At 44.6% G+C, this 212,404-nt stretch overlaps 1 protein-coding gene across 1 annotated transcript; it reads right to left on the bottom strand.

Moving 5' to 3' along the window:
- Window positions 1-222: 222 nt before the first annotated feature.
- PDGFRL (platelet derived growth factor receptor like) lies at window positions 223-182,125 on the bottom strand. The gene is made up of 6 exons (XM_075849624.1): window positions 181,942-182,125; window positions 126,110-126,401; window positions 53,147-53,298; window positions 28,185-28,478; window positions 26,855-26,994; window positions 223-920 (listed from the first exon to the last, which is right to left on the bottom strand). The coding sequence occupies exons 1-6, from the start codon at window positions 181,994-181,996 to the stop codon at window positions 732-734; spliced, it is 1,122 nt and encodes a 373-aa protein (XP_075705739.1). The 5' UTR covers window positions 181,997-182,125; the 3' UTR covers window positions 223-731.
- Window positions 182,126-212,404: the final 30,279 nt, after the last annotated feature.

The following is a 212,404-nucleotide window of genomic DNA, read 5'->3' as shown; positions in this document are numbered from 1 at the left end:
CAAAATGCACACGCTCGTGTGAATCCGGCCTTATGGAAATAAAAGTGCTCCCATGGATATGCCATAAATGTCATGGGAATACCCAAGGTTCCGCATTACGCACACATTAATACATTACTGCAGTTTGTGGGTGAAATTATTTTTCTGACTGATATATAATTGATGATTTATTTAAAGCTAAATATAACTATAATGAAAAATAATAAGTATTTATTTGCTTTTAATATGATACACGGTTAAATAGAATACTATACATAATGTATTTGTCTGAATACAAATAAATTTATATGATTTTGATTACTGTAAAAAGATCGTGGGTTTAGGACTTCTACCCCAGAGTACAAGCTTGAGGTATCTTATCAGACCAACATGTCCCACATCTGGCAGGCTGCGTGACATCTTAAGCACACATGGGCTGCTGCAGAGAAATGGAAATGATCATGCCGGTAATATGCTATTGTGAAATCTGTTCGGGGCTTCGAGGAATCTTGTAAGCTTTGCCTTTAAAGAGCTTGTACAGGATTAGAAAAAAATGGGAGCTTTCTTTTAAAAACAGCACCACGTCTGTCCATGGTTGTGCGTGGTATTGCAGCTCAACTCCATTGAAGTAAAAGGGACCTATATGCAATAAAACACACAACCTGTGGTGTGTTTTTGGAGGAAAGTTGCCATGTTTTCCCTAATCGCGGACAACCCCTTTAAGGTATTCTTGTCTGGAATGGAAGGCCCATTTAATATCTGTCCACTCTGGTAGCAAGTGTTGTCTGTCCTCGGAGATTCTGTGCTTTACAAATATAGTAGCCAGCGTCAATTGTTTCAAAGTCTTCTACAGTGATAATGCTGTTTGAGGATCTTGTGGTGTGTCCAATGCCGCGGTTCACCAGTCTCCAGGAGTCTTGAATATTCACAGGCCGTTCATACTGTTTTAAAAACATATATGAATAGTAAGCGTTAATTTTAGAATTATAGCAAGGGCAGAACAATATCTGAATGTAACAGCACAGGATTATTGGAAAAATATTTTTTCTAAACAACTTCTAAGGGTATGTTCACACGTCTTAACAAATTACGTGTGAAATTACGCAGCTGTTTTCAGGCGAAAACATCTCCTGAATTTCAGACGTTTTGGCAAGTACTCGCGTTTTTCGTGGCGTTCATTATGGACGTAATTGGAGCTGTTTTTCAGTGGAGTCAATGAAAAACGGCTCCAAAACGTCCAAAGAAGTGTCCTGGACTTCTTTGACGTGGGCGTCTTTTTATGCACCATCTTTTGACAGCGATGCGTAAAATTACACCTCGTCTGAACAGAACATCGTAAGACCCATTGCAAGCAATGGGCAGATGTTTGCAGACGTAATGGAGCCGTCTTTTCAGGTGTAATTTGAGGCGTAAACCGCCCGAATTACATCTAAAAATAGGCCGTGTGAACATACCCTCAGGGTATGTTCACACGCTTAACAAGAAAAGTCTGAAAATACGGAGCTGTTTTCAAGGGAAAACAGCCCCTGATTTTCAGATGTTTTTTGAGCAACCCGCGTTTTTCACTGCGTTTTCGCTGCGTGTATTTTACGGCCGTTTTTGGAGCTGTTTTCAATAGAGTCTATGAAAAACGGCTCCAAAAACATCCCAAGAATTGTCCTGCACTTCTTCTGAGGAGCCGTCATTTTACGCGCCGTCTTTTGACAGCGATGCGTAAAATTACACCTCGTGGGAACAGAACATTGTAAAACCCATTGAAAGCAATGGGCAGATGTTTGTAGGCATATTAGGGGCGTTTTTTCAGGCGTAATTTGAGGCGTTAAACGCCCGAATTACGTCTCAAAGTAGGCCGTGTGAACATACCCTCTCCATGAGAATGTGTTTTTAGCTGAGCACTGTGGTGCAGGACTCATATGATGGCTCATTAAGGAATGCTTATAATCAATAGGTTAAATATTTATGTTGCTTTCATAGCACCAACATATTTGGCAGCGCTGTACAGAAGTTGTCATCACACCGTCTCCATATCTCAAATAGGGCTCAGAATCTACACCCATTATGTATGTTTTCCAATCTCTTTATACCACTGACACGGTTGTGTATTACTATGTTTCCAGATGGCCCATCACTCAACATCCAGTGAAGTCATGTAGACCTCACAACGCATCTAAATGTGCGGCCATCAGGATGTTATTTTGCATGTGTTCATGTCATATTTCACATTTCAGTGTGCCTGTCACTATTCTTTTCACAAAAATGCTCATTGTAAAATATTAAAGAAATTTGTGAGTCTCGACCTGTGTTATATGATGGTGTGGGTTTCACGCTCTCCTTGATGCCTAATATACCACCTAGCCAGAGCAGGACGGGGGGAGCAGAATGGTCATGGAAGTAGAAAGCACGGCTGTGGAACAAGTGCAACTGAGACTACTTTATTATGGGGGCATTGGGCCATATAATAATATTCGCTGCAGTGTGTTCTTCCTGGACACACATACCTGTCCCTGGTCCATTAATAGATCAGCAAATTCTTGCTCCGCAAAAACGTACATCCCATATTGCAGTGGTTCGTGACCCCCTGGCTGAGTGCCTTGTCATAGGAGCCTTGAATTATGACCATATGTACTGGCTACAATATGACATCCACAATATTACAGCCAAACCCTATACTAAGAACAGTGCAAATTAGAGAGGTATAATAGCAATGTGTCAAATTTCAAACTGAAATATTTATGTTTGAAATGTCATGTTGTGTTTCTCCACATTTGATGCTATTTTGTTTTGCATTATTTTTGACGTGAATGTGGCTCCTGAGTCCTGACCATCACAAAGTTGAATAAGGCTGACCAGGCATAAAAGGTTGGGAACCTCTGCCATACTTTGGCCACTTGTATATGATCTATATATGATATAAACATATTTGAACAGTGAGAATGGTCTTGTGTAATTATATTGTACATTATACCTCTGTACCACTCACTTGTATAATTGCAGTTGTCTCATGTTGCATAGGAGCCTGTGGCCCTCCAAACAGAGTGGCCAAGTCGCACATGTAACCTGATTGTGGTGAACTAAACATTGTGTCATTTTCTGTATTGGAAGTATTTTTATTGTTGATTTCTATTGCACTGCTTGCTGTTGATTTCCGCTCTTGGTAGTGGAGGGAGTCTGGATATTAATATTAATGCATAGAAGAGTGCACATACTTTTATTTCGAAAAACAAACAAAACTACATAGAAACATTCGGGTATATATTTAACCTCTTCCCGCATCTTGACGTAACTGCACCTCCATGTGAGCAGTAACATCGCGCACCTACACCTGCAGTTACTTCTGCACTCTGAGGGTATGTTCACACGGCCTATTTACGGGCGTAATTCGGGCGTTTTTGCCCCGAATTACGTCCGAAAATAGCGCCTCAATAGCGCTGACAAACATCTGCCCATTGAAAGCAATGGGCAGACGTTTGTCTGTTCACACGAGGCGTAATTTACGCGCCGCTGTCAAAAGACGGCGCGTAAATAGACGCCCGCGTCAAAGAAGTCACCTGTCACTTCTTTGGCCGTAATTGGAGCCGTTATTCATTGACTCCAATGAATAGCAGCGCCAATTACGCCCGTAATTGACATGGCGTTCAAGCGCCTGCACATGCCGTTACGGCTGATATTACCGGGATGTTTTCAGGCTGAAACAACCCCGTAATTTCAGCCGTTACGGACGCCCTCGTGTGAACATACCCTGAATGTTAAAGAGACTCTGTCACCACATTATAAGTGTCCTATCTCCTACATAAGGAGATGAGCGCTGTAATGTAGGTGACAGTAATTCTTTTTATTTAAAAAACTATCTTTTGTCACAACGTTAGGAGCGATTTTGGTTTATGCTAATGAGCTTTCTTAATGCCCAAGTGGGCGTACTTTTACTTTCGACCAAGTGGGCGTTGTACAGAGGAGTGCATGACGCTGACCAATCGGCATCATGCACTCCTCTCCATTCATTTACACTGCACTAGCGATATAGTTATATCACTATGTGCAGCCTCATACACAAGCCCTAACATTACTACAGTGTCCTGATAATGAATACACATGAAATCCAGCCTGGACGTCATGTGTACTCAGAATCCTGACACTTCTGACTCTTTTTTTGTGAGATTCCGGCAAGTGAAACCAAATCTCGTTTAGCTCCGTGATCTCGCGAGATTTGGTTTCACTTGCTGGAATCTCACAAAAAAAGAGTCAGAAGTGTCAGGATTCTGAGTACACATGACGTCCAGGCTGGATTTCATGTGTATTCATTATCAGGACACTGTAGTAATGTTAGGGTTTGTGTATGAGGCTGCACATAGTGATATATCTATATCGCTAGTGCAGTGTAAATGAATGGAGAGGAGTGCATGATGCCGATTGGTCAGCGTCATGCACTCCTCTGTACAGCCTCGTCAAAAGAAGTGCATTTCACTTCCTGGGACGTTTTTGGGGCCGTTTTTCATTGACTCCATTGAAAAACAGCTCCAATACTGGCCGTAAAATACGCAGCGAAAAACGCGAGTTGCTACAAAAACGTCTGAAAATTAGGAGCTGTTTTCGCCTGAAAACAGCTCCGTATTTTCAGACGTTTTTAGTCACTGCGTGTGAACATACCCTTAATCAGACAGCATCTGTTAGTCATTGTCTTTTAGTCAGTGTAAGTTAGTCAGTTTTAGTGTCATAAAAAAAAAATATTACTGTACCTTAGTATCGCAGGAGGGTTAGCGTTCAGGTTACACCTGCACCTGAACCTAATTGGTTGCCCCCAACCTCCTAAACCCCCCCCCCCAACCCAAGTACAGACAGCAGGGCTGTCAGAAATATAATTTTTCCAGCTCTTCTTTTCTGACAGTCTTGTTGAAAAAATTGTTGAGCAGATAAATCTTTGTGCTCATCAACGTATTACTGCCAACCCCGGTTAATTTTATGCCAGGCCATACAGGTGGCATTCCACCAATGCAGCAGAAATGCTGCAATACTGGGGATTGGTCCTGAATATGGGCCTAACTAAGTAGCTATGAGTGAGGGCCTATTGGTCCTCTGATGTGCTCTACCGCTGCCGCTTTTACTGCACTACAATGCCCAGGGCTCGTTTTGAAGCAATTCAAAAATTCCTCCACTACAACGATAATTCCCAGTGCCCCCCATTCAGGATGACGCCAATTTTGACCGACTCTTTAATATTAGACCCCTTATTTCTTATTTGGCCCAAACATTTTCCTCTTCATATGCCCCAAGAAGAGAAATTGCCATTGACGAGTCCCTGGTGCATTTCACAGGGAGGGTGAAATTTAGTCAGTATTTCCCCAACAAGCGTGCCAGCTATGGCATCAAAATGTATAAGTTGTGTCGGAGTCGGGCTACACACATACTTTTAAAATTCATGAGGGAAGGGACAGTCACATTGAGCCCCCAAATTGTCCCCTGCCCTGACCACAACTGGGAAGATTATGTGGGACCTCCTCCTACCACTGTTTGATCAGGGGTACTACCTGTACCTTGACAACTTGTACACAAGTGTACCCCTTCAAGTGCCTGTGGCATGTGGGACAGTCCGCAAAAATCAAAGGCACCTTCCAAAGACCCTTCTGCGCTAAACCCTGTAGCTTGAGGAGAGCTGCGCGCTCCATAGCGAAGGGGTCCTTTTTAAAAAAAAAAAATTCATGGACAAGAAGGATGTTTAATGCTGACATCCATACATGATGCCACCTGTTCCCTTGTCCCTGTGCGTGGTGCAACATAAACCACCACGTCATGGCCTGTGTGCATATCCAGGGTGTATAATAAATTTATCGGTGGATCTACCTGACCAGGGGATCGAGCCATACAATGTCATGCGGAAATCGAAAATTTGGCACAAAATACTGGCGGTGTACTTCATTCAAACGGCATTGTACAACTCCTTTGTTATCTACAGGAGCACTGGTCATGAGTAGAAAGTAATAAAATCAATTTTCTGTGGTAATGTGGTAGAGAAAGGAGAAAGTTCTACCTCTGGATAGATCCAGCGCAGCACTTTCCTGGTGAAGTGCTGCCCACAGAGACAAAACTCTCTGCCAGAAGACGCATAAGAAAAGACACCACATACAAGTGTAAGGGTATGTTCACACGCTAGCTTGCTTTTACGTCTGAAAAGACAGACTGTTTTCAGGAGAAAACAGCTGCCTCGTTTCAGACGTAAATGCTCCTCCTCGCATTTTGCGAGGCTTCTCTGACAGCCGTAAATTTTGAGCTGTGCTTCATTGAGTTCAATGAAGAACGGCTCAAATTACGTCTGAAAGAAGTGTCCTGCACTTCTTTTGCCGAGGCTGTATTTTTACGCGTCGTCGTTTGACAGCTGTCAAACGACGACGCGTAAATGACAGCTTGTCTGCACAGTACGTCGGCAAACCCATTCAGATGAATGGGCAGATGTTTGCCGACGTATTGTAGCCCTATTTTCAGACGTAAAACGAGGCATAATACGCCTCGTTTACGTCTGAAAATAGGTCGTGTGAACCCAGCCTCACACCTGTCCCTCCCACCCCGGACTGTATATGAAGGAGTCCTTCCAGATATATCACATCTCTCTGGAGTACTACATTTTATTTTCATCCGTCCCTTTCATTTACAATTACCATCACTTTAATTTACCATAACCTTTTCACCATTTAAAAATGTAACATTCCCCATAACAAAACTAAAAATACCCATTATACCCCTAGATGAATACCTAGGATTTATAATAAGGTGTAGTATCTGCACAATTTTTTAGGATTATGCAAACATGACATGTGCCCAAAAATCATCCAAGTAAAATAAGTCCTCAAAATCCTTGTGGTGTTCCAATATTTTCAGGCCCTGCCATATGTCCAGCAACAGCGGATTAGGGCCAATTTAGGGATATTTCTAAACTCAGTACAAATAGCACAATAAATGTTGAGGTGCTTTTCTTTACTTGCATGCTCTGTGTCTGAACAATCTGTCCTATAATTGAGGCATTTGTGAACATTTTTTAAATGTTATTTTTACGCAAGATTTCCACAAGATTCTGCAAAAAAAACCTATGATTAATACCCGTTAGATTCATTCTTTGAGAGGTGTAGTTTTCACAATGAGGTCATTTCTGGGGCTATTCTATCATTCTGGGGGCTCACCGTCTCTTCAAAGATCAACTGGGGCTGTTGAACCAATGATGTAAAACTCGGGCCCTGAAAGTCTAAGGGCATGTTCAGACGTGGCAGAATTTTTCCGCTGCAAATGTTGGTGCAGATTTGGGGCATTTACACAAAGAATCTGCACCAACATTTGCATATTTGACAGGTAATTAAGACGTTGCGGATATCACAGTGGACTTGCCACAGATTTCAGTTTTTGCATTGCAAAGTCTGAAATACGCAGTGAAATTCCGCTTCTTCTCCGCAATGTAATGAGCATGCTGCAGAGGGAAAATTCTGCACCGCAGCCTAATTTCCGCACAGTTATTTTCTGCAACGTCTGAACTAAGTTTCCTAAAAATGTATAGAAAGAAATGTAAAAAACGGACTGTCTGCAGCGGAATTCAACAGCAATTCCGCCACGTCTGAACGTGGCCTAAGACTGCTCCTTCACTTCCAGGCACTGCCATGTGTCCAGACAACATATTTGGACCACTTTGGAGGTATCTCTGAACTCAGTACAAATAGCCCAATAAATGTTGAGGTTCTTTTCTTCACTGCTCTGTGTCTGAAAAATCTGTCCTATAAATGAAGCATTTTTTAAAAAAAATTAAATGTTATTTTTTACACCAGATTTCCACAAGATTCTTTAAAAAACTGTGGGGTCAAAAAAGTTAGCACACCCCTAGATAAATCTTTGAGGGGTGCAGTTTTCTAAATTGGGTCATTTCTGTTTGTTTGTTTTTTTTCATCATTTCAGCACCTCCAGTGTTGTTCCAAAGTGACTAGGTGATTAAAAATAGTTCCTACTAAATTTTAGAAAAATTACATAATTTTCTAAATTATTGTGATATACCCAAAAAGTTACAAAAATTGTTACAATTTGTGGTCAAAATGTAATAGATAAAGGGTAACACGAATTTAATAACATATTCATACAATATACTGCATATATATATGTTCCATATTGGAGTTAAAACTAGAAAAAAAAGATTTCTTTTTTTTACATTTTTCGCCATTCTTTGCGGTTTTTAATACATAAATGTAAACCGTTTTGACCTAAATTTTACATCAAAAGAAAGTACAATATGTGAAGAAAAAAACAATTTCAGAATTACTTAGATATGTAAAACCATTGGCGAGTTATTCTCAGATAAAGTGACACATACCAGATTTTAAAAATCTGGCTTCGTCCTAAAGCTCTAAAATGGCTCAGTCCTGAAGGAGTTAATAGTAATAAGACAAATACAGATTAAACTAAAGAAACACCGTGCATACAAACGTAGAGTTTGCTGAATGAAAATCTGTTCCTGGTAGCTCTGCTAACATCAGCTTCCTATTACACAGTTACCTGGGAACACTTTTGATAAATGTTCCTTTGTGCGAGTTCTGAGATCCTTTTTTTTTTTTTTTTTCGAAAATACATATTTGATTTGGCCATAAGCTGAAAAGAGATAACTCTCTCCTAGACTAATGGTTGCTGTTTTTTTTTTTATTTGAAGGTAAAATGCGCTTTAATGACCACAGACAACTTGCCAACCTAACAAAGGTGGTCCAAGTAAGGACAACAAGTGAACTGTCGAAAGGGTCATAAGTACCCAAGGCTCATTGATGCGTGTAGGAGGCGAATGTCAACCTGTCTGGTCCGATCTCACATGGTCTATATATTATATTTGTTACACTGGAAATAGATCATGTCTACTTTAAATACATAGCTCAGAATTTAGGCGTTGATCCCTTGAGGAAGGGTTGATTCCACAACAGTCTCACCTCCTTCTTTGCGGAACTTGACTGGGTCAGTACTACATGAGACTGGGTATGTACATTTTCCATAGTAATACATCTCCACAGTGGACTGTTCTGTGCCAAGTAGTGGACTGTGTAACTGGGCCAAATGGAGGTCTGGTGTATTTGACTATTCTTTTGAGAAGATCATTACAGTGCTAAAAAATAATTTTGCTCCTACCCCATCTGAAACGGTGAGGCGTTTCCATTATAATAAAAGGGATCAGCTTCCAGGTGAAAATATTGCGGCTTACATAGCTGAACTGCGCAGATTGTCAGAAAACTGCAATCTTAACAACGGTTTAGAGTCCCTATTAAGAAACAGACTTGAATGTGGTGTCAGAGATGAGGCGCTTCAGAGGAAATTACTAACCAAGCCAAACGTAACCTTCGCTATAGCTCAAGAGGAGGCACTGGCTTAGGAGGCGGCATTTTTTCATTCAAGAGAAATACAGACATTTGTGCCACTCTGGCTGTGCTGTTTTCATAAGTGATGATTATAAAACTGATCAGAGTGTGGAGAACCTTCAGAACACGGTGCAAAAAAGACTAAAAATAAAACCTAAAATAAATACGATCATAGCGATTTCCATTCTCTGGGTGTTAGTAGTAAGAAATCAATTTTCATTAGTTATGGCCTTCATTGGATGGTAAGTCTCATGGGTGTATTGTTTCTGCCTTTGAAAGGCATGGTGACCTTTGCGTTATTAAAGGTCATGCACAGTGTTTCTTTTGCTTTATGACACAGTAGTCTGGAATGTATACTGTATATAGGTGCTCTAATAGGATTCCCTGATAGCAGACCACATTCCAGAGAGGACTCAAATAAAAAGGTCTAATTCTATAAGCTTTTACTGACTCTAAAAAGTATTCACCCCCCCCCCCCTAGAATTGATCATATTGTATGGTGTAACAGCATTGATGTATAGTTGTGCCGTGTTCTTTGCCTTTTTTTAAGGATTAATCTCATTTTACTCTGACAAATACTTCTGAAATGTCATAGTGCTGGGTGGATTGTGGCTCTCTACTGTGCACACTGCCCCTCTAAGCCCGGACAATATTCCTCAGCTCTCCTGAGAAACAGTCATAGATAGTATAGTGCACTTGATGGGTGACATTTTTGCCAGAATAATGATTTATCATCGGTTGCATCTTCCATATGCAGGTGCATTTTCACCATTCGGCCATAACATTAAAGCCACTGACAGGTGAAGTGAATACCATTGATTATCTTGTTACAATGACACCTGTCAAGGGGTGGGATATATCAGGCAGAAAATGAGCAGTCAGTTCTTGGAGTTGGAAGCAGACAAAATGGGCAAGAGTAAGGATCTGAGCTACTTTGACAAGGGCAAAATTGTGATGGCTATAGGACTGGGTAGGAGCATCTCCAAAATGACAAATCTTGTGGGGTGTTCCCGGTATGCAGTGGTTAGGACCTACCAAATGTGGTCCAAGGAAGGAAAACCGGTAAACCGGCAGCAAGGTCATAGACACCCAAGACTCATTGATGCGCATGGAGGGCGTAGGATAGCCAATCTGGATCAATCCCACAGAAGAGTTACTGGAACACAAATTGCTGAAAAACCTAATGCTGGCTATAATAGAAAGGTGCCAGAACACAATGTGAGAGCTTAATTCTTGCAAGGCAAGCTGTAGTTTTCATCGATACCATTTTGGGGTATATGAGACTTTTTGATTACTTTTTATTTCATTTTTTTGAGAGCTAAGGTGACCAAAAAACAGCAATTTCAGTGTTTTATAAAAAAAAAATTCTATGGTGTTTACTGAGCGGGTTAAAAAACACTATATTTTGATAGTTCGGACCTTTACGGATGCGGCGATACCAATTTTTTGTTAACTTTAGGGGGAAAAATGGGAAAAGAGCGGTTTTTAATACTTTTTTAATAAAAACCGTTTAACTGTTTTTACTTGTCCCCCTAGGAGATTTGAACCAGAGATCACTTGCATGATATACTGCAATACTAATGTATTGCAGTATATCGTGATATGGACAGTCTCCTTCGAAGCCCTGCCAGATGCAGAGCTTCAAAGAAGTTCAAAGATGGCAGACTTGGGGGCCTTTATTAGCGCTGCCAGGCTGCCATAACAACCTTTGTAAACGAACGATCGCGCCGCGGTAGGGGGGGAATGCGATGACGTGTTTGATGGGGCGCCCCCCTGATTCTAAAGATTCTAACAATTCAGGGGCGCACCACCCCCCTGATTCTAACAATTTAAGGTGTTAAACAGGTGGAATGAAACGGAACTTTGATTCCGCCCGCTGGAGTGAGGTGTCGGCTCTATAACACAGCCGTCACCTGCCGAGTATGGAGCGCGCTTAGCCCGTGAGCGCGCTCCATACTTCCCCTTGGCGACAGCAACATAATAGTACGTGGCATATCACCAAGGGGTTAAAGGATCTGCTGCTAAAATCTTGGTGCCAGATACCACAGGGAATCTTCAGAGGTCTTGTGGAGCAGATGCCACTGTCATTTGATAGTTAAAGATGGAAAGTCTCACTGCACAAAATCTAGGTGTAGCCCTAGCCTAAGGGTGGTAAAATCCACAGCAGAAAATATCAGCTACATCTGAACTCAACCTTAGACGTCACGTAACTTGTCAGATGGCAAAGCTGCGGCAAAATCCGCATGTGTTCCTTGCGGATTTAGTTGCAGATTTTACCTTATGCATTGCAAAGTGTGAAATCTGTAGTGAAAATCTGCAAAAAACAAATGATGATGCAGACTTAAAAATCTGCTGCATGCCCTCAATTTTTCTACTGCTTGTGGACGGGCTTTGAAATCCTTATCCACATGTGTTGTACTTTAAATAGCTGCAGATTTTCAGTGTCGAATATCTGAAGCAATTCCGCAGCATCTGAACATTCCCTAAAGGTGGCCATACACATTAAATACATGTTGGCCAAACCTAACCTCAGGGAAAGAAGGATTGGGAATGTTATAATTAAACATGCCCGATCCTTTGTTATCGCGGGAGATAAGCAGCTGCCGGACGTGTCTGACAGTGACTTGTTCCCCTTTCTCCATTGAAAAAAGCATGCACGCTCGGTATGCATATTTATAGTGGAGTCAGGAGCAATAGCTGTTGGCCGATACCTATCTTAAGTGCAGGGGCGTTGCTAAAGGCTCATGGGCCCCGATGCAAAAATTCTTACTGGGCCCCCCCCCGCAAACTTCTCATGGCCGACGGTCCGCAGCTTTCAGCTGCATCGCTGGGTCTCCTAAGTGACCCAACAATGCAGCACTAGCAGCCGGGGCGTCACTAAGGCTGGGTTCACACACCCTATTTACGGACGTAATTCGGGCGTTTTAGCATTGAATTACGTCCGAAAATGCGGCTCAAAAGCGTTGGCAAACATCTGCCCATTCATTTGAATGGGTCTTACGATGTTCTGTGCCGACGGTCATTTTTTTTTACGCGCGGCTGTCAAAAGGCGGCGCGTAAAAAAGACGCCCGCGTCAAAGAAGTGCCTGTCACTTCTTCAGACGTAAATGGAGCCGTTTTCCATGGACTCCATAGAAAAACAGCTCCAATTACGTCCGTAATGGACGCAGCGAAAGACGCCTGCACATGCCATTACGGCTGAAATTACGGTGCTGTTTTCTCCTGAAAACAGCACCGTAATTTCAGCCGTAACAGACGCTGCCGTGTGAACATACCCTCAGGGCTTAAAATGTCAGGGAAATAGCCCCAATACATATGTGTCCGCCCAAACAAAAATGTGTATATGAGACAGCATAGCATATCTATAGCACTACGACCCTATAAACTATGGATAGGATTAGATACAGTGGCTCAGCAGACAGTATCACACATGATAGGATTAGATACAGTGGCTCAGAAGGCAGTATCACACATGATAGGATTAGATACAGTGGCCCAGCAGACAGTATCACACATGATAGGATTAGATACAGTGGCTCAGCAGACAGTACCACACATGATAGGACTAGATACAGTGGCTCAGCAGACAGTATCACACATGATAGGATTAGATACAGTGGCTCAGAAGGCAGTATCACACATGATAGGATTAGATACAGTGGCCCAGCAGACAGTATCACACATGATAGGATTAGATACAGTGGCTCAGCAGACAGTACCACACATGATAGGATTAGATACAGTGGCTCAGAAGGCAGTATCACACATGAAAGGATTAGGCTGGGTTCACACGACCAAGTTACGTCCGTAATGTACGGAACGTATTTCAGCCGGAAGACCCGGACCGAACACAGTGCAGGGAGCCGGCCTCCTAGCATCATAGTGATGTACGATGCTAGGAGTCCCTGCCTCTGCGTGGAACTACTGTCCCGTACTGTAATCATGATTACAGTACGGGACAGTTGTCCTGCAGCGAGGCAGGGACTCCTAGCATCGTACATCACTATGATGCTAGGAGCCCGGCCCCCTGCACTGTGTTCGGTCCGGGTCTTCCGGACGAAATACGTTCCGTACATTACGGACGTAACATGGTCGTGTGAACCCAGCCTTAGATACAGTGGCTCAGCAGACAGTATCACACATGATCGGATTAGATATAGGGCCCAGCAGACAGTATCACACAAGATACGATTAGATACAGGGCCCAGCAGACAGTATCACACATGATTGGATTAGATACACAGCTCAGCAGACAGTATCACACATGATAGGATTAGATACAGGGCCCAGCTCGCTGACATTGCGGCTCCAGCGCTCGACCCAGGATAGGTAAGAATAGTAATTTTGCTTCTTTATGTGTTACTGATTATTTTTGTGTGTTTGTGTTTTTTTTTACAGGTTCGATTGTTGGACTTCGGATTCGAGAACTTCAATGACGGCGTCTTTTTTATTCTCAATAAAATGGTTAATGAGGGTTGTGTTTTTTTATTTCAATAAAATATTTTTTCTATGTGCTTGTATCTTTTTAAACTTTATTATCACCGCCTTAGTAATGGCCGCTGGCTGATTGACAACCTCCGTTACTAAGGCGAGGCTTAATGTTAGCCGGTGCAGAGGCTACACTAACCCCCATTATTACCCCGGTACCCACCGCCACCAGGAGTACTGGGAAGAGCCGGGTACGAACCAGTACCCGAGCATCTGTAGTGACTGCCAGGCACCGGGGTGGCCGCAGGCTGGTAGTATTAGGCTGGGGAAGGCCAAAAACAGTGGCCCTTCCCACCCTTGTAATGCTGCCTGCTGCTGCTGTGTTGTATCTGGCTGGTTATGAAAATTGGGGGGGACCCCACATCATTCTTTCCAATTATTTTTTATTTTTATTTTTTTTAAATGACGTGGGGTCCCCCCCATTTTTCATAACCAGCCAGATACAATAAAGCAGCAGCAGCCTAGCATCACCAGGGTGGGAAGGGCCACTGTTTTTCGCCTTTCCCCTCCTGATAATACAAGCCTGCGGCCACCCCTACAGATGGTCAGGTACTGGATCGTACCCGGCTCTTCCCAGCACCCCTGGTGGCGGTGGGTACCGGGGTAATAAAGGGGGTTAGTGTTGGCCTCTGCATCGGCTAACACTAAGCCCCGCCTTAGCAATGGATGCTGTCAATCAGCCGGCGGCCATTACTAAGGCGGTAGTAATATAGTTTAAAAAAAACCACAAAGACATAGAAAAAATATTTTATTGAAATAAAAAAAAACCCACACAGCCCTCATTAACCATTTTATTGATAATTAAAAAAAAGCCGTCATCGAAGTAGTCCTGGAATCCGACGTAGTCCAACGACCGAACCTGTAAGAAAACACACAAAAAATGATTAGTAACACGTGTGTTAGGCTTAGATACAGGGCCCATGTGTGATACTGTCTGCTGGGCCCTGTATCTAAGCCAATCACATGGTAGGCTTAGATACATGGCCCATGTGTGATCCTGTCTGATGGGCCCTGTATATAAGCCTACCACAACGTAGGCTTAGATACAGGGTCCAGCAGACAGTAATCTTATACAGTATAAGATTACTGTGTGCTGGGGCCCTGTATCTAAACCTACAGTGTGGTAGGCTTATATACAGGGCCCATCAGACAGGATCACGCATGGGCCATGTATCTAAGCCTACCATGTGATTGGCTTAGATACAGGGCCCAGCAGACAGGATCACGCATGGGCCATGTATCTAAGCCTACCATGTGATTGGCTTAGATACAGGGCCCAGCAGACAGGATCACGCATTGGCCATGTATCTAAGCCTACAGTGTGGTAGGCTTATATACAGGGCCCAGCAGACAGGATCACACAATCTGTGATCCTGTCTCATGGGCCCCCTAAGCCTGCTACATCGTAGGCTTAGGTGTTGTACAGTCCCTAAACATTGATGGCCTATCCATAGGATAGGCCATCAATAGCTGATGTGTCGCCCGGGACCCGCAAATCAGCTGTTTTGAAGGGGCCGCAGCACTCGTACGAGAGCTGCTTCCCCTTCATTTCACTACTTGCTCACACTGTGAATCGCCGACACGGATTCACAGTGTGACCGGAATGAAGTGACAGGAATGAAGGGGAGCAGCTCTCGTACGAGTGCTGCGGCCCCTTCAAAACAGCTGATTGGCGGGTCCCGGGAGTCGGACCCCGCCAGTCAGGGCTAACCTTACCTTCCTCTTCGGCCGCGGCGGGAGTTCTGTCGTCTCGATGCTGTGCGCGGCGCATAGCGCTGTGACGTCAAGCGCAGCGCACAGCGCCTGACGTCAGGACCTCCGCTGCCATCCGGAACCAGGAAGGTAAGTAAAGTATGTTACTATAGTAACAGGGGCCCGCGGCCCGAGTTACTATAGTAACTTTTTATTGATGTGGTGCGGGGGGCCGTGGGCCCCCCTGGCTTCGGGGCCCGGTCGCAATTGCGACCGCTGCGACCCCTATAGCTACGCCAGTGCTTAAGTGTATGGCCACCTATAGACATTGTTTTTGCTGCAGTGCGAGGTAAGAAACGCAATATGACTTCAACATGTAAACACACAACCTCAGAATATAATCACATACAGTTGATTTTTTTGGCAGTTCACTGGAAATTGCAGTCACAGTTTTTAATACTCTAGGAACTGTGTCTAATAAAAAACTGCGAACACAATTGTGTAAAAAGTGCAACAAAAAGACTGAACGTAAATCTGCCCCGCCATTTTTTCTATATGTGACTATAATTTAAAACCAATTGACTGTTAAAGTGATTACTTTTTTTTAGCTACTCTGTGTTTCTGAAGTTTTCCTGTTTGCTTGCGATTGGAGCTTCATTGACATCAACAATAATTTTTCTTTATGAAGGCTACAAGTGACCCCAGACTTATACTAATTATATAGAAAAAAGGGGTAATTATAAAACCTTGGCAGCTTCTACATGCACAGAACATCTGCAGCAGCTGTAATATTATCTGTCTTACTCCCAAACGACAAGTGACTCATTTCCCTCTCATCATGGACCAGGAGTAATGCTTCCTGTCAGAGCATGGCTTCCTCCACATTCCCTGTCAGCCCTTATCATCTCAGTCATTGCCTAGTGTCTCCAGCAAGCACCATTGAGCTTTATACAAGCACGTCAATTCTACTTATATCATTCACTATAGTTAGTGAACAGATAAACAGATGCAGTAAGGCTCTGTGCACATTACATTTTTGGCCTACGTTTAATGATTACGGCGGGAAAAGCCTCCGCTATGTACGTTACACGTCGGCTGTGACGGATGGCTTTACAGTGGCAACAGTTACCATAGAGTTTTATGGTGTATGTTAAACGTATACAACATGAACTCTCATGACCCTGTTCATGGCATACAGTATACGTTAAATGGATACCATTACAGTCTAAGGGCAATGGATGCCACTATTAGGCAAACATTTAACACATACATCGCCAATAGACTATAATGGGATCCGTTTAATGTATACGTCATGAAAGGCTATTGGAAAGCTCATAACGTATATGTTAAACCTATACCTGTGACGTATGCCATACAGTGAAGGTGACTTTTTGGACAACTATGGACTTTGTCAAGCCCATGTGCTGGAATAAATAGACTATATTTTTAAAGAAACTCTGGTCTGGTGCTGGACTGTATTATGTCCTGGGGAATGGAGGAATCCAGAACCACATTGGACTGCTGATCCCACTAGATGGTGGTGAGGAATATCCCATACATTTCTGGTATGCCATACAGTGGCATATGTCACCCATGTTAAAAAATCTACAGGGTGGGCCATTTATATGGATACACCTAAATAAAATGGGAATGGTTGGTGATATTAACTTCCTGTTTGTGGCACATTAGTATATGGGAGGGGGGAAACTTTTCAAGCTGAGTGTTGACCACGGCGGCCATTTTGAAGTCGGCCATTTTGTATCCAACTTTAGTTTTTTCAATGGGAAGAGGGTCATGTGACACATCAAACTTATCGAGAATTTCACAAGAAAAGCAATGGTGTGCTTGGTTTTAACGTTACTTTATTCTTTCATGAGTTATTTACAAGTTTCTGACCACTTATAAAATGTGTTCAAAGTGCTGCCCATTGTGTTGGATTGTCAATGCAACCCTCTTCTCCCACTCTTCACACACTGATAGCAACACCGCAAAAGAAATGCCTCCCGATCTGACCCCCTTAGACTTCTATCTTTGGGGTCATCTGAAGGCAATTGTCTATGCTGTGAAGATACGAGATGTGCAGCAACTGAAACTACGGATACTGGAAGCCTGTGCTAGCATTTCTTCTGCGGTGTTGCTATCAGTGTGTGAAGAGTGGGAGAAGAGGGTTGCATTGACAATCCAACACAATGGGCAGCACTTTGAACACATTTTATAAGTGGTCAGAAACTTGTAAATAACTCATGAAAGAATAAAGTAACGTTAAAACCAAGCACACCATTGTTTTTCTTGTGAAATTCTCGATAAGTTTGATGTGTCACATGACCCTCTTCCCATTGAAAAAACTAAAGTTGGATACAAAATGGCCGACTTCAAAATGGCCGCCATGGTCAACACCCAGCTTGAAAAGTTTCCCCCCTCCCATATACTAAGGTGCCACAAACAGGAAGTTAATATCACCAACCATTCCCATTTTATTTAGGTGTATCCATATAAATGGCCCACCCTGTATATATATACCGTCCTGTATAACTTCTTTTGCGAGATCCCTACTACTCTAACCCATCCCAAAAAAAATAAAAAGTATACTGATGTATACCAGACGGAGATCAAAAGGTCACTCTTTTGGCCTCCCTCGGACTAATGAAGCCCTATGGACACCCTTAGCGTCTGCGTCAGAAACTTTTGCGGCGTTGGGAAGAAGCAAATAAATGTCAGATATATTAGCAGTAATGAATTTAAACTTCCTTTAATTCAGAAGTAATAGCATATTGAATGGTCATAGAAAAGTATGCAAAAACTAGCATAGAGGCCCTCCAGGAAGACAGATCAAAATCCAATATTAACCCCTTAAGGACGCAGCCTAGTTTTGGCCTTAAAGGGGTTGTCCGAGATTTTTTTTCCCAGTAAATTTAAACACAATTTGCACATACTTACAGTTGAATAATATACTTACCTGTGCAATCTTGCTTCTGTTCTCCGCTCTGGCTGTTCTTTTCTTCGGATCACATGACTTCTGACGTCACTTTTTCAGGCTCCTCCACTGTCGTGTCGTATCCCGATTACATGGTCTCGCCCCAGAGAGACCTCGGATGGGATACGTCACGTCACTGGTGACGTGTCGTTTCAGCGTGTGCTGGCTGATTACTGCCCGCCCAGTGACTCAGGTCAGGGGACAGGTCCACTCCCGTGCTGCAGCCTCCCAGCAGCTGCCTCTACTCTGTGCTCTGCCAAGAAGCAGAGAGGAAGCTCCGCCCACAGCCCGTCCTGACCTGTCAGCCAGGAGACATGGTGAGTGTCTGTGTGTGTGTAGTGTGTATACAGTGTGTGCCTCTGTCTTTGTATGTGTATATGTTACAGTGTGTGTGTCTCTGTCTGTCTGAGTCTCTGCATGTGTTTGTCTCTTACATTATCTGTTCTCAGGGAGTTATCAGTGTGTTATCTGTGGTGTTACATAGGACTGCAGGCAACATCTACCACATTATCTGTAATCAGAGAGTTATCACTGTTATCTGTGGTGTTACATAGGACTGCAGGTAACATTTACATTACAGGGGATCATGGGTATAGTGGGTTACAAGACAGGAAACAGACAGTAAGGGATTTAAACAAACAGCAAGGGATGTAAACAAACAGAAAGAGCAGCAGTGACGATGGAAATCAAACAGCAACTGGTTAGAAGTTTAATAGGGGGTATTAGGGAAGACAAACCAAGGCTGGGGGACACTTTTTAGAAAATTTTTTTTTCCTGGACAACCCCTTTAAGGCTCAGTGCCCATTTTTCAAATCTGACATGTCTCACTTTATGTGGTAATAACTCTGGAATGCTTATACCTATCCAAGCGATTCTGAGATTGTTTTCTCGTGAGACATTGGGCTTTATGTTAGTGGTAAAATTTGGTCTATATATTTAGTGTTTATTTGTGAAAAATAGCAAAATTTATAGAAAATGTGGAAAAAATAGAATTTTTCTGAATTTAAATGTATCTGTTTGTAAGACAGATGGTAATACCACAAAAAGTAGTTACTAGTTAACATTTACTATATGTCTACTATATGATGGCATAATTTTTTAAACATTCTTTTCTTTTTCTAGGATGTTACAAGGTTTACAACATAAGCAGCAATTTCTCATATTTTGAAGAAAATGTCAAAATCCTCTTTTTTTCAGGTATCAGTTCTGTTCTGAAGTGACTTTGAACGCCTTATATATTAGAAACCCCCATAACACCCCATTTTAAAAACTGCACCCCTCAAAGTATTCGGGACAGCATTTAGAAAGTTTCTTAACCCTTTTGGTGTTTTACAGGAATTAAAGCAAAGTGGAGGTGAAATTTGCAATTTATTTTTTTTTGCAGAAAATCAGTTTTTATTCATTTATTCATTTTTTTTCTGTAACACAGAAGATTTTACCAGAGAAATGTAATTCCATATTTATTGCCCAGATTCTGCAGTTTTTAGAAATATCCCATATGTGACCCTAGTGTGCTACTGGACTGAAGCACCGGCCTCAGAAGCAAAGGAGCACCTCGTGGATTTTGGGGCCCCCATTTTATTATAATATATTTTAGGCTCTATGTCAGGTTTGAAGAGGTCTTGTGGTGCCAAAACAGGGAAAACCCCCCCAAAAAGACACCATTTGGCAATCTACACCCCTCAAGGAATTTATCAAGGGGTATAGTGAACATTTTAACCCAGCAGGTTCTTTTGTTGAATTTAGTGGATTTAGGATGTAAAAATGAAAATTTTAATTTGCTCCAATAAAATGTAGAAATCTTCAATATTTACAAAGCATAAAGGAGAAAAAGCACCCCAACCTTTGAAAAGCAATTTCTCCCGATTACAGCAATACCCCATATGTGGTCATAAACTGCTGTTTGGACACACGGCAGAGCTCAGGATGTAACACCGGCGGCTGATGTCGCAGGCTCAGCTTCTGAGCCTGCGCCATCTTTCTTTTGCGACCGGAAGCCTTTTTAGTCCCTGCCTCCGGGCGGCACCAGCAGGCTTCCGTAATTGGCAGAGAGGAGGCCATTGTTAGGCCTCCGGTCTGCCTGAACAGCCACCGGAACCCAGCGATTTGTATTGCAGGGTTTTCGATCTGCTAGGAAACACCATAGATGCAGCGCTCGCTTTTGAACGCTGCATCTAAGGGGTTAATCAGCCGGATCAGAGGCTAACTCCGGTCCTGGCCATGCAGCTGGGTGTCAGGTGTAATATACACCTGACACCAGTGGCGGATTAAGAAGACCATGGGCCCTGGGCTGTTACCCGAACTTGGGCCCCCCTTCACCACCGCCACCCTGTAACTATTGCTAACACTACCCTTTTGCACAAGCATTAACAAATGGGTGTTATGATTCCCCTTTCACAGGGCTGTGTCCCTACATACTGACGTCTCAGATGCTAGTAGTTTTTTTTCCTCTTTTCTTCTCCATCCGGTCCAGAGCTCATGACGACTTCTTCTGGCCATGACCCATTTCTGCAGCCCTTAAATATAATATCACTGTAAAGTAAAGCACCACATACACAGTGCCCCCTGTAGATAGCACCAACCCCCCCTGTAGATAGCGCACCCCCCCCTGTAGATAGCGCCACCCCCCCTGTAGATAGTGCCACACACCTGTAGAAAGCGCCACAAACACAACACCCTGTAGAGAGCGTCACACAGCCCCCTATAGATAGCGCCACACAGTCCCCTATAGATAGAGCCACACAGCACACCCTTCCTTATATATAGTGCCACACAGCGCTCCCTTCCTTATATATAGTGCCACACAGCGCTCCCCCCCCTTGTATATAGTGCTAGACAGCGTCGCTACAGTGCCTGGGATGTCATTTTATCCAATATGACTGCTGCAGTCTGTGATTGGCTGCAGCGGTCACATGGGGTGAAACGTCATCCCAGGAGGCCGGCCCGGACCAAGAAACAGAATTCTGGGCAAGTATAAGATTTTTATTTTTTCTAAATTGTGTTTTTACATAACATCTGTTATTTGTTGCGGGTTTTACCTCCCTATTGAATTAAATGGGGAAAAGCCGAAACAAATAAGCAGCGTTTACGCAAATACAATTAACATGCTGCGGAATAAAAAACCGCACCGCAGGTCAATTTCTGAGCTTTTTTCCCCCCACTTATCATTTACGCAGCGTGTGGATGAGAATTGTTCACATCTAATCTACTCTGCTGCTACTGTATTAGGGCTTGTCCACACTTAACGGAATTGCTGCGTATTTTCCACCCGGAAAATACGCAGAATACAGTAGTGGCAGTGAGATTTACCAAATCTCATCCAGACGCTGCGTAAAATTTCCGACCAGACATTTTGTCCTGCGGTGCGTATTTCTCGTACTGCAGCATGTCAATTCCTGCTGCGGAAAGTGACTGAATTGCTGCGTTTTTTCAGGAGACGTCACCATCTTCCAACATTGAGAAAAACGCCGCAAAATACGCACCATTTTCTGCAGCAAAAATGCAGGAAATGGTGCTTTTTTTCTGCAGCGGAATTTCTGCTAGTTTCTGCGGAATTGCTGCAGAAATATAAATATATACACATACGCACACACACTATATATATATATATATATATATATATATATATATATATATATATATATATATATATATATATACACACACACTATATTCATACACACACACACACACACACACACACACACACACACACACACACACTATATATATATATACACACACACATACACACACTATATACATACATACATACATACAAATGTACACATCAGAGACACATGAGTATGCACATTATACACATATAAAGTACACATTGTAAACACATTATACACATATAAAGTACACATTGTAAACACACATGCACTTACCTTTTATGTAGGATATTTGTGAAGGGCGTTCAGCAGGTTGATGTGGTGGGATCCTTCACACAGAGTTTCTCCTGCTCACAGCACGACACAGAGCCCGCCGACAGTCTCCCCTCCCCCATGTCCCGACTGCTAGCAGCAGGAGGAGAGGTGTGTAGATCAGGGAAGGGGGGCTGGAGGGGGAGCTTCTAAAGCAGCACAGACCACGGCTGCTAAGTAGGAGCGAAGCTCCCCTCGCCTCATAACAGGTGCGGTACTTGGGCCCGGGCGGCCGCCCGAACCGCCCTAATGATGATCCGCCACTGCCGGACACCCGCTGGCGATGGTGCGGGCTCAGCTTCTGAACCCGCATCAGGAACACAGCGTATCAGTAAGTTGTATTGCGTTAAGTCCTTCACGACAACAACGTACTATTACATTGGATGTCGTTAAGGGGTTTTAAATAAAACATAATAGACCATACATTCCTAGGATTTACTCTGTATTCAATTAGACTAAGGGCACATTCAGACGTGGCGGAATTGCTGTCGGATTCCGCTGCAGACACTCCACAGTGGAAATCTGCAGCAGCCGTTTTTTAATTGGTTTCTATACATTTTTAGGTAAGACGTTGCGGAAAATAACAGTGCAGAATTTAGGCTGCGGTGCAGAATTTTCACACCGCAGGATGCAAATTATGTTGCGGAGAAGCAGCGTATTTTCACGCCAAGTCTGCTGTGATATCCGCAACGTCCGAGTTACCTGTCAAATATGAAAATGTTGCTGCAAATTCACAACGAATTTGCTGCGGGAAAAATTCTGCCATGTCTGAACATTCCCTAATAAAGACCTGGTTTGGCAAAGGATTATCACGGTTACAGCAAATATATGTTATTCTTTGTATAATAAAAAGTTATGCAATTTTCTATTATACTTTCTGCCTCAATTCCTCACAGTTTTTTAAATCTCTGCTTGCTGTTAATTAATAGGCACTCACATTGGGTACTTCCAGTGGATAAAAATCTGTCCTGGTTGTGTGAAGGACACACAGATGCAGAAATGATTAGTTACAGTAAGTTACCTGTACCTGTGTGTCCATCACATGACTATGGACAGATTTTGGTTTGTTTTTTTTAACCCCTGGGAATAGACAATGTAAACAGTTAAGAAATGATACAGAATGTCTATTAGAAAATTGTATAACTTTTAATTATACAAAAAAAATAACATTTACTTCATGAAACTAGAATATCCCATTGAAGGCTATGTCCACCTTCACAACCTTTTTTTTTCCATTATTTTATTTTTTAATGCTTAAATGCATCTTAAATGAAAAAGAAAGAAACTTTGCTAATAGTCTTGATTAATAAAATTTCTATTGTTTTGTGTCTACAGCTTCTATGCAGACCATGCATCTCCATGGTAACAAACTACAAACTAACCCTGTGTAGTCTAATTCTGCAATAGTTCTCTTTACCAACTGTCCCTTACTTCATGCTAACCAATTCTAATGCACATTAGAATGAAATAGGGGATAAATGGAAAGCAAATATGACCGCAGAATCAGACTACAGTTTGTTTGTAGTCTGTTACCATGGAAACGCATAGGTCTGCATAGGAGCTGTAGACAAAAAAACTGTAGGAATTTTTAATCAAGGTAATTTGCAAAGATACGTTTGGACAATAAAAAAAAAACACTAAATTATAGAGGGTAATTCTTAGATATGTAAATGAAGAGAAATAGAGAAACTGTTATAAAAAAAAAAAAACTCCATCAAGTTGTTATTGCTGGACTTTTAATATAATTTCTGTATTGCTCATCGTTTTTATGAGGAGAGCAGCTGAGCAGTTACGTCATATACCGCTCTTGGACTGACTGCTTAATGTCAGATATTGTGCTCTCTGGACTGAACTAGGAGTTATAATAAATTCTTCTCGCTGCCAATACTAACATTGTGAGTCGGATCTCACACATTCCCACCCCAGATTCTCATGTGTAGCAGGGACATAACTGTCTCTGTGTTTGACAGGAAGATGTGTTACAATGGGTTAGAAGACAATAAGTGGAAAGCATTGCCACGGATGACTGGAATCCTTTGGGTGTGTGCTATCATGAAATAGATATATTGTATTATAAAATTCTTGTCTATCTGCCATTGTACAACACTGCATATCTACTATAGTGCTTTGTAAATTGTTATAATGTGACATTCATATAGAACAGCAAATATGCCTTTCTGTGTGTACATTGTATGAGACTGACTACAATAAAAGATATTATACTACTGTATAGTGCCTGCAACACACAGAAGGGAGTGCAGAGCTACAAATTAACCAAGGTAAACGTTGGTGACCCCACATTAATATAGTAGATAACTGTATGAATAGGAATTTCTTAATATACTCTTGGTTATTTCCGTAACACCCATAGGAAAAAATGTAAATGTGCTTGGCCACCTCTCTATTAATTCTCCGCCGGGATGCTGAACATGGCGTTGGGTGTTTCCCTGATCTGGGGATAGATGGTGGTCCCTGAACTGGGACCTGCATCTATGAGACATTTATGGCATATACCATGGATTTGCCATAAACATGTCAGTTGTGAATACCCCTTTAACATGATATTCTTGAATTAAGAGAGTCAGAGGAAATAGCTGTCTGCCTAAACTGTAATAACACTGTGCTAAAACTGTCTAAGGAGTCTTAAGGTCCTCTTACACAACCTGTCCTGGGCCATGTAAACGAGCGCTGATCAACGAGACCGCTCGTTTATCGTTGAAAGGTTGCTCATTCATCTGCTGATTGCTTGTCTGTTTACAATTATCATCAACGAGCGTTCTATGAACGATCTGTTTGCCTGATAATTGGCCCGTGTAAAAGCGCCTTTAGGCTCCATTCATACGACAGTGTCGGCCGTTTTGGTCAACTTTTCTCGGCCGTTTTGCATCTGTTCCGTTTCCATTCCGGCCCGTGCCTCCGTTTTTAACGGATGATTTTGACCTGTTTTGCATCCGTTTTTTTCCCTGTCCATTTTAAAAACTGATACATTTAATTTGTAAATTTTTTGCCACACACTTCCCTCTGTAGATAATGCCACACACTGCCCACTGTAGATACTGCCACAGCCTTCCTGTAGGTAGTGCCACACAGCCCCCCTTGTAGGTAGTGCCACACAGCCCCCTATAAGTAGTGCCACACAGCCCCCTGTAAGTAGTGCCACACAGCCCCCTGTAGGTAATTCCACACAGCCCCCTGTAGGTAATGCCACACAGCCCCCTTTAGGTAATGCCACACAGCCCCCTCAAGGTAGCGCCACACAGCCCCCTCAAGGTAGCGCCACACAGCCCCATGCAGGTAATGCCACACAGCCCCCCTGTAGGTAATGCCACACAGACTCCTCTAGGTAGTGCCCCACAGCCCCCTTTAGGTAGTGCCATACAGCCCCCTGTAGGAAGTGCCACTCAGCCCCCTCTAGGTAGTGCCACACAGCCCCCAGTAGGTAATGACACGCAGCCCCCCCATAGGTAATGCCACACAGCCCCCTCTAGGTAGTGCCACACAGCCCCCATAGGTAATGCCACACAGCCCCCCATAGGTAATGCCACACAGCCACCTGTAGGTAGTTATACACAGCTGCCCCCACCATAGATGGCACCCCCTACCGTTCTGTAGATAGCGCCACCGTTCCAGGAGAAGTCCCTGAATTCAATGTCCATATATTGACATTGAAGTCAGGGACTTCTCCTGGAGTGGAAACACCGGCCACAGCACCAGGGATCCCGCTTCAGAAGTCCCTGACGTCACTGTGTCCATATATGGACAGTGAAGTCAGGGACTTCTCCTGGAGCGGAAACACCGGCCACAGTGCTGGGGATTCTGCTTTAGAAGTCCCTGATGTCACTGTGTCCATATGTGAACAGTGAAGTCAGGGACTTCTTGTGGAGCGGAATCCCCAATCCACGGCAACAGCGTTGCCGAAGCTGTGGCCGGGGATTGGGGATTCCACTCCTACAGGGAGAAAAACAATACCCTCCACCTCCTCCTCACATGCACTTCGCACTGAGGAGGAGGAGAGAGCGAGCGACGGAAGACACGACCGTCACTCGGAAAACACATTCCAGTGATGGCCAAATATTACCCGGCCCATAGACTTCTATGGGAGCCGGGCGGCCGGGACAAGGGCCGAAAATAGGGCATGTCCCATTTTTTGACGGCCGGGTTTCTATTGTTCCTACTGCGGTCGTGTGACGGCCGTTTTTTGAACGGCCGGGAAACCCTGTTGTGTGAATAGGGCCTTAGTTTATATTTATAAACAGATAAGACACAAAGAGTCTCCCATTCAGGTCCCTCATCTATTTGACCAGTGTCCTGCATGCGCATTATCTACTTTTAGCTCACACTAGCTGTATCCAAAATTTGTTCAATACCTCCAGTAATCTGGTCAAGATGCAAAATTCCAATCCATTAACATATGTCATTTGAATTTCATATCTTACTTGTTGTCCTGGGTAGATCCATGTAAATTCTACTTCCACATTTGGTTCCCCCAGAACTGTGCAGAAGATACTGAAGTCATCTCCACTTCGAACCTTGTTTGCTGAGGCTGTAATAGTTGCAGAGGGTGGACCGCTGGGAACTAAAGAAAACATATGAAGATATATCATGTAATACTCATCAGGCTTTAAAATATAACGTAATTGTTATAATATACTAAGAATCTATGTGCACGACCCTGCGTTAGCTGTATTGTCTTCTCTACTATTTTTCCAAGCTTATGTAGCCAGTGACTTGCCAAAAAATTAAACATCTACAGAAGTGGATAGTTAGGCCTCATGCACACGACCGTAGCCGTGTGCACGGCCGTGATTTTCGGGTCGGCCGGATGCGGACTGTCAGCCGTGAGCCGCCCGCAAATCGCGGGACATGCACATGGCCGCGGCCATTATTTTCAATGAGCCCGGACCACAGAACACGGCCATAATAAGACAGGTCCGTTCTTTCTGCGGTGCGGGCTCCCGGGCCATGCACGGACCGTAAAAACTACGGTCGTGTGCATGGCCCCATAGAAATGAATGGGGCCGCAATTCTCGCGTGGATTTTCGGGGGAATTGCGGCCGCAAAAACACGTTCGTGTGAATGGGGCCTTAGTCTTGTACCTTGAGATGCTATATAAGGTTGCTGCTTGTAAAAAAAAAAAAAAAAGGGCCCTTATATAGCCATATACATACGCATATCTATCAAAAAATAAAATCTTACTCTACCTGTAGCCAAAGTCCAGGAGCCCCTTCACTTGGTGACCACATTTTAACACGATAAATGATACAGGACTACATGCACCTATTAGTTCCACACATCTATTCCACTATGTTAATAATCGTAGTGGCATATCATAAACTTATTCCTGGTTCCCTCACATGCTCAACATGCATGTTATCTCAATGGAACAGGGAGGGCATAAGTGGCTGCTACACACTGCTTTTTTCTGGAGGAAATAAAATGTTCAGACAGGATATTTAAACCTATTAAAGCCTTGTTTCCTCTCATGTCAGGCCTTGACTTAAGATCTGCAAGGCCCCATAGTTGGTAGATTATGCCAACAGAACATAATCTACTAACAAAAAATTAATGGTTATGACCAATGTTTGAGTTGTAGTAGATAGAGACAATTTTCTAGTAAGCAGTAAATTTGTAATGCCCTGCTCATCACAGCAAATAATCCTACAAGAGGAGCAGCACTCCAAATAACACGTGACCCTGCCTAGCAACGTGAAACATAAGTGATAATATGGTTAAAGATATTAACTAAAGGGTTCATCTTACTGATACCTTCCACATAGAGCAGCTGGTATTTAATTGATATTTGTGGGGCTCCTCTGGCCTCTGCTCGGCAATATACCACTCCACTTTGGTTGAAACTGGGTTGTTGATAAATAAAACCTTTCTTTACATCATAGGTTATGTCTCTGCCATCAGCTTTGATTTCTTCAGCTGGAAACTCTCTGTGTAGAGTGACTTTAGCAGATGCAGTGGTCACTCGACATGGAATGACAGCTGGTTTATCTGGGTGCATGTAGACAATGTCAAAATAACTTGAAGATGGTATGAAGAGTTCTCCTTTATCTGCAAAAGGAAGAGATTTAATTTCAATGTTATTTAAAGAAGACCTCCAGTGGAAACAAACTTTCCATGTCTGCATTCCCCACCTGACTGTATACCACACTCTATACTTCTTTTTTGTATACTGTATTTACTTTTTGAACTGCTGCCGTGTCTGTGCTTTAAAAAGCCTCCATCTTGATTCTTACATTTCCCCAGCTTTCTCTTCCTCTCTGCTTTGCTATCAATCTCATGATGCTTCTGAAAAGCATCATATGACCAGCTAAAGACCCTACCATTTCTGCGTGCTGGGGGACACTGGGATTATCATTCTCTCTGTATTCTCCTAAATAAGCTGAGAAACCATATGTATACAGACAGGGAGGCTGCACTATATTCTTCTACATTATACCTGTGTGACAGGAACCTGTCTAACTATCAGTGGTAGCTGATGATAGAAGTTTCTGTCCCCCCCCCTGTGCAGAACTAGTGTGTTACAGAAACTGCTGAAGCCTGTGATGGGTGACACCTAGATCTCCATGGACTCAAGTAGCGAAAGCGTGTCACCGAACCTGATTCACACTGCTGCTAAGTAACCATCCCAGTCTGATATATAGAGATAGAAGCAGCAAGAAAACTAACAAGAGAGAGCAGTGGCGTAGCTATAGGGGTCAGGGCCGCCATCAGGAATTTCAGGGCCCATACAGCTACATTTTCTGGGCCCCCCTATTGTGGCACCGCCTGTTAACGGTACTCCGTCCAGCACTATATCATGCTACCCAGGGCCACCATCAGGGGGGTATTAGGGGTACTGATGTGAGGGGCCCGGCCAAACCGAATTGAAAGGGGGGCCCGGCAACTGCCGCGACTTGCCTTTGGTAGAAAAAAAACAGGCCCCTGCAATGGGGCCCGTTTTTTTCACCAAAAGAATGTCGTGAGCTGCGGGCCCCCCCTCTCGTCATGGGGACCATCAAACACCGCCCGCGCGACCGAATGCATGCACCCGCGACCGTCTGGAAGCGGGCACCGAATTTTGAGGCAGATTTTGACCTGCCCACACTATCTTGCCGCGTTTTTTTGCTGCGTTTTTTGCCTGCGGCGATTGAGGACAGCAGCCAAAAAACGCAGCGAAAAATGCATTTTCTGCCTCCCATTGATTTCGATGGGAGGTCAGAGGCGGAACAGCGGCAAGAAAGAACGTGCTGCCTTTTCTTTTTTCCGCGACTGGCTCCCGTTGATTTCAGATTAAATCAATGGGAGGCGGTTTTGGAAGTTGTTTGGTGCTGATTTTGACGCAGTGTCCGAGTCAATATCAAGGCCCAAAAACTCTGTGAACTGGGCCTTATTGTTAGGGCTTATTCAGACGAACGTGTAATACATCCGATTTTCACGCGCCTCGCACGGACCTATGTTACTCTATGGGGTCGTGCAGACTGTCAGTGATTTTCACGCAACGTGTGTCCGCTGCGTAAAACTCAGGACATGTCCTATATTTGTGCATTGTTCGCGCATCACGCACCCATTGAAGTCAATGGGTGCGTGAAAATCACGCCAAGAACATATATTCCGCAGCAGTATAAACTATGAATGAAAACAGAAAAGCACCACGTGCTTTTCTGTTTACAAACATACAAACAGAGTGTCATAATGAAGGCGGCTGCGCGAAAATCACGCAGCCACGCATCATACGCTGCTGACACACGGAGCTGTTATGGACCTTTTGCATGCGCAAAACGCCACGTTATTTGTGCGCGCAAAAAGGACACGCTTGTGTAAATCCGGCCTTAGGGTAGGAACACACTAGGCATGAACACTGCGGATTTTATGCAACACATTTTATTGCGGAAAATCCGCAGCGTATTACAGTCGCAGCAGAGTGGATGAGATTAGAACAAATCTCATCCACACGCTGCAAAAAAAAAAATAGGTCCGTGCGAGGCGCGTGAAAATCACGAGCGTTGCACGAATGTATTACACGTTCGTCTGAATAAGCCCTAACAATAAGGCCCAGTTCACAGTTTTTGGGCCTTGATATTGACTCGGACACTGCGTCAAAATCAGCACCAAACAACTTCAAAAACCGCCTCCCATTGATTTAATCTGAAATCAATGGGAGCCAGTCGCGGAAAAAAGAAAAAGCAGCATGTCCTTTCTTGCCGCTGTTCCGCCTCTGATCTCCCCTCGAAATCAATGGGAGGCAGAAAATGCATTTTTCGCTGCATTTTTTGTCTGCTGTCCTCAATCGGCGCGGGCAAAAAACGCAGCAAAAAAACGCAGCAAGATAGTGGGGGCAGGTCAAAATCTGCCTCAAAATTCGGTGCGCGCTTCCAGGCGGTCGCGGGTGTGCGTGCGGTCGTGGGTGCGTGCGGTCGCGGGTGCGCGCTCGCGAGTGCGTACGCGCGGGAGTTTGCGGGTCCGCGCGATCGGTCACGCGGGCGGTGTTTGACGGCCCCCATGACGAGAGGGGGGCCCGCAGCGCACGACATTCTTTTGGTGAAAAAAACGAGCCCCATTGCAGGGGCCTGTTTTTTTTCTATCAAAGGCAAGTCGCGGCAGTTGCCGGGCCCCCCTTTCAATTAGGTTTGGCCGGGCCATTCACATCAGTACCCCTAATACCCCCCTGATGGAGGCCCTGGGTAGCATTATATAGTGCTGGACGGAGTACCGTTAACAGGCGGTGCCACGGTAGGGGGGCCCAGAAAATTTAGCTGTATGGGGCCCTGAAATTCCTGATGGCGGCCCTGCATGGAATTGTTGTATTGTGAACTCCTATGGTTCAATGGAGATGAAATATTATCTTCTATATGCTCCCTCTAACCCCTTTGTTACGTCAAAGAAGTGCGCAAAGCACAGAAAACAACAACAGTGTAAGCACAGTGATTAACCCCTTAACGCAATATCACGTAACTGTACGTGATAAGGGTTAAGGGGAAGTATGGAGCGAGCTCACGGGCTGAGCTCACTCTAAGCACAGCGGGTGACGGCTGTTACACGCAGCCGACACCTTACTGCAACGGGTAGAATCAAAGTTCACTTCGATTCCGCCTGTTTAACACCTTAAATGCCGCCGTGAATCGCGACCGCGGCATTTTAAGTGTTAGAATCAGGTGGGCGAGCCCCCTCAAGCAAGCCATCACGCCCCCACGTGGCGCAATCGGCCGGTAACAACAGTTGTTATGGCAACCTGGGGGCCTAACAAAGGCCCCCAGGTCTGCCATCTTTGTACTCCTTTGAAGCTCCTGCAGGGCTTCAAAGGAGACCGTCAGAATCACGATATACTGCAATACATTAGTATTGCAGTATATCATGCAAGCAATCCAACGATCGCTGCTTCAAGTCTCCTAGGGGGACTAATAAAAAAAGTAAAAAACAGTTAAATGAAGTTTTTTTTATGTTGCAAAAAAAATAAAGTATTAAAAGTAAAAAAAAAAAACCCTTTTCACATTTGTTCCCTAAATCAATGTTAAAAAAAAAAGTGAGCGGTGTGGTTACGACGTCGGCCAGTGCAGACGTGCCTTGCAGGAGCTCTGGCAAGCTAAGCTTCCATCAGCTGCCATCCTCCCTCCTATTACCTTTGGAAGTGATTGCTCCTGCGTGGCTGTGTTGTCCACATTCTTGGGAATAGATCAATCCTGGTCCGGCACGAATCCGAGCACCCGGCGTGTTGCGGCTTAGCAAGGAGACCGGATCCCCGGCCTCGATTTTGGAGCGGCGGGCCAACCATTCCCGTTGAGACGGGCCCAGCTTCCGCAGGTAGTAGAGTCCAAGACGGAGGGGCTGCCACACCACTGTGCCCAGCTCCCACAACAGCTGTCACTCTCCGGAGAAAATTGGAGCTCCCGTGGTCTTGCGGCCTAGTCGGAGGACCGGATCCCCGGCCTCGATTTTGAGTCGGCAGCCGGCAGTTAGCTACTGAAACGGACACAGCCTTCGCTAGAGGTCGGTCCTCAGTTGGAGGGGATTACACTAATACACAGGCCTGCTGCTACAGACCTCAACATCCGCCAGGAGGCTTCTTCTGCTTCTGGGATCCTGGCTGCAGGGACATCACACCAGCCTCCCCGCCTCACCTTGGGGGTGAGACCTGTCTCCGATTCTACACATCTTGGGGTAAGTGCAACCGCCCCATCTACTCAGCTAGGTGAAACTGGTGAAATTGGTCAGGCTAAACACGGAGATCCTCCTACTACCCCCAAACAAAAGAAATCCCAACCTGACATGGATAAATTCCTGAAAAGTCCCTCGCCCCAATGATCTACACCTTCCACTAAAGGGACAATGGTGCCTGCTGAACACCGTGACACTTCAGACTCTGAAAGTTACGTAGAGGAAGAAGCGGCACCTGACCCAACTTCTATAATCTCCATTTCTACTAAAGGCTTGCAAAAGATTATTGAGAAAGCCCTACAACCTGTAATGCGGGAACTTGCCGATATTAAGCAAAGTCCAACACATTGGAGCTAGAGTTGAGCTACTTGAAGAAACCCAAACCGCTCTTCTCACTCACGGAGACGCGACTTCCTCGGCTCTTCGGGCATGTCAAACTCACCTGAATTCTATTCACACCTACCTGGAAGATCAGGACAACAGGGGGCGATGAAACAATCTGCGGATAAGGGAATGCTGGAAAACTTCCCTCCGCATGAGACCATGTCCATGACTAAGAAAATCCTGGATTTTGTCCTAAGTCCTGATTCGCCCCCAGACCTACAGATTGAAATAGCTCATAGGGCTCTCCGTCCGCAACCAAAAGAAGGTGAACCACCAAGAGATATTGTATGCAAGCTACCGTCCTTTCCTGTTAAAGAAGCGGTGCTCCGCAAGACACGGGATATGCCTGACCTTATATTTGAGGGACATAAACGGACTTTCAGGATATTTCCCCGACCACCCTATCCAAAAGACGGTCTCTAGGGGTCGTCATGGACTGACTCCGAACTCTAAAAATACCATACAAATTGCTTTTCCCTTTTGGACTATCCTACCATTTCCAAGGTCGATTGTTCATTGTTCGTTCACCGGAAGATCTAGAGAAAGCTTGCCATCCACTAGATCTCGACCACACTGCCATCCCATTTTGGCAACCTTACACGGATGTAGCCTCTCTTTCCACTCTGCCTAAGCCTGATGTCTGGTTGAACCCCAGACTCCGCCCGGCTAAGAAGAGACCGGCAAAAAAAATCATCCATGATAGACTTGCTGCCCTGTTTATGAATGTGTTTTATTCTCATCCATACTCTGTCTAAGGATATATTTGTATACGGATTTATTGTCTTGACCTTATTTTTTCAGGTGGTTTAAAATCTGTTCTCTACAACTGTTTGGCTACAATTGTCTTGAATTATAGTTGTCTGTGTGCCGGGATGACAAAAGTACACGGGTGCATATTCTTATACACTCGTTCACTCTTCTCCCCGCCGCCACGCCTCTCCGCCAGTCAGCTCTTAACTGACTAATACCGCACTGTGGATCAGTGCAAATATCTTTACCAAAACATTTTAAAACAATTTATTTGTTATTGTTATCTTTTCTCATCTTTTTTTCTTTCTTTATACTGGTGCATTTATGTTGCATATTCAGATTACGACATTGAATGTCAAGGGCTTCAACTCACCTACTAAGCGCTCCCAGGTCATTCACTCCCTTAAGATAATGGATTCGTCTATGCTGTTGCTGCAGGAAACCCACTTTTTGAAAGGTAAAGTTCCAAACCTTCCTACATCACTTTACACTACATGGTTCCATTCATGCAAGAGTCAGTATAGCTCTACGGTCTGACATCCCCTCTGAATTGGTCTCCCAGATTGCTGATGGCGCATGCCGCTTTCTTTTCATAAAAGGTAAAGTGGCAAACACCCTGACTACCATTGGGAACATCTACGCCCCAAACTCGTGTCAGATTCCTTGGCTATCTGACACTCTAGAAACGTTTTCTCAGTTCTCTGAGGGCGTAACGCTTTTGGGAGGGGACTTCAACATTGCCCTTGAGCCTCTTCTAGATTCCTCTATGGGAACCTCTGTTCACAGCTACTCAGGTCTGAGGAAAATCCGTAGACTTCTAACCTCGTTACGATTGATGAATGTGTGGAGATCCTTTTATCCCAATGCTAGGGACTATACCTTCTACTCCCACCCCCACCATTCTTACCAAAGTTTAGACTACCTATTCATTACTAATAGCCAACTCCCTCTATAGGCAACATTCTCATGTCTGACCATGCCCCTATGTCCTTATTCCTTAACATACACACTCTTTTGTCTAGGCAATATAACTGGAAACTTAATGAAACTCTCCTTTACTCTCCACGCAATAAGCAGCAAGTTGAGGCAGAGCTGAGATCCTACTTTGTTGAGAATGATACGCAGGATGTCTCCACCAGCACTATTTGGGAGGCTCATAAGCCAGTGATCAGAGGGGTCCTCATAAGCATAGGTTCGTTTATGAAGAGAGAGGAACAGGGAGATTGATCGCCTTCTTTCCCGAATATCTGACCTAGAAAACCAACATAAACGTTCCGCGGCTCAAGGGGTTCTCTCCTCGCTTATACTTTGCAGAGAAAGGCAAAAACTATGATTGAACTTGCGCACGGCAAAGGCATATACCTCTGCTACTCACAAACACTACATGCATGGTGACAGGGGGAGCAAACTCATGGCTTACTTAGCTAAAAAGAGACGACAGCAGAACTATATCCCCAAAATCCGGTCCCCTACTGGAGCTGTGCTTGAGGACGCAAGTGACATTGCAGAGTTTTGCTCCTACTATCAAACACTGTATGATCTACATCTTGGGGAGACGCCCAAGGAGCTTGCGGACAGAACTCTAATGATTGAATCTTTCCTAGATTCTCTCTCTCTCTTCGTACCGTAGCTAATACGCAAAAAAAACACTGCTAGAATCCCCTTTTACACATAAAGAAATCCGTGATGCGCTTTCCAGTATGCCCTCTAGTAAGTCCCCAGGTCCTGACGGTCTTCCAGCCTCATTTAATAAACAGTTTGGAGACGTCCTGCTGCCATTTTTCCTCAGAGTATGTAACTCTCTTAACGCTTCTCAACATTTTTCACCTTCAGCGCTCAAAGCACATATTTCGGTAATACCAAAAGAAGGTAAAGACCCTTCGCTATGAGGTAGTTATCGCTCCATATCACTTTTGAATGTAGATGTTAAATTATATGCCAAAATCATAGCTAATAGGATGCAATCCTTACTACCATTCCTGATTGACCCAGAGCAAACTGGTTTTGTTAAGGGTAGAGAAGGTAAACACAACACTACGCAAGTTCTCCATCCGATCCAATACACCAGGTCGAGAAAGATTCCTCTGGTTCTGTTATCTACTGATGCAGAGAACGCTTTTGACCGGGTGGACTGGACCTTTATGGTCAAGGTGCTTTCCCGTTTCGGCTTTCCACAACTCTTCATTCACAAAATCCTATCTCTGTACACTTCCCCACACGCGAAGGTTAGAGCAAATGGCCACCTGTCGCGGCCTTTCCAGATCAGGAATGGAACAAGACAGGGTTGTCCACTCTCTCCCCTCCTTTTTGTCCTCACAATTGAGACCTTGATCCAGAGTCTGCGTCAGCAGACACTTCTGACGGAGGTATCCATTGGTGACCGAGTGCATTCCACAGCGTCTTTTGCCGATGACTTGCTGATTTTCATCACTAACCCCTCTACAGCTCTACCCTGACTTCAGGAGATGTTTACCCATTTTGGTGACTTATCCAACTTCAAAATTAATTCTAGCAAGTACGAGGGCCTCTGTGTCTCCTGCACTCCGGCTCTGTTAACGTCTCTGAAACTCATCTCCCCTTCCTACTGTGTTCGGATAGTATAAAATACCTAGGAATTTATTTAACTCCCTCACCTGATCACTGGTATCAAAGCAATTACACACCCTTACTCTCCAATATTAAAAAAAACTATCTTGTCTTGGCAAATCCCATATATTTCATGGATTGGTAGATCCACCTTACTTAAGATGGTCATTCTCCCTAAACTCCTCTTTCTATTCCAAACTCCCGATTCCCCTCTCGAAGGCCTTTTTTGCTGCCATTAGACAACAGTTTTCTAAATACATTTGGAATAATACTAAACCTAGAATAGCATTTCACACCCTTGTCCGTCCTAAACGCTCAGGTGGGATAGGACTTCCGCATATTGAATCCTACTACCACTCCGTACAATTAGCCAGGATAACTGAGTGGTTTGATCATACTTCAAGTAGACTTGGGGTTCCCGTGGAGGAGGCCACCATAGGCATCTCCCTTACCTCCCTTCTGTGGCTTGACAAACCCAATGCAGCCCTATTTTTGTCTCGTAACTCTCTTACCTCTGCTTCCTATCAAACATGGACGAAAGGCGAGGGGATGAAACCTCTGCACCAAATTCTGTCTCCCCTGATAACGGTCTGAGACCTTGTGCAGTCGCAGACTGAGAGATTTCGAGATTGTTCTTCCCTTCCTAGAGCTGCTTCATGCAGCACGTACGATTTTATACTGACTAATGGGGCGGTTCCTACCCTCCCCGAATTGAGGTCTAAGCCTGGATTCTCGTCCATCAATTTTCTTTCTTACACTCACCTCAGGAGGTGTTACCTGGGAGCGCTAAGACAGGGACCACTAGACCGCCCGCCATCCTGGTTGGAAGAAAACCTCCTCCTTCGCAAACCACCTAAGAAGCTTATTACGCTATACTATAATAATCTCATTAAGATGAATTCATCAGTACAGCCCTCCTTTCTTAAATCTTGGGAGTTGGAACTTAATACTACTTTTTCTGACAAGGACACCAAGGATATTTTTCGAAACTCCCTTGGGACCTCTAGATGTATTAAATTACAAGAATCCTCATACAAACGGACCTCTAGGTGGTACAAGACGCCCTGGGTGTTGCATAAAATGTGTAATGAAATTTCCACAGACTGTTGGAGGTGTCATAAAGACCCGGGAAAATATCTACATTTGTGGTGGGATTGTGAGAAAATCTCCGCCTTTTGGATCCAGATACAAAATATCCTCAATACCATTACTCATTCCTCTATTTTTCTTTCCCCTCGAGTACTGTTCCTAAACCTGTGGCCAACATTTCCTAGGGGGCCCCCCAAGGAGCTATGGTTACAACTCTTTGCGGCCGCCAAATCTCTGATACCGTTGTATTGGAAGACCGAGGTTGTGCCACCAATAAGCCACTGGCTTAGGAAGGGAGCCCAGCTTGCAAGAATGGAGGAGCTCTCGCATCTTGAGTAGCACTCTCATGCCAAATACCAAAATATCTGGTTTGCGTCCTGTAAAAATGACTCCTTTCAACACCTTTGGTGTGCAGACCCTCCTATGTCTGATAATGTCGATTGATATTCTGTTTCCCTTCTAGTCTGGGACTAATTTCTAACAGACCCACAAGGCCTGATGTTCTTGGAGACCTCTCTCCTTGCGCCCTTCTCTACCCCTTCCCCCTTGACGTTTGGTGCCTGTGATGAGAACATACACCATGATGTTCATACTTTCTTCATGCTCTGTTTGTATTATTTGATTTTTCTATTAGTGAGATAACGCTTTGTACACACGAGTCTTCTTATTGTGAATTCTAACAATTACTTGTATATTGTGTTTACTGTGGCTGTTATGCATATTGTAAATCCAATATTGCCTCTCTGTAAAAGCTCAATAAAATGTTATTTAAAAAAATAGATTAAAAAAAATAAAAGTTAACATAACTGGTATCGCTGCATCCGTAAACGTCCAAACTATCACAATATAGAGTTCTTTAACCCACTCGGTGAATGCCGTAAAAAACTATATATAAAACACGCAAATTGCTGGTTTTTGTTCACCTTAGTGCTCCAAAAAAATTAAATAACAAGAGATCAAAAAGTCGCATATACCCTAAAATTGTGTCAATGAAACTACAGCTTGCCCCGCAAAATGAAAGCCCTGACATTGCTAAATTGATGGAAAAATGAAAAAGTTATCACTCTCTGAACATGGCGACACAAAAGATTTTTTTTATTAGGCAAATAGGTTTATTTTATAAACAATGCTAAAACATGAAACAAAACATATAAATTTGGTATCGCCGTAATCAAATCAACCTGTAGAATAAGGTCAATATGTAGTTTTTACCACCTGATGGATGCCGTAAAAACAAACTCCCCCTCAAAAAAAATTCAGCTTCCCAGTACATTATGCGGTACAATAAATGGTGCCATGAAAAATTACAATTTGTTCTGCAAAAAACAAGCCCTCATATGGCTATATAGACGAAAAAAAAAAAAAAAGTTAGAGCTTTTGGAAGGTGGAGAGGAAAGAACAAAAGTGAAAAATGGCTGAGAAGGGAAGGGGTTAAAGACACGCAGGGCTCAATGTGGTATAAGTTTCCTAAAATCAACAAAAGGCAAAAGTGTAAATACAATTAAAACCAAAAAGTAAGAGTGACCAGAGTATAACTGATCGAAAGTGAGGTCAGTGCCGATCAAAAGTTAGTATTGCTCTCAATGGTAACATGCACTGGCGTAACTATAGGGTTCGCAGCGGTCGCAATTGCGATCGGGCCCCGAAGCCAGGGAGGCCCACAGCCCCCCGCCCAACATCAATAAAAAGTTACTATAGTAACTCGGGCTGCGGGCCCCTGTTACTATAGTAACAGATTGTACTTACCTTCCTGGTTCCGGATCGCAACGGAGGTCCTGACGTCAAGCACTGTGCGCAGCGCATGAAGTCACAGCGCTATGCACCGCGCACAACATCGAGAGGACAGAACTTCCGCCGCGGCTGAAGAGGAAGGTAAGATTAGTTGCCCTGACTGGCGGGGTTCGACTCCCGGGACCCGCCAATCAGCTGTTTTGAAGGGGGCCGCAGCACTCGTACGAGAGCTGCAACCCCTTCATTCCGGTCACACTGTGAATCGGTGTCGGCGATTCACAGTGTGAGCGAGTGGTGAAATGAAGGGGAAGCAGCTCTCGTACGAGTGCTGCGGCCCCTTCAAAACAGCTGATTGGCGGGTCCCGGGAGACGGACCCCGACACATCAGCTATTGATGGCCTATCCTGAGGACAGGCCATCAATGTTTAGGGACTGCCCAACCCCTTTAAGCCTACGATTTAGCAGGCTTAGAGGGCCCATGAGACAGGATCACAGATTGTGTGATCCTATCTGCTGGGCCCCGTATCTAAGCCAATCACATGGTAGGCTTAGATACAGGGCCCATGTGTGATCCTGTCTGATGGGCCCTGTATATAAGCCTACCACACTGTAGGTTTAGATACAGGGCCCCAGCACACAGTAATCTTATACTGTATAAGATTACTGTCTGCTGGACCCTGTATCTAAGCCTACCTTGTGGTAGGCTTAGATACAGGGTCCCACAAACAGTATCACACATGGGCCCTGTATCTAAGCCTAACACGTGTTACTAATAATTTTTTTGTGTGTTTTCTTACAGGTTCGGTCGTTGGACTACGTCGGATTCCAGGACTACTTCGATGACGTTTTTTTTTTTTTTATTATCAATAAAATGGTTAATGAGGGTTGTGTGTTTTTTTTTTTATTTCAATAAAATATTTTTTCTATGTCTGTGTTTTTTTTTAAACTATATTACTACCGCCTTAGTAATGGCCGCCGGCTGATTGACAGCGTCCATTACTAAGGCGGGGCTTAGTGTTAGCCGCTGCAGAGGCTAACACTAACCCCCTTTATTACCCCGGTACCCACCGCCACCAGGGGTGCTGGGAAGAGCCGGGTACCATCCAGTACTTGACCATCTGTAGTGATGGTTGGCCACTGGGGTGGCCGCAGGCTGGTATTATCAGGAGGGGAAAGGCCAAAAACAGTGGCCTTTCCCACCCTGGTGATGCTAGGCTGCTGCTGCTTTATTGTATCTGGCTGGATAGGAAAAATGTGGGGGACCCCACGTCAGTTAAAAAAAATAAAATAAAAAATAATTGGAAAGAACGATGTCGGGTCTCCCCCCAATTTTCATAACCAGCCAGATACAACACAGCAGCAGCAGGCAGCATTACCAGGGTGGTAGGGGCCACTGTTTTGGCCTTCCCCAGCTTAATACTACCAGCCTGCGGCCACCCCGGTGCCTGCCCGTCAACGCAGATGGTCGGGTACTGGTTCGTACCCGGCCCTTCCCAGTACCCCTGGTGGCGGTGGGTACCGGGGTAATAATGGGGTTTGTGTTAGCCTCTGCACCAGCTAACACTAAGCCCCGCCTTAGTAATGGAGGTTGTCAATCAGCCAGCGGCCATTACTAAGGCGGTGATAATAAAGTTTAAAAAGATACAAGCACATAGAAAAAATATTTTATTGAAATAAAAAAACACAACCCTCATTAACCATTTTATTGAGAATAAAAAAACGGTGTCATTGAAGTCCTCGAATCCGAAGTCCAACAACCGAACCTATAAAAAAACACAAACACACAAAAATAATCCGTAACACATAAAGAAGCAAAATTATTATTCTTACCTTTCCTGGGTCCAGCGCTGGAGCCGCAATGTCAGCGAGCTGAGTCCTGTATCTAATACTATCATGTGTGATACTGTCTGCTGAGTCCTGTATCTAATCCGATCATGTGTGATACTGTCTGCTGGGCCCTATATCTAATCCAATCATGTGTGATACTGTCTGCTGAGCCACTGTATCTAATCCTATCATGTGTGATACTGTCTGCTAAACCACTGTATCTAATCCTATCATGTGTGATACTGTCTGCTGAGCCACTGTATCTAATCCTATCATGTGTGATACTGTCTGCTGGGCCACTGCATCTAATCCTATCATGTGTGATACTGTCTGCTCAGCCACTGTATCTTAATCCTATCCATAGTTTATAGGGTCGTAGTGCTATAGATAAGCTATGCTGTCTCCTATACACACATTTTTTTTTTGGGCGGACACATATGTATTGGGGCTATTTCCCCTGACATTTTAAGCCCTTAGTGACGCCCCCGGCTGCTAGTGCTGCATTGTTGGGTCACTTAGGAGACCCAGCGATGCAGCTGAAAGCTGCGGACCGTCGGCAATGAGAAGTGCCGGGGGGGGGGGGCCCAATAAGAACTTTTGCATTGGGGCCCATGAGCCTTTAGCTACGCCCCTGGTAACATGCAAAATAAAATAAGGGAGGAAGAGAGAAGGAAAAAGGGCAGAAAAAGTAATATGAAAAAAACACCTCTCATCGTCGGTCTAAACGTCGGTCTAAAACCGAAGGATCAGATGGTAAACTAAGAATAAAGAAACTACTATGACGTCATCAATATAGAACCCAAATTTTTTTCAAGTAATACATGAGGATCTTCTGACTTCAAAGTTTTGTCCTTTGTGACATTTTACAATTTACTGCCACAATAAATTGCAATCTCTTGAAATGAAGGTGCTTGAAGTCTTCCTGTATATCCTCAGGGAGATTTCCAGTTCAGATGTTTCCATTGGCATATCCTGCTTCGTTCGAGGTTCAGTGCTTGGGTCACTTTTCTATAAACACTCCTAATTTTGCATATTTAATGTAATGATGTCCAGCTCTGCCTGTCATCTTTAAACAATGCACTGGACTAATAGCTAATCCTAATTAAGGGAATTGCAATTTTACTATTTCTAGTCCAGTGAGGTTTTCTTCTCCCCGTTTTTGTGCACTTGTAGATTGTAGAGCTGATAGGTCTACCCCTAGCTTATAACTAGCAAAATAATATATGCTTTCTCTACCAATCAGTTAATTATGGGTATGTGCAAGGACCTCTGACATTACGTGTGTTTACTCAATAAATGTTTTTATCCAGTATAAGGCCCTGTTCACACAGTTTTTTTTTTTTTTACACGTTTTTTGACGCAGAAACCATGTTGGAAAACGCGCCAAAAACGGGTGAAAATGACTCCCATTGATTTCAATGGGAGGCAGAGGCGTTTTTTTACCCGCGAGCGGAAAAAACGTCTCGTGGGAGAAAGAAGCAACATGCTCTGTCTTCGGGCGTTTATGGGAGGCAGAGAAAGCGTATTTTGCATCATTTTTGCCCGTGGCGCTCAATGGCCGCAGGAGAAAAACGCAGCAAAAAACGCGGCAAACGGCGTGCGGGCAGATTAAAATCTGCCTCAATACTCTAGATGGAATTTTGAGGCAGAATTTTCTGCCTGCAAAAAAACTCTGTGTGAACAGGGCCTAATGTGTTCTAAAGCATAGAAGCATAAGTAAAAAAAACACAACAAAAACTGAAAACACAAACATACACGTAAGTACGATGTATAAACAGATTTCATATAAAGGAACATTTAGAGTCAGTTCACATGTTCAGGATTTAATGCGAATGAAATCCGCATCAAATCCACATATTAATCCACATTCAAAAAACCGCACTGTGCGTATTTCTTATGGTTATTTGATTTCTATTACGAAAATCCGCAATTAATACGTATTGAATCCGGCAGGGAATAGACATGCTGCAGATTTCTAATTTCTATCCGCATTTACAAATCCGCAATGCAAAAATACGCTGCATGGGGTTTGGGATTGTAAAATCCTGTCTTCTTGCATTGTACAGTAAAATTATGCAGATTTACGCTGCGTATTCCGCAACGCAAATCCGCATCAATTCCTGAATGTGTGAACTGGCACTTAAAGTGGTTCTCAGGATTTTTTTCATTGATAGCCTATACTTAGGCCATTAATGGTTCATCTGAGGTGATCCAACCTCTTGTACTGTCCACTTTATTGTTAGGCTCCATGCACACGACCATATTTTTTTATTAATTTCTATTGGCTACGGGCACATTTCCGTTTTTTTTGCGAATGGGTGTGCCGTAGAAATGATACGCAAATTATAGAACATGTCGTATTCTTGTCCGTAATTACGGCATGGACTCCCCATAGAAGTCTATGGGCGTTTCCGCAATTACGGACGGCTTTGGTATCCATAGCCGTCCGTAATTGTGGAGACGTTGCTATGCGACGCCAGGGGATTACCCTTGGGTACTACGGACCGTAAGGGTATGTGCACACAACAACGGCAAATACGTCTGAAATTACGGAGCTGTTTTCAGGAGAAAACAGATCCTGAATTTCAGACGTTTTTACAAGTGCACGCTTTTTTCGCGGAGTCTTTTACGGACGTTAATGGAGCTGGTTTTCATTGGAGTCAATGAAAAACGGCTCCAATTACGTCCCAAGAAGTGTCCTGTACTTCTTTGACGCGGCAGTAATTTTACACGCCGTCTTTTGACAGCGACGCGTAAAATGACAGCTCGTCTGCACAGAACATCGTAAGACCCATTGTAAGCAATGGGCAGATGTTTGCCGACGTATTGGAGCCGTCTTTTCAGGTGTAATTCGAGGCGTAAAACGCCTCCATTACGCCTGAAAAGAGGTCGTGTGCACATACCCTAATTGTGGACAGCGTGCCGTATATGCGGATGAGTTGCGGATGACTACAGATCCATATTTGCGGATAGTATATGTGGATGGATGATACGGTGGTGTGCATGGGGCCTTACATAGGCACATCGGCTCATGCATGCTTATAACTGGATGTTCCTTGCACTGCAGCGCGTCCTATTCCAGTTAGACCATAAGTACAGTGAAGGGGCTGTGGCACTATTTGTAGTTACAAGGGTGTAGCTTTTATTTATTTAATTTTGTTTTTTTGTAGAATAATTTTCAGATATAAATGTATTAGAAATTCTCCTCACAAATCTTTCTTATATCAGTATATCAGTATAACCCTAACAGGTTATTAATATTTTACTGAGAAGTGTAATGGAATTTTACCTACAGCATCATCTCATCTTCATGTCTGTCAGTGTCTGTGTGGTAGCATCGCTCAAATTGAATCTTCTATGTGTGTTGTCATGGATACATTATACAATGTCACGATCTGTGGGTATGTGGACCCACTGGGCCATACCACCGTAGTGGGATAGCAGCTGGCCAAACAGTGTACCAAGTAAAGTCTATAGTCCGAGCAAGGGTACCTGTGGTAGTACAGACAATAGCGATGGCAAGGCTCAGATGGGACATTGGCAGCAGACACCAGGCGTGGTGTAACACAACACGACTCCAAATCTATTAAGGCACAGGAACAAGGTAGCACGGGATACAGGTAGCAGGAATAGGAACACTGGGAACAGGAAAACACTAAGGACCATTTCAGGGGCGTAACTAGGAAAGACTGGGCCCCATAGCAAACTTTTGACTGGGGCCCCCCCTCTGCTGGGTATCACACAACCCCCCCTCCTTGTAGATAGTGCCTCCCTATAGATTCCACCACACAGCGCCCCCCTATAGATAGCACCATACACAGCCCCCTGTAGATGACGCCATACAGCCCCCCTGTAGATAACGCCATACAGACCCCCTCTGTAGATAACGCCATACAGCCCCCCCTGTAGATAACACCATACAGCCCCCTCTGTAGATAACACCATACAGCCCCCTCTATAGATAACACCATACAGAACCCCTCTGTAGATAACGCTATATAGCCCCCCCCCCAAAAAAAACGGCCTATAGTTTGTCCTACAAAAGACATGCATCCCCTATCCACAGGATAGGGGATACATGTGTGATCGCTGGCAGCGATAAGGAGAACGGGGGACCGAAAGTTCCCCGAAGTTCTCCATGACTAACCTCAGACTTCCGGCGTCTGCGCAGTTCAATAAAAATGAAAGGAGCGCTGGTCACGCATGCGCATAAGCGCGACCGGCGCTCCATTCATTTCTACGGAGCTGCCGACACAGACCCCGGAAGTCCGAGGTTTGTCATGGAGAACTTAGGGGGGACTTTCGGTCCCCTGTTCTCCTCATCGCTGGGCGTCCCAGCGATCCCACATGTATCCCCTATCCTGTGGATAGGGGATGCATGTCTTTTGTAGGAACAACCCCTTCAGTGGCGTCGCGCTGTAGCAGCCATAGCGGCTGCTAGCGGAGCCTGCGGCCATGGGAGGGGGCCGTGCCGGCGGGTGCCACGGGCCCCCTCATGCTGCAGGCCCTGTAGAAGTCACTACGGTTTACGTATAGGTTTGTACGGCGTAAAACTACAGCTCCCAGCATGGCCGGAACAATGGTAAGGATATGCTGGGAGATGCAGTTTCACAAAAAAAATCCTATCACCATCATCTCGCTGCAGATCATACAGTGACTACAATACTGATTAGAGGCAGAATAAACATTTACATTAAGTGACTCACTGGTGACGTCTCAGATTCTAGTTCTTTTCTTCTCCCTCCGGTTCAGACATCTATGATGGATTTCTCCCGGCCATGACCCATTTCTGCAGTTTTCCGTTTAGATGTCTTCAGCTTCTCATTTCTGCACCTATAAACAAAGTTAAAATTCTCAACACATCTAAATATAACTGTCACACACACACACACACACACACACACACACACACACACACACACACACACCGTGCCCCCTGTAGATAGTGACCTACATAGAAGCCCCTGTAGATAGTGCCCACATATGGACTCCAGAGCTGCAAGGCAATAGTGCTAACCACTGAGTCACCGTGCTGCCCTACATATAGCTTCCCCTATAGTTAGTGCTCCACGTATAGCCCACCTCTGTAGATAGTGTCTCACATATAGCTCCCCCTGTATATAGTGTCCCACATATAGCCCACCCCTTTAGACTGTGCACTACATATAGCCACCCTGTTGCTAGTGCCCCACAGGTAACCCACCCCTGTATATAGTGTCCCACACATAGCCCACCCCTATAGAAAGTACCCTAAAAAAAATAGCTCCCCTATAGATAGTGCTCTACATATAGCCCACCCCTGTATATAGTGCCCCACATATAGACCCCCCCTGTATATAGTGGCCCACATATAGACCCCCCTGTATATAATGGCCCACATATAGAGCCCCCTGTATATAATGGCCCACATATAGAGCCCCCTGTATATAATGGCCCACACCCCCACATATAGACCCCCCTGTATATAATGGCCCACATATAGACCCCCCTGTATATAATGGCCCACATATAGAGCCCCCTGTATATAATGGCCCACATATAGAGCCCCCTGTATATAATGGCCCACACCCCCACATATAGACCCCCCTGTAGCTACTGCCCCACATATAGACCCCCCTGTAGCTACTGCCCCACATATAGACCCCCTATATATAATAGCCCACATAAAGACGACCCCCCCTGTAGATAGACCCCCCCACTATAGATAATGCCATTCACATTTTTATGAGGGAAAAAAAAAAAAAATTGACATACTCACATGATCCCGTTCCCACACTGTTCACTGTCGATGCAGACATGCTCTCTTCTGAGCATGTCTGCAGGAGCTGAACGAGCATCCTCCAATGACGCTGATTGGCGGGGCAGAATGACTTGCCCCGCCAATCAGCACCTTCCAAGCATGGAAGCGGCGCGATGATGTCATCGCGCCGCTAGCCAATCAGTGTCATTGTAAGGCACTGGATGGTCAGGCACGGAACATGCCCGGCCATTCAGTGCTAATACATGTATTTGGCTGCCGCTAGCACTGGGGCCCCCTCCGGTGCTAGCGACACCTACAGGCATGAGAGGGCCTGTGTAAGGCTCGGCGTCGCAGGCCCCACAGTAGCGGCGCTACCGCTGTAGCAGCCATAACGGCTACTAGCGGCGCCACCGGGCATTTGGGTGGGCGTGTCGGCTGGTGGCACGGGCCCCCTCAAGCCCCGGGCCCCGTAGCAGCCGCTACTGCTGCTACCGCGGTAGTTACGCCACTGGACCATTTGATAGACTGACAAGGGAAAAAACAATAACGCTCAGGCAATGAGTAAAGGGGCAGGGCCCTTCTTATAGTCCAGGGTGATTAGACAATTCTAAACATGTGTGCGCGTTGGCCCTTTAAGGCCGGGACTGAGCTCGCACACGCACCCTGGTGGTCACTGCAGCCCAGGATGGCCGCATTGGCGTCTCCGGGAAGAAAGGCATCGGCAGGATGAGAGGAGTCTGCGGTCTGTGGCCCCGGACGTTACAGTATCCCTCTCTTATGCCCCCTCTTCTTGGGACCAGAACTAGAGAGGAACTTCTTAATGAGGATAGGAGCATTGATATTCTCCACTTGCTCCCAGGACCTCTCCTCTGGACCAAATCCCTTCCAATCCACTAGATAGAAGGTTCCTCCTCCTACTTTTTTGGTGTCCAGGATCTCCTTAACTTCAAATGTATCAGATGAACCGCCGTAGGTAACTGCAGAACCAGGAGACTTGGAGTAGCGGTTCAGGACCACAGGCTTCAGGAGGGAAACATGAAAGGAGTTGGGGATCTTGAGGGTAGGAGGCAGCCGAAGCTTGTAGGAGACAGGGTTGATCTGTTGCAGGATCTCGAAGGGTACGAGGAACCTGGGAGAAAACTTGTGTGACGGCACCTTCAGCCGGCTATCCCTAGAGGACAGCCAGACCTTGGTACCTAGAAGAAACTGAGGAGGCTTTCTTCTCCTTGTCACCGCCTTAGGCTATGTTCACACAGAGTATTTTGGGGGAGGAATATCTGCCTCAAAATTCCGTTTGGAACTTTGAGGCAGATTTTCCTCTCCCTGCACACCGATTTTCAGGAAGTCCCTGAATGCAGAGTCCGCTGTGGGCACCTGGGACGTAATTGACACTGGGAGAGGAATTAGGTTTTGGCGGTAAACTATGAAGAACGTTTGTGGCAGCAGTGGACTCGCTTGTGTGGTTGTTATAAGAGAGCACGGTCCAAGGAAGAAGCTGCACTCAGTCATCATGCTGCCTGGAGAAGAAGTGTCGTAGGTAGTTCTCCATGATCTGATTGATCCTCTCCACTTGACTATTGGACTGGCAGTGTTCGGATGAGGAAAAGTCCAACTTCACATCAAGGAGTTTACAGAGGGCTCTCCAGAACTTTGAGGTGAACTGAACCCCCGATCAGACACGATATGCAGAGGTAAGCCATGCAGGCAGAAGATGTGTTGCATGAAGAGGTTCGCCAGTAGAGAAGCAGAAGTTAGGCCGGTCAATTGAACTAAATGAACCATTTTCGAGATTTGGTCCACCACCACCGCCTGGAGGAGTTGGTCCTGTCATAATTGGCAGACTAGCATAGTATTAACCCCTACTTGCCCAATCACGTACAGTAACGTGATGGAAACTGGTGTCTTAATGCCTTTTCACGTTACTGTACGTGAAGGAGATGACGCTAGCTCAGGAGCTGAGACCGCACCATCACCGCCGGGTGACAGCTGTATGTTACAGCTGGCACCCTGAGATATCGGCCAGGACCGGAGCTAGCATCCCATCCAGCCGATTAACCCCTCAGATGCTGCGTTCAATAAAGATGGCAGCATGTGAGGAGTTTTTAGCTACCGGCACCCTAGCAACGTGATCGCTGGATTACCAGTGGCTGCAAAGGTGATCGGAGGCCTAATACTTACCTCCCGGTCTGTCAGCAACGGAAGCCTCCTATGCCCCGCTCGGCGGTGGGGCCTAAAAGGCTTCCGGTACCATCGGCAATATGGTGCCAGCTCAGCTTCCGGCTCAGAAGCTGAGCCGGCGTCATCAGCAGTGGGTGTCCGCTGTATGTTACAGCGGACACCCCGATCTATCGGCAGGAACCAGAGCTAGCTCCGATTCCTGCCATTAACCCCTTCGATGCAGCGATCCAATGCTATCGCTGCATCAAAGTGGTTTGTATCAAATCGGCAGCCTGCCATGCGACGGCAAGGCTGGCGACTGCTACTATGGCAACAGGAGCCCTGACAATGGCCTCTTGCCTGCCATTACAGAAGCTGATTAGGCCCCACCCAGAGGCGATGCCTGATCGGCTTGCTGTCAGTGAACAACTGACAGTTCCATTACATTGCACTACATAGGAGCAGACATAGGAGCAGGTGCAGACTGATTACCCACGGGCGTCGACACAGAAGCTGTGTCTGGCAGATCCTTTACACCTACATTAAAGATGTCCAATTCCAATTTCCGTCAGCTGGACCCCATCCGAATGGAACAAACCGGTTGCCCTGCCTTCCCACAGACGGTGATGCACCACCACACCCCCAAGGTGCCGTACAAAAGACGCCATCTCCTTGTTGACCTTGCCATGGGACCGACACAAGGCCGTAGGATCCCTGGCATACCGCCACACCAGCCGTCGTACCATCTCAGACCACACCAAACGAACTCCAGGTAGAAGGCCCAGCAGACGAACCACGTCTCTCTTCATGATCCCATTGTCCCAGATCGTTGCCTCCGACGTGCAACACCAAAATCTTCAGATGACCGACCATTCCTGCCATGCGCACAACTTTATTCACCGCGTTGTCCCAACGAAGGCCCCTCTATCCGAATCATCTCAAATCCAGTCTGTCCATTGGAAAACCAAGCCATGCCCTGTTCGTTCTCACTACGGCCCTCCGATGAGCCCAGTAGATATGAGTGACCCATGATTTGAGCCACAATCGGAGACGAGCCTGTAAACAAAAGCAAAGTCACCACCACCAGCAAGCACGCCCCCCAATCTCACAACACCCATCATCAAACCCCAGAGGCTCACACCCTGCTGGGTCGAACGTAACGCTTATAGGCTCCGGACTTCCATCTTCGCGTTTCACCCCACAAGCTCAAAACTCAGCCGGGAGGCTTCGGTCACAGCTCATACCCTAAACTAATGTGTGACAAATTCCCTAGCCTCACCACCCAAGTAACCAATACCCTTCCTGAGCACAGATAAAAATTGGTAACGAGAAAGGGGGGAACCATCCTCGTTAATGAACAACGGTCCCTGGGAACGAGACCCCCGGAACCGCATGAAGTGCCCAAAAGTGGACACAGGGCACACCAAGGTGTCAGAAATGGATGACAAAACCACCGCCTCCCCTTTTTGGAGTTGATCAGTTTTTCGACCCCCGTGACCATACGTGATGACTAATTCTAGACCCAGCCGAGCCCACGCACAAAAAAATCATCCAGGTAGTAAATGATGTTTTCAAATCCCAACGATTTCCAAACCACTCATTTCACAAAACTACTGAGAGCCTCAAAGTAGGAGCACGACAGAGAGCCGCCCATTGGAAGGCAGAGATCCACAAAATAAGCCCCGTCAAAGAAACATCCCAGAAGATGATGACTATCTGGGTGAATCGGGAGGAGGCGGACTCAATGTCGGCTTTAGCCAACAAGGCCCCCTGGCCGGCCTCCCGAACCAGATCAACAGTCCGATCAAAAGAGGCATACGACACCGAACACCGTTCCTTATCTATGTCATCATTGACCGATGACCCTCTAGGGAAGGAAAGATGAAAAGGATCATCCTGTACTTCCCAGGTTTTTTCTTAGGAACCACTCCCAAAGGGGACACCCTCAAATCCATCAAAGGAGGGCTCAAGAAAGGACCTGCCATCCTTGAACAGTAGCATTATAGAAGTGGTGATGTCAAGGTGTTGTGTGAGTGAGTAGGCAGCATCATGTCATGTTGGATTTACGTACGGCCCTCCATGTGTTCAAAAGGTGAACCCTAACAACCGAGGCATACAGAGATGTTAACCTCCAACACTGTTCACGGATCAGACTTCCTGTTTATGGATGACAAAGCTTTCCCATATAGAGCTGCTATAGTGGAGGAATACCTGAAAACAGAGGAAATCAGGTGCTTAGCGTAGCCAAACAATTTTCCTATTGGGCATGCAAGGACAACCTTTTGGCGAAATCAGCACCTTTTCGGAGGGTTTAGGATGGCATAAGTCCAAGAGTGGGACTCCATACCATAAGCACTGCTAGAGAATGTTGTGGTCAGTTTGCCAGTGCACTGTAATAAGTGTGCACCAGTAGAAATCAGTGGCACGGAGCAGAGTGTGCCTTGGTAAACTCTAGAGAGGTGTTTCTGTTCATTCGAAGCATAATAACTCAGTTTTTTTTTTTTGTTTTTTTTAACCCTCTTACAGTGTGATGTGTTTTTTTAGCATTAATGTACAGTATAGATAGAAGTTGATTTAGGAGAATGACTTCCTAGCAGCAAAGTGAATTTACTAGTAATTAGTAATTGCACGTGGCAGCATCTAATCTAATTTTACTAATGATTGTTGTGCAGTCACCGACAGTTTATGATCTAGCTTATCGCAAAACATGACTTCCGTCAAGTCAATAGGGCAGCATTGTCTTTAGGGCAGTATTGTCCACCTTATCTTTAAGGAACACCAGGGCTTGTAAATAGTATTTTATCAGAAAGCAATAATTGAAGTGTCATTCACAAGCCTCTTCCCTCTTCATATTTATTGTATAGTAAGTAAAGCTGGGTATCACATACTATATTATGATTATATACAATTGGACATAAGTGTTTTTACCACTTGATTTTTTGATAAAACTTATAATGGAACAATATGCATTCTATCAGAGTTTGACAATTTGAGATCATTGAGGATGGCCTAAAATGACTCACACATAATGATAGTCTTTTCTGACGATAGAAATGTTTAGCAGATGAATCTCTATCATGACAAGAGCACGTATTGTCACTACAGGTCATTCCCACAGAGATTTTATCAATGTGCTATAAAATTAGTGAGACCACACAAGGTGATATACTACCGATAAATATGGTTACTTAGAAAACTCTTATTTACATGACTGCAGGACTGCCATCAGGGCACTACAGGAGGTACTCTAGTCAGGGGACCCAGGCTAATGAATTAAAAAACAAAGGACCCGAACTCACCTTTGAGATGCCCACCAATGCCCCACCTGTCATTGCATGCGACTCGCATATTTAAACTTATACTAAATGAACGTGCTCCAGCTAGTAGGGCATAACATGAAGACATGTGGGCCATTATTTCACAGGTATGTATGATGTGGATCTGGTACTACAATATTATATTATTTCCTCCTCTATTCCTCCCACACAGGCCTTTAGATTTTGCCACTGTGCATGAGAAGGGGGATTAAATGATCTTTATAGCATAATATTGATCAAGTGACTGCCCCATTGAAACACCAAATGTACATAATGGATTACCAGGTGGAGGATGGGAGATGAAAGTTGTCCAGGGGCCCTAATCTTTTGACTGCATGGGACCCAGATTTTTTCAAATGGAGGCCCTGATTAACTATAGCTGAAGTTGTACAGTATTTCTCTGCTGTATCCTATTAGTCATACATATGAATGGAAAGTATGAATATATTTTCTTAGAGAAATGACTGCTTTGTTCTTTCTGCCAAAATCTGGTCAAGATTTTGGTAAAAAAAATTAAAAAAATTAGATGGAAGGGTATCTAAGGCAGGCCATACATGTGTGATGTATAGCCATATGGCCATACATATGTGACATAGAGCCTTACGAATATACATATAGTACTTATACACATATACAGATGTAGCTGTCTTTACCTTGACTTTTAACGCATTAAATAAACAGTGGCTAGATCGCTTATCTTGACTTTTTCAATGACTTTTCAATGGCTTTTGTTGTGGTGTATCAAGCAAGTTATTAGAGTCAAGTTAAAGATGGCTACATCCGTATAAATAACTATCGTTGGCTATTCTCAGCAACTACAGAGTATATGATTCTACAATAACAGCTTTGACATGCATAATGAAAGATGTATCAAAACTTACCTGATTTGTGTCAATGAGCCTTTCCAAATGCAGAAAACGTTAAATTTGAAATTATTCTATTTATTTTCAGTACTGACAATGATCAAACTCTTTTTAGTTAAACTGACCTGAGGCTTTTGTTACCTGTGAAAAAAATATACGTAGAGCCAGTCTTGGATTCGTCCTTTTTGCAGCCGCGGCTGTCACAGAGCTGGGCCCAGCAACTAAACTCCCCAGTGTCTGCTGCAGAGGAGTTTATCAGGATCAGCTGCCCATATCTGTCAAGTTGCTTTATGCTAGAGGGAACAAAGGACAGTTTTTAGTCTCATAATACAATTTCTCCATGTGATGTCTCATACTCAAGCTTCAACATCATGACCCCTAATATTTCTGCTTGGTAATTTTAAACCATAGAATCACTGTGTGCGCTTTTTTTTAACTGTAGTTAAAGGGGGTTTCTAGTCCCTAAAATTTGATGGCATATCGTCAGGATAAACCATCAATATGTGATCAGTCGGGGATCGACTCCCGGCACCCCCGCCGATCAGCTGTTTTGAATGGGCTGCGGCGCTTTACTTGCTCACTGCGAATCGTCTACATACTTGTACCGGCGGTTCACAGTATTACAGCCTTTTCCCATTCACTTTATTGTATATCCACAGGATATGCCATATATGTCTGATAGATGTGGGTCCTACCTCAGCGACCTGCAACTATTACGGGAACATGGGTGCCCGACCTCATCACTGCTTGGCAAAGCGGCCGCTGGCCGCGTTCAGACGGGGAATCAGTGGAGAAGTGGTCAAGTTTTAGGAAACAGATGAGCTCGTTGAGCTAACTCCCATAGAAGTTAAAGAGAGTTAGGGAAACAGCGTTGAACATCGAGCTACGCTGTTTCCGTAACTCCCCAAGTTACAGAAACAGTTTACTACGCTATTTCCTTAACCCCCATTCACTTCTATGAGAGTTACGGAAACAGTGGAGCTCAATGAGCTCAGCTGTTTCCTAAAACTCAACCACCTCTCCACAGCAGCCGCCTCATCAAGCAGTTACGGGGTTGGGCACCCCTGTTCGCAAGATAGATCCAGGTCCCAGCGGAAGGACCCACATCTATCAGACATTTATGGCATATCCTGTAGATATATCATGAATCTCTGTCGTGAGACAACCCCTCCAAGTCCCAGAAAATCTGTTTAACAAAAAGGTCTAAAGAAAAGTCCATGTTGCCCTACACTCCAACAGAGGTTGGGAATGGACTGTGAGTCAAACAGGTGCTTAGCCATTCACAGATTAGTAAGGGTGGTGTGAACCAGCACTAAAAGGGGCAGCAATGAATTCTAGAAGAAAATTTACAATTACAGTTACATCATATGCCTAATGTAAAACTGTTGAATCATTCCAGATATAACTCCCAGGCATTTTACAGAAATACCAGCCATACCTTATAGATTACTCATAGACCGACTTGTTGAGAAATGCTTTCCTGCTGAAAGTGCTAAAATGAATCATTATTTTTACAGAGAAATATTATTAGTTAAATGATAGCAAACAATTAGTGGAATATAAGGTACACAGTACATGTGGTTCAAGTATACATCAAATAGGGTGACACAATATGTAAAATAATATTATTTCTATCCGTTTCAGATTATTGGGGCAGGATGTTATACTGTAGAATGTATGCCCAATTTAGATACATATTCTATTGCTTGACTTTATAACAATTGACTGGACAGTCACTTTTTGGCATAACTCTACTTAAAGGGAATATATTTCCTATATGTTTTTTCTTACTAATTAAAATTCCATTTTCTGTACATGATTATGGGAGCAGCCATCTTGCCTGAGCTGCTGTTCACAGCATTTAGAGATATGCTTTATAGCAGCCACATGGCACAGAAAGCTGTAGACTGCAGATGTTCTTTGACTTCTATGGCAGAGTTTTCTAGGCATGCTCTGTGACCTGTGCAGAGGACATTGTGCAGGGAGGGGGAGGAGGTGAGCTGTGTCCATCATCTATTGTTAATGGTGGATCCTATGTTAACTTGAAAGAGGCATTACCTTTCATTGTAATCCTGCCTGTGATGATAATGAGAGACGTCATCTCTACAGAACAGGAAGTGTCAGCCTATTGTGAGGCTGATCCTTAGGATGCAGATACTGTTGAACACTATGGCAGAGCAAGGAGGTATTGCCCTGCTCTGCCATTTACTAGGCTACAGGCCACATTCGGCCAGCGGCCTATCAGGGGCAGGGACAGGATCCCTGTGCAGGCCAGTGTGATGACGTCACTGGATCACGCCGCCCTACACAAGGATCCTGTCGGCATTGTGGAGCAGCTCCGTTCGTCACGGGAACGGTGAGTACAATTTTTTTGTTTTATTTGTTTGGGGGCACTGTCTAAAAGGGGGAAGTGGGGGGCTGTATGGCACTATCTACAAGGGAGAGGTGGGGGTTGTATGGCACTATTTAAGAGGGAGAGGTGGGGGCACAGTCTACAAGGACAGTGGAGGGCCATATGGCACTATCTACAGGGGAGAGGTGGGGGCTGTATTTCACTATCTACAAGGGGGGGTTGGGGCACTGTATATAAGGGGGAGTTGGGGGGCTATGTCACTGTCTACAAGGGGGAGGTGGGGGAACAATCTACAAGGGAGAGGTCCTATCTACAAGGTGGGCTGCATAGCACTGTCTACAAGGGGGAGGGGGCACTATCTACAGGGTGCGCTTTGTGGCACTATCTACAAGGTGGGGTGTGACACTATCTACAGGGGGGCTGCATAGCACTGTCTACAAGGGGGGCTGTATGGCAGAATCTACAGGGGGGGCTGTATGGCACTATCTACAGGGGGGGCTGTATGGCACTATCTACAGGGGGGGGGCTGTATGGCACTATCTACAAGAGGGGGCTGTGTGTGGCACACAGGGGAGGGGAGGGTGGCCCAGTCAAAAGTTTTCTATGGGGCCCAGTCTTTCCTAGTTACACCCCTGAGTTTCATATACCCTATTAGGGAATGGAGAATGATTTCAAAGTGCGTCTCTCACTCTGGAGCCCCTGCCCTGTCCTACATTACATAGACAATCTATTGATGTGAACAGACACTATTAATGCTTAAAGAGGCTCTGTCACCAGATTTTGCAGCCCCTATCTGCTATTGCAGCAGATCGGCGCTGCAATGTAGATTACAGTAACGTTTTTATTTTTAAAAAACGAGCATTTTTGGCCAAGTTATGACCATTTTCGTATTTATGCAAATGAGGCTTGCAAAAGTCCAAGTGGGCGTGTTTAAAAGTAAAAGTCCAAGTGGGCGTGTATTGTGTGCGTACATCGGGGCGTGTTTACTACTTTTACTAGCTGGGCGTTGTGTATAGAAGTATCATCCACTTCTCTTCACAACGCCCAGCTTCTGGCAGTGCAGACACAGCCGTGTTCTCCAGAGATCACGCTGTGTCGTCACTCACAGGTCCTGCATCGTGTCAGACGAGCGAGGACACATCGGCACCAGAGGCTACAGATGATTCTGCAGCAGCATCGGCGTTTGCAGGTAAGTCGATGTAGCTACTTACCTACAAATGCTGATGCTGCTGCAGAATCAACTGTAGCCTCTGGTGCCGATGTGGCCGACACGATGCAGGACCTGTGAGTGACGTCACAGATCTGCACTGCCAGAAGCTGGGCGTTCTGAAGAGAAGTGGATGATACTTCTCATCAGAACGCCCAGCTAGTAAAAGAAGTAAAAACGCCCCGATGTACGCACATAATACACGCCCAGTTGTACTTTTACTGTAAACACGCCCAGTTGTACTTTTGCAAGCCTCATTTGCATAAATACGAAAATGGTCATAACTTGGCCAAAAATGCTCGTTTTTTAAAAATAAAAACGTTACTGTAATCTACATTGCAGCGCTGATCTGCTGCAATAGCAGATAGGGGTTGCAAAATCTGGTGACAGAGCCTCTTTAATTTCCACTTTGGTGGAGCTGCAGGGAACTTGAACACTTGTGGCCAGATTTCCCCACAGATTACATCTGTTTGCTGGGGGTCCAAAGAGGGGGAAACGGATTGATAAGTTTATTGTCAAGGGACGCCTTCTAACAAGCAGGGATTGTCCAAAATGGAGAATCTCTTTAACATAAAAACTAGAGTTAAACAATAGCTTATTTTCTGGTGATATATCCCCTACGAGTGGGACATTTTATTATATCACATTCTGTAGCATCTCATTAACAATGATTAATTATCAATCGTTAGCATCATTGCCGTAGAATATTACATTTATCAACAATGCTATCATAACGTATAATAAAAGAAATACATTTGTGCATCTGAAGTAATAAAATACACATTCTGTGCTGACCACTGCTGTGTTGTCTGTATTACATACAATATAAGAATTTGACTGTATTGTGTGCATTGATCTACCATTTTTTTTTAGCACACACATAGCAGCAGGGAGTTAGAAGACCAGTAAGTTGAATCCTTTTCCCCTACTACTTATTTACCGGAAACCAAAAAAACTGTTTCTTGGGATTGACACTATGCAATGTGGCAGACACTGTTGGATAAATATAAAGTGTGCAGCAACTTCATTGCACAATCTAAACCAATGGCAGGTCATTCTATATCACAAGGATTCAGGCTGCTACAGAGAGATAATACCTTCCCAACAAGTGTCGCCATGCATATCCAGTCTCTATGAACGAGCTTATATAAATAATTTTGTGGATTTGTTTAACTTGTTGGAAAATACATAGAGACCTCAAAAGAATGAACAAAGATCAAAATGTAATAGTAGGAATATTCCTCTTAGGCAGCGGCGTACACATACAACAGAGGCCCCTGTGCACAATAGTGTATGGGCCCCTATCTTTCTAACGGCTAATTTGATAAAAGGGGGTGTTAGCCATAGAGCACCTTCTTCACGGCTCTCAAGAATTTCCCTCACTAATCTACCTATCCACAAGTAATTGTGAGCCATTAATGGAAACCATTACAGTAGCAGTGGGCCGCCTTGCTAGCTGGGCTCCTGTTCATCTGCACAGGTTGCACATATTATATGTCCATCCCTGCTCTTTGATCATGTGAGGTATTGCTTAAAGGGAACCTGTGATCAGTTTTCATTACCCTATCACCGACCCCCTGTGCCACCCAGTGTGGAGGCTGCTGGCCGCAGATTGCAGGTCGAGGACTAGTGGAGTGAGAGTTACGCATGCGTGCAGTTCTCTCCATTCTGTTTCAATGGAAGTTACAGAAACAGTCGAGCGAGTGCTGCTCAGCTTTTTCCGTAACTTCCATACAACAGAATGGAGAAAGTCATGCGCTTGTGACCGATGAACCAGGCAAAATGGGGGTCAGGCGACCCCTGTTCTCAATATAGGGGCGGCATATGCAAATTAATCTCAAACTGTCTTTTTTTAGCGGGCAAGTGTCCTGCGATCTCGGTGACAACCACTCTATCTAGGCATTATTGTCATCTCTTTTGCCTCCTGTTCTATCCACAGTTTACAGCAAATAAATGTCAATCAAGCCTAGATGGGATTTGTTGCCGCCGAGATTGCAAAACCCTCCTTTCTGAAGATATGCCCAACGGGTGTTTGAAAGGTAAATTCCAAACAGCGCAGAAGTTGTTAAAATTACTTTTACTAAGGTAAATAACTTCTACTATACATAGATTTGTGCTGAAAAGTCTCTCTAGCCCCATATAAGGCTGGGTTCACACGACCTATTTTCAGACGTAAACGAGGCATATTATGCCTCGTTTTACGTCTGAAAATAGGTCTACAATACGTCGGCAAACATCTGCCCATTCATTTGAATGGGTTTGCCGACGTACTGTGCCGACGACTTGTCATTTACGCGTCGCCGTTTGACAGCTGTCAAACGACGATGCGTAAAATGACTGCCTCGGCAAAGAAGTGCAGGACACTTCTTTGCAACGTAATTTGAGCCGTTCTTCATTGAAGTCAATGAAGAGCAGCTCAAGATTTACGAGCGTCAAAGATGCCTCGCATAATGCGAGGAGGAGCTTTTACGTCTGAAAGGACGCAGCTGTTTTCTCCTGAAAACAGTCTGTCTTTTCAGACGTAAAAGCCTCTCATCGTGTGCACATACCCTCACGGTTATAGCAGTTTTCGGTCGTCAAAACTGATGACAGGTTTCCCTTAATAACTGATCCCCTCTTTTCTGAGCATAACGATCCCACAGTTTTCAATCTATTCAATCCTTATAGTTATGCAATGATTTATGTAAATGGTAATGATGTAGTTTAATGCTATTCAATATGGTTGTCAGGATCCACCTATAAGCCTTGGAGGGGTGCAGGCTGTCACAAGAGCCAAATTCTTCTTGGTAATTTAGTTCTTGGAATGACTAGACTGCTGTTTCTACCCTGAAAGAAGAGTAACGTTTGCTCAAGCACAATCTGTAATTGCAACCACACCTGTATAACATAGTCCACAAAGATCCTTTATTTATACAGTCTGATATCACCTGGCAAAGTAGCTAACTTATTCTGCTAAAATATTTCAGATGTTTACCTTATGGGACGTAACCTGTGATATGGGAATATAAATGAACCTTTATAATATAACCTGCGTAATGATTATATAGATATTGACAGACAACTATTCAAACAGTAAACTATTCATTGACTTCTATGGGAGAGCATGCTCTACATCACATGTACGGGGCAATGTGCAGGAAGGGGGAGGAGGGAGGTGCTGCTGAGCTGTCCCATCACTTATTGTTAATGGTAGAACCTATGTTATCTGCCTCCAGCTTTATAGTAGAAGTGTTACCTTTCATTGTAATGTTGCCTCTGATGGTAGTGACATCACGACTTGATATAAACAACCAGTTATTTTCTGATGATAGATTCTCTTTAAGTGTCACAAAGGCTGAATGCCAGACTTTTCAATGACTTTATCCTAGAACACTAATATAAATACATTGATAAATTTGCCCCTGTCCTTAGGAAATATTCCAACAAGTATCCCAATAGCAAAAAATATCAGACTCAGAAATGAAGGGGGAATCTTTCAATCAACAGTTATCTTTAGGCCCTGTTCACACAGAGTTTTTTGACACGTTTTTTGACATGGAAACCGTGTCTGAAAACGCGCCAAAAAGCAGCCGAAAATGCTTCCCATTGATTTAAAAAAGAAGAGAAATCAAGCGACATACCCTATCTTCGGGCGTTTACGTCTCTGACCTCCCACTGACATCAATGGGAGGCAGAGGAAGCGTATTTCGCTGCGTTTTTTCCCATCGGCACTCAATGGCCGTGGGCGAAAAATGCGGCAAACAACGTGCAGGCAGATCAAAATCTGCCCCAAAATTCCAAACGGAATTTTGAGGCAGAATTTTTTGCCTGCAAAAAACTCTGTGTGCACATACCCTTAAAGTGGACTTATAGGATCATAGTGCCCCCCACTCATATTTAAACTGTAAGGGCAAATGTTATTTTCAAAATAAAATAATTATTTTCAAAAACCCACACGTTACAGGCCTTCTGCTAGAAGAGCTACTGTGCCAGTGTTCCTGAGAAAACACTTCCTGTCACTGTATTCTGGCAGCTTAAAGGATATGTAAATCTTTTAACTAAATTTTATATATATATATATATATATATATATATATATATATATATATATATATATATATATATACACTACCGTTCAAAAGTTTAGGCTCACTCAGAAATTTCCTTATTTTTGAAAGAAAAGCAGTTTTTTTCAATGAAGATAACATTAAATTAATCAGAAATACACTCTACACATTGTTAATGTGCTAAATGACTATTCTAGCTACAAACATCTGGTTTTTAATGCAATATCTACATAGGTGTATAGAGGCCCATTTCCAGCAACCATCACTCCAGTATTCTAATGGTACATTGTATTTGCTAACTGTGTTACAAGGCTAATGGATGATTAGAAAACACTTGAAAACCCTTGTGCAATTATGTTAGCACCGCTGTAAACAGTTTTGCTGTTTAGAGGAGCTATAAAACTGACCTTCCTTTGAGCTAGTTGAGAATCTGGAGCATTACATTTGTGGGTTCGATTAAACTCACAAAATGGCTAGAAAAAGAGAGCTTTCATGTGAAACGCGACAGTCTATTCTTGTTCTTAGAAATGAAGGCTATTCCATGCGAGAAATTGCCAAGAAACTGAAGATTTCCTACAACGGTGTGTACTACTCCCTTCAGAGGACAGCACAAACAGGCTCTAACCAAAGTAGAAAGAGAAGCGGGAGGCCCCGCTGCACAACTGAGCAACAAGACAAGTACATTAGAGTCTCTAGTTTGAGAAATAGACGCCTCACAGGTCCTCAACTGGCAGCTTCATTAAATAGTACCCGCAAAACGCCAGTGTCAACGTCTACAGTGAAGAGGCGACTCCGGGATGCTGGCCTTCAGGGCAGAGTGGCAAAGAAAAAGCCATATCTAAGACTGGCTAATAAAAGGAAAATATTAATATGGGCAAAAGCACACAGACATTGGACAGAGGAAGATTGGAAAAAAGTGTTATGGACAGACGAATCGAAGTTTGAGGTGTTTGGATCACACAGAAGAACATTTGTGAGACGCAGAACAACTGAAAAGATGCTGGAAGAGTGCCTGACGCCATCTGTCAAGCATGGTGGAGGTAATGTGATGGTCTGGGGTTGCTTTGGTGCTTGTAAAGTGGGAGATTTGTACAAGGTAAAAGGGATTTTGAATAAGGAAGGCTATCACTTCATTTTGCAACCCCATGCCATACCCTGTGGACAGCGCTTGATTGGAGCCAATTTCATCCTACAACAGGACAATGACCCAAAGCACACCTCCAAATTATGCAAGAACTATTTAGGGAAGAAGCAGGCAGCTGGTATTCTATCTGTAATGGAGTGGCCAGCGCAGTCATCAGATCTCAACCCCATAGAGCTCTTGTGGGAGCAGCTTGACCGTATGGTACGCAAGAAGTGCCCATCAAGCCAATCCAACTTGTGGGAGGGGCTTCTGGAAGCATGGGGTGAAATTTCTCCCGATTACCTAAGCAAATTAACAGCTAGAATGCCAAAGGTCTGCAATGCTGTAATTGCTGCAAATGGAGCATTCTTTGACCAAAGCAAAGTTTGAAGGAGAAAATTATTATTTCAAATAAAAATCATTATTACTAACCTTGTCAATGTCTTGACTATATTTTCTAGTCATTTTGCAACTCATTTGATAAATATAAGTGTGAGTTTTCATGGAAAACACAAAATTGTCTGGGTGACCCCAAACTTTTGAACGGCAATGTGTGTATATACAGTGAAGGAAATAAGTATTTGATCCCTTGCTGATTTTGTAAGTTTGCCCACTGTCGAAGACATGAACAGTCTAGAATTTTTAGGCTAGGTTAATTTTACCAGTGAGAGATAGATTATATATATAAAAAAAAAAATGAAAATCACATAGTGAAAATTATATATATTTATTTGCATTGTGCACAGAGAAATAAGTATTTGATCCCCTACCAAGCATTAAGAGTTCAGCCTCCTCCAGACCAGTTACACGCTCCAAATCAACTTGGTGCCTGCATTAAAGACAGCTGTCTTAAATGGTCACCTGTATAAAAGACTCCTGTCCACAGACTCAATTAATCAGTCTGACTCTAACCTCTACAACATGGGCAAGACCAAAGAGCTTTCTAAGGATGTCAGGGACAAGATCATAGACCTGCACAAGGCTGGAATGGGCTACAAAATCATAAGTAAGACGCTGGGTGAGAAGGAGACAACTGTTGGTGCAATAGTAAGAAAATGGAAGACATACAAAATGACTGTCAATCGACATCGATCTGGGGCTCCATGCAAAATCTCACCTCGTGGGGTATCCTTGATCCTGAGGAAGGTGAGAGCTCAGCCGAAAACTACACGGGGGGAACTTGTTAATGATCTCAAGGCAGCTGGGACCACAGTCACCAAGAAAACCATTGGTAACACATTACGCCGTAATGGATTAAAATCCTGCAGTGTCCGCAAGGTCCCCCTGCTCAAGAAGGCACATGTACAGGCCCGTCTGAAGTTTGCAAATGAACATCTGGATGATTCTGAGAGTGATTGGGAGAAGGTGCTGTGGTCAGATGAGACTAAAATTGAGCTCTTTGGCATTAACTCAACTCGCCGTGTTTGGAGGAAGAGAAATGCTGCCTATGACCCAAAGAACACCGTCCCCACTGTCAAGCATGGAGATGGAAACATTATGTTTTGGCGGTGTTTCTCTGCTAAGGGCACAGGATTACTTCACCGCATCAATGGGAGAATGGATGGAGCCATGTACCGTCAAATCCTGAGTGACAACCTCCTTCCCTCCACCAGGACATTAAAAATGGCTCGTGGCTGGGTCTTCCAGCACGACAATGACCTGAAACATACAGCCAAGGCAACAAAGGAGTGGCTCAAAAAGAAGCACATTAAGGTCATGGAGTGGCCTAGCCAGTCTCCAGACCTTAATTCCATCGAAAACTTATGGAGGGAGCTGAAGATCCGAGTTGCCAAGCGACAGCTTCGAAATCTTAATGATTTACAGATGATCTGCAAAGAGGAGTGGGCCAAAATTCCATCTAACATGTGTGCAAACCTCATCATCAGCTACTAAAAACGTCTGACTGCTGTGCTTGCCAACAAGGGTTTTGCCACCAAGTATTAAGTCTTGTTTGCCAAAGGGATCAAATACTTATTTCTCTGTGCACAATGCAAATAAATATATATAATTTTGACTATGTGATTTTCATTTTTTTTTTTTTTATATAATCTATCTCTCACTGGTAAAATTGACCTAGCGTAAAAATTCTAGACTGTTCATGTCTTTGACAGTGGGCAAACTTACAAAATCAGCAAGGGATCAAATACTTATTTCCTTCACTATATATATATATATATATATATATATATATATATATATATATATATATATATATATATATATATATATATATATGTGTGTGTGTGTGTGTGTGTGTGTGTGTGTGTGTGTGTGAAGTAATGATCGCAGCACTCCAATAGGCTGATGACACAGTTACCCCTTTTAAATAGCACTGAATCTCCCCCTTGTAAATAGCTTCACATCCCCCCTTTTAAATAGCGCTGCACAGCTCCCCCTTGTAAATAGCTCCACCCAGCCCCCCTTGTGAATAGTGTTGCACAGCTGCCCCTTGTAAACAGCTCCACACAGCTGCCCCTTGTATATAGCTCCACAAAGCCCCCCTTGTAAATAGCGCTGCACGGCTCCCCCTTGTAAATAGCTCCACACAACTTCCCCTTGTAAATAGTGTTGCAAAGCTCCCCCTTCTAAATAGCTCCACACAGCCACCCTTGTAAATAGCTCCACACAGCTCCCCCTTGTAGATGGGGCCACACAGCCCCCCCCCCTTGTAGATGGGGCCACACAGCCCCCCCCTTGTAAATAGCGCTGCACAGCTCCCCCTTGTTAATAGCTCCACACAGCCCCCCTTGTAAATAGCGCTGCACCGTTCCCCCTTCTTAATAGCTCCACACAGCCCCCCTTGTAAATAGCGCCACACTGCAAAGTGCAAAACAGAGCAGAGAGCGGTAGTGGTAGCCTACCGCTACCACTCTCCACTCTGCCTGATGTGACTCACAGTGGAGCCGAGGTAGTCATGCTAAGGAGGTCTTCTGACTGGGGTTGGTGATGGCCCGGGAGTGGACCAATCCAGTCACCTGACCTGAGTCACCTGAACTCATGTCGCTGACATGAGGTCAGGTGACTGGTTTGGTCCACTCCTGCCACTGACCACACTTGGCAGCATATTTTCAGATTCCACTGTGAAGCGGAGTCTGAAAATATGCCAGGCTGCGGCCTATTACAAAATCATTGCCTGTGCAGTGTTCTAGGAGTAACTCACCAATCACAGCTCTGCTTGTAGCTTTCCCCCGCTAACCTAAGTAATGTTTTCTCTAATTAGGTGTTCACTTTCCCTTTTCTATTCCATCTGGCCCAGACCACTGTGACGACTTATTCCAGCCACGACTCATCTCTGCAGAATTTGACACACAGGAATGTTGGTTTCTCACTTTTCCAGCACCCTCCATGTCTATACACCATCCTCTAAACAAACTCGTAATCCACAGTGCCCCAAACATTAATAATGATCCCTTAGTGCTTGAAACAATAAAAGTGCCCAATCAGTAACCGTGCCCCCTTTGTGCCCCCTGTAGACACACACAGCCCCCCTTGTAGATAGCGCCACACCCCCCTTGTAGATAGCGCCACACCCCCCTTGTAAATAGTGCCACACAGCTCCCCCTTGTTAATAGCTCCACACAGCTCCCCCTTTTAAATAGCTCCACACAGCTCCCCATTGTAAATAGCTCCACAAAGCCCCCCTTGTAAATAGCGCTGCACAGCCCCCCTTCTAAATAGCTCTAGACTGCCCCCCTGTAAATAGTTCAACACAGCTCCCCTTGTAAATAACGCTGCACTGCTCCCCCTTGTAAATAGCTCCACACAGATCCCTCTAGTAAATAGCTTCACACAGCTCCCCCTTGTAAATAGCACTGCACAGCTCCCCCTTGTAAATAGCGCTGCACAGTCCCCCTTGTAAATAGCGCTGCACAGCCCCCCCTTGTAAATAGCGCTGCACAGCTCCCCCTTGTAAATAGCTCCCCAAAGCCCCCCTTTTAAATAGCACTGCACAGCTCCCCATTGTAAATAGCTCACCCAGCCGCCCTTGTGAATAGTGCTGCACAGCTCCCCCTTGTAAACAGCTCCACACAGCTGCCCGGTGTATATACACTACCGTTCAAAAGTTTGGGGTCACCCAGACAATTTTGTGTTTTCCATGAAAACTCACACTTATATTTATCAAATGAGGTGCAAAATGACTAGAAAATATAGTCAAGACATTGACAAGGTTAGAAATAATGATTTTTATTTGAAATAATAATTTTCTCCTTCAAACTTTGCTTTCGTCAAAGAATGCTCCATTTGCAGCAATTACAGCATTGCAGACCTTTGGCATTCTAGCTGTTAATTTGCTGAGGTAATCGGGAGAAATTTCACTCCATGCTTCCAGAAGGCCCTCCCACAAGTTGGATTGGCTTGATGGGCACTTCTTGCGTACCATACGGTCAAGCTGCTCCCACAACAGCTCTATGGGGTTGAGATCTGGTGACTGCGCTGGCCACTCCATTACAGATAGAATACCAGCTGCCTGCTTCTTCCCTAAATAGTTCTTGCATAATTTGGAGGTTTGCTTTGGGTCATTGTCCTGTTGTAGGATGTAATTGGCTCCAATCAAGCGCTGTCCACAGGGTATGGCATGGCATTGCAAAATGGAGTGATAGCCTTCCTTATTTAAAATCCCTTTTACAAATCTCCAACTTTACCAGCACCAAAGCAACCCCAGACCATCACATTACCTCCACCATGCTTGACAGATGGCATCAGGCACTCTTCCAGCATCTTTTCAGTTGTTCTGCGTCTCACAAATGTTCTTCTGTGTGATCCAAACACCTCAAACTTCGATTCGTCTGTCCATAACACTTTTTTCCAATCTTCCTCTGTCCAATGACTGTGTGCTTTTGCCCATATTAATCTTTTCCTTTTATTAGCCAGTCTCAGATATGGCTTTTTCTTTGCCACTCTGCCCTGAAGGCCAGCATCCCGGAGTTGCCTCTTCACTGTAGACGTTGACACTGGCGTTTTGCGGGTACTATTTAATGACGCTGCCAGTTGAGGACCTGTGAGGCGTCTATTTCTCAAACTAGAGACTCTAATGTACTTGTCTTGTTGCTCAGTTGTGCAGCGGGGGCTTCCACTTCTCTTTCTACTCTGGTTAGAGCCTGTTTGTGCTGTCCTCTGAAGGGAGTAGTACACACTGTTGTAGGAAATCTTCAGTTTCTTGGCAATTTCTCGCATGGAATAGCCTTCATTTCTAAGAACAAGAATAGACTGTTGAGTTTCACATGAAAGCTCTCTTTTTCTAGCCATTTTGAGAGTTTAATCGAACCCACAAATATAATGCTCCAGATTCTCAACTAGCTCAAAGGAAGGTCAGTTTTATAGCTTCTCTAAACAGCAAAACTGTTTACAGCGGTGCTAACATAATTGCACAAGGGTTTTCAAGTGTTTTCTAATCATCCATTAGCCTTCTAACACAGTTAGCAAACACAATGTACCATTAGAACACTGGAGTGATGGTTGCTGGAAATGGGCCTCTATACAACTATGTAGATATTGCATTAAAAACCAGACGTTTGTAGCTAGAATAGTCATTTAGCACATTAACAATGTATAGAGTGTATTTCTGATTAATTTAATGTTATCTTCATTGAAAAAAACTGTGCTTTTCTTTCAAAAATAAGGAAATTTCTAAGTGAGCCTAAACTTTTGAACGGTAGTGTAGCTCCACAAAGCCCCCCTTGTAAATATCGCTGCACAGCCCCCCTTCTAAATAGCTCTAGACTGCCCCCCTGTAAATAGTTCAACACAGCTCCCCTTGTAAATAACGCTGCACTGCTCCCCCTTGTAAATAGCTCCACACAGATCCCTCTAGTAAATAGCTTCACACAGCTCCCCCTTGTAAATAGCACTGCACAGCTCCCCCTTGTAAATTGCGCTGCACAGTTCCCCCCTTGTAAATAGCTCCACATAGCTCCCCTGTGTAAATAGCACCACACAACCACCCTTGTAAATAGCGTTGCACAGCTCCCCCTTGTAAATAGCTCCACACAGTTCCCCCCTTGTAAATAGCTCCACATAGCTCCCCTGTGTAAATAGCACCACACAACCACCCTTGTAAATAGCGTTGCACAGCACCCCCTTGTAAATAGCGTTGCACAGCTCCTCCTTGTAAATAGCTCCACACAGCCCCCCTTGTAAATAGCTCCACACAGCCCCCCTTGTAAATAGCTCCACACAACTTCCCCTTGTAAATAGCTCCATACAGCTCCCCTTGTAAATAGCTCCACACAACTTCCCCTTGTAAATAGCGTTGCACAGCTCCGCCTTGTAAATAGCTCCACACAGCCCCCCTTGTAAATAGCTCCACACAGCCCCCCTTGTAAATAGCTCCACACAGCTCCCCTTGTGGATAGGGCCACACTGCCCCCCCCTTGTAAATAGCGCTGCACAGCTCCCCTTGTTAATAGCTCCACACAGCCCCCCTTGTAAATAACGCTGCACAGCTCCCCCTTGTTAATAGCTCCACACAGCCCCCCTTGTAAATAGCTCCACACAGCCCCCCTTGTAAATAGCTCCACACAGCTCCCCTTGTGGATAGGGCCACACTGCCCCCCCCCTTGTAAATAGCGCTGCACAGCTCCCCTTGTTAATAGCTCCACACAGCCCCCCTTGTAAATAACGCTGCACAGCTCCCCCTTGTTAATAGCTCCACACAGCCCCCCTTGTAAATAGCGCCACACTGCAAAGTGCAAAACAGAGCGGAGAGCGGTAGTGGTAGCCTACCGCTACCACTCTCCACTCTGCCTAATGTGACTCATCGTGGAGCCGAGGTGGTCATGCTAAGGAGGTCCTCTTCTGACTGGGGTTGGTGACGGCCCGGGCGTGGACCAGTCCAGTCACCTGACCTGAGTCACCTGAACTCATGTCGCTGATATGAGGTCAGTTGACTGTTTGGTCCACTCCTGCCACACTTGGCAGCATATTTTCAGATTCCACTGTCAAGCGGAATCTGAAAATATGCCAGGTTGCGGCCTACTATTCCTTTACACTGCGCATGTACATTTTGGCGCATGCACAGTGCAAAGTTACGGGAGAATGCAGAAAAATTCCGGACGGTGGTTCTTTCTGCCGGATACTACAGACGGCAGAAAAAAAACACCCATTTTTGCGGACTGTGTAAATTTTTCGGACGGTTGGCAACCCTGCTTAGATGGATATTGCGTACAGGACCAGAGCTCACCGAAGCCGTCAGTCCCGCTGACCTGATGGATTTGGCTTTGACCGCAAAATAGAGCTTCTATGCATCCAGGATACATGGAAGAGGTATCTCAAAAAGTAAAACAAGATGTTAATAGAACCCAATTCAAAAGGTGTTCAAGATAAAATAAAACATTGTTTTTTTTTTTTTAAATGCTTTCAAAGGATTACATAGCCTTTACGTTTTGCACTATTTCAAGATATAATCTTGCTGCTAACGAATAGAAACTTTCTTGTTTACATTCCAAGGCTAAAGACCAGTAGACACTTAGCCCTATTTTCAGACAGCTGAGCATTTGTCACAATGTACCAGTTTTAATAGTAGCTATCAGTCCGGAGTTCAGCACAAGAGAAACATTTCTGGTGTTTCTGGCAGAGGACTGCTAAAACTGATGTAAGGTAGTTTGTCTCAAACTACAGCTATTTGAGCAGGACTTATGAAAGATATGCAGATAATTCAGAAAATTCCTGTTTAACCCTTGAGAGTAGATTTAACATTTTAATTTAATGATGATTCAATTGAGTGTGACATATGACTTCCCAGATAGGTAAAGCTCTTATCCACCATATTGTAAAGGCCCTTTTACATGGGCCAATTATCAGGGCTTCACAGAATGCTCATTTCCAAGAATTGGCCTGTGTAAACAGGGGAATGATCAGCAGATGACCGAGCAAACGCTCTATCATCTCCTGTTCGTATCGATTTAAAAAACTGAAATATTATCGTTGTCGGCAGCACATGACCCTGTGTAAACATGGAGACGCACTGCCGACATGATAATAATGTATGGGGACGAGCGATCGGAGTAACGACCACTCGTCCCCATCCATAGCTCCATTTGACAGGATCAAACCAGCGCCGATCAACAAGCTGTCTCATTGATCAGAGCTTGTTCCACCGGCCAAAATTGGTTGGCCGGTGTAATAACTATGTCACCCTTTCACAAGACACCGATCTGACAGATGTTTCCTAATTTTTTTCACTGTTTTACAAGCAATTAAAAATTGAATATTGCATATTACATAAACTTATTGTTTTATTTCTTTTGTTTGTACTTATTTTTCATAATAGTATTGGATGCTGCAGACAGCTTTCACTTACAACACACATGGAAGAATAATATACCAGCTCAAACTGTTCCAAATTTCATTATAGTTTTTGCCTTGTGACCTTAAGGGTATGTGCACAAGACCTATTTTCAGACGTAATTCAGGCGTTTTATGCCTCGAATTACGCCTGAAAAGACGGCTTCAATACGTCTGCAAACATCTGCCCATTGCTTGCAATGGGTTTTACGATGTTCTGTTCAGACGAGGTGTCATTTTACACGTCGCTGTCAAAAGACGGCGCGTAAAAATACGCCCGTGTCAAAGAAGTGCAGGACACTTCTTGGGACGTTTTTGGAGCCATTTTTCATTGACTCCATTGAAAAACAGATCCAATTACGGCCGTAATGGAGGCTGCGAAAACCGCGAGTACTTGCATGTGAACATACCCTCATAGCACAACAACATTTTCATGTAAATAAAACATGATATCAATGTCTTCAGCAAACGTTATAATTGATCTCAGTACGTTCTCATTAAATTAATTTCTGGTTATTACTGAAAAACAATAAACTATGTATATCCGTGGTATAATGGCCCAAAACTGTAAAACACTGCCACCTAGTGACCATTTGTGTAAGTGATCTTCACTTTCAACAGCCATTCAGATTATATTTAAAGGAGTTAAAAAAACAACCGCTGTCCATAAAGCCAATTAGGGCATATAGATATCATAATCCACTTGATAATCCCACTCTATTTGTCAGAGTGGAGAGCGGTTAAGAAAGCTCCTGTTCTGGAAGACTTGACCCGGTCATATATTTCATGGTCGCCCATTTAGCTGATTGCCACGGTGACTTCTTCTTTAAAAGGAGTCATCGTGTTGAAACAATCCCTTTAGTGAATCAACCCATTTGTAACATCTGCTTTAGACAATTCCTTTTATATGCTCTTGTATAACTGATGCAAATTTCAATTGATCTCCTGCAATGCTTTTGCAACTTGTGCCCCCACAATAACAGCCAGTTGCTTAGACTTCTGGGTTCAGCATCCCTGTGATCAGCTCGTTTCAGGGGGACCCACAATATGTCCAAACAACAGTTCTGGCATATTAGCTGAAAAATCAGCCCTTAGTAGACAACAACCCCCCCCCCCCTTAGTAGATAGTGCCACACACAAATCCCTGTAGATTGCGCCACACATAGCCCCCTGTAGATAGCGCCACAGCCCTCCCCCTTGTAAATAGTGCCATACAGTCCCCCGGTAGATAGTGCCACACAGCCCCCCTTTAGTGGTGCCACATCCCCTTGTATATAGTGCCACACAGCTCCCCATGTGTATAGTGCCACACAGCTCCCCCATGTGTATAGTGCCCCACAGTTCCCCCATGTGTATAGTGCCACACAGCTCCCCCTTGTGTATAGTACCACACAACTCCCCCTTGTGTATATTGCCACACAGCTCCACCTTGAGTATAGTGCCACACAGCCCCCCCCCCCCTTGTGTATAGTGCCACAAGGCAATGGCGCATCCAAGAAAGTTGTGTCAGCCAGGGAATGTCAATCAAACATAGAAAGTCGGGTTTGGAGGCAGGACTATGTGACTCTTCAGGATAGCGGCACCACCCTATGACCCTTTAATGAGTAATTAGCATATAGTGTGCGCTGTTTTAAAAGTGGATTTTAAAGATTTTGCTGAAGTTTGGAAATATTATCAGGTCATGTATTACTGCATGGTGGCGGTTCAAGGGATTAAAACTACCAGACAGGCTCCCATGAAATATACAATGAATTGAGAACAGCTCCATCTGCCCTGCAATTTTGTTGTTATAAAATATATTCTATATAATTACATTTCCAGAACCAAGCTCTGACATATACGGCTCCAGAACCAAGCTCAATACATATATACATCCCCAGAACTGAGTTCAGTACCTATATACAGCACCAGAACCAAGTTCAGTACATAAATACAGCACCAGAACTGAGCTCAGTACATATATACAGTACCACAACAAAGCTCAGTACATAGATACAGCACTAGAACCAAGCTCTGACATATATACAGCATCAGAACCAAGCTCATACATATATACATCCCCAGAACCAAGCTCAGTACATATACACAATACTAGAACCAACCTCAGTACATAAATACAGCACTAGAACCAAGCTCAGTACATATATACAATACCAGAAGAAAGATCAGTACATAAATACAGCACCAGAACCAAGCTCAGTGCATAAATACAGCACCAGAACCAAGATTAGTACATATATACAGAGCCAGAATAAAGCTCAGTACATATATACATCCCCAGAACCAAGCTCAGTATATATATACAGCACCAGAACCAAGCTCATACATGTATACAGCACCAGAACAAAGCTCAGTACTTAAATACAGAATCAGAACAAAGCTCAGTACATATATACATCCCCAGAACCAAGTTCAGTAAATATATACAACACCAGAAGAAATACAGCTCAATTTAGTGCAACCCCTGTCGTATAGGTTTGTATGGCATAAAACTACAGCACCCAGCATGGCCCGAACAATAGTAAGGACATGCTAGGAGATGCTGTTTCACAAAAAAAATCATACCACCCATCATCTCGCTGCAGATTATACAGCGACTACAGTGCTTATTAGAGGCAGAATAAACATTTACATTAAGTGACTCACTGGTGGCATCTCAGATTCCAGTTCTTTTCTTTTCCCTTCGGTCCAGAACTCTATGATGGATTTCTTCCGGCCACGACCCATTTCTGCAGTTTTCTGCTCAGATGTCTTCAGCTTTTCACTTTTAAAACATTTCTGCACCTATAAACGAAGTTAAAATTCTCAACACCTCTAAATATAATAAAGCGCTATACACTGCACCACTAACTATAATAGTGCCATACACTGTGTCCCTGATTATAATAGTACCATACACTGTGTCCCACACACACCGTGTCCCCTGTAGATAGTGCCCCCATTGCCCCCTGTAGATAGTGACCCCCCATATAGCCTCTGTAGATTGTGCCCTACATAGAAGCTCCTGTAGATAGTGCCCCACATACAGCCCTCTGTAGATAGTGCCCACATATGGACTCCAGAGCTGCAAGGCAATAGTACTAACCACTGAGCCACCATGCTGCCATACATATAGTTCCCCCTATAGATAGTTTTCCACATATAGCCCACCTCATTAGATAATGCCTCGCATATAGCCCACCCCTGTAGACAGTGCCCCACATATAGCCCATACCTGAAGATAGTGCCCTACAAATAGCTCCCCCTATAGATAGTGCTCCACATATAGCCCACCTCTGTAGATAATACCTCACATATAGCTCCTACTGTATATAGTGTCCCACATATAGCCCACCCCTGTAGACAATGCCCTACATATAGCCTTCCTGTAGCTAGTGCCCCACAGGTAACCCACCCCTGTATAAAGTGTCCCACATATAGCCCACCCCTATAGATAGTGGCCTACAAATAACTCCTCTATAGATAGTACTCTACATATAGCCCGCTGCTGTATATAGAGTCCCATATATAGCTCCCCTGTATATAGTGCCCCACATCACCACATATAGACCCCCCTGTAGATAGTGCCCCACATCCCCACATATAGACCCCTCTATAGATAGTGCCCCACATATAGATCCCCTGTAGATAGTGCCCCACATCCCCACATATAGACCCCCTGTATATAGTGCCCCACATATAGACCCCCCTGTAGATAGTGCCCCACATCCCCACATATAGACCCCCCTGTATATAGTGGCCCACATCCCCACATATAGACCCCCTGTATATAGTGCCCCACATCCCCACATATAGTCCCCCCCTGTAGATAGTGCCTCACATCCCCACATATCGACCCCCTGTATACAGTGCCCCACAGCCACACATATAGACTCCCCTGTAGATAATGCCACTCAGTTTTATTAGAAAAAAACAAAAACGTTACATATTCAAATGATCTCGTTCCCGCACCATTCGGTGGCAATACAGACCTGCTCTCTTCTGAGCAGGTCTGCTGGAGCTGAATGACGCGTCGTTCAAAGGCGCTGATTGGCAGAATGACTTGCCCCGTCAATCAGCGCCTTTCAAGCACGGAAGCGGCACGATGACGTCATTTTGCCCCGCTAATCAGCATCATTGTAAGGCGCTGAATGGTCGGGCACGGAACATACACGGCCATTCAGCGCTAATGCATGTATTTGTACCTGCGTGCTATAGACACAGGTACAATTACTGCAAAAGGGGGTGGCTGTCGCTAGCATCGGGGCCCCCTCCAGTGCTAGCGACGCCCCCGGGCATGAGGGGGCCCATGTCACCCGGCCGATAAATGTTAGAGGCTCGGCGGCGCGGGCTCCGTAGTAGCGACGCTACAGCTATAGCAGCCATAACGGCTGCTAGCGGCGCCACCGGACATGGGGGGGGCGTCGGCTAGCGGTCCCCAAGCCGTGGGCCCCATAGCAGCCGCTATGACTGCTACCACGGAAGATACGCCACTGCCCCCAGGCTGCCATGATGACCATCGGAACCGTGGCATTTAAGGGGTTAAACGGGAAAATCAAAGTGATCTTTGATTACTCCCGTTGCATTGAGGTTTTGGCTGTATTACATAGCCATCACCCTCTAAGTATGGATCGAGCTCAGCCCGTGAACCTGCTCCATACTTCCCCTTAACAGCTGTCATGCACATATACGTAACATGTCATTAATGGGCTAAATGTGTAAAGTAAGGGGGGAGGGGGTAGTACGGTCGGTGGGATGGCAAGGTAGGGGCCCAGCGTGAATAGTGAAATTAATTTACGCCAGTTTTCTAGTGTAAATTATGATAAAATTGTGGCCACACCCCTTTCCATGAGGCCATGTCCCCTTCCCATAAAATTGGCGAGGGTGGTGCAAAAAGGCCAAAAAACTGGGGAAGAAAGGTTGATAAATTCCCCATATTGACTTTTAGGCCACTTTCACAGCAAGTTTTTTTTCTCCACGCTTTTTGGGGGGAAAAAATAAATCAAAAAACATATCTTGTGGTGTTTTAGCCTGTTCATGCACAGGAAAGTAATAGTACATCACTACCTGGAGTGCATTCCCACTGGAATATATTTCTCTAGCTTCCAAAAGCTTTATGGAAAAACATAGGAGCAGATTTATTAATAATGTCAGGGGCCCCCCAGGCTATTGCCTGGGGGACACATGGTCGCACGGCCCCCCATAAGTTGTTAATAAAATATGTTTTTTGCTTGGTATGTTTTTCTCTCCCCCTTTCCCTCTTTTCTCCATTTGTTATTTTATATTAGAATGGTACTTACCATCGTGGTGTCCCCCGGGTAAGCTGTGCTGGTGGCACGAGCCGGTTTCCAGATGTTTCTGTCTCTGGGCAGTTTGGAGTTGGTCCCAGCTGATTGGACCTAGGTCAGCTGTGCAATTGCATGAGCAGGTTCCGGCAGATTCTATCTCCAGGCAGTTTTGTGGAAGGCCAGCTGATTGGTCATTGATAAAATCCTAAAGGCGGGAAAATTGGACATAAAAGGAGCAGTTCATCGTGGTCAAGCAGCCAGTTTTTGAAGATTGGACCGTCGCCCACCCTCCCGCCCTATTGTTCTTAAATTCCTTCACGTCACGTTGTTTGTTAGAGGGGTTTGTCACCCAGCTAATGCTGGGCGGACTTGGTTTTTATTGGTCAAAATATTTATATTTTATTATTTATTCGATTATTTATGGTTATTCTCTTCGAATTATTTTATCTTAGGTTACCCTTAATAAACACCGTGGCCATTTTTATCCAAAGAAACTGTTGTCATGTTTTATTTCATTCTGATTGAGTATTGTGGGGTTTGTGCTACCATGGCGCATGAAGTGGTGCTCAGATATCTCTCCCTAATGCAGTGTGCCCTAGATTCATCACCAGGGCACATACCCTGTTGATGAGTCTGGCATAGATGATAAATAATGCCAAGCCAAAAAAGGGACTCAATGCCACTCTGAAGCCTGTCTACTTTATCAAAACATTTGTATGGCGTTCTTCCTGAACACCATGGCGTGAAAGGAGCCTAATTTGTCAGTGTTGCAAGTTACAGAATGGTTTGTACCAAATTTATAAGTTTGTGCATCATTTTCACTCATTTGGCAACTGTTGATTTTTTCCTGAGATGGTGTAATGTGATGTTGTCGGCACACACAGCATGTTATGTCCTTTCCAGGAATTGTAAAATGAGAGAAAATTATGCACAAGCTTTATACTCAAGATCATATCTGTAAACTTACATGTCTGCTCCTTTTTAATGTGTCATTGGTCGGACAGGTGAAGATAACCATATAGTATGTTTATAGGTTTTTTCCTCAATACTGGAAAAGCTTTTATAGATATGTATCAACTGCAAATCCTATCCTTGCAATGTTATCAATGAAACACACATTCCAAATAACTAAAAAAAAAAAAAAAAGCTTTAATTTTTATTAATGCATAATTACTAAATACCCCATTATAAACATTTAAAAAGAGACACACAAAAAGTAATACCCATAAAATATGAGGCAGTGGGAAATCACAATAGCAATGTTACATTACAGCTATACACAATACAGGTATGTCAAACCCAAGGTCAAAATGAAGAACCAAATACATCATACATACATTAACAATACTAGTGTATCCAAATAATGAAAGCAGCTTCAAGTACTCGTCATACTGACCATTGGGTGACATATTACAACCAAACATAAGAAATCCCGCTGCCCCATTGTCCCGACGCTTGCTTCCCCCATTGGCTCCTCAGGGGGCAATGGGGAAACTGATAAAACAGCCTGTTTTTACACTTATTGGACCAATCGGGGAAAGGTCTGTCAAGTGGGCTCTTAATATTGGATATACTTTTCAAAACTCTCCCGTTTATTACTATGTAACGCATGTCACCGTTGGTTGCGCACACAGGATCCATGGTGTCCAGGAAGTCTTACTACTAATGTTATGCAACCCCCAAGACTGTGCCAGGTCCCTGCAAGCATCATGTCCCTCCTGATGTCCCCAAATGCAAATGAGCAAACTTTACATGCGTTTATATATACGTGGTACAACACTTTCTTCATGACCCTTTTCTAAACTATTGTTTAGAAAAAAGGAGCATGTGTATGTAACATTTTTTGTGCGACTAATGCTAATACTGTAATACTACAGCAAAACTATGCCTAAATAATACCACCACACAGTGCACACATAATACAGCCATATAGTGACTATATAATAGTGCCATAACTCGAGCACACACACGAATGACATACAATTCATAAATAACAGTGTAATAAAGTACAGAAACAATATCGTAATTTGTGCCATAAAGTTCACAACGTACTACCAGAAAGGAAGTTTAGAGTGCGGTGCTCAAGGTGGCATTATTGAAGGTTTCTATACTGCCCCTTTTGTCTATGCATATAATCCAGTCTTGCAGTTAAGGCACACTGTATATTACTCTGTTATTAACAACATAGCAAAATACCCCTTAATATTTGCCTGTATAGTAATAAATAGCAATATTTTTCTTGAGGCAGACCATGTGCAGAGTTTTAATATACACTCCTCAACTCTCAAATTGCAACACCAAGAAGGGCAAGCCGTAAGGTTATGCAAATCAAGAAAGTATCAGGTGTTGCTAAGATCTGAAAATGATCACATTTTGAAACTCCAATCTGTGCCACATGGGAGGAGCATAATAGCCAGAGAGCAAAAATTTTTTAGCCATACGAAACCTCAAAAATCAGATCAAGTGGTGTGCGATGCCTCCTGTCCGTCGGTGTGCCAGTTATTTCCACTTGTTGCAAACTGAGAGGGACAGAATCCTTGAACTGAGAGACCTTGGTTTATCACTCCGGCAGATCGCTACGCACCTATCCTGAGATGTCAGCACTGTTCAATGTTGTGTGTCCCGAAGGTTGGGAGAACAACAACGAACTGGAATGACAGTAAGAGGTGCGCGGAGGCAAACCTCTGCGCGGACGGATCGTCTGATTGGAAGAATGGAGCGTAGTGATCCATTCTGTACTGCAAGTGAAATTGGACGTCACATCCCAAGCCTAGGGTGGCAACCAGTGTTGACACAAACCATCAGAAGGCATTTGCATGACATTGCGCTATGAGCCAGAGCTCCAGCTATCATATGCTCAGCAAGACGACAATGAAGGCTGGAATAGAGGTCTATCCTCTTTAGCGATGAGTCTCGGTTTTGTCTCGGACACAATAATATCCAGAGATTGGTCTGGAGACCACGTGGGTAACGCCATGAAGAGGCCGTCACAAGGGAATGTCACACCAGTCCTACTCACTGGAATATGTTGTGAGGTGGCTGGATCCCTCTAGTCTTCATTTCAGGTACACTAACAGCTCCGCATTTAAAAAATATACAAGAAAAATTGGTCCGCACACCACTCATTCGAAGTAAAGACGCCACATTCCATAATTATTCGGTGCACGGGCAAGAGAGCTACGTCGAGAGTAGGTAGAAATCCAAGGAAAAAAGTTAGAGGTCCAGCACACGATATGATGTGAAAAAATACAAAACTGTTTATTTAAAGAGGCTCTGTCACCAGATTTTGCAACCCCTATCTCCTATTGCAGCAGATTGGCGCTGCAATGTAGATAAGAGTAACGTTTTTATTTTTAAAAAACGAGCATTTTTGGCCAAGTTATGACCATTTTTGTATTTATGCAAATGAGGCTTTCTAAAGTCCAACTGGGCGTGTTTAAAGTAGAAGTCCAACTGGGCGTGTATTGTGTGTTTACATCTGGGCGTGTATTATGTGTGTTACATCTGGGCGTGTTTACTTCTTTTACTAGCTGGGCGTTCTGACGAGAAGTATCATCCACTTCTCTTCAGAACGCCCAGCTTCTGGCAGTGCAGACACAGCGTGTTCTCGAGAGATCACGCTGTGACGTCACTCACTTCCTGCCCCAGGTCCTGCATCGTGTCGGACGAGCGAGGACACATCGGCACCAGAGGCTACAGTTGATTCTGCAGCAGCATCGGCGTTTGCAGGTAAGTCGATGTAGCTACTTACCTGCAAACGCTGATGCTGCTGCAGAATCAACTGTAGCCTCTGGTGCCGATGTGGCCGACACGATGCAGGACCTGGGGCAGGAAGTGAGTGACGTCACAGCGTGATCTCTCGAGAACACGCTGTGTGTCTGCACTGCCAGAAGCTGGGTGTTAACGAACAGAAGTGGATGATGCTGATTCGTCAGCATCATACACTCCCATTCCTAACGCCCAGCTAGTAAAAGAAGTAAAAACGCCGAGATGTACATACACAATACACGCCCAGTTGTACTTTTACTGTAAACACGCCCAGTTGTACTTTTGCAAGCCTCATTTGCATAAATACAAAAATGGTCATAACTTGGCCAAAAATGCTCGTTTTTTAAAAATAAAAACGTTACTGTAATCTACATTGCAGCGCCGATCTGCTGCAATAGCAGATAGGGGTTGCAAAAACTGGTGACAGAGCCTCTTTAAGTCAAAATTAAAACAGGAAATTAAAAAATCCCAGGCGAGAACGCCTACGCATTTCGAACTTTTCAGTTCTTAATCATAGCTACTTTCTGATGTATAGAGTCTGCTTTTATGGATCAGATATTGGGAAAAACAAGGAAATGGGAGTGCTTAGAATTAACCCCTTCAAGTTGATTGGCTATTGAGTACACAGTTTCTGTGCACATTTTTAGCAGCAAACTAAACAGAATCACAGAAAAGGAGACAAAGTATAATGCAAACAATTGAATAAACAGTATAAGTGAAGATTTCTATTATATTAGATGCATATGTACTCACCTCTTTAGATTAAAAGATACAAAAAATACAATCTATTTATCTTTCTCCTGGAAGGTTGTGTCTTTTCACAAATTAGTCCATTTATAAATCAGGTGCTGCCAAATCAAGCAATTAACCTTTTATGGTACACAAACTTATTATTAAATGGGAAATATCATTAAGCCTTTTTTGAAACCACGTTTAAGGTATCTATGTGAACTGGAATTATAGGGAAAGGGAAGTTCATTAGATGAACGAATGTAAAAAGCTATAGATGGTAATATTAATTTGATTCGTATCTATTTCCAATGAACTATAAGGCTAGGGAGTTGATTAACTTGTTTTTATATGGCAAGTGTGAATACAACCCTTTGGAAAGAAAGTTGTGACGGGCGTATAATCACCTAGGAAAGATATATTAAACAGAAAAATACCAAACCGTTTCTCCACACTGTCAAAACACATCCCTATATGTGAATAAAGCACAGAAGATCCAGAGACAAGTATACAAAGACATATATACATAGGAAAATATTTTACATGTATAGATGCCTCAATCCTATCCAGAGAATACATAACAGTTTACTGGAAATATAGGAATAAACTCAATACAAAATCAGTATAAAGTTATTTCATAGTATACATACACACTTATGTAAATATGTAGGATTTAGTATAAAGCCATCTCAAGATATGTATATAAACGCATGAATGCGTTTTAAGGTCAATATGACGATATTTTGAAATACAGAATTAATTTCAGAAGGCTCCAAAAAGAGAAGAAAATGATCCCCTATAGCAACTATTAACACAGAAATAGTTTCAACTAATTTAAGTTGAATTTGATATTAATAAATATACTATGAAAATATTATAAACGAAGTTCAAACAAATTTGAATCGAATTAGATGTTAATGAATATATTCTGAAAATATTGTAAACAAATTTCAATCAAATTTATACTATGGGATATATATTGGATCAGTTATATAATTTGGACTTTTAGAATATCTTCTGTCCATTTTAAACTGTTACATGTCACCTCACTACGTTGGTGGTATTGCAAAAATATATATTTAATATTTTATGACATTGTAAAGAAAATTGCACGTGAAGGAAATATAATTCCAATATAATTATTATCAATAGATATACATTAAGTCTGTTCTATAATTTCGGTTTAATCATTTTTTATTGTTTTTCAGAGGTAAATGAAAACAAGAATACAAGAATTTGTATCATCAATACAACTTGACAAGAACATTACAAAAGAAACATTACAGAACAAAAATACAGCAGTACAACAGTTTAAATCTTTTATCACAGACTTGCTTTACTAATAAATATATTTATTGCCAAAGGTAAAATGTGTATTTTCTTTTTATTCGTTGGAATTATACTTTAATACAAGAGGAATTTTCCGACCAGCACTTCCAGACTTCAGTGAACTTAGGATACGAAAAATTCCCATATGCTATGATCTTTTCAAATGTATAAGAGGTATTTATTAAAGTTATTAATTCTTCTAGGCTAGGTGAATCTGCATTTTTCCAATGTCTGGTTATTACCAATTTAGCCATGGCTAAGATTTTGCAATTCCGCAGGCACAATATCCATTCGGAGAAATAATAGAGCTAGGTGAGGGAGTTGTGGAATCCTACTATCAGTCAATGATTCCAACAGGTTAAATACTCCTTGCCAATAGTTTGTTATTCTAGGGCAATCCCATAGTATGTGTAGAAGTGTACTTTTATTATCACATCCTCTCCAGCATTTATCTAGTACATTCGGGAACATTATGTGTAACTTGTCAGGGGTGTAATACCATTGCAAGTTAGTCTTAATGGCGGCTTCCACCTGTGAGCTACACTGTAAGGAACTATGAATTAATTTATACGCTTTTTTCCATTCTGATTCGCTGAAGGTTATATCTAAAGATCTTTCCCATATTCTCATGTTACGAGTTTTGCAAAATTCTGTATTCACTCTCAATGTGTTTAGTACCCCTTTAAGCAATTTAGCAGATTTGTTCATCACAACAAACAGTGTAGGGTTGCACATTGGATGTATCTTCCGAATCGTAGCTAGAAAATGTCTAATCTGAAGATATTTAAAGAAGTCAGATTGTGGGAGACCAAAAGTATTTTTTAAATATTCAAAGGACTCAAGGCCCAGTCTGCCAAACAACTGCGAAACATTAGATAATCCTCCTATCTTCCAATTTATTAAATTTAGGTCTGGGATAGCTAGTTCTAGAATATCAATAGGGATATGTGCCTTTGGGAGAGGACAGCAGTCACCCGCGTTTTTATGAATATAAGACCAACAAGCCAAAGCCGCTTTAGTTAGAGGAGAAATATTAGAGGGTATATTCATATTCCAAAACTCCAGAAATAAAAGCGCTTTTAGATTGGAGGGGTAAACGTATGTCGTCTCTATCTGCACCCAATGATTCCTGAGGTCTTCCTTCCAACTTGGACTCAGAAGAGCTATCAGTGTGGATGCGTAGTAGTTGTAAATGTCCGGAATCCCCAGACCTCCTATACCTCTATCTCTGATTAGAGTATGTGATGATATACGAGGTTTGTTATATGCCCATATGTAATCCAACATGGCTTTCTGAATACCTTTGAAAAAACTCTTTGGGATCATAATTGGAACCGTCCTGAACAGGTATAAAAGTTTGGGTAATAGTAGCATTTTGAAAGCTGCAATTCTACCTATCCATGAGACTTCTACTTTGTGTAATCTGGTCATTTCTACTTGCAAACTTTGTAGGAGGGGTTCATAGTTGGCTTGGTATAGGGATTTGTGGGATGGTGTCAAAGAGATACCTAGGTATTTAATACAACGCTCCTGCCAGTCAAACGGGTGCTTAGTTTGGAGGAGATGTATTGTTGAGGTTGGGATGTTCAGTGGAAGAATCTGGGACTTCTGTGTGTTAAGTTTATATAGGGAGACCTGACCAAAATTACGAATGCATTCCATGACTGCTTCCAAAGAATCTTCCGGGGAGGATAACGAAAGGATAACGTCATCCGCGTAGAGAGAGATCGTGTGGGTTCTATTTCCTACCCGTATTCCATGAATATCAGGATGTGTTCTAAGTAGATGTGCCAGAGGTTCCATTGATAAAATAAACACCAGGGGGGAAAGAGGACAACCCTGTCTGGTGCCGTTTGATATGTGAAAGCTGTCCGAAAGGACTCCATTAGTGAATACTTTTGCCGAGGGGTTTGAATATAGTGCTCTAATAGCTGCAAGGATTCCTTCTTTAAACCCCATTTTCTCTAATGTGGCAAAGGCATATTTCCAATGGATGCGGTCGAATGCCTTTTCCGCATCAAGCGCTAGCATAACTGCAGGTGTGTGGTTTTGTTCAATAACATGTAATAATCCCAAGACTCTACGAGTGTTATCTGATCCCTGTCTTCCCTTTATGAACCCAACCTGGTCCTCACTTATGAGTAATGACAGTATGGGGGAAAGCCTCAGAGCCAGAATCTTGGCATATATTTTAATATCTACATTCAGTAGAGATATAGGGCGGAAGTTTTGGGGCGTATCCATGGATTTTCCTGGCTTTGGGATGGTGACGATTAACGCCGTTTGATTTTCTGCAGGAAAAGATCCTGAGTCCATAGCTGATTGGAAGAATCTACTCATAAAAGGAAGTAATATTTCCTTCATTGTTTTGAAGTACATATTAGTGAGGCCATCTGGGCCCGGGGACTTTCCCATTGGCATTGATTGTATTGCTGTTAATACTTCCTCATCCTCTATTGGGGAGTTTAGGGATTGCATCTGACTCTCAGAAAGCTGTGGTAGGTGTATATTACGGAGAAAGGACTGGATATCTTCTTCGGACGGGTGAGGTGAAAAAGGATCATTTTTCAAATTGTATAGGGATGAATAATATTCTTTGAATTGGTTTGCTATATCCATGGGGTGTATACGTTTCGCTTTTGTCTGAGGGTCTATTAGGAATGGAATCCTGGACTTCTGGTATTGTGATTTAAAGAGGCTCTGTCACCAGATTTTGCAACCCCTATCTGCTATTGCAGCAGATAGGCGCTGCAATGTAGATTACAGTAACGTTTTTATTTTTAAAAAACGAGCATTTTTGGCCAAGTTATGACCATTTTTGTAGTTATGCAAATGAGGCTTGCAAAAGTCCAAGTGGGTGTGTTTAAAAGTAAAAGTCCAAGTGGGTGTGTATTATGTGCGTACATCGGGGCGTTTTTAATACTTTCACTAGCTGGGCATTCTGATGAGAAGTATCATCCTCTTCTCTTCAGAACGCCCAGCTTCTGACAGTGCAGATCTGTGACGTCACTCACAGGTCCTGCATCGTGACGGCCACATCGGCACCAGAGGCTACAGTTGATTCTGCAGCAGCATCAGCGTTTGCAGGTAAGATCGACTTACCTGCAAACGCTGATGCTGCTGCAGAATCAACTGTAGCCTCTGGTGCCGATGTGGCCGTCACGATGCCAGGACCTGTGAGTGACGTCACAGATCTGCACTGTCAGAAGCTGGGCGTTCTGAAGAGAAGAGGATGATACTTCTCATCAGAATGCCCAGCTAGTGAAAGTATTAAAAACGCCCCGATGTACGCACATAATACACACCCACTTGGACTTTTACTTTTAAACACACCCACTTGGACTTTTGCAAGCCTCTTTTGCATAACTACAAAAATGGTCATAACTTGGCCAAAAATGCTTGTTTTTTAAAAATAAAAACGTTACTGTAATCTACATTGCAGCGCCTATCTGCTGCAATAGCAGATAGGGGTTGCAAAATCTGGTGACAGAGCCTCTTTAAGCCTAGATGCTAACAGTTTACCTGCTTTATTGTTCTGTGAGTAGTACCTAGCTTTTGTTTTTTGTAGGTTCTTTTCATATTCAGAGAGTAAGTTATATCTAAGTTGCTGTCTTAGGGTATTAAGGCTTTTCGCTTGTTGTGGAGTCGGTTTGGTTTTGTTCAGTGACTCCAATTTATGAATTTCGGATGTGATAGAGGAAATGGCTTCCATCCTTTGTTTTTTAACTTTATGGCCTAGTCGGATTAGAGTGCCTCTAATGAATGCTTTGTGGGCATTCCATAGTGTGAAGTCATTGATTTGAGGGGTATCATTGTTATGAAAGTACTCTCTGAGTTCTTTTGTTACTACTTGCTTATGATCTGAATGGGATAATAGAAAGGGGTTACATCTCCAAATATATGTTGGAGAACTCGTGTTTTTATCTGCCAATGTCAAAGTGATTGCTGCATGGTCTGACCATTTTATGACCTCAATATTTGTGCTCTTTGCATTAAAGAGCAATTCTTTCTCTATTACAAATAGATCAATGCGGGAGTAACTATTGTGGACTGAGGAATAATATGAGTAGTCTCTTTCTGTGCTGTGTTGTGCCCTCCATACATCATAAAGTTCATGTTGCCAAAGTAGGTCTCCCAGCTGTGATTTTGACTGTCTTATTGGGTTCGAAGTGTCTAAGGAAGTGTCTATTATAGAATTAAAGTCTCCGCACATAATTATTTTCCCCTGCCTGAATTTGTTTATAAGCCTAAATATTTTATGGAAGAAGCGACTTTGATGTCTATTGGGGGCATATACATTCACCAGGGTATACTTAACCCCTTCCCTCTTTGGGCACTTTTGACCTTCCTGACAGAGCCTCATTTTTCAAATCTGACATGTTTCACTTTATGTGGTAATAACTCCGCAATGCTTTTACCTATCCAAGTGAGTCTGGGATTGTTTTCTCGTGACACATTGGACTTTATGTTACTGGCAAAATTTGCCCGATACATTCAGTATTTAATTGTGAAAAACACCAAAATTTAGCGAAAAATTGCAAAAATGAGCATTTTTCTCAATTTAAATGTATCTGCTTGTAAGACAGGCAGTTATACCACACAAAAATTTTGCTAATTAACATCCCCCATATGTTTACTTTAGTTTAGCAGCATTTTTTGAACATCATTTTATTTTTCTAGGACGTTACAAGGCTTAGAACTTTAGCAGCAATTTCTCACATTTTCAAGAAAATTTCAAAATGCTATTTTTACAGGGGCCAGTTCAGTTGTGAAGTGGCTTTGAGGTCCTTAGATATTAGAAACCCCCAATAAGTCACCCCATTTTAAAAACTGCACCCCTCAAAGTATTCGAAACAGCATTTAGAAAGTTTCTTAACCCTTTAAACATTGCGCAGGAATTAAAGCAAAGTAGAGGTGATATTTACAAATTTCATTTTTTTTTGGAGAAATTCATTTTTAATCCCTTTTTTTTTGTAACACAGAAGGTGTTACCAGAGAAACGCAATTCAATATTTGTTGCCCAGGTTCTTCAGATTTAGGAAATATCCCACATGTGGCCCTGGTGTGCTTATGGACTGAAGCACAGGCCTCAGAAGTAAAGGAGCACCTAGTGGATTTTGGGGCCTCCTTTTTATTAGAATATATTTTAGGCACCATGTCACGTTTGAAGGGCTCTTGCGGTGCCAAAACAGTGGAAACCCCCACAAGTGGCACTATTTTGGAAACTACACCCCTTGAGGAAATTATCTAGGGGTATAGTGAGCATTTTGACCCCACAGGTTATTTGTAGAAATTTTTGGAAGTAGGCCGTGAAAATGAAAATCTACATTTTTTCAAAGAAAATGTAGGTTTAGCTTATTTTTTCTCAATTCCACGATGACTAAAAGAGAAAAAGCTCCACCAAATTTGTAAAGCAATTTCTCCCGAGTAAAACAATACCCCACATGTGTTCATAAACGGCTGTTTGGACACACAGCAGGGCTCAGAAGGGAAAGAGCGCCATTTGGCTTTTGGAGCTCAAATTTAGCAGGAATAGTTAGAAGAGGCCATGTCGCATATGCAAAGCCCCTGAGGGGCCAAAACAGTGGAAACCCCCCACAAGTGACCCCATTTTGGAAACTACACCCCTTGAGGAAATTATCTAGGGGTATAGTGAGCATTTTGACCCCACAGGTTATTTGTAGAAATTTTTGGAAGTAGGCCGTGAAAATGAAAATCTACATTTTTTCAAAGAAAATGTAGGTTTAGCTTATTTTTTCTCAATTCCACGATGACTAAAAGAGAAAAAGATCCACCAAATTTGTAAAGCAATTTCTCCCGAGTAAAACAATACCCAACATGTGGTCATAAACGGCTGTTTGGACACACAGCAGGGCTCAGAAGGGAAAGAGCGCCATTTGGCTTTTGGAGCTCAAATTTAGCAGGAATAGTTAGAAGAGGCCATGTCGCATATGCAAAGCCCCTGAGGGGCCAAAACAGTGGAAACCCCCCACAAGTGACCCCATTTTGGAAACTACACCCCTTGAGGAAATTATCTAGGGGAATAGTGAGCATTTTGACCCCACAGGTTATTTGTAGAAATTTTTGGAAGTAGGCCGTGAAAATGAAAATCTACATTTTTTCAAAGAAAATGTAGGTTTAGCTTATTTTTTCTCAATTCCACGATGACTAAAAGAGAAAAAGATCCACCAAATTTGTAAAGCAATTTCTCCCGAGTAAAACAATACCCCACATGTGTTCATAAATGGCTGTTTGGACACACAGCAGGGCTCAGAAGGGAAAGAGCGCCATTTGGCTTTTGGAGCTCAAATTTAGCAGGAATAGTTAGAAGAGGCCATGTCGCATATGCAAAGCCCCTGTGGGGCCAAAACAAAGGAAACCCCCCACAAGTGACCCCATTTTGGAAACTTCACCCCTTGAGGAAATTATCTAGGGGTATAGTGAGCATTTTGACACCACAGGTTATTTGTAGAAATTTTTGGAAGTAGGCCGTGAAAATGAAAATCTACATTTTTTCAAAGAAAATGTAGGTTTAGCTTATTTTTTCTCAATTCCACGATGACTAAAAGAGAAAAAGATCCACCAAATTTGTAAAGCAATTTCTCCCGAGTAAAACAATACCCCACATGTGTTCATAAACGGCTGTTTGGACACACAGCAGGGCTCAGAAGGGAAAGAGCGCCATTTGGCTTTTGGAGCTCAAATTTAGCAGGAATAGTTAGAAGAGGCCATGTCGCATATGCAAAGCCCCTGTGGGGCCAAAACAAAGGAAACCCCCCACAAGTGACCCCATTTTGGAAACTTCACCCCTTGAGGAAATTATCTAGGGGTATAGTGAGCATTTTGACCCCACAGATCTTTTGCAGAAACAATTGGAAATAGGTAGTGTACATGAAAATCTACATTTTTTCAAAGAAAATGTAGGTTTAGCTTATATTTTCTCATTTCTACGAGGACTAAAGGAGAAAAAGCTCCACCAAATTTGTAAAGCAATTTCTCCCGAGTAAAACAATACCCCACGTGTGGTCATAAACGGCTGTTTGGACACACAGCAGGGCTCAGAAGGGAAAGAGCGCCATTTGGCTTTTGGAGCTCAAATTTAGCAGGAATAGTTAGCAGAGGCCATGTCGCATATGCAAAGCCCCTGAGGGGCCAAAACAGTGGAAACCCCCCACAAGTGACCCCATTTTGGAAACTACACCCCTTGAGGAAATTATCTAGGGGTATAGTGAGCATTTTGACCCCACAGATCTTTTGCAGAAACAATTGGAAGTAGGCAGTGAACATGAAAATCTACATTTTTTCAATGAAAATGTAGGTTTAGCTAATTTTTTCTCATTTCCACGAGGACTAAAGGAGAAAAAGCTCCACAAAATTTGTAAAGCAATTTCTCCCGAGTAAAACAGTACCCCACATGTGGTCATAAACGGCTGTTTGGACACACGGCAGGGCTCAGAAGAGAAAGAGCGCCATTTGGAGCTCAAATTTGACAGGGATGGTTTTGGGAGGCCATGTCACATGTGCAAAGAACCTGAGGGGCCAAAACAGTGGAAACCCCCCACAAGTGACCCAATTTTGGAAACTGCACCCCTTGAGGAAATTATCTAGTGGTATAGTGAGCATTTTGAACCCACAGTTTTTTTGCAGAAAATTCTGGAAGTAGGCAGTGAAAATGAAAATCTACATTTTTTCAAAGAAAATGTAGGTTTAGCTAATTTTTTCTCATTTCCACGAGGACTAAAGGAGAAAAAGCTCCACAACATTTGTAAAGCAATTTCTCCCGAGTAAAACAGTACCCCACATGTGGTCATAAACAGCTGTTTGGACACACTGCAGGGCTCAGAAGCGCCATTTGACTTTTGGAACTAGGATTTAGCTGGATATGTGTGTGGACACAATGTTGCTTTTGGCATAATAAAAGGGGTTAATGAATTATGAAATTACTAATTATTGGATGTATGGTACTCTTTGAAGCAATCCTTGATACACAGGCCTGGCTTTTCGGGGCAGGTTTCACAGTGGAAAATAGTGTCTTTTCTTATTCCCCTTTTGGAACACACTCTGCACCTTTTTTGTGTCCTTCTCTTCTTCGAAATTTGGGGCACTTCATTGGGGAAATGTTGCCCTGGTACAATGCGTGGAGTATCGCTACCAGCAGATGTGCTTGGGCCCTCCCCTGCCTGGTTCCCAAATAGAAGTGCCTTGATCACCACCTCTTGGAAGTTAAGGAATGTCCCTGTCCGGCCTGCACATCGGGATAGTACGTAAGCATTATACATTGCCATCTGTACAATGTGCACGGCCAGCTTTTTGTACCATGTCTTTGTTTTCCGTAGGGCACTATAAGGCTTCAGTACTTGATCAGAGAGATCAACCCCGCCCATGTACTTATTGTAGCCCAGGATGCAATTTGGCTTCTGGGTCACTGTGGTGGTACCTCGTTCAGGGACAGGGGTGCTGCCGCTACCATCAATTGTGGTCAATATAAGGACATCCCTCTTGTCCTTATATTTGACGAACAGCATGTTCTCGCTGCATAGTTCCCTGCTCTCACCCCTTCTGAGGCTTTGGCTAAGCAGTGTTTTAGGGAGGCCTCTCTGATTTTTGCGCACAGTACCACATGCTACAGTACTTCTGGCAGAAAGGCACTTAAATAGTGGGATGCTGGTATAGAAGTTATCGACGTAAAGGTGATAACCCTTGTCCAGCAATGGGTGAATCAAATCCCACACTATTTTCCCACTAACTCCCAGGACGGGGGGGCATTCTGGGGGTTCAATAATAGAGTCCTTCCCTTCGTAAACCCTAAACCTGTGTGTATACCCAGATGTACTCTCACACATTTTGTACAATTTAATTCCATACCTTGCCCTCTTATTGGGCAGGTATTGGCGGAATTTAAGCCTCCCCTTAAAATGAACAAGGGACTCGTCTATGGAAATATATTTATCGGGGGTGTACACTTGTGAAAATTTGGTGGAGAAATGATCAATGAGTGGCCTGATTTTAAAAAGACGGTCAAATGTGGGGTCATTCTGGGGCGGGCACTGTGCATTATCATTATAATGCAAGAATTTTAAAATGGCTTCAAAGCGAGTCCGGATCATGGCCATGCGGTAAATTGGGGTGCTGTACAAAATATCCGCACTCCAGTATTGCCTAAGCTCTGGCTTCCTCACTAGTCCCATATGCAGCACAAGGCCCCAAAATGTCATCATCTCCGCTGCATCTACTGGGGTCCACCTAACAAATGATGAAGTGGGGTTTTGGGTTAAAAATTGTTGGGCGTACAGATTTGTCTGGGCCACCATTAAATTAACAAACTCCTCAGAGAAAAAGACCTTGAAAAAGTCCATTTCTGTGAGGCCTTCAGTCTCAAATTGAATTCCTGAGCTGCCTATAAAATCAGGAATTTGAGGCTCATAATTTTCGGGGAGTGGAGTCCACACGGGATCAATCATTGGGGTTGGCTCAGCTGCTCTCCTGGGTCGCCTTTGGGGGGGTTCCTCATCACTGGAGGAGGAAGAGGAGGAAACTAAAAGGAGTGGGGCATATTCTTCCTCTCCCTCGCTGGCCGACTCAGTGTCAGAGGCAATGATGGCGTATGCCTCCTCGACTGAATACATCCTTCTGGACGATTGAGACATTTTGATTTATTACAAGGGGTTGTGTGGTGTTTTTACACGTGTAATCAACTTTTATTTTTACACAGGGGGGGTGTGTATGTGTGGTGTTTTTACACGTGTATAGTGAACAGAAATTAGAAGATAAGAAAGAAGAGAAGAAAAGGAAAAAAAAAAAATAGAATTTACTGTACAATCTGTACAGTAAAAAAGCAACTGAACGTCCGTCAGTAACTGACGCTATCTATTACTAAAAAAAACCTGTAGTCTAACTAACTTGCTACAGCAAAACTAGGTTCTAAAAATTTACTGGACGAACGTCAGTAAAAAAGCAACTGAACGTCCGTCAGTAACTGACGCTATCTATTACTAAAAAAAACCTGTAGTCTAACTAACTTGCTACAGCAAAACTAGGTTCTAAAAATTTACTGGACGAACGTCAGTAAAAAAGCAACTGAACGTCCGTCAGTAACTGACGCTATCTATTACTAAAAAAAACCTGTAGTCTAACTAACTTGCTACAGCAAAACTAGGTTCTAAAAATTTACTGGACGAACGTCAGTAAAAAAGCAACTGAACGTCCGTCAGTAACTGACGCTATCTATTACTAAAAAAAACCTGTAGTCTAACTAACTTGCTACAGCAAAACTAGGTTCTAAAAATTTACTGGACGAACGTCAGTAAAAAAGCAACTGAACGTCCGTCAGTAACTGACGCTATCTATTACTAAAAAAAACCTGTAGTCTAACTAACTTGCTACAGCAAAACTAGGTTCTAAAAATTTACTGGACGAACGTCAGTAAAAAAGCAACTGAACGTCCGTCAGTAACTGACGCTATCTATTACTAAAAAAAACCTGTAGTCTAACTAACTTGCTACAGCAAAACTAGGTTCTAAAAATTTACTGGACGAACGTCAGTAAAAAAGCAACTGAACGTCCGTCAGTAACTGACGCTATCTATTACTAAAAAAAAACTGTAGTCTAACTAACTTGCTGCGCACACTATGGAAAGCTGCGGGTGAAAAAAAGACCTAAAAAAACCTGCGTAAAAAAATTACCACAGATGCTGATAACTAATCAGCAATCTGTAGCCGCAGGGTGCACACAGATAGATGGTGCAAATTTATAATTGGAAAAAAAGGCACAAAGAAAGAACCTGCGGAAAAAAAAAACCACGGATGCTGATCAGTGATGGCGGTCACTAATCAGCACTTCGTGGCCGCAGGGCGCACGCAGGGAGATGGTGCAAATTAGAAAAAAATAAATCCTGCCCCAAAGATTGAGCACAGATGCTGATCAGTGATGGTGGTCACTGATCAGCGCTCAGTGGGCACAGGACTCGGACAGGGAGGGGGTGGGGTGGGGTAGATTGGGACAGGGAGGGGGTGGATTGGGACAGGGACAGGCCCAAGGGCAGGGACAGGCCCAAGGACAGGGACAGGGCCAAAAAAATCTGTCTGATCACAAAAAAATAAAAATAAAGGTGATCAGACAGAAGCAGCAAAAGGGCTTTCTTATTTTTCACACAGTAGTGCAGGATGCACTACAAATTCCAGAAAATCCGCAGCAGACACTCTCTCAACTGCTCTGCACGCTGCCTCAAACTGGAATGGCGGCGTGCAGAGCAGTGTCGATGTACACAACACTGCCTGGTGCACTGATTGGTCGGTCGTTACAGACCGACCAATCAGATCGCTCCTAGAGGTGGCATCACTGCCACCTCCCTAGGTGACGTTGGTGGCGATGGGTGTTGTCTTAGACAGCACCAATCGCCACTGTCTAACTGTGCCCTGTGACTCCAGGGCGCAGTTTTAACAAAAATCCCTGCTATTGGCCGGTCAGAATTGACTGGCCAATAGCAGCGATCGCCGATGCGGGGGGGCCAAAACGGCACCCTGGGCGAGTAGTAGAGATGGCCTGCTGTCATGGACAGCAGCCATATTTACTTTGTCACGGTGCAATTAGCACCGATGACCGTTTCCCGTTGCGCCGTATATATACGGCGCTTTGCGGGAAGCACCTCCCGACAGCGCCGTATATATACGGCGCATGTCGGGAAGGGGTTAACATTATTAATTATGCAAGCCAATATAACAAATCTTCCTTGTGTATCAATGTGGTTGTGGATCATTTGGAACGACACCGTGTTCCTCACTGCAATCAATACCCCTCTGGATTTGCTATCAAAGTGTGACTGAAATATATGTGGAAAAGCTTGATGATGTATTCTAGACGCATCTTTAGCCAGAAGGTGCGTCTCCTGTATACAGAAAACATCACAAGCTAGCGATTGTGATTCTCTCCACATATGGGCCCTTTTATGAGGGCTATTCAGGCCATTAACATTCATAGAAGCTAACTTTAAAGCCATTTTGTAATATATAAAATATCAGATGACAGTTTTCTCACTTCAGACTCCTCTATATCTCTACTTATCCCCTCAGTATAGTAAATACTATTATACAAGCCTGTTTGCTGTTTTGTAGTCTTGTCGTACTTGCTGCTGAAACAAAAATAATATAAACACAGAACATACATAGTAGACAAAAGAAACTGTAGAACGCCGGGACAGATCTTGCTGTTCCGCTCTTTGGGGGGGAAGAAAAATTCAGTCAGCTTGAAGTCAAATCCCAATGGCCGCATTCTGCACCTATGTAGTTAGGCCTCCATATAGGTCAGTCAACGAACTTCTTTCTATCATATCCAACGTGGATAAATATAAAAGGCGTAAAGTGAAGAAGTGACCCTTCAACGTTTCTTTTGCTTGCGATGCGTAGCTTGCCGCCAGTCATCTTTCATTCTTGCAGGAGGGCGAGTAGGAGGTTGGTCTTGAAAAGTAACCTGAATGTTCCATGTTTTTAATATGGCCACCCCTTCATGTAGATTACGTATTATGTGGAGGGATCCATTACGATGAATCAACAGTCGAACCGGAAAGCCCCATCGGTATAAAATCTGCTTGTCTCGCAGAGCGCTTGTAATTGGAGCCAGTTGTCTTCTGAGCTGCAGTGTAGTCGCTGATAGATCTGCAAAGACGGCTATCTTATTGTATAAGGATGGTATCATATCTTTATTTTTGAGAGACGCCATCCACTGCTCCTTTATGTGATAGAAGTGGATGCGTGCTATCACATCACGCGGAGAGTCATCCGTCAGGTTGCCAGGCTTCGGAAGTCTGTGCACCCGGTCTATGATCACATCTCTTGGCGAGCACTTTGGTAACATGGCTTTAATAAAATCTTGAACATACATGCATAGGTCTTTAGAGCCAACATCTTCTGGGACCCCTCTTAATTTTATGTTGTTTCTACGGGATCTGTCCTCTAGGTCTGCCATTTTCGCTTTCATCTGCAATACTTCATCTTCTAGCTCATAGTGTGCATCAATTAGTTCGTTGTGTGAGGTAACAAACTCGCTTAACTTAGTCTCCGTATGATGTACTCTCTGTTCCACATCTTGCACTGCTACAGATAAGGGGTGAAGCATTTTAGCAAACCCGACCTGTAGAGAGGTACTCAGAGCTTGTAGCATTGCTTTCATAGCTATTTCAGTGACAGGGGTGTCTGAGGAGGGCAGGTCACCCAGTTCTACTCCCAATTCCACAACAGGGGGTTCATGTTGGTCTATAACCCCTACCTGGTCGCTGGTTTCATCTCTGGAGGACCTGCGTTGTCTCTGCCGTTCTGGGCTCTTTGAGCCTAACGATGTCTGCGAGGAGGATGCAGTGCCTGGGGCTGTATTTGTCTGCAGACTCCCACGTGTCTCTGCTGTAAATCTCCTGCTGCTTGCCGCGGTCTCCTCCTGTGATCTTATAGATGATGGACTCAATCCCGGTACCGAGGCACTTCTCCTGTGTTCACGTCCCTCCAGAGAAGGTTTTGTGGGTGACAGAGCTGCAGGCTCTGAGGTAAGAGATCCTCTCTGCGAGCGTGTCTCTCCGCCATCTTGTTTTTCCTCCACAAGGCGGGAGGGGTAGAAGTCGGTGAGCCGAGCTGGTCTCGTCACTGGTCTTTTCCTCCTCGGCATCCTGGATGGTACAGTGACCCGTGCTGCAGATGTCGGTAAGTGGCGGGTCTATTTCTGAGGCTTACGACGCTTATAAAGTGGAGATGGTGCCGGAGCTCGGTATTCACGCAGCCATTAGGATCAACAGCCAAGCCACGCCCCCCGTCTGTTCTATAATTTAAACCTTTGGGGAATCTTGTTTCCAGTTTAAGTATCCACATAGCTTCTCTATTTTGAAGAATTTTCTTCCAATCCCCCCCCTCTCTTTGGTTTATGGACTCTTTCTATAGGGAAAACTTTCATGGTTTTGGTATTACCATGGTGCACATCAACATTGTTTTGGATGGTAAATATCTGTTAAATGTTCTCTATATGTCTCTTTAATGGTCTTGTATTGCAACCTACATATTGTAACCTGCAACTTTCACATGATATAATATAGACAACATGTGTGGTATTACAGTTGTTGAACATTTTAATTCTATATTGTTGATCATTTACATAAGAATGGAAGAGATTGGTGTTATAAATCAGAGGGCAGAGGCCACATCGTAGACCTACACATTTATATGAACCAGAAATAGTAAGCCAATTTCTTTCTTTTTTCTTATTATTGACCCGGCTATTAAAGTTGCTAGGGGAAATCATCTTTCCTATAGACATGGGGTTCCTGGACACAAAACCACAGCCTGGCTCGAGCATTTTCCGCAACGAATCATCCCCAAAAAGAACAGGCAGATATTTTTTAACAATAGCAGTTATCTGATTGAAGTCAGTGCTATAATCTGTGGAAAATATTATTTTGTTTGATTCTTGTTTGTTTACTGTTTTCGGTGGATATAAATATTGTCCCCTAGTCTTGGTGTCCGCAATATTCCTAGCTCTATTTAATGTGCCAATAGAGTATCCTCTCGCCTGTAATCTTAAATTAATGTTAGTGCATTCTTGTAGATAATCTTTATGGTCTGTACAGATTCTTTTGGCCCTGATGTATTCTCCGATAGGTAGGTTTCTAGTAACATATTTAGGGTGAGAACTGGTAGCATGTAAAATTGAGTTGCCTGAAATGGGTTTTCTGCATAAACCATATGTAACAATAATCTTATGTATGTCACCAGTTAGTGTTAGGTCTAGAAATGGAATAGTTAAGGGATCTTTGAAAAAAGTGAAATTTTAATTTTCTGTATTGTTATTGATATGTCTGATAAATTGTGGTATAAGCGTTACAGGGCCTTGCCAGACGATGAGGATATCGTCAATGTAACGCCCATACCAGAGGATATTGGACATAAAAGGTTTAGAAGTTGTATATATGTATTGTTCCTCCCACCAAGCTACATATATGTTGGCCAACGATGGAGAGAATTTGGCCCCCATGGAGCAACCTCTGACCTGCAAAGAAAATTTGTTGTTAAATGAAAAATAATTATGTTTCAATAGGAAGTCCGTTGTCATCAAGATGAATTGCTTCAAGGAATCTTCGTAGTCAGAATAACTGTGAAAATGATGTTCCTGGGCAATCAGGGCTTTGTCAGGGGGAATAGAGGTATAGAGAGCTGTAATATCACACGTTAGCCAAGTGTAGTTTCGTTGCCATGGGAGATTGTCCATAATCTTCAGGACTGAAGTGCTATCTTTGATGTAACTTGGTGTCCTTTTAGCAAGCGGTTGTAGTTCATTATCCAACCATGCTCCCAATCATTCTAGGAGAGAGCCAATACCTGATACATTAGGTCTAAATGGTACATATGCATCTAATATAATAGAATGCTTCACTTATACTGTTTATTCAATTGTTTGCATTGTACTTTGTCTCCTTTTCTGTGATTCTGTTTAGTATGCTGCTAAAAATGTGCAAAGAAACTGTGTACCCAATAGCCAATCAACTTGAAGGGGTTAATTCTAAACAGCTCAGCATTACCAGGGCCGGCCTTAGGGGTGTGCAACCTGTGCCTTCGCACAGGGCGCATCACTCCAGTAGGTGGAAGGGGGCGCTGCGCTGGCTCCCTTCCCCTGCTTGTCTCAGAAGCGCCCGGGCCCGGCGACCCAACAGTCGCCTTTCTGCCCGGGCGCTTCCTCACTCAGTGCCGTTGCTACCGCTGTAACAGCCATAGCGGCTGCTAGCGGTGACACCGGGCATGAGGGCAGCGGTAGCGACGGCAGTATAGCAGAGCAGGGAGTATATCCTTGCTCTGCTATCTACTAGCACCACTGTAGCTCCCTGAAGGAGTGGAATCCCCATGTGGCCGGGGATTCTGCTCCTGGAGCGCTCCGCTTGATATCTGTCCATATATGGACAGTGACATCAGGGGAAACTCCTGAAACGGAATCCCCGTCCACAGTGTTGCCGACTCTGTGACCGGGGATTCCACTCCAGGAGAAGCCAATCACGTCACTGTCCATAAATTTTACTGTGAGTGGGGGGCTGATGGTCATTTTACTGTGAGTGGGGGGTTGATGGTAATTTTACTGTGAGTGGTGGGCTGATGGTCATTTTACTGTGAGTGGTGGGCTGATGGTCATTTTACTGTGAGTGGTGGGCTGATGGTCATTTTACTGTGAGTGGGGGCTGATGGTCTTCAAGTGGTTTCCACCTCTGACCTCCAATTGAAATTAATAGGAGGCAGAAAATACCTGCGGTGCCCGTTTGGAGCTTTTTTGGCTGCGTCTTTTGCATTAGCTTCAACAATTTAAGGAAAAACGCAAAAAAAAAAAAAAAGGTCAAACAACGCTGTCAATACAAAATCTGCTTCAAAGTTCCTGAAGGAAGTTTGAGGCAGATTTTTTTTGCCTAAGAAGATACGTGTGTGAACATACCCTACGAGTGTAGTACTTGTTTTTAGCCGTTTTCTGTCTTTCTCGAAACAATTTTTGGTAGGGGTGCCCTGAAGAAATTTTATTTTTCCAGTGCTGCCTCAAGTCCGAAAAGGCTGGGAAACTCTTTACTAGGCTACAGGAACACGTCGGCCTATGCTAGGATCCCCTCGTGGAGCAGCTCAGTTCGTCGTGGCAACGGGGCCTAGGTGACTACAATTTTTTTTGGGGGGGGCACTGTATAAAAGGGGGAGGTGGGGGACTGTATGGCACTGTCTACAAGGCGGAGGGGGTGGGGCTGTATGGCACGATCTACAGGTGGCACTATACTGTGTGGGGGCCTATAAGCGGACATTATACTGTGTAGGGGTACTACAGGGGACATAATACTGTGGGCACAATTAGAGGAAAAAATACTGTGTCCTTGAAGGGGTTGGAATATATTATATTATTAAATATTATTATTATACTGTATGGGGGCACTAAAGGGGCATTATCATTTTTTTATGGGGCATTTTTTTTTAATGATGGGGTGGGGCGCCGAAAGATAATTTCGCACGGGGCGCCATCTATCCTAAGGCCGGCCCTGAGCATTATATTGATTTGGTCGTGGAACCAGTGGTACGGCCATTTCTCCAAAGTGTCCCAGAAGCCATTTTTCAAGAGGACAACGCCACGCCGCATGTTTCTCCTGCTACAGTGCGCAACCTGTGGGTGTAAACGTACTACCATCGCCTGAAGCTTCTTTGGACTTGACTCCCATCGAGCACATCTGGAACGTCATTGGTTGACAATTGCAAAGGGAGCTGCCAGCAGCCAATCTTGATGATTTGCGTGCCCAAGTGCATTCAGCGTGGCATAACATTCCTGAGACAAGAATGAATAACCTCATTGATAGATTGCCAAGGCGTGTAAGTGCGTGTTTTTCTGCGCGTGGCACTCATACTCGATACTGAATAAATCAAGATGTTTGGAATATTTTGTTTCCATTTTTTTTCATCATTTGCAAATCATTAACATGTCTATTGATCCGGTGATTTCCCCAATTCCAAAACTTTTCCTTCTTGGTGTTGCAATTTTAATGTTGAGGAGTGTATAAGCTGCAGTGAAACAGTTCTATCTAGAGAGGATAAACTTGAGAATAGCAGAAACTGCATGCAAATTCCACAGGACCTGGTGAGGTGCCAGATACAGCTAAAAATAGTCCTGGAGCTGTGGATCTTCTGTGCTTTATACTGAAACTTTGGGCCTTACTGAAAGCCAGCTGCTTTGTTATTCCAGCTTTGCGGGTTTAATGCATTATCTTTGACCTGCATAAAATGTATAATTGATTCTAAAAGAACAATAGTAAAAATGTAGTAATAACAAAACAGGAATAACAGCAACAGTATAAGGGTCTGTTCACATTGCCGTTCGGGTTCTGTTCATCAGTTCCATTCAACCTTTCTGTCAGAGGAACCGCTGAAAGCAAACGGAAACCAACTGAAACGGAAGCATTACTATTTAAATCAATGGTAATGCAAACAGAAGCTATAGTTTCCGTTCGGCTTTTCATTCATCAGTTCCTCTGATAGAAAGGTTGAACGGAACCGATGAATGAAACCCGAAGTGTGACAAATGAAACCTGAACTGTCGTGATTAGACATTTAGGATAGGTTCACACTTTCGCGGCATGGTTTTTACGTTATAAACATGTGTTTCACCTGTAAAAACCGTGCGGCCAATAACCTTATTGCAAAACCGAGCATTTGGTTTTGACACTGTCACAACGTGCAAATACAGCCTAAGAAAGTCAGAAGATCTGTCACCAGATTTCATAATGCAAACAGCATACATTATTAAATGGATATCTTAGACCTGATGAGACTAGTGTACTAACTTTGAAAATCCGTGTAAGAATGGCTGTATAATCCTTTTTCAAAGTTTTCTTGCCTGATATTAAAATGAGCCTTTTATGAGAACAAGTCTAAGCATGATGTCATCTCAATCTCCAGTCACCTAGAGCTGACAAGCTATCATTGTGCCTTCCCCCCTGCATGATGCTTAAATCGCAAACATGCTCAGTACAAGCTGCAGTTTCCCTGACTCTGCAGTGAGTGGGCCTGTCTTCCAGCAGCAGTTTAAGTAAAAGCACGCAGCGTATCTGGCCTGTGCGCCGCAGGGAATTCCGGGCGAAAAAGCGCACCAAACTGTGGTGCAGTTTTTCAGCCGGCATGTTCGCTGCGGTAAACTGCAGCACTTAGCCAGCCTGCTAGCAGACCGGCCTCCTGGGATGATGTTTCATCCTAGGAGACCACTGCAGCCTGTGATTGGCTGCAGCGGCAGTCACATGGGATGAAGCGTCATCCCAGGAGGCCGACTCTCTGATATCATCCAGGCCGGCCTCCTGTGATTATGTTTCATTCCATGTAACCACCGCTACAGCCTGTGATTGGCTGCAGCGATCACATGGGTTGAGAATGTCATTCCAGGAGGCCGCGCTGGAGGGAGGAACACAAACATCTGGGTAAGTATGAGATTTTTTCTGAGTTGCGTTTATGGTGGCGGAATCGCTGCGAACCCGCCGCAAAAAACGCAACAACTGCTATTTGTTGTTGGATTTACCTCCCCATTGAATTCAATGTTGAAAACTCGCAACAGATAAGTAGCGTTTACGCAAATACAATTGACATGCTGCGGAATAAAATTCCGCACCGCAGGTCAATTTCTGAGCGTTTTTTCCGCTCAGTATTTACGCAGCATGTGGATGAGATTTGTTTTATCTCATCCACTTTGCTGCTATTGTATTTGCTGTCAATTTTCTGCAACGAATTCCGTTTCGGAAAAACCACAGTGTTTACGCAAATTGTGAACTGACTCTCAGTGTGGAATTACAGCTTCTAACTCCATCTGCCACTTTCCCTCACTGCAAAGCCAGGGAGACTGCAGCTTGTACAAAGCATGTGTGAGATTTCAGCAGGGACACTGATAGAAGGTTGTCCGCTCTAGGTGGGAGGACATTGACATTACATCATTTATACACTTGGTCTCATGCATATACTTGGTCTCATAAAATGCACATTTTAATATAAGTCAGGAAATCTTTGAAAATCTGTATAAGAATGGTTGCAAAATCCTTTCTCAAAGTTAGTACACCAGTCTTATCAGGTCTAAGATATTTGTTAGGCCTCATGCACATGACCGTAGCCATGTGCACGGCTGTGATTTCCGGGTCGGCCAGCCACGCAGTGACAGCCGCCAGCCGCCCGCAAATCGCGGGCTGTGCACATGGCCGCGGCCATTATTTTCAATGAGCCCGTTCTTTCTGCGGTCCGGGCTCCGTGGCCATGCACGGTCCGTGAAAACCACGGTCATGTGCATGGCCCCATAGGAAGGAATGGGGCCGCAATTCTCCCGTGGATTTTCGGGGGAATTGCGGCCGCAAAAGCACGTTCGTGTGCATGGGGCCTTAAATAATGTATGCACATTGTATTGTGAAATCTTGTGATTGATCCTCTTTAAAGCAAAGATACCTTTGGTGAACATACTGGGAAATGCATAAACAGCAATTATCTAAAGCTGGATTTACTTATAAAGGGGGGGTAAAAAGATGACAGCGGTGCCCTTTATTTATTTATGAATTATTTTCTGTTAATATAGTGCTAACATATTCTGCATCGCTGTACAGAAGTTGTCATCATGGGAGGAAACCCACCCAAGTATACCCTTGAGGAATACTTGCATTCCCGTGAAATAATTTTGAGGCATCTTTTCTTAGAACTGCTGCATTGTGCCAATCCTCCTGGGAATGTATGAATAAATTGACAACTTGGTGTTAGAATTTCCCTTGTCAAAGGCGAGTGTCCCTACCAGTCTGACACTGTCCAATGAGCACTGACAGTATCAGACTGTGTAGGGATGAAGATAAGTAAACTAATCTTGGACCATGCTCCAACTGGAATAACTGGCATCACTGTGATCCTGGATTCTTCTTGACATAGCAGCAATGATCGTACTCTGCAGTACTCATCCTGATATGCCAGTATTGCAGTTGCGCCATGTGCACAACCATAAAAGGTGAGCATAAAAGCTATTGTTTTTTGGTGTCAGCCAACACCACTTGTTTGAATATATTACACTATGAAGCCCCTCTGCTTGTAGGGCCACACCCTATTCGCAAAATAAATGGTAACTCCCATTGGTTAATTTATTCCTACATATTCAGGAGAAATAACAGAGGAACGGCATGATGTACAAATCTAAGAAGAGATGCTCAAATCCTTAAGTAGAAAAACCTGAATATCCTAAAATGTGATCAATGAATTATTAGATTTAGGGCTGATTCAGACGACCATGGCGTTTTTGCTCACGCAAAACACGCAGCGTTTTGCCTGCGCAAAAGCCACTTACCTGCTCCGTGAGGCAGCATCATATGATGCGCGGCTGCGTGCTTTTCGCGCAGCCGCCATCGTTATGACACGCCATTTGGATGTTTGTAACACGTGGTGCTTTTCTGTTTACATTCATTCTTTTGACAGCTGTTGCGCTAAACAGGCAGTTCGCACGGAAGTGCTTCCGTGCGACCTGCATGGTTTTCACGCACCCATTGACTTCAATGGGTGCGTGATGCGCGAAATACGCGGAGATATTGAACGTGGCCTGCACGGACGTAATTCACGGTCGTCTGAATCAGCCATTAGGAAGACACACAAGTTAAATTTATACAGATTTGATCAACCTGGTTAGAATATTCATTCCCATCTGGCACCTCCAACATTCTCACTAGTTGGCCTCTACCCCTGGGAGTCCCTCTTCCCTTCTTCTACACGTATTTTTTTCTTACATCCCCCCCCCCTCATTGTGCAGAGACACCCTGTGCATTGTTACCTTCTCCCTTAATAAATTGCTTATTAGGATTACTTTTAAACAACCACTGCCATGCTAGTGTGTTATTGCACTGATTCAAGGCATAGCAAGTTGTTGTTTTTTTACGTGTATGTTTTATTACCTTACAAAAAAAAAGTATTTACTTAGACACTCAGTAGAGATGCGCAAATTGAAATGGAAGAAATTTTTCAAAACCCACGATAGGCGAGAATGCCTTGAACTGGGGATCTCTGAGGCGGACATGCCACATTTCAGAACACTCAATCAATTACTAGAAGAAGGTCAGATAAATGTGGGTGATGGTCCCTTTACAGATTTGAGGCAGCCTTCTACCAGAAATGCCCCTATTAATGATAATACCCCAATGGATGTATTTCTGGAGGTAGTGGTGGACCAGCTCAGGAAAATTGATTCTTCTAATACCATCAAATTTAATACCTCTAGAGATGATATGGCAGGCTTACAGGCCCTTGAGCAGGATGACAGTATTGTCATTAAACCATCAGATAAGGGTGGCAATATTGTTGTGATGGATCGCAATCAGTACAGTGATATGTGCCACCGTATTCTGAGTGATACAGCATGCTATAGAATATTATTGAGTGATCCTATGCCGATTTTTGCAAACCTACTAAAAAGATTGGTAAATCAAGGCAGATCTCTCAATTTGGTGAGCACCAATGAACAACGCTTTATTTTGACCGATCATCCACAATATGCCACCTTTTACAGCCTGCCCAAGGTACACAAAGGCACATCTCCTCTCAAGGGTCGCCCCATTGTTTCTGGGGTTGATAACCTGACTCAGAATGCTAGTCTCTATATCGATCGGATCCTTAGTCCATTCGTACTGGCCCTCCCATTGTACGTTCGCGATACGATGGATGTACTTAGACGTCTAGAGGGCATCAAATGTGACCCTGGTGTACATCTGGCCTCACTGGATGTGGAGGCCCTCTACAGCTCTATACCCCACGCCACCGGATGTAGGGCTGTAGAGGATTTTTTGAAGGAAAGGGGAACACATTTCCAGGCTCACAACGAGTTTGTGGTTAGCCTCCTTCGTTTTGTTCTCGAGCAGAATTTCTTTCTGTTCGATGGCAAATTCTTCCACCAGCTAAGGGGGGTAGCAATGGGGACCCCCTGTGCACCCTCCTATGCCAATTTATATCTGGGCTGGTGGGAGAAGATGATTGTGTTTGGGGAGGAGATGGATCGATGGACATCTATGATCATCCTCTGGCTAAGATTTATTGATGACATCATGATTTTGTGGTCTGGAACTAAAGAGGAGTTCAGCGAATTTGTGAGCATCCTTAGGGTATGTTCACATGCTGAGCCAAAAACGTCTGAAAATACGGAGCTGTTTTCAAGGGAAAACAGCACCTGATTTTCAGACGTTTTTTGAGCAACTCACGTTTTTCGCTGCGTTTTTCGCGCCGTTTTCGCGGCGTTTTCGTGCCGTTTTTTCGGCCGTTTTTGGAGCTGTTTTCAATAGAGTCTATGAGAAAACGGCTCCAAAAACGTCCCAAGAAGTGTCCTGCACTTCAGTCTCCTTCGATGGGAGAGCTGGCATCCCGCACCTCTGAGAAAAGGCATAACCAAAGGTCAATACCTGAGGGCACGTAGGAATTGCTCCACTTCAAATTAGCTGCCTCGGACCTACAGAATAGATTTCGCCGGAGGGGTTATCCCCATGATATCCTTGGATCGGCCTATCGCAATGCATTCCATTGTAATAGGAGTGAACTCCTAAATCCCCAAAAACGCATGACTGATGACCAAATGCGAATTATATGCACGTATGATTCATCCAATCACGAAGTCATTAGAATCCTACAGACCTATTGGGGGATTCTGAGGACTGACCCAGATGTAGGGGACCTTGTAGGCGACAGACCATCTGTCGCCTACAGGAGGGGTAGAAACATTAGGGATCGTGTGGTTCATAGCCACATGCTATCTATTCGCCCTACAACATGGCTCACACATAACATTAAGGGCACATTTAGATGAGGGTCCTGCAAAGTTTGCGAATCCATTTCGTGTGGCAAGAATTTCAACAGCCATGCGACTGGTCGGACATATGAAAACAGATCCTTTATAAATTGCAAAACGAAGGGCATCGCCTACCTGATCTCGTGTGTCTGCGGACTGCAATATGTCGGCAAGACAATTAGAGAATTTAGGAGACGAATAAGGAACCATATAGGCGACATCCGTTGTAATATGGATACTTCGGTGGCCCGACACGTTTGGGAACAGCATGGTGGTAACACCCACGTCATCAAATTTCAGGGGATCGAGCACATAAGGCCATCTGCCAGGGGCGGCAATTGGGATAAGAGGATCTTACAAAAAGAGGCCCAATGGATTTTCCGCATGCATACCATGAAACCGGCGGGTCTCAATGAACAAATATCGTTCAATTGCTTCCTCTGAATCGGTCGCTGTGACTTTTGATTGGGTGAATCCCTACGGCTACACCGTGTATATTATCCCCATTTGCATCAATTGCCCATCTGTCACTTCAGCACATTTACCCTTATCTTCCGCCTCTCTCTTTGCGAGACCCTTCGCGGTGACCTGTACCGCTAGAGGACGCCGTTTGTGTGTCCCCCCTCGATTATACCTAGTGATTGGGCAAAAACCTCCCCCCCCTCACCCTGGTTTCCCCTGAGACACATACGGCGATCGAGTGTGCCGTTTTTATTGGTTCCAGGACCGCTGTGTCTCCCATTTACAGGATGGCACACGCGGCGATCGAGTATGCCATTGTTTTGGCTCGCGATCGCTGTGTTCCTGTCTTGGGTCCTCTCCCTAGCCACTTATCTCAGGTCAGTGGTACATGGCCGTCTTGTGATCCCTGGTTACTAGGGACGCTTTTGTGTTCCTCCCCCCTGTGGTGACAGCGAACGCCTGGGGGCCGGCCCTGATCGGGCCGCATCATGTGCGTGGCTCGCCATGGGTTGGCTGCCTGGCCGCCGCGTCACTCCGGGGAGGGAGGGGCCAGTACTACATATGTCCGGCATCTCACTCGGCTCGTGTTCGACCAGCTGACTAGTGTCGTGCACGAGCCGGGTGATTGTTATGAGACACGCAATAGGTGTCTCCCGGCCATACAATCAAATTTAGATGTGTTGAAATCACATCAGTGTGACCCCTGATGAAGCACTGTGACCAATAGCGGTGCAGAAACGCGTAGGGACACGTGTTAGTGGCACGGATTGACCAGGTGTTATATTATAATACAGATAGGGGGAATCGTTGTTTGGCAGCATTGGTGCTAACAACAGTACCATAACCGCTCCTCCTCTGTATGGTCTACCGTGCTTACGCCTTTACAGTACAATTGGCTATTTAGCCCTAATTTTAGTAAGGTTTTCTACAATAAAAATCTTATTTTAATCGTTCATTCAGGCAGTGATACAATTTAACCCATAAAGTGAACGGACACCTGTTACATATCAATGCAACAATCGTTGCTTAACGTCAAATTCTACAGTTCTATTTTTTCGCTCAACTTGTGACAAATATACTGAATCAAAAGTGCCTAGATCCTACCCAAGCTTCCTTAAAAAAGGGAAGTGGTTTTGAAGACCATCCGCACCATCACTGTAAACTATAGTAGCCCTGGTTTGAATCTTTGCCAAAGACCTCCAAATTATGAAAGGTACCAAGCATTTCAGAAAAGTTGTCTCACTTTTTTTTTAATCACATTTAGCACAATAACATCCAATGTGTAATGTTACTCACTTTATGATATATGTTCATATGTCATGCATATTTCTGTTGATATGACAGGTTATGCATTATTTTGCATTATTTTTCTGATTTAGACATTTCAATTAATTTAAAATAAAGAAACAAGACATTTTCATGCATGACCCCAAATGTTGAGGCTACGACTATAGACATATGTTGACTAAAAAAAAGCTTCTTGCACTTAAGGTACTTTTACGCCGGCCAATTTTTGCCGGTGCTCGTTTGTTCACAAGGAGCTAGTATGGGGTCCAGCAATCGTTACTCCATATTTCTATCGTGTCGGCAGCACGTCTCCCTGTTTACGTGCTGCCGACAACGATAATATTTTGAGCATTTAAAACGATATGATCAGCTGACGAACGTGCGTTTGCTCATTCACCGGCTTTTTGTTGCCCTGTTTACACAGGGTAATTATCGGGAACGAGTGTTCTGTGAATGCTCGTTTGCCCGATAATCGCCCAGTGTAAAAGGGCCTTAAGGCAGTCAAACAACACTGAAACAATCTGACTAAAGATGGATGATCTATTTATTATATTTCAAATTTGTTTCTAGACCTGTGGTATGTGTACCCCAGGGGGTAAACATCATATCTCTAGGTGAACTGTCCTCATGCTGTGCTTTTAATAGGTGCAGCACAGTATGACACTAGCCTTCAGGGGTACTTTGATGTAATTTATTTGAGTATGGGGTACTGGGTCTAGCAACTTTGAGAAACTCCAGTGTAGACTCAAGCATCACATTTCTACTGGAAAAAAAGCATGGAACTTTCCAATGTTACATTATTGTAATTACATATTATCTGACTATATTTGGAAAAAATGAACAAGAAGCTTTTTCATAGTTTTATATTCATATTGCGGCATACCCGTAACTAAGATTGAATTTATGTCACGTCTGTTAATGGATTTCCTCTTCACAAAAGACAGTGCGATATATAAATTGCATTTTTGGCTGACCAACCAGACTTTTGTGTTCCAAGAGACCAGAATATGCCTATCTCACAAATGACAACTTGACCCGACTTCCAGTTTGTTACCAAGATGCCAAAAAATCTCATTTGGATTTGTTTTATAATTGTGCAGTGAAGTATATCGTGAATAGATAGTCAGGTGGTGAATTTATCAAGTTAAATACTGCCTATGTAAATGAAAAGACAAATGACATTACAGGACATAGAATTCGTCAGTTGCACACAGTTTGGACTCTTCACAGTCTACACATTGTATTAATATTACACTATATACAATGCCAAACTATATGCACAATTCTCTCTGTGTTTAAGGATTTACAATTAAATTTTAAAATAGCCATATATTAGTAAATCAGAAGTTAGAGCAGTAGCCGGAGTTTGGTAATTATGTTTATTTGACGAAAAAGAAAATATTAGCATTTTTCTATTTTACTGCCGTGACCATTTTTGAAAAAGTGATAACAGGATGTGCAGCCATATTTGTTGTCATTTTTGAATAAAGAATTACAGAATTTTTCATTTGTCTAGTTAAGCATATTAAAGTCAGTTTAGATTAAGTAACATACTATGCATCTGGGACTTTTTCATAAAGTACAACAACTATAATGTTGTGGTTAGAGAATTAAATGAAAGGTGTGAAAACGTTTAATATAGGCCATGAAGCCTCATGGTGGTGTACAGGCTAAGTACTACAATAGCTAGTCTTATCTATGTGGTAATAGTAATCCAGGGGTGGCCTTTAAGCACAGATGTGAGGATTGCCTGAATTGGCCTTGAAATGGGAAGTCTAGAAGTCATCTTGACCATCTTAAATAAAAGCTGTGGCCATTTAACACCTAAATATCTTGTGTATTTATTTTTCGGTTTTGTTGTTTAGGTATTGGGAGGTATCACGGACTCAAGATATTTGGATACAATTGTGCGGAATCAAGGTTTGTATAAACTTTGATTCTCCCTATCCTTCAGACCACACATCCAAACCAGTACTACTTCCTGTCACCTCCACCTAAAAAAAACCCCAAAGCATTTCTTTTATAAACCCTTTGTCAACAAAAATGCTTGTACATCCCCTCATCATGTCCCGCCTAGACTACTGCAACATCCTTCTCTGTGGCCTCCCATCTAACACTCTTGCACCTTTCCAATCCATCGTTAACTCCGCTGCCCGGTTAATCTACCTCACCCCTCATTCCCCTACTGCCTCCTCCCGCCAGTCCCTTTACTAACCATGACATTCAAGGCAGTTCAGAATCTCCATACATCTCTGCCCTAATCTCTTTATATCTTTGCACACATAATCTCCGGCACTCACAAGACCTTGTTCTCTGCTCTCCTCTTGTTTGTTCCTCACATTATAGCCTTTAAGATTCCTACCTATACTCTGAACCTCACTACCCCAACACATTAGACTCTCCCACCATCCAAACCTTCCTAAGCAACCTGAAAACCCACCTCTTTATATAAGGTTACAACCTACCAAAACCCTGCCAGCACTACACTATCGGATGAACAGCTTCTACCCTCATAAAATGTGAGCCTGCGTGAAGGCTCTGCACTCCTTTTGTACCAAGCTTATTGTAGTTGTTTTATTGTCCCATGTTATATAATTAAACTCTTCTGTATTTCCTATGTACAGCGCCCTGGAATTATTGGCGCTTTCAAATAAATAATAATAATGTTGGTACTTATTGTATTGAAATTAAATATGGTTTAGTCAGTCCTAGGACTTTTCAACAACCTGGATAGAACAATAGGCCTGGCAAAGATATTTTCTATAGGCCAATATGTATCTATATTTTGTACATATAGCTAAGAGATTTTCAGGAGATCAACCTATGATGTAAAATATGCACTTTAATATGGCCAGTTAGGTGATTGCCACATTTGTGCCAGAAGAATAAGAACAGTGCTGAATTATGCGGAGATTACACAGGGCATGTATGTCAGGGGGCTCCACCACGTTGTAGACAGGGCCGGCCTTAAGGGTGTGCGAGATGTGCGAGCGCACAGGGCTCTGCCCCCTTCAAGCATGTAGGGGGTGCCACTGGGCTCTGCCTCTACTCTGTGCTCTGTTCCACACACAGAGTAAATAAAGGCAGAGGAGGAAGCTCCGGCCAGAGCCCGTCCTTCACGAAGCCTGTGATCCTGTCAGCATGGAGAGATGGTGAGTGTCTGTGTGTCTCTGTGTATCTGTGTGTGTGTGTGTGTGTGTGTGTGTGTGTGTGTGTGTGTGTGTGTGTCTCTGTGTATACAGTATGTGTCTTTGTATGTGCATATGTTACAGTGTATGTGTGTCTCTGTGTATACAATATGTGTCTCTGTTTGTATGCGTATATGTTAGTGTGTGTGTGTGTGTGTGTGTGTGTGTGTGTAGTGGGCATACAGTATTTGTTTGTATGTGTATATGTTACAGTGTGTGTGTGTGTGTGTGTGTGTGTGTGTTTATACAGTGTGTGTCTCTGTGTATACAGTGTGTGTCTCTGTTTGTATGAGTGTATGTTAGTGTGTGTGTCTGCATGTGTTTATGTCTCTTTGTAAAAGTGTGTGTTCAATATTAAAGTGGAACAGATAAAATGCAGATATCTGTGCTGCCTCCTATATACCCTGCTGCCCCTATATATCCTGCTGCCCCTATATATCTTGTTGCCCCCTATATATCCTGCTGCCCCTATATAACCTGCTGCCCCTTATATAAACTGCTGCCTCCTATATAACATGATGTCCCTTATATATCCTGCTGCCCCTATATATCCTGCTGCCCCTTACATACTCTGCTGCCTCCTATATACCCTGCTGCCTCTATATATCCTGCTGCCCCCTATATATCCTGCTGCCTCATATATACCCTGCAGTCCCCTATTTTCCCCCGTCTGCCCTTATATACCCTGCTACCCCTTATATACCCTGCTGCCCCTTATATACCCTACTGTCCCTCATATACCCTGCTGCCCCTATATACCCTGCTGCCCCTTATATACTCTGCTGCTTTTATATATGTCTCTGTGTGTATGTGTGTCTGTGGGTATAGTTATCATCTATGGCATTATCTGTACTCAGAGAGTTATCACTGTGTTATCAGCGGTGTTACATAGGACTGCATGTAACATTTACTGCATTATCTGTATTCAGAGGGTTATCACTGTGTTATCTGTGGTGTTACATAGGACTGCAGGTAACATCTATGACATTATCTGTACTTAGAGAGTTATCACTGTGTTATCAGAGGTGTTACATAGGACTGCAGATAACATCCACTACATTATCTGTACTCAGAGTGTTATCACTGTGTTATCAGCGGTGTTACATAGGAGTGCAGCTAACACTACTACATTATCTGTACTCAGAGAGTTTTCACTGTGTTATCTGTGGTGTAACATAGGACTGCAGGTGACATCTACTACATTATCTGTACTCAGAGAGTTATCACTGTTTTATCAGCGGTGTTACATAGGAGTGCAGGTAACACTAGTACATTATCTGTACTCAGAGAGTTATCATTGTGTTATCAGCGGTGTTACATAAGACTGCAGGTTACATTTACTGCATTATCTGTATTTGGAGAGTTATCACTGTGTGTTACATAGGACTGCAGGTAACATCTACTACATTATCTGTACTCAGAGTTATCACTGTGTGTTATCTGTGGTGTTACATAGGACTGCAGGTAATATCTACAACATTATCTGTACTCAGAGAGTTATCACTGTGTTATCAGCGGTGCTACATAGGACTGCAGGTAACATTTATAGCATTATCTGTATTCAGAGAGTAATCACTGTGTTATATGTTGTGTTACATAGGACTGCAGGTAACACTACTACATTATCTGTACTCAGTTATTACTGTGTGTTATCTGTAGTGTTACATAGGGCTGCACATGAAGTCTACAACATTATCTGTACTGGGTATATATGGGTCTGTTTGTGAATGTGTCTTTGTGCTTGTATATATGTGCCTTTTATGTATTTGTATATGTCCCTGTCTGTGTATTTTTCTGCCGGTGTGTGTGCATATGTGTCTGTACGTCTATATATTTACCTGTATGTATATATTCCAGAATGTGTGTATGTATATTTGCCTGTATGTCTAAATATCTGTCTTTATGTATGTACAGTATATATGTTCCAGCGTGTCTATATATGTGGTTAATTTTTGGTTTGTGTAGGGGGCGGCAATAGAGAATCCCGCACAAGGCGCCATTCAACCCAAGGCCGGCCCTGGTTGTAGAGCTAGGGACCTCCATCCTCCCTACCCAGTCTGGTTCTTCACATCCAGTTATTAAAATCCCAACCAAAACTGGAAAACCAATAGTCTGTTGGGTTAAAGGGAATCTTTAGCTCCCTGCCACTTACCTTTTAGCCTGTGGCCAATTCGGCAACCTATTTCCAGGCAGACTGGTGACAAGCCATGATGTTATCATGATCCTCTGTTTGGAGCTGAATGTATGCTGGGCCATAGACTGAAAAAAACTGTGATTGAGATAGGGGGTCAAGTGTGGTCTGGGTCCCAGAGGTGGGATTGGGGGCCCTACCAAACCTTATCCAGCCATGAATTACATTGGTTATTTACTAGCTCCATAGACATTAAATGCTGTAATATAATATAAATGTATTTATTGTAGACTTGTGCTTGTCCATAAGCTTACACTTCCCAGATCTTCACTTCTAGCTTGTGTGTGGAGAAAATAAATTAAGTGGAAAATGGCATCACTTGATGTGACACTCGGCTCCTATTCTCAGTGTTCATTGCTATGCAGAGGTCAACTAGAGAGCAAGTAGCACCCTGGAGTGTCTGCTCTATGTGCTCTATGAGCTACCTTGTTAATCGAACTGTGTGTTTGTTATAAATATGTCTGCATTTCAATGTTACCCATTCACAGAGAGCTGTGTGATCTCCTGTTGACAGATTTATAGTTACTGTCTTTCTACGAGGCACACAACTAGCCTGCCCTGACTAGACTCCAATATTTTCTCATCACTTATGAATGTTGTCTTGTGTTTCTCTAGTTTGTCATCTGAGGGTAGAAGGAATACCTTTACTTTCAGGTAACAGGCTCTGAATGTACCAAAAAAGGAAACAGATTTATTTGCTGACACAACTCTTACTTTCTCACAGTCTAAACCGTGTTTCCCAACTAGGGTTTACATGGGGTTCCTTTGAACCTGGTTCTCCAGAAAACAGCAGCAGCAAGTCCTTTCACTTTACAGTAGTAAACTGATTTCAGCCTGCCCAAGGAAGCTTGGCATGCAGCAGGCAAAGCAGTCAACTAATCGTGTTTAGAATAGGGTTTATAGACAACTCTACCCGCACCTTTGCCGTGTCTTTGAGGTGAGAATAGGAGAAGGGGTTCCCTGGGAATATAATTTATTTTTTAGCATTTACCATATGGTAATAACATTGTAAACCACTGGTCTAAAGGTAACACCAAAGTAAAGGTTTAAAATTAACATGGTTTTTATATACATGGCACCAGAAAGACAACTTAAAACACCAAAAGTTGAAAAGTTTTTATATACATGGCACCAGAAAGACAACTTAAAACACCAATACTTAAAACACCAAAAGACAACTTTGAAACACCAAAGTAAAAGTTTAAAATTAAAATATATGAACTTGTTTTTATATACATGGCACCAGAAAGAGAACTTTGTGTTTATTGCATTAATTTAGAGTTACTTCCACAGACATGTTTGCTAGTTGAGAAGTACAGGTAATATTCAATTTATGCAATCCAGAATCAGCCACAGTGGTTTGGGCCCATGGGAAATAATCTTAATGGGTCCCCTTACCAACCACCATAGTTATAATATATATATATATATATATATATATATATATATATATATATATATATATAATAGTCATAAATGTCAGATAGATGCGGGTCCCACCTCTGGGAACGGCACCTATCTCCAGAATGGGGCCCCCTAAACCCTGTTCAGCCGCTCTCTGCTTCTATGCTACGCTGCTTCTGTAACTGCCATTCACTACTATGGGACTTACGGAAACAGCGTAGCTCAGCGAGTGGCTGAACGGGGTTTAGGGGGCCCCGTTCTAAAGTTAGGTGCGGGTCTCAGAGGTGGGATAGATCTCTATGGGATCTCTATCTCTATGGGATAGATATCTATCTGACATTTATGACATATCCTGTGGATATGTCATAAATGTCTCTTATGGAAAACCCCTTTAATGGTGTCCTCAATGCTGAGAAATACAGGCAGATACTTATCCATCATGCAATACCATCAGGGAGGTGTCCTCAAACATACAGCTAATGCCATTAAGAACTATCTTCAGCGTAAAGAAGCACAAGGGGCCCTGGAAGTAATGATATGGCCCCTACAGAGCCCTGATTTCAACATCATCAAGTCTGTCTGGGATTACATGAAGAGACAGAAGGATTTGAGGAACCCTAGGATCACAGAAGATCTGTGGTTAGTTCTCAAAGATGTTTTGAACAACCTCCCTGCCGAGTTCCTTCAAAAACCGTGTGCATGTGTACCTAGAAGAATTGACAATATTTTGAAGGCAAAGTGTGGTCACACTAAATATTGATTTGATTTAGATTTCTCTTCTGTTCATTCACTTTGCATTTTGTTAATTGAAAAAAAACAACAACTATTAACACTTCTATTTTTGAAAGCATTCTCACTTTGCAGCATTTTTCCACAAATGCCTAAAACTATTGCACACCACTGTACATCTAATGTGTATGGCCTGTCTAACTGCCTTTGTGCTTATTTCACAATCCTACTGGGTTTAGGAGACATACTTTAGATAAATGTAGGTAATTTTTAAACATTTTGGTATGGGGTACGACCAATGATGAGGCCCAGGTATCACAATGTTCTGGCTGGTAAGGCCCCAGTAGAAAAAAAAATGAGCCGCTGTGATGTAAACGGATCTGCTCATAGGTTCCCTCCTAAACCTAGTGGATTTCCTTACTACTAGAAATACATCTATAATACTAACCATTTTTAACATAGTAAAATACAACATGCAGAATAAGATGCTTTTAGTTTTATAGTGTCTGCCTCCAAGTCCATGTCCCATGATAAAGACTACTTGTAATCTTGCTCTAACCTCATTATCTATGAAGACAAAACATTCACCACTAGTGTAAAGGCCCCTTTACACGGGCCAATGTGTAAAGGAGCCTTCGGCCTCATGCACACGGCCGTGCCCGTAATCATGACCCGTAGCTGCGGGCATGGCTGGCACGGACCATAAAAAGCAAAAGATAGGACATGTCCCATCTTTTGCGGTACACTTCTATGGCCCGTAAATAAACAGGAAGGTGTCTGTGAAGTAAGTCCGTAATTGCGGACTGTAATTGCGGTCCGCAATTACGGGTGATTTTATGGTCGTGTGCGTGGGGCCTAAGTCTGTGCTACAGCTACTGATAATAATCTTTAACCCTTTCATGCCGACAATCTGTATATTCACGTCCTTTTCGCACATACCCCGTGCTGCCAGGACGTGTATCTACAGATGTCTGTTCCAGCCGGCATAGCGCTGTGAAAAGCGCTCGGACGCCGGCTGTGTCAGTGTCTGCGGCTCCCCAGCAACCTGTTCTCTGACAGAGAATATGATCACCGTTATTAACCGCTTCCTGACGTCCCACAGTAAATTCACGTCGGCGCTTGCTGGGCTCTGTGCAGCGCCGACGTGAATTCCCAGTTGGTGTTAAAAGCGCGATCCGGGTGTCTCAGAGTAGCGCTGACACCCGGATCGCGCTGTTAATCCCTGCCTCTGGTCCCGGAGACATGACCGGGACCTGATTGGTTCAGGTCCCGATCATGTGATCGCAGGGAAAGTTTGTTGTAGCAACAAACTGTAAAGTTTATTGCTACAACAAACTTTCCCGGGTACCGATTGCGGGTGCTGCCGTCGGTTGCATGGCAAAACCGGAGGCCATACCGGAGGCCTCCAGGTCTGCCATTCACGGAAGCTGGTCCTCATAGGCTTCCTGCCAGTGTGACTGTCAACGTCACACTAAGGGTATGTGCACACGCTAGCTTCCTTTTACCTCTGAAAAGACAGACTGTTTTCAGGAGAAAACAGCTGCGTCGTTTCAGACGTAAAAGCTCCTCCTCGCATTATGCGAGGCGTCTTTGACGCCCGTAATCTTGAGCTGTTCTTCATTGACTTCAATGAAAAACGGCTCAAATTACATTTCAAAGAAGTGCGCTGCACTTCTTTGACGAGGCAGTCATTTTACGCGTCGTCGTTTGACAGCTGTCAAACAACGACGCGTAAATTACTGGTCGTCGGCACAGTACGTCGGCAAACCCATTCAAATGAATGGGCAGATGTTTGCCGACGTATTGTAGCCGTATTTTCAGACGTAAATCGAGGCATAATACGCCTCGTTTACGCCTGAAAATAGGTCGTGTGAACCCAGCCTGACAGTTTATAATATGTTACACTGCCTAGGTAGTGTAATGTATTATAGCAGCTATCAGTGCTGCAGGTCTACAAATGAAAAGTTTAAAAAAAAAGTACTAAAAAGGTTTTAGAAAAGTGTAAAAACAAAAAATGCTTTTTTTCCTATAATAAGTCTTTTATAATAGGAAACAAAATAAAACTTTAAAAAGGTACACATATTTGATATCACCACGTTCGTAACGACCCCAACTATAAAAATATAATATTATTTTTCCCGCACGGTGAACACCGCAAAAATTAATTAATAAACAATACTAGCATCACTATTTTTTTGGTCATCACACCTCCCAAAATATAGAATAAAAAGTGATCAAAAATTTGCATGTACCCTAAAATGATACCAATAAAAACTACAAAAAAAAAAGCTTTCAGAATATGGTTACACAAAAAATAAATAATATTATAGAAAAATGATTTTATTGCGCAAATGCCACAAAACATAAAAAAACAATATACATATGGTGTCGCCGTAATCGTACCGACCTGCAGAATAAAGTCAAATGTAATTTATAGCGCACAGTGATTACTGTAAAAAAAAGGACAAAAACATTGTCAAAATGTATGTTTTTTTTGTCACTTTGCTTGTCAAAAAATGGAATAAAAAGTGATCAAAAAATCACATGTACCCTAAAATGGTACCAATGAAAACGACAGATTGTAACGTAACAAATAAGCCCTCATACGGCTCCGGTGGAGAAAAAATAAAAAAAGGTTCTGCCGCTCAGAATATAGCGACAGAAATTGTGCCAAGTGTCCAAAAGCGGATAAGATTGGGCACCATTTATCAGTGCGACACGAGCCACACATCTATGAATTATTTATTTACCCCCTTATTATACCCTCTTATTATGCCCTGATGTACTTTGCCCAGCTTACATATGCCACCACATTGTAAATTGAAATACCAGCAAAACCCCAAACAGAACTATTACCAAGCAAAATCCGCGCTCCAAAAGCCAAATGGTGCCCCCTCACTTCTGAGCTCTTCCGTGGGTCCAAACAGCAGTTTATTGCCACATATGCGGTATTGCCGTAATCGTGAGAAATAGCTTTACAAGTTTTGGGGTGATTTTTATTCTTTATTCCTTGTAAAAACTATATTATATTTTCAATTCAAACAAGAGAAGTGAGGACCCTGCTCGCAAGAGTTTACAATCTATGAGGAAATGAGGGAGAGACTAAGGCTGTGGAACTACTGTCCCGTACTGAAAACATGATTACAGTACCGGACATTTGTCCTGCAGCGAGGCAGGGACTCCTAGTATCTTACATAACTATAGTGCTCGGAGCCTGGCTCCCTGCAGTGTGTTCGGTCCGGGACCTTGCGGCCGAAATACGTTCCGTCCATTACGGACGTAACATGCTCGTGTGAACCCAGCCAAAATGTGAAAAATAATTGTTGAGTACAATGGTCCAGCCATCTTTTGTACAATATGGGATAGTACAAAAAAAGTTGCATGAGCAGGTCACCAGCCAGTATCTGTGTATGACAGACATGAAGTGTATTAGGGTGCAAGGGGTGTGGGGGATACTGCTGAATGAAGGGGTCAAGTTCTCATGACTAATGTAAAAGGGGGGCCAGGGAAAGCAGTCAGATTAGGAAATGTTATAGGCCTGTCTAAAAAGATGCGTTTTCAGGGCATGTTTAAAATTCTGGATGTTGGAAATTAATCTGATTGTCTTGGGTAGCGCATTCCAGAGAACTGGTGCAGCACGAGATAAGTCTTGGAGACGGGAGTGGGAGGTTCGAATTATGATGGTGAATGTTAATCTAAGGTTGTTGGCAGAACGTAGATTGCGAGTAGGCTGGTAGACAGAGATGAGGGATGAGATGTAAGGAGGTGAAGCACTGTGGAGAGCTTTGTAGGTGAGAGTAATAAGTTTGAATTTAATTCTGAATGCTATAGGCAACCAGTGCAGTGACTGGCAGAGGGTAGAGGCATTGGTGTAGTGGTTGGTCAGAAAGATGAGCCTGGCTGCTTCATTGAGGATAGATTGGAGAGGGCAGAGTTTAGTGAGGGGAAGACCGATTAGTACGGAGTTACAGTAATCAAGACGAGAGTGAATCAGAGCGACAATGAGAGTTTTGGCTGTTTCCACAATAAGAAAAGGGTGGATTCTGGAGACGTTTTTCAGGTGAAAGTGACAGGAGCGTGTAAGTGAATGAATGTCTGAGTCAGAAATAACCCTAAGATAGTGGGCGTGCTGCCTTGGAGTTATGGTAGTGCCACACACTGTGATGGAGACATCAGGTTTAGGTAGGTTAGTAAATGGTGGAAACACAAGGAGCTCAGTTTTAGAAAGATTCCATTTCAGATGGAGAGATGACATGATGTTAGAGACAGCGGACAGACTGATCGACTAAATCCACTGATACACTGATACACTAAACTCTCAAGGGATACAGATGGCTTGCAGCTCTAATACAACATCACAAGCTTTCTGCTCATACCACTGAAAAGCAGGATAAGTAACGGGATTATACCAAGAGAATATTATTTTAATTAAATAAATCCTTTCCAGATTTAAAGCTTTGCCTTCATAGGTTTTAAAAAGTTTCTGGCAGCATAAAAATGCATTCCACTTAAAAACATATTTTATATTCAATGCTTTTTTATAAATGTTTTTAATCACTCTAAATGCTCTTGGAAGGAACATTATACATATTTTGGGTAACATTCTGTATGTTAAAATAATAATATAAAAACAAAAGCCCAAAACTCAGTGAGAAACTTCACTGCCTTGATGAACAAGACTGCGGGATTCTCAAACAGTTTTCAAAAGATTCCAGTCAATTTCTCAGTTATTTTATTCAGTTTAAAATACTTATCTTTTAAGTCATTGTCTAATAAAAGATATATGCACCAATTATGTACATGGCATTGTCATATTTCATGGACCTGTAAAGTTAAAGGGGTATTCCCAAAATTATAAATTATCACCTGTCCACAGACTAGGTGATAATTTTCTGATCACTGGGGGCCCCACCGCTGGGACCCCCACCAATAGTGAGAGCGAAGGTCCTGAACCCCAGGATCCTCCTCACTGCACTCCTTGCAGTGAGGAGAAGCTTCATTGGAGTGGCGGTCGAGCATGCGTGCTGCCGCTGCATTCACTGTCTTTGAGAATGATGGAAACAGCCGAGCGATGTACTCGCTGTTTCGTCATTCCCATACACTTTGAATGCAGCGGCAGTGCGCATGCTCAACCGCCACTCCATTTAATGTTCTTCTCACTGTGGTTGAGCAGACTCGAGCGGTGGGCCCCCAGTGATCAGAAAATGATCACCTACCCTGTGGATGTCACGATCTGTGGGTATCTGGACCCACTGGGCCGTACCACCAAAGTGGGATAGCAGCTGGCCAAACAGTGTACCAAGTAAAGTCAATAGTCCGAGCAAGGGTACCTGTGGTAGTACAGAAAGTAGTGGTGGCTAGGCTCAGATGGGACCTTGGCAGCAGACACCAGGCGTGGTATAACACAACACGACTCCAATTCTCTTAAGGCACAGGTACAAGGTAGCATGGGATACAGAATACAGGTAGCAACGGGAACACTGGGAACAGGAAAACACTAAGGGACCATTTTCTAGACTGACACGTGAAAAAACACAACAATGCTCAGGCAATGAGTGAAGGGGAAGGGCCCTTCGAATAGTCCAGGATGATTAGACATTTCTAAACATGTGTGCGTGCTGACCCTTTAAGGCCAGGACTGAGCTCACGCGCGCACCCTAGTGGTCACTGCAGGCCAGGACGGCCGCATGTGCCGGCATCTCTAGGAAGGAAGATGTCAGCAGGATGAGAGAAGTCTGCGGTCTGCTGCTGCGGACGTTAAAGTATCCCCCCTCTTACGCCCTCTCTTCTTGGGACCAGAGCGAGAGAGGAACTTCTTAATGAGGATAGGAGCATTGAGGTTCTCCTCTGGCTCCCAGGACCTCTCCTCTGGTCCAAATCCCTTCGAATCCACTAGATAGACGGTTCATCCTCCTACTTTTTTGGTGTCCAGGATCTCTTTAACTTCAAATGTATCAGATGAACCGCCGGAGGTAACTGCGGGACCAGGAGTCTTGGAGTAGCAGTTCAGGACCACAGACTTCAGGAGGGAAACATGAAAGGAGTTGGGGATCTTGAAGGTAGGAGGCAGCCGAAGCTTGTAGGAGACAGGGTTGATCTGTTGCAGGATCTCAAAGTGTCCGAGGAACCTGGGAGCACACTTGTGTGACGGCACCTTCAGGCGTATATTCCTAGAGGACAGCCAGACCTTGGTACCTGGAAGGATCTGAGGCAGCTCTCTTCTCCTTGTGTCCGCCTCACGCTTCATGCGATCAACCGCCAGCAGAATAGAGGATCGGGTTTGCTGCCAGATCTGCAGGAAGTCCCTGAATGCAGAGTCCGCTGCGGGCACCTGGGACGTAACTGACACCGGGTGAAGAATTTGTGGGTGTTAGCCGTAAACGCTGAAGAACGGTGTGGCAGCAGTGGACTCACTTGTATGGTTGTTATAAGAGAACTCGGCCCAAGGAAGAAGCTGCACCCAGCCATCATGCTGCCTGGAGATGAAGTGTCGTAGGTAGTTCTCCATGATCTGATTAATCCTCTCCACTTGACCATTGGACTGGGGGTGGTAGGCTGAGTTAAAGTCCAACTTTACATTAAGGAATTTACAGTGGGCTCTCCAGAACTTTGAGGTGAACTGAACTCGCCGATCAGACACGATATGCAGAGGTAAGCCGTGCAGGCGGAAGATGTGTTGGATGAAGAAGTTGGCCAGTCGAGAAGCAGAAGGTAGGCCGGTCAGCGGAAGAAAATGAGCCATTTTCAAGAAACGGTCCACCACGACCCAGACCGCACTGCATCCAGCATAGAGGGGCAGGTCCGTGACAAACTCCATTGCTATATGCTGCCAGGATGAATTGGGCACAGGCAGCGGCTGGAGCAGACCAGCAGGCTTGGAGTGAGCAACCATGTTAGCTGCACACACCGTGCATGACAAGACAAAGTCCACGATGTCTTTGGGCAGCGTGGGCCACCAGAACTGACGGGCAATCAGATCTGGGGTTTTACGGACACCCGTGTGCCCCGCCAGTTTGGAGCTGTGTCCCCAGCAAAGGATTCTCCTCCTGTCTGCCAGGCGTACAAAAGTCCTCCCCAGAGGGATGTCTCTAACTTGCAGAGGATTAACAGAGATGATGCAGGACAGATTAATGATATTTTGCGGAGACTCCATGGTGTCCTCTGTCTCGAACGACCTGGACAAAGCATCGGCCCTCGCATTTTTGTCGGCAGGTCGGTAGTGGAGCACAAACTGGAACTGAGCAAAGAACAGCGACCACCTGGCTTGACGGGGGTTCAATCGTTGGGCCAACTGGAGATAGGTGAGGTTCTTGTGGTCAGTATATATCAGGATGCGGTGAGCTGCACCCTCTAATAGATGTCTCCACTCCTCCAGAGCCAATTTGATGGCCAATAACTCCCGATCCCCAAATGAGTAATTGCACTCTGAGGAAGAAAAAAGTCTAGAATAATAGCCACATACCACTGCCTTCCCTTTGAAGCCTCTCTGGAACAGAAGTGCGCCTGCACCAACAGAGGAGGCATCCACGACCAACGAAAACTGTAGGGATACATCGGGATGATGGAGGGTTGAGGCAGACACGAAGGCACTCTTAAGGCTATTAAATGCAGATTCTACCTCTGGAGTCCACACCTTGGCGTTCATACCTTTCCTGGTGAGGGTAGAGATGGGAGCCGTCAGTGAAAAGAAGTATGGGATAAACTTAAACTAAAAGTTGGCGAATCTCAAAAAGCGCTGTATAGACCTCAAGCCTTGAGAACGTGGCCATTCCAAGACGGCCTTTACCTTCTTAGGGTCCACCTTGAGGCCTTGATCCGAGATGATGTAGCCCAGGAAAGGGAGAGATTTTTTCTCAAACACGCACTTCTCCAGCTTGGCATACAGGCGATTCTCCCTTAGTCGCAGCAGAACTTGACGGACATGTCTCTGATGAGTCGTCGGATCTGAAGAAATAATTAAAATGTCATCGACATAGACCACAACACAGACATAGAGGAGGTCTCGGAAGATGTCATTGACGAATTCCTTGAGGACCGTGGTAGCGTTACACAGACCAAAGGCATCACCAGGTATTCTTAGTGCCCCTCTCGAGTGTTAAATGCCGTCTTCCACTCATCACCTTGACGGATTAGAATCAAGTTGTAAGCCCCATGCAAGTCCAGTTTAGAGAAGATCTTGGCTCCTTTTATGCTGTCAAATAGTTTGGAGATTAGGGGTAACGGATATGTGTTTTGGACCGTGACTTGATTGAGACTACGGTAGTCAATGCAAGGCCGAAGAGATCCGTCTTTTTTCTTGAGAAAGAAGAACCTGGGCCCGGCCCGGGGGGAAGACTTCCATATGAAACCCCTCTCCAGATTCCCCTTGATGTAGATCGACATGGACTGAGTCTCTGGCAAGGAGAGAGGGTATACCCGGCCACGGGGAGGGGATGCATCTGGAACCAGTTTAATGGGGCAGTCATAAGCCCGGTGTGGCGGGAACATCTCAGCCTCCTTCCCACTGAAGACATCCACAAATTGAGAGTACTGAGGAGGCAATCCTGCCAATGACTGGGGCAAAGGAGACTGGACCGGATGGATCTGCGACAGACAGCGATTGCGACACTTGAGACCCCATTGGAGAACCTCTCCGGAATTCCAGTCCAGAACTGGGACATGTAGTCGAAACCAAGGCAGACCCAGCAGCACAGGGTTGACAGCTTTGGGCAGAACGAGAAATGAGATTAGCTCTGAATGAAGGGCTCCAACTTGGAGTTTCAGCGGTTTGGTCTCAGCTACGATTGGGTCGGGCAGAGGCAGTCCATTCCCTGAGGCGACAGCCAAAGATGTCCTCAGGGGGACTGTGGGCAACTGAAGAAGATCCACTAGGTCTTTCCGGATGAAGTTTGTTGCGGACCCAGAGTCCAGATATGCAGAGACCCGGTGCGTCTTTTCACCAGACACTATGGTCACGGGAATGGACAGTCTAGAGGAGAACTTTCTCCCTAGCGCCGTTCCACCTAGGGTTGTCTCTCCAACCAATCCTAGGCACAGGAGTTTCGATTGCCTCTGCGGACATCAACGCACAATATGGCCTCCGAGGCCGAAATACAGTCAAAGTCCTGAAGTGCGTCTGCTGTGTCTCTCCTGGACAGACAGTTTAAACAGGTCCACCTGCATAGACTCCTCTGGTGGGAATCTTGCATCCCGGTGAGCCTCTTGTGATTGCTCCAGCATCCTCATGTCAATCCGTATGGCTAAATGTATGAGGTCATCCAGGGTAGGTGGCAGAACACGAGTGGCGAGCTCGTCTTTAATCTTAGGAGACAGTCCCTGCCAGAATGTAACACCCAAGGCCTCGTTGTTCCAGGACAGCTCTGCCGCCAGGGTGCGTAACTGAATGGCATACTCGCCGACGGAGGTGTCCCACTGGCGAAAGGTCAGCAGAGATGTAGCTGCTGAAGGGACTTGTCCAGGTTCCTCAAACACTATGCAAAAAATCTGTAGGAAACACTGGAAGTCCCGGGTCCCTGACGTTCTCAGATGGAATTCGCCCATGCTAGGGACTTGCCAGTAAGAAGAGAGACGATAACAGAGATCCTTGCGCCGTCAGTAGAAAATGCTCTGGCATGTAGGCTGAAGTGGATCTGGCACTGGTTCAGAAATCCCCTGCAGGTTTTCGCATCTCCATCATAGCAATGAGGTAGTGGCAGAGAAAATCGTGGGTCAGTACTGCCAGGAGGTGTAGCAGGAGGAACACGAGAGGCAATAGGTCTCGGTATGGTGGTATTTTTTCGGTCACTGTATGGTGGCATTATCCAGTCATTGTTATTGTGGCTTTGACAGTGCCTGATCAGTACTGTATTCCTTTATCTATACTGTATTGTGACAAAACCCTCTAGACTGCTTGTATGGCTCTATTAAAGGCTATGTACTCCTTTGACATTGTTGTTTTTTTGTGTTTTGTTTTTCTAACTGACTGAACAATAATTTTTTTTTTTTTCAATACAATTATTTTTTAAATAAAATTGAGCATCAATGTGATTGGTGCAACTTCCTAAATACATTTTCTTAAAAATGATTTTGACTTTTTGAGATACAGCTGCTTTATATTCTGTATACAGAGCAGCTGTATCATTCGCTAAGATCTAAATCTCTCAAGTCCGCGGACTGACGTGTTCAGTGACAGCGGGTACTCTGTGTCTCTGACATGCAGGATTGAGCTGTTATCGATCACATCTAAGTTCATCACTTAACAGGTGGATCCTGCGTGTCAGAGACACAGAGTACCCGCTGTCACTGAACCCTTCAGTGCCGCTAACCTGAAGAATACAGGATTCAGCGCAACATACAGCTGCTCTTTATACAGAATACAAAGCAGCTGTATCTCAAAAAGTAAATACAATTTTTAATAAAATGTATTTAGGAAGTTGCACGAATCACATTGATGGACAATCTTTTTTTAAATGTCATTAAAAAAATAATAATAATTGTTCAGTCACTGTATGGCGGTATTATTCAGTCACTATATGGCAGTATTGTTGAGGTCTCTGTATGGCGGTATTATTAAGTCACTGTATGGCAGTATTATTCAGTCTTAGTTGTTGTGTCTTTGACAGTGCCTGATCAGTACTGTATTCCTTTATCTAATCTGCATTGTGACTATACCCTCCAGACTGCATGTATTGCACTATTATTAAGTCATTACATGATAGTAATATTCAATGACTGTATTTGGGTAATGGTGTTATTATTTAGTCACTGTATGGGAGTATTATTCTGTCACAGTATGGTGGTATGTATCATCAGTAGTGATGATATTTGCACTATAACACTTAACAGTAAGGGATTGATATAGGTGATTAATGGAATGAACAGAAAAATGCATACATGTTATAAACAGGGGTAGAGAAAGATCATTTTAGTAAATGCAGCATTAAATGTAAAATGCAGGATACCATATCAAATCCTATCATATCATACCGTACCCTGTACCAGTGGAACTCATTGCCCTGCACAAACAGACTATAGGGGACCCACATGTAGTGCTTGAAAACCAAATTAAAAGGTCAATGCTAAACACTGTACAGTATTCCTAAATGTTTTTTCCCAAAACACAGAAGTTCATCATAATTATGGAAAAGTGGGTAGAAACATGCAAATTGTCCTTTCTGGCCCTGTGGCCCACTATGCATTCAGTAACGCAGGTCTATGGCCTAATACAGGCATGTAAGTACAGAGCCATTTGTTCCACCTTGCTCTATAAAAATAAATATACCCTGAAATAAAGTTTTATAACAATCGCTGAAAATGTCTGCAGGAATGGAGAGATAAACAATGCTTCTGCAGTCAGTCATAATATAATAACATATAATCATATATTTTCTGAATTAACATACCATTCTAAAGTTAGGATGGGCGATAAGAAAACAGCCTGCATATTAAATTACTGCTCAGATGAAGAAAAATGGACCAGAGGGAAAGGGTGAAAATGTGGAATTCCAACAATGCAAAGATCTTAAAATGACATGTGGCGAACCTGCCTACTCAGCATTTATAAAAAGTTTAGGAAATGTACAAAAAATACAAGCTCCAGCATAATTCAGAAATATAATGACTGAAGATTACTGTGCAAAGCTTCTACACCAATTACCACTAATATGGATATATAGAAATCTGCTAGAACGTGAGTTACCTATGCCTTTATGCAATTTAATTAATAGCCAGACCTTATTATATACAAATGTCTTTAAATTAAGGTATTAGATGCTCTAATGACACTAAAATAGGGTGATCGGGGAACAGTAAGTGGGTGCTATTGCACCCAGTACATTATTGTTATTAGGGCATCTAATAGTTACGCAATTTTAAAGTGGTTTTTCATTCACACAAAATATATTCATTCATTCGGCTATGTTCATACTGCGTTTAGTTTGCACGTTTGGCATATGCACCAGGAAATGGTCCCGGTATATACACTGTGATTATCCATAGAGTATAATGGGCCGGACATATGCCTAAAGAGTGTCCTTTTGGCTAACATCTGCCAGTACTTATTTTATCTGTATTGAAAAGCATCATCGACTACGCTTTTCATTTCAGAGGCATCCCGCAACAAAACTTATACCAGTACACCACAGTTTACAATTGGTGACATGTGCCACTGTATGACATATGCAGCTTTATGTTCGGAGCACGTCGGGAGATTTATTGTGTGAACAGAGCTTTAGGCTAGTTGGTTTTGCTCAGGTGTTCGTGAGAACCACAATGTTTGCACATCATTTTCCATCTGTTAAGCCATATTTGAGGAACGACATGCATTTTTTTTTTACACAAAAATAGGAGTTGATATCAGCAGTAGAAGTTCTTTCCTTTATCCCTCTATTGGGACTCAATTAGTCAAAAACTTCAGAAGGGTACAAGGATTCCATTTCATTATGGACGCTTACCTGAGTCTAGAGTCCTTGAATGTGTCCAAGTATTCAGGATAGTTCCATGTTATCTTCTCCCCCTTACATCTAAGCTCAATGCTCTGCCCTGCTAATATGGTGAGCATAGCCGGGGGCTTCTGGAACCGGCCCTTGTCCATAACTTGTGTCATAATAGAGTGCACCTTTGAGGTGGGCTCTGTGGATTCCTTCAGCTTTATAACTTTTGGTTTTAGCTTCTTTATTGCTGGTTTAATTTTATTTTCTCCAGGCTCTTTTGGACGTTTTCCTTTGCCTGCTGGTTGGCCAAAAACTAGAAAAAATGTGAAGAAACGTTAAGTATTGCTAAATAGAATTTTTCTAAAAAAAAGACAAGAAAATAGGCAGGAAAGCATGAAGATGGGATGCTATTACAACTACCTACATCCTACAGTGGTTGTCATCCACCTTACCCCAAAAAATGAATGGCATATAGATTTGGTTAACATCCTGTAATAAATTTGCCTGACACAGCTTCTTTGTCGACGCCCGTGGTTAATCAGCCTGCATCTGTGCCTAGGTCTGTTAGAGTGACTCGATCTGCTACCACTCAGGCTAGGAGGCTGAGGAGTGGGAGAACCTATCACAGCCTGGCCAGACGGTTCTAGCTCCCGCCCTCGGTCTATTTATACCTTTATTTCCTGCTTGTCTTTGCCTGTGATTCTGTCCTGTTTCCTGGCTCTGCTGCTCCTGCTATTTTTATTCTGTCCTGTTTCCTGGCTCTGCTGCTCCTGCTATTTTTATTGACCTTGCTTCATTTTGACCCTGGCCTTACTGACTATGCTCCTGCTCTGCGTTTGGTACCTCGTACACTCCTGCTTTGACTCGGCTCGTTCACTACGCCTGTTGCTCACGGTGTTGCCGTGGGCAACTGCCCCATTTCCCTTAGCTTCTGTGTACCCTTGTCTGTTTGTCTGTCGTGCACATATTGAGCGTAGGGACCGTCGCCCAGTTGTACGCCATTGCCTAGGACGGGCCGTGCAAGTAGTCATGGACTGAGTGGCGGGTAGATTAGGGCTCACCTGTCTGTCTCCCTACCCCGTCATTACATAATCACAGTCCCATATACCTTTTCTACCCTGGTCCCTGACACAACTATGGACCCCCTTGAGATCCTGGCTCAGCAAATGCAGGACATCTCACTACAGGTCCAAGCCCTGGCTCAGAGGGGCAACCAGCGTAATGCTACCCTGGTAGTACCCCCCACCTCACCTCTTGAACCCCACCTCAAGTTGCCTGACCGGTTCTCAGGGGACCGTAAGATTTTTTTTCCCCTTTCGGGAGAGTTGTAGGCTCTATTTCCGTCTAAGGCCCCACTCCTCAGGTTCTGAGAGCCAGCAAGTGGGTATAATTATGTCCCGGCTCCAGGACGTGCCCCAAGAATGGGCCTTCTCCTTGGCTCCTGACGCCCCTGAACTTTCCTCTGTTGATCTTTTTTTTTCTGCTCTCGGGCTCATATATGACGAGACTGAAAAGACTGCCTTTGCCGAGAGTCAGCTGGTGACCATACGTCAGTGTAAGAGACCCGTTGAGGAGTATTGTTCTGACTTTAGGAAGTGGTGTGTAGCTTCTCGGTGGAATGACCCTGCCTTGAGGTGCCAGTTTAGATTGGGTCTGTCGAACGCCCTGAAAGACCTGTTAGTTAGCTATCCCTCTTCGGACTCTCTAGATCAGGTTATGGCTTTAGCGGTACGTCTTAACCGACATCTCAGGGAACGACGACTCAAACGTTTTTGTGCTTTCTCCTCTGGCTCCCCCACGATGGCTCCCGAGGTTCCGTTGCTTCGTTCTTCCACGGAAAACTCGGATGAACCAATGCAACTAGGGGCCTCCATGTCTCCCCAACAACGTAGAGAGCTCCGCAGGAAGAATGGTCTCTGCTTCTACTGTGGGGATGACAAGCATCAAGTGAACAACTGTCCTAGGCGTAAGAATAAGCAGCCGGAAGAACTTCCGCGCCTAAGTGACCATCGGGGAGGTCACTTGGGCGCACAGGTATTTCCCGTTAATATGAAGCCTAATAAAATCTTGCTTCCCTTTCAGGTCTCTTTTGGTGGTAGGTCTGCCACCGGCAGTGCCTTCGTGGACTCAGGGTCTTCTGCTAATATTATGTCTGTGGAATTTGCTATGTCTCTAGCTATGCCTTTAATTGATTTGCCTAAACCTGTCCCGGTAGTGGGTATCGACTCCACCCCACTTGCTAATGGTTATTTTATGCAGCATACCCCTGTTTTTGAACTCATTGTTGGCTCCATTCATTTGGAGCAGTGTTCTGTGTTGGTGATGCAGGGATTATCGTCCGATTTGGTTTTAGGCCTTCCTTGGTTGCAGATGCATAATCCCACGTTTAACTGGAATACTGGGGATCTTACTAAATGGGGTAATGAATGCATGACTTCCTGTTTTTCTATTAATTTGGTTTCTCTCGCTGAGGAGGTGGACACTCTACCTGAGTTTATTCAGGACTTCGCTGATGTTTTTTCTAAAAAAGCCTCCGAAGAGTTACCTCCTCATAGAGAGTATGATTGCGCAATCGATTTGGTACCAGGAGCTAAGCTCCCTAAAGGTAGGATATTCAATCTCTCTTGTCCTGAACGTGAAGCCATGAAAGAATATATCCAGGGAAGCCTGGCCAAGGGTTACATTTGCCCCTCTACTTCTCCGGTAGGTGCTGGCTTCTTCTTCGTAGGGAAGAAGGATGGTGGTCTTAGGCCATGCATCGATTACCGGAACTTGAATAAGGTTACTGTAAGGAACCATTATCCCCTTCCTTTGATTCCTGATCTCTTCAATCAGGTTCAGGGGGCCCAATGGTTCTCTAAGTTTGATCTTCGGGGGGCTTATAACCTTATCCGAATCAGGGAAGGGGATGAGTGGAAGACTGCGTTTAACACGCCCGAAGGTCATTTCGAATACCTCGTCATGCCCTTTGGGTTGTGTAATAATCCCGCGGTCTTCCAGAATTTCATAAATGAGGTTTTAAGAGACTACCTGGGGGTATTTCTTGTAGTGTACCTTGATGATATACTTGTGTTATCCAAGGACTGGTCCTCCCACATTGAGCATGTCAGGAAGGTGCTCCAGGCCCTTAGGGAAAACAAACTCTTTGCTAAAACTGAAAAATGTGTGTTTGGGCTGCAGGAGATACCATTTTTGGGTCAAATCCTCACTCCTAACGAATTCCGCATGGACCCTGCCAAGGTTCAGGCTGTGGCGGAATGGGTCCAACCTGCCTCCCTGAAGGCTTTAAAGTGCTTCCTGGGGTTCTCTAATTATTACAGGAGATTTATTGCTAACTTCTCGGTCATCGCTAAGCCTCTTACGGACCTCCTCCATTGGCCTCCTGAGGCTGTCCAGGCTTTTGAGGTCCTTAAGAGGTGCTTTGTCTCTGCCCCAGTGCTGATTCAGCCTAACCAAATGGAGCCATTCATCGTGGAGGTTGACGCCTCCGAGGTGGGAGTGGGTGCTGTCTTGTCCCAGGGTACCAGGGGTCTTACCCATCTCCGTCCCTGTGCCTACTTCTCCAGGAAGTTCACCCCCACTGAGAGTAACTATGACGTTGGCAACCGCAAACTTTTAGCCATTAAATTGGCATTTGAAGAGTGGCGCCACTTCCTGGAGGGGGCTAGGCACCAGGTAACGGTCCTTACCGACCACAAGAATCTGGTTTTCTTAGAATCTGCCCGGAGGCTTAGCGATGACCGAGAAGTTAGCAATAAATCTCCTGTAATAATTAGCGAATCCCAGGAAGCACTGTAACGCCTTCAGGGAGGCAGGTTGGACCCATTCCGCCACAGCCTGGACCTTGGCGGGGTCCATGCGGAATTCATGAGGAGTGAGGATTTGACCCAAAAATTGTATCTCTTGCACCCCAAACACACATTTTTCGGTCTTATCAAACAGTTTGTTTTCCCGAAGGACCTGGAGCACCTTCCTGACATGCTCAATGTGGAAGGACCAGTCCTTGGAAAACACAAGTATGTCATCAAGGTACACTACAAGAAATACCCCCAGATAGTCTCTTAAAATCTCATTGATGAAATTCTGGAAGACCGCGGGAGCACCACACAACCCAAAGGGCATGACGAGGTATTCGAAATGACCTTCGGGCGTGTTAAACGCAGTCTTCCACTCATCCCCCTCTTTGATGCGGATAAGGTTATACGCCCCCCGTAGATCAAACTTAGAGGACCATTGGGCCCCCTGAACCTGATTGAAGAGATCAGGAATCAAAGGAAGGGGATACTGGTTCCTTACAGTGACCTTATTCAAGTTTCGGTAGTCAATGCATGGCCTAAGACCACCATCCTTCTTCCCTACGAAGAAGAAGCCAGCACCTACCGGAGAAGTAGAGGGGCGAATGTAACCCTTGGCCAGGCATTCCTGGATATACTCTCTCATGGCTTCACGTTCAGGACAAGAGAGATTGAATATCCTACCCTTAGGGAGCTTAGCTCCTGGTACCAAATCGATTGCGCATTCTCTATGAGGAGGTAACACTTCGGAGGCCTCTTTAGAGAAAACATCAGTGAAGTCCTGAACAAACTCAGGTAGAGTGTTCACCTCCTCAGGGAGAGAAATAGAATTAACAGAAAAACATGACGTCATGAATTCATTACCCCATTTGGTAAGATCCCCAGTATTCCAGGTAAACGTGGGACTATGCAACTGCAACCAGGGAAGGCCTAAAACCAAATCGGACGATAATCCCTGCATCACCAGTACAGAGCATTGCTCCAAATGCATGGAGCCAACAAGGAGTTCAAAAAGAGGGGCATGCTGTGTAAAATAACCATTAGCAAGAGGAGTGGGGCTTTAAGCGAAAATAGAGTCTACAACTCTCCCGAAAGGAGAAAAAAGTCTTCCGGTCCCCTGAGAACCGGTTAGGCAACTTGAGGTGGGGTTCAAGAGGTGAGGTGGGGGGCACTACCAGGGAAGCATGACGCAGATTGTCCCTCTGAGCCAGGGCCTGGACCTGTAGGGAGAGGCCCTGCATCTGCTCAGCCAGGGTCTTAAGGGGGTCCATAGATGTGTCAGGGACCAGGGTGGACTAGGTATATGGTGCCTGTGATTATGTAATGACAGGGTAGGGAGACAGACAGGTGAGCCCTAATCTACCCGCCACTCAGTCCCTGCCTACTTGCAACGACCCGTCCTAAGCGACGGGGTACAACTGGGCGACGGTCCCTACGCTCAGTAATTGCAAGACAGACAAAACAGACAGGGGTACACAGAAGCAGGGAAAAGGGGCAGCTGCCCACGGAGACACCGTGAGCAACAAGAGTGGTGAAAGAGCCGAGTCAAACCAGGAGAGAGCGAGGTACAAAACGCTAAGCAGGAGAGTGGTCAGAAAGCCAAGGTCAATAACAAGCAGAGGATCAGTAGTACAAGCAGCAGCAGCAAGCCAGGAAACAAGCATAGAAGAATCACAGGCAAAGGAGGAACAGGAAAGGCAGGTATAAATAGACAGTGGGTGGGAACTAGCTCCGTCTGGCCAGGCTGTAATAGGCTCTCCCACTCCTAAGCCTGCCATCCTGAGTGGTGGAAGATGGAGTCAGTCTCACAGACATAGGAGCAGGTGCAGACTGATTGCCCACGGGCGTCGACACAGAACCTGTGTCTAGCAAATCCTTTACACTTCGGTTCCCCAACAAGGCAGGTCCACCTAGGAAGGGTCCAGTGGCCCCTCATAAAAAAGGGGGTACTGTAATGGATTTGCCTGACACAGCTTCTTTGTCGACGTCCGTGGTTAATCAGCCTGCATCTGTGCCTAGGTCTGTTAGAGTGACTCGATCTGCTACCACTCAGGCTGGAAGGCTGAGGAGTGGGAGAACCTATCACAGCCTGGCCAGACGGAGCTAGCTGCCGCCCTCTGTCTATTTATACCTTCATTTCCTGCTCCTCCTTTGCCTGTCATTCTTTCCTGTTTCCTGGCTCTGCTGCTCCTGCTATGATTATTGACCTTGCTTCATTTTGACCCTGGCTTTACTGACTACGCTCCTGCTCTGCGTTTGGTACCTCGTACACTCCTGGTTTGACTCGGCTCGTTCACTACTCCTGTTGGTCACGGTGTTGCCGTGGGCAACTTCCCCATTTCCCTTAGCTTCTGTATACCCTTGTCTGTTTGTCTGTCATGCACTTATTGAGCATAGGGACTGTCGCCCAGTTGTAGGCCGTCGCCCAGGACGGGCCGTGCAAGTAGGCAGGGACTGAGTGGTGGGTAGATTTGGGCTCACCTGTCTGTCTCCCTACCCTGTCATTACACATCCCCTTTAGCACTCGTAATTGTGGCTAGCATTATATATAAATTGTAGCCGCTTGGCAGAAGAGGAAAAAAAATGGTTATTACATCGGAATTACTAAACCTACTGTGCTAAATGCTGGCACTGAATTGACTCTACAATTAAAATAAAGCAAGGAATTACTTATTGTCAAAGGTATGGCATATTCTAGTGCATCAATGTTATATTGTATATGAATTATGCCATTCCTTAGGGAGTAGCACTGCAGAGCTGCACGAGCTATAGGCACTCCGTGTGCCACCATAAGTGCCTCCATAGAAGCAACGCTCCCGGTGGAGAATATCTCTGTAATATGTCATCCAATAGAATATGCCACAGTTTTTTTTCTGTTTGATGAATCTAACAGAAAAAAAAATTAAGAAAAGACCTTATACAAGGAGTTATACAGAGATACAGTCCTTATAGACTTTTATGGGTGCTGTATTATGATTCCATACAACTTGAAGCTTATATGGAGCTGCCAAGTGCATGAAGGCTAAGTGTGATTTTACTGGGCAGAGAAGTTTTTGATGGTTAGATGGGCTCATTAGTCATTTAATGGAAGAGCTACAAATAAACATTGTTTAAAAATAATATTTAATCCTCAGCTCAATATATGAAAGGGTATTTCTCTCAAAGAAGTTGAACAGTATGTATAGTATAGGATGAAACTAAATAATCTCTTACCGGAAATCTAGATAAAGGGGTGGTCTTCTCAAGAGGTGGTTCTTTGGACAGGACTACATATATATGTTGGCAAATAGTGACTTCTCAGCTACTTTAAAACTAGAGATAATAGGGCATACGAATATTTAGAATTAAAAAAACATGTGCTCAGGCTGAGCACCATTTTTATCAAGCCCACTGCCACTTTTTATGTGGGAAATGGGTGCGTGACCTGCAAGTTACAAACTGCAACTTATTTACAAAAGATTTCCGATGCTTCTCCCCCACATCAGTGTTAATGCACCATACACAAAAATTCTATACCTGGGTACACCAGTATTAATAAATATGCCCCACTGTTTTTTTTTAAATTGTTTCCTTGCACAATTAAAAAGATAAAACTAAGCATATCTAAAGTAGAAAAGTCTTAGGCCTCATGCACATCGCTGTGCCCGTAAACACGGTCTATGATTACGGGCATGGCCAGCCGCTGGCGGCCACGGGGAAACCTCCTGCATAAAGTATGGGAGCACTGTCTGTAAAAAGCAAAAGATAGGACGTCTCATCTTTTACAGAGGCTCACTATGGCTAGGCCACCTTCCTGAAAATATACGTGAAGGTGTCCGTGGGAAATAGAAATGATTGAGTCCATAATTGCGGACCATAATTACGGTCCGCAATTACAGACGAAATCTACACTCATGTGCATGAGGCCTTAGCATGGGACTACACAGAGACTTTTAATTGCGAGATTTGCTCATTTTAACTATTGAGCTTCAGCTGCAGTACCGTGGTTGGACCAGAGGACCCTCCGGTGGGCCTAATATTAATGATATGTCCTGTGCATATATTCTGTATAGATAGAAGGTATGCTGCAGGAACCCCAGTCCAACACTAAACAGGGTATTGGTTGAAAGCCCCTTTGGCTGGAATCACGCATTCAGTGTTGATCCAGTTTTTTGACGTTTTTATCGCATATTTTCAAGCCAAACACAGGAATACATTAAAAAAAAGTCCTCATCCACTACTGCCATTGGCTCAAAAAAATCAAAATAAGAAACTGTACTAGAAACTGCAATAAAACTGAATGTGTGAATCTAGTTGTAGGCTGTACACACAGTTTTGAAGCAGTTTTTTATTTTTTTGCCAAAACCAGTTGATCCAAAAGCAGGAAATGTATGAGGGTGGATTCACAATTTCTGTGACTAAAATCCAGTTCCATTCATCTAAATGGAAATGGCAGAAATCCATACACCTGCTGCAGAAACAACCACATTCAGATGAATCAAACAGAAATTTCTACAACAAAATCTGCCACGTGTAAATCCACTGTAAAGCAAAGACATAGTTGTCTTCTCTTTTGCATACATAAGTTTGTATATCATGTGTTTCTTACAAGTGATTTTTTGGGTGTTTTTTTTTTTAGTCACACATGTTTGACAAAACGCCAAACTAACCCCATGCTGCCTTTGAAAACAACAAAAAAACCGCACTGTTTGTAGGACGTCTGATATTTCCCTATTAACTTCCAGATAACATCTGGTCATAGTCTTTTTTGCCAAAAAAACACACCAAAAAAACACCAGGAAAAACACCACAAAAAACGTGTCGTTTTTACTAAAAGCATTGTGTGTGAAGGCACACTAAGGCTGGATTCAGACGAGCACATTACGTCCGTAATTGACGGACGTATTTCGGCCGCAAGTCCCGGACCGAACACAGTGCAGGGAGCCGGGCTCCTAGCATCATACTTATGTACGATGCTAGGAATCCCTGCCTCGCTGCCGGACAACTGTCCCGTACTGTAATCATGTTTTCAGTACGGGACAGTAGTTCCACGCAGAAGCAGGGACTCCTAGCGTTGTACATAAGTATGATTCTAGGAGCCCGGCTCCCTGCACTGTGTTCGGTCCGGGACTTGCGGCCGAAATACGTCCGTGAATCCAGCCTTAGGGTACTTGCATTGTTTACAATGCATGCCTATGGGAAGAATATTCTGCCACGCAAGAGCTAGAGAAATCTGTCTGCAGTATATTTTTGCCATAGGCATGAATTGTAGTTTTTCGCATCGTATTTTTACACTGATAAAAATACAATGCAAATATGCCACGTGTGAGCGCACCCTTATGGAGGTTCTGCACCTAAATTTCCTTTTAGAAAAATATTATTATTATCACAGGTTGAAATGTGAAATGACGTGACTGCTGTCCAACCACTTCCCATTCACTGCTGTATGTACCCTGACAATCCAGCTTTGAGCTGAGTCATCTGACACAGTCTTGTTGTTAGAGTTCTCCTTCCCAATCTTTTAAACAGTATTTTCATGCGTCAACTCTAGCAAACAGTGTTAAACTATATGGACATACACCTACACATTACTCTTACAGGAGCTTTTATGACATCCCATTCAAAATCCATGGTCATTAATTTGGAGTTCGTCCCTCTTTGCAGTTAAAACAGCTTCCACTCTTCTGGGAAGGCTATTATACAAGATTTTGGATAGTGTCTGTTGGAATTTTTGCTAATTTATCAAGCAGAGCAAAGTCACCCAACCATGCCTTTATGGACCTTGCTTTTTTCTCTGGGACACAGTCATGATGGAACAGAGAAGGGCCTTCCCCAAACTGTTCCCATAGTTAAACTGTTCCCAAGTTGGAAAAATACAATTGCCAAAAATGTTTTAGTATGCTAAAGCATAAAGTTTTCCCTCTTCCACCAAACTTTACAGTTGGCACAATGAAGTCAGGCAGGTAATGTTCTCCTGGCATTCGCCAAACCCAAACTTATCCATCAGACTGCCCGATAGAGAAGCGTGATTCGTGACTCCACAGAACATGTTTTCACTGCTCCAGAGTCCAGTGGCGACGTGCTTTACACCACTCCATCCGACGCTTGCCATTGTGCTTGGTGATGTAATGTAGCAAGCGGCTGCTCGGCCATAGGAACCCATGCCATGAAGCTCCCGTTACAGTTTTTGTGCTGGTGTTAGTGCCAGAGGAAGTTTGGAGCTCTGTAGTTATTGAGTCAGCAGAGAGTTGATGACTTTTTTGCACTATGCGCCTCAGTACTCGCCGACCCCATTCTGTAACTTTACATGGTCTGCACTTCATGGCTAGGTTGCTGTGAATCCTAAAAGCTTTCACTTTACAATAATACCACTCACAGTGATCGTGGAATATCTAGGAGAGAAGGAATTTCATGAACTGATTTGTTACAATGGTGGCGTCCTATTACAGTACCACGCTGGAATTCAGTGAGCTCTTTACAACGACCCATTCTTTCACTAATGTCTGTAAAGGCGACTGCATGGCTAGGTGCTTAATTTTATACAACTGTGGCAATGGGACTGAATGAAACACCTGAATTCAATAATTACTCAGGTCTTAACCCCTTAAGGACGCAGCCTAGTTTTGGCCTTAAGGCTCAGAGCCCATTTTTCAAATCTGACATATTTCACTTTATGTGGTAATAACGTCGGAATGCTTAAACCTACCCAAGCGATTCTGAGATTGTTTTCTCGTGACACATTGGGCTTCATGTTCGTGGTAAAATTTGGTCGATATATTCAGTGTTTATTGGTGAAAAATGTCAAAATTTAGAGAAAATTTAGAAAATTGCATTTTTCAGAATTTAAATGCATCTGCTTGTAAAACAGACGGTTATACCACCCAAAATAGTTACTAGTTCACATTTCCCATATGTCTACTTTAGATTGGCATCGTTTTTTGAACATTCTTTTATTTTTCTTGGACGTTACAAGGCTTAGAACATAAACAGCAATTTCTCATATTTTTAAGAAAATTTCAAAAGCCTTTTTTTTAAGGTACCTCTTGAGTTCTGAAGTGGCTTTGTGGGGCCTATGTATTAGAAACCCTGATAAAACACCCCATTTTAAAAATTAGACCCCTCAAAGTATTCAAAACAGCATTTAGAAAGTTTTTTAACCCTTCAGGCATTTCACAGGAATTAAAGCAAAGTGGAGGTGAAATTTGCAAAGTTCATTTTTCTTCCTGAATTTAAATTTTATTCATTTTTTTTTCTGTAACACAGAAGGTTTTACCAGAGAAACACTACTAAATATGTCCCACATGTGGCCCTACTGCGCTCGTGGACTAAAACACAAGCCCTAGAAGCAAAGAAGCACCTAGTGCATTTTGAGGCCTCTTTTTTATTAGAATATATTTTAGGCAGCATGCCAGGTTTGAAGAGGTGTTGAGGTGCCAAAACAGTAGGAATCCCCCAATAGTGGAAACTACACCCCTCAAGGAATTCATTTATGGTTGTTGTTACCATTTTGACCGCACAGTTTTTTCACAGCACGTATTTGAATTGGGCTGTGAAATGAAAAAAATGACATTTTTTCCAATAAAATTTCATTTGTGATCAAAATTTCTTATTTTCACAGGGAACAAAATACCGCATTTTGTTGCCCAATTTGTCCTTAGTGTGGCAATACCCCATTTGTGGTGATAAACTGCCGTTTGGGCCCATGGGAGGGCTCAGAAGGAAAGGAGCGCTATATGCTTGTTGGAGTCCAGATTTTGCTGGATTGGTTTTCGGGTGCCATGTCGCATTTGCAGAGCCTCAGAGGTATCAAAGCAATGGAAACCCACCAAAAGTGACCCCATTTTGGAAACTACACCCCTCAAGGAATTCATTTATGGTTGTTGTTAGCATTTTGACCACACAGTTTTTTTCACAGCACCTATTTCAATTGGGCTGTGACATTAAAAAAATGACATTTTTTCCAATAAGATGTAATTTTTTATCAAAATTTCTTATTTTCACAGGGAACAAAATACTCAATTTTGTTGCCCAATTTCTCCTGAGTGCAGTAATACCACATTTGTGGTAATAAACTGCCGTTTGGGCCCATGGGAGGCCTCAGAAGGGAAGGAGCGCTGTGTGTTCTTTGGAGTACAGATTTTGCTGGTTTGGTTTTCGGGTGCCATGTCGCATTTGCAGAGCCCCAGAGGTATCAAAGCAATAGAAACCCACCAGAAGTGACCCCATTTTGGAAACTACACCCCTCAAGGAATTAATTTATGGGTAATGTGACCATTTAGACCCCATAGTTTCTTCACAGAACTTATTTGAATTGGGCTGGGAATTTAAAAAATCTATATTTTTTCCAATAATATGTAATTTTAGCTCAAAAATTCTTATTTTCACAAGAAATAAAATACTCCATTTTGTTGCCCAATTTGTCCTGAGTGCGGCAATACCCCATTTGTGGTGATAAACTGCCGTTTGGGGCCATGGGAGGGCTCAGAAGGAAAGGAGCGCTGTGTGTTCTTTGGAGTCCAGATTTTGCTGGATTGGTTTTCGGGTGCCATGTCGCATTTGCAGAGCCCCAGAGGTATCAAAGCAATAGAAACCAACCACAAATGACCCCATTTTGGAAACTACACCCCTCAAGGAATTCATTTATGGGTGTTGTGACCATTTTGACCCCATAGTTTTTTCACATAACTTATTTGAATTGGGCTGGGAATGAAAACAAAATTATTTTTTTCAAATAATATGTAGTTTTGGCTGAAAATTTCTTATTTTCACAAGAAACAAAATACCCCATTCTGTTGCGCAATTTGTTCTGAGTGCCGCAATACCCCATTTGTTGTGATAAACTGCCGTTTGGGCCCATGGGAGGGCTCAGAAGGAAAGGACCACCATTTGGCCTACTGGGGATTTTCTAGTGCGAAGTCATGTATGCAGAAGCACCTGAGGTACCAGTACAGTTGAAACCCGCAAGAAGTGACCCCGTTTTAAAAACTACACCCTTAAGGCATTCATCTAGAGGTGTAGTGAGCATTTTGACCGGAGACCTACACCCCATAAACTGTAATGTGGGTTCTCCCGGGTATGGCAATACCCTACATGTGGCTGTTATCAGCTGCCTGGGCACACAGCAGGGCTCAGAGGGGAAAGACGAGGGGGGATAAGCTGTGCGGAGTGCATCAGGGTAAGTAAAATTGGGGTAAATTATAAACCAAGGGATGTATGATCAATTTTAAAACACTCTTTCATACAGAGCTCTGGTTATTCGGGACACGTGTCACATTGATATATTTTGTCATCCCTTATCGTCCTCTTATAGCAGACTTTGCACCTCTTTTGACTTTTTCCCTTCTTGCCAGTTTGGGGAACTTCTCCTGGAAAGTGTTGCCGCCCTGGTACGATGCGTGTGGCCCCGCTTCCAGAAGTACTGGGTGTCCCCCCTTCTTGGTCCCTAAAGATTAGGTTCTTGATAATCACCTCTTGAAATTCCAGGAAAGTTCCCGTCTGGCCTGCACATCGACGTAGCACGTACGCATTGTACAAAGCCATCTGTATGATGTGCACGGCCAGCTTCTTATACCACACCACATGGCGCTGTAGGGCTTCAGGATTTGATCTTACAAGTCCATCCCTCCCATGTACCTATTGTAGTCCAGGATGCAGTCTGGTTTGGGGGTGGCCTTTCCTTCATATATCCTAAACCTGTAGGTATACCCTGATGCACTCTCGCAGCTTATACATCTTCACGAGATACCTTGCCCTCTTACCCGGCAGGTACTCGCGGAATTGAACCCTCCCTTTAAAATGTACCAGGGACTCATCAATAGAAATACACGTCTCGGGGGTGTATGCTTGGGAAAACCGGGCACTGGAACGGTCTAATAGGGGTCTCCGTTTATACAAACGGTCAAAACTGGGGTCATCTCGGGGTGGGCACGGTGCTGCTGCAGAATCAACTGTAGCCTCTGGTGCCGATGTGTCCTCGCTCGTCTGACACGATGCAGGACCTGTGAGTGACGACACAGCGTGATCTCTCGAGAACACGCTGTGTGTCTGCACTGCCAGAAGCTGGGCGTTCTGAAGAGAAGTGGATGATACTTCTCGTCAGAACGCCCAGCTAGTAAAAGAAGTAAAAACGCCCCGATGTACGCACATAATACACGCCCAGTTGTAATTTTACTTTTAAACACGCCCAGTTGTACTTTTGCAAGCCTCATTTGCATAAATACAAAAATGGTCATAACTTGGCCAAAAATGCTCGTTTTTAAAAAATAAAAACGTTACTGTAATCTACATTGCAGCGCCTATCTGCTGCAATAGGAGATAGGGGTTGCAAAATCTGGTGACAGAGCCTCTTTAATACGTATTGCCCAGATTCTGCAGTTTTGAGAAATATCCCAGATGTGGCCCTCGGGCGGTAATGGATTGAAGCACCGGCCTCCGAAGCAAAGGAGGACCTAGTGCATTTTGAGGCCTCTTTTTTATTAGGCACCATGTCCGGTTTGAAGAGGTCTTGTGGTGCCAAAATATTGGGAACCGCCCAAAAGTGACCCCAATTTGGAAACAAGACCCCTTGAGGAATTCATTGTCGATTTCTTGGGGTGCATGCAACTTTTTGATCAGTTTTTATTCTATTTTTAGGTGGCGTGGTGACTAAAAAACAGCAATTCTACTATTGTTTTTTTATTCTTTTTTTTTACAGCGTTCACCGTGCGCTATAAATGACATATTCACTTTATTCTGCGGGGCGATACGATTACGGCGATACCATATGTTTATAGTTTTTTTTTATGTCTTATGGCGTTTGCACAATAAAATACGTTTTGTAAACAATCATTCACTTTTTGTGTTACCTTATTCTAAGAGCCATAACTTTTTTATTTTTCAATCAATTAAGCCGTGTGAGAACTTATTTTTTGCGTAACGAACTGTAGTTTCGATCAGTACCATTTTTCGGTACATGCGACTTTTTGATCTCTTTTTATTCCATTTTTTGGGAGGTGAAGTGACCAAACAATTGTGATAGTGGTATGGTTTATTATTATTTTCTTTTACGGCGTTCACCGTGCGGGATAAATAACGAAATAATTTTGTAGTTCAGGCCGTTACGGACGCGGCGATACCAATTATGTCTAGTTTATTTGTTTGTTTATATATTTTTATTAATAATAAATGACTGATAAGGGAAAAAGGGGGATTTTTACTTTTAATACTTTTAAAACTTTTATTTTCTTATTTTTACACATCTTTTTTTAACTTTTTTTTAACTTTATTACTTTGTCCCACTAGGGGACTTGAGGGCAGGAGGCCCTGATCGCAATTCTAATATACTGCACTACATGCGTAGTGCAGTGTATTAGAGCTGTCCGCTACTCACTGACAGCAAGCATAGTGGGTCCTGACGTTGTCAGGACCCACTAGGCTTCCGTCTATGGCATAGCCAGACGCCATTGTTTGGTGTCCGGTTGCCATAGTCACCATCGCCGGCCGCTATCGCGTAGCAGGCCGGCGATGGCAGCCTAACCCCTAAAAAGCCGCGATCTCTATAGAACGCGGCTTTTAAGGGGTTAATCAGCGGGGACACAGCGATCGGTCCCCGCTGTAGGAGCTGTGACAGCTGCTGAACAAGACAGCAGCTGTCACAGCTCCTGTATGTGTCGGGAGGACGGCCGAAACGGCCGTTACTCCCGAGACGTACTATTAGGTCGTGGAGCGCGAACGATACAGCTGCCATGACTTAATAGTACGTCCAAGAGCGGGAAGGGGTTAAGCTGAAGGTCGAATCATCACTCACTGAAGGGCAAAAAAAGGCTTGGCTCTATGCTAACCATGCTTTTTTTTTATTTTATAAATTCTTTTATTTATCAATTTTCAAAACATAACACGATGATGCAAAAAGAATCTGCAAGCATATAGCACTTCGCACGCAGGCCGGAAAATTAGGTCATCTTGTATGATGTGTGTGCAAACAGAGAAATATCAACGTTAAATGGGGCTAGGCCCTTGCATCCCGAACCTGCCGACATGCACTAGGCCCACAGTGAAGCATATCAACAAAGGGGGAAAGAACAAGGAGCGGAGACAAAAGGAAAGACAGGGGAGGGAGGGTAAGGGACGAATTCTGGTGTTATATGCCCTGCAAAGAGTACAAATCAGGAGGCTACGATGTTCCTGAACTCCACTGATTGAAACCTGACCCAGTGATACCAGGTCTTCATGAACTTGGCGTGAGTACCTCTCATGGATGCCGTGAGATCCTCCATCCTCATGATCTCCTGTATCTTATTAAACCACATGCTGAGCGACGGCGCAGCAGATTGTCTCCACAGCGCTGGTATGCAGGCCCTGGCAGCGTTCACTAGGTGGCGGACCACAGAGCGACGATATGAGGATAGTGGAACCTCGCACAGATGGAGCAAGAAGAAGGCCGGTGTGCATGGGAGCGGGAAGTCCGTGAATTTAGAAGTGATGCGCCACACTTCTGACCAAAAGTCAGTCAGCCTCGGGCAATCCCAAAAGACATGGAGAATCGTTCCCACCTGGTCACCACACCTCCAGCACAGCGGGGAGACCGCCGGAATCATGGCATGTATTCTGGAAGGCACCCTATACCAGCGCGTTAAAATTTTAAATCCCGCTTCTTGATACCTGCTGGCCATGGACGATTTATGTGTCATCGTGTATACCCTATCTTGTTGTTCTGCCGAGAGTGAGATTCCCAAATCCCTTTCCCACCGTCCATGCTTTTTTTTTATCTCTTACTACCATATTAATTTTATTTTTGTAAGAATATATTTAGGTGAATAAGCTCAATAGGATTTATCTACTATGAGTTTAAATGGGCACTGTCATTTCAACAACCTTTGCATAAATGAATAGTATGGGCGATTATAAGAAACTTTGTATTATAACTTCTCAGAGTAACGAGCCTCTTTCTGCTCTTATCTGTTTTTTTCCTGCTCCCTCTCCCTCTGTTAAACTGACTTTCACTCTGAAAGTTCAGCTCTGTCCGTCTCACATGTATCAGATTACACATGTCTAAAGACGCCTATGGAGAGGGGAGAGGGAAGAGTGAGCAGGAAGTGCAGGAGATAAGAGCAGAATGACAGGCGTAGAAACTTTCTATCACAACCTAACGCCTCATGCACATGACCATGCATTTGCGGCTGTATACTATCCGTAATTGCAGAGCAGCAATTGCGGATAGTATGAAACACATGGTAACTGTCACGGAGTGGGTTAGTGGACCCACTAGGCCGTACCGCCGCAGCGGGGAGGCAGCTGGCCAAACAACAGGACACCCCAGAAATACAATGTCCCGCACAAGGGTACCTGAATAGTCCAGATGGTGGCCGCAGCTCTGGCACAGATGAGATGGGTGCAGCAGATGGCGCCAAACGTGGCGGATGACACAGGAGCCGCAAGTTGCACCAGACGTGGTGGATTCCTCCGGATGTGGCAGATAACACAGGACGTGGTGGATTCCTCCGGACGTGGCAGATTCCTCCGGACGTGGCAGATGACACAGGACGTGGCGGATTCCTCCGGACGTGGCAGATGACACAGGACGTAGCACGACTAGATACTAGGGCAAAGCATGGGAAACAGGAACGGGGAACAAGGTACGGGTAACAACAGGAACGGGAAACACTAAGGGACCATTTGCAAGACAGACTGGGAAAACTAACAACGCTCAGGCATCGAACTAGGGGGCTGGACCCCTCTTATAGCCCAGGGTACTCACGGGTCAAAGGTCGTTCAAGATGTCCGGTGCACGCGCTGCCCCTTTAAGAGCGGGGACGAGCGTGCGCGCGCACCCTGCGGGCTCCGGCGGAGGTGAGTGGATGCAAGCGCTGGCGTCTCCTGAGGAGGAGGCTGGGGCCAGCGCTTGCCGACTCGTGGCTGCGGCTGTCAGCGGGAGGCTGGAGCTGACAGCCCGCAGCCACGGACATTACAGTATCCCCCCTCTTACGCCCCCTCTTCTTGGGACCGGAGCGAGAGAGAAACTTCTTTAGAAGAGTAGGGGCATTGAGGTTCTCCTCTGGCTCCCAGGACCTCTCTTCGGGACCAAACCCCCTCCAATCCACCAAATACAAGGTCTTTCCTCTCACTCTCTTGGTGTCCAAGATCTCCTTTACCTCAAAGATGTCCGAGGAGCCGCTGGGAGCAACCGCAGGGCTGGGAGTCTTGGAATAGCGGTTTAGGATCACAGGCTTCAGGAGGGAGACGTGGAAGGAGTTGGAAATCCTGAGGGTAGGAGGCAGCCGAAGCTTGTAGGCGACAGGGTTGATCTGCTGCAGGACCTCGAATGGTCCAAGGAACCTGGGAGAGAACTTGTATGAGGGCATCTTCAAGCGAATGTTAAGAGAGGACAGCCAGACTTTAGTCCCCGGAAGATACTGAGGCGGCTCTCTTCTCTTAGTATCTGCCTTTCGCTTCATGCGATCTACTGCCAGCAAATTAGAGGACCGGGTCTGTTGCCAGATTTGCAGGAAGTCCCCATATGCAGAGTCAGCAGCGGGAACCTGGGATGAAGTCGACACAGGAAGAGGGACTCTGGGATGTTGACTGTAGACAATGTGAAACGGAGAGGAAGTGGTGGACTCACTTGTGTGGTTGTTGTAAGAAAATTCGGCCCATGGTAGAAGCTGTACCCAGTTATCGTGCTGTGAAGAGATGAAATGGTGGAGATAATTTTCCATGATCTGGTTGATCCTCTCAACTTGCCCATTGGACTGGGGGTGATAGGCAGAGGAAAAGTCCAATCTCACATCCAGGAGTTTACAGAGGGCTCTCCAGAACTTAGAGGTAAACTGAACCCCCCGGTCGGACACAATGTGAAGAGGCAAGCCATGCAAGCGGAAGATGTGCTGGATGAAGAGACTTGCCAGACGAGGAGCAGAAGGTAGGCCGGTCAGCGGGATAAAATGAGCCATCTTAGAGAACCGGTCCACCACCACCCAGACAGTGTTACATCCTGCTGAGGGGGGAAGGTCAGTGACGAAGTCCATCGCAATGTGCTGCCAGGGGGCATTGGGTACAGGCAGAGGTTGAAGCAGGCCGGCAGGCTTGCTGTGAGTCACTTTGTTAGAGGCACACACCGTGCAAGAGACAAAGTCCAGAACATCCTTATGTAGCGTGGACCACCAAAAGTGACGAGCGATCAGGTCTCGGGTTTTACGGACACCGGCGTGCCCAGCAAGTTTAGAACTATGTCCCCAGCGGAGAATTCTTCTCCTGTCCGCCAACCGAACAAAAGTCCTCCCAGGAGGGATGTCTCTAACCTGCAGAGGATTAGCAGTGACGATGCAGGACGGGTCTATGATGGTCTGGAGGGACTCCACCATGTCTTCAGTCTCAAACGATCTGGACAGGGCATCTGCCCTCACATTCTTGCTCGCGGGACGGTAGTGGAGCGCAAACAGAAAACGGGTGAAGAACAGCGACCACCTGGCTTGACGAGGATTAAGTCTTTGAGCGGACTGAAGGTAAGTGAGGTTCTTGTAGTCGGTGAAGATCAGGATGGGGTGAGCAGCGCCCTCCAGAAGATGTCTCCACTCCTCCAGAGCCAATTTGATGGCCAGCAGCTCCCGATCTCCAATGGAGTAATTGCGCTCAGCAGAAGAAAACAGTCTAGAGTAGTAGCCACATACTACAGCCTTTCCTTTGGAGTTCCTCTGGAACAGAAGTGCACCTGCACCGACAGAGGAAGCGTCCACTTCCAGTGAGAACTGCCGAGATATGTCAGTGTGATGGAGGATCGAGGCTGAAGTGAAGGCACTCTTCAGGCTATTAAATGCAGACTCTGCCTCTGGAGTCCACACTTTGGCGTTCACACCCTTCTTGGTAAGGGTCGAGATGGGAGACGTCAGAGAAGAGAAGTTAGGAATAAACTGCCGGTAGAAATTGGCGAATCCCAGGAACCGCTGTATGGCCCTTAAGCCTTGTGGACGTGGCCACTCCAGGACAGCCTTCACTTTCTCAGGATCCATCTTGAGGCCTTGATCCGAGATGATGTAGCCCAGGAAGGGCAGAGAACTCTTCTCAAAGACGCACTTCTCCAGCTTGGCGTATAAATGATTCTCCCTCAATCGTAGTAGAACCTGACGAACATGCCTCCGATGAGTCGTCTGATCTGGGGAGAAAATCAAAATATCATCGAGATAAACAACAACACAGACATAGAGTAGATCTCGGAAGATGTCGTTAACAAACTCCTGAAACACTGCTGGAGCGTTACACAGTCCGAAGGGCATCACCAGGTATTCGTAGTGCCCGTCCCGGGTGTTAAATGCCGTCTTCCATTCGTCACCCCGGCAAATCCGGACTAGATTGTAAGCCCCACGCAGGTCTAGCTTAGAAAAAATTTTGGCCCCACGTATGCGATCAAATAGCTCAGAGATGAGTGGCAACGGGTATTTGTTCTTGACTGTGATCAGGTTGAGGCCTCTGTAGTCAATGCAGGGACGAAGGGATCCATCCTTCTTTTTAACGAAGAAGAATGCAGCCCCGGCCGGGGAGGAAGATTTTTGTATAAAACCCCTCTCCAGATTCTCCTTTATATAGGCCGACATGGATAGAGACTCAGGCAAGGAGAGAGGATATACCCGTCCACGGGGAAGAGAGGCATTAGGAACCAGTTCAATGGGGCAGTCATAGGTGCGATGTGGAGGCAGCGTCTCAGCCTCCTTTTTGCTGAAAACATCTGCATACTGAGCAAATTGGGGAGGCAGTCCCGACAGCGACTGAGGCAGAGAAGGCTTGACAGGATGGATCTGCAACAGACAACGACCATGGCACTTGGAGCCCCATTGGAGAACCTCTCCAGAATTCCAGTCCAGGACTGGGGCATGAAGTCGAAGCCAAGGCAGGCCCAGCAGAACAGGATTGATGGACTTGGGCAAAAAAAGGAACAAAATAAATTCAGAGTGAAGTACTCCAACCTGGAGCTTCAATGGCTTGGTTTTAGAGATAATGGGATCAGGCAGAGGCAGTCCATTAACTGAGGCCACAGCCAATGATGTCTCCAGGGGAACTGTTGGCAGCTGAAGATGATCCATAAGCTCTTTCTGGATGAAATTTGCAGCAGAGCCAGAGTCAAGATAGGCAGAGACTTGATGCGTCCTGTCGCCGGATACCAGGGTCACAGGAATAGTCAGTTTGGAAGCGAAACCTCTGTTAGATTCTGTTCCACCTAGTGTTGTCTCTCCAACCAATCCTAGGCAATGGGGTCTCTCCGGCCTCTGGGGGCACAGACGCACAATATGGCCTCCATGGCCGCAATACAAACAAAGTCCAGAAGTGCGTCTGTGTTGTTTCTCCTGGGTAGACAATTTAACATAATTATTCTGCATCGGGTACTCTGGTGGGACGACTGAGGAGGATTGCGGGACAGCAGAATTCAGCCTAGGAAGTTCTCTCTCCTGGAGAACCTCTTGGGAACGTTCCCGGATCCTCATGTCGATGCGGGAGGCGAGTAGGATAAGATCGTCCAGGGTAGATGGCAGATCGCGAGCAGCCAGCTCGTCCTTGATCCCTGAAGACAGTCCCTGCCAGAATGTAGCCACCAAAGCCTCGTTGTCCCAGGTCAATTCAGCAGCCAGGATACGGAACTGAATGGCATACTCACCCACGGAGAGGTCTCCCTGGTGTAGGGTTAGCAGGGATGCAGCAGCCGAAGAAACTCTTCCAGGTTCCTCAAAGATCGAGCGGAAGGTCCGTAAGAAGCACTGCAAGTCCCAGGTCTCAGGTCCCTGATGTTCCCACAGAGGATTGGCAAATGCCAGGGCTTTGCCGGTAAGGAGAGAGATGATAAAGGCGATCCGGACGTCATCCGAGCAGAAGGACCTGGCATGTAGTCTGAAATGGATCAGGCACTGATTCAAAAATCCCCTGCAGGACATCGGATCTCCGTCATAGCGTGGAGGTAGCGGCAAGAAACACAGGGGGTTGGTACCGGTACAGACAGGAGGTGTAGCAGGCGGAACCGCAGGAACGGGTGCGGTGATGACTGTGGACGGAGCAAGCAGCCGATGAGCTATGGCGTTCACCGACAGGAGGAGCTGGTCTTGTCGTGACTGGAGATCCTCCATCTCAGCCAGCATGGCTTGTGTAGTCAACGTCTCAGGTTGACCAGCGGGGTCCATGGCCTGAGCGTACTGTCACGGAGCGGGTTAGTGGACCCACTAGGTCGTACCGCCGCAGTGGGGATGCAGCTGGCCAAACAACAGGACACCCCAGAAATACAATGTCCCGCACAAGGGTACCTGAATAGTCCAGATGGTGGCCGCAGCTCTGGCACAGATGAGATGGGTGCAGCAGATGGCGCCAAACGTGGCGGATGACACAGGAGCACCAATTTGCGCCAGACGTGGTGGATTCATCCGGATGTGGCAGATAACACAGGACGTGGTGGATTCCTCCGGACGTGGCGGATTCCTCCGGACGTGGCAGATGACACAGGACGTGGCGGATTCCTCCGGACGTGGCAGATGACACAGGACGTAGCACGACTAGATACTAGGGCAAAGCACGGGAAACAGTAACGGGGAACAAGGTACGGGTAACAACAGGAACGGGAAACACTAAGGGACCATTTGCAAGACAGACTGGGAAAACTAACAACGCTCAGGCATCAAACTAGGGGGCTGGACCCCTCTTATAGCCCAGGGTACTCACGGGTCAAAGGTCGTTCAAGATGTCCGGTGCGCGCGCTGCCCCTTTAAGAGCGGGGACGAGCGTGCGCGCGCACCCTGCGGGCTCCGGCGGAGGTGAGTGGATGCAAGCGCTGGCGTCTCCTGAGGAGGAGGCTGGGGCCAGCGCTTGCCGACTCGTGGCTGCGGCTGTCAGCGGGAGGCTGGAGCTGACAGCCCGCAGCCACGGACATTACAGTAACCTATGGGCCAATGCACACGACCGTGGTTTCCACAGTCCGGGCATTGTGTGTGCACGGTCCGTGATTGCAGACGACCCGCGGAAGACACTCCGCTACCCGTCTGTGCCGTAATCATGGACCATGCACACAGCTACGGACATTTGCAGGATGCCTAAGCCCTTTATTTACATCACAACATGTCAGTACTTTTCTATAAATGTCCTGCATGATCCTGGGGAAGTTTCTGAGTGAAAGAGAAGGTTATGGAGCAGATTCTCCTCTTCTTACTGTGTGTAGTGAATGGCAGCTAGTCTCCATCCCCAGCTCAGAGAGAAATGAAAACTACAGATATAACATGCAAAGAAAACGGTAGAAATCAAAGTCATATAATGGCCACAAATAGTGCTGCTAATCATGTACACACACATTGCAGCTTATCCTGAAAATTCAAATGAAACGACAGGTACCCTTTAAGGAATAATGGCATAACTGGACCGAAAAAACCCCACTTTGTATGCTCTGTTTGCGTTTATTCACTACATTTAGAGTGTCTGTTTGGAAAGCTAAACGTGTCCATAGGGCTCTATTAATCCGACGGAGGCCAAAAGAGTGTCCTTTTAGCCTCTGTTGGGCTGATATTCATTGATATACCTTCTTCTTGAGGATAGAATAGTGTAGTAGACTATGCTTTTCCATCCCGAGGGATCACGCAAAAATCATAAACCACAAGGTATACGTTTTTTTTAAACATGGAAGCCTATGGTCGACTTTGGCCACTTTATGGCATATACGTCACAGGTAATATGTCATGGGCTTTTCAATAGCCTTTCACGACATACGCATTAAGCAGATACCATTATAGTCTATGTGCGACGTATGCATTAAACGTATGCCTAATAGTAGCATCCGTCGCACATAGACTATAATGATATCCGTTTAACGTATATGCCATGAAGAGGATCATGAGTGTTCATGATGTATACGTTTAACGAATGCCTATGTCACAGCCTATGTTTAAAGAGAACTTTTCACCTGCCCATACATGTGCAGCTGAGTGCAGCATGTAATGGGCAGGGCTGCACAAACCCTAGGGCACTTTACATTTTTCCTTACCCTCCTCCAATATTTAGATATCGATGCCTTTATATTTAGTGCCCGATATTTAAATAACCCACTGAACAGTCAATGGGGCAGATAATGGCAAGGGGGCATGTAACATGGCTGTGACACTGTCCAATCAGCTATGGACAGTGTCACAGCAAGAGCTGGAGAAAGGAGAGCGTGTGCGCGCGCATGCTCTCACTCTTCAGCTCTCGACAGACAAGGACAAGACTGATCTCTCGCAAGAGATCACACAGTCTTGTACTTGTCTGCCGAACTGGCAAGGGGGTGTGTAATGGCAAGGGGGCGTGTCACTGCTATGGACAGTGCAAGAGATGGAGAGAGGAGAGTGCGCATGCGTGCTCTCCTATCTCCAGCTCTTGCCCTGTCCGTAGCAGTGACACGATCCCTTGCAAGTTCGGCAGACAAGTACAAGTATTTCCAAATAACGGAGGAGGGTACGGACTGTGCAAGAGCTGGTGAGTGAGAGCGTGCGCGCTCATGCGTGCGCACACATATGCGTACACGCGTGCGCATACACTCTCCACTCTACAGCTCTTGCACTGTCGGTAGCAGTGATATGCCCCCTTGCCATTACACACCCCCTTGCCAGATCGGCAGACAAGTACAGGACTATGTGATCTCTCGCGAGAGATCAGTCTTGTCCTTGTCTGCAGAGAGCTGAAGAGTAAGAGCGTGTGTGCACACACTCTCCTCTCTCCAGCTCTTGCTGTGATGCTGTCCATATCTGATTGGACAGTGTCACAGGATGTTACACGCCCCCTTGCCATTACACGCCCCATTGACAGTTCAGGGGTTTATTTAAATAACGGAGGTGGGTAGGGAAAAAATGTAAAGTGCCCCAGGGTTTGTGCAGCCCTGCACATTAAACGCTCTCTTTAAGTTATACGTCGGGAGATTTTTCCAGTGTATATGTTAGGCCAAAAACATTATGTGCACAGAGCCTTAGATATCTGCAAAAGATGTTTGTTAAAACCCTTCCAGGCTGACCATACTGATATGTAGCTATGATTAAAGGGGTTGCAATAAAAGACTGTAATGGGCCAACCTGCTGTCATCTATATAAAGCCGATAGAAGTCAAAGTTACATAGCACTTTTATTTTAAGTGATCAGTGAGATCCTACTGGTCTGACCCCCACAATCATACATTTATGGCACAAACCCCTTTAAGAGCTGATAAGGCTCGAAACTCTTCAACATGCGAAATAATAAAAGTTAAAACATAAAAGTTATATTACGTTATCTGGACATGTTTGCTGTGCTCCCGACAAGTCATTATTTCTTACTACACATCCCATGCACCACACACCACTCCCCTCAAGACTAGTGGGAGTGGCTATTATTATTTAAAGCACCTGCTCACTCTCCTTCATCAGCGTTTCTGACCTGGCTGTGTCCATTTGTAAGTATGGCCTTTTTTTGGTGTTCTTGTATATATGTCCCCTTGTTTTCATCTGTTTTGTCTGTGCATCAGGAGCTTTTCATTCCAGTTAGGGAGTTAGGGACTCGCAAGTCTGGGGATCCTTGTCGTGGATAGCGAGCTTGCGTCTTTTTGGCCAAAATGATCACTAATACCCCAGGTATTTTTCATTCTTACTTATATTTGCTTCTTTTGGACACAGCCGGGTCTTTGATGCTGGGAGAGTATGGTGTGCTGTTGTTTGGCATAGTAAGCAGGGTAGCCCGCTCTATGAATTATCAAGGCGTCACAAATAGGCTTCTACCTGGCTATACACGTTGTGCCTCATGACATACACACTATCCCTCCATGTTTCACACACTTTCACCCCATTATTCATTTATTTTTATTGAGGCACTTTACTCATTACTGCCCCCTATATTCACTTATATTATTACACTTACACATACACTATTCATTTATTATTTCTTACTACACATCCGATGCACCACACACCACTCCCCTCAAGACTAGTGGGAGTGGCTATTATTATTTAAAGCACCTGCTCACTCTCCTTCATCAGCGTTTCTGACCTGGCTGTGTCAATTTGTAAGTATGGCCTTTTTTCGGTGTTCCTGTATATATGTCCCCTTGTTTTTATCTGTTTTGTCTGTGCTCCCGACAAGTCCTTGCATCATTTACTAGCTGGGTATAATCTGTGAGGAGATTATATTGTGAGGCTACAAACTCATCTACTGGACTAAGAAGCACATGGATAATAGAACCTGCGTAGAGAGAGTGGACTGATGGGAGCAATACGCATGGTAGTTGATGGGGAAGATTACAAGTTGTAATTCGTCATGTAAAATATGGGGGCTTAATAATCCTCCCTGAAGTGAACACACACAAGAAATAAGAATAACACCTATGAAATTCAATCTTAGGAAATAAAGTGTGGGATTTGATGTGTGAGTACAGAAGTCTGTGGATGATGAATTTTATTATTTTAGGTCTGTGTTCTAAGCATCACCATGTTTGAAGCTCTTGTAATATCTGGCAACTCTCATGCCAGAGACTGGAAAATAGAAAACACATTTGCAGTAAAGTAGTTTCAGTAATTTTCTTCTGTTCCAGTTCACAGCGGAGTCATGGGTAACACTTGTGTTGTTGAATAGATTGTACATACAAGAGACTGGAGAGCAGGGACGTAACTAGGAAAGACTGGGTCCCATAGCAAACTTTTGACTGGGCCCCCCCCCTCCGCTGGGTATCACACAACCCCCCCTTGTAGATAGTGCCTCCCTATAGATTCCACCACACAGCGCCCCCTATAGATAGCGCCATACACAGCCCCCTGTAGATAACGCCTTACAGGCCCCCTGTAGATAACGTCTTACAGCCCCAAATCCCCCCTGTAGATAACGCCATACAACCCCCTGTAGATAATGCCATACAGCCCCCTGTAGATAACGCCATACAGCCCCCCATAGATAACGCCATACAGAATTCCCCCTGTGGATAACGCCATACAGAGTCCCCCCTGTAGATAACGCCATACTGACCCCCCTGTAGGTAACGCCATACAGAACCCCCTGTAGATAACGCTATACAGACCCCCCTGTAGATAACGTCACACAGAGTCCCCGCTGTAGATAACGCCGTACAGACCCCCCTTGTAGATAACACCATACAGAAACCCCCTGTAGATAACACCATACAGACCCCCCCTGTAGATAACACCATACTGAACCCCCCTGTAGATAACGCCACACAGACCCCCCCTGTAGATAACACCATACTGAACACACCCCCTGTAGATAACGCCATACAGACCCCCTTTAGATAATGCCATACAGACCCCCCCTGTAGATAACACCATACTGAACACACCCCCTGTAGATAACGCCATACAGACCCCCCTGTAGATAATGCCATACAGACCCCCCCCCCGTAGATAACGCCATATAGCCCCCCCCCAAAAAAATGGCCTATAGTTTGTCCTACAAAAGACATGCATCCCCTATCCACAGGATAGGGGATACATGTGTGATCGCTGGCAGCAATAAGGAGAACGGGGGACCAAAAGACCCCCGAAGTTCTACATGACTAACCTCGGACTTCCGGCGTCTGCGCAGTTCAATAAAAATGAAAGGTGCGCTGGTCACGCATGCGCACAAGCGCGACAAGTGCACAATTAATTTCAATGGAGCTGCAGACAGACCCCAGAAGTCCGAGGTTTGTCATGGAGAACTTCGGGGGACTTTCGGTCCCCCGTTCTCCTTATCGCTGGGCGTCCCAGCGATCACACATGCATCCCCTATCCTGTGGATAGGGGATGCATGGGTTTTGTAGGAACAACCCCTTCAGTGGCATCGCGCTGTAGCATCCATAGCAGCTGCTAGTGGAGCCTCCAGCTATGGGGGGGGCCTTGCCAGTGGGTGGCACGGGCCCCCTCATGCTGCGGGCCCCGTAGCAGCCGCTACGGCTGCTATAGCGGTAGTTACGACACTGCTGGAGAGTATACAGAAGTAAAGTCATTTTGTTTTTATTTACACTGTAACTTACAATAGTAATAATTATTATTCTAGAATTGTAATTATATATATTTTTTATATTATTACTACTATGTTATAGTCCAGTGCTGTGTTCACAATTCTACTGGTTTGTATTAGAAACAGTCAACAAGCTGGTGGACAGCAGAACACCTGTAAGACTAGGCACACACCTGCGATTTTGGTGCAGTTTTCTGTGCATTTATTTTAGTCAAACACAATGGGGGAATCCCGTCTAATGTAGTTGGAGCTATTTCTTCCTACATCAGGTGACTGTGCAGTGCCTTGTGTAAAGGTAATTCTTCCTACAATGCAAATCACTAGTGCAAGCTATGTACAGACACTGCGAGAGTTCAGCTCTGCAGCATGTATAATTTTGAGTGACTTGGAGTGAATTTTCACACAGTATAAATTGGACGCTTTATGATTACTAAATGCATTCATTATATCAGCCTTTTTTATTTGACGGTTTTGGACTGTATAACAACCCATAGTGGATCCTCTGACATTTACTTTTGAACTATACAACCTGGATTCTCAGCACAGGAGCTAAAAAAACAATAAAGTCGTTATTTCTATCCTCTTGCTTACATAGCACCAACATATTCTGTAGCATTGTACAGAGATTGTCACTAATATCAGTCCTTGGCCCTAATTGAGTTTATAATAACTTGACTGTCTCAAACCCACGGACACGGTAAGGCCAATTTTATAGGAGGGCAGTTAACCTATCAGTATGCTCTTGGAGTGTGGAAGAAAAGAGCAGAACCCAAAGGAAACCCACGCAGACACTACTAAAATACACCGTTCATGTATGTACCACTGGTATGCAGTGGTTAGTACCTAACAAAAGTGAACTGGCGACAGGGCCACGGGCACCCAAGGTTGTTTCAGCTGCAAAGTGGGGACCAACTCCATATTAATGCCTATAGATTTAGAATGGGATGTCATAAAAGCTCCTGTAGGTGTAACATGTAGGTGTCCCAATACTTTTTTCCATACAGTGTATGTTATCACACATATAACGAGGTATGAGGGCAGAGATGCGCTAATAATGTTACCAGTCAGTTCAGGCCCAGATGTACTAGTCATTGGCTGCTGTCTAAAATCAACACAGAAAGCAGACTCTACTTCACGGATTGGCATAAAAACACCTTGTACTTTTCCAAGTTGTTTGCAACATTTCCTGTTTACAGATTTTTACCAACTATGCCTGTATTTAACACTTCAATAAATGAGTAGCACATCTCTTACTTCTGTCATTGTACGTTATACCCTGTGCTTATATTATGGGGTATTTAAGGTTAACCCGCTGAGGTGTATGTGCTGTAAAAATTCAATTCAGTCATTTCTCAGTCTCATCTATAACTGGGTAAGACTAAATTCATACCATATCCAATGTCTACTTTCAACAGGATAACCTATACTTATATAGTAACATACATCTGCCATTGACTGCCTTTAAAAAAAATGCAAATAGTTGTATAAAAAGTGCAGCCAACTATACTTTTCAATAGAGTTTGGGCTGTGGGATCCCAATGTACCCTAGCCAAATGTATGCCAAAAAGGAAAACATTTAAAAAAAATATATATTTGCCAATTACAGTCTACGGCACATCGGTGTGTACGTTGGAAAGGTTTTACCAGCACAAGTAGTGCATTACAGATGTGGCGTGAATTTAACCTCAGCTGGGGTACAACACATATGCCTGCTATTACTTTAGCAGTAACATGGATGGTTGTCACCCTGCATTTATAGTCATCAACCAAAATATATAAGTGCATTACTAACCAGAAATTTGAGTAAGCTATGTGACAATGTCTGTGAAAGCTATAATGGTTGATCATGCAGTCAGAAAATGCGCCAAATTTATCAATGTGGTGCACGTGGTTTGATAAATTTGGTGCATCTAGCAAGATATGCTAGACACTTTTCCTTATAGCATCCTGTTAGTTTAATTAGTTGACGCCAGTTTTTTGGGCCAAAATTTTGGCACATTTTTGGCACACAATGCTGCATTTAAAACCATGCCTTTTTCCACTAAGTTGCGCCCATTTCCTGCACAGCCATTCCAACTTGTCGAGTGCGTTGCAAACATTCCTTAAATAATTAATAAATGTGGCGCAGAGCTTGGACACCAGAATTCCGTCTCAATTTCGAATTGTAAATCTTCCCCAGTGAGTATTATAAGTATTTATGAACAACATGCATTAGTGTCGTCACTACTGAAAGTCTGGAATGTATAAAGACATCTACAGAATGGGGGTCATTAGTAAAGACTTGAGATAGATATATATATATATATATATATATATATATATTTTATTATATGGTTTAGTGTATAAAAGAAAACTGTCCATAGCAACCATTCACAGTGCAGCTTTCATTTTTCCAGAGCGGTATATGATATGGAAGCTGAGCTCTGATTGGTTGCTATGGCCAGCAAGTACAGTTTTTCCTTTAGGCAGTTTTAACCCCTTTAGGATGCAGCCTGTTTTGGCCTTGTAGACACAGATGATTTTTTTTAAATCTGACATGTGTCGCTTTATGTGGTAATAACTTCGGAATGCTTTAACCTATCCAAGCGATTCTGAGATTGTTTTCTCGTGACATATTGTACTTTATGTTAGTAAAAAACTTTGGTCGATAAATTCAATATTTACTTGTGAAAAGCTTCACATTTTAGAGAAAATTTGCAAAAATTAAAATTTTTCTAAATTTTCTAAATTTAAATGTATATAACCTTAACCCCTTCAGGACACAGCCTGTTTTGGCCTTGTGGACGCAGGCGATTTTTTCAAATCTGACATGTGTCACTTTATGTGGTAATAACTTGGGAATGCTTTTACCTATCCAAGCGAATCTGAGAAAAAATTTGGTCGATAAATTCAGTATTTATTTGTGAAAAACACCAAAATGTAGAGAAAATTTGCAAAAAATTGCATTTTTCTAAATTTGAATGTATCTGCTTGTAAAACAGATATTAATACCACACACAATAGTCACTAGTTAACATTTCCCATATGTCTACTTTATGTTTGCATAGTTTTTTGAACGTCCTTTTATTTTTCTAGGAAGTTACAAGGCTTAGAACTTTAGCAGCAATTTCTCACATTTTCAAGAAATTTCCATTTTTTCATGGACCAGTTCAGTTCTGAAGTGGCTTTGAGGGCCTTATATATTAGAAAGTCCCCATAAATCACCCCATTTTAAAAACTTCACCTCAAAGTATTCAAAACAGCATTCAGAAAGTTTCTTAACCCTTTAGGCATTTCACAGGAATTAAAGCAAAGTAGAGGTGAAATTTACAAATGTAATTTTTTTTGCAGAAATTCATTTGTAATAGAAACATTTCTGTAACACAGAAGGTTTTATATGAGAAACGCAACTCAATATTTATTGTCCAGATTCTGCAGTTTTTAGAAATATCCCACATGTGGCCCTAGTGTCCCAATGGACTGAAACACCGGCATCAGAAGCAAAGGAGCACCTAGTGGATTTTGAAGCCTCCTTTTTATTACAATATATTTTAGGCTCCATGTCTGGTTTGAAGAGGTCTTGTGGTACCTAAACAGTGGAAACCCACAAAAAGTGACCCCATTTTGGAAACTACACCCCTCAAGGAATTTATCTAGTTGTATAGTGAGCATTTTAACCCCACAGATTTTTGCTGAATTTAATGGCGTTAGTCTGTGAAAATGAAAATCTACATTTCTTCTGAAGAAACATAGACATTTTTAATTTTTGCAAGGAATAAAGGAGAAAAAGCACCCCAACATTTGTAAAGAAATTCATCCTGATTACGGCAATACCCCATATGTGGTCATAAACTTATGTTTGAACACATTACAGCCCTCAGAAGGGAAGGAGCGCCTTTTGGGTTTTGGAGCTCAAATTTTGCTATAATTGTTTTCGATGCCGTCGCATTTGCAACGCCCTGGAGGGACTAAAACAGCGGAAACCCCCCAAAAGTGACCCCATTCACTATCAGAATCCAAGAGAGCAAATGCCTCTTCAGCGGTATATAACTTGCGTGCCATTTTTTTACGTATTTTTTTTTTACACTTATTTTTTGTAACAGTTTTAATAAAAGTAACAAAGAAAAAGTCCACTAATCCATTGATCAATAAATTTATAAATAACCCTAAGGCCCTGTTCACACTGAGTTTTTTTTACGAGTTTTTCAGCACGGAAACCGCTCCGCAAAATTCGTCAAAAACCGCCCGAAAATGACTTCCATTGATTTCAATGGGAGTTGGACGAGCTTTTTTACCGTGAGCAAAAAACAAAACGCATCGCAGTAAAAAGAAGCAACATGACCTATCTTGAGGCGGTTTCCGCCTCCAAAATCCCATTTCAATCAGTCAGAAGGGTAAAAAAAAACACCTCCACGAGTGTTTTGACGAGTTTTTGTCAAACCACTGTGCAAAAAACGTCTGGAGCAGTTCTTGCAGGAGGAATTTTCCGCCTGCTAAAAACTCTGTGTGAACACAGCCTAACAATGAATCAATGTATTTAGAATTTACAGACGTATAAAATATATGAAGAGATTTATATAAGTATATGTGTGTATACGTATATATTACATGTACGTATATATCTATATGATGTTATAGCACGGATCCCCTCATCCGAATATCATGCATATGGCTTGAAGAATTGCGTATATTGACTGTTACCTTACTATTTTTAAAATATCTTAATGTTTATCTTCTCTAAAACACATTTGAAAGCGATGGAAAACCTTAAATTAACACAGAATTTGAGTCTAATTCAGGACATAGTCCTGCTTCTAATCCCCCCTCATGAGTGGTTATTATGGCTCTCTTGGGACGACACAAGCACGATCTGTGTAAAACGGATCGGGCACAGTGTCATGCCCTATCAAGGGTGAAACGTCTCCGTTCAAAAGGGGACTGCCACCTCTTGTTGAGCCTCAAACTAAGGGCAGATTCAGACGAACGTTGCGTTTTTGCGCGCGCAAAAAACGCAGCGTTTTGCGCGCGTGTCAGCAGCGTGTGGCATGCGTATTTTAACCATGTGTGCGTGTATTACGCGCGTAAGACATGCGTTTTTCCTGCGCGTGTAAAAAACGCACGCAGCTGTTCTGTTTACACCAGCATCTAAAAAGGCCAAGAATGCAACACCCCTGCTTGATGTGTGCACCTGTGTTTATTCATTTGTGTGCTTTTGGTGCAACCCAGTGTTCCAACCAGTATTTGCGGTTACTTTGTATGCCACACTGCATTGATGCCACCTAGCTCTCTGGCCCGTGTCCTATTAGCATGGATGCTATCCCGGAGGTTTGGGCAACGCGGTAGCATTCTACGGCCACACCGGCGGAGATCAGGTAGGATGTGGGTTCACCCAATAGTGGCCCAACGCACCTCTAAAGGGCATTTTCATACCCTCTTTGCTGACCTCCGTCGTCACCCTGAAAAATTTCGCTCCTTTTGCCGCCTGTCTATGCCTGCCTTTGATATGCTGCTGGAGCTGGTTCGGCCTGGAATCAGTACACCAACATGCGGCGCTGTATTTCCCCAGAGGAGCGTCTCCTTGTCACCTTACGGTATGTGCTGTTTTGTTATCCAGGTTACACATTGTTTTAGGTGCTTCATGTCCTACCTAACATGTTGGCTTTGTGGTTTGTTTTCATGATTTCCTGTAGATTTTTGGCGACCGGCAATAGCTACCATTCCCTTCATTTAGAATTCCTTCTTGGAGTGTCCACTATTTCCGCCATTGTCCCAGCAACCTGTGTGGCTGAGATTGAAGAGCAGCGTGATCCCTCAGCCTACGGCCCAACACTGGCTTCGAATAGCGCAGCAGTTTGAAACTGACACCCAATTTCCCCACTGTATTGGTGCACTCGATGGGCCAGCGTCTAATGTCTAACCAACTTGCTGTTCCCGAGCCTAGCATCCTCCCTGGCACCAGCGGTCCACCCGTTCCTTATGTTATGGTTGCAGATGAAGGTTTTGCCCTCAGCAGACAAGTCATGCGTCCATATGCGCGGAGGGGCATGGATAACCGTAGGCACATTTTCAATAACCGCCTAGGCAGAGCACGGAAAGTGGTGGAATGCGCCTTTGGCATCATGACCAGCAAGTGGAGGGTCCTGATGACAGCAATGCAAATGTCGCCGTCAAATGTGACATGTGTGATCAAAGCCTGTGTTGTGCTGCACAACTTTACCCGTATCTATGTTAACATCTGCACCCACCACCAGCCTCGCCCAGGCTGCTCGGCCTGGGCGGCCACCGACATCTGGCCTGCGAGTGCGCCACCAATTTGCTGAGTATTTTGACAGCCAGTCTTGAGATGTAACCTGCCAGAACGTAGCCATTTGAAGTGTGGTGAAGTTAGTATTCTTTTCTCGAACGTCTGTTTATCCCTCTAGTCCTTTTTTGGTTTGGGGGGGGGGGGGGGAGGGTTAGGGACTCGCAAAACTTGAGGCCCCTTGACGTGGGTTGCGAGCTTAAAGCTCGGGAGGCGTTTGGAATACCCTTTTTTTAAGCCAATAATTCCTGGACATAACATCCTCTTGTGTAGACAAAGGATTTCCTGCCCTATATGTCAGCGCCCCTTTCTGCGTGAGTAAAGGTAGGTATGGGCAAACAATAACTATACTAATAACACCTCAGTTCCTGGTATTCCAAACCCCTTCCGACCAACGAAGACCTCAACGATGTGCTGGAGAAATGTCATACCATCCAAACCTCTTACGCCATGGCACTTCATAGCGGTAGAGGCTGTAGAAATCGGTGAGCTATGTAACAGAAGGAGTGTCCACACGGGAGTGAAATATATAAAACGTTGGCGTTTATGTTTTTTGCACATACACTCCATAACACAAAAATACACACGCGGGAGAACATAGCCCAACAAAAATTGGCACCAACATGATGCATAGCATAAAGAAACCTGGAAGGATTCCTAGGCTGTCATAGCTTTTTAACATTTAGCCTTAGAACACACGCGCCCCTACAGATTGTGATAGGCATGGGGCGGCGAGGTGTAAGCAGACATATCCGCACCACTATGCTGTCCCCGGCCCTGATGAGGATGTTCCTGCACAGCATAGTGGGGGTGATACTGCGTCTGGTAGCCGTGAGGCTGCATGGGAGCCTGTAAACTTGGGGCAGGTAGGGAGTATGGAGGGAAGTGACGGACAGGGACAGCGATTGGGCCAGGGGAGAGGTATCTTGGGCCTGGAGGATATTGCGGCATCTGCGATATCCCAGGGGCAGGTTGGGAGGGCCCTGGCAAATGGACCCCCGCAGAGGGCATAAAGACACTACGCCACTGCTCGATAGATGTGAAGCACCGCCCTGGACTAAGCGGGGGTGTAGCACTGTCGATTAGCGACAGCATATTCGATTGCAGCCGCACCAGCCTACGCACTGGTACCCGGCAGTAAAAGGTGCCATGCTGCGACAAAAAAAGTCGCGGTTGTCCTCATCAGCTGCACGGCGCAGGTACTCCAGAACACGCGCGTCCACAAGTGCACCTGCGGGTGGGTTGACAGGGCGTCTGCGGCGGGGTGCTGCATGGCTAGGTGCCACTTGGTCCGGTTGCCCAGCTTCAGGCGCTGAGGCGACTGGGACAGGATCCTCTCTGGTGGGCTCCGGGGTTAGGGTGACCAGGGGAGCGGCGGATTCGGACGCCTGGCTACACTCGGGCCGTGCCTCCTCTTCAGACGCGTCAAGAGTGTCGCTAGTTCTAGAATATAGGGGAGACCTCAGTTGAGGAACCCAATTTACTGTGCAAACTCAAATCTGCTTTGGCGTATCTGACATTTTTGGTAGGTCACGTTTGAAAAAAGGGACAACAACGAGTACTTACGGTCGCATGTCCATTATTTCCTGCAGGAGCAACAGCTGCTCATAATAAATATAGCGGCGTTTCCTGGTGCCACCTTCTCCGCTGCACCCGCCGGAACCATATTCTCTCCGGAACTGGTCCCTTGAGCTTCGCCACCGTCTCTTTACATCGTCCACTGTATCATTAATAAAGAACACTTCATTCAACAAACACACCAGATGTTACTGCGCACATAGACAGTGCATATAAACTTATGTACCACACGTCCACACAAGAACACACCTAACTTGATGATACTATAAAGATGCCACTGAACGGAAACGTTGCCAATGACAGGCATTGATTCACCAGGGACGCAATAGGCAATATGGATGTCATTATACACATAGATGTCGACACACATATATACACTCACCAATGCGTTGGCGGTCACGGGTGCGGCTGTCGGCCCACTCCTGCTCGAACAGCGCCTCGGCAATATGCTCCCATGCTGCCTCCTTGACTGTGCGGTCATGGTATGACTCCGCATGGGTGTTCCAGACCTCCGGACGCTCCTGAACTAACGCGATGAGCTTAGCCACATCCATCTGGCGAGGCATGGCTGCAAGCTGCTTGTGGTGCTGTAGTAAACGGTTTGGCCTCTTTTTGAAAACCTGCTGTCTAAGCTACTTCCTGCTTTTCTGCTGGTTTCAACTCGTTAGTTCAAACTCCTTAGCATAGAGACAACGTGTCCTGCGTGAAAAATGCGCGTTCGGCGCTGCTGCCACCGTATGACATGCGTGATTTTCACGCACCCATTGACTTCAATGGGTGCGTGATGCGCGAAATACGCAGAGATATTGAACCTGTCGCGTTTTGTACGCAGCGAACAAACGCTGCGCAAAAATCACGCACTGTTTGAACTGCCCCATTGACTTCTATAGGGCTGTGCGTGGCGCGCGAAAAAAACGCGGCCTGCACGCACGCAAATCACGCTCATGTGAATCCCCCCTAACCCAAAGGGTAGAAGCTGCATATACATTTTTTGTTTTCCTAAACAATTAATAAAGAATACTTGACTTACATTGTGTTGTTCCGGAATGGGACACATAAGGTTTATCTACTACAAATGTGATCAGTCCATCTGAGCATGCGCGAGATGCGTTCCACTCACCAGTGCGTGTCATGACTCAGGATGAAATGGTAGGAACAGTCATGTGTGAGATATCAGGCTTTGCGCAGGCGCACTTGCTCTCGGAAGTTACCGAGACATCAAAACAGCATGGAGGAAGTGAGGGGATCCGCCGAAGGTGAGCTCAATACTAATGATTAAAAAGTTTTTAAATGTTTTGTATGTTATGCACCTGCACTTTATGAATTGCCACTTATTTAATTAGATCATACCTAGATCTTTTTATACATTATGGGCGATATGACCTCATAATAGCCATTGTACACAACGATCACCAAAATCGTATTGAAACTTACTGGAGATGTTTTACTGCAAATTTTGTTTTTGAATCAGAGAATCATGCAATACTGCGTTTATTGTATTTTTATTGTTTAATCATGTATCTTGACAAACCATGTATTTAAATGTGCACTGTTCACTGAAATGTATTGCTTGAGAAAAGCCCCATGGAGTAGGGCTGAAACGTCGCAAGGGGTGATTAAAGTGATCCTATTTTTTCACTACAACTGGAGTGCTGTCTCGTATTTTGGAGTGTATATGACGTTATAGATATATAACATCCCTAATTATTAATTTTTAGTATTAACAAATTTCAAATATATGTCTATATATAATATATACTACGTGTGTGTGTGTGTGTGTGTGTGTGTGTGTGTGTATATGTATATATATATATATATATATATATATAAATATATATATACACACGTGTGTGTATGTATGTATATATATATATATATATATATATATATATATACACACAGCATATAAATATATGTATATATCTATATGATTCTATGGATAAATATATATATATATATATATATATATATATATATATATATATATATTATAAGCCCTAATTGATTATTAATTAACTAATTAATTGTCCTAGTCTGAGTACTATCTACCTAACAGACTACCTAAGCTATAACTAGCTGCCTACACTAAACTATCTATGTGGAGGTGTTTTTGTGTGTTTTTCATAGTCATTGTGTCTTTATATGAGACACACAGCAGCTGAGATTCAGAGCACAGGGAGAGCGCTGTGCACGCTGTTCTGACAGCACGTAGATTAACGGGCTGCAGGACAAAAGCCCAGCACTGCAGCCCGTTAATCTACGTGGGCTGGTCGTGAAGGGGTTAAAGAACCAGTGTCTGTTGTTTAACCCCTTAAAGTCCAAGCCATTTATTTATTTATTTTCATTTTTCACTCGCTGCCTTCCTAGAGCCATAACTTTTTTATTTTTACCTCAATGGAGTGGTGTGTGAAAGATTATTTTTTTGCAGGAGGAGTTGTAGTTTTTATTGGTACCATTTAAAGTACCATATAATGGGTGAATTGGAAAAAACTGAGATTCCTCCATGTTTTTTTGGGTTTAGTTTTTACTGTATATATTTACCTTCTCTTAAGGTAAAAGTAGATTTAACATCTACATTTACCTTAAGACATGGTAAATATATACAGTTCCAGAACCAAGCTCAGTACATATATACAACACCAGAAACAAGCTCATTACATATATACAGCACCAGAACAAAGTTCAGTACATATATACAGCCCTCGAACCAAGCTCAGTACATAAATACAACACCAGTGCAGACTAGTTCTGGGGAGTCTAGAGTGAGGTGCCAGCAACCCATGCTGTGCAAGAGATGGCAGGGAATCTACAGCTATCTACCTGCCACGCTTAGGAGCTGCATGGTGAATCTCACGGCCCATGCAAAGCACAGATATTCCTAGGACCCTTCACCAGTCCATACAGAGGGGATAACATATACATTTCTACCGCCTCCGAGAAGGAGAGAATCTATCTGCCAGAAAGGAGTAGTTTCAAGAGGAGACTTTCTGCAATCCTGGACCTTAAAGTAGGCCTCCGGTCAAGTCCAGTGCTCCGTGGTTTCCAAGCCACGTGTCTTAGGTCCGCGTCCGGCTATCGGATACCGCGCCCCTGTAACCGTGAGTAACTACATTTCCCTCAAGTTAGTCACTCGCCGGGAGCCAACCGGTGCAGATCCCTTCTGTAGCCATAATAAGGACTGTGTCTCCCCCAAAACCATAAACTGCATAATCTGAGGAAATTACTTTGTCAGCATCACCCCTCACTAGCATATCCCTGCAAGTCAGCTAACAAGGGGACCTCCTCACATGCACACTCCACTATAACAGGGGTCCTCCTCACATGCACACTCCACTATACTTGTAATAAGAGACTGCATTGCTGTGAATTATTGCTGCACTTTATGGAAGTTCTCCTCAGTAAGGAGACTTTTGGTTAGCAGAGGACTGTGTCTGATTTTGCTTTCCATTTTTTGACAATTGACTTGATGCGTGTCCTAAGAGAGGTGCCTCAGGGTGGGATCATTACAGCTACTGTGACATCACTAATAAACCAGCCATTAGGGGGACTACTACCCCCATTAGGTCCTCTCATAACATCTGCATCCTCTGGGATACCACAAGTCGATTTCTGGCGTCACGAACAGGATGCACCTCAGTGTGCCTGCTACATAGACTTTTGCAAGTGTCATTAACCCTTTATTTGCCAGTACTATCTGCATTGAACTGTTTACTGTGTTTGGCTGCTGCTGACTCTGTGTGTGCTGTGCATTGTTACTGTCAAGCTGTCCACCTGTTTCACACAACCTGCAACATCTTTTCTGCGCCATTTGGTCACGCGGCACCGCCAGAGCAGGCCGCAAGTGGTTAACTCCGCCCACCTGCATATTGAGCCTGTCCAAGACTGCTTGAGCTCAAAGTAGGAACCAAAAGTCACCATCCTGTGTTGTACAGGGGGACAGAAAAACCAGCTGGACCCACAGGAGGAAGTCCCTGGGCGCCGCCATCTTGCCTAGGATTCAGGAACCCTCCAGCCCCACAACACTCCAGCTGTCTCCTCAGTATCCCTGCTCCTTTACCTGTCTCACCGCTGCTTCTACAGTGCCTGCTGCTGCCAAGCATCTTCACCTGTCCTCCAGCAGTGAGTCCAGCTGCAGAGTGTGCATCAGCTACAGTGGTGAGTGCTCATCATAAAGAGTCGGAGCACTTCTGTCAGGTGTGCAGTCATCAGAGACTGAGCTATTACTTGCTGCACCCCCATTCTTAAAGAGATAGTAACCTCGTTTTTGCATCCAAGCTTTTCTTAAAGGGACAGTGTCACTTATCTTCACAGTGGTGCTCAACAACATGTTTGACCCTAGCAACAGTGACCAGCCTGGCACCAGCGCTATTCCACCACTCGCAGCCTGTGCCATGCCCTTCAGTATGCCGTTTTATCTGGGCTCACCATGGTTACCACGCTACAAAGGGGAACCGCACACCCTCAGGGACTTTAGGGAGAAAATAACTGCTTTATTCAAGTTTTATCTTCTCTCTGCAGAACAGCAGGTGCAATTGCTCCTGTGCCAGCTTGAGGGTGCTGCTGCCAGGGAATCCCAGTCCTGGCCCCCATCTGACAAAAAGACTGTCGACCAGATCCTAGACAAGTTACAGAACGACTTTGAGACCCAGTCCATCACCGCGGTCAAGATGAGATTCTTTGCAAGGCGACAAAAGCCAGGTGAGACTCTCTGTAATGGCAGGGGGTAGGGAGACGGACAAGTGAGCCCTAATCTACCCGCCACTCTGTCCCTGCCTACTTGCAACGACCCGCCCTAGGCGACGGGGTACAACTGGGCGGCGGTCCCTGCGCTCAGTAAGTGCACGAAAAACACGACAAACATACAAGGAACACAAGCAAGGAAAAGGGGCCGTTGCCCACGGCAACACCGTGAGCAACCAGAGTGGTGAACGAGCCGAGTCAAGCCAGGAGTGTGCGAGGTACAAAACGAAAAGCAGAAGAGTAGTCGGTAAGCCAGGGTCTGTATGGAGCAGGATCAAAAATAGCAGGAGCTGTAGCTGGGCCAGGAAACCACAAGGAGGGAAACACAAGCAGCGCTCAGTAAAGCAATAACAAGCACCGAGGGACAGGAAGTGCAGGCTTAAATAGACCGAGGGCGGGAGCTAGCTGAGTCTGGCCAGGTTACGATAGGCTCTCCCACTCCTAAGCCTGCCAGCCTGAATGGTGGATGCAGGAGTCAGTCTCAGGGATGTATTCTCAGGTGCTGACTGATTAGTTCTGGGAGTTAACCCCGCTGTGCCTGGCAGATCCTTTACAGTACCCCCCCTTTTATGAGGGGCCACCGGACCCTTTCTAAGTGGACCTGGCTTACTGGGGAAACGCAGGTGGAACCTCCTGACCAATACCCCAGCGTGAACATCCCGGGCGGGTACCCAAGTCCTCTCCTCGGGCCCGTATCCTCTCCAATGGACCAGGTACTGGAGGGAGCCTTGGACCATCTTGCTGTCCACAATCCTGGCCACCTCGAATTCCACCACCTCCGGGGTGAGGATGGGAACAGGAGGTCTCCTCGAGGGAGCCAAGGACGGGGAGCAGCGTTTGAGGAGGGAGGCATGAAACACGTCGTGTATCCGAAAAGACGGGGGTAACTCCAGCCGGAAGGAGACAGGATTGAGGACCTCAATGACCTTATACGGCCCAATAAACCGGGGAGCAAACTTCTTGGACGGAACCTTGAGACGCAAGTTCCTAGACGACAACCACACCAGATCCCCGACCATAAACAGGGGGTTAGCAGAACGTTTTTTATCAGCCTGAGTTTTTTGTACGCTCTGGGACACCTCTAGGTTTTTCTGAACCTGGGCCCAGACTGTGCACAGTTCCCGATGAACGACCTCTACCTCAGGATTGTTGGAACTACCAGGTGAAACGGAGGATTAAACCCAAAATTACAAAAAAAAGGAGAGACCCCTGACGAGTTACTGACCCGGTTATCGGTTATTAAGGGAAAATTCGGCGAGGGGAATGAAAGAGACCCAATCAAATTGACAGTCAGAGACAAAACACCTTAAGTATTGTTCTAGAGATTGATTAGTCCTCTCCGTTTGGCCATTGGTTTCAGGATGGAAGGCAGAGGAGAAGGACAGATCAATCCCCAACTTCATACAGAAGGCTCTCCAAAACAATGAAACAAATTGTACCCCTCTGTCCGAAACAATATTGACAGGGACCCCATGGAGACGCAGGATGTGTTTGACAAACAAGGTAGCCAACGTTTTGGCGTTGGGTAGTTTCTTGAGGGGCACAAAGTGGCACATCTTACTGAAGCGGTCCACCACCACCCACACCACCGACTTGCCTTGGGATGGAGGCAAATCGGTGATAAAATCCATGGAGATATGTGTCCAAGGTCTCTGGGGAATGGGCAACGAACGCAGTAAGCCCGCTGGTCGGGACCTGGGAGTCTTGGACCTAGCACAAACCTCACAAGCGGCGACGTAGGCCTTAACGTCTTTAGGCAACCCAGGCCACCAATAATTTCTGGTAATGAGGTGTTTGGTACCCAGGATGCCTGGATGGCCAAATAGTGCGGAGTCATGATTTTCCCTAAGTACCCTTAGCCGGAATTGCAGGGGAACAAACAGCTTGTTCTCAGGAAGGTTCCCGGGAGCTGCACCTTGATCAGCAGCAATTTCAGAGACTAAATCAGAATCGATCGAGGAAATGATTATACCTGGAGGCAAAATACAAGCAGGATCTTCCTCCGAAGGAGGGCTGGCCATGAAGCTACGCGACAGTGCATCAGCCTTAATATTTTTAGACCCAGCCCTATAGGTAACCAAAAAATTGAATCTGGTAAAAAATAACGCCCATCGAGCTTGTCTCGGGTTTAGCCTCCGGGCAGATTCTAGGAAAACCAGATTCTTGTGGTCGGTAAGGACCGTTACCTGGTGCCTAGCCCCCTCCAGGAAGTGGCGCCACTCTTCAAATGCCCATTTAATGGCTAAGAGTTCGCGGTTGCCAATATCATAGTTACTTTCAGTTGGCGAAAACTTCCTGGAGAAGTAGGCACAGGGGCGGAGATGGGTGAGGGAGCTGGTACCCTGGGACAAGACAGCCCCCACTCCCACCTCAGATGCGTCAACTTCCACGATAAATGGCTCCATTTGGTTGGGCTGAACCAGCACCGGGGCCGAGACAAAGCACTTCTTAAGGACCTCAAAAGCCTGGACAGCCTCAGGAGGCCAGTGGAGGAGATCAGCACCTTTGCGAGTGAGGTCCGTAAGGGGCTTAGCGATGACCGAGAAGTTAGCAATAAATCTCCTGTAATAATTAGCGAACCCCAAAAAACACTGTAACGCCTTCAGGGAGGCAGGTTGGACCCATTCTGCCACAGCCTGAACCTTGGCGGGGTCCATGCGGAATTCATGAGGAGTGAGGATTTGACCCAAAAATGGAATCTCCTGTACCCCAAACACACATTTTTCGGTTTTGGCAAACAGTTTATTTTCCCGAAGGACCTGGAGCACCTTCCTGACATGCTCCACGTGGGAGGACCAGTCCTTGGAAAACACCAGTATGTCATCAAGGTACACTACCAGAAAAATCCCCAGGTAATTTCTCAAAATCTCATTTATGAAATTCTGGAAGACCGCAGGGGCATAACACAACCCAAAGGGCATGACGAGGTATTCGAAATGGCCTTCGGGCGTGTTAAACGCAGTCTTCCACTCATCCCCCTCTTTGATGCGAATAAGGTTATACGCCCCCCGTAGATCCAATTTAGAAAACCATTGGGCCCCCTGAACCTGATTAAAAAGATCAGGAATCAAAGGAAGGGGATACTGGTTCCTTACCGTGACCTTATTCAGGCCACGGTAGTCAATGCATGGCCTAAGACCACCATCCTTCTTCCCCACGAAGAAGAAGCCAGCACCTACCGGAGAAGAAGAGGGACGAATGTAACCCTTGGCCAGGGATTCCTGGATATACACTCTCATAGCTTCACGTTCGGGACAAGAAAGATTAAATATCCTACCCTTAGGAAGCTTAGCTCCTGGTACCAATTCGATAGCGCAATCGTATTCTCTATGAGGAGGTAACACTTCGGAGGCCTCCCTAGAGAAAACATCAGTGAAGTCCTGAACAAACTCGGGTAGCGTATTCGCCTCCTTAGGGGGAGAAATAGAATTAACAGAAAAACATGACGTACAACATTCATTACCCCATTTGGTTAGCTCCCCAGTATTCCAGTCAAACGTAGGATTATGCAACTGCAACCAGGGAAGACCTAGAACCAAATCGTACGATAATCCCTGCATCAACGGTACAGAGCATTGCTCCAAATGCATGGAGCCAACAAGGAGTTCAAAAACAGGGGTATGCTGTGTAAAATAACCATTAGCAAGAGGAGTGGCGTCGATACCCACTACCGGGACAGGTTTAGGCAAATCAATAAGAGGCATAGCAAGGGACATAGCAAATTCCACAGACATGATATTAGTAGAGGACCCTGAATCCACGAAGGCACTGCCGGTAGCAGACCTACCACCAAAAGAGACCTGAAAGGGAAGCAAGATCTTAGTACGTTTCATATTTACTGGAAATACCTGTGCGCCCAAGTGACCTCCCCGATGATCACTTAGACGCGGAAGTTCTCTGGCTGCAACCTTACGCTTAGGACAGTTGTTCACTTGATGCTTGTCGTCCCCACAGTAGAAGCAGAGACCATTCTTCCTGCGGAATTCTCTACGTTGTTGGGGGGACACGGAGGCCCCGAGTTGCATAGGTATCTCTGAATCTTTCGGGGAGGAACGAAGCAACGGAGCTTCGGGAGGCATCATGGGGGAGTCGGAGGAGAAAACACATAAACGTTCACGTTGTCGTTCCCTGAGACGTCGGTCAAGTCGTATCGCTAAAGCCATAACCTGGTCTAGGGAGTCAGAAGAGGGATAGCTAACTAGCAGGTCTTTCAGGGCATTCGACAGACCCAACCTAAACTGGCACCTTAAGGCAGGGTCATTCCACCGAGAAGCTACGCACCACTTCCGAAAGTCAGAGCAATACTCCTCAACAGGTCTCTTACCCTGACTTAAGGTCACCAGCTGACTCTCGGCAAAGGCAGTCCTGTCAGTCTCGTCATAAATAAGTCCGAGAGCAGAAAAGAAACAATCAACGGAGGAAAGTTCAGGGGCGTCAGGAGCCAAGGAGAAGGCCCACTCTTGGGGCCCTTCCTGGAGCCGGGACATAATTATACCCACCCGCTGGCTCTCAGAACCTGAGGAATGAGGCTTTAAACGAAAGTAAAGCCTACAACTCTCCCGAAAGGAGAGAAAAGCCCTCCGGTCCCCTGAGAACCGGTCGGGCAACTTGAGGTGGGGTTCAAGAGGTGCGGTGAGGGGAACTACCAGGGTAGCATCAGGCTGGTTGACCCTCTGAGCCAGGGCCTGGACCTGTAGGGAGAGACCCTGCATTTGCTGAGCCAGGGTCTCACGGGGATCCATAGTGGTGTCAGGGACCAGGGGTAGACTAGGTATGGGCTTGTTATTATGTAATGGCAGGGGGTAGGGAGACGGACAAGTGAGCCCTAATCTACCCGCCACTCTGTCCCTGCCTACTTGCAACGACCCGCCCTAGGCGACGGGGTACAACTGGGCGGCGGTCCCTGTGCTCAGTAAGTGCACGAAAAACACGACAAACATACAAGGAACACAAGCAAGGAAAAGGGGCCGTTGCCCACGGCAACACCGTGAGCAACCAGAGTGGTGAACGAGCCGAGTCAAGCCAGGAGTGTGCGAGGTACAAAACGAAAAGCAGAAGAGTAGTCGGTAAGCCAGGGTCTGTATGGAGCAGGATCAAAAATAGCAGGAGCTGTAGCTGGGCCAGGAAACCACAAGGAGGGAAACACAAGCAGCGCTCAGTAAAGCAATAACAAGCACCGAGGGACAGGAAGTGCAGGCTTAAATAGACCGAGGGCGGGAGCTAGCTGAGTCTGGCCAGGTTACGATAGGCTCTCCCACTCCTAAGCCTGCCAGCCTGAATGGTGGAAGCAGGAGTCAGTCTCAGGGATGTATTCTCAGGTGCTGACTGATTAGTTCTGGGAGTTAACCCCGCTGTGCCTGGCAGATCCTTTACACTCTCAGGGACTATGCCTTAGCCCTCCAGGAGACTTTCAAAGCTGTTCTGCAAGTGGACCCGCATGATGCCGCGAAATCTGATAAAATCCTTTGTGAACGCTTCATAGAGGGAGCAGGGTCCCAGCTGCTACAAACTCAGCTCCGCATGCTTTCAGCCCAACATCCTGGCATCACCTTTCCCGACTTCAAGACCTTAGCCATCCAAGTCCTGGGCACAGATCAATCACAAGGGGGCACTTACCCCTACAGCCTCCTTCCAGAACCTGCTGGTGGTACCCCTTCAACTCTGGTAATGCCATCACTGGGTACCCCACAAGTGACCCAACTGGAGAATCGAGTCGACAGCCTAACACGGAGCCTGGAACAGGTGTGTCAACAGCTCAAGGACCTGACTGCCCAGTCGCCACCACCCAGCAAACCATCACGGAGCAGAGATCTCTCACCTGAACCTTGTCCTAACTGTCCAGGTCCTGAAAGGCCACCTCCGGACAGAGCTGACCGCTGTGAGAGACCCATCTGTCAGTACTGCCGTAAATATGGACATACCAAGGCCCAGTGCTATCAGTTAAACGGGCTACCCACGAGGCAGAGGGCCGCCCCTCGGGAGGAAAAGAAGCAGGTCCAAACAAGTCATCAATGTGTGTGCCAAGGTACATCTCGCCCTGCCCACACATAACTGTTCAGCTGAACGGTGTCCCATTTGAAGATCTTGTGGACACTGGTTCTCAGGTAACAACCCTACAAAAACGGGCTTATCTCGAACATTGGGACTTATGTGACTTAATTAAACCCCCTGATACTTGGTTAAATGTTGTTGCTAGCAATGGTCAGCCCATCTCCCACCAAGGCTACTGGGAGCCCAATATTCAGATTGGTGACTTTAAATTTTCTCGTCAGGGTGTCATTGTAACAGATGTAGATGATCCAGGTTTTGCTACTGTGGTGTTAGGCATGAATATTTTAAGAAATTGTTTTGCTGAAGTGCTAGATGCTTTGCAGGTTTCTCTTCCCACAGTGCCACAAACAGAACAGAGGGTAATCCAGCATGCCATCCGGTTGCTCACTGCTCAGCAGAAGTTCGCCAACAGCAGAGGCGAAATCGACCGCATCTGCGTTAGAGATGCTCGACCAGTGATCTTGCAGCCTGAAACAGAAACCATTCTCTGGTGTCAAACTCGTCCTGGCATGGAGAATGAAGTCTACCAGGCTCTCGTGGAACCCATTGTACTGGATGGACATCCGCTAGTGAAAGCTGCTCACAGCATTGTGACTGTCTCCAATGGCAGAGTGCCTGTACGTTTGATCAACCTTGGTGACGCTCCTGTTGAACTTCACAAATTCCATCCTGTGGCTCATTTGCTCCAGCTTGCCCCAGAAGTCATCCTCACTGGTGAGACGACTGCTCGTCAGCAGACTACTCAAGCCACTAAGGAGAAAAGAAAAGCCTCTAAGGAGCTCTGGTGGACTGAACTTAACGTGGGGAATGCCAACACGCCCGTAGAGCAAATCAATGGAGTCCTGAACGTTGCCAAGAGGTGCCACCAAGCTTTCAGTAAGCATCCTCTGGACTTTGGCAAGACTACTCTGATCCAGCATACCATTCTAACAGGCGACCACCCTCCAGTTAAGGAGCGCCATTGCCCCATACCACCTGCGATGTACCAGCTGGGCAAGAAGCTTCTTCAGGACATGAAGGATACTGACGTTATCCGGGAAAGTCAAAGCCCATGGGCTGCACCCTTGGTCCTCGTCAAAAAGAAAGACGGTTCCATCCACTTCTGCGTGGACTACAGGAAGATTAACAGCATCACCTATAAGGATGCAATCCTCTGCCACGCATTGAGGAATCCTTGACTGCCTTGGGCTCTGCCGCCTACTTCTCTACCTTGGACTTGATTAGTGGATACTGGCAGGTACCTATGGTGCCCGAAGATCGGGAGAAGACCGCCTTTACCACACCTATGGGGATCTTCGAGTTTAACAGCAAGCCCTTTGGGCTCTGCAACGCAGCTGCCACTTTCCAATGGCTAATGGGGAGATGATTGGGCCACGAAAACTTCCAAAGTGTGCTCCTATACTTAGATTATGTCATCGTTTACTCAAGGACATATCAAGAGCACCTGCACCTCCTGTCGGAAGTCTTCCAAGTTTTCATCCAGCATGGCTTAAAGTTCAAGCCCTCCAAGTGTCAAGCCGCAAGTGAAATACCTCGGACCCGGAGAAGATAGCCGTGGTATGTAATTGGCCAACGCCAACTACCGTCAAGGAAGTAAGAAGCTTTCTAGGTTTTGCGGGCTACTACCGCCGCTTCATAGCTCATTTCGCTCAAGTAGCTGAACCACTGACCAAACTGTTAAGGGGATGTCCCAGAGAGCAGTACAACCGCAAGCTTCCCATTAATTGGACAGAACGTCAAGAGAAGGCGTTTCAAACCTTAAAGGACTTGCTCACCCAACCACCTATTCTGGGTTATCCAGATTACAGCCAACCATTCAAACTATACACGGATGCAAGTAATCAAGCTCTGGGTGCTGTGCTATCCCAAGTACAGGACAATAAAGAACGTGTGATAGCCTACGCCAGTAGAAGCCTCAGAGGTGCTGAGAAAAATGACAAGAACTACAGCTCATTGAAGCTTGAACTTCTCGCTCTCGTCTGGGCTGTAACGGAGAAATACAAGGACTATCTGGCGGCTACACCTTTCACTGTCTATACAGTCATCAATCCCCTAGCACATCTGAATACCGCAAGGATGGGAGCTATTGAACAAAGATGGGCTTGAAGACTGGCTAATTACAAGTTTATGGTAAAATACCGAAGTGGCAAGTCAAATATTAATGCAGACGCGTTATCTAGATTACCAACTGTAGAAGAACCACCTCAAGATGATGAGTGGGAAGAAGTAGAAATGCCACCCTTCTATTCCAGGTTTGCCCAGCAGAATAACATCTCTGCTTCAACTGATGGTGAAAATCCTCCCTCAACTCCTCCATCTGACCCACTGCAAGAGTCTTCAGTGTGGAAAGCCCTCCAGGTGGAGAGCTGAGTACTTGGTGAAATCCAAGACTACCTCGAGAGCGGAAGAGTTCCAACACGACTTTGGCGGAGTTACGCTGATCCAGAACTCACTCGCTTATGGAGGCAACGCAAGCGCCTGTTTATTCAAAAGGGCCTTCTGCTAAGGAATACCTTAGACCCTGTTACCGGAGATTGACTTCATCAGATTCTCATCCCGAGAAGAGATGCTAAAGTGGTTCTAGAAGCATACCACGATCGATCCAGCCATTTTGGAGTGCAAAAGACCGAAGCTACCATCCGAAGACGATTCTATTGGATTGGTATGCGGGGAGACATCGAGAGTTGGTGTCGAGAGTGCCCTGCTTGTGATCTAAACCGAGACAGACGTCGTGAGCAAAAGGCTCCACTCCACCCTATCAAGTTTCACAAACCAGGAGACATTGTTGCCATGGACCATGTGAAGCTGGCCCCAACTCGTTCTGGACACACATATGCACTGACCAATGTGATCACTATTCTAAATTTGCCATAGCTGTTCCAGTAAAGGACCTGTCGGCTAAAGTGTTCTGGTCAGAATTCATTTATCATTATGGGTGTCCCAACCAGCTTCTCACAGACAGAGGATCTGCTTTCGAGTCCCAATTGTTCCAGGAACTCTGCAAATACCATGACTGCAGAAAACTGCGGACAACCGCCTACCATCCTCAGGGAAATGGACTCTGTGAGAGGATCAACCAGATCATAATTGGAATGCTATGAACAGCTTCCTTGAATCGGAAAACTGAATGGCGTGAACTGCTCAAAGAGTTGATGTACACATACAATGACACCGTACATTGTTCTACAGGCTACACGCCCTTCTACCTGATGTTTTGTCATCAAGGTCAATTACCGTCAGATGTGGCCTTAGGTGTGCAAGTACCAGATTCTATCATTCCTTTGCCTCAAGAAAATTAGGTACATGAACATCAGAGACGCATGGCTTATGCCAAAGAAATTGTGGACTTCCGCATTAAAGCTGTCCATCAAAAACAACAGGACGACTATAACCAAAACGGTCATGCAAAACCCCTACAAAAAGGTGATAAAGTTTGGCTCAAGAATAATCACCGTACAGGAAAATTGGATACAAAATGGGAAGTTGAACCATATACCATTACGGCTATCCCATTCCCAGAATCTGATGTATACCAGATTAACAAAGCAGGAAGAGAACCACAGGTTGTTCACCGGAATCGGCTGAAGCTATGCTAAAAGAAAGTCCACTATCATCAGAACAACTAGAGTTTCAACCTCTTGTAGTACCTTCAGTTGAAGAGAGTTCTTTACCTGTTACATAAAGAGTGCTTCCAGGACCTCAGGACCTCATCTGGGTTCCTAATCTCATATTCCCTGGATATAGCAGAAATTATTCTACTCTGGCTGAAGAAATCATTCAACCACCAGGAGAATTCAGAGATGCTGAACCAACGTCTGAGTCTGAAACTACTTCAGTCAGAAGATCAGAGCGAAGTACCAAAGGCCTGCCACCTGCTGGGTACAAAGACTAAGCTATATTTCACCAGAGACTAGGCCCAAATGGCCCCAGCTAACTTGTAAAAAAATTATGTCATGTTTACAAGTATCTTGCACTTTATAACATATGTTTACTTGCACTATAGCCTAACATATCTAGGATATACCTGTTTACTATACTTTATGCAACTGTTTAAACCATTGTGCCTGACTGCAAAGCCATGAACATCTTTCCCCCAGAGAGACTTTCACTACTTATGGACACTTGGTGATGTTATATAGTGCCAGAGAGCCTCTGGGAATCCTTATTTTTGTTGCCCTAAGGTTATGGACTAACATGTTGGCCAATAAGTGTTGTTCTTATGGACATTATGCCAATAATGCCTGAAAGGTTCTATCCCTACAGCAGTGCTCTCTGAGTAACCACCCGGTTCCATGCACATGGGCTTCTTCTTGTGTTTCCTCTCCTTCTGTTGTTGTTTCAGGAACCATCCTCCAACTAAGAGGCGCTGAGGATGGCTTTCCTTAAGAGGGGGAGAAATGTTGTGTCCCAGTACACTCCCTACTTCCATAATAGGAGTAGTTGAGTTGTCGTATGATAGTAGGTTTGTCACAATGTAATAGTACTGTGTGTCAGTATGCCTCTGTATATCATGTATTTCCTGTGTGCATACACTGTGTATTTTTCCATGTCTTAATTGCTTTGCTGCCATCTATGGTTGACCAACTGTAAGTGCATGTGTGTAGGATTTCAATCACTCCTGAGACATAACAAGTTTTCCCTTCAGAAGCTTCTAGCATTCTGTGGGTGGAGACTTTAGCCCAGCCTACCTCTTAGCAGAGGGCAGGAAAACCAGAGCAGATGAGTTCTGGGGAGTCTAGAGTGAGGTGCCAGCCACCCATGCTGTGCAAGAGATGGCAGAGAATCTGCAACTATTTACCTGCCACGCCTAGGAGCTGCATGGTGAATCTCACGGCCCATGCAAAGCACAGATATTCCTAGGACCCTTCACCAGTCCATACAGAGGGGATAACATATACATTTCTACCGCCTCCGAGAAGTAAAGAGACTTTTGGTTAGCAGAGGTCTGTGTCTGATTTTGCTTTCCATTTTTGACAATTGACTTGCTGCGTGTCCTAATAGTAGTGCCCCAGGTTGGGATCATTATAGCTACCGTGACATCACTAATAAACCAGCCATTAGGGGGACTTCTACCCCCATCAGGTTCTCTCATAACATCTGCATCATCTGGGATACCACATATACAGCACCAGAACCAAGCTCAGTACATATATACAACTCCAGAACCAAGCTCGATACATATATACAACAGCAGAACCAAGCTCAATACATAAATGCAACACCAGAACGAAGCTCAGTACATAAATACAGCACCAGAACAAAGCTCAGTACATATATACAGCACCAGAATAAAGCTCAGTACATATATACAGTCCCAGAACCAAGCTCAGTACATATATACAGCACCAGAACAAATACAGTTCAGTATAGAGCCCCATTTGCAAATTCAGTTTAACCCCTGCCATATAAGTTTGTACGACATAAAACGACAGCTACCAGTATAGCCTGAACAATGGTTAGGATATGCTGAGACTTTCTGTTTAACAAAAAAGAATGCTACCATCCGTCATTCACTGCAGATCATACAGTGACTACAGTACTGATCAGTCACAGGGAGAATAATAATTTATATTGAATGACTCACAGGTGACGTCTCAGATTCTTTTTCTTTTTCTCTTCTCCATCCGGTCCAGATCTCTATAATGACTTCTCCCGGGCATGGCCCAGTTCTGCAGTTTGCAGCTCAGATGTCTTCGGCTCCTCACTTTTCCAACATTTCCGCACCTATAAACGAAGAGAAATTCTCATGGTGCCACACTCTATGCTTCTAAATATAATAGCGCCATACGCTGTGTCCCTGAATACAATAGTACCATACACTGTGACCCTGACTATAATAGTACTATACACTGCACTCCTGAATATAATTGCACCATACACTGTGCCCATGAATTAAGTTGTGTCAAACACTGTAAAGTAAAACACCACACACACTAACAATGTCCCCTGTAGATAGCGCCAGTCACAATGCCCCCTGTAGATAGCGCCAGTCACAATGCCCCCTGTAGATAGTGCAAGTTACAATGCCCTCTTTAGATAATGGCTCTTGTAGATGGCGCCAGTCACAATGCCCCCTGTACATAGTGCCAGTCACAATGCCCCCTGTAGATAGTGCCAGTAACAATGCCCCATGTAGATAGCGCCAGTTAAAATGCACTCTGTAGATAATGCCCCCTGTGGATAGTGCCAGATACAATGCCCCCTGTAGATAGTGCCAATTGCAATGCTCTCTTTAGATAATGCCCCCTGTAGATAGCGCCCATTATAATGCCCTCTGTAGACAATGCCCCCTTTAGATATTGCCCCAACGCTGCCCAGAAAAACCAAAAACATTCTCACCTGTCCCTGTTCCCACACCGTCCTCCAGCGACGTAGGACTGGTTAGAGACCAGACGGCGTCATCCAGCGTAACGGCGCAGTCGGCGTGATGACGTCATCGCGCCGACTGTGCCATTAGTAAAGCACACTGTCTCACCAGCGCTGAAGTAAGTAATTGTATTCGCTTTCTAATTACGCGGATACAATTGGGTGAGAGATCCCGCTTCACCCCGGTTCTCTGAACCGGCTGTAATTTTAACAGCCGTTACAAGGGAACTGGGCCCCCTTCCAGCCTCGGGCCCCAGGTATTTGCCCAGATTGCCCTCATTATAATCCGCCCCTGCACATAAGATAGTTAATTCCTGCTCCTTGTGTAGTCCTGTGCTCTTCTTCTTCAGTTATTCTGGGTGGCTCTCATCTCTCTTCATTATTGGGTTGACAGCAAAGCCACTTCAACAGTGTAATGGTGAAACGTGAGACAAATAGAAGCAGAGGTAAACCTGCCCAACACAATGTGTCAGCTCAGCTACATCTACAAGTCTATTACCAACCCAATACTAAACATTTGTCAGAGCTATCATTGTGGGGTTGGCCCCTAAATGCGCTGTGGGGTTCTATAATTTTTGTGTACAACCCTGAGAATAGAGTAGGGTGCAGAGAAAAACAACATTTTTAATGCGTGTTTACATATAGCAATCACTGGGAAGTAATATTATTGGTAAAACTTCTGATCAGTATGATACACTTTAATGCGCAGAAGATTGTTCATATGTATAGATTAGTAAAATATAATAATTAACATTAATTAAAAATATATCGAATAAAAAAAAGATAAATAGTTGTATTTTTCTGCTTTAATTGTTTTGTTCACTTACACAGTACATTATGTACCACCCTCCCTTACACATATGGTCAAAACACCATCCATAACTATTCTCCAGAAAATGTATTAAATGCATTTCGGAATAAATAAAGATATTATGTCTACATGTATAAGACTGATGGAGAAAAAAAAGTGCAAGTTTGTATACAAACACAAGCAATATGTGTCTGTTCTTTGTTCATGAAAATCATGTCTAGTTATTCAAACTTATTCCAGCAAGAAACACTCAAACAATAAACCTCTAATTTTTTACTTTTGTTTGGTATCATAATCCATCCAAAGCCAAATCCACTTGATGATGGGCCAGTTGGCTGCAGCAGTCACGTGTACGGCACGCCATCGCTTCAGTGATTTAAACAAGTGATTGACTTTGCTGAAACAAGTTCTCCATATAAATCTATAGTAAAGTCGCTACTTTTGACCCACATGGCTTTCGGATCTTCTTTTGCTTATTTCCTTAGCTGCTCTTTTCCTCTTTTTTTCTCTTTCTGTTAAATTGTATAATTAAACTCTATGGGGAGATTTATTAGGACTGGTGTTTCATAAGTAAATTGCAGCAAATGTGTTAAGAGGCACACAACTCTAAAGAAGTGTAGTGCATCTTGGGCTATGCTAAAGCCAGAAAGTTAAATTTAAGCTTGCTATAATTTGTGCTGCTTTTTTCAGCATTTTCTGGCCTAAAACTTTTGAATGGACTGGTGTTGGTGACCCCCCCCCCCCTACCGTAATGGTGAGAGTAAAGTCGCAAAATATGGCTCAAATATGGCGTTCTCCATAATTTGGCAACTTGATAGCTAGTTTGCTCAGGGATGCCAAATGGAAATAATGGACAGCATGGACTATTGACTTCATTCTGTGCCACTACAAGGAAAACAGCTGATCAGAGGAGGAAGCTATAAAACAAGCTGGCAAGAAGACTTACATTGTGAAGGGGTTGTCTAAATTAGAAAAAAGAAACTAGACCGTATAAATGCATAGCATTCTTATAATATTATTTCATAATAATTTAATAATTTGTTACGAAGATGGCGTCAACTATTTTTGCAAGAGTGATTTATCGAGTAAAGATTCTGTTATGTAGAAGTAAATAAATGGTCTTTTATTATGTTGTTAAACATGTTTTTTGTCTAGAAAAGGTGGGTGACAACTAATATGTCCATTATAGCTCCCACAAGAGTTGTCACCTAGCTCTCCAAAAGTCCTGATTGGCAAATCCATCTAGATTTACACTAAAAAGGGGAACAGGGGATATCATACTGTACTGACTATATAGGTTTGCCGTTTAAGAACCTAGGAAAACGGAGTGACAACCCTTGTGGTAGACATAATGGGAACTATGGATTGTCACTCATCTTTCACAAATTGTTAGACATGGCGGAATAGGAGTTTTTCTTGGCATCAAAACGATGAAAACCACAACAGACCCAATTATAAGTAAACTGGTTCCGTCAGTCGTCATTTGAATATGTCATATAATGGATCCATCCCAAGGTCATGGATTCCATTATAGATTGAAACCATAAGTCCGGTGGGAGCATAGCCTTAGAGTAAGATTCGTGAAGATCATTCTGTTAAAATAATTAAGATCATCCTATTCACACATACCATTGCGGGTTTTACCCTTGCAGTATTTTAATGTAGCGGGCAGATGTTACATTGCAGAAAACACAGGCTAAAAATGCATGTGAAAATTTTTTCCATAGACAGAGTTCTAGCCACATATCCTACAACTGCTTCTTTACAAAACCACAGTATTTAATGTACGGTTTTGTCAGTTTTTTTTTTTTCAGATGTAGTAGATGCGTGGATTCCTGCGGCACCACTACTGATCCCTGTGAACATCTAATATTAGTCCGTAAATACCAGATAGAAAAGCACACAGATCACACGCAGTTTGAGTGACAGGTGTACTAAAATGGATTTTCTTCTGTATGTGAGGACTCAGATTTTTTTTTTGTTAAAATCAAATAGAAAAGTTTCCATATTTTCAGAACATGCAATGCACAGTCACACCATTTCATTTAAAATATGTCCATATCCCATATACACATAGACAAGTCAGCAGTGTGGATTCCAGAAGAAAGTAATTTCAGTAGATCATATATATGTATATATATATATATATATATATATATATATATATATATTAATATATTAATTACATGTATATGACAGAAGTATCTGAATGCAGTTCACCCAGTCCCAGGGGCTGGGAACTGCTCAAGACTGCTCGGCTTGGCTACAAGGTGCTCTAGGACCTGACAGTAAGGAGAGTCAGTAAAATAACTCACCATTTTGTAGAGCTTCATGGACAAGAATCAAAGTAAAAATGACCCAGAGCTTCATTTTCAGAAGTAGCTTGGGGTCCCCCAAAGGAGTCGTATCCCCAAGACGGTATGTATAAAGAGCAAAGTCCCAGCTTGCTGTCAGTAAAGGGATGATGTAAAAAGGCTGCTAGGAATGTGGACTGCTGATTTGTATTTTCCAAAGCATGAAGAGAACCTTCTGAAGGATCAAGTTTCAAGAAATACTGGAAAAGAAAAAAAAAATCAAAACTTTTTTGAAACTTGCCTGCTCTCTGCTGGTTACCAGAGAAAATATAGCTTAAAATGCTGAACGTACCTCAACCATGGAATATGTTTCATGTATATTGTAACCAGTCATACTGTTATTGTAGCTGTTCAAGGCAAATGGACAAATGAATCTCATGAAACTGCATCCGTTCAGATTGGCCCATCACCGGACCAGACAATTCCATGTTGGGACAGGTTTTCACATGACATCGGAGCCTAGTCTCAATAGGAGATGATGGGCCTTGTCCTAGTAGGTCCTGATATGATAAGAGGGACCAGTCTCCATATGGCCTAAAAACGTCGAGCAGCAGACAACACCATCTGAAGTTTACAGTTAAGGTTTATTATTTTTTGGCTTATAATGATTTAGTCACTGACAATACTACCGTGTGTACAGCGAAAACAGCAGAGTTTGCTAGGATATTAACGTAAACATGGACTTTTTCTGCATAACTGGCGTTGGGCTCTCTGAGTAATTTTCTGCCGGCTGGGCCCAGTTATCCCAATGCGATTCTGTATTAAGAAAAATACGAAATCTTTTTTACATGCTCTTTCAAGAATATTAACCTAACATGGAATTCATTTTTAAAGTGGTTATATAGAATTACATAAATGCTCTGATGCCAGATGTGCATTTATTCCCTAATATATTCTCTCTCATGTTTCTAGTATACATATATATTATATACTTTAGCTGGTGTTTCTAATAATGCAATATTTATAGATCTACATATGTACTAAGTATGTATAACACATATAGAAACAAAATCTAACTAAACACAATGTATATGTCCTCATGAATACATATTCAAATAGTTGGAGCCACAGGGACATATGGTGCATCAAGACAGGCATTCAATAGTACAACACAATTAAAGGGGTTCTACATAAATAAGAAATATATTGAAACTTGTAGGAAATGGTACAATAATTGTCACGAGGCGGGGTGTGGACCCACTGGGCCATACCGCGTAGCGGGGTAGCAGCTGGCCAACTAGGTACAAAACAATGTCTATAGTTCAAAACGGGTACCTGAGGCAATAGTAGACAGTGGCAGGATCACAACTTGGCTTTCACAGCAGGTGATGCCGCGGATGCGGCGGAAGACACGACTTGGCTTTCACAGCTGGTAACGATAGTACGGGATACAGGGTACAGGCAGCAGGAACGGGCAACACTGGGAACTGGAAAACACCGGGAGACCTTTAGCAAGACAGACTAGGGAATATAACAACACTCAGGCAAGGAACCAGTGGGCAGAGCTCTTTTTTATAGTCCAGCAGCCATTGGGCTAATACCTGATTACAGGCAGCTGGACGCGTACTGGCCCTTTAAGGCCGTGCACGCGCGGGCGCGCGTGCCCTGCGGGGAGCGGCGCGAGGACCCAGAAGACAGCACCGGCGACTGCCAGAGGAAGGAGGACGCCGAGCAGAGAGGCGTCCATGGCCGGGATCGTCAGGGGGTGAGTCAGAACGGCGATCGCCGGCCATGGACGTAACAGTATCCCCCCTCTTACGGCCCCTCCTCTTGGGGCCAGAGCGGGAAAGAAATTTCTTCACGAGGACCGGGGCATCGATATTCTCCTCTGGCTCCCAAGACCTCTCCTCTGGACCAAATCCCCTCCAATCCACCAAGTAAAATGTCCTGCCTCCTACTTTCTTGGTGGCCAGGATCTCCCTCACTTCAAAAGTTCCGGATGAACTGCCAGGAGCCACTGCGGAACTAGAAGTCCTGGAGTAGCGGTTTAGAACCACGGGTTTTAGCAAGGAGACGTGGAAGGAATTAGGGATCTTGAGGGTAGGAGGCAGTCGAAGCTTGTACGACACAGGATTGATCAGCAGCAGAATCTCGAAGGGTCCAAGGAACCTGGGGGCAAACTTGCAAGATGGCACCCTCAGCCGGATATTCCTGGAAGACAGCCAGACCTTTGTACCTGCAAGAAACTGGGGAGGTTCTCGTCTTTTAGTGTCTGCCTTTCTCTTCATGCGGTCCACCGCCAGCAGAATAGAAGACCGTGTCTGCTGCCATATTTGCAGAAAGTTCCTGAAGGTAGGATCAGCTGCAGGCACCTGAGACATAGTAGAGCCGGGCAGGGGTATTCGAGGATTTTGGCCATAGACTATAAAGAACGGACTGGAAGTGGTGAACTCACTGGTATGGTTATTATAAGAGAACTCCGCCCACGGAAGCAGCTGCACCCAGTCATCATGTCTTCTGGAAACAAAGTGCCGTAGGTAGTTCTCCATAATTTGATTAATCCTCTCAACTTGCCCATTGGACTGAGGGTGATAAGCTGAGGAGAAGTCCAACTTTACCCCGAGTAGGCCACAGAGTGCTCTCCAGAACTTAGAGGTGAACTGGACCCCTCGATCCGAGACAATATGCAGAGGTAATCCATGCAGACGGAAGATGTGTTGCATGAAGAGGTCAGCCAGTCGAGCGGCAGAAGGCAGGCCAGTCAGGGGAACAAAATGAGCCATCTTTGAAAAACGATCCACCACCACCCAGATCACACTGCATCCTGCAGAGGGAGGCAGATCCGTAACAAAATCCATAGCAATATGCCGCCAGGGGGCCTCGGGCACCGGCAGTGGTTGTAGCAGGCCGGCTGGTCTGGAGTGAGAACCCTTGTTGGCTGCACACACCGTACAGGAGGAGACAAAGTCTATGACGTCTTTGGGCAGCGTGGGCCACCAGAACTGACGGGCAATCAGGTCTCGGGTCTTACGGACACCTGCATGTCCTGCCAGCTTGGAACAGTGACCCCAGCGAAGGATTCTTCCTCTGTCTGCCAGCCGTACGAAAGTTTTTCCTGGGGGAATGCCTCTAACCTGCAGAGGGTTAACAGGGTAGATGCAGGAGGGATCGATAATATTCTGTGGGGGCTCCACAGTGTCCTCTGTTTCAAAAGACCTAGACAAGGCATCGGCCCTCACATTCTTATCGGCAGGTCGGTAGTGGAGTTCGAACTGGAACCGTGCAAAAAACAATGACCATCTGGCTTGACGAAGATTCAGTCGTTGAGCCGTCTGTAGATAGGTCAAGTTCTTGTGGTCCGTGAAGACCAGGATAGGATGAGCTGCGCCTTCCAGTAGGTGTCTCCATTCCTGCAGAGCCATCTTGATGGCCAGTAACTCCCGATCCCCAATCGAGTAGTTGCGCTCTGCAGAAGAAAACAGCTTGGAGTAGTAACCACATACCATCGTCTTGCCTTTCGAACCCCTCTGGTACAATAGAGCCCCGGCACCAATAGAGGAGGCGTCCACCTCTAACGAAAACTGCAGAGACACATCAGGATGGTGCAGAATGGAGGCAGACGTGAAGGCTTTCTTTAAGGTTTCAAATGCGATCTCCGCCTCTGGAGTCCATACTTTGGCATTCATACTCTTTTTAGTAAGTGTGGAGATGGGAGCTGTCAGAGAAGAGAAGTTGGGGATGAATAGTCTGTAGAAGTTGGCGAATCCCAGGAAGCGTTGTATGGCCCTTAAGCCTTGGGGACGTGGCCACTCCAGGACAGCCTTGACCTTCTCAGGATCCATCTTGAGACCCTGATCAGAGATATTGTAGCCCAGGAAGGGAAGAGACTTTTCTTGGAACACACACTTCTCCAACTTGGCGTAGAGATGATTCTCTCTTAATCTAAGCAACACCTGGCGGACATGGCCCTGGTCACAAGATCTGGGGAAAAAATCAAGATATCATCGAGGTACACCACAACACAGACATAGAGGAGGTCACGAAATATGTCATTCACAAATTCTTGAAATACTGCGGGAGCGTTACACAGGCCGAAGGGCATGACCAAATATTCGTAGTGTCCATCACGTGTGTTAAAGGCAGTCTTCCACTCGTCTCCCTGACGGATCCGGATTAGATTGTAGGCCCCCCGCAGGTCAAGCTTGGAAAATTTTTTCGCCCCCCATATACGATCAAAGAGCTCAGAAATCAACGGCAAGGGGTACCTGTTCTTCACCGTGATCTGATTGAGACCCCGGTAGTCAATGCAGGGTCGAAGGGATCCATCCTTCTTTTTGACAAAGAAAAACCCAGCTCCGGCCGGGGATGAAGACTTTCGTATGAAGCCCCTCTCTAGATTCTCTTTAATGTAGGCCGACATAGACTGTGTCTCTGGCAAGGAAAGAGGGTATACTCTACCGCGAGGAGGAGAAGAGTCAGGAACCAAGTCGATAGGACAGTCGTATTCTCGATGTGGTGGCAATATCTCTGCCTCCTTTTTGTCGAAGACATCAGCGAACTGAGAGTAACAAGGAGGTAGCCCAGACAAAGACTGAGGCGAAGAAGGCTGGGATGGAAGGACATGACCCAGACAGCGGTCTAGACACTTGGGACCCCACTGAAGAACCTCTCCAGAGTTCCAATTCAGGACTGGGGCGTGAAGACGGAGCCAAGGCAAGCCCAGCAGCACGGGGTTGACGGCCTTGGACAGGACATACAGAGAGATCAGCTCGGAATGAAGAGCTCCCACCTGGAGTCTCAACGGCTTGGTCACAGACAATACTGGGTCAGGCAAAGGCAGTCCATCTACCGAGGCAACGATCAATGGTCTCTCCAGCAAAACAGTGGGCAACTGAAGGAGATCCACAAGGTCTTGACAGATGAAATTGGCTGCGGAGCCAGAGTCCAGGTAGGTAGAGACTGGATGAGATCTCCCGCCAGCGACAATGGTCACAGGAATGAACAGCTTGGACGAGAATTCTCTATCAAGTGCAGTAGCGCCCAGGGTTGTCTCTCCAACCAATCCCAGACATTGGGGTTTCTTAGGCCTCTGGGGACACAGACGCACGACATGGCCAGCGAGGTCGCAATACAGACAGAGTCCAGAGGTGCGCCTGCGCTGTTTCTCCTGATCAGACAGTTTAAGCCGATCCACCTGCATCGGGACCTCGGGCGCAGCAGAAGAACAGGGCAAGAGGGGTTGCTGGAAGTTGGGCGCCAGTCTAGGAAGCCGTCTCTGCTGAAGAATCTCTTGGGATCTCTCTCTGAGCCTTATGTCCACGCGGCTAGCCAGCTGCATCAGATCATCCAGGGCAGCTGGGAGATCTCGAGCAGCCAGTTCGTCTTTGATCTCAGGCGATAGGCCACGCCAGAAGGATGCTACCAAGGCCTCATTATTCCAAGACAATTCTCCTGCCAGAGTCCGGAACTGGATGGAGTATTCGCCCACGGAGGCGTCCTCCTGACGCAGGTTAAAAATAGCGGTAGCAGCCGATGAGGCTCGTCCAGGCTCCTCAAATACGGAACGGAACAACCGCACAAACCCCAGGAAGTCTCTGGTCACGGGTCCCTGTCATTCCCAGATTGGATTCGCCCACGCCAGGGCCTTGCTGGCGAGTAGGGATACAATAAAGGCGATCCTGGCTCCGTCCGAAGAAAATGCTTGGGCGTGCAGAGTGAAATGGATTTGGCATTGGTTCAGGAACCCCCTGCACGAACTTGCATCTCCATGAAACCGTGGTGGCAATGGCAGCGAGAACCGGGAGTCCGAACTGGAGCTGCCAGGAGGTGTAGCTGGAGGGTTGATCGGAGGAGTTTCACTAGGAGCGATGACGGAAGAAACTAGTGCACCAAGATGCTGCGCCATGGAGTCTACTGCCACAATGAGTTGATCCTGTCGCGCTTGCAGATCCTGCAGGTCGGCCTGCATGGCTTGGGAGGATGACAGACTCTTGCCTTGGCGAGCAGGGTCCATGGCCTGAGTGTACTGTCACGAGGTGGGGTGTGGACCCACTGGGCCGTACCGCGTAGCGGGGTAGCAGCTGGCCAACTAGGTATAAAACAATGTCTATAGTTCAAAACGGGTACCTGAGGCAATAGTAGACAGTGGCAGGATCACGACTTGGCTTTCACAGCAGGTGATGCCGCGGATGCGGCGGAAGACACGACTTGGCTTTCACAGCAGGTGACGCCGCGGATGCGGCGGAAGACACGACTTGGCTTTCACAGCAGGTGATGCCGCGGATGCGGCGGAAGACACGACTTGGCTTTCACAGCTGGTAACGATATTACGGGATACAGGGTACAGGCAGCAGGAACGGGCAACACTGGGAACTGGAAAACACCGGGAGACCTTTAGCAAGACAGACTAGGGAATACAACAACACTCAGGCAAGGAACCAGTGGGCAGAGCTCCTTTTTATAGTCCAGCAGCCATTGGGCTAATACCTGATTACAGGCAGCTGGACGCGTACTGGCCCTTTAAGGCCGTGCACGCGCGGGCGCGCGCGCCCTGCGTGGAGCGGCGCGAGGACCCGGAAGACAGCGCCGGCGACTGCCAGAGGAAGGAGGACGCCGAGCAGAGAGGCGTCCATGGCCGGGATCGTCAGGGGGTGAGTCAGAACGGCGATCCCCGGCCATGGACGTAACAATAATATTCCTAATTTACCTTTATTATTGGTTTTTTTATTCGTTTTTTTTTTTTTACTTCCATTATCTGTAGTCCTGTACAGAGTTTTCTATGGTCATTATTTAAGGAATTGTCTTATCACAGATAACACCTTTTGGTTTGGAGCCCCTGCAGCAATCAGCTGATTTTGCCAGGGTAAGTCATGGCCAGCCAGACATTACATGGTGGGCCGCCAATACGACATCATATGCCCTAACAGGTTTTCAAGATCTATCTGCTTGTTGTTATTCAGTAGGAACATTCATTGTTTATTTCCAGTGGATAAAATTCTGTCCATTTTCATGTGATGAACACACAGGTGTATGGCTCGTTACAGTTACAGTATGTGTCAGAGCTGTGTCTCCTAACAATCCCAGCACCTGTGTGTCCATCACATGACCATGGACAGAATGTTGTCAACTGGAGGTACACAATGTATGTTCCCTTTGAATAATAACAAACAGAGATATTGAAAACCGTAAGGAATTAATACAGAAAGCTTATTAAAATATTGTATAACTTTTAATTGTACAAAAAAATACAATTATTTTACCGAAACTGGACAACCCCTTTAAGTTTTAACACGGACCTTTAGTTACTATCACCTTTATTGTCAATACAATCATACCTCCCAACTTTCAAGTATCACAAAGAGGGACACATTTTTTTTCTTTTAAGACACGCCTCTAATTCCACCAATCCCTGCCCATACACACCAGGTTCAGCCCACACAGTATCATGCTCCCATAGTGCCTCCCACACAGTATAATACCAAATAGCTGCCACCAAACAGTATAAGGCCCCCATAGCTGCCACCATACAGTATAATGCCCCCATAGCTGCCACCATACAGTATAATGCCCCCATAGCTGCCACCATACAGTATACTGCCCCATAGATGCATTCATACAGTCTAAAGCCAACACAGATGCCCCCATACAGTATAATGCCCACACAGATGCCTCCATACAATATAATGTCCACACAGATTCTCCCATGCAGTATAATGCCCAAACAGATGCCCCGATGCAGTAAAATTCCCCCATACAGCATAATACACCATAGATGCCCCAAGCAGCAAAATGCTCCCATAGGTGCCCCATACAGTATAATGCCCCCCGTACAGTATAATGCCTACACAGATGCCCCATACAGTAAAATGCCCACATAGCTGCCCCATACAGTCTAATGCCCCCAAAGCTGCCCCCATACAGAATATCTACATATCTGCCCTCATACAGTATAATGCCCCCTAGCTGCCCTTACACAGTATAATTCCCCCTTAGCTGCCCCTAGTGCCAGTGCTCTTGTAGATAGTGACACGGTGCCCATGTAGATAGTGCCCATATAGATAGCACCACAGTGTCCCCTGTAGATAGTGCCCCTATATAGTGCCACAGTGTCCATGTAGATAGTGCCACACCCCCCTTAAAGATAGCGCCACCCCCTGTAGATAGCGCCATTGGGACTCCCTCTAGAAGCAGAATCCCCAGCCAGAGCATAGGCAGGGGATTCTGCTCCTAGAGGGAAGCCCCGATGTCACTGTCCATATATGGACAGTGACGTCAGTGGCTACTCCTTGAGCAGAATCCCCGTTGCCGACTCTGGCCGGGGATTCCCCTCCAGGAGGAGCCCCTGATGTCAATGTCCATATATGGACAGTTACCTCAGGGGTTTCCTCTAGGAGCGGAATCCCCAGCCAGATCATTCAAGGATTTTGCTCAATCTTTAGCTACTAAGGTCACTGTCCATTTATGGACAGTGATGTCAAGAGCCTCTCCGAGCACAGTGCTTAAAGTAGCACTGTGCCCGGGGAGTCCTCAGCGAGCAGAGGAGCTCCCTCTGCTTTTCCGCTCTGAACTAATTCTGAAGAGGGGAGCTGATGGTTCCCTGTTTCAGAATTAGGTTCAACTGTATCTTCGTCCTGAGGACGCAGATACAGTTGACAGCGGAGCATACCCCAGGACAGCGGGACACCGCCCAGGAATCCGGAACTGTCCCGCTGAATCTGGGACTGTTGGGAGGTATGAATACCATGCACAGGTATGGATTAACCAATGCAATTTTGACTATGCTGCCATATCACTATAGGTTGCCAGCAGTCTTTGTGAATATACTTCAGTCGTTTTATTTTTTTGTATTTTAAATGTCATCCCAGGAGGCTGGCCTGGAGGAAGAACACAGACTACTGGGTAAAATGGGGAAAATCCGGAAAAAAAAATAAGCAGCATTTACACAAATACAATTGACATGCTGCGGACATAAAACTGTGCACCGCATGTCAATTTCTGAGTGGTTCTTCCGCAGCGTTTGGACGAGATTTTTTCTATCTCATCCACTTTGCTGCTACTGTATTATGCTGCAGATTTTCCGCAACGAATTACGTTACGGAAAGTCTGCGATATTTACGTAATTTGTGAAGTGACCCTAACCCCGCCACCGCAGCTTCTCGGCCCCTAATGGTAGAACTGTCAACTTTGCTTTACACACTGTCAGAGATTAACCATTTAGATGTGACAACTACTATGGTTACACTACCTAGTGTCCCTTTTAGCTCTCTTTTTTTTGTCATATCTCATAATAGTAATCGGTAGTGGTACATGGTCTGTGTCTGCCCATTGAAGGTCTTTAGCTAAAGGCAGGATTGCAACTTAAAGGCTCTGTAAACGTTTAAAAAGCATTTTTTTTTTAACAAAAAGGTTAGTCAGTGTGATTAGTGCAACTTTCTAATTAGTTTTTATTAAAAATTAGTTTTACTTTTTGAGATACAGCTGCTCTGTATTCTCTATACACAGCTGATGCATCTATCACTAAATCCTGCTCCCGTCAGAAAACTCATAGGAAACTTGGCTGATTTTTCATTGGGGTACAAACTGTATTCTGCAGATGATTTGTACATAAATGGAAGGGGGTCCGCTGTGCTGGGGGAGAGAATTCTAGCAGGGGTGGCGGAGTATTTAAACTAGGGCTGAGGAGGGATGTCAATGTAGAAAATAAAGGGCTAGTTAGGTTAGAGAGGGGTCAGACTATTTTGGTGGGGGGAGAAATAGACTGTGGGGAGAGGACTAGACAACAGGATAAGGAGATTATTACGGCGCGGGGTGTGGACCCACTGAGCCGTACCGCGAAGTGGGAAGGCAGCTGGCCAAACAGGTACAATGCAATGTCTATAGTTCAGAAAGGGTACCTAAGGCAATGTAGACAGTAGCAGTGGAATCAGGCTAAGATGAGGCTCCAACAGTAGACGAACACCCGGCGAGGTGCGACACAATAGATGCAGCGGAGGACACAGCACGACTTCCACTCTTGAATGCACAAGGGCACGGTAGCACGGGATACAGGGTACAGGCAGCAGGAACAGGTAACACTGGGAACTGGAAAACACTAGGAGACCATTTGCAATGACAAACGTCAGGAAACACAACAACGCTCAGGCAAGGATCAAGAGGGTGGAGCCCCTTTTATAGTCCAACAGTATACTGGGCTAATTGCAGATATTCTGCAACTGTGCGGGCACTGGCCCTTTAAGGTCATGCACGCGCAGACGTGTGCACCCTGCGGGAGACAGTGTCTAGACCAAGAACTGAGTGCTGGCATTTCTCAGGAGGGAGATGCCGCCAGAAACTCACTTGTCCATGGCCGCGGCATTCAGAGGGGGAGTCAGGACGACGGTTTGCGGCCATAGACGTTACAGAGATCCTCTTAGTACAAAACAACATTGAAAATAAAAATGCCAAAATAATGTCAAATAATTAGGGTATGTGCACACGATAACTGGCTTTTACGTCTGAAATTACAGTCTGTTTTCAGGAGAAAACAGCTCCGTCGTTTCAGACGTAAATGCTCCTCCTCGCATTTTGCGAGGCATCATTAATGCCCGTAATCTTGAGCTGTTCTTCATTGAATTCAATGAAAAACGGCTCAAATTACGTTTCAAAGAAGTGTCCTGCACTTCTTTGACGAGCCAGTCATTTTACGCGCTGTCGTTTGTTAAACGACGACGCGTAAATGACAGGTCGTCGGCACAGTACGTCAGCAAACCCATTCAAATGAATGGGCAGATGTTTGGCGACGTATTGGAGCCGCATTTTCAGACGTAAAACGAGGCATAATACGCCTCGTTTACGTCTGAAACTAGGTCGTGTGAACCCAGCCTTACATTTCTGATACTGAACGTGACAAATTGAACGGCAAGTTAAAGTGTATGTTCACAAATGCCAGAAGTCTAGCATCCAAAATGGGGGTGCTTGAGACCTTAGTACTGGAGGAACATATAGATATAGTTGGTGTTGCTGAAACATGACTGGACACTTCACATGACTGGACTGTAAATCTACAGGGTTTTACACTATTTTGAAAGGCAAATAGGAAAGGCGGTGGTGTATGTCTGTATGTGAGAGGTGATATGAAGGCGAGTGAATATAATTATATTTTACCTATACTGTAAAAAACAAACACAGGCTGGGAGGGCAAAAACACTTAATTTTAAGAAGGCCAATTTCCCCAGGATGAGGCCTGCAATTCAGAACATAGACTGGGAAGAACTAATGTCAAATAATGGTACATAATAATAATGGCATTTCAAAAATACAAATGTAAAGTTTACCGCTCTAGCCTTTGAAAACTTCAAAGAGCTTAATAAAATCTGCAAAAAAGTAATAAAATCATCAAAAATACAAAATGAAATGCAGGTGGCCAAGGATAGCAAAACAAATCCCCAAAAATTATTCAAGTATATAAAAGCCAAGGTCTGAAAGTGTACGACCACTAAGTAGTGGTAATGGGGAGTTGGTCACAGGGGATCAAGAGAAGGCAGAGTTACTAAATGGGTTATTTAGCTCTGCAGATGATGTAGCCGGTGCTAGTGCTGTTAATACATCAATTAATATACTGAATTGGCTGAATATAGATATGGTCTTAAGCTACGTTAAATAAAATAAATGTGCACAAGGCTCCGGGATCAGATGGGTTACACTCTAGAGTTCTTAAAGAACTTAGTTCAGTTATTTCTGTCCCCCTCTTCATAATATTCAGAGATCTTCTAGTGACTGGTATAGTGCCAAGGGACTAGACAGGGCAAATGTGGTGCATATTTTCAAAAAGGCCTCTAGGTCTTCCCCAGGTAATTATAGACCAGTACGCTTAACATCCATTGGGAAAAATGTTTGAGGGGCTATTGAGGGACTGTATACAGGAGTATGTGACAAAAAATTGTATTATAAGTGACAGCGAGCACGGTTTTACTAAGGACAGAAGTTGTCAAATAAACCTGATTTGTTTTTATGAAGAGGTGAGTAGAAGCCCAGACAGAGGGGCCACTGTGGATATCATGTTTTTGGACTTTGCAAAGGCATTTGACACTGTCCCTCATAGACGTCTAATGAGTAAATTAAGGACTATAGGTTTAGAAAGTATAGTTTGTAATTGGATTGAAAATTGGCTCAAGGACCGTATCCAGAGAGTTGTTGTCAACCATTCCTACTGTGAATGGTATCCGGTTATAAGGGCTGTACCCCAGGGTTCCGTGCTGGGGCCACTATTATTCAACTTATTTATTAATGATATAAAGGATGGGATTAATATTACTATTTCTATTTTTGCAGATGACACCAAGCTATGTAGTATTGTTCAGTCTATGGAAGATGTTCGTAACTTGCAAGCTGATTTAGACACACTAAGGCTAGATTCACACAAGCGTAGGGCCGGTTTTAGACAAAGTGTGGCCCTGGGCAAAGTTAAAAGTGGGGCCCCACAAATGCTGAATTATTGTATTAATAATGAAGTAAATTCAGAAGGCGGTGTGTAGAGAACTGCATCGCTGATTTCCAGCACATCCAGGAGTATTGCAAGCACCAAAGTATATGTCCCCACTCTAACACAATTTTATATATATATATATATATATATATATATACATATATATATATATATATACAGTTACTGAATAATACTGCCACCCCATAACCACATAGTGACTGAATAATACTCCCATACTGTTACTGAATAATACCACCACACCATAAACACATAGTGACTGAATAATACCCCCATAATGTTACGGAATAATACCTCCACACCATACCCACATATTGACTAAATAATACCCCCATACTGTTACTGAATAATACCTCCACGCCATAATCACAGTTACTGAATAATACCACCACACCATCACCACATAGTGACTTAATAATACCCCCATACAATTACTGAATAATACCGTCACTCCATGACCACATAGGGACTGAATAATACCCCCATACTGTTACTGATTAACACCACCTAACCATAACCACATAGTGACTGAATAATACCCCCGAACAGTTACTGAATAATATCGCCACCCCATAAACACATAGTGACTGAATAATACCCCCATACTGTTACTGAATAATACCGCTACACTGTAAAAAGGGGTGGGGTAATAGCGGGGTTCACTTACTCATGTAACGCACTATTACTACCTCCTTTAATAATCAGGGTCACTAGGATTATGCCTAGTTCCCCTACCTTTTCCTTATACTAACGTCAATCTAATTGCTTTTGCTGCTGCTCAAGGGAATAAGACCGTATAATAAATAAAGATATTTATTAACATAGAGTAATTACTCTCATATATAAAATACAGTAACTAATCACAGTACAGTATAAACACGGTATCACAATCCTAATTATACCACCACCCACTTACCTAAACATACATAGAAGTTACGTTACAACACAATACACATAAGTTACTTGTAATTCTCACACGCTCACTATCTCTGTCCCACTCCCTCCTAATATAACTGTCCCTGTACACTAAGGGTTAATCAGGTAAAGGATTAACAATGGGAAGGGTTAAATGTTTAAAGGGTTAAGCAAGGATACAACAGTGGATGCTCAGGTCAGCAAGGGGTTAAACCAGGGATATAACAGGGGATGCGCAGGTCAGCAAGGGGTTAACTCAGGGACGGCAAGGGTTAGTAAGGGATAACTCAGGGCAGCAATGGGTTAACTTCAGGGACAGAATGGGTTAACCTCAGGGACAGCAAGGGTCAACTTCAGGGCGGCAAGGGTTAACTTAGGGACTCAGGGGAAGCAAGGGTTACGCAGGGCAGCAAGGGTTAACACAGGGCAACAAGGGTTAACTCAGGGCAGCAAGGGATAATAGGGACTCAAGGGCACCAAGGGTTACAGCAAGGGGTTAACTCAGGGACAGCAATGGATTGAGGGAGAGGTAAAGTGTAGCCGTGACTACACTATGATACTTAGCATTTGGTGGTACAGGGGAGCAGAGGCAGGAGCCGGAGCAGGTCCGCAGGACAGGTGAGCTGACGTTGGTGGTGTGGGAGGCATGCAGGTCCCAGCTGCTCCTCGTTGGTGGAGTGGTGAGTTGGTCTTTAGCTCCTGAGCGTACCGATGCAGGGCTATTTAACCCTGCCGGTATGCTCGCAGCGGGGGACGAGTGGCTCTCGCCCCCGGCTAGAATGGGTCGGCATGGTGATAATGTATCACCAGCCGACTCATGAGCGCCCGCGTGTAATCCCGCGTGCATGCGCGTAATCCCGTGGGAGATTTGAAATGGAGACCGGAGATCAAACAATCTCCTGTCTCCATGGTTACCAAACAAAGCAGGCCAATGCTAATTGTCCTGCTTTGTTTACAACTGTATTCATGACCAGGGCTGTGTCTCTACAGCCCTGGTTCATGAGACCTATACATACGTACATACACACACATATATATACACTTCCTTTTACAATCCCCCTGTTGTCAGGGACTCGACAATGCATTTTGGGGAAGTGTTTGTGGGGTTCAATTTACCCTCTCAACCTCCCTGGTTACTGGTAATGGTCTGAGATGGAAGGAAGTATACTTTTGGACCTAGATACTCGACATTACCTATCTCTTCAAGAACACCTTCCCGCCATTCCTCAGACTCTGAAGTCTGGTGCAGGGCAAATGTGGTGCCTATTTTCAAAAAGGGCTCTAGGTCTTCCCCGGGTAATTATAGACCAGTAAGCTTAGCATCCATCGTGGGGAAAATGTTTGAGGGGCTATTGAGGGACTATATACAGGATTATGTGACAAAAAATAGTATTATAAGTGACAGCCAGCATGGTTTTACTAAGGACAGAAGTTGTTAAACCAACCTGATCTGTTTTTATGAAGAGGTGAGCAGAAGCCTAGACAGAGGGGCCGCTGTGGATATAGTGTTTTTGGACTTTGCAAAGGCATTTGACACTGTCCCTCATAGACGTCTAATGGGTAAATTAAGGACTATAGGTTTAGAAAATAGTTTGTAATTGGATTGAGAATTGGCTCAAGGACCATATCCAGAGAGTTGTGGTCAATGATTCCTACTCTGAATGGTCCCCGGTAATAAGTGGTGTACCCCAGGGTTCAGTGCTGGGATCACTATTATTCAACTTATTTATTAATGATATAGAGGTTGGGATTAATAGCACTATTTCTATTTTTGCAGATGACACCAAGCTATGTAATATAGTTCAGTCTATGGAAGATGTTCGTGAATTGCAAGCAGATTTAAACAAACTAAGTGTGTGGGCATTAAGTTGGCAAATGAAGTTTAATGTAGATAAATGTAAAGTTATGCATCTGGGTACCAACAACCTGTACGCATCATATGTCCTAGGGGGAGCTACACTGGCGGATTCACTTGTTGAGAAGGATCTGGGTGTACTTGTAAATCATAAACTAAATAACAGCATGCAGTGTCAATCAGCTGCTTCAAAGGCCAACAGGATATTGTCATGTATTAAAAGAGGCATGGACTCGCGGGACAGGAATGTAATATTGCCACTTTACAAAGCATTAGCGAGGCCTCATCTAGAATATGCAGTTCAGTTCTGGGCTCCAGTTCATAGAAAAGATGCCCTGGAGTTGGAAAAAATACAAGAAGAGCAACGAAGCGAATTAGGGGCATGGAGAATCTAAGTTATGAGGAAAGATTAAAAGAATTAAACCTATTTAGCCTTGAAAAAAGACGACTAAGGTGGGACATGATTAATTTATATAAATATATTAATGGCACATACAAAAAATATGGTGAAATCCTGTTCCATGTAAAACCCCCTAAAAAAACAAGGGTGCACTCCCTCTGTCTGGAGAAAAAAAGGTTCAACCTGCAGAGGCGACAAGCCTTCTTTACTGTAAGAACTGTGAATCTATGGAATAGCCTACCGCAGGAGCTGGTCACAGCATGGACAGTAGATAGCTTTAAAAAAGGGTTAGATCATTTCCTAGAACAAAAAAGTATTAGCTCCTATGTGTAGAAATTTTTTCCTTCCCTTTTCCCGTCCCTTGGTTGAACTTGATGGACATGTATCTTTTTTCAGCCGTACTAACTATGTAACTATGTAGTGTCCAAAGAAGCGAAACCTCACAGTTCACGGTATGAAGATGGAATGAAATCTCATAGTCCATAGAACAAAGCCTCAAAGTCCATAGAACGAAGTTGAAATAAAACTCACTGTCCATAGAATGAAGCCTCAAAGCTCATCAAACAAATTTGAAATGAAACCTTCATAGTTCATAGAACGAAGCCTCAAAGCTCATCAAATGAAGTTGAAATTAAACCTTCATAGTCCATAGAACAGGGTTGAAATAAAACTCACAGTCCATAGAACGAAGTCTCAAAGCTCATCAAACGCATAAAGCTCATACGAAAACCTCAAAGTCCACGAACTGCAAATTTCTTGTTCTTTCTTGCTTGGAATTTCTTCCTCTTGAGAGGCGTCAGCAGGTCTTTCCAGTGGCCGATCCAATTTTAGCATGCCGACCCGTGTAAGGCTACTTGTGCCCTCACACGGTCAGCCTTGGAATGGCTTAGCCTTCCTTTCAACAACCTTTTGTACGTGATCCCTTACTTTTCCAACTTCTTGATTGAAGACGAAACAATCTTTGTGAGCCGATATCCTGGTCTCTATCATGGCAGATTAACATCCCCGAGGAGGAGATGATGTCTCAATACTCAGGAATCTACTGTGTGGTGGAGCATCGCCTTCCATTTCCCCTCTGACATTCAATCCATCATCATATTGACCATACCAGTTCTCAAGTTGTGGTGGCAAATACCTACAATGGTGTGTGAATACCATACCTGTCCCTAAGGGTTCCTACACACTACCAAATCATACAAACAAAGCAAAAAATAACCAAACATACAAAAATATTCCCCCACAAACCATAGGTATATGTACATATAGAGATTCATGCTCAAACAGCATCTCTCACTACTCCTCCATAAACATGTGAAAGGTACACATGTAAATGGGGTGACTACAGGCTGTAAATATATGCCCGCCTACACGTACACACTCACTCACTGTGGAACGGGCATGTCCTCACTGAGTATGCCTATGTTGCGGACACATATCAACACCTAGAATGTCTATATGTACACCATGAAAGTTTTTGTACGACCCATTGATTCAGATTTACACTTTACAAATATATACAGTATACACACACAATAAACAATTCCGGGTCGCAGGACTGTATCATTATATCCTTAGACCCTGTCTACAAATGTATTTGTGGCTTTCTGCTTGGCCTCGTTATATTTGGCCAACCAGTCCTTTCATTCGTCGGTACCCGTAGAGCAGTCCAACGTACATAATCGCCACAAGAAAGAGAAGTATTATCACTGGGTGGATGAGCAAGTTAAAGAAGGAAGTGGCCTTGGGACTATATCCAAACAAGCTCTCCCACCAAGACACATCCGAGTCTGCCTCAAGGTTGTACACAATTCCTGAATAATACTTCCACACTGTCACCCCATAGTGACTTAGTAATACCTCCATACTGTTACTGAATAATACCGCCACACCATTACCACATAATGACTGAATAATACCACATACAGTTACTGAATAATACCACCACTCCATAACCACATAGTGACTAAATAATACCCCCATACTGTTACTGAATAATACCTCCACATCATAACCACATAGTGATTAAATAATACCCCCATACAAATACTAAATAATACCGCCATACTGTTACTGAAGAATACCGCCACACCATAACCACATAGTGACTGAATAATGCCCCCATACTGGTACTGAAAAATACCACCACAGCATGACCACATATTACTACTACATAGTGACTGAATGATACCTCCACACCATAACCACAGTCACTGAATAATACCCCATACTGTTACTGAATAATACCTCCACACCATCACCACATAGTGACTGAATAATACCCCCATACTGTTACTGAAAAATACCACTACATCTTGACCACATATTACTACTACATAGTGACTGAATAATACTACCATACTGTTACTGAATAAAAAACACTAAACAAAGACCAATATTACCACCATATAGCGACCATATAGTGGTAGATGACAGTTATATACACAGGAGCTCTGCAGATGATATAAGTGATGCAGCACATGTATATCTAGTGACTCACAGGTGATGTCTTCTCTGATTAGAGTCGTTCACTTTCCCTTTTTTTTTCCATCCGGCCCAGACAACTCTGATGACTTATTCCAGCCATGACACGTCTCTGTAGAATTTGACACACAGACATGTTGGTTTCTTGCTTTTGCAGCATCCTCCACACCTATACCCCATCCTCTAAACAAACTCGTAATCCACAGTTCCTCAAACAGTAATAATGATCTCTCATTGCTCAATACAATAAAAATGCCCCCTCAGTAACCATCCCCCCTTTATGCCCCCACACATTAATAATGCCCCCTTTGTGCCACTGCGTCCCCTGTGGATAGCGACATGCACACACAGACCCTGTAGATAGCACCACACACATAGCCCCCTCTTGTAGATTGTGCCACACTGCCCAAAGGGGGGGTTGATAGTGCCACACAGCCCCTCCTTGTACATAGTACCACATCTTGTAGATAGTGCCATACTCCCCCCTAGTAGATAGTGCCACACCCGCCTTTGTAGATAGTGCCACCCCCCCACTTGTATATAGTGTCACACACACACACACACACACACACACACACACACACACACACACACACACACACACACATAAACCCCAGTAGATAGATCCACACGCCCCTTGTAGATAAAGCCACACAGCTGCCATATAGATATTGCCACACTCACCACCAGTAGATAGTGCAACACCCCCCTAGTAGAAAGTGCCAGCCATCCCCCTTGTAGATAGCGCTACACCCCCCTTCCTAGTAGATAGCACCATTAGGTCTCCCTCTAGGAGTGGAATCTCTAGCCAGAGCGTTGCCGACCCTCTGGCCAGGGATTCCTCTCCTGGATGAGCCCCTGACATCACTGTCCATATATAGACAAGGATGTCAGGGGATCCCTCTAACGCTCTGGCCGGGTATTCTGCTTCTAGAGGGAGCCCTGACCAGAGCATCGGCCCCCCCTCCCTTCCCTCCTACTTGTGCCTGGGGCATATCTGTGGCCTGCCCCCCCCCCCTAGTAACACCGCTGTAGCTTATGTCATACAGAGTCCTCTCCAGCTTATGTTATAAAAAGCGCTATCCAGCTTATGTTATAGAGTACTCTCCAGCTTAAAAGTGTTGTCCCTCAAAACACATGTATCCCCTATCGATATGGAAAACAGGGGACCGAAAGTCCCATTAAGTGCTCAATGAGAATGGAACATTTGTTTGCATGCTTGACTGGTGCTCTATTCATTTCTATGGGACATCCGGGGCCTGTGTCAGGCAGCTCCATAGAAACGAAGGGAGCTTCGGTAAGGCATGCGCACTAGCGCTCCATTCTCATATTATACAGAGTCCTTTCCAGCTTATGTTATACAGAGTCCTCTACAGTGTAACGTCCACGTACCATCGCTCCTACTCATCCCCCGACGGCCGCGACCGCAGACTTCCATGTTTGGACCGGCACCTCCCACCCAGGAGACACCAGCGCTCGCATCCGTCCAGCGCTGCAGTGGTCTCTAGGGCACGCCGCGCGCTCCTTCCCGGCCATAAAGGGCCAGCGTGCACAAATGGAATTAATTAATTCATTATCCCCAGATCATCCTGGACTATAAATAGGGCCCTGCCCTTTCACTCCTTGTCTGATTGTTATTGTGTATTCCCATGTTAGTCTTAGCAAATGGTCCCATAGTGTTTTACTGTTCCCGTTGTTCCTGTGCCCTGCTACCTGTATCCTGTATCCCGCGCTGTATTTGTTCCTTAGAGTGTTGGAGTCGTGTTGTGCCACCTGGAACGCCTGCTGTCATACACCACGTCTGGTGTCATCTGCCACACCTGATATTATCCGCCATGTGTGGCGTAATCTACCTTCAAGTTTCATCTGTGCCTAAGCCTCTTCTACTGTCTTGATTATCACAGGAAATCTTGTACTAGGACTTTGTATAGACTGCTGTTTGGCGAGCTGCTACTCCGCTACGACAGTGCGGCATAGTGGGTCCACATGCCCATGGATTGTGACAGTACACTCAGGCCATGGACCCCGCTGGTCAATCCAAGACTATAACGACATCACAAGTCATGCAGGCAGACATGCGAGACCATCGGTTACGACAAAGCCAACTCCTCCAGGCTGTGAACGCCATTGCACATCGGCTGGATGCGCAAGCTGCAGTTGACAAGGCACCCATTCCTGCCATGTCAACATTCTTGCCGTGTTTGTTCCTGCTGTTCCTCCTGCTACACCTCCTATCAGTACCAGTGCTGACTCGCGATTCTCCCTGATACTACCTCCTCGCTATGACGGAGACGCGAGGACCTGCAGGGGATTTCTGAACCAATTCCAGATCCTTTTCAGACTGCATGCAAAGGCCTTCTCTTCTGATGATGCAAGGATCGCCTTCATAATCTCTCTCCTTACTGGCAAAGCCCTGGCATGGGCAAACCCATTTGGGAACGTCAGGGACCAGAGACCCGTGACTTACAGTGTTTCTTACAGACTTTCTGTACAGTATTTGAGGAACCTGGGAGAGTTTCTTCCGCTGCTGCATCTCTGCTGACTCTTCTCCAGGGAGACATATCCGTGGGCGAGTACACCATTCAGTTCGGTGCCCTGGCTGCAGAACTAACCTGGAACAACAAGGCCTTGGTGGCTACATTCTGGGAGGGACTGTCTTCAGAGATTACAGACGAGCTTGCCGCTCCAGATCTGCTACCTACGCTGGGTGACCTCATTATTCTTGACATGAGGATCCCGGAGGGGTCCCAAGAGGTTCGCTGGGAGAGAAGATTCCCTAGGCTGGCTCCTACTTTTCAGCAACCCCTGCTGCCCTCATGAGTTGTTCCACCAGAGGAGCCTATGCAGGTGGACCGTCTCAAATTGTCAGTCAACGCAGATGCACTTTGTGACTTTGTCTTTATTGCGGCCTCGGAGACTATCTTGTGCGTTTGTGTCCCCAGAAGCCAAAAAACACCAGTGCCTAGGATTGGTTGGAGAGACAACACTAGGTGGAACGGCGCTAAATAAAAAATTATCTTCCAAACTGTCCATTCCCGTGACCATAGTGTCTGGCGGGAAGACGCACCAGGTCTCTGCCTATGTGGACTCAGGGTCCGCGGAAAACTTCATCCAACAAGACATAGTGGATTTTCCCCAATTGCCCAAAGTTCCTCTGGAGATGCCTCTGGCTATTGCCTCAGTGAATGGACTTCCTCTGCCCGATCCGATCGTGTCTGAGACCAAGCCACTGAAGCTCCAAGTATGAGCCCTTCATACTGAACTGATTACATTTCTTGTCTTGCCTAAAGCCATCAATCCTGTTCTGCTGGCTCTGCCTTAGCTCCAGTTACATGCCCCAGTCCTGGACTGGAATTCCGGAGAAGTTCTCCAATGGGGCTCCAAACGTCTCCACCGCTTTCCTGTTACAGATCCATCCTGTCCAGCCTCCTCTGTCTCAGTCGTTAATGGGATTAACCACTCATTATGCTCAGTTTGCAAACGTCTTCAGCAAAAGGAGGCTGACATTCTTCCCCCACACCGGGCGTACCACTGTCCGAAATGAACTGGTTCCAAATGCTTCACTCGGTGCAACCTAGTGGGTCCACATACCCACAAATCGTGATGTCCAGCTTATGTTATACAGAGTCCCCTCCAGCTTATGTTATACAGAGTAATCTCCAGCTTATGTTATTCATAGTTCTCTACAGCTTATGTTATACAGAGTACTCTAAAGCATATGTTGTATAAAATACCATACATCTGGCATTGACTCCAGTAGTAAAAAAAAAATAAAGTATTGTGGAATATGTTTATTTGTGGGATACCTTTGTATTGAAAGTGTAGCTTACTATACTTTTCAATTTAGTTAAAAATATGTATGCAGACACATACCAGCCAGACAAATGCCTAAAGGATATTCTTTAGGGATTATCTCCAGTCCATATAAGTCTAAGTATACCTTCAGCGTATGTGCATGGAGCATTTTCTCGTGCATATGCTGAATGTACACTGCAAACGCAATGTGAGCACAGAGTGTTTGTAGCTACTGCTTCATTCTTTACTATAGGACTAAAGAGAAAAAATCAATATGAATAAATTCAGGACCGGCGTTAGGGGGCAACTGGGAAATTGCTAAGGGCCCGCATCCTCTTAAGGGCTCCCTGCCCGCAGCAGCTATGGAGCCTGAGGCATGAGGGGGCTCGCACCGCCCTACCCATAAAATTTACGGGCATCATGCTTGGTGGCGTCACTAGCATCGGAGGAGGTCCCGGTGCTAGCGACAGACACATTTACTTGTATCTGCGTCCTCAGGATCCAGATACATATGAATACCATAGGCTGCAGGCCACATTAAGCCTGCAGCCTATAATGCTCTGGGAAGACTTCTTGCGCAGGTCGGCAAGTTGACATCACTGTATCACACTGGTCTGCACAAGTGTCCCGCCCGGAGGCTGTTCAGCGCTCCGTCCGTCACGGGAACGGGGCTAGGTAAGTACAATATTTTTTTTTTGGGGGGGGGGCTGTATGGCAATATACGGGGGGGATTGCTGTGTAGCACTATATACAAGGGGGATGTCTGTGTGGCACTACAGACAAGGGGAGGGGGAGCTGTGTGGCACTATATACAAGGGAGGGGTACTAAGTGGCACTATATACAAGGAGGCACGTTGTGGCACTTTATACACTGGGAGGGCTGTGTGGCTCTATATACATTAGGGGCTGTGTGGCACTATACACAAGGGGGCTGTGTGGCACTATAAGCAAGGGGGAGCTGTGTGGCACTATATACAAGGGGGCTGTGTGGCACTATCTACTAGTGGGGTGTTTGGCACCATTTACAAGAGGGGATGGCTGTGTGGCGCTATCTACAGGGGGATGTGTGCCAATATCTAGAGTGGACTGTGTGTGGCGCAATCTACAAGGGTCTGTATGGCAATATCTTTTAAGGGGGCTGTGTGGCACTATATACAAGCGAGGGGGCGTGTGACACTATGTACAAGGGGGGCTTTGTGGCACTATATACAAGAGGGGGGCTGTGTGGCACTACCTACTAAGGGGGGACTGACAGGCACTATCAAGTAATGGGTGGCTGTGTGGCACGATCTACTAGGGGGCTGTGTGTGGCGCTTTCTACAGTGGGCACAAAGGGGGCATTATTACTGTGGGGGCACAAAGAAGTCACGGTTACTGATGGGACACTTTTATTGTGTCGAGCACTCAGGGATCATTATTACTGTCTGGGGTACTGTGGATTACGAGTTTGTTTAGAGGATACAGGTGGGAAGGGTGCTGGAAAAGCGAGAAACCAACATGTCTGTGTGTCAAATTCTGCAGAAGGGAAAGTGAATGACTCTAATCAGAGAAGACATCACCTGTGAGTCACTAGATATAAATGTGCTATAATCACTTATATCGTCTACAGAGCTCCTGTGTATGACTGTAATGTTCCACTATATGGTCACTATTTGGTGGTAATATTGGTCTTTGTATAATATATATACATACAAACAAACCGAAAGCTACGGTTTCAGTTTCGTTTCCGTTCATGAGTTCCCCCAACGGAAAGGTCTGACGGAAGCCATCAATGGAACTCCACCACCGCAGTTATGAACAGGCCCTAATTCAGCATTTGAGGCCCGACTTTTAACTTTGCCCAGGGCCACACTTTGCCTAAAACCGGACCTGGATGAATTGACACCCATATTATTGAGCCCTATTTTGCATACATCCCAACCGTCCCATATCCCGGTGGCATGTCCTGGTTTCAATTGTATATGCTTAATCAGTAATCAGTGGAGGAGAACTTCCTGGAGAAGTAGGCACGGGGACGGAGATGGGTGAGAGACCTAGTACCCTGGGACAAGACAGCACCCACTCCCACCTCGGAGGCGTCAACCTCCACGATGAATGGCTCCATTTGGTTAGGCTGAATAAGCACTGGGGCAGAGACAAAGCACCTCTTAAGGATCTCAAAAGCCTGGAACGCCTCCGGAGGCCAGTGGAGGAGATCAGCACCTTTACGAGTGAGGTCCGTAAGAGGCTTAGCGATGACCGAGAAATTTGCAATAAATCTCCTGTAATAATTAGCAAACCCCAGGAAGCATTGTAAGGCCTTCAGGGAGGCAGGGCGGACCCATTCTGCCACAGCCTGAACCTTGGCAGGGTCCATGCGGAATTCATTAGGAGTGAACCTTTTTCGGTTTTTGCAAAGAGTTTGTTTTTCCTAAGGGCCTGGAGCACCTTCCTGACATGCTCAATGTGGGAGGACCAGTCCTTGGAAAACACAAGTATATCATCAAGGTACACTACAAGAAATACCCCCAGATAGTCTCTTAAAATCTCATTTATGAAATTCTGGAAGACCGCGGGAGCATTACACAACCAAAAGGGCATGACGAGATATTTGAAATGACCTTCGGGCGTGTTAAACGCAGTCTTCCACTCATCCCCCTCTCTGATCCGGATAAGGTTATAAGCCCCCCGAAGATCGAACTTCGAGAACCATTGGGCCCCCTGAACCTGATTGAAGAGATCAGGAATCAAAGGAAGGGGATATTGGTTCCTAACAGTGATCTTATTTAAATTTCGGTAGTCGATGCACGGCCTAAGACCACCATCCTTCTTCCCCACGAAGAAGAAGCCAGCACCTACCGGAGAAGTAGAGGGGAGAATGTAACCCGTGGCCAGACTTTCCTGGATATATTCTCTCATGGCTTCACGTTCAGGACAAGAGAGATTAAATATCCTACCTTTAGGGAGCTTAGCTCCTGGTACCAAATCGATTGTGCAATCGTACTCTCGAAGAGGAGGTAACTCTTCGGAGGCCTTTTTAGAAAAGACATCAGCGAAGTCCTGAATAAACTCAGGTAAAGTGTTCACCTCCTCAACGAGAGAAACCAAATTAATAGAAAAACATGACGTCATGCATTCATTACCCCATTTAGTAAGATCACCAGTATTCCAGTTAAAAGTGGGATTATGCGTCTGCAACCAAGGAAGGCCTAAAATCAAATCAGACGATAACCCCTGCATCGCTAACACAGAACACTGCTCCAAATTAATGGAGCCAACAATGAGTTCAAAAACAGGGGTATGCTGCATAAAATAACCATTAGCAAGTGGAGTCTATACCCACTACCGGGACAGGTTTAGGCAAATCAATTAATGGCATAGCTAGAGACATAGCAAATTCCACAGACATAATATTAGCAGCAGACCCTGAATCCACGAAGGCACTGTCGGTGGCAGACCTACCATCAAAAGAGACCTGAAAGGGGAGCAAGATTTTATTAGGCTTCATGTTTACGGGAAATACCTGTTCACCCAAGTGACCACCCCGATGGTCACTTAGGCGCGGAAGTCTTTCCGGCTGCTTATTCTTGCGCTTGGGACAGGAGTTCAGTAGATGCTTGTCATCCCCACAGTAGAAGCAGAGACCATTCTTCCTGCGGAAATCTCTACGTTGCATTTGTTCATCCGAGTTCTCTGTGGAAGAACGAAGCAACGGAACCTCTGGAGCCATCATAGGGGAGCCAGAGGTGAAGGCATCAGAACGTTCAAGTCGTCGTTCCCTGAGACATCGGTCAAGACCTACCGCTAAAGCCATAGCCTGATCTAGAGAGTCTGAAGTGGGATATCTAACTAACAGGTCGTTCAGGGCGTTCGACAGACCCAATCTAAACTGGCACCACAAGGCAGGGTCATTCCACCGAGAAGCTACACACCACTTCCTAAAGTCAGAACAGTACTCCTCAACGGGTCTCTTACCCTGATGTAAGGTCACCAGCTGACTCTCGGCAAAGGCAGTTTTGTCAGTCTCATCATAGATGAGCCCGAGAGCAGAATAAAAAAAGAAGAAAGTTCAGGGGCGTCAGGAGCCAAGGAGAAGGCCCATTCCTGGAGCCGGGACCTAATTATACCCACTCGCTGGCTCTCAGAACCAGAGGAGTGGGGTCTTAATCGGGGACGGTCAGTGTGGAGTGTTCCTGTGTGCTTCCTATCATGCAGTCCATGGGTTTGTGCAATATCCTTTATTTATAAAGCATGGTCTTTGTTTTGGGTGCAACTTGGAGCTTTAGCTGTATACTCTTATATGCATGCACAATTGTGTGCTCTTCTGTTAGGTGCTAAATATATTTATGTGCTTCTGTTGTCCAAATACTTGATCTATATGATTATCTTTTCTATAGATATCTGCATTTGTTACCACATCACAGGATGTTTATAGTATGGTAGCATATATATTGGATTATTCACGCAGCTCCTCCATACTCTCCTTTTTAACTGTGTGCTATATTGTTTTTATATTTTGATGGCCAATGTGTTATGTATATTTCAATAAAGTTTATTTTATATTGTCATGGTACATGACTTGTGCTATGTGCGGTTCATTTTCTAGATATACTAGTAGTCTTCACAGTCTGGTATAGGTATTGTTAATCGGAAATAGAGTCTACAACTCTCCCGAAAAGAGAAAAAAGTCTTCCGGTCCCCTGAGAATCGGTCAGGCAACTTGAGGTGGGGTTCAAGAGGTGAGGTGAAGGGCACTACCTGGGTAGCATCACGCTGGTTGAACCTCTGAGCCAGGTCTTGGACCTGTAGGGAGAGACCCTGTATTTGCTGAGCCAGGGCCTCAAGGGAGTCCATAGTACAGTCAGGGACCAGGGTAAGAAAAGGTATATTGGCCTGTGATTATGTAACGAATCAGGGTACAAAGACGGAGAGGTGAGCCCTAATCTACCCGCAACTCAGTCCCTGTCTACTTGCACGGCCCGTCCAACTGGGCGACGGTCCCTACGCTCAATAAGTGAAAGACAGATAACACAAGACAAGGGCACACAGAAGCAAAGGGGGAAGTAGGGGCAGTTGCCCACGGAACACCGTGAGCAACAGGAAGTGGTGAACGAGCCGAGTCAAACCAGGAGAGTACGTAGTAACAAAATCAGAGCAGGAGAAGAGTCAGTCAAGCCAGGGTTAAAAAGTAACAGCGGTCAATAATGTAAATAGCAGGAATTGCAGAGCCAGGAAACAAGACAATCAAAGGCAAAGAACAACTGCAAGTGAGGGTATAAATAGACCAAGGGCGGGAGCAGAACCGTCAGGCCAGGCTGTGATAGGTTCTCCCTCTCCTAAGCCTGCGAGCCTGAGTGGTAACAGATCGCGTCACTCTAGCAGACCTTGGAGCTGATGAAGGCTGATTAACCCCCGGGCGTCGACACAGAACCTGTGTCTGGCATATCCATTACATCTACTGTGTGACACCCTTAGGGCGTCTGTCTGCTGCCGGAGCCTCATCTTAAGCCTGAATCACCGCTACTGTCTACATTGCCACAGGTACCCTTTCTAGACTATAGACATTGTATTGTACCTGGTTGGCCAGCTGCCTTCCCGCTGCGCGGCCCAGTGGGTCCACACCCCACACTGTGACAGTTATCACCACAGTTCAGACCAAAAATACACAGCGGGGTCTAAGATAGAGGATGTGAGATGTAGAAGGCAGCCCAAGGTGCCCTGACCATTTCTCTTTCTGGGGCCCAGTTACTTTTGATGGCAGCGCTGTGTCAATTATAATTATTATTTTCACACAACTATATTAAAATACACATAAAATATAACATTAAATACAGACGTTTTGTTCTTTGTTTTCGGTTTTTGATGATTTTTTTAAATCTTTATGCTGTATCAGTTTTTCTCAGCCACATTTTCTCCCAGATTGCAGGACAATTAAGAATCTTGGGACTCACTATGCAGCACAGTGGTTGGTATCTTAACCTAGCGATATCCATGTTATAGACATCTTATATACTGTCGTTTTTGAGAGAGCACTTATAAACAGTAACATACTGAGTGTATACACTTCTTGTCTCTTTGTGCAATATGTATTGCCATTTCATGTGATACTTTGTGCTATTTGCTGCTATTTTTTGTACTGTACTGGTGTGATAAGCTGCTCTGTATGTTGTAGTCCCCCCCCCCCCAAAACCTCCATCATGTTGTTTTAAACTTGTTTGTCATTTTTTTAGGTCGTGCTGGCCATTGTTTTTACTATTTGTGATTAAATATAATAAAAATCTTTTTGCATGGTACCTATGGTGTACTCATATGTTATTACAGCACTTATATGGTAGTATCTATATATGTATAAATTATGGGGACTGTACAATGAAGGCCTCATGCACACGACCGTAGTCATGTGCACGGCCGTGATTTCCGTGTCGGCCGGCCACGGTGTGACAACCGCAAGCCGCCCGCAAATCGCAGGTCGTGCACATGGCCGCGGCCATTATTTTCAATGAGCCCGGACCGCAGAACACGGCTGTAATAAGACATGCCCGTTCTTTCTGCGGTGCGGGCTCCTGGAACATGCACGGACCGTGAAAACCACGGTCGTGTGCATGGCCCCATAGGAAAGAATGGGGCTGCAATTCTCCCGTGGATTTTCGGGGGAATTGCGGCCGCAAAAGCACGTTCGTTTGCATGAGGCCTAAGAATCTGCTTAGTTTCTAACGCTTCATTGACCTCTACAGTGAAAACACATGCCCAATGTGACACAAAACAAGCACTGGATATTTGAAATATGAAAGAAAAAATGCAGTTGTATATTGCTGCACTAACATTGACTAGCACACAGAGCGAATAAAGCTGTTTTTTAGTTTGGAAAACATGTATTATGTGTAAACAATAAGCAACAAATTCGATTACCTTTATTTATGGCACACCTTGCTCATCATTTTATGTATCGGTCGTAAATCTGGTATATATTCAGTGTATTTTCATGTTGGTACTGTTAGTATTTAGGGGACTTGTCTTTACTTATTCTGTTATTCACATTTGATCTGTTCATACTTGGTAAGAGTTTAGTTTGTAACGCAAATAACAACGCATAGCCGGATCCGTAGCACAATAAGCACCTGATGTACTCCATGGACTTACGATTGGGTCCGTCGGGTCCCATTGTGCTTTCCGTTTTTGGATGTAAAGATTAGAGCTACATGCAGCTGCATGAAGGCTCTGAAAGCCATGTGAACATAGTTTTGTGATTTGCACATGATGAGTTTGGTAGGATTCTTCTAGGGGCTCCTTCAAAAGTAATATATATAGATGACAGGAAAGTCTCGGTGATGCTGATTCACCCAACAGGACAATAAGAAAGTGAAATACAATTTAAACAGATAAAGCAAAACTCCATAAAGCGAATTGCAAAGGGAGATATTTTTTAAAATTTTCTATTTTGCCAAAACATGTTTGTTGGAAGAAGTAGCACATTTTGTTTGTGACATGCTAAATTTATACAAATGTTACATAGATATATGTGAATTGGGTGTCTGCTCTGTACTTTACAAAACACTTCTTCAGTACTCAGTTATTCTAACCTGGTGTATGGACAGTGACATCAGGGGCTCCTCCAGTCCTGGAGTCCCAGGTCAGAGCGCTTCCTATGCTATGACCGGGGACTCCGTAGTTTAAATCCCCTGACATCACTTTCCATATATGGACAGTGACATCAGGGTCTTCCCCAGGAGTAGAATCCCCTGCCAGAGCGTTGCTGCCGCTCTGGCCGTGGATTCCAGATTTTTAAAGCTCCAAATGTCACTGTCCATATATGAACAGTGACGTCAAGGGCTTTCCCAAGACAGGAGTACCCAACCAGAGCGCTTGCGATTCTCTGGCTGGGTCCTTCGTAGTTGCAAAGCACCTAACGTCACTGTCCATATATGGACGCTGTCGTCAGGGTCTTCCCCAGGCACAACGCTTCAAGTAGCGCTGAGCCCGGGGAGCTCCAGCAAGATATCCCACTGTATGCCTATACAGTGGGATGCGTCACTACGTTCCATAGGAGGTGTACATCGGGACTCCTCCCGACATTTAACTCCAATGGTAGAAAAAAACAAGATGTGAACAGGCCCATAGTTATATGTGTTTCTCAAACATCAGAGTGACATCTAATATGGCTGCCAATACAGCTCCCACAAGGTCTTTTAACCAGGTTTTAATAAATACCAATATTAAATCTATGTCTTCATGCAGCGATTCATCCCCTGGACCCCCTACCCCCTCCCCCCTCCATTTTACTGCATAGTAAGTATGATTTTCTGTTTAGGACTCAGCATTCTCAAAATACAAATAAGACTACAATTTTTTTTAAATAGAATTTTTACATTCATAGGTAATTTTTTTTTTTTCGTTTTAGGTAGAAATGTTTTAAGAATTTTTTACTTTTCCCTCATGATATCAACAAGATGAGCAAAAAGGTAAATAATAAAAATGATAGAATATTTTATATATTTATTTCTGAATTAATGCCAAGATTGTACTCCGTGCTTTCAATTGCCAATACTCCATATACCAACAAAAGAAATAAAATACTTTT

The sequence above is a fragment of the Rhinoderma darwinii genome, chromosome 1 (genome assembly GCF_050947455.1).
Source record: "Rhinoderma darwinii isolate aRhiDar2 chromosome 1, aRhiDar2.hap1, whole genome shotgun sequence".
Taxonomy (NCBI): Eukaryota; Metazoa; Chordata; class Amphibia; order Anura; family Rhinodermatidae; genus Rhinoderma; species Rhinoderma darwinii.
Note: the sequence above shows the minus strand (reverse complement) of the source record. Positions and strands in the feature narration are given on the sequence as shown.

Excerpts from the sequence above, each read along its gene's own strand:
- PDGFRL (XM_075849624.1), bottom strand. The coding sequence starts at position 181,996 with ATGAAGCTCTGGGTCATTTTTACTTTGATTCTTGTCCATGAAGCTCTA. Across the intron at positions 53,299-126,109 it reads TTCAAGGACTCTAGACTCAG|CATAAAGCAACTTGACAGAT; the intron begins GTAAGCGTCCAT and ends TGTTCCCTCTAG. Across the intron at positions 921-26,854 it reads GGATCTACCCAGGACAACAA|TATGAACGGCCTGTGAATAT; the intron begins GTAAGATATGAA and ends TTTTTAAAACAG.